A 240,362-nucleotide genomic window follows, 5' to 3' on the forward strand; every position below is an offset into this window, starting at 1 on the left:
CCTCCTCCTGTTGTACCTCAGCTCTGTCATTTCTCCCTCTTCTTTCTGCAGCAGAGGCCACTTTGAGGTCCTTGTGTTCAGCATCACCCAATCTGCTCAGAAGCCCTGTCTTGTCTGTGGGCACAGCATACTCCCTGAAGAAAAGCACATAAAAACAGCAGGAAAAGGGAAGAACAGGAAAAATGCTGCTCTTGGCACTGTTGTGATGTAAGAGGATGAAGCAAATTCCAGGCATGCCGACTGCCCTCTAGCCGTATCTTCTGAAACAGCCACGGCTTACAGAACTCCGCAGCCTTTTCTGGGGACGTTTCCATTGGGAGCGTGGCTCATGTCCCTGCCAGCCTGCGGGGCGGTGCCTTGGCTGCAGCGGGCAGCGTGTGCCAGAGCCGGTGCCACAGCTGCCCATTCGCGGTGCAGCCTGGGGGCACGGGGGGCAAGCAAGCGATGAGGCACTTGGGGCTGCAAAGCCTGGCACCAGTGCCCTCAGGAAAGCCACACTCTGGCTGGATGGGAAACCAAGAGCATATCAGTGTCTGAACTGCTCTCCATTAGAGGGCATTCAGCATTTGCAGGGGCACGAATCTGCAAACTGAATTTTTTTTAAATGTCCAGTGACTTTTACAGAAAACACACAATGAATATTAAAGAAAGGGCATTGCCTGTTAGTGCACTTCAGACACTGTTATGTGGTGTGACTTTTAAAAAACTTTTTTTTAAAGGTCATGCTGTTTATGCTGCATAATATATAATACAATTGCACAGTAAATTAGAGACATGCTTTACAGCCTGCTGCTGTGCTTCATGGAGGTGAACAAAATTTGAAATCACAGGTCTCCTCCCCATGGGGAAACAGTTGTGGGAAATATTTAATATCACAGTAATCAGGGCTTAATGGCCTAGTGATGAGCTATGGAGGCCTCTCTAGGACACCTTGCTGCATCTCCTGCTTGCTCTCTAGTCTCTCTAGAACATTTTTCCATTCTTAACACTGTTAAATTTTATTTTAATTTGCTGCTCAGCCCTGACAGGTTTCTCCCCCAGCAGACAAGAGTTGACTTTCTCTGTGTTGAAGTGGCTGTAGAACTGTGCAGTTCCTATATACATTAAATCTCTGGAAGGATTAATTATTCTATTCCTTTGTAATAGCTTCAAAACTTCAAAAATGCTGTTCTCTTTCTTCTCAGGTAAACCGGGGCATAGAAACTGGATTCTGAGGGACATGCAGACTGATTCAAATATCCCCTCAGGACAGCTCTTCAGGGAGCCAGTATCAAAGGTAAGCAAGTGAGTTAAAGCCAAAGATTTTTGATCCTTATTTTAAAAACTTCAACGCACACATTGCTTCAAAGGGCAGAATACACAAAAAGGGGAGCAGCCATGGAGGAGAGAACCAGACTGCATAAAAGCACTGGAAAGCATTTTGGTCACACTTCAGTGTTGAACACATATGTTTGAAAAGGGATGGGAAGACTGTTGAAAAAATACACTGACTGATGCCAGGGTGAAGGAAATGCCAAGTAAAGGAATTAAGCAAATAAACAGGGTTTTGGAGAAGTGTTGAGAGGTGCAGGAAGAGTGTAACACAAGAAGGAAAGAGAAGCAGATTTCTTCCACCCAAGGGTACAGGTTGTAAGCCTTGCATGAAATGGAAGTTACAATGGGTTTTTCTTAAAGAATATAATTTCACATTCACAGGTCTCTTACCAGAGACTGTTTTAAGAATAGTATTTGGATTGGAGGGGCTGCACACAGAGGACTGAATTACTAAGTAAGCCCTTGCTACTGAACAGGTTTTCAGGGCAACAGCTGCCACCCAGATGGTGTGGGCACTGGGACTCTGAGGGCAGCACTGAGCAGTGTCTCGCAAGCCAGTTGTCATAACAAATTTTATTTCAAAGGCAGATCTACACTGAGGTATCATCCTAATAGAGCCTTCTTGGAAGGCTTCATTCCTGGTCCCTGTATTAGTTATAGAATTTGCTAGAACACTCATGCATTATTAATGAGTCAGCAAAAGGAAATGTTTATGTTTGTAGAACGGATTTTTTAATATAAAGCCATTTCTTGTGTTTAAATAGACTATTGACATGATCTGCAACATATCAAAAATACCTTACAAAAAGCAGAAGAAAGAAATGTTTCACACATAGACACAAATTAGAGAATTAAAACAACAGCTTCTTCAAATTCTATCCTAGAAGAGACAGATAACAAGTTTGTTCAAATGTCAACCAATGAAAAGAAACTTGCTCTAATTTTAAGAAGGATAAAATATTAAGAAGGATAGAGTATCTTATGGGTGAAAACTCTATGGTATTTCTATAATGACATTCCTGGTCAACACATCTGAAGTTGTATTTAACGTGACTGGTTACTGAGAATGCTCCTAGTTGTCTGGTACAGCTTAATTTCATGAAAATATTCTATTTTCTACTGAACATTGTTAAAATACAGCAAAAAATCCTTAGGGATTTTTGTGAGGGTTAGCATTACCTCACAAGCACAAGAAAAGAACAAAGTTCTCATTTCTGCTGTATGATAACAACATTTACTCAGCCCACCCAGTGATCTTATACATCAGTGCCCTCAAAAGCCTGGCTTCATAGGTGACTGTGTTTTTCCCATTGTGCATCCCACTCTCTTCCAGAGGTTGCTCAATGACAGCTGGGATGTTTCTTCCATACTGTTCACACTGCTTCAGAAACTGCAGGCACTCCTGGATGGCGCTGTCCCGCAGCATGATCATGTGCTTGGACATGTTCTCCAGCAAGGACAGGAAACACCGCTTAGCGTAGTACCACGTGTCCGTGCTCAGCTTTTTGTTATAGGGCTCCAGGCTTTTAATGATCCTTGAAATACCAAAGTCGTAGTTTCCCTTCACACAGTACAGGGTACCAATGACTAGATTGACAATGCAAAGATGGTAGGTGTTTTTATCAGGGTATTCATAAGACAGCTGCTCTTCTGCCTTCTCAATCTTCCTCATTAGTTCCTCTGCATCCTCATTCTGGCTTGTCAGGATGTAGGAGACGCAGAGGTTTGCTAACACAATGGCACTGACATCGAGAATGTTGTCGTAGTGCTTTTTAACTATTGGCTCATAGAAGCTGATAGCCTCTTTATACTTGTTCTCCTGCATGAAGAGCACGTGAGCCACATTGAGCTTCCACACCTCGTGTTCCTTGCAGAACTCCACTGATTTGTGGAAGATCTTTTCTACCATTGTGTAGTTCTTCATGTCCCAGTAAATCTTTGCCTGGGCCATCAAGACAGGTATATATTTATCCAGAATCTCATCATATTCATTAATTGCCTTTTTTAGAGCTTCATCATCCCAATTTTGCCTAGCTTCTTGTACCTGTTTTGTGAGTTTTCTCAGCTGTTCAGTCATTGTTCCTGCTGAGTCATCTAGCTTGTGGAAAGCCTCCTCAGGGGCAGTTTGACAAGTAATAATGGCATCCAAGAAGTTGTACAGATAAGGTGTGAGCAGTTTGTACGTCAGATGGGCATTCTCTGCCAGCACATCAGCTGCCAGGTCATAGTATTGATGCTTGCAATAGAGAAGCAGCAAGTTACCAAAAGTTTCTGGCGGACAAGGGTTCTGCAGGAGAAGAAACTGCAGCTTCCCAAACCCATCAGTGGGCTGGCTGTCCATGTTCATGAGCGCCTGGTTGTGCAGCGTGACGGGATCCAGCTCCTCCTCGGCCCTCGGTGGCATATCCGTGAGTGCCTCCTGCGCCGCCCGCACGTTGCGCAGCTGGTACTCGATGGCCGCCTTGAGGTTGAAGGCCTCCACCAGGGCCGTGCGGTGCAGGAGCAGCGTGTTGCCCACGCTGCGCACGTCGATGCCCTCGGTGGTCATGCCCACGTTGAGCTCCGGGTGCTGGTGGATGCCGCGCTTGATGATGTCGGATATGTACTTGAGGGCAGCGTGGTACTGCTTGGCCGCGTAGGAGCACAGCGCCATGTTGTAGGACAGCTCCGGGCAGTAGCCCAGCACTTGCATGGCGCTGGCAAACTTGCCGCTGGCCTCTTCGTGCCGGCCCTGCCGGTACAGCAGGCAGCCCAGGTTGACCTCGGCATCGGCCCGTTCCGACGGGTCCTCGGCCGCTCCGGAGCCGCCATCGGCAGCGGCGGCGAGCTCCTCCTCCACCAGGCTCTGTGCCGCCGGGAGGTCGCCCTGGGCGTAGTGGACGGCGGCCTGGAGGCGCAGGGCCCGGCGGTGGAAGGCGGGCACGTCCAGCAGCGGGCTGGCGACGCGCAGGGCCTCGGCGAACAGCCCGGCCTTGTAGAGGGCCTGCGCGTGGCACAGGCGGTACGGGAGCAGCTGCGGGTGCAGCGCCACCAGCTGCTCGTAGCACTCGGCCGCCGCCGCGAACTCCTGCAGCTGGTAGTGGCAGTAGCCCAGCAGCGAGAGGCAGCCCCGGGAGCGGCAGCTCTTCTGCAGCCCGCGGTTCAGCAGCGACACCGCCTCCGCGAAGCGCCCGCTGGCGATGAGCCCGTACACCACGGCGGTGTGCTGCCCCTCGGGCACCGGCGCGGCCTCCATGGCCGGCCCCGGCGCTGCCTCGGCGGCGGCGGAAGCGGCGCCATCGCTGCCATGGCAACGGCGCGGCCGGGGCGGAAGTGCTCCCGTGCAGGCAGGCGGTGCCCCGGAAGCGGCGGCCATCGCCCTGCCCGGGCCCGACCGGCCGCCCTGCCGCCACTGGCAGCTGGTGCCGGCAGCGGAGCCGCGTCCTCTGCCTCTGCCTCTGCCCGCCCTCCTCTGCTCCCCCCCCTGCGCCCCTGCCCGAGCGCTCACACCGCGTGTTCAGTGCCGGTTCCGAACTGCCGCAAAGAGCTGGGGCCTCCTGAAGTCGCCGCCTGCGCCAGAATGTTTTCCTCATTTCGGCATCTCGTGCAGCCGGGAGTAATAAAGAGTAAAAAGCTCCTGTATTTCTAAACGCTGTGTAATAGTTTAGAATAGTAAGTGGTGTAAAAGCAGGCTCTAAGCTAAACACATAGCCCAGGGCAGGAGCCATTTAACCTCTGTCTTGGGCTTAGCCCACATGAAACATCCCCTTTAGAGCCCTTTAAGATCCAAAGTTGGTTAAGGCTGGTAGGTGGCAGCAAGTGTGTTGTACATTGGCACAATCCGACAGCTTTCCTGCAACTTTCAAAACTAGAGAAAATCACTTCCAACTTTTATTCAACAATGTAACAGTGCTTTGGCAAGACTTCTTTCCCCCCATGTTATTTTTACTGACCATACTAGTAGAGTATGTAGAGATACTCTAGAGCACAGACTGTATAATCTGTGTAATTTCTGTGCATGTGAATAGCTCCCTTAGAGTCACCAGGCAGATCTGGCTTCTGCTTATTCCAGACTAATGCCAAGCATACCCAGGGAAGGAGTTTGGTTTGCCCCCAGGAATGAGTGCTGCAAGGCTGTGTGTCAGAAATCATATCTGGGCCACTGAGTCTGCATGTTTTCAGGATCTTCTATGTGTGTGATTCAGTAATCAGTAGATACAGCTCTGGCTGATACCAACAAGTTTCAAAGAAAAGTAATAATAATAATAAAAGAAAATCATAGTAAGCTGTTAAAATTATTTATCTTTTTAAAGCCTAAGTAAACCCAAGCTGCTAATTTCAAAAGCATGCTTTGAAAGCTGAATCAGCCTAGTTTGATCTACTTAGCAAAACAGTAACAGTTTTAAGATTAAAAAAAAAAAAAAAAGAAAACTGATGCAGAAATCTTTTAAGTTACACATTTTGCAAGTATCTGGGATTCACTTGCCTTAGAACAGACACATGGTATTTCTGTGCATTTGTCAGCTGTCTCCCACAGGCGTATTCCCCACAAAACTGTAGGATGTAATGGCCTACATGCTTAAGAATTCATAATTAAATACAAAGTAATCCAAGAAAGAAAAGGTAACAAGCAATATATAGGATGTATTCCAACAGTGGTACATTCCAGCGACCGGCAACAGGAATCTCTGGGGCATCTCATACATCTCACTTCATTGCTATGTTAGAAACCATTCCCATGATTTTACTCTTTGAAAACTCTTCCTTTGAAACAGCCATTAAAAAAACCTTCTTGTTCTCTCTTTCTTGCCCATAACACTCTAGGCATTGAAGCACCTGTTAGTATGTTTTATGTATCTTTGAAATAAACCTGTTTTAAACTTTCACACAATGCACAAATGACTTATCAGGAACTAAAACTGGTTTGATTTTATAAAGGGAAAATAAGTATTTGGCCTGTAGACTGAAACACTCCTGTTTTTCCATGAGAATGAATTAATCTAAACATCACAAATCACATTAGGCACTGCTGGTTGCAGTTTTCAAAAACAATTTGTGAGTACTAGTATTGGCTTTGCTGGTAACTACAGGCACATTATGAGATTGCAGTGCTCTCTAAGAAGGTGCAATTAGCAAAGTCACCAGACCAGAGAAATGCAGCTGCTGTACCAAGGACACCATCTGAAGAGATACCTGAGCTAGAAACATACCTGTGTACACTGTGGTTACAAAACACACAATGACCTTCTTGGCAAGACCCCTGGCCCTGCATGTCCTAAGGGCTGGCTGAGACAGAGCTGTGTGGGGAGTTCTGTGCCTGCCTGCCACATGAGGCTGCCACTTTAAACCCCAGTGAGTGACTGCTGCTGACCTGGTGCGGCTCTGCTTCGGAGCAGGAGCAAAACCACGTCCTGACAAGCAGAGTCTGCATCTCCATCACATTGTGAAGCTGTTCTGATTTGTCTGTAGGTCCAGGCTGGTTGCACCACTCAACTTATGGCCAAAGACACCTTTTGGACATCTTGTTCTTGGGAGGTTCTTCTGTGTGAACCACTGGGGAGCCTCTACCCCAGGTGCTCCTTGCCTCAAAGAGTGTTCAGTTTTCTGGTGGGGTCACATTGTCGTGTTGCAGGGGAGCACTTTAGTCCAAGGGAGTGCACATACAAGACCTGAGCTCTTCCACCAAAGCCTGTCTGGCCCATGGCCCCCTCAGGAGTGAAGCCAAAACTGGGGCTGTGCCCAGTGGGCATCCTTGTCTCCTTGCTGAGCACATGAAAGGCTTTGGCAGAAGGCAGGAGACAAGCCCACCCTTGTTACTCACCACCAGCTGGTGGGGCAGATGCACCTGCAGTTCAGAAGCCTGCTCAAAATCAAGCAGGATTTGATTGTCTAGTTAATTCCTGATTAGCTTTTGCAATGGTAGAACATTTATGGTAGGTTTTTTTAAATGATTGTTTTATTTGGGTTTCATTTTTTTGTGAGGAAAGGGTGATTTTGGTAAGTAGTTTCACAGGTGGGAATCCTAAGCAAAATTACCATTTGGCCTGAACTACCTTTGAGGATGGGGATGAAGATATGAGCATTTTCTGGTGACAAAACCAAGGCTGCTGCCTGGCTCTTGTGAGACTTTAAGGCCTGTAGTTCATGGCCTAGAAACCTGACTGAATTCAGGCAGCAGTTGGGAGGAGTCAGTGGGGCACCTAGAAAAAAGGGCATTGCCACAACCAACCTTAAGCACCTCTGGGTGTTCGCTGGACAATCCATGTGCCCATCACATTTCAGCACTGAAATTGTAAATGCTAGAGGCCTCATTCATGGCTGGATTTCCACTTACAGCTGGGACAAAGAAATGGTGATTTTTCTTTTGCTGATGTGCTGGGCATCTCAAGGGAAAGGCCAAGCAGCCCTGTCCTGGCTAACAGCTATGTTCTCCACAAGCTCTCCTGGTTTGTCCTTGCCTCTTGTGGACCCGTGTTTTATGTGCATTCACAGAATTAGGCTGATTTCAATGTTTTGGGTTTTTTTTTTTTTAATCTCTCCTTGTTCAGCAGGCAGGTAAGCAAGTAAAAGACAGAGAATGAGATTAAATAACCTACACAATCGCGTCTCTTGTGCATATTTCAGAGAGTTTGGCAGAACTGACTGAAATACTGGGAAAGTGTTTCCCTATCAGAAATAATAAAAAGCAGATACAATTTCTGATCATCAAGTTTATAAGAAGTAGCTAAAAAATGTTTCCACTAATCTTATAATAGACTTGAAATATGTTTCTTTAATATACTACATGCTTCAACAAAGAATCATCTTTTTCTCACTTTTTTTTTTTGGTTTTTTGCTGTTTCCTAAGCTAAGTCTTAAAAAAGGAGATAAGGTTTTTGTTTGTTTAGTTGGTTGGTTTTTTTAAGATTGAGCTAGATGACTTTCAGAGACTGAATGCTGTTCTGAGATGCACTGCTGGGCCCCCCAGTTTCAGTAGGGTTGCTTCATTTTTCCTGAGAACAATCTGATAAGATCAAGCCGTGTGCTCTCATTTTCTTCCTTGTGATGGAGGCACAGAACCATAACATTAGTCAGCAGTTTCTGAATTTTGACCCACAATGGCAAAGATACCAAAAGACAGGAGAAATAGATGGAGGCAATTACAAACAGTCACTTGATTGATGGTTGACATTGTTAGGGCTTCAGCTGTGTGTCAGGCTGCGGTGCTGCGAGTCCCCATCCCTGGCAGTGGGTGTTGCCATGGGCAACAGTGCACTGAAGCCAATAAAAGGAGAGGAAATGAGGGGAGACTCAACCTTCGGGGAGGCCACAGGGTATGCATTATAAATTAAGTTACACTTAGCAGTATGCCATATCAAAATTTAGGAAAGCTGTGTGTACCTGCCAGCAGTTCTGTTGGTTCCTAGTAGCTGTTTTTCCCATAAAGTACGTGTTGCAGGTTTGTATGGCTTGCTGCTTACTAAACTGCTCTGGCTTTATTCAGAGAAGAAAGAAGTGGTAAAAGAACACAGAAACAGTTCCATTTGGTGTATGTACTCACTGCTGTGCAGTTTGCATTTCTGCTCTTTCCCTGCTTCCTTCTGCTAGACAGTGATGTGGTTTAGTTGTGCCCTAACAGATTGGTTCACAATGCTACTGAATTTCTAGCTATTGTCCTACACACCATTAGAAGCACAGAGCATTTTTAGTTCGTTGTGTTTCTTTTAAAGAAAGGATCAGCAGATCTGTTGTTTCTGTTTGATGTAGTCAGCTTTTCTAAGGCTATAACAACTCAGTTTCCTTAGAAAGGAGAAAAGCTCTTTTAGCATCTGGTCAGCTGGGCCAGGTTCTGATTTCCATTAAGCTGCTGTGAGTTCAAGATAATTCCACTTAAGTAAATGGAGTTTGGCACAGGTGTAAAACTAAGCTGAATTCAGCTTTAATTTCTGCTGCCAGACAACCCTATATTTAGAATCCCATTTTTCATGAAGTACAAAGGCTTTTTTTTTTTGCACTATGAATGGGCACTCATAAGCACTGCAACATGACTCCTCTTGTGCCTGGTCATGCAGCAGAGAAAACACCCTCAAATCACAGATCACAGGTTTGCTGCATTAGTGATCTTGGCACTAATGGAAGGAGACCAACTTTCAGGTAATACTAGAGTCATCACAGAGAGACGTTTGGTTTTGTGATCTATCGTATTTGATTAGATTTTTAGGGACACCTTTACCATGGGTGTCAACATGTGAGCCTTGACTAGTGCTGTGCTAGCTGTAGTAATAGCATTTGAAATTGTACTGAAAGAACTGCAAGAGAGGGGTGGTCCAGTGTGATGATATTCTACATCTCTACCATTTCAAAATACTAATTTCTACTGGAAATTATACTAGAAAGGCTTATCCATGTTCTGCTTTTCAATGTAATATAAACCTGAAGCACAAAGCAACAGATTTCCTTTTTTATTTTTATTCTATTAAAAAAAAAAAACCCATTTATCTTTTCCTTAGGCAACACTATAATTAAAAAAAAAGAATGTGTTATAAGAGCATTTTTGAAAAGAAAAAAAAAACCACTCTAAAATTACCATGCAATATTTTGCCTTTATGCAAACTTCTCTTGCTGAAAAATTTGCTGCAGTGTTAATATGAATTTCTCAGGGAAGAAGGGACAGCTCGGTGTTTTTAAAGATAATAAAGTTTGTTTTTAAGTGTAGCAAAGGTAGGCAATTCTAAAGGCCCTGATCAATCACTAAGAAGCTTTGTTGTAAAAAAATACTTCTTCAGAATACAAAGCAGGCTTTTCAGAACATTCAGGCATAAAAGAGGAGGGAGAGTAAGAGAGGAACATCACAAAAGCAGGCATAATTGATTCATAACATGTACTGAAGAGATGCAAAACAACAATGTAATTACACACTATTCTGTTTTCTGCAGCTCCTTGCATATGAATTGGCCAGCTTGCATCCCAGTCCTGGCTCTGTATTATTAATTTTATTAAGCTGTGAGTTCTTATATTTCAGTCTGTTGTCAGCTTTACAGATTTTTACAGCAGCAGTTGAAAGTGGTGGAGCTGAGTGAACGCTTCTTCTGTTTGGTGTTGCGTGTCGCTCCAGACCCCAGCGCAATCCCACTGCAGGCTTCCGTTCAGTCCCACTAAGCCTTCCAGGAAAAGCAAACTGTGCTGCCATCAAGATAATATCCCATCAATTAGGCATGTCTGGGAAAGCATTTCTTAAAAAATGGTGGGTCTAAGCATATGAAAACCTTTCAGACAGCTCTTATTGTAAAGTGACACTGATATTTGCAGGCTTAGTTTATGTCTTTGAGGGACGTGGTGAAGCTAGAGGAAAAGGAGGACAAGGATGCTGCCTGAGAAGGAAGTCTTTTCTGGTGCAGCTCCTCCCATTTACCTCTATTTACTGCCACGGAGTCCAGCATAGGCTTCAGTTTCACATTCAGCTTCACTAGACACTGGAAGAAGATTAAAAAGAGGATGAGAGAAAAAATACAGTATATCCATGGCATAGCAGGGGGAAAAAAAGAGTTTAATCTGCACTACGCCCCTATTCTCCTCACTCCCATCTGTAAATACCTGTGGGGGTAAATTTATTGTCCCCATTTAGTTCTCTTTAACTATCTGACTTGTTTTACATAAGTCTTTAATCCACAAAAATGTAGAAAAAGGCACAAAAGATGGCAGAGATGCCGCTCAACTACTTTAGCTTTCTTGCAATCCTTAAAGATAGTCCTTTTGAGGGATCCCCAAGTGCCTGAGGCTGCCAGCTATGGCATCTATGAGCAGGAAGGTCCACTGGCTGGATGACAAGCTGGACAAAGCTGAAATAATCTTCCTAGTGCTCGATTCTTTTTTCCTATAGATGACTAAACCACAACAGTACTGTGCTTTCCCAAGCTGGCAGAAAAAACAATTACTGTGTGCTCAAATTAAAGAAATATGAATGAGTTTTCTTTGAGGTTGCACTGAAATCACCTCTTCTCTACATATCCAGTCCAAAGGTCACAGAGGCCAGTAAGAATCTTTAATCTGGTTTCATCTGGCTTTGAATATATCCCCGAATTATGGAATTCCTGCACACTTTTGCTACAGGTTATTTTACCTTCCCCTTTAATATCACCTGCTTATGTTCAAAGACCACAAGTACTTCACTTGGTTTTGTATCTATATTAAAGAGACAGAAATTAACAGCAGCACTGGATGTCAGGAATGGGTTAACCACTTGCCTCCCAAGTGGTCAGGTAATGTGTCCTCTCAGGACAGAGAGTGTTCTTTTGGAGCTTTTCTGGTTAGCAAGCAGTGGCTTTTGCTGAGAGCTGGGCAGCATGCTTTCTCCTATAGCATGGAAACTATGTATTTGTCATTGGAAAGAAAGGATTGGTGCCAGATTAAAAACCAAAAAGGACAAAGAAGATAGAAAAAGTTGCTCTTCTAGAAGTGCAGAAAATGATAAGAAAATGAAAAGAAAGGGGGAGCAGGTACCTTTGCAGTTGATCAGGTTTTGCTTTAAATAGCAGGGTTAACAGGAGCTGCTTTAAATGGTCCCCAGAGCCCAGACAACACTAAAGAACTGGATTTTTTTTATAGCTGGCTTGCAAGCCATGGGAGCTTGGCTTGAAACAAGTCTTGGTAGATTTTTAATTGAGCTATTATATGATAATTAAGGGTTAATGGCCTGATTTTAAGACGTGCTGAAAACTTGCAATTTCAGTTGAGTTCGGAAGGAAATATGAATGCTCAGCATTTACGAAAAATCACATCATGAGGAAGAAGCTGGAACTTGAATCAAATCCACTTCAAAATTATTTCCTTAGAATATGGCCCAGATTGGGCAGATAATTTTGCAGTCTTGGGCCTGGGGTAAGAGGCAGGGTTCACTGCAGCCTCTGCCCCCTACAGCATTGCTTGCTGCGGATGGTCATTCATTTTATAGAATAGATAAGGATTTTCAACTTTCTCATTTCCATGCCTCACAACTCTGCATTTGTATATGTTTATTTCAGACTGTTGTATATTCCTTAAACCTGATTTGGCAGAGTCTAAAACAGAGGGACAGTAATGTATTATAAACAGCTGAGAGTATCTGAAAAGCTCACTGCCATTACCATTAGCACCTGCATTACCACTGCCGGCTCAGTGTCTAGAGAAAGCACGTGATACTCAGCCCTTGATAGCAACATATCAGACAGATCCTTTCTGTGCACAACCAGTACCTTCAAAAAGTTTTTGTGAAGTCTTTTTCCAATATACATATTTAATTTAAAAAAAAATCAAATCAATTAATAATAAGAAATACATATAAGCAAGCAGCCTGCTGGTTAAATCAGTCTTTAAAAACTGGTATGCTTCAAACCTCTGTAAGCCCAAAGATGTTCTGCACAAAACAGCCGTACAGGCTGTTCCTGTATGTGTATGTATGTGTGTGTGTATATATACATATATATATATATATATGTATAAATGTATATGTATACACATATATACTATATTTTCTCTCTCTCTCTCTCTCCATATATAGTATATATACTATATACACTATATATATGCACTATACCCAGGAACCTATAGCAGCTGCAGGCAGCACAGAGAAGATGGAGCTCACTGGGACTGCAGACTCTGTGTCAGTGTGGCTGTGCAGCTCTCGACTATGTCTGTGTCCTCTCTGTAACCTTGCTTTTTTGCCAAGGCTGACCACAAGACTGTGATGTTTTCCAGCCTAGTTCCAGGGAGCAATTGCAGAGGTCTGGGCATGACCTCCTGCTGTGCCTGTCCCTCCAGGCACTGGCATCTGCCGTGGCTTATGGCAGGAGGCAGCCCTGTCACGGACTGTGCCAGGATGGCTGCGAGTGCTCGAGGTGCTCGCAGCAATTAGCTTTGCATTGACTGCAGCAGGGACCAGGAGCCCAAGTAGGCTGGGGATAGATTCAGGAAGCGCCCCCACAGTTCTGTGGTAATTGCTGTTATCCTATGAGCTGTAAACTCATTTTAAATCTGCAAGTAAATACACATCTATTTCTTCGAAATATAGATCTAAGCGGACATTAGAGTCCAATAACCCAGGTGCAACAGAGGGTACCAGGTAAATAACAAGAATGGTTAACTACTAACATTAACTTTGATGAAACAGATTATAAGGAGTATTTAAGAAAGAATAAACCATGTCTTTGATATTAATTTTTACCATCGCACCAGCAATTAATTCAATGGAATACGTACAAAATATATAGTGTAATTCTAAGAAACTTTATTTTGTTACACATTAATTTAGCTTAGTGATACTTGACAGTGCAGATTTTGTACTTGGTCTATAAAATGTCTTTATTCAGACATTGATTTGATGTTTGAACCACTGCATCTGTATTTAGTATCCTTTCACTTTGGGATTTTTTCATTCTGATCTAGTCTTTTAATTAAACTGACTACTATAATTCCTATAGAAATTAGCTTTTATTTTATTTTTTCCAGCCACCAAAGCATTTCAGTAGGGCTTCTCTGATACAAAGTGCACAAATTGGATTTTATTTCTTCTTGAGATGTAATTAAAAACTCATTTGATTACTATATATCTGGCCCTGTTTTAATTATTAAACTCCAGTAATCAATTTGCTTTTATGAAGCTTCTGGGAAATTATCTCAAAAGCAACACATTTCTCTCCCTTCTGGCAGGGTCTGCACCATTTACTGAATTACATTCATTGCACCTGTTCCTGATCCGGATTAAACCACCAATTTATTCCCAAAGCTCTTTAAGTTTATTTGGCTGTAGCCTTGTCAGGGTTTTCCACCTCCTGGCTGCCGTTTTTGCTTTCTGTTTTACTGAATGAGAACCCCTTGATGTACTGCTCCTCCATGCTACTGTTTTTGATGCATGCCTCTTACAAACAGCTTTGCTCATGATCTGTCTAATTTGGTATCTAGGTTCTTAATGCCTTATTTATTACTTGCCTTCCTAGGAAAAGGCTGGGTCTTCACCAGCTGTCTGACATGGGATACCACCACCTAGCCTCAGTAGGTGCAGGAACACCCTGTTCTATCCCTGCTTGGTGCCATGGGCAGGCTGGGGACAGGGAGCCCTGCCTGGGGCAGTTCCTGCCTCCCCTGGGACCTCACTGCCCACTTGCAGGTGCACTGCAGTGCCTTGTGCACAGCAATGGGTACAGGATTGGTGACCTTCCCCATTCCAGCCCCTTTACTGTAAAAGCTGTTTAGCTGCAGAGTGATAAAACGTGGGGGAGGCTCTGCCTGCTCCAGCATTAGGAAAAGCCAGAGGGGTTTGCAGTTCCCTTCTGCATCCATGTATTACCTTAGATGTGTGACTAAGCTGTTTGTCAGAAAGTTGCTGTATAGCAGTGTCTTTTTCTTAGCACCTTCAATTATTTAGATGTCCTTTGGGACTGTGTACTACTCTGCCCACAGCATTCTTTCCCAAAGTATAGCTCTGCTTATCTATAAACTCCTCAGCACAAGAAAATGTTAACGGCACTTCAGCACTACATTGTGCGCACCTGGGAGAGGGGCAGGGCTGCCTGAAGGAAGAGCACAAATGGGAAAGAGCATAAGATACTCAGAGGAAGTTATTTATGGGAGAAGGTAAGGAGGGCAGAGTGGCTTGGTTTTTCTTCTCTTTCTTTCCTTGTGTATAGAGATGTATATTTTGGTAGATAAAGTATATAGAATGCGGAAACAGTAGTAGTAAAAACAAACCCCTTTAAGAGAGAGGGTGATGGGGAGCACTGGAGGCATTTGTTTCTTCCTCTGGGTGCCAACTTTCTGGGTTGAAGTGGGGTGTGGGGGGAAGAAGACTTCATCTGCTACATTACCTTTATCTCTGGGCAAGGATATTAGTGAAACTGCCTAGATGCAGCACAGCTGTGGTCAGAGGCTAAACTTATTGCTAAAGCAAATACCAAATTTTCTTGTATTATAAGACTAGTACCAAATCTTTTTAAAGAGGGGCACAATATGCCCTAACTTACAAACACTGCATGACTTTTCTTTTTGCCCCCTCCCTGCCAGAGATTCTCATCCAAATATTGACCAGTTCTGACCTTGCTTAACTTACGAGCTTTGACAAGATTACAGCTCATGAAAGTATGGTTGCGGGGCTAATATTTGTAAAGTGAGTTTATGGAATAAGACCATATAAATTCATTTTTATGACTGAGCACATATAAAAAAGTTATAGGTCTCAGTGTTCACTCTACTTTGGAACCCAGTGCTTTCTAATGAATCACTTTTATTATGTAGGCAGTTTCTTAGTTGGAAGGGAGGGCCAGTGACCGAGAAGCCATGGGGATAAATTCAGACTCAGTGTAAGCATATGAAGCATTGTTGAAGTCAAGAGAGTCATGACCAGTTACAGCAAGGCTGAATTGGACTCCTGAGTTTTGCTGAAGTGGCTTTCACATGAGAATACATAGGCCAAAGGTGAGCCATCTATCTGAAAGTCCTTGAACTTCAGATTAGTTCAGATAAAAGGGAACCTGTGCTGCAGTCATCCACAGATTTTATCTTCATAATACAAATAATTTGTGGACGTTGTTTAGAAAACCCAAAAGCATTTCTGAATATATGTCCATATACTAAACCCAAAAACATTGCTAGAATTCTACCTTCCATAGTAGAACACAGAAGACAAATACATACAGAGAATGATACAGAGAAGATATAGGGATTAACTTCTATGAACCCTTGACTGTGTGTGTATATGAATTAATTATTTGCCCTACTGATTCAGGACTGTATTTAATCATTATGTTCTTCAAAAACATACAGTATTTGTGAGGGGGTTGAGTTCATGAAAAAAACATTATTGCAATCTCCTTGTGTTTGAAGGGGACTTTGTTTATTCCTTTTAGGGCTTAATGAGGAAAGGTCCAGGTCATCACATACATAATGCATTAGTGGATTACTTTTTCATTTCTATCAGGGAATTTTTTTCTGATGCCTAAAAATGTAATTAGGAGAAATGAATATATTACTAATTTCCCTTGTAGAAAACAGGAGTTTCTTTTAGCTTCTCTCTAAAAATTGTTAGTGGATGGAGGCCAGTTGTGACTGGAAACTGATCTAATACATGCACAAACGTTCTGCTCTTCCTCTGTGAATTAATGTTAAGCTTCTTTCTGGTGATGGTACACTGGCAAGAATAATACTGTACTCCTTTGGAAGTAAACTACAGAGGGATGATTATAAATTAAGATTAACCATTGGTAAAATGTGCTGGGTATTTCAGGGAAGAAAGTACGTACAGAGCTCCTGGTAGCAAAATGTGCTCCAACCAATATCACACACATTATGCAGCCAAAGGGAGGGTGATTCTGAAGGAATGGGACCAACTGAAGTAGCTCTGCTGATGTATTGCTACAGTTGCAAAGGATTCATCTGTTGTTCATTACAATTTCATGAAATCAAGGGTTTGCTTGGAAGAGTTATTATTTCATAAACAACTTCTTATTTAATTCTGCTGTTCATGGTTTTGATTCTACATCTGAAGCATGCCAGAGACAGAATATTTCTAACGCCTTTGCTTTCAACATTTTAACCAAGTAGCTGATCAATGTCTTCTGCCTTGCTATTAAATGGATTTTGAAAAATTCTTCAAATCATATCAGTCTCATATGCCGATTTAATTCTTTGAATTTACCCTCAGCTGGGAATTCTGCAGGCAACTGTGATTCTGTTGTGTTAGACACTTACTTGAAGTGTTTCATCCATCATCATTTCTAGTCCTTTTCTGATGCAATGTAGTTTGTGCTTTGTCTTTCTTGAAAACTGAATGGCTGTTAAATTATCCATTCATCTTCTTTCAGATTTGCTGTACAATTTGAGTTCTCTCTATTGGCTGTCTCTTCTACCTTATTTGCCAACTTTTCAGTCTACTTCCTCAGACCTTTATATAAGTTTCCATACATGATTGCCATGTCCTTCACAACACATAGGGCAGATAATTCTAAGTAAAACAGCAACAGAAATTATAATATTATGAATGATTCAATTTTTCTCTCAGACTAGGGTGAAAGCCTTTAGTGAAGCTTAGCTTCACTGGAGTCAATGGGAAATGTTTGTTTTTCTCTCTTGTCCCAAATACCTTTGTTGATGAACTGCCCTTTCAGCTGAGACTGTTTTGGGATAAGATGACTCAGAAGTAAGCTGAAGTATTCTTGTCTGAAGGAAAAAAAAAGTACTCTTTTCTGCTGCCTCTTCTAAACATTTTGGACAAACTTGTAAATTCTTTAAATTGTTGATTGTAATACAATGTTGCATCAATTATCTCACCAAGTTATGAAAACCATAGCAAAAATATTATTCTAATTTTCAAGGGCAAAATGAAACCTTTCTTGTTCTCAGGAAGCAGGAAAAGAGGATCAGGATCCTTGCACCTTTTGTAAAAAAGAAAGATGTTCATGATAGTCACAGACAAAAAAATCTTTGCTCTGAAACCACCAAAACTACTTCTCCATATTTTCCTGTGAAATAGTGACAGACTTAAATAGAAATTGCAAATAAAATAATTCTTTCTTCTTTTCCTAGTTTTTCTTTCTTGTATAGCCCTTCTTAACCTTTTCTATTAGTAGGAAAGTAGCAGACAAAAGCTTAGAATAAAGACAATAGATAAGAACAATTATTTGGTAATGCTTGTTCCGTTACCGGAAGTTTTAATACATGGATAATATCTGAGTTTTCTGCAAGTTCCACAGAATTCATTCTGGATAGAATGAATCTCATAGATTCATCATCACTAGACAAGAAACAAAGCAAGGAAAGTGCTGAACCTATTTAAGTTCCTCCTTCAAGGCTACAAAGAGATCCTTCTACTGTGCCAAAAACCTCTTTTCTGTGGGCCAAACCCTTATTCCTAACATAATCCTTAGCTACCAACTTCCCCCCCTGGCATTTGGCCTGATTAAGTTTCCTCTGAAGCAAATTTCTTACAAACACAGCAAAATATGTTGCACCTGCTCTTCCTTGGATAATATTACCCACTGGATTTCATCAGGGAGGGAGACTAATTTGATCTGCCAACATCTGTTTGATCTGCCTCAGTCCCTGGTATGACAAACTGCATCCCAGGCTGATGTGCCTAACTATTCCTTGTCATCCAGGTGCTCTCAGGAAGCACAAATGCTTTATCTCCCACTCTCTGTGTCCAAATCAAAGGTCAGAAATAAGCCCTGCCAAAAGAGTGCATCTTTATGGTGTTCTTTAGAATCTATTAAAAGTTATCTTCCTCTTCCTTCAACATGGTACAAAGGAAAAGCTGGCTCACAGAGCTGATCAAATTGCTTCCATTGAACAGATCTTTCCAAACAGCTTGGTCCTGAGTTTTTTGTTTTTGTTTTTGTTGTTGTTAAAACACTTGATAACTTAAGAACGTGTTTCGTGGACTGTCCATATAGGTGCATGGTGAACAGCTGGTGAGTTCTCTGCCCCCTGACTAGTTGCTAACTTAAAATATAAGAGCAGTGCCCTGACTTTTGTATCAACAATCCCAGGTATGGGTGAATAGTGGAAAACCATTTCCAAAATGTTCATACAGATAAAAAAATTCGGTTTGAAAAATTTAGAAGCTTTTCTAATTGTATAGACAGAACAGAAACAACTGAAGGAAGAAGTCATCGTGTTGGCTGCATGCAGTGACTCTTGCCTGGGTAAGGACTAAGCCATGCCTACAGTCCATTCTGGACAGGCAGGGCTTCTCAGAGGAGAGGTGCAAACCCTGAATTTCTTATACAGTTATTTCATCATGCAAAACTGTAATTGAAGGATGGAGGGAAAGGGATAGGAGTGCTAACTGAGGAAGGGCTGCATCAGGATATAGCAGTGTAAGCATGATTGTTGAAGAACACATTTTAACGTTCTCTGAGAAGGAGAATTAATCTCCTGTCTAATCATTTCAAGTAGAGTATATACCTTTGGAAAAAAGAAAAATCACGGTGTGTGTATGTACTTCCAATTCAAGTGTCAAAGTCAACTCTTGAAGCAGAGAAGTTAAAACACAGAAAGCCATAACTGTTAAAGACTTCTGTGCATTTTTAGTGTGCTTCATAGAGGCTCTACCACTTATGCCAGCCACCCTGTGCATTTAATCCAAGTTTACAAGCAGAATATAGGCTTTTGCAGCTACATTATCATAGACAACAAATAGATTTAATTACAAGGCCAGACATTATCTTCTATACAAAGGCAGGCATATCAGAACTCCTGGAGTTGCAGACAGATTGATTGAATTTCTTTCTAAGTCCTTCAAACAGTGTGATAAAGAAGGAATCTGTTCCTCCACATTTCACTCAAAACATTTAAAGTACTTGCTAGGCTGAATATTTCTACTTTTCCCAGGTTCCCCCCAGAATCCTGGATGGAGTAATGCAAATTCAATTCTGTAGATTCTGTTATATGCTTGAGGTTCTCAATACCCAAGAAAATCTTGAATAGCTCTAAAAATAGCACTAAAATGGAGCAGTTCAAGGGAGCACCAAGGTAGAGGTGAGCAGGGCAATCTCAGGCACGCATAAGTTGTAAAAGCCATGAGCTGCTTTATCTTCCACAAAGACATCTCCCTTAAATTTAAATAGCTGCTGTCATTGTCACTGACTACCTGACTATGTATTTATCTGCCCAGAAGCAGAGTGCATGGCCTTTGGCCCTGCTATTCATAGTGCTACTGTCTCTGCCTAACAATGCCCTGAACAGAGCTGGGTTTCTGTTAGCATCTTTTGTTTGATGTGAATCGCTGAAGCTTTGATGTTGTTTGTGAGAAATATAATGATTTAAAAGAATAAGATCTTCACTCTGCCACTCTGTGTGCTCCCCACAGAGAAATCTTATCTGAGTTGGGAAAAAAATCTGTGACTGATCCTGTCTTAGGAAGACATGAATGACAGAGTCCAGAAGAGAAATCTGTTAGAGTTGAAACTCTTAGCATCTCTTTACTGGAGGGTCAGAGGGGTGATTTTGTCTTAATGATCAAAATTCCGTTTCCTGTTACACAAACGCTTATAAATAGGTACAGAATACTTTCTCTGTGTGAACACAGCTGTCAGCAAAGCCATAGTGTTTTATTTTCAGTGGGATGCTTCAAATTTTCTGCTTTAATTGCATGTACTTCCTCTTTCTAGGATATTCTAACAAAATGAAGCTACATTACTAGGTTTGAAATACTCTACAATTTCAAAAAAGTGCATTTTTCTTTAGAAATTATTATTCTAATAAGCTTGGTTCTCATCTCTACTTATAAATGCTTTCCTTACTATCAGTTTTGAATGAAGAGCAAATGTAATGCAGTAAAGTGTAACTAAAGCCCCTAAAATCTGAAATTCAGTGTAATGGATTGCTGTTCTGCTACTCAAGGCAAAAGTTCCACTGTTACATAAAAATACTCTGATCTGGGATCACTACAGTAACAAAAAAAGTAAGTAATAAAATTATAATATCCTAAGTGTTATAAAATGCAATGAACAAAAAATTGGGATGCTTTTATCTTCCCAGACCTTTGATCCACAGTGTGAAGGAAATAGATTTGATTACTAAGATATGAAATTGGAAGTGGCTTGATTCTTACATTGAACAGCAGATAGGGGAGAGAGCAAGGGAGCAGAGCTGTGGCTTACCTTGTGCCAGGAGCAAGATCAGGTTTACAAAGCAAGCACAAATGTTTTTGATTTAGACACTTAGATATAGGAAAACTGTGTATAATTCCAGATACTAATTTTAAAAAATATATATCTATATCTACCTTCAGTCTTTACTGTGGCTCATGGTGTAGTATGTTTTGTGTATCACTGACCTTCTTTCTTCTGGGTGGGAGGGGCATTCCAAGGGGCAGTCAGACAGGACTGCTAATGGAAGTTGCATAGATCTTGGTGATTTGCCAGTCACATGTAACCCTCTCACAAAAAGGGGGCAAACTCAGGCACAGTCCTAGCCAGGTAAGCAGAGGAATGTGATCCATGTTCCCCAATAAAGGAGACTTCACTACCCTTTACTTGGGAGAACTGCTGCACCTCCAAGTGAGTTGTTTTGAGCTATCTTAAGGAAATGCAGAAAGCAGAGCAGATAGAGCCAAATCTCCACAAAGGAGGTTTCAGACCTGAGGAAAATGATAAGACTAGAAAAGCCATAACTAAAATGTACTGCAAAGTTTATATATTGTTTTAAGTATGAGCCACTCCTCACAGGCACTCTGGTGTAGCCTGGTTCGTTAGCTTGGACCACAGAGAGGATGCAGTTTGTTCTGGTACTGTGAGGCACTGGGATGATATCAGACCACCCCTGGAAGTTTGGGCTGTGAAGTTCCTTCAGTGTTGCATACTTCAGACATCCTCAGCTGCCAGGAATGGCCTGCTCTTGGGAGTTACTCTGAGCAAAGAACTTCAGGGAGCTCTGCTGATCTCACTTTAATGAGAATTGCCTGTATTCAGTGGTTGCTGGGATCTCTGCTGTGTGTGTGTGTGTGTGAAATAACACAGAGCACAGCATGAGGTCCTGCTCTAGCAACTGCATTGGTAGGAACTGGTGCATTCCCCACAGCATTCCCTTTGGGGATCTGGATGCTATAGAATCCCATGTGGATTCAGGATTTCTAATCACTAGTGTTGAAAAAAAATAAATAGAAAAGCCTTGATTTTGTTCTCTATGGCTTAATGTTTTAATTTTGGTATGAAAATAAGCATCAAATGTTTGTGGGTATTTTCAAACATGGTTTTTCTAAGTACTGTAGTAGTGAGCTATAGTACCACTAATATTTTACTGATTTATGAGCTGCCACTCCATCTCTTTATATTGCATTTGTAGTGATATAACCTGTTCTCTCCTCACATGCAGTTCCCGTAATGTATTACAATGGCAAGAATTTCAAAGAATGTAAAAATATGCCAACCCAAAATCTAGGATATGGCCAGAGCTGTAATGTTCAGCCAGCCCTAAACAGTGGATTTACAGTGCCTGAATATTCTGCTGACAGGGTATGTGTGTTGAAGTTTGATTAAGCTGGATATGAAAATTAAAACTTGGCTCCACACTGAAGAGAGAATCTCCTGCAGTGTGATACTATGGCATGAAGTTTTCTGTTTACCCCTAAGGCTGGTGCTGCTATGACTTCCAGGTTTGATGGTGTCTCTTTTTGAAGTTGTTGAGCAGCAGGCTAATGGCTGCACAGCATGATGCAAACACAGTGGAAAGCAGGGAAATCAGATGTGAATATATTCCCCAGAGATCTCCTGCTAAGATGGAGCTAACTAACCAGAGCTTTAGTGCTCAGATGTAGTTTTCTCGTGCAGAGGATGGGCTGATTATCAGCTCTTCCTGCTTTACTGTACATTTTTGGATTACAGATGCCATTAGAAATAATGAATTCTGGTATAATATGCATTCTAGTGCAATATGAGCTATTTTATTGAAAGGGACATTATTTTTAAAGAGTGTCTGTCCCAGATCAGTGTCCATCACCCCTCCCCCACATTGTCTAAAATGTTCTTGGTCTTTTAAACAATATAGGTGTATAATCTTCTTCCCTGCTTGCTTTGCCTTAATTGTTTGAAGATGGTAGCTGTAATTTATTTCATCAGGACAAAGACTGGCCTTAGAAAGGGACAGGATCTCTTGGCAAAGCAGCAGCCTGGCTTGTTGCTTACACAAGTGTCTGCTCTCTGTGTCACAACAGGAATTGCCATTGCTGCTGGGTAGTAATTTCATTATTTCCATGGTGGCAGCCTCATATGCCACAAGTTATGGAGGGGAGAGGGCACATTGTCCTTCTTATGGGCCTTCTTGTGTCCTTGTTGTATGATATTGGTTTTATATCTGGTCTATAAAATGAAAGGAACGGCGAATCCATTTTTATTTGTGGGTAGGGAAGCTACATTCAGGCACAAGTTGATAATTTTGATGTTAACATGGGAGCTGTTATTGCTGTGTGTCATCACTGACCCGTTCATTGCTTTGAGGTCTTGGGCAGTTTAGGGTGCAGTGGGAACAGGGAGAACTTGCTGCAGTTCCCCAAAGATGCTGAATGAGAACATCCTCCTGTTTTCTCAGATATCACTGGCCAGTCAGTCTTTGCTGGCATAAGGCAGTCTGTGTTGTTTCAGTCATATCCTGAAGCTGTTTAATTTAAAAAGGCAGAAGCATTGTTCTGATAGGAAAAAATTCTTTGTGAAATGGTGGTCAAGCATTGGAACAGGCTGCCCAGGGAAGTGGTGGAGTCACTGTACCTGAAATGTTCAGTAAACCTGTAGATGTTCTGCTTAGGGATATGGTTTAGTGTGGACCTGACAGTGCCAGATTAATGGTTGGACTCGATGATCTTAGAGGTCTTTTCCAACCTTAATGGTTCTGTGGTTATCTCTAGCCTTAATAGAGGAGCACTTGGGCATTTACACACCATGTGCCAAGCACCCAGGCAGTCTGTGCAGAAGCACAATTAAAAGAGTAAACTCTGAGTTAAACAGCACAGGTTAAACAACAAATTGTTTTATCACAGACCCTAAAGGTTGGCCTAGAATGCCCTGTAGCAGTTTGGGAAGGTGCACTCTAGGCCGAGCCTTTAGGGTCAGAAGAAAGCACAAAGGCTCAGCCTTGAGTTTCCTTTTGCATCACACAGATTTGGACAAGTTTGACTGCACCTGCTGAGACTGTCCCTCTAGTGCTCCATACCTCACCATGATGAGAATCAGTTTGTCTCTAATAAACCCTATCAGCTTTTATACCTTAGAGAGGAATTTACAGACATTACAGATATTTACAGACAGATTCAGGGAATCTGAAGATTTCTTAATGGAATTCAGACTTTTGGTAAAGTCAAAGTAAGACAAGAGTTCAAATAGCCTTCAAGGCTGCTCTGAAAGCTAACTCTGAGAGACAAGAATAATCTCCTCTGGACTCTACAGGAGCAGTAAGTAAAAATTACCTCATACAATGGCATGCAGATGCTATCAATCCACTCAAGCTGCAACCTGGGTAGTTCATGCTTCCTGTTCCGATCAAAAATGGCCTGAATTGAGAAGGAAACAAAACTGTCATACTTTAATTACACTGAGTATTTTACAGACACATCATCCAGCACTTCGCAGCTATGGTCAAATTCTCACAACCAGAACACTTTGTAAACCATAATCAATCTCTGCAGTTGCCTTCTCACTGCTTTGCATGAAAAGTAAACTGGTTATTTTCAATTCTGTTTTGAAACTTTTAGGCTGAATGTGTTCTGTGTTTATAATTCTGTAGTGTAAAATAAATGCTCCACAGCTGGAGTTGAGGTGGTAAGTAACCTCCTGTAGGAACGTAAAGCAGATACCTTTGAGCAGAATTTTCTCTTTTCTCACATAGGGTTTTGCAGCTCAACAAAACAGTAATGGATCTGGGCTGGCAGTCTTCCTGCCCGGTAAATTCTGTAGAATACTTTCTGTTACCCTTCTCCTGTTGCCTCCAGATAATGGTTGCTCCACATTTTGAGTTATTCAACCTGGATAAGACTTTCTCTTCTAATTGTTTAGTGACAATATTTATGAGACTTTCCTAGCACTTGTTTGACACTTTACACCTATCTGACTTTATTCCACTCAATTCCATTTTATCCCTTCAATCACCGTAGTACATTTACATGTATGCTTACAGAAATGCATTTCAAATAACACAGATATACAGCTGCAACATAAAGTAAATCTGGCAATTTTGATTTCCATAGGTAGCTGTGAGTTTTTACGTCACTTCTATGTATTGAACCCAACACCTGCTGCTTAGAAAATTCACTAATAGGATAATCTTAGTAATAGATACAGAAAACTAGTAAAAGGGCTCAAGGACTGTGAAAGGGCAAAAGTGACTGTGTTGACTGAGAGCTATTTTATATGTGTTTATAAATGCATATCCCTATTGGACAGAGGTTTCTCTATGTACAAAATACAGTTCATTTTTCTGAATGAGCCCATTGATATTTTTTTCCCTTATTCAAATTAGTAACTATTTCAGAAATGATAAAAAAACTTACTGAAGGGGTGAGTTTGAGTTCAGATCTTTCTCTGTCTCCTTGTTCAAAGAACTCACTGGTTACCAGCTCAGCAGCCTAAAATAAAAGTCATGGTAAAAGATTAGTTTTTATTACACAGTCTTTAGGATAATGAGTTTTTGCTCAGACTATGACTTCAGCCTGTGCTTGACTGTACAGAAGTGAATAACCTCACTTGCAGGACTGACGTCAGGCATGTGTTCATTAGGTTTTTGAACTGGGCATACAAGGGGTATAAACAGCCATAGTCAGGCACAGGGACTTGGGGAATTACATTGCACTGCCAAGGTAACATTCAGTGCAGTTATAACAACTTAAGAACTGAGACCAAACCAGAAAATGATAGCTTCTTGTTGGCATCCACTATTACATTTGTAAAAATGCTTTGTAAAACATGCAAGAGCTCTTTGGTTATTTACAGGCTGTTGCCCTATAATAACAACTTCGCTTATCAAAGAAACTTAATTAACCAGTACTCTCTGTTGTTTAATCTAACATGAATTCATAAAGGGTTTTTTCCTCCACTAGGCTTTACTTTTTTTCCCCATGACTGTCATCAATATAGGATCTGGATATCTAAGTATAGGCTCAGATTGTGATGCTAATCTTGATTTAAAATCAAGAAGTGGTAGGTTGGAAATTAGAATGCATCTTTCTGACTCTTGCAAATGAAAATGTTCTATTCACTGCAGAGCTCTGTGCTTTTTAGAAGACGACAAGACTTAAATTTAGTTATGGAAACCAGAGGAAATTTAGGAAGTCTGATATAGTACGTACTCCTGTCATGTGTGAGGCTTTGAACATAAGCACATGCGACATTTTCAGATGAAAAAAATCTGGAAGCCAATCTACTGAAGAGGCATTCATATACTAAAGCTCCTGTCATGCCAGTGTATTGCTTTTAAGCTAGGAAATTATTTCATAATGCCAAGACACAAGAGAGTAAACTAAGCAGAGAGCCTGTATGTCATAAAATCTCTAAATTTCTTGCTTTAGCAACTGCATGGTAGATAACAAATGCTAAGCTTGTTGCAGTTGAAATGGGGAGTACCAAAATTATTTGGAAATAGGTGATGTTATAAAGTACTCTTAAATCTTAATAAAATTCTGGATCAATATCCCAGATAAGAGGAATAATTGAACAACCTATCAGCAATTAGGTGTTTGCTAAGTGTATTGTATAAAAATAATCAAGGCATAGTATCATCCCTGTCCCTCAGTGCTATTCAGTTCCTGTTCTCCTTACGTCCCTTTTTCTTTACCTGTTTCAATCTTCTCTTCCTGAATTTTTCCATCTTACATCTGGCCTTTATTCCTTTTTTTCAAGTATGTTTGGTTTTTTTCTCGTGGCACAGTTAAGGTTCAGCTATTTCCTGTTTTACCTCTGTGGACTTACTAGCACTTCTGCTCAATGGGGTAATGCTTCAAGAAATCCCAGGTGGAATTTTTCAATATAAAGTAAACCTGTATAACTAAGCTGCAGGGGACTTTTCACCTGTAGACCTCAAGAGTGACAAGTATAAAAATCCCCAGTTTGCCAGAGACTCCAGCACTAATTCAGCAGCACAGCACAAAGATTCACAACTAGGAAAGCAGACCCTGCCTGACATTTGGCTGTCAATGAAAATGCAGAAGCTAACTGGGTTAAGGAGGAAAAATGAGGAGGGATTGCACACACTGCAGCAGTGGCCAGGTGACAATGAAAATTCTTGTAACTCAATTTCCCCCTGCAGGATAGAAGCAGCTTTCCTGATTTCCATGCAAGGTGACTATGTTCTGGCCAAGTAGAGCAACAGCCTTAGAAAGAACTGTTGCCACAGTCTGCTGAGAAAGCAAAAAAGATTCACCTGGCAAAACTGAAAGCTGAGGTGAAGCCCTCCCTCCATAAATGTTTGTTTTATTCAGTTGATGTGCATGTAATTTCCATAGATCCTTTTCAGCTTCTAATACTTCCTTGTCAAAGCAATCTGCCTGCTCCTGCATGTCTAGTTATCTGGCCTAGTTTTCTCTTTTCCACCTCATCTTTGTAACTATTACTTGCTGTTAGACCAAACTTCCTCCAGCTGTGTACCCAAACCCAGCTGCACTGGTATGTTTTCTGTTTGTTTCTTGATGCTGTCAGTTCCTCCAAAACCTGACACAGTCTGTCTTCTACTGGCTTGTTCTGGGCAGAGAATGACTGGCATGGAAATATTAAGGATAGTTTTCTGGGTAGAGAAAGATGTCTAGAAAGAAAATCATGGGGCAAAGGATAAGAGTTTTGGGGCAGGTCGCTTTCTTATATTTTACCTGTTTGCCAATGCTGGATTGCTGGATCTATTTTTTATGTATATTTCTAAAGAGCCTACTCAGCAGCAGAACTCTGAATTTTTATTTGTTGGTTTCTAGGTACAGGGGTACAGGATGTAAAAGAAAGCCCTATACCATGCTTGGAGTTTTGCAACATTCTTAAGAAAATTAATACATTTCTTTTATCATATCTACTGAAGATTTTATGCAAATGAAAGTTTGCAGATAATCTGTTGGTATTTTTGATTTAGGGAAGACCCTACTACTGCCAAGGAAAACTTTGGGATGAAACAAGTAAATGCAGGTATATTTGGCTACATGCCTTTTTGGTTTAATCCATCCATTTTTGGGTATTTATTTAAAATGTTAGTAAGAGAAGAGGTTGTAAAGCCAGATGCACGCAGCAGCATGTGTACAGGGAACGATTACGCAATAAACCATTTTTTGCAGAAACCCCCTGCTATTTTTTAATAGCATTAATACTGCTGTAAATTGATTCCAGTTTTGGTCCCTTGCAAGCCAGGGCCCTGGGAATATTGTCCTGCCAGTCCCGCCTCCTCCCAGCCCTGCTATTAATCATGACTTGCCTGTCTTGAAATCTCCCACGGTTTGGTCACAGCTCCAAGGTCACAGGCTGTCATTAGCATTGATCTGAAAAACAGAAATGAACAATACAAGCTGAATCAACCTTTGTTGAATTTCTAAACAACTCTGCTCTGGACGCATAAATAAATAATACCTATATAAAATGTCAGCCCTGGCACCTTCTTTTCCTCCAGAAAAGAATGACATGTTTGAAATCTTAGCCATCAGCGTGGCTTTTACATTACAATTGTGCCTCAGAATCCTAATGTGTTGCAGGTCATAAGATGATGAATTTTGGTATTCTGCATTGCACAGTAGAAAAGAAATGATATTGCAAGGGAGTAACTGCTAATTTTGCAATACTTCTAACACTACTTACATTAACACCTATAATATATTAGAAAGCATGTGCTTCACATGATATAAGTAAGGGTATTATTACATAATAACACCTGCAACTGGATTAATTTATATGCCTATTTGTAAGTGACTGCTGTAGCAAGAGAGCCTATAATCACAGGAGGCATCCCAGACACTGTTTAAGCAGTTTCTACTGCTCATCTACAATAAAAAGTGAAGATTTACTGTGAGCTATACGGTTCCACTGTAGTTTAATATCTAGCTACAACCATGTTTTATATGCATTAGGAGAAGGAAACCATTCAGCTGTAGAAAGCGTTTATGTACAGTACATGATGCAGATAAAAGTCTAAGAAAGTTTAAATGAAGAACAAGGGCACTGAAAATGAAGCATCAAATATATTGCCCGAATCTAAAATTAGGAATGGGTGAAATGGTATGGAAAATAGAAAATGGCCAATATTTTGTCAAAAGACCAAAAGATAACAGAATTTTAATGAAATGTCAGATAAAATGAGACATAACCAGGCATGCATATGCAAATACACACGTTTTATTGTCTACAAAGTGTGATCTACTCAAACCACCCACAATGTCTGAGGTTTTCAATAGGATGCATGCTCAGGGCATTCCTGAGGGCTGGAAGATTACTCTGTATAAGAAAATTCCCAGGTACACACTGGAAGAGCAGAGAAGTGCATGGCTAGTGAAAAAAGACAGATGAGAGAAAGAGGGATCAGGGAAACAGACAGGAAAGATCTTTGTGTAGAGAGGCAGAATATTGATACTTTCTGGAAAAAGAGCAGAAGGGTTGAACAGGAACTGGTGAGGCTGGGAGAAAGGGAAGAAAACAGGACTGAGTGTGTAGGAGATATGGAGAAGGTGAAGTCATGTTGATTAATCCCAGCTGTTTGCTAATGTTGAAAAAAAATCATACCATGTATTTCATAGCATGGATTGTATTTTTAAAACAAGATACTTTCTCTTTTATTCTAAGCCTCCAGTCCACAATACATGACATTCCTTTAACAAATATGGCTACACTTCGAAATAACCAGAAAGCAAGAGAAAACGGTGCTTACCGAAATACTTCTCGGTGGTTTTTTATATTCCAGTCATAACCACCTTTACTGACAAGCTCAAAAAACTCGGTCCTTCTCCTGCAAAAAACCAGATTGTCAGAGAAGGAAATAAGACACTTGCAGGGCAGCACTGCAGCAGAACCACAGCTCTCTGTGTGATAGGGAATCACTGCACCTCATGTATTATTGTTAAGGCCGTTACACTGACAGTCCATTTAAGCGAAACATACTAATTTCCAAACACCTTCTATAAATGTCTCTTATCAATGTCACAGTTGCCTAGTAAATGCAATATTGGATTTATGGTCTCCACAAATAAGGAAATGAATGGCTCTGAAATGTTCAGTCTTCCATGGAAGCATGAAATGCTCACCTACAGCAGTGGACAGACAGACAGTAGAAACACCCCAGAAATACACACATGCCTCTGTTTTCTTGTCCTTGCAAAATGGTTTTTACTTCTATATCCTGAAGGGTTTATCAGAGCTGTGCAATTCCTGTTATTTCCAGCACACAGATAGAAACAGAGACACACAGGAGCTGCTGCTGTCTTGAGTTCATAGTTCATACAGACCAGACACTAGGTCTCCCTGCTTAGTGCCATGGTTTGTCTTCTCACACCTTCTTCATGTCCTCAAACAGGGACAAAACATGAGATGGACAGAACATATTAATGCTTGATTGTTGCCTTTAAGCATCAAAATTCTGATTCATCATAGTCTGTAATCTTTTATGGCACTGAGACTCCAAGCAGCTCTTACTGCTTGCAGTGTGACTACAAATATGTAATAGATCCTGCCCAAGATGTAGCAGAAGCTGAGGTACAAAAACTTGGAGCAACTTTCCCCCAGTGACACATCACATGAGTATCAAAGCTGGAAAGCAAATAAATACCTATATCCTAAGGGACAGTGTAGTGCCCCATCTCATGAGACTGTGCTCTTTGTCAAGAGGAAATGTAGTTAGGTTCCTGAACAGGAGAGAGTTTGCAGTCTTGTATTTTCTACGTTTACTTCAACTAGACTGAAACTTTGGACAGTGATTATTGACAGTGCAGTCTCATGGCAGCCAGTACACATTTGCATACAAGGAGATGCACACTTCCAGAAACTCTGTGTTCCAGAACATGGTGTGGGGCAGGTTGCATTATTCTGGTCCCTGACTCCCATGGTTATATATATAACCAGTCACTTCTACTATAGAGCCTTTCTATAGTGGATTTCATTCAGCAGCGAGAAGAGGGCTATAAATGACTGCATGATATCTAATCCCTTATACTTTGGGAAATAAGAGATTTCCTTTTGAAGTATTGGATATTCTGAGAAATTCATATGTTCCTGAACAAAAACCAGGCAAGAATGTTTTAAGCTGAAAGCACAGGAAGGTGACACCCTAAAAACCTAAAATATTTAAATTTAAAATGTAGAGATCCATAAATGGTAATTGAAAATGTAAGTCTCAAGGCCTTATGTTAGGCTAAAAGAGAAGTAGTAGTCCAGCTCTACAGAGACATTTCAGTGTAGGAAGGACTGAACCAGAGCAAAGCAGCCATGTATGATGAAACAATTTAGCATTTCCTACTGTTTTTTTTTTTTTTATATCCAAAATGATGAGGTTTTCTGTTAATAAGCAAATACAGTATGGCAGATTTTCAGAAACAAACTGAATTATAATAATTTTCCAAGGTCTTTGAGTAACATTGACTCTGGCTGCATTTTGCCTTGAAGGGAGGTTGTTTTCCTATGTATAACAAATTCATTTGCTCTACAGCCCACTGGCTCAAGACATCATTTGGATGAATTTCCATAAACTTCATTTTGGCTCCATGCTTTTACTTTTCATATTATCTGCAAGTGTCGTTATCTAGAATTATAAACTGTTTCCCATCTGATCTTTCAGTGAGAGTCATCTTTTTGTTTGTTTGTATAAAAGTAAAGCCTTGAGAAGGTCATAAAGTCTCTGCAACAGTTTTGTTGCTGTTTTAATACCTGGAGCTTGTGATCATTAGATTCAGTCATTTTAAGAATACTGATATGAGAATTCCCCTCTCTACAAAAATATTGATGACGTAGCAAACTGAAAAAACAAATTAGGTACTTGTGTAGAAACAGCTGTTCACATAGGGTGGTTTTAAGAAATGTAAAGCACCAGTGTTTCTAGAGAGTGATTTTCAGGCACTTCTGGAAATAAACTAGCATAGCTACCACCTCATTAATGAATCACAGTAACACAAGAGGAAAAAATAATGTATCTGCAGACTTTTGAGTAAAGAGGCCTCATTTGCTAAAAGTCTTCTGATTTATGCAGCATGAAAAATCAATTATGCAAGTAAGAAAAAATAATCTCGAAATTCAGTTATGTCCCTCTTGGACATTATTTCTCTGTACTTGAACTAGACAAACAAATTGACCACATAGTTTTTCAGCTTAAGGCAGGGAGGGAAGAGAGCTCCATCACATCTGGGTCTGAATGGGGTCTATCCCAAGGCACTGCCATGAGCCCCCTCTGGCTCCTCCAGGGTCTCCAGGATCTTGGCCAGGGGGAGCACATGGAGCTGTGCCAGGGCAGCTGTCCTCTCAGTCCTGGTCACTCATGTCCTCCTTGAGAGCACAAAACATTTCTGCAGCGTTGACTTACGATGAGACAAGAGGACCTATGGTCCTTGTATCTCACAGAATGGAAGAGCTTCAAGGTCGTCAAGTCCAACCATCAACCCAGCACCACCATCATCACCCCTGAACCATATTCCCCCTAAGCACCATATCAAGACAACTCCTTTATACTTCCAAAGGTGGTGACTCCACCATCGCCCTGGACAACTTATTCCAATGTCTAACCACTCTTTCAGTGAATTTTTTTTCTCTAATACCTAAGCTAAACTTCCCCCGGTAGGACTCTAATAATTTCACTTGAGACATGGCAGAAAGACAGACAGGATAGAATGCTAATAGACACCAAACAAAAATTCCTAAGGATGACTTATTGTCATGACTGGGAAGGCAGTGCACTGAAACTGCACATCTGTCAGCACTGCTAATGCCAGATGTCAGAAGTGCACTGTGATGGTGACACCATTCCTCCTCTGACTACGTGCATCCTCCCACACATCCTCAGTGGGATGAGCTTGGTAAAAATTAACAATATTTGAAATACAGGACCAACTTGAAATCTACTTTGAGATTTGATTTGCAAACAAGGAAAGGGAAGAATCTGGGTGAGAGACATCCTAGTGTAGTTCTCCACAGTTAAGCTTTTTAAGACTGTTCTCATTATGTGATGTGAATTGGCATAATTCATCTTCAAAGCAGCAAAGTGTCTCCTTCATTACCTCTGTAACTGGGTCTGTAACTAAACACAATATTTCTTAGCACAAATGTTTAGAGATGCTGAAATGGTGGAAAAGAATTCTCAAATGTCATTGATTTTCTATGTGCCTGAAGAAATGATCATAGAAGGGACAGAAAAATTATAGAACTGAGCTACAACTGGTTCCTGGAATTGTTTTGAAGTATAAACCTAAGATTTCACTTGCTTGATACAGACATGTTACACATTAAAGCAAAACTTATTTGGACACTTGAGACATATCTATTAGTCTAAAAGATACTAAGTATTGGACTAAACCTCTTCAACCATAGCTGAACACTAATTTCTCATATTATATATCCTTATTGGTATTTAATAGGTCATTAGAGTAAGTTCTCTGAATTTTCATTCATCAAATACCAGAAATGCCAATACTTACTCAAAATACAGAGTGAGGTCTGTTGCCAATATCGATTGCTTTAGAAGCTGCATAAGGTCACTGTAGTCCTTAGAGGACAAGTTAGCAAAGATGTTGTGACCCTATAATGAAAGAGATAAAAGAGGTAAAGGGCTAACAATCAATATAGTTTTTAAAAAAGTTTTCTAGCTTGTTAGTCTACTGTTGCCCTGTAACACAAGCCTTGTCTGATTCATGGCAAAACTATGATGAAATAATAATGCTAATGCTGCTGAGATTATATTGAGGCAGAAGAGTTGATGATTGTTATCAAGCACTTGGTATGTTTTTCTAAACTCTGCAGAAATGATAGCCTGTCAAGTAAAGATTTACTCTCTGCTCTAACCCTGCACAGACTCAGTTTATGGGGAAAAACTGTGGATACATCTCAATCTCTCATTAAATGTTTTGGGGAGCTGCGTATTGGAGCTTTTGAGTAGTGATCCTAATAGATTTATCTGTGCTGCTGCTTGCATGCACACAAACTGCTGTTAGAGCAGTCAAGGACACTAAATCAGTTTTTCATTCAAAGCAGCCCTTTTGCTCACTCTGCCCATTGCTGTCTTGTCCTACAGTGTATACAGCCATTGCCTATGTGGACTAAAGAACCACAATTTTATATGCAATTTACACACCCTTTGTGGGTCCAACTGGCTGCTTTTTAAGGGATTGAGGATTAAGAATTTGAAAGATGCTTTATGGCCAAAATGAAAGGAATTTAATTATTTGATGTTGCTATTTGAGAGGGGGAAGGTTCTTTTGTAACTGGATTTCTGAAAACAAGCAGGACAGAGATCCTATAATTCCTCTGTGAAATTCTCGAGAAAATAAGATGAAAGAAACAAAATTAATGAAAAACTCTAAATGTAAGCATAAGAAATTATATTTGTGACAATAGTCACATATATTAGCATACATAAATGTATTACAGGCCTTTTTTTCCTAATCACCTACATAAATATTGAAGTTCTTCTAACTAGAGTCGTATTTTGATGGTATTCAGTCATGTAGTGCCCACATTCAGTATGCACTGCCATCTACTGCTTAGGAAGTTTAAAATGCCCTTAAAACAGAATTTTCCAGCAACAGGGTTACTATCATCATGATGGTAGGAGGACATATATGAGATACAGTCTGTGGAGGTGCAATTCTGTGCCAAATCTCCCTGGCAGTGTACACAGAGGTAAAGCCAACACTCTGTTCCCATTTGTCTGTGATCATGAGACATTCCAGATTTCTTCAAAAGTTACTGCAGATCAGGCTGTGGTCTCCAATTGTGCTGCATGAACAGCAGTTTTGGGTTTCTATTTACTAAATGCATTTTGTAGCAACCAATCTCTGTAAATTATGAAAATGCATCTGTTCTTTTGAAAGGACTCCATGTCCATTCTCCCACTTTTCTCAGTTATTAAATACATGGTGTAGTATATGCTGTATAGTGTTATATGCAAGATATTCTAGGCAAGAGCTCTGTCTTCACAGGTATCTGAAAAGCAATTAGTATACTTTGGACAGCATGATATTACTTATTTTAATTTTTAAAAACAGTGTATTAAATTATGAAAAAATAATAAAAATACCGATTTCAAAGGCTGCCAAAGAAATTAAATTGGTGCAGTAAAGAATGGCTCTGATACTCTGAATATGACACCTGTGGGGAAAGGTAAAGACCTGTTTCAGCTACCTCTAAACCACTGAACAGGATATATGTAAGAAGAGTGAGAAAAGCTGACAATATGATTAGGATGAATTCTCCTTGCCCCTTGCTGATTGAGACAGATATAATCTCTGGGCTCTGTGATCAGCATTTGTAGTTGTTTAATTTTGTGCTAGTTGTGACCTTTTTGGTAACCAATAAATAATTCCTCAAGGAGAGGGCATTAAAAAGGTACTGTACATGGTATTTCCTTCCTCCAGCTGAAACTGCCCAACAGCTCACAGTGAGATTAATAGTAATGCTTTTGTACCTCACTTTGGAGAATCATGACAGCATGATTGAAATGGTGGTGCTCCAAGGTAGCAGAGGTGCCGTAGAGCTGAGCTAAGGCTGATCCACTCCTGAAACAGAACATGGGAAGTCAACAAATCCTGCTCGTCTGCTTACGAAGCAGGTTTCAGAGACAATTCAGTGACAAAAGCACGTAGACACTCTCTCTACCTCCACTTCAGCAACCTCACTTAAGACAGCTGATGAGATCAAAATACTGATTTAAATCCAGATACAAAACATTTATGTTCCAGGCTTTGCAAAATATTGCCAGCTGAATAAAGATTTTTCTGGAACTACAAGAAATTTTGTAATGCAGCTTTCGAAGTCCCTCAGCAACAGCACAAACACAGAACTGTGCAGTAAAGACACAAGGTAATGTCCTTGAGCTGGGATCAGCTGTTCCCCTGCTACCTTTTATTTTTAATTCTTAATAGACATAAACATAAGGGCTTACAATGGCCAACTACAAACTCTGAAATTAAAACCCCAAAACACAACAAAAAAAATCCAATTGCAAATAATAAGGTAAAAAAAAACCCCACAAGTGAGAGCAGTTAATATAAAAGTAAAGCTTAGCGTATCTCTAGAATGTATTTTCTCATCACATTTATTGTCTAAACCAAGATCAGATTCAAAATGAACAGAGCAGGTTGGTTTTCTACGTTTAAAGGACAAAAATATATGGAATAATAATATAAAATTGCAAATTGCTGGCAAGTGCAGAGAATGGGACTGGCTTGTCAGAATGGTCACTGTTCGCCAAGTACCAAAGTAGGTCAGGCAAAGTACTTCACTTCTGGGACCCAGCCTAAAGTGACAAGGTGGGCTTTCTTTCCAAAGAAATGAGAATAAGAGATTATGCTAGAGACAGAAGGAGTCTCCTAGGAGCATATACCATAAAACTGCTCCATACTGATACTTAATTATCAGATGCAGCTATATGAGAGAAAAGGATGTCCAGGAAACATCATCCCTAGAGAATGTGATATTGACATATATAACAGAGCCATTGGAGACAACTGTGATATTGCCTCCATCATATACCTCTTGAACCTTCATCATACAGAACAGCAGTATTGGACACTGCAGATAAAATAGGAAAATGTGATGCTTAAATTTATGTCAGGTTAGAGGAATAAATCATAGTTAGCGTTAGGAAAACTCCAGCTTCTGTTTTCAGGGATGTTTTATACATGTGTGGTAATGTTTGTCTTTCATTAAATGTCTTCAGCAGTTTCTTTATGGAGTCATAAAATGGTAGCCTCCTCTCTGTACTCTGTTGTCAAACAGCAAGTATGAGTGATAGCAGTCTAATGCTGAACCCTGTACCTTTAACTCAGCCATCCCTCTGCACAAAAGATACTCTTGTATAATGGTGCAGCAGAGAAGTGGTTAATTTAATCAGAGCCTAAAATGGCCAGGATGTAAATCTTGGGTCTCGTTTTTGTAAATTGGGAACATAAACATCAATCAGCTGGGCTTCCTTCCCATTTGTCTCGTCTATTTTGATTCTCTTCAAGACTCAGCTGCAAAAAGGCATCTAGCAGTGCCTGGTAACCTTTGCACCACGAGCTCTGTCTTTTGAGCACTGCAATTGATTTTCCCTGCTGTGGTGATTGAAGATCCAGACAGTGTCATTGTTTCATTGAGATTGTATGGCAACACCAATACCTCAGGAAATGGCAGCTTAGTGAACATCAGAAACATCAGTTTGACTGATGGTCACTGAGGCACCTTGCCCCCAGAAATGCAGCAGCCCCTGCATACACACATTGCAGCAGAGTACTTCTGCAAAAGTAGGACAAAACAGGCTAACACAGCATCACTCTGCCTTTCAAATATCTCTGGACAACCATTTGACCACTCCCCAATCATACTGGAGGATTAGCAGTAAGGCAGAACAAAAAAAGCTACAAATGCTCACTGGGATCTGTAGGACAGGAATACCTTGGGGCCTCATATTCTGACTGTAGAGGAACTGGGGAGTGAAGAAAACAAAAAGGGATTTGAAGAAATCTCTATGTCTGGCAGCTTTATTTCACAGCTTGGCCAGGATGTTGCTGCAGACATTTTTTGTTGTCCCTCCTATTCTCAGGGAAGGCAGATTTTGGAATGAATTTGACCTTAGTCTAAGAAGTTCCCCTACCTACACAGTTAGAAGTATCACTCTTAAACCTTCTGCAAACCTACTTCTCCTTCACTGTGCCTGAGGGCAGCAGCCTGGTTTCTGTGAAAGCATTATTTCAGTTTCACTTATTTTCTTCTCTCTGCAATAGCAGAACAAGGTTTTGCTTAATGCCATGCACCCCAGTCAGCAAGAACAACCCAGACAGACAATTTAGGTGCTTCCTGGGTTGAAAACCAGAATCAATAATAGCTGAGCCTGAAAAGAACATCAAGTTTTGGCACCACATTTCAATATGTGGTGTCAGTTCAACAGCCAGCTACAAAGGACAAGCCAGCAATTACTTAAAGGAACAGAGAATGATAAAGATGGATAGTCCCTCACTGCACACAGGAATAAGAGTACTTGGCCTTGGCCTAGAAGGCTTGAAATTAATGCTTCATTCTTTATCCTGGTCACCTTTTGCTCTCCTGTGGAAGAAAACCAAATTAAAATAGTAAGAATTAGAAAGCTTACTTGGCTTGGAAGGCATTGTTGGTTCCCCTGTGGTCAAGGTCGTGACACAAGCATCCCACAATCAAAGCTAAAATTTCAATTTCAGTTAGAATCTCCTGAAATCCTGCAGTCTGAGAGCAGGAAAAAAAATAGCAGCTGTAACTATCAGTAGCAAAAGGGATAAGTAATGTTAGTCCATCCAGCAACAGTCAACTTTGTTTTGATACCATGAACGTTTCAGTAAGGAGAAGATAAATGCTTTATTGTCATATTCTATTCCCTGCTGTATGTCAGATGGTTAGCAGAATAGATAATGTCCTTGGAGTGATCTGTTATTATCTCTTTGTTGCATTTCCAGCATGCCATTTCTCTGCTAGCCAGGAGGCACTAAAGGCAAAAAGAGCTGAAAACAAATACCAGTAACTGCAAACTGAGACAGGAACTGGATTTTTTATTCAGAGAAATAAAAAACCCAAAACTAAACTGATAAAATTTTGAAATTATTATTTAGAGAAGTACTTTGATTTCTTCAATCCTGAGATGACCATCTTAGTCAATCCTTACTGTCAGAGATAGCTGACATGTTAAGTTGGTTCTTTAAAAGAACCCAGATAAAATATACTCTGTGGAACTGTTATGAACTATTAGATTTTTTTTCAATCTGGCAATTTGAAATTAAGTGGCACGATTTAAAGAGGAAATGTCTCAAATTTCTGCTTCAGATACCCACTTGAATTTGGGAGAGGCATTTGAAAACAAATGCAATGAAATTCCCTACAAGCAGCTCAGACATGACTATGTGAATGGGGGAGATAATCATAGAAACCTTTTTTTATCACTATGCTTCTCCTCTTGGATACTTGTGATAGCAGTCTTCCCGCCTGAACAGGGCCATGGCAGAGAAAAAACCCTTCCTGCTATTGCTAATCTCAAGCATCCTGAACAGATCCTGTCTGGAGGAGATGCTAGAGCCTCTGTGGGGCACCACTGGTGCTGTGTCTCTAACCCATGGCAGAAACAACCTGGTTTTTCAGAAGCAGAAGGGCATAATACCTGCAAAAATGACTGGCTGAGCTGGAAAATTGTAACACTTGTCTTTTCACAGTGTCAGTCTCCAGTGACACTCCTCAGTTATCCACATGATCTAGTTAGCATGAAAGGAAATTGCATACAAGAGATACAAAATACATTTGTATTGGAGGACCAAACCAAGGCTGAACACCAACACCACGTAAGAATCTCCAAATATCAGTGATTTTCAAAGGGGCATAATTTCACCCACCGGCAAGAAGAGAGTTTAAGTGACACAGGGGGACTTGTTGCCCTTCCTTGGTAGGAACTTACACTCAGAAACAACAGTGAATTGCTGCAATACTCTGTGAAAGCTCTGCTAGTCACCCCAAAGACCACAAATTCTACTTAGAGAAATGCACATTCAAATCTAAGTATCCTCTGTTTAGACAGTCTGAAATGTGGCCACAGTTACTACATAAACAGTACAGGGAGCCAAGCTCCCCCAGGTGCTCAGGAATGCACTTCAGTGGGAATTGATGAAGTGCAAGACTTGCTACGAAAACTTTATAATTCCTTAAAATTTACACAGCAGAAAAGATGATCAAGCATGAAGAAAAAAAAGATTAATTAATTTTGTGTAGAATCCACCAGTGTACAGAATAACTTTGGTATTAGGAAAGAGGTTCACCTGATTTCTAGTGGCATTGCTGTTGTTCTTGCTTTGGTAACATCTACCCAAGCAGAAAAAAATCCTCTAAAAATAGCATTTTCTCTTTTTATTTTTTTAAACACAGCTCTTCTATAACAAATAGTAATAAAGATCTAGTTATAAAAAGGGATTAAAAAATAGTTTGTAACTGACAACACACGATGTGTCAAGTTTCAGTCTAGAGAAAATATTCATGGCTAAGTTAAAATAACTTAAAAGGGAAGTTGTATAATATGAAATTGATGTTGTAATAAATATTCTTTAGTGTAATCCAAACTTTGATTAAATTCAAGGATTCAACCTGTATTCCAAATGCAGGGAAACCAATTAAGGAATTTATTAACAGTAGCAATATCTCAAAAATAAATGCCACATTTTATTTAATGAAAAGTCTTGTCACTGAATATATGAAAGAAATATAGCATATGTCACATAGTAAAAAACATTTCATTTAAAACAATACTACAGTAAGGAGATATCTTCTTTGAACATAATGCAAGTAAACAGAGGATTACATTTCCCCATTTCTGAATTTACAGGAGGAAAAAAAAAACCCATGGCTATAGACGATGGTGCAGTAAAATTTATTTTCACCAGAAAAGGAATGACCCATAACTCATGAGTGGCAGTCTCCAGTGAGTTATGGAGGTCATTCTTTCATGTGAGGAAATGAATTGCATTCATTATACCTTGCCCCACATCTATATGTTTTGTTATTAGCACACCAGATGGGATTTTAATTTGGTATTGCTTACTTGTTCATTTTTGCCCTTTGAAATAAGTATCAATGTGAACGGTGTTGGCAAAGGCACTGATAATGAAGCTTGGGCTTGATCCTGCACTTACTCTCAGGTACTCCCTTAACTTGCAGGAGCAGCCTTGCTGCAGTGCTTGTCTTTAGAATTCAACTATGGTTTGCAGAATTCAGGAGAGAGAATACATACTTAGACATTCAGGAACATGCTTTATATATGCAAAAAGCTGAGTTTACCAGGAGTGAAACAATGGTCTGCTCTTTGTTGAATTTCTCTTGTTTGGCTTGTTCAACACAGCTGAATTTTTCTTGTGCATTCAGTGGGAGTAGGGTGGGGCCCTTAGAGGCTACTCCACTATAGGTTAGACATGACTATACCATGGCAAATCCTACCTGAAAATGCCCTAAAATAGAATGACTGGTTTCTATTTGTGGGGCAGTCTACATTGCTCACTGTCATGGAGAAATCAGAAATAAGCTGCAATAACTGCACAAAGCAGTGCCTTCTTGAGCGGCAGAGAAGGGCTCTTCAAGGGGTTTGTCTAAGAATTTTCCCCTTTTACCAGTGAGAAAAGAAGGCACACGCTAACTTGGATGGTATCCCCAAGACAAATGCAATAGGAGCAAGCTTTGGATTATTACTAATGTCAAGTTCCTCTTGTCTTTTTTTGCACAAAAGAATGTTCCTGTATCTGGAAGGGAGAGCAGACCAAACAGATCATGCACTGAACTTACTTTGTTCCCAGCCAGAGCCAGAGCAAAGCAGGGTGGGATGTGTGGAGACTCCAGTGCTGTGGCCACTCGCATCCAGCCCTGCACATGGAATTGCTCATTCTGTTCATTACAAGGAGTGTGGGCAAGGAAACAAACCTGGCTTAAAAACGCTGCATCACATCTCGCACAGTTGCACCCCTGCGCTGACTGCCAAGAGGGCTCTGAAATGGCGCCGTGAGAGCCACGGCCAGAGCGTCATTCGGTGGCGGCTGGAGCAGCAGGGCCCCCTCCGTCGCCGCCGGCCCCGGGGCGGGCACTCCAGCGGGATGGCGGTGCCCGGTCCCCCGGCAGAGCAGTGCCGCAAACCCGGCCCCGCAGCTCCACCTAGGGGCGCCACCGCTGCGGCTGGGGGCAACCCGCCCGGCAGAAATTGCTGTCATTCACACCCGGCGCCGCTGCCCGCCTTTGCCTATGCTCATCGGAGTAAATTGCTTTTCCTTTGTCTAAAACTAGGGGAAAAAATGCATGCCAAATTTATAAAACCATAAAAACTACCGACACCCAGGCCTTAACACCGAATTTCCTTAGAGAGCATCAGCAAGCACCTGCTGAAACAATGTTCTGTGCAGCTGAGCAGCCTCATGCCCAGAGGAAGAGGTTCTCTCGTTGGGTCTTTCTTTCCTTTGTGCCATGGTGCACGGTACAGCTTCACTATGCCTCCATCAACACTCACAGAAACACACCCACCCTGCTGGGACTGCCCAAGCACTAGAATGACATCTTCACCTGCTAGGGGAAGTCACAGTCTCTTTTTCTTGCCCAACATGCAAAGTTCTGGCATTCAGGACCCCTGAGTTTTTTGTTGGTGCATTTACAAGAATGAGTTGGCCAAACACGAGTTATTTCCTGCACTGAAGTTGCTGTGGGGTAGGGAGAGAGAGCAGTATGCTTGTTCTAGTGGTACTTTCAGCAGAATTTACTTTAAATTTCAGTAGAATTTACTTGTATGCTAAAGGAGCTACAGGTACTGCTGGAGATACATGCTAATAAAATCCCTAAGTGTTAACAATGTCCAGTGGAGACTCAAGATTCACTTAGATCACTATGCTGGAAGATAATTTTCAAATGTTTTGAAGCAATATCTTCTAAAACTATTTAGATTAAGCTGGATAAGGAGATGATAAATATCAACATAATAAATACTTTGGGATTCTAATCCTTGGTTTTGTACTTCCCAATTAGGAGTTTGAAATAAATGTCAAATCAAAGAGTTCCAAAAGAAAAACATTTGATAAGATCAAGATCTGTAATAACAAGAGCACTCCAAGACTGCCATCTGTTTTCAGTCACTTTAATGTGCCTATGATATCACTGCCACTAAAACACTATAAGGTTTTGCCAAATATGTGCTGCCTTAAGTTGAATAAATTCTGTCTGCTTTGCTATTGGAAATGAGTAGCATAATAACTAGAAAAGAAATGGAATGCTGGAAAATGTTTAGACAGGTTAGGCAGTGTGGCAGTAAAAGCTCTTGGGGGCTGTGTGGCTGGGTACTCACAGTGAGCATGGCAAACATCAGCTGGCAGACGTTGAAAGCGTGCCTCCAGTTGTGATACAGGACCATTCGATAGTTCTTCCGCACCGTCAGAAGCCACCTACACAGCGTCTGAAATTCAAAGTGCAGTTTGGAGCAGGGCTACTAAATGTGTACAAATGGACAGAGCAGTGCCAAGACAAAAGCAGCAGATATTTACAGCGCAGATGGTTACCTCGTAGTCAATTTTAAATTTCTGAACCATTCCAAGTTCCATGAACATCCGCAGGGCTGCAGTAATCATGGCATCCACATCGAGCGAGAAGTCATCAAAATGGATGTCATCAATGCCAAGCTCTGACACCAGAGGGATGTTTGCTGCCTGAAAATGACAAAGGGAAATTTCTGATTCAAAACTTCCGTCCTTTTATTCACTCTTACAAGAACCAAACCGTACATCAGTTCTGACCTGCCGATACATTCCCTGCTTGATTCAAATGCTGAGCAGTAAAAGTCTTCATCTGAGAAACACAAACACGTCAAGCTAACCGAGTGTGGAAACAGTGGGAAGGAGAAGAACCTGGTATGAGCAGGAAATATGCTCACCATTCCAACTGGAGCCTGATACAGCATTTAGACTGAAAGCTGACCACTTTACAGCCACTGCAGTAACACAATATATTCCAATGCAAATTACAGTGCTGTAATGCAAGAAACATCTGGATAGCCAGAAGCTGGGAGTTTTAATTGCTACCATTTACAAATGCAAAGTAAATATACTGCTCTGCAGAATTTCTTACTCCAAATGCCTTCAAAATCATAAGCATACAAGTGCCCTTTGCTTTACACTGTTCACTATGCACACACAGAACCAGAAGAAGAGGAATACAAGACATGTCTAGCAGAAGTACACTCCAAAGTAAAATAAAGAATTTTCAACATGCTAATTTTATTGTCAGTCAATAAAACAACAGCAAAAGCCATACATTTTGCTGTGTCTGTATAACAGGGACTTCTGTTTGTAAGAGTGGAATGAGCTGCTCTTGCACACACAAACACAGGAATGTGTGCTGGCCTGGCTGATGTATTTAGTTGAACACAGAGATGTGCTGTGGCTTGCTCAGTGGCAGCACCTGCATGAGCCAGGTTAGGTGTGAAGCAGGAATGCTGGCCCTGAGACTGTGCTGTCCAGACCTTCAGCAATCTTACAAAAATTGTGACTTTCTTATCATTCAGTTATTCTTCAAAGACTTGGGGGATACTGGAGATGGACATTAATATTAAGTCTATGAACACACTCACTGGATAGAAATAAGACTCAATATAATTGGTTTTTGGGGAAGAAACACATTTGTACAGCATACTCCTTAGCTCCTTAGTGAAAAGCTTAGATAGCAGGCTGAAGGAGAAGCACTTGATTCTCGAAATGGTTTATCAAACAATCATTGCAAACTTACTGCTGCATTTCCATTAAGTTTGAAGTGGGATCTAATTAACACTTTCAGAATTTTTGGCCTCTTAAAGAAAACCAGATCTTTTCCTTGCTATTTTTTTCTGGAAACCAACACTTTTATCAGCCTGTTGCAATGCAATTCAAGGTAGAACACTTGAAGCAGTTGCTCAACTCTAAAATTGTTTTTCCATTTGTCAAACAGTGGAGAAATAACAATATATTCCAAATCTATTACAAATTGAACAACAGGATATTAACAAAGCAAGTCAAAAACAATTTCTTCCCACGTCAGTCTGAAACTTTTAAATATTTATGAGGTTTTACATTCCTAAATTTAACAGGAGTGCCATAATCCAAAATAACTGCTGAATTAATAGCCAGGAGATAACATTTGTATAAAAGAACCATTTGCTTTACAACAGCAATAAAGGAAACAACAGAATTATGAGTGCAGAGCCTAATTTGAATAATGTTAAAAAAATGGTATGTTGTGGGGCTGCAGCAGTATTCTGGCTGCACCTGGCATTGACTATCCTCAATTTCTCAGGCTAGAAATGCAAAAGTCCAGTGTTTAGAGGAGAACATTCATTAAAACTTCATATTTTAAAATTACAGAGATATATATAAAATACTAATAACACAGAATACTAAAACATATCCCTCCCTGAAATTTTGCAGCACGGCAGGAAAAATTTCAGTGGATTTCTTAAAATAAACAACAATAGCAACACTCCCTTTCAGGAAAACAGAGATGATGAAAGTACCATGACAGTAAAAGAAAGGGGCAGGCAATTAAAATTCAAGTTACAGTGAAATTATTTTTTTAAAGCACCCCAGTGATTTACAATTCCTTAAAAGGCTGTGGGGTTTTGAACATTTAGAAGTTCAATTTCCCCTTTCTTAAAACAATTAAAACATTTTACTCTGGAATATTTTACCCTGTGAATCTTCAATTTCAATGCTCTTTGTATCATTGAGGAAAATTCATATGACTCTTCTGTGAGCTTATGGCAAGTTAAAGCCAGATGTGCCTCCTCTGGTCACATTTCCATATCTCCAGTACTAACCCAAAAATTTGTCTTGAAGGGAATCAGGAATACAAGTTCAGCTGAACACATGGAAGGCAACTGGTCTTGCCTAATAAAATACAAACTCAGCAGCTGCCGGATTAGGAAAATATCATCAGTCATAGGTAGCTTGAAAAAAAAGGATGTCATGCCTCCAAACAAGAGCATAAGGATAAGATCTGTGGTTACTCCATAACCAGGCATGCATGGAATAGGGTGGAATGAATACACAGGGGGAGGAAAAGCACCTTTGTACTCAGTTCAGGTGGGAGACAAGATTCTCTTTTTGCTACCACCTAAATTCTATCACAGCCTGCTTATTACTTGTGAACAGGTGAGAGACAAGGGACTGGTTGAGCCTTAGTTTCCAGCAGCCATCACAAAAGGCCATATGTCATTAATGACTCTCTTACTGCAAAACACGTGGAACATCAAAGTGGCTTTCACCATACAGTCACAATTCTGGCCACTATAAAAGACAGCCCATGGGAACAGAAAAATAACATTTTTGGTTCAGTATTAATAAGCCTTTGGGCTCCTGTGGATGAATAAAGCCTAAGAAGGAAAATGCTTACTAAATGATTTTGCACTAACTCTTCTAATAGCATATTCTTCACAATCTTCTGTATCAATATTTGATAATGTGATAAAATCAGATGTAAAGAAACTGGCAAGTTCTTCCCAAAGCATTCTTCATTTGTAAAATGTGCACAACCATGCACAACCAGTCCAGCTAAAAACAGAAAACGCTAACATCCTACTTTGCCATGTCATCTTAAAATTTCTCTACTTCAGTTTTAGTACCTGTGTGGATAAGACATCAGTGCATATTATGCAAGGAAAGTATTTTGAAACATACTGATAAGCATATTAGTATGGCTTTGTTTAAGAAAAAGGTACATTCTGCCATTTGACATACTCAGCTTCCTTCCTATGTGGTACCAGAACTATTCTGTAACAGCAACTTCCACTTACTGAATGTAATCCACTGTTTGGATAGCCTTATTTACAGTGGCATGTGGAATGATCAGCAAGGTTTCCTCATCAGAAAATACTGCCTGACTGATGGAAAGAAGTAACAAGGAACTTGATTATATTTAACACATATAAAGATATCTCATGAAATATATATTCCAATGTAGCAAAATAACCTGGCAAAATAATGTGGTGTACATCTTAAATCCCAGGGGCACTGTTAGAGTCCAGAGTCCACATACTATTCGAATAGCAGGTCAGGATTTGACCTCATGTACACGCTGGAGTGAAACTGCAGCTCCAGACAACATGACACACAGAGAAGAAATAAAATAGCCTTTTCAAGTATCTCTTCATCGCAAATCTCTCTCAGAAGATTAGGATCTGAAAAACCTTAAAGGATGATCATCAAAAGCTGAAGAGAAAGTATCAAAGTGAAGAATATTTAAATTTGATGCCTTCATTATCTCTCACATAATCTTCTATGATTCCATGAAGCCATTTTGAAGACATCGTTTTCTGATGGCAAAGATTTTTATTTGTGAAGGGTTCTTTTCATATATAAAGGCCTCTAAGATACTTGCTTATATTTATAGCTGCAGGCAGGCACCTTTTAAAATATATCTTTATAGTCAGTTATTAACACCAGTGGACAGATTTTGTACTTGTTCATAGCCATGGAAGACCAAAGCCTGTTATATTCCAGTCTGACACGTTTACTCTCTCCAAAATAGAAAGAATCAAATGTTGCAGCTCCAGCATGTTTAATGCCCAGAGCAAACTGGCTTTTAAAGGCCTCCATCTGTTACTGGAGACTGTGGATAGCAACTCTTTGCCCTTCACAATGCTGAGTTAGAACCTCTTTTCAAACTACCAACTGAAGCAGAGGCAGGACAGTGGCATTAAAAGGGAATTTTACAAAATTTACAGTAAAGGGGAATGGGTATGGAAATGACTGATGTGTATTTACCTCTTGATTTTAACAATTTTTTTAATATGATTATCACAGGAGCATTGCTCTGCCTTCAGTAGTGAAATCACCCAGAAACACGGCCTTAGTTTAGTTTGGAGAGAGCTTTTGAGACCAGCCAGTCCTATGTCCCTGCCCAAGAAAACCTCATGCTGCCATAAAAACACACTTTGCAGCTGTCAGCTCTACCAGACTCCTTCAATGTTCCAGTCTCTGTCAGTGTCTTATAGCTGAACAGTTGTTGGATGAAAGGCAGGGTGGAACAGGATTTGTGTATTTTATACCTCCTCAGATTAACCCTACAGATAAACAGAGGGTTGCAGTTGTGAGATCAAAAGCCCAAACTCTGCCCCAAGTCCCACAGTAGGTGTCTGAGCCCTTTGCTGGAAAAGGTTATTCCTTGGATAGTCAAAGTTTTACATCTGTGAACCAAGAATAATGCAGGACATGCATCCAGCTTCAAAATCTGCAGCTGAAGCATGTATATGTATGTAGTGGAACTGCTCCACCTTTGAATGCCAAATTAAAAGCTTAACATGTACTTTAGACATGAAATGTAGAACAAAGAAAGTTGCATTTAGACTTATTTCAAAAAGTTGTGTTTGACCATTTACCAAATACAACTTCTGTTTAGTATGATGCTGGTATTTCTTTTAATTAAAAAAGAAACTTCACAGCATGAAGCAAGCTATTTAGTCTGCTTCTATTAGAACAAGAAAAGTAGACATTAAGCAATCTAAACTATCAAATATAGAATTTAGGATTTTTTAAAATTATCATTCAGTGTGGACTCAGGACAGAAGTATGGTATTTACTTTCTGCTTTGGGGATCAAACTGTATCTTCCTGAGGAAAGGATTTGTCTTACAATTTTCATTTTAAAAGGGCAAAGGAAGGTATGTCATTACAGTGTTAAACATGCTATTTAAAAAGCTAGACCCAGAACTATAGCTAAAAACAGAAAGCATTTTGAATATTTCTAATCAGTCAATCAATCCTCTCTGAACATACTGCTTTCTGAAATTGGGACCCATCAAAAAGAAATAATACATTTCAGAGATAAAAATGACATATAAAATTTTGTTACAAACTATAATAGGTGCAAAAACCATTATTTTATGTTAGTAAAAATCAATCCTTGATGCTAGAGTTGTTTCCCAGTACACAGAAACAAAATATATGGCAGCCAATAAAAGGAACAAGAAATTTTGATTTTAAAAGAACAGAGGCATAAAATAAAAAAAATTAATGGTCTAGGCATCTATTATTCTTAAGGCCAAAGTCCATAACCACAGCAGCCCAGGACTGGAGTTTTACAGGGCATGCACATTGGACACAATGATCTCCCAAGGCGCGCTGGGGAGTGTTCACGTCCCTTTGGCTGATGGTGATTAGGAAAGAACCAGTGTGTCACATACTGCAGGCTAGCAACTGTCGAGTTTTTATGGCCATCAGTGCAGATGAGAAGTTTGTACAAAAGGGTCTATTCAGTCTCTGTTTCAGAATTTCAAACAAACACAAGCAGCAAACCTAGGGCAACTATTTCTCTATACTACAAAAGTGTCAGGCTGCCATTTCCCACAAAGCTTTACTTGGTTTTGGTGGCAAAAAGTCAGCTTTGTTACTCCCATGAAGAGCAGAATGGGTAATGTGGACTAGCCCTCCCCCTTATGCCTGTGAATTTGGGAGAGTGAGAAAAGTGGGATACAACATAGCCTTTTCCTGCCCAGAAAGTGGAGGAAAAGTTCTGGCTCCTTCCTTAAAGACTCAGAAGAGGAAAAACATGATTAAAGGTGGAAGGAGCAGGGACAGGTTTCTTCTCATGCGGACATAATGTGAAGGTGTAGGGGGGAACTCACACATTTGGTGAAAAGAGCGCAAAATGTGCTCCGCAACTTTCAATTTGGCACATGGTGGAAGAGAGCGTGTGAAAAAAGTGAAGGGGTTGCCAAGATCAGACACTGAAAAAAACCCCAAAGCCAGAACCTCAGAAATCCCACCAGAGCCACAATGTGCACTGGTATCACACTATTTTTGTGATACCAGCACACTGCAGCAGCTCTCAGTGCACCAAAGCCAACATGCAGGACCACCAGTGTGACCAGTGTGACCAGTGTGACCCTGGGGCCGTGGTGGTGCTGCAGGGACACAATGGCACTGGATGGGATTTCCTGGGAGCCACTGAAATGTTCTTTCCGAGCAGCTGTGACAAATCAGGCTGGCAGTGCAGTGACTGGTGGGGAGAGTTATGCAAATGTGTGAGTGGGTTACTGCTCCACTGGGGAGAAAGTCCTATTTCAGACCTGCTAGAGTGACAGCTAGAGCAGAATACTGTCAGGTGGACAATAAATAATATTGACAACACCTTCAACCTTACAACCTACGTTTACAGGAATGCTACAGAGAACATTTCTGTGATTCTCCTGAAAGTCTGCTTTTGTCTTCTTGTCCTTACTTTTTGTCAAGTTCTGATTGCAGGTTTAAAAGAAATCCAGTCATCCTATTCTGAACCCATGAATCACTCCCTAGGAGCACTCAGTGCCCAAAAGGGCTTTCTCCCCAAACCAGAGGTTCATCTCACTACAGCTTCACAAGCCAAGGCTTACCCCATGTGGGACTTCTGCAGGGCAGGCTCCTCTCCAGCCCAGCTCCTCTCCCCAGAGCAGAACTTACATCCTCCACTGGCCCCTTCATCCACAAAGCTCCCCAGCAGAGAAAGCCTAAGCACCTAGGTGCCTGAGCACCCTGCACTGCAGCACGGCCTCTGGTTCATTGCCAACTCACAGCCTCAGCACCACAAGCTTTTTCACAAAATCCAAAATGTTCAGATCCCATTCTTTCAACAAAAAACAAATAATAGGCTCTTAAATCTTTATTTAGCTCCTTATTTACTACCCACATACTACTAGCTTTATAATTTTTCTCTAAACAAAGGTTTATGGTTGCTTTCATATATCACTGCTTTGAGGTAAAAGGCTGCAACACTGACATAAACACTTGTTTCTTGACAATCATGTTTTGAATACATGTATATATTTTGCTGCTTGTATCTTTTCCTTACCACTCCTCACAGCAACAGGTTTCCTTCGGGGGAGGTAGAGGCAGCACAAGTAGCTACTGGAATCAGCTCAACAGTAGAGTTTATGAAGGCCACAGATAGGAATGGATTTTTTGTTATTTTTGGGGTGGAGTTTTTGTGTGCCCCGAGCTTGTTGCAAGCACAGAACACACACAGCTGTGGCAGCAGAGGAAGCAGGGGTAGGTGAGTTAGGCAGGCTGTTGTACACACAGGCAGATTATGATGGGGTGTGTGTACTACAGTCTATTTCTCATACATGTACAGTGTTTGCAGTTTAAACTGGAAAGACTAGGCCCACAGAACTACTGACACCATTTCTCTTAGAAGCTGTTGTTGACTCTGCCAGGGGTTTTGCTCAGACTAAACCAATAGCAGACGCCACTCGGAGCAGCCAATGAAACAGTGTAATAAATAACCCATACAAGATTGCAATTACAAATATTTTTGTACATAATATAGTCTATTATCTACTATCTATAGATAATGTTTTGCTTGGATGACCCAGGCCCATTTGATCTAGAAAACAAGTGTGCATCCAGGGAATTCTTTTCTTTCAAATAATGCTGGAGCCTAAGCTAATACTGCATACAATTGCATGGTCACTTACATGCTCATGTGTGGGACAGCCCTTCCAGCACAGCCCCTTTCTCACCAGCTGATGGAGGAATGAAAAAAAAAAATTAAATTGCAGGATATAACATGGCTGAACCTGTAAGGATATTTCTCTCCAGTCTCTCAGTGATGTGCAAGAAAGGCACACTGCCTTGTGCTGGGAACATATTCTGTCACATGCACACACACAAACATTATGATGGTGCGAAATTGCACTGGCATTACATTTTCACAGGATTTTACGGCTGAACAGAAATGCTGCTTGGCGAGCAGCCTTAAAGTGGAGCAAGGATGGCACCCAGTGGCCAAACAGATTCATCTCAGAAAAACATCTCCCATTCTTCACTTTGGAGAGTTTTAGTTATAAAAAGGTTCTAGCTCTAATATCAACTCGTTGGAAATGTCAAAAGCTTTTAAAGGACACTGCCTTCTTCCTTTGGGGAACATTTATCGCTGTAAAATATTTTTAAAAAAGCCTGTAGAAATTTTGCCATTAATAATTTAAAATCAACACAAGCAAGCATTTATGACAAACTGCTGCTTGCAGCTGGAATACTGCATAGAGGCAGAAATAAACAAAGAAAAATATGTTTTCCATTTGTAGAGTACATGCTAAGGAAAAAATAATTCTCTTTTTAAATTTCAGTGCAACTAAGTTTTTAATTTTAAAATTAACATTGATAATATTAATTATTTAATTTAAAAATCAATATTGATAATATCAATGCTAACTGGAAAGTTTCTATCTATACAAATTTTGGTGCAAAGCATCTCTAGTTTTTAATCAGAAAATTCCTACTTATAATTCTCAGCCTGCTGGGGCTACAGAAGAAATCAAGCACATATAAATAAGGAATAATTTAAAATGTGAAGTATTATGCCATTTTTATAGGTTTCTTTGAAAATTTCTTTCCTCCATGAGATAAAGTAAACACTGAAATGGTCTTTCTGTAGCAGTTGGGAATGCAGGTCTCAGAAGAGTGAGCAGTGACATACAGGGCCAGCCCAAGGGATGTCTTATCAGCTCTGTGGGGAATAATTTGCTCCTTGTTGGTGGCAAAAGAACCATGATAAAGTCACACTGAAGAACTCCTAAATTACCATCTTTCACTGAAGTACCTCAGAGTTTTAAATTATGCTGGCCCACTTCCAGTACATGAGTCTGCTAGATAAATTTTTCTTCCTGTTTGAAAATTTTTCCTAATAGAAATTCCTAAGTCTGTCACTGACTGAAGTACACTACTTTATTATTTGACAAGTGTTAATATTTTTTCCTTTTTTAATCATCCATCAGATACCCCTGTGGCTTGCATGGCAGTTTAAATGTATTCCACGCCTTATCATTTTTGCATGGTTGCTGGCTAAATAGTGTAGCAGTGCTGAACTCTGTTTATTCCTTGATGTTTTCCATCTGACAAGGGATTCTTATGGAGCATGATGACCGATCAGATTGAAGGACAGACAACAGGTCTGTTGGGTAATAAATCATCTTCACTTGGGAGCAATGTTGTGTTCCAACAATTGCTTTTTCTAACTTGTTTTTCTAAGCATTATCAAGATCTGGACCAATTAGGGTTTTGTGTGTGGAAACAGATGCAAGAAACACAAGATTTCCCATGTGAATAACAAAAATCCAGTATCTGAGAGCAGCACAGTAGCAACATGCGTTTTTTAGTATGGACAACTTAATAATCCAAGTGTTTTATTCCTTCTCTGCTGAAAATGTCTGTTGTTTAAGTATCACTGTATTACTGTGCGTAATTACTAGGAAACTGAAAAACAGCCACTATTAAAGGCAGTAAGTCAGTAATATTTTTCAACTACTTGGAATGTTTTTATTTTAGTACTGTAAATATTAGAGTGTAGCAGAAGTAATTAGGGTTATCTAGATCAATTGAAATCTACTTCAGCTTTAGAGAAGAAGGCTTTTTGAAGCAACTAGTACAAAGACTGTTTTGATCATGCACATACATTAATTTTCTGTTATTTTAATTAATTAAAATTTATTACTTTTTAAGGTATTTAATGGAGAGATTTAAGCTTTTGTCTAACTATTAAGTAGCTGATCTTGGAAAGAGTAATTTATTTTTTAATATTTCTAGTTACTGTGTGTTTGCAGTTATAAATGTTGATTTTTCACTTCTTTTTTAAATCATAGCCCTTCAGATCCCTTCTTTTTAACCTACAGCATAAATATATCCAAAGATTATTCTGCATAGCATAAACATGCTGGAATAAATATATTTTGCTTTTGCATAAAAAAATTCCACAGCAGTTCCTTATTGACTTCTGCAATGTCCTTGCCCTGAAGCAATCCAGACCAGAATCTATTCCTTGCTGAAAGAAGCCTATCCCTTTTAAAAATTCATTTAATGACTTGTGCTAAACTCATAAATTAACAGAAAAAGTTGTCTGGGCATGGGTATATGATTAAATTGTGGGCTTTATCTAGCTTCCAGGCCCCAGGCTTCTTTCTTAACTTGGCCTTAACTCTCCTAAATCATATACAGTTTTTCTTCAAGAGAAAGATTTATTTTAAAACAGGATTTACTTATCCCCTACACTAGAAAATAAACTAGTTTTATGCAGGCTTATCATATAAATGCAATACAGTTGCATCACACAAATTTGTTGCAGACCTAAAGTAGAATTGTCAAAACCTTTCACAGATGTTTTAATATTTCTGTGCCCTCTTTGCAAATGGGAAACCAAAACATGAAGCAGTGCCCTGCCCTGCTCAGATGATTTGGCAACACAGGACAAGGAACTTGCCCAGTTAAACTGCAGATCTTCAGAGGGTGGATCTGTGCTCACAACCACTGCAGCCTCCCTTGGACCCCTCCAGGGCCAGCAGGCAGGGCTGGCTGCACCCAAGGGGGCAGCTCAGCGCTGGAGCCTCACCAGGCTAAAGCACTCCTGGTGAACCTTCCCTCCACAACATCCTGGAAAATTCATGTTCCATTTGCCCTGGAGGAAAGGTGTATTTTACTGTAGGAGCTCTATGTGTTCACGTGGAATAATAAATATGGCCATTTTAGAAATTTTGCAAGAGGAATGCCCTCAGTGACCTTTTGCAACAGTTTAATCTCATCTTGATTACCTATGAAGCCAATAAACTCAAATGCTGAAATTTTAATAAAACTTAAACATTCAAGTTTCTGAAACCAAATTCAGAATTCTCACTAGCTTTTTCAATTACTGTTCCTTGAATTAGGGTAGGCACAGTAGTATGGCACCAGTCTAGCAGGACAGCTCCAGAAATAACTCCTGAACGGTGCTTTCCATGTCTCTGACATGAGAATGAAGAATTCATCCAACTGTCTTTATTTCCAATAAAACACTTCCGAAAGAAAATAAGCAAAAACCCTCAGGTAATATTATTTGAACTGAAAAAACATACTCCCCTGGTGTACTCCTTTCTGCTTTGGTGAGCTGCACATTGGAGTTCCCTGACCCAGAGAAGATCAGTCTCAATTTGTCTTTTCCTTCTGCCAATTCCTCGTTTTAACTCATTTAACTCTATCCACACTGATAGGTAATGTAGTTTAACTACAAGTTTGCTGAAAAGAGATTTTTAATCAGATTAAAATCTCCACCCTAATTTCATTTGATGTCTCTAAATCCAGACATTTTACGAGAAAACACCATGAACAACCTTCCCCTACCCCACTTCTCCAAGCCACTCCCTGTTCACTGAAATTGGAAAAAAAATGGAACTACAGAGCACTTGTCTGAAGTCAGATGACAGCTTCACCTTTCAGAATCTAGTATAAACACTCAGTATTTTATTTTATCACTGTTTATAATTTTCAGTGTAATACATTGTATATGTGTTCTTGACTTCTTGTTTCCATGACAACTGAAGACATGGGCACATGTTAAAGCGTACTAAATAATGTAATACAAAGAAGACCTTGGTTTGATGAACTATGAAACTCTTAACACAGTGCTTTAGTTCTTGTCTTATGTGGGCAGTTGATGTGGAAAAGGAGAGAAATTAACTGTGTTTTACATCTTGTGATCATGTACCTTTCTCAAAAGGGAAAAAGGGAACACATTTCAATATTAACATTTAAGCCCTGGTTACCTTCAAATTTTTTCTTTAGTTTTTTTCCTATTGTTGCTATTCTCAGTGGAACCTGAGCAGCTGGAAGAGCACTATGGAAAAGCTCAGTGCCAGCCAAAGGGAAGTGAGTGTGAGCAGCCTTGGAGGCCAATCTGGCAAATGCTGCAGTGTGTGAAGAGCTTCGTGTTTGCCCACACAGGAAGGGAAACGCAGGGTACCAAACTGATTGACACAGCAGTGCCATAAAAAGGCAGCAATGCATAACCCCTGTATTCTCTGGCAATGTTTCATACATGCTCCAAAACCAAGGCCAGACTGCCTTTCTGAAGTTTAGTTACTGAGGAAGACTATGAAGTAATTATTTTAAACTACTAAAATTATTTAATTACAAGCTTATAAAAGTAATTAAAGTAGTTCTAAATTGAAAGATGACATCACAACAGAGAATAACATAGCCAAGGAATGCTTTCCCTATTGTTTCAAATATTGAAGATAAAACCAGCACAAAAATTTCATTTGTTCTCATTGTGCTGCCCATCATTATACATTTAAGGGTGCATAAGGCATGAATAACAAATGTCAAATGATACATAACTCACTCCAAGTATCAAAATCACATAGATCCGTCATCTTTCGTGGATTCAACCATTTACATTGTCATATACAGTAGCAGTCTTAAAAGTTGTTTCTTTGTTTTGGTTACAACTTTTTTCATCATTCTGTAGTTAAAGGAGTGTTTTTAAGAAAGACACAAAAGTCTCCCTGTGTGAAGGTAGATCTTAAATAGCCACATCTCAGGCTACAAAACTGAGAAATGCAGAAATTGTCATTGTTATTCATGCTACATTTTGAATTGAAGATTCTGTAAAGCAGGTGATGCATTATTTTCCATTGTGTATCTCTCCTGTGTGCTGTTTGACCTAAAAAAGGGAATCTCTCCCAGGGCTATAAATAATGCATCACAGTCATTAAATATTGATCTGGCTTATGCCATTGACAGCTGCGCAATTAGGCTCGCTTCTTAAAAATAGCTTCTTGTACATTTCCCATAATAGGACAGCGTTTACATATTCTCTTTGGAAACTACATTGGGGAAATTTAAAGGTGGTGTGTGTTTGTGGGGCTGCTTGCTAAGTCACAGGACATGTTCATTACTGTCTCATAAATCAGTAACTCTTGCTATAAATATCCTGTCCTGAACATAATTCTCCGTTCTTTACTCATGTATCTATATTTGTCTAACACATAACTATATTTAGGCTTGCAGAACCTGAATTTCAGTAAGAAAAAACCTGGCACAGGCTTGCTATGGGCTGCTACAGAATAGCTTCAATCTGAGATTAATCAGATCTCAAGTGCCTTGTCTATTCCAATGACACAAATGTTTATAGCACTAGCACTAGTACACAACAGAAATGACAGAATAGTCTTTTAAGTCTAAAATACAAGGGAGAAGTAAGTTGCCACAGTTTTTAAAATCATAGCTATTTCTAACTTCTTCTAAGTCCTTATGCATTAATTAATACAATTAATATTGATATGGGTATGATTCAATGGTGCATTGCTTTAGCTTATCCTGCCAAAATTCAGTTTGAATTTAGCATAGTTGTGTAGATTCAAGAGAGGAGAAGCATTGTGATAAACCAGGCTGAAAACTTCAGACATTCTCAGAAAAAACTGCAGTCTAGGTGGTGTTTTTTTTCTTTTACTTGCAAATGCCCATGAAAAGTAAAGTTTAGTTTTTCTTCCTGTACCTGGAAGAATGGTATCAGAAATCACAGTAATGCGGCACATATAGAAAACGTAAAAAATATTATGCAGTTTGTGTGAATTTAACAGTATTTTTAATTTAAATCTTTTTTGATGCTATAATAATCTAAAGCTGAAAATTTTAAAAAATCTAAAACTATTTATTATCCAATTGTATCATATGGTCTATTTTCATACACTCATGTTTTATTTTTCCATACTGTGAACTTCCCTTTTCCAGCTCCACCACCAATAGTGCTTTGCACTTTTCCCCAGATAAACATCTGGAGAAAGGTTTAATATCTTAAGGGTTTCTTATTAAGGTGGGGTTTTCTTCACTAATTCTTAGATGGGATGACAAGAAACAGAAATAAATGTTATTTATTTTACAGAACCTGGTCAGAGTGATTATGTTTAATTATTAAAAAGATGGGTATATTTGTGAATTTGTGTGTTTGTGAATTCATCCACTAACAGTAAGAAATTCCTGATGAAATTTCAGAAAAAAAAATAAACTTTAGCTACTCTTGCTGGGCTTTCTATAATGCAATAAAATAATTCACTGGTAAAAGCCAGAGGAAAAATAAACTTTAGGTACACTTGAAATTTTTCACTTTTTATCAGAATATTCTCAAGATTCTGAGCAAATAAAAATTAATGGAAAACATTTTATGAAAACTATAAAAAATGAGATTACAAAGAGGGAAAGAAAATCTTGTACTACAAGAGTATGTAATTATTTCCAAGATCCTGGGATCCAGTTACAGTATGTTTGGGATAATATGTGGAGAAGTAGTCAAATCCAGTGCATTGTCATGCAGAGTCATTAATTACTGCTGGGTGTCAGTCAGGAGCCAATAGTGATCTCCTGGCATCACTCTCATTTCGATGTTTCTGTCGTGTGTGTGCCTCTGCTCTGACTGCACCAGGACATCGGGTAAATCGGAACAGACATTTGCTCTGACACCTGCCAATAAATCACCGCAGAGACAAGGGACACATTGAGCCCCAAACACCCCCAGAGGGAGGGATGGTTTATTAGCCAGTCAAGGCTAGAAGATGATCCTAATATAACAAAGGGCTTAAACAAAATATAACGATATAACAAACAGGAAAAAGAGCAGTGGTTTCAGGGTAGGATGCCTTGGGAGACCTCAGCAGGGAGGCCAGCTGTAAGCAGGGAGATGGGAGCAATTTCACCCACAGATGGATGGCCCTCTCTGGGATGAGCTCTGTGTCACAGGCCCACAGGACATGCTGGTTGTCTCTGGGTTTTTGTTCTTTTGTTTTGTTTATATCCAGTGGTGCAAAAACATTAACAAAAACTACTTCAGAGAAATTTTGTCAGGAATTGAAATTGAGACAACTGGATATAGACATAGAGAAGGGACAATTTAACTGAAAAAAATAGCCTAACTTACTTTAGGCATAGCTTGGTTATGTTCTTTATTTTCTCATCTATGTTCTTTATATGACATGTGTCTTTTGGAGTTATATCTTTTGGAATTATTAATGAATAAATGCTTTTAATTTCCTTTTACCTTATTATTAGCCATTAAATGGATAGTTGCATGCCTTCAAGGCAAATGGATAATGAAAAGACATCTCTTTGTCATGAAGTCACCTGGGAAAACAAGTAGAATAGCTTCTCATCACATGAGCATCTGAGTCCAAAGAGAAACATAGCAGGCTGTTATTGCAACTACAGAGGCAATGAAGGAGAGTTGTCTTTCAATGGCTGACAGAAATCAAGTATGGCCCTCTCGTACATACAAAGATACTGATGGTATCCTGATAGTCATAGAAACTGTATTACAGATGTGTATTCTAAGGTAAATGAAAATACAAAAGCAAAACAGAAAATTGATGGTCCTTCACCTCTTTCTTTCCTCTTTCTCAACAGTGTTTGGTTCTTTTTGCCAAGCACTAAATACAACTTACTGCACACACAAAAGTAGTTCTTGTACTGTTGGATGATCTTCAAGCATGCTGATTCCAGCCACACTTCAGTAATGTCATCTTCAGCATACACAAGTGTGGGTAATTGTACCAGTAACTACAGGGGAGGGAGAATATTACAGCCTTATCACCAGGTATCAATACAGATACCAGGCACAGCCATCATCTGGGCAATAATCTGCAAACTCATCAACTAGCAAGAGCTGCCCTTCCTCAGCCCAGATCATTCAGCAGGATCAGCTCTACGCCAGCCGTGTGTGCCCCCTTTCACCACAGCCATCTCTGTGGTGCAGAAAGCAGGGTGCAGCCTGACAGCCAAGTGTCAAAATAAGCACCCAACAGCTATTATTCAGCTGGACAGATGCCAGAGCTCCAGAGCAGGGAGTGTCATCAATGTGGAGTCACAGCAGTCCAGATCTCCTTCCCAGGCCTCACTACAGTCTCTGATGCACTGTGTGTCCAGGAGACCAACAGTGATACCCACCATGGGAGCCTCCTATGGGAGCTTTGAGGAGTCCTCTACCAGCATTGCCTCCTCATAGCCAAGGGAAGCATCACCAAATTTCCCAAGTGTCTCCTCAAGCAGGAAAAGACAAACAGTCTATCACAAAAGCAGCACTGGAGTGCTGGCAGTGATGAAAGATCAAGGGCACTGTTCCCCCCCCCTTTCTAGCCCACGGCAAGGCACGATTCAGTGAGAACATGGAGAACATGTAGTTATTGGTCCCTACCAATGCTTCACTCAGAACACATCACTTTCACATTCTGCCAAGGGTGCTTACAGGAGTTAGAAGATCCCTCACATTCCTGTCCAGCCTTCGGAGCCTATGCACAATCTGGATAGTGAATGCTCCACTTCTTTAGCAAACACAGGGCAGCTTCCACACGGTAAGCATGTAAAGTCTCAGTTCCTTTCTTTTTCTCTAGTCTCCCTCTCATCTCCTACGTGGTACGACTTCCCTGTGGTGGTTTCTGCTGAGGAGGCCACCAAGCCCACACTGACATGCAGTTCCAGTAGCTGGTGCTGGGACAATGGGACTTTGATGCTGTGCACTGCAGCTCTTTATCCTCTTTATCCTTTTTCCACCTTCCCTGCTTAACAGCCTTACGTGTAATGTATACATTGTAAATAATTTTTAATTAAGATTTTCTGTTTATGATGTAAAACTTCTCTCAGATAATCTAGACAAATATGAATTTACAGTTATAGTTTCAGAAATTAGTATATAAAAAACTTAAATTTTACCTTGAATTTATCAACTTCTGCCTTCGAACATGTTGCGTGATAAGACAACACCTGCCCCGGAACAAAAGATAAAACCCACTTTAGTACACTTGTCAAGTAGCAATACCAGGGCTCTGTACTGCAGTCTACTCAGTTATGTTCAAAGCAAATTTTATTAGCGTTTGTGTGATAATTCTGTTCTGACTGACAGCATGTAATAGCTAATTACAGGTTATCAGGCATACATCTGGCAGTTATACTGCAAGGAATTTTATAGGGAATAATGAACAGTAAGTAATTTAATATTATAAGGATTCCTACATTCTTCTCCTGAAGTTCAGCAATCAAAAGAGAAAGAATTTAATGTAAAAATAACAGTAGATTTATGGACTTTTAACAATGCCTTTTCCTATACTGAAAAGCTTTAATGCCTATACTAGTGGCACATTGCTGCTTCGAAATATCAGCACCTCTGTGCTGTATCTGACGTTCTCCTCAATACCATTCTGCAGAGAGCAGCATCAAATAAAATGTACAAAGTACTGCTCACCTGCTCTTGTGAGGGAACTCCCAGAGCCAGAGCACTCCCAGCAAGGACAGGTCCTTCCCCACATGCAACACCTGACCTGCTGATGTGCTGCAGCTTTGGTACAGGCTTCTCACTTGGAAATAATTTTCATCTATGAATGTCTCTGTTATTCATACAAACACCTAAACTGTGTCTCGTGGGCTGTTGATTTGTGACACAAAGTCCCAAGACATTTTTACTCTTTTCAGTTTTAGGGATGCCATCTTTTACAGTAACAGGAATTCATTCCTGCACTATAAAAGAATAAATAAAAACCATAAACTCATTTGTTCTGTACATCATGTCCTTTCTCAAATAGTATCTATTTTTCTGCCTGACCATGCTGCAGCTTCTCCCAGAAACTGGTAAGATTAGTCAAATTATATCTTATGCTATGACAGATTACATTTAACAACTAAATTCTCCTTGATCTGTATTCATTATATCTCTTTAGGTTTTAACAGTCTTCCTAAGGATTTATTATTCTAATCTTTAAATAAATTTGCAAATGTTGTGTTCTTAGTATAAAAAAAGTATTTAGTCTGGCTTTGAATCATGGCAGACTTTCCTGATAATTTATTTATGTTTTGCTCTTCTATTTATTAGTCAATTTTATCAGAATATTTTATGAAAACCTGTATCAGCATATATTGATAAGAATCTATTATGATATATAACAAGTTCATTTATTTTACATCTGATATCAATGTAATTTTCAAGTAACATTTATTGCCATTTTAGCTAAATACATAAATACTAATGAAGTATTCTATTAGTGAAAATCCACAGTCCCTCATCTCATACCATTCTAGTGTTCAGTACTTTTCTCCTGCATCTTCCATCACTTTATGCAAATATAATCGAAAGCTGTTGCCCATTTATAGAAAGAATTACTCTTAATTGAAGATTAATGGCTACTTATCAAATCTATACTCTACATGTAAGCTATATGGTTATTAGTCCTTTTTTATATCAAAGAAAGATTCTGTACTTTAAACTAAAAATATTTAATTTTCTTTTATTTCAGTAGCAAATAAACTTCTATGTGAAGTTTCATCCTTATATATCTGTGTGTGACATCTAGCACTGCTTGCTTTTCTTGCCAGGAGGAGCACTCATTCTTCGGTGTCATATTCCACAAATACCTGGGACATACGAAGAGTTATCCATGACTATGACATGTAAAGTGTAAGGGATCTTGAAGGAGGCCTGAAAAGGTAAGCTTTTAACTTTTCTTCCTACATGGGTAGATATATAAAAATAATAAAGTTGTTTATGCTTAGGATTTCCAACACAAGGGTCTTACTGGCTTTGGAAAGCCTTAACAGGCCTGTGTGCAGCACAGGATGCAACCCCACTATGCAGATTAATGTCTCAAACCCCAAAGCAAAGAAAAAAAAAGCCTCTTTACAGTAATTCAGTTGGGTTTGATTTTTCTTTTAATAGAAAGAATTTCATATCTCATTCAGGCCAATGTTATTTTTGTGGTTCTTATTGTAATGGTAAGTATGGGAGAAACTCAAAGGAATTACACAGGTAAAAGGTGCACAGATCAGGGATAAGTAGATGAATTTCTTCTCTTATCACATGTGAAATTTAAAACAATACCAATATCTTAGTGATGTTACCCTTTCCTCCGAACAATGTTTTAAGATTAATCAGTCTTGCATAATGCTTTTTTTGAGAGATCTGAAATTTCATTCAAACTGCTCTTAATTATTGTTGTAGTAGGAATAATGTAAATTTCTTAAGCTATCCTCAAAACTCCTGGCTTTTTTCTCACCAAGATTATTTTTCATGTGATAATGTTTAAAATCTCCAGATATATAATAGACCACTGTTCTACATTGTTGAATTTCATTGGAGAAGTTTAGATAATCATAGTTTTTAAAAATACAGTGGGCTTCTTTACATATGAGAGTTAGGAGCAAGAAAAGGTTTCACAAAGATGTACACATACGTCAAGAGCCACAGACTGTTTTGCCCAGGATTTCTTCACTTGGTCATACATAATTGTGTTGTTGATACCCAGGCCACAAAAAATAACAAAAGCCTAAAATTTAAAAAGAGAAAAATGAGAGTCAATTATGAATCAGTTATAATACAAGCACAAAGATGAACATTGGCTTAATCATTAGAAGAAATTGCATGAAAATATTAGGAGTAATCATGTTTAAGCAGGTTATTTTAAGAATGCAGGTGAGTCACTGGCCTCCAGATGAGAGATTAGATGCCAGAAACTTGTTTTAATTAGGATGCCACCTTCTAAGTGAGGATTTCTGAGAATTATTGTCAAACTGCAAATATAGACAAGCTATTCTCCCCTCATCCCTGGAGTGGACTGAAACAGATTACTGAGAAATACCAAGTGCTACTGAAATGTATGGTAATGCTGAACTGAATGCCTCTTACTTCAAACAGTCGCTGGTCAGCGTCGTCAAAGGATTTCCCATCAAGCCTGTTCAACACTTGAGCTACCCCTTTAGAAAGAGTTAATATGAGTTACAATCTTCATTCATTAATGCACAATGCAGAATGTTTTATTCATTGGTAAAATGTAAACCACATATTTCAAACTGAAAAGCAAAATGCAAATATTTATTCTGAAAATAATTAGACACAGATGTGCAATAATTTGATTGTTTTGATACTTGTACTTTCAGCTGTTATGCTTTACTCTCTAAGTATAATACTGCAAAGCTAAAAGTTACTCACAGTGCTTTTCACAAAAGGTTAAAGATCTATTTGAGAAATATCTTGATCACTTCGCTTCACTTTGCTAACAGCAATCACATAAGTTTGTCCTAAAAATTTGGAGTTACAATTACAATTTACTAAATCAGTACCTTCATTCCTAAAATCTTAGTTAGTTTAGCATCACCTGGGTATATAAACCCTTTTATACTCATGACTGTTTCATTAATTTACTGAGCCAATGAAAAAATGCATTTTCTGAACTAATGCTGATTTCTACAACAAACATTTCTATTTCATTTAGCTACAATAAGCCCTTAGAAAAATACTGTAAGAGTAATCCACTGTCAAGAGTTCAAATTATTTCTCATTCTTGAAGATACGGCACAGTTCACAACAAACAACAAGATGTGTTTTTAAAGGCACAACTCCCACGTCACCTCTGCTAAACAAGCTCAAAGAGCCAGCATGACACCAAGTGCCTTCAGCAATGCACTTCTGATCTCAGCTCTCCCTGGCAGCCACAAGGCACAGGCATCTACTCTTGCCCTGCCAGTGTAAATTGTGATTGCTTTGACGTCAGTTCTGAGGAGCATTAGCACAGGAATCTGGCACTGTTATTTACAAGCACTCCTTTTTGTGCCAAAAGCAGGTAATAACACAGGGCCAACTGCTGGGGTAGCATAGCTGCAAAGAATCCTATCAAAGATCCTCTGAAACTCTGTCACATCCTGATCCAACAACCAGCACTGCAATGGCCAACTCTGACCACTGCCAAGCCCCTCCAGCAAATCTTCCCTGACTGCACCCAGAGTTTATCATTAGAGGGAAACGAACACTTAGCTTGACTGCAGACAGTTGCCCATGTGCTAAAGAAGGAGACCCAAGGAAATCATCAATGCAGATAAAACATTTTTCACTAATATGGTTAGAATTACTGTTTTCATCTTATTATAGTTGAGTACAATATATAACTTAACAACAACACAGCTGGAAAGCTGAAAAAGTCCATACAGTATCCAAGTCAAAACATCCCTTCTTGGATACTTAGCATGCATCCTAGGTACTGTAACTTCTTAACAATATTCAGCTTGGAAAAAGAAGGTAAAGGAACATAGAATTAAAAAGATAAAACTAAATTTACATTAGCACAAAAATTACGCAGCCATGAGGGAAGTCTTACCAATTATTTGGTGGGTGCTGTTCCATATTGGAACACAAAGAACAGATCTTATGTGAAAGCCAGAAATTTGGTCAGCCTAAAATGTAGAAATGAGAGCTTCCATTAGTGATGCTGTTTTCATTTTTTAAAATCATAGTAATAGAAATGTCAAGAAGTAAGTTTACATTATAAATGTCATTTCATATGAATCAGCTCTCAGAAGAAAATTTGCTGAAATTTCATCCACAGTAACCAAAAGTCATAGGGATGATTCTAAAAATTGCCGAAGAATATAAAAACATTGGCATCTTTGCCACATTAAGCTTGCACTATTTGATTCTGATTTGGCACTAAAGACAAACTATAATTGAGGCAATATCCAGACAAATTTTGGATTACTTACACTGTAGTAGAGATAACTTTCACTGAACAAGTTTGGCTTAGAAGTACCCTTCCCAATTCTCAAACTGAAATGGGACTTAGCGAGGCAGCTGTAGAAGGAGGCTTACAGGAAATACACATTTTCAGAAGAAAGGTGAAAGTAAGTAGGGAATTGGGCAGAAGTGCAAGTTAGTAAAAAAGGTGAGGATGGAGTCAAACCCTAGATTTGAGATAAATGGTCCTTTTGTTCCAATGAAAATTTACTGCCTCCTTTATTGTTTTCTAGCTAATACAGTATACAACTTCACAATTTATTTTAAATTTCACTGATTCTCTCTTTTCTACAATTAGTAACATTATTCTTTAGTGTCACTGCATTGAAATGTGAAAACAGTTTTTCAAAAGAGATCAGAGAATGGAATGGGTCCACTCAGAGAAGATCAGGAGATGTTCTTTTACTAAAACTGCCACTGCTACAGGCAGTGTTTAATAGAAGAAAATTAAAAGACCAGCATTAATTCATATATGGGAAGCAGGATGGGATCACTGTGATGTCCTAGCTAGCAAAAGATGTAACTCAGGTTTTAATTAGATTATTGCCTATTTGTACATACTCAGAACTCATCACTGAAACTGGTGTGGAGTGCCACCTAAAATCCATGGGAATGGGGCAATAGTTGATTAAAATGTATGTCTTGAAATGAACTTTTGCATTAAATTCTTGATGAATGAATTGAAAATAGAGCATCAACATTTGCAGATGAGAAATAGTGTTCTGAGAAAAAAAATAAGAGATGATTTTCAACTGATGCAGAGAACAGAATTTCTGTTCATAGCTATAAATACATGTTTGATTCTATCTAAGTAATAAGGGATACTATGTTCTCTTACTACTCTTGTCTGTAGAAATAATTGAGTAGAAAGACTGAATTTAAGAATTAAATTTTCATAGGAACCCATCAAAAGAAAATTATTATTGCCCTTTGTATCATTTGCTTTATATATATTGGGTAGTGCCTCCAACTTGGAAAGAACTAACTGTGAAACAAATAAGAGATAGCTGAATTATTCAGGAGATGATATAATACAAGTACAATTGCAAACATCAAGGACTGGCATGCTTTAAGTTAGCATATCTAAACACCCCAGGCATTAATTGTACTTGCAATTCTGAACAGATTACCATCAATGCAGTTTTCTTTTATATTTCTACAGCAGGCTCCTTTTATGTTTTCTTGTTTCAAAAAATTCTGCTGGTTTGAGAGATAATCCCTTTAATGACACATGGAATAAAACTGGAACCAAGCAAACTCTCAACATGAAACACTTCCAAGAACACTTACTGTAGCAATATATTTTAGGAAGCTTTCTGACCAAAGCTGTGATTAATGTGCTGTCCGAGTGCTGGCCAAGTCCTCCACAGTAATGCTGGATTAGAATTCAGTGAAGATTTTGTCCTTCCATACACCTCTAACATTTATTTAGATGCTAAGTATACTTACATTTTTATCTGTAGCTACACTTTTCTAATGGGAAATGAAAATACCTTAAGATGCACAAACAACTTTTATTGGGAGTGAATGTATCTTGAAGAAGTACCCAATCCAGTGTGTATTTGAGCAAATTAAGCTGTTGGTTGGCTAAGTTAGATCACAAACAACATTTGTCTGTCTAGATGCCAGCTCTGCTCACACTCTGTCTGTGCACAGCCCCAGTCACCCCAACAGCTAACAACGCTGGTGCTGCTAACACTGAACACCAACAAGTTTTCAGCAATAAAAATCAGTTTGCATAAGTATCAAGGCAATTGGTAGAGGAATCATTTATAAACAGGAAAAAAAAAAGAATCATGGACAAACTGCTAAAAGTCATAGACTAATTCAGTGACTTGTGTTTGCATTATAAAACCATAGAAGACCAGGACAACTTACTGATTAGAAAAAAATAATTCAATAAATATTCACATGTCTCACAGCCACTTGGATATAAACCCAAAATTTTTATATTAGTTGTGATGCTCAAAAGTAATATACAATTAGTTCCATTTGTAAAAATCTCCCACCTCAGCATCAAAGCGGGGGTCCTGATAGGCATCACTGATGTTCACTGGGAGACCTGTGGAAGCGACGAGTTCAGCAATGCTGTTGTTTATTAGCCAGTCTGAATAGGACGATTTTTCCACACTGTCTTTGAAACTATCAAAATGCAGGGCAAGGGAAGAAAAGTATACAGTCAACGTTAACTGCAAGTCCAGCATGTCTTAAATGCACATTAATAGGAAGAGCAGAACCATTCACAATTATTAATAGTTATCAAAAATTAACTATAGAACAATAATTTGGTATTATTGAAGTGGTACCTCAAAAATTCTCTGCTTTACATAACTTGCTATTGAAAGCAGCATTGGTGTATCAAGTAAATAAAATATTTGATAGATTTTACCTATGAATCAACAGTGGACTGTGTTCTAAGTTTCTGTAGGATACAGGACTGCTCATGAAAAGCAACCACTTCTAAAAAATATTTTCTGTAGAGTTACCTGAAAATATATACTTCTACGCATTTTTAAATTAATCTAATAATCTGTGATATTTTCAATTTTTATTTTCAGTAATTTTCCTGTAAAAATGACTTTTAAAAAATTTTGGCATCTGAAAGGCCATATCTAATGGCTGAAGAAGGGATCATTGAATAAGTCTTAAATCAATACTGCAAGTATATTGCAGCAGGTAGATCCAAGTAGCCACACAAGAAATGAAGGTTTCCTTTATTTTTACCTGGTTGAGCTTCTGCCACAGTTACCGAGGGGCTAGAGAGCTATCACTAAATGAGCATAAGACACTAAAATGATGGCCTCAACTCACCACACTCCACTGCAGCTTCTCAGAAAACTCAGTGTTTAGCAGACCTTAAATTCCTCACCTAATCAGCAGGAAAGTTCTCTTTGACTTATTTCAGGCAGGTTCTTGACATTGGCAATGCCTGGCTACTCATGACTGGATAATAAAAAAAATGCCTGTTGTGTTAGTTTTAAAAAGAAAACTGGTAAATTTTTAACACCTGAGAAACGTTTCTTGGAAAAAAGTTACTAAGAAGCTATGGAGAATACAATAGTTTAAGGCTTTGAAGCATTCCTCATGAATGAAAACAGGCTGAACAGTGAAATCCTTGAAAGACTCAATCAAAGAGAAAGGATTGATTTTTGTTGACTGCATTGATTTTCTGGAGACTAATTCAACTATGTCACTCATCAAAAAGAAAACGTAATATTCTTAAAAGGCTATAAGTAATAATGATTTACAGAAATCTAGAAGAATCCACTTTCATTTGGGATAAGAATTTTGAATGACTGTAATAAATGTTATGTGTACACTTTGACAGAGACCTTTACATAAATATAATGGGTTTTAAGCTAAGTAAAAAAATCACATTTATAATTTAACATTTAATTCATAATTTAATTTATTTCAAATACTCCAGAAGCAAAAAATCTTTAAGGATAAGAATCTAATTTCAAATGCATAGTTCCCAGTCCATAAGTTATCTGAATGATATTATCATATAAAACACATACATCAGGACTGCATTGGGGTGTCAAGCATTTTAAGCAGCAATTTAATTCAAGTAAAAGAAACAAGATAACATTCATAATTAAGTTTTAAAAGCAGGGTCTGTTATGTTCTCTCCATTCCTAACAAGCACTCTACATCCATACTCCAGAAGACAGGCACATCATCCCAGGGACAGTGAAACAGTTGAGGAATTTCAGCCCTTCCTCTGTACCAGCCCAAGTGGGAAGGAGCACAGATATTTTTGCCCACACAACTCATACTCTGGCCCAGGCAGGAGATTTGTCCACTACCACTGGTACCCAGGTTAGAGAGCTGTTACCTCAGCTACCTGCAAAAATGGAATCTCATCTGCCAAAACTGCTGCTTCTGTGCAGGAAAGGCACACTCCACAGCACATTCCATCAGGCTCATCTTCATCTACATCATACCAGAACTGAACCCCCAAGGATTCTAACATTTATGTAATATTTTTTCAAAGGGAGAGAAAATTTAGGGGACTTGGCAAACTTGTACTTCAAGAAGAAAATCACTGGGAAAAACAAGAGCATCAGTGTGCCAATATGGATAATAAAGAAACTTGATTGTGGTGTGTGATGAAAACTTGGAAACTGAACAAAAAGAGGCAAGTGTGGCCTTGCAAGACATTCCTTTACAAACAACAGCAAAGAAAATAAGTATGAATATTTATTATGATAATATATTTAGGCATTTAACAGGTGAGCTGCTATCATGCAGATTTCTGAAGGCAAAAGAAAAGCCAACTTCTAAAACTGTGTGAGAAAATATATTGGGGCATCCATGAAATATTGTCTTAGAACTCCTTTCTCATTTAGATAAAACATAATGATAACTGTTCTCAGCCTGAAATGTCTAGATTTCAACTAAAATTTCAAAGAAATAATGTTTTTCTTAACTGCTGTAATGATGAAAAAACTAATCTTTTTTTCCCCACATGAAAAGTCTCATGACTTGACATCAGTTACAGCTGCAGAATGCAGAATGAAAAGGGCAAAACTCACTAGGAAAATGCTCAAATGTCAAGGGCTCGCGGCATTGTTCTGTATCCTAAATAACCTTTATTTTTGCACAATAGTGCCAATAACTCAAGCTGTGCCTGTGCTAGATCCAAATGTGACATCATATCTGCCAGTCTAACCTTGGTCTTTGTAAAAGCAACTTCACTCTCCACAGGAAAAACAATCACAGAAAAAGTGATACATCTTTATGTTAAAATGCACAGAAATTTACCTTTATGAATCTTATGAAGACTGTCTACCAAATTATGTGTTTATTCATGTCTTGGAATAAAGTTAAAATATTCTTGACTTGACTACAAGCAGAGTAGGCTACTACAAACTGCTGTGGCAACATGCTAATATAACTATGGTAACAAGAAATGAGCCAGCTTGGTTATCTTGATACCACTCTACATTGTTTTGACTAATCTGGCTATTGATCAAGTTTGAGAAAAACAGGAATAACAACCACATTCCTTGATTCATACTCCTGTCCCTGAATAAAAGAAATGTATTTTCACCCCCTAGGAAAGACCAACTGCTACTCTAGAACTCTTTGTCAAAAGCAACTTGTGATTCCCAGATGAATCAACAGATTATTTAATCATATTTAAATCTTCCTATTTTTTATTGCTTGTTTAACATTTGCTTCACCGTTCCCATACCAGGACATGGAAAGGAGATAGCTTCTACCCATATTTCTGTGTGGCCCAGGACTCTGATGTGAGCTTGCACATCTTAGAAATTTTCTAACACTTCCCATTTCTAATGATGTGAAATCAATCCATGAAAAGGTTTATCACCATGACAGCCATTTGATATGCAAAATTCTCCTTCAGAATCAGTATGATTTAATCTGCATAAAACCTGTGTGATAAACACTGAGCCCTGCAAGATGGAAGAAATGTTCTCACAATAGTCCTAATCCTCATCCCCTCATTTGCTATATAGGACATTTTATGTGAACTGCTACCAGTGGTGTAACCTTGCAGGGATTGATATAACAACCTCACATGAACAAAAATCTTTCTTTTATTACTTAAAATTGGCCCTTTATAAATGTTTACAGATCCTACTAAGCAAAACATATACTTCCATTTTGACTGGGCTCCCAAACAAGATTTAGTCACAGGAACACAGTTTCTAGGAAATACATATGCTCTGCAGTTTCTAGGTTTTCCAATTTGACAACAGCAGAAATAAAATTTTACTGGGAACCTCTCAACACAATTGTACAAAACAATTTTGTAAGAGATCAACAATCTAAAATAATTTTGTAATTTTTACTTCTATATTAATCAAGCAAAACAACAATTTCATGTTATCAATGAGTTCAGCCATAAAAAATCAGTTTTCCCCTGAGACACCGATACAACATTAGTGCATGTATACACACAAAAACATACATATATAAAAAAATATAGGGACATATATTCATTCAAGCAAGCCTCCATTTGAAGCAAGCAGGTGTCTTGTCTGAGTAAAAAATGTAGGCTCACACTCTTCAATCAGATCTACACAAAGTTCTATCAGAAAATAAAATCTTGACCAAGCAGACCTGAAAACTATGTGAAAAATGTAGTTATCCATAACCACAGAAGACATGAGCACTAACCTGTTGTCAGTATCAGCACTGCATTTTGGAGATAACAATTCGAAAGATTTTGTAAATTTCACCACCTGTCACAAAAGAAGTAACTTAAGATTGCTATTGAGATAAATAAACATCTAAGAAACCAGTAATGTAAGGTTCCTCTGCTTAAACTGTATTTTTATCCAATAGTCTTAGGATAAAAGTACAAATTTGTATTCTCTCAATGGAGAATGCATGTTTAAAATACATGCTGTGCACAGTTCCCTAAAAATCAATATCAAATCAAATTACATCTTCAGATTCTCTCAGAAAACTCTTTTCCACAAGCATATATGCTTCCCTGTACAGGCTTTTGGGACATGTATTATGGAGCTTTACTCAAACTTCACTTTTTTAATATAGGGAATTAAGCAGAATGGCAGCTTTGCATTACTAACTGCAACCAATCACACTTGAACATATGTGTCAGGAACACATAAGTGAAACATCTTAGGAGTGGCAAAAAGTGACACAGAACAGAGGCCTTATCTTTGGATGTGTTCCCATCTTCACTTTGTTTCTGAATCATAAAAGCTTTCTGCACAATGTACAAATGACAGTATTTTAGACATGGTTAGACACTGAGTTACTCTAAAGAGATCTATTTTGATATAACCCTCCAAAATAGGAGAAAGTCAGGAAAATAACTGTTTTGCCACTTGTAAAAATTACCAAGTGGGTGGTAAGATGCTATTCTACTCCAAATTAACCTAAGATTTATGACCATCTAGAAAAAGTTTAAGATTTTTGTCCATATTTCACAATTTTGTCTAGAGGAATAAGAACTCATTGCTTGTGGTTTGTGAAAAGTCCCTCCAGGCTCAAAGGCAGAAATAGTACCAAGAGCAGAAAAATGAACTGCCACCCACAACTTCCTAACACAATGGACATTTCTGTGAAAAATAAAAATCATATTATACTTATAAACACAGTGACATTTCATAAGAATGTAGTAGAATTATATATTGCAATTATAAAATTGGGGAGAGGGGTGGCTAGGGGAATCTAGAAAGAGAAAATGAACTAGAAACGTTAAAATTCTATAGTAGAGAACATAAGTGAAATAAAAACTTTGATCTTGCTTTTAGGAAAGCTGGTATAATTTAGGGCATACTCAATTGAAAGTTCTTAATTTTTATTAACTGAAATGAAATATGAATCATATCTTTCCTCCAAGGAAAAGAATGGGTATTTTTTTCTGCCATACAAACAAATTTACGATTCTGTCTCTGACTTGTCAAAGCCTAGCAACAAATAATTAACTGCAGATTCAGTGATACAAAAATAATAATTGGGTAGGGAAAAAGAGATATTAAAAACAATGTTTTATCCTTCAACTACTTCTCAAATCAGTGGAAAGGAGGGTAGCTTAAATTGAATAGCCTGAAAACACTGGAGAGAGCTACCAATATAAAGGCAGCCACTTAATTTATTACTAATAACAATACTCATAAAAACTTCCAACATTTTTTAAGAGGCTCTCACACCCTATGAATATCAGTTACTGCAAAGTCCCAGTGAAAGATCCTGTCAAAACTGTCAAATACTTTCATACCGTTTACATCCATCTGTTCAACAGAGCTCTGCAATGAAATAATTATTCATGGGTCAAGTAGACAGAGTAATTGCAAAAACCCAAAAATACTTCAGTTATTCTGAAAGCTGGATTTCCATTTCACCTGCTCAATGTAAAAACTTACTGCTATCACAGTATAAGCCTATTGGGATAGAGACACCCTGAAAAGCACCTGCTGTTCTGTACTTACACATGACATGCAGCTCTACTTACTGGTGATTCAATGTCTTCCAGAAGTAACACTGAGCACCGCTCACACTTCAGGAGGGTCTGGGCCCGATGCATAATTTTCTTGACAATTTTCTCTAAGTCAGTCTGTTCCTCAAAGAGGTCATTCACTACTTCCAGTAAAGCCTGTATACAAGGACAGAAAACTCTTGTATTGGTTGTAAACTAATAAATACACGGAGCATTGCAAAGGAAGTTTCATATCTGGGATCGATTTTATATGAGTGATCCCTTGAAATCTTCATTCAAAGAAAAGTCTTAATGACTATGGCAACAAAATTGAAATGAATTGTTAATACTTTGTCAAGGAATAGAGGTTCAATACCACTAGAGGTATTTCTACTGAAGTTCTGGGCCTGTGATGCAAGCTAACAAAAATATAATTCCCTGTCATTGTAGAAAGGATGATAAAAAAGAAGCCAACTATTATTAAAAACCCCTCAAAATTACCATTTTGTTTCTTCAAAAAATAAAAGACCTCTGTGACAAGGGAATGACAGGGCAGCAGAGCATTATTTTCACTTCAGATCCTCCTGTCCCAATGCATGCACAGCACCAGCAATCATGAGTGTGTATTCTATGGAGACATGCTGTCAAAACCCTTCACATATGGGTTTTTTTTCCCTGCTTAATTTTATAAAGATATATCCACATTATTTGCACATGAACTAAATATTAAAAATTCAGAATGGCAGAGGCCTGAGATGAGTAGAATTTTATGAGAGCTTGAATCTCTGCCTAAGTAACACATTCTCCTGCACCGTCTGTGCCACAAATGCAATTGTTTCAGCACCTCAAGATGTGGAACTGACATCAGGGAACCACAGCCATCACTACAAGTGGATTTCCCTCCCACACTGTCTACTTGCTGCCTCAATCAAAACAGGAATCTTTTGAAAATATAGTTTTTGAAATAGAACTGTCTGCTTAGCAAACACATATGCATAGCTGGAACCTGCAGGAACAAAAGACTAAAGTTTGATGTTGGCCCGCTGTACACTTTGCACTTACCCTGCTTCTGTCATATTCCTTCCTTGAAGCTGCAAACAGCTGGGCATTGGATATGGCAATCCCACAGAAGGGGAGGTACATCTGCATCACCTAGTATGGAAAGAAACTTACAGTCATTAAAAACAACTGCAATTGTTTACAGCAATTTCTTTCTAGTAAAGGGACCTAAACTCAGGGGACACATCACAGGAAGGTCTCAGCTCGCTCTTCAGCAGAGCACTAAATACAAAATGAAATTATCATGGGCAAGGCACATCTGATGCATGGAAAGAGATCAAATATCTAGGAAAGAACAAATACAATTAAGCTCACAGGTCCCAGAAGTCTGGGTCCTCCACAATTTCTCTGGCAATTTGTGGATTCTCAACCCTATAAAATGTCTTCTGAAGACTACTTTAAATTACTGTAGACAGTACAGCTTCCCTAGAAAACACTCTTTATTTCTCTGGACTGCTTTTTTGTTCTGAGCTCAAGAAGCAAGTTTGAGTCACATTCCTGTTGAGGAATTCTACATAGATTTTGGAGAATACCAGCACAGTGGAACACAGAACACTGATCCTACACTATTAGTCAGAAAACTGATTGTCTTCTCAAAGAAGGTTAAAAAAAAAATTAAAAGAACATGCTTGAAAAACGGGGCCTTAATGTATCATCATACATTACAAAAGATTGAAAAGGAGGGACTGGGAACATAGTTTGAGGTGCCCAAAAGGATTTTAGGTTGGCTGTGTGAAGTTAGCAAACTGGACCAGTCAAACAGCTGAATAGCTGTGGGACTGGCACTTCACAAGGATGACAGTGGATCAAAGTACAAACCCAGCATTTTTAAGCCACACACTGGTAAGAAATATGTAACATCCTGTCACTCCTGAGTGGTTCCCAGGCTTAGGTCTGAGACTTTTAGTAAATTTTACAGCTGCTGAATAGCCTTAACATTTGCAAAGCCAGTGGGAGCTGAGGCACTCTGCTGTTTACAGAGCCAAAAGAATGCTGCAGCAGCTAACCTTTCTTCTCTTTGGTCTGTCTGTTTATTGTAAGAAATCCTGTCTGTGACAAACTTTGGCATTAAGAGAGTGGCATTTGTCTTTGAAATTCTGTTTAATTAGAAAAACACCGCTAACCCAGAGACGTGGGCTATTGAGAATATCTGAGGAAAGATATCAGACGAACAGAAGCAGCAGCAACTGCTGTTATACTTTATCTACCTTGAGCACTCCACTGGTTCCATACCTGCTTAGTCTGTGTTTGAGCAATGATGAGCTTTTGGAAAGAATCCTCAGATCCTCTGAATTTTTTACCTTTACACCTGGCACTCTGTCACAGCAACTGCAGACTGTAAGGGTGCACACTTATACTGCTAATTTGGAAACACCCTACTTTCATCCTCTTCCCATCACAGCTACCTATGGCTCTAAGGAAAATGACAGTTTAGACTCTACAAACACTCACCTTTCTGAAGAGGCAGTAATTAAAGTAGCCAACTATCACACCAGATCTACAGGATAGAGTACACAAAATGAAAAATAAAGTACAAATGTAAAAAACTGATAAGAGGGATTAATTTTTTTAATAGTCAGAGTTTCTCTGAGAGAATTTTGCTTATTTCACTTTATTTTTTATTTTCAAATGAAACAAAAAACCTCCCTATCTATATTTTCTTGTAATAGTTCTAAAAACCACAGCCAAGTAAGAGATCAGAGCAGAAAAAGTTAACTTAAGAAAAATCTGGCCTTTACTGAAATTCTGAATACCTTAATGAGACTGGATATATTTTTACTCAATAGGTAAATAATAGTATTTATTGTCTCCACACTGGAATCTCCATTCCCAAAATTAATGTGGCCCTGTGACAAAGGAAAGCACAAGAGGAGCTTATGAACCTTCAGGGATCACAAAACCAGCTAGCCAAAATTTCTTTTTAGTGAGAAGAAAATAAAACCTTGCAATAGTGTAAACCACTGGTCTCTGGAACCCAAACTCCAAGGCACTGCATCTATACACAGAAATTACCATCCATAAAACACTGTTTTATGACATCTTAAGAGTTGGAAAGCCACTGACACACATCACTCTTGTCACCACTCAAACTAATTGTATAAGGCGCAGCACAATTAAGAAGGGCACCAAGTTGTTTAAGAAAACCAAGTTGTTTCTTAAGTAGAAGAAATAAATAAATGTCAACAATTATGAAGAAAAAAACCAAGACAAAAACTGTCAGGTAGAGAGGAATCACCCTGTGGTTCAATTATTCCTGTTTACCTAAAATTGACAAAACAAAAGCCTGCTGTTCTTACACTTTGGTACTCTCTGAATGGTCAAAGTGACTTTTCCTTAAACCACTTTTGGTAAGTTGTAATACAGCACCAAGTACACAAAGAATGAAGATGTTTCTTATGGTACCTTAATTTTAAGTAAGACTTCTTAAACCAAAATTGCTCAATGGGATAGAAAGCAGTTATTGCATTATTTCAGATTACAGATTTAGATCTGCAGCATTAAGACTATTTTACAAGCACCTCTAACATGCATATGCTATGACTGTGGACACTCCATAAAAATATGGAATAATGTCATATTCAGCTCCTATCTGTCTGAGCCACAGCAGGTATTTTTAAGCCAGATTCTCACTTCAGGGATTTTTCCCTCCAAAGAGAATGTAAAAAGTTGAGGAAATGGTACATAACACCACGAGACAGACACATCCTTTCCCCCTCCTTTTAAGTGAAAGATAACTAATTACTAATTTCCTGGCGCTCCAGGGCAAGAACTGGCCCAAAGGTTGAGTATGCTACGTGATTCCATTACACCAATGCACAAAGTTTTTGTGTGAAACTCATGGAAGAACATGCAGCATACCCCACTGAAGTACATAAAGTAATTTCCCTTTGTTAAACTGAAGGCTATTCAAAATAGTTTTGAAGCAAAAAGGAATATAACTGAAAGATAATTTCCTTCCACATCTATTTCAAATTAATTAAAGGAAAATATTCTGCAGAGGTACTAAAGTTATTTTCAAAGAAAGCAAATAGGGAGGATTGAAAAAAAATCAAAACCAGTTTTAACAGATGTGCCTCATTAAATTATTTTGTCAAATAGGAGTAGTTGCAGTGATTCATCACAGTTCTATGTGACATATTGATAAACACATCGGTATGTATGTAATAGTAGATTTTATAAAAATGGTGTTTAGGCTGATGAATGTGCTGAGACATTAAAAGACACTAATTTTTGTTGGATTTTTTTTCATGACAACTGTAAGGTATTCAGATACAGTAACTTAAGGTTAGCAAGTTTATATTGTGAATTACTTGGACATTCAGGGTCCAGGTGACCTGGCCCAGTTTCTCTTCATTAACCCCCCAGTAAGTATCAGTGGGTAGCAGTTACACTCACCTCACAAATTCACAGCAATATTCAAAAGCTAAAAAGCTGAACTCAAAAACTGTTCAATATTTTATCAGGGCAGGAATCCTATGAAAAGAAGTAGTAGTAATGGGAACCTTCAATATCTCACTTTTTTCTTTTTGAAATTCTATTATTTCATTGTTGTATGTTAGGAGTATTAAAACACAACTACCAAGGAAACAAACAGTATAATTACAAGAAATTTCAGTATTCAGTTACATAACTACTTACATTTTCAGCTAGGTCTTGAAGATTACTTATCTTTACTTCAAAACTACACCAGTAAGATCAGATGTCTGCCCTGACCATAGTTACTTTTGGCTTCCCACAGGATATATTTCCATTGCTTTAGTATCTCCACGCACCTCCAGAATTGCAGCCCCAAAGTTAGACCTTCAAATCCACAACAATAACTGAAGCAGGAGCTTGGTATTTGGAAGTATGAAACATTTTCAGATTCTGCAGTACTAAATACTAGGACAAGTAAGCTACAAACTGTGCTTGTTAGTGGATACTTTTATTTTACGGCATCAGTTCAGAAACACACCAGTGCTCCCTCAGAATTTTAAAGGGCAGTCTTCCATATGTTTCCTCTTCATGATGACAGTTTTGCAGGCCAAAAGTTCCACACCTGGTTACACAGTTGTCTGGGCACATCAGCATCTGGACACCTATACTACAGCAGCACAACGTCTTGAGATGTGACACTCCTTTTCTTTCATCCAGCTTTTCATAGATGATGAGACATAAAATACATAAGTTAGTAAAATGCTTCTTAGTGTTCCTCTGAATTGCTAAAAATTAGGGTTTCTTTTCATCATCTGGGTTTAGATTTCACAATCACTTCACATATGATACAAATCTTTCTGTCATTAGAAACTGGAAGGAGACCTCTGGCCAAGCCCTTTCTGACAATGCATGTTGTCAAGCGATACCACCTTTCCCTCCACTGCACAGCCTGGAGATGAGGGTCCTTATGGAATCTGTAAAACTCTTCCCTTGCTGCATAAGAAAAACCCCTGCTGGTTCCAGCAGTAAAAGAAGGCTATTTTCTAGAATTGTGTACCTCACAGGAAGTAAATTCTGAAATTTTCTCTTACGAGAGGAAAATGTAAAAGCAACAAAGTTGCATAGGTGCAGAGCTGCAATGCAGAAAGTTATTAGCTAATGGTGAAAACCAGCCAGTGCTGCAATGGCAGCACACTGCAGAGGGGAAATGTGAGCTTGCTGGCTGGAAAGCAGCCCTGACTTCAGCTTCAGCAAATGCAGTGACATTTACCCTGCCTCCCCCGCGTCAGCTCTGCCCTCACGGAGCCCTCTCCGAGAGCACACGCTGCCATAGCTATCCAGTGGAGTCTAACTCAGATTCTGGCACACTCCAAGCACCCCCTGCCTGTGGTCAGAAAAGAAAACAATTCTGATGTCTGACAGAAGAAAGAAGCTTCTCAGTAATGCTTGTGTACTCACTCTGGCACAAACTCCAGGTTGAGCTCTCAGCAAATGCCTGTCTGGTTCAGTTGTTTTCTTTAGCGGCCACAGGAGCCACTTCTCTTTACACAGCTTGCTTGGTGAGCCTGTGGGGAAAGGAGCTAGTACAGCCTTCCTAGAAAGAGAAAAGAAGTCCTTTCAAAGGAAAAGTTTTTTTGCTGTAGTTTAAAGTGATAGATGTTTTGTGGGCATACTTGAAACCAAATCAGGGAAGCCAGCTGCCCTTTAAAACATTTCCTAATGTGTTCAAAATAGGTTCAGAGGGTGAAGTATTCTACTGAATTCTGAAAGCAATAAACCAAATCCAATTGCAAAATGGTTAAACACAAGCGCTCTTCCAAATTCCATTACCTCCTGCCAGCTGTGCAGGGTCTGGCTAGCCACACATCTGATAAAATCTAATTGTCTTCTAAGTTCACAAATCCAAGAAATATTTACCAAAATCATTTTTCTACCCCAAGCATGGAAAGAACAATTGGTTGGTAAAAACACTCCATGAATTGTAGGCACCCAAATAGGGTACACAGCTCCTATGTGTATCGCTGAACCTGCAGAGGCTCCTGGGCCAATCTCCTACTGCCTTTTTCTTTTTTTTTTTTCTTTTTTTTTTTTTTTTTTAAGTTTGTATTTGCATGTGATTAGTAATGAGTACCATAAAAATGCGCTAATGCTTGCAAACATAGAGCAGCATCTCTGCCCTATAAAGCTCACTCTCTAACTCTGCATGCTTTTGGTGTCTGTAAACAGCCTGAAAAGGACCACGGGAGCAATCCTTCAGCACTGCCTCTATACTTTCCTGCCTCACAGAATTACTGGCACACATTCAAACTAGATAACTGCGTCACCAGACAGATTACAAAACATGTCTCTGGTAGAAGCAGACTTATTACAGTTTTAAAGCCTGACTCCTATGTAGGTCACTGTCCTCACAAGCCATGGCACTGGGAGACTGCTGCATGCAGGAGCAAAGGGCAGGAAAGGGTGGGAGTGCAGCCAAATGTGCCCAACTCTGACTTTTCTGCAGGCCCCATCACTGCCCTCTAGTTGTTCAACACAACCTCCTCTTCTCTGTTTTCTGCTATGCACCCAAGGTCTTTAAACTGGGAAAACAAGTCAACACAATGAACTTGATTTATAATAATACACTTGTAAAAATGTTTATACAGTCAGAACACATCTACAAATCTTATTTTTTTCTGGCAGGTATTTGACAGTTTCTTGACCCAGTCACTTTACAGCTAGATATTATCCATTATTCCCCTCACTACCAGGGTATGAACCTCAAAAAAAAAAAAAACCAAAAAAAACAAGCAATGCTGAATTATACTGTCAAAAAACCCAAAAACATTAGAAGTTGCTATTAAACCTATTTTTAACAATATTTGGTAAGACATAAACATTTTGACATTGCATTTTATTGCGTATTTGGTATAAAGTGAAAAGAAGAATAAGTGTACTGTAAATTTCCTTACAGCAACTCATTTTAAATGGTGCTGCCTCAAATGAATCTGAAATAGGAAAACATTTCTGCTAAAGACTAGAAAGCCAAAAATAAATATATGTAAAATGTCTGCTATTCTAGGATCTCTTCATCTGATCTCCTACATGCAAAATCCAGCTATTTTCATTGGAAATGCCTCTATATTTTACACAAACCTGAATCAGTGATGCCCACTAATAAGCCCCATCCCAGCAAACTGCCACTCATTTATTCAGCATGTGATATTAAGCCAGGATTTCCAGAAGGGAAAATGAGGACAAGAGGAAGAAAAAAGTTACACAAGGAATGACAGTGGTTCTGTTAAAATCAGAAGTGTATGAACTGATGAAGAGCAGAGGTAGCAGGTAAGGAGCATCACCATGCCAGTGTAAGCACCTGTAAGGCCAAGCCAATGCCTGGCACTGGTCCTTAGCCCCAGGACTTCAGCAAATGCAGTAAAGTTGAGCTGTAAAGCAAGGAAAAGTCATCTTACAGGCAGCCTGAATGAGGGCTGCAAAGTTGCAGCAGTGTGATCAAAGCTGTGAACCAACATGTTTTTGTGTCATAAACATACTGACAGCCACGGAGACTCCTCACTGCAAGGTAACCTGGATGGTGGAGATGTGGGCTATGTCTGTGGGCAGGCAGAAGGCCTTAAATCAACTGAACAGCTATAAATTATGTTTCTTTATCAACTCTAGAGTTTCCACCAATTGGACATTAGCAAGGCTTTGTAGCAAAATCGTAAGGAGAAATGCTAAGCAGCTTTTATTAGCTCATCTGAAATAACAGGGATAAGAAGAATCACAAAAGGCCACGAATCTTCAAAACCGCAACTCCTACCCACAAAGAAAGTATGAAGGAGAAGAAATAAAGTTCCTCTATTTCAAAGGATGAATATCAGTTATATTTGAAATACATAAATTATATAATCACCTTTAAAAAAAATCAAGCTGAGATAATTCACAGAGGACATTTAACCAGTGTAATGCTTTCCTGAGAGACCAGGAGGGGCTGTTACTGCCTGGCTGCTCTGCTCTGCCCTGTTTGAAGAGGAGTCACTAGAGGCCAGCCCCCAGGCACAGCAGCCTGCAGCTGTTACGTAAGGCAGGCAGTTCTGCAGTGCCTAAATCTCAGTGCCTCAAAGCACTTTGGCAGATCATGAACAAAGTTTTACAGCAGCAATGTCAGGTAGTAATTTTTATCTAGAGACAGCAAAACTGAGCCAAAGAAAAATTTAACTGATATCTGAAGGGAGGAAAAAGGTCACAAAGAAAGATTTTGTCAAAATTTTGGAGAGACTCCTGGCTTCCACTATGCTTGAATCAGTGGAACCAGCTTTATAAATGTCACTGCATGAGATGGGAAGATCTTGGTATTGGCAAAGTGAGAGCTGTGAAGACTGATACTATCAGCGCTAAAAATAGGAATTGCAGATCAGAACTTTAAATTGGCAAAGGTGAATTAATCAGTATCACCTCAAAGCTATCTTTTCTACAACACAATTGCAGGCTTTGATCTTACCATTTCAATTGCATTCATCTGTCATCTGGCAGACAATATATGTAATAATTGACCATGCTAATTGAATGGCATTGAAACCAAGAGATAAATTCCACATGCATCCATACAATGAGAATAACATCTTCATGTCACAGTTCTACTTACAACTCAGTTACCACTCCCAGTTCTTGTCTATGGAGAAATAGATTTATCCACTTACTTCCTCCTGCAGGCCTTAAGTATTAGAGTACACAAACTGAAAACTACTTCTACTAATTCTTGACTTATCCATAACTGAATGAAGATGCCTTCTTTCATTTTTGTATGAATTAAAATCTTCTCTTTAGAGCCAGAGTGCAGATACAGGACCAGAATCACAAACTGGCTGAGACTGGATGGGGCCTTTGGAGGTCACCTAGTCCAACATTCTGTGCTCAAGCAGGACTGCCTAAAACTTTTTGCTTAGGACTTTGTCTAGACAGCTTTTGAATATCTCCAAGGGTGATGATCTCACAACCTCTCTGAGCAACTTGTCTGTCTCTCTCACAATAAAAAAAGTGTATCCTGACTTTCAGACAGAGTTTTCCATGTTTAAGTGTATGTATTGCCTCTTGTCCTGTCACTTGGCACCACTGAAAAGAAACTGGATATGCATCTTTGTATTGTACTATCCCCCATTTATACATAGTGATGAGATCCCCCGCCATGAGCATTCTCTTCTTTGCTAAACAGTCCCAGCTCCCTAAGCCTTTCCTCACAGGGGAGACGCTTCAGTTCCTTAATCCTCTTTCTGTACCTTTATTGGACTCTATCCAGTACATTCTTGTGCTGGGGAGCCTACAACTGGACATCTTGTGTAGTCATGAGGGAAACTTCATCCTGCTCTTGTGTGAATGCTGTGTGCAGTTTAACAAAGAAGACATTTAGCTAATTTATATATAACAGTCTGCACTGAGATTCCAATGGTATTAATAAGTTCTTATTCAGGTTCTTCTCTTACATACTTCAATATGTGTTTTGTGATTTTTGAGGAAGAAATTCCTTGAACAGTAGCCTTTTTTTCATATTTGGCTTTGTTTAAGAGTGAATGTTTGTGGCAGAACTTACTGCAGAAGCCTGATCCTTTGCCATGCTGAGCTCCTCTTTCAGCAAGGTGGCCATTTTTGCCTGACTGAAGTTGCCAATGTCAGCAAAACCTTTCCAACTGAAGCTCCAACTGGAACAGAAAAGCCTGAACCCTGCACATTAACCAACCAGATTACATTGTGCCTGATGTGAATAAGTTTAGCTCACCCAACTTCTCACTGTTTGCATTGGTTCCAGGGGGATGGAAGTGGTTGGTTCTGTTCCACTAGAAAAAAATGTGAAGCAATTTTTCTTAACTGAGATACATAATTTGGTGACAGCTTAAAAGAAAGCCAGGGACTCAAGATACCAACTGTATTCCCTTACACTACTGCTTGTCAAACAGAGAGCCTCTAGTGTTTCTTAGGCAACAAAAATTTTACCCTCAAACAGAAAAAATCTTCAACTGAATGGAAATAGAGGACAACAAATAGCATAAGTGCCCCTTCCTTTCATCACATAATTTTACATCTCTCTTCCAACCAAGATGCATCTGTACCTTGACCCTTTCTTCCATAATACCTAGAAGCACCACAACACAACATAATCACATCATACTTTTTACATACATCCTTACATAATTTTATTTATTTTCTCCTCAACATTGGGAAATTTTCCAGTGGTCTTCTACATTTGCCTATTTTGAATTTATGTGTATTTAGTGACTAATATTGTACTGAATGTCATGGCACTTCATGCTGGTGGCACCTGTCTACTCTTCATACATTTCTACAGAGAGTTGCTCTAACTCTTCTTTCCACTTTTAAAGATGAAAAATAATGACAAGGAATGTAGTGTATTTTCAATGTATCATTTTTACTCAAAAATTTTTTCTCAGGAATGCAATGTTTCTGCAAAAGCACAGAATCTTATTCTAGCAGAATTGATTATACAACTGGACACGCTTGACACATGTTGCTATTTGAATCTGATTATACAAATTAGGCAATCTGAATTGGTATCTGTCTTGCATTTCCAGACCTGATTAAAAGCACTTCTAACATATATTGTAATCTGTACCCATTACATTGTGAAAATGTTTCACATGAGGAAGTAGGGGAATAAACCCTAAAAATCTTTGCCTTTAACAAAACAGCTCAAACCCTCACATTGAGTTCATATCTGAGGAAGAAAAAAAGCACTGTATAGTAATAATATCTTTAGAAGAGTTACTATGTAAAGTGACAGAGAATTCACTGGAAGGAAACTTATCTATTTTTAGTGGTTTGAGGTTGGCAACTACTGAATTGGTGACAAATTAAAAGTAACCTGATTCCAAAACAACAGAATAACTTCTAAAACCCCAAGAAGGAAGAAGAAGGCTAATTTTTATTTGTTTCAAATGAAATGAGATTTTGAAAGCCCATCACAAAGTACAGAAAAATTCCTGAACTGCTTTCTTAATAAAACTATTTACAGAAAAGTATTGAAAAATTACATATTACCTCTCCTTCATGATGAGCACAGTTTCAAGAAACAATAGCAGAAAAGTAACTGAGCCAAATAGTGCTCTGATCTACATCACTGTAGTTATACCTCTGACATCATAATTTGGATTTACATGGCTTTACAGAATTTTGTATTCTTTAAAATGTGGAAAGATGGTTTATGCCTCAGGCTATTTTTAATCAATTCTGGCTGTACCAATTTCACAGAAGGCAGGCTGACATTAAATTTTCTTTACCCTTTCCTGGCAGATGTCAGTCAGAAGAAGCTGAGCATAAATATTAACAGAATTTCTATGGAACTAGGTGATTTTTCATACAGCCTGAGTGGTTTGACATTCCCTGCTTTTTGGAAAATGCTCTTCTACGTTTACCAGGATGTCCAAATACCACTTTTTTTTTTTTTTTTTTTGTTTAGCCCATACACAAGAATGTGCTGATAGAAAAGGGAAAGAAGATTCTAATCTCTGCACAGAACTTTGAATCCTAAATGTAATCTCAATGACAGTAAGCAAAAAAAAGTATATGGTACCTTTTGGCAAGACCTAACCTCAAATTTAGAGAAAGTGATCCAAACTTGTGCTTCATTTTTCTCTCTTCACTGCAAAAATAGGAAAAAGAAGACATATGGCAAAAAAGATTGTCCAACAAATAGGAAAATGTACAATTTATGAAGATAAACAATGATTCAAGCTGCAGTATGGAAAACATACCAGTTCTAGGATGCAAATGTGCTTTCATATGAATAAGGATTCACTTACTCCTGTGTTTTAACTTTATTTATAAAAATAACTTGAATCCTGTTTGAAAATTCAGGTTTTTTGCTGAGAATCCTCACCTGGCATCAGGACTGAAGGTATCCCCTTTCAGCTTAAGTTAAGCCTTGAAAGGATAAAATATGCCAAAATAGTTAAAACTAAATGTTCTTGAACTAAAAGCTCCTTTTTTCTTTCCTTTGAATTCTCTCCAAAACCAGCACCTTATCCCAAGAGCTATTTTGGTACTTGTTGATTTCTTCATTACACCCTCCATTAACTCTCCAACCAAGGAGGTCAATATCATTAACTGTTTCCAGTTTCAACTCGCGAAGGTTTAAAAAGAAAATCAAATAATAAGTGGGACATTTCCTTAATCCCTTAGAACTTACAAGTATGTGTTCTAAAACAATGATTTACAGAAAGCAGCTTTGACACATATTTGTGTATGTTAATTGAAATTGTGGTAATTAACTCAAGACAGTAAATTACTGACTTTAAAACCTGCCTTTTGAGCATGACTGATCAACAAGGTATTGGAAGAAGCACTGAATTCCATATTACTGCACCTTCGAGTTTTAAGTCTGGGTGGGCTTCAGCATCCTGACTTGAAAAATTTATTTTCTGTGCTGCAGACTTCAAGGGGCTGATGAAAGTGTGTGGGCTGGTTTGGATGTGAGCCATGCTTTTTCCACACATCATTGTGTCTCCTGCACTAATGACTCACACCTGCACATGCTGCTATCTGATTTCTAGACAAAGCTATTTATAAACTGGAACAGCACAGCCGAATTCTGGTGGTGTAACTACAGCAGTCATTATTTACCTAAAGTGCTTGTGAAGCACAGACAATTTGGGGACACTGAGTTTGCTGGCCTTTGAGGAGCCATGAAAACTGGATGCAGCTTCTCCCTGATAAAACCCACAGTGCAATTTTATCTTGCAGACATCTATGGATTTGATGTGGTAACACATTACTTTTCACATGACTGCAAGATAAACACAGGATTCCAGGGTCATACACGCACAGAAAAACTCATCCTATCTTCTCTCACAGCAGTATTGGAATTATTTCCTATAGTGGTTTTTTATACTTGGAGACTTGCATGCTACAGACTTTAAAAAAAAAAAAAAAAGTTATTTAAATCAAGCAAAAATATGGTTGTCCCAAGCTTACGATTACAGTCTTGCCTAGAGTGTCTCAGTCAATGGTCCAGAAAAGTATTTAAATTTTCACATTACAGCCTCTGCCTTCAGACACTCTTTCCCAGTGCTCAGGCTTTTTCTAGCTATGATTGTGGAAGCATCAGCATTTGGTACCAATTACATAGCTCTTTCTCCTTCATCTGCAAGTTTTTCCTACAGCTTCACATGAGGCCATTTGCCTTCCTTTCTTTCTTTGGGGCAACTTGGTGAAGAGCACAGAAGAGCAAGAGTTCAGAACATCTGCCTATATGACCCTTCTGTGAAAAGAGCATTATGAAACATACAGTGGGATACACCCTCAGAGAGTAAAACAGTCATTTGCTGCAGTGAAAATTTTCAAAGCTATTAATCTCATGCCTACTAAGAACACAGCATCCTGCCCCTTAATTCTGAAAATCATATAATGTTTTAATCTTGGATTGAAGTGATTGTGTATCTAAACAAAGCTCTGTTTAAATGAAAAAAAAAAAAAAAACCAACAAAAAAACAAACAACAAAGTCTTTATACAGAAAATCAGGTATGTCAGCAAGCCTGTTCCTGTTACTTACAGACAGGCATTTCACTTCCAGCAACACAAGGTCCTTCCACACATATACTTATGTACACTTCTCACTGTGTGCCTGAGAAGAAAAACTGTGGGGTATTGATATTAATATGGCTGTTGAATGGCACAGTGGAGAGCCCTGGATTTCAGGTAGCTGAGTTGTGTTCAGAAATCAATGTGCTGCTGTCTTCCTTGGTGCAAATTTACTGATGTTAAGGGTTTGCTTCTGCCTGCATTATTAGCAGTTCAATAAGGGCCAAATTATTTTAAATCTTTACAGATCACTCAGCAAAATAAGGCTTTGGTTCCAGTTAAGTAGTATCATGGTTAATTAGCCTTTAAGTAGTATCAGAGTTAATTTAGCTTGATTCTGTAGTACCAGAGGTCAAAATACATCATAAACTGAGTAAGGATATCTTGTCTTTAAGGTGAAGAAATAGTAGGAAAACTATTTCCATTCATCATACAGAATGGAAGAGCATCTATGCACCCCTCATAGATATTTTAATAAAAAGTGCAAGAATAGAAGAGTCTTCTTTGATTAAATTAGGGTTTGAGTAGGTTTCCTCTTTTTTTGTCTCCATAATTTTGGACTGCACAAGTTGACATTCATCAAGCACTGAATACTCGCGAAGGCAAGGCTGTCTGATCAGGGAAGTGCCCTGGGTCACACACCCCTGCTTAAAGCTGAGTAGAAGTACGACAAAAAAATTCAAATTCAGTTCACTGCACATTTGTCCATATTTTCCCTCCTTCTGCTTTTATTTCTTTTCCATGAGTTTAAATATTTTTCTAATACCCCATTTTTCCTATCTGCCTAAGAAACTATAATTCTGAGTTTAGAGTATCTTTTGATATGCATTCAGTCTTGTTCAGTTCTTACACCCACTCATTTTTCCATCTTTTCTGTCTTGTTTTTTAGTTTATTCTTGCTTCAAAATTATTATTTTCAACTTCATCTCTTCTTATGAAGCAATTAATTTATCTAATATTTATCAAAATACAAAATGTCTTTAATTCATTAGGTACTATTTTTTAATAGTAAGACATTCCCTACTTCTATAAGGAAAGTATTTTCTTTATTCATGTAACTAGAACAGCCCAAGAAAGAATGACTGAATTCTGGAGGCCTGCCTGTCAATTGCCCTGAAATACTACACAGTCTTGTAAATGGGATTCGTTCTTGCTACTTTTGCATGATGAAATTTTTACCAGTACCTGTGTCACAGGGAATTTTATGGTGTTTTTAGGAACTGAACTCAAAGCACAAATTGATTTCACTGAGAAAGACCAATAGATGGTGCAGTACTATCAAATGCAAAGAATCAAAGAACTTCATATCCTTATAAAAATTGCCTAAGGCATTTTATAAATAAAAAGCTTGCTGCAAAGACTTTATCGATTCTGAAAACAAATAATTTTTAATTTGTAACTTTAAATCTGATTTCATATGCTGGAAAAAAAAAAAAACCAAGAACAAAACAAACCTAATGAAAAAACCCAGTCCTCCCTCCACCAAACCACTGGGGGAAAAAAACCCAAAACCCCCCCTACACCCACTTTTCCAGTCTCCTGTTTCTCACAGCTGCTGGTCTAACAAGCAGCCTTTTCTGGCATTGGCACTGCTGCTCCTTCCTTCCCTATCTATCCACTTTTACCCCTGTGCAGATTCATGGAAAGCCAAAAACCAAATCCATATTGATAGGGGAAAGGAGGCTCCAGAGCACAGGAGTATTTCTGATTTTATCTGCTTTCATGCATGTGGCTGGCAGGCAGTCTCTGCACCACCAGCAGTGTCACACGGTCTCACTGGTGGCTGAGCAGTGCCACTTGTGCACAGCAGCACACGGCGCCCCACAAGCACTGCAGGGCATATTCCTGCTGTTCTGCAACAGGAACTGCAAACAAATGCAGCCTAAAAGCCTGGAGTGCCTTTAAAGCCTCTCCCCAGACTGACCTGGCAGGTCACCATCCCTCACTGCTCCAAGGGACTGTCCTTAAACACCTGGTAGAGTAGCTTTACTTGTCTCCAAATACTCAGCTGTCTACTCAGCAATTACACTGAGTTTTCATGTCCTTTAACCAAATTCAACAATTCACTTTTCCTCATGATAGCTGCAGTTATGCTGCCTTCAATGTCACCATCTCACTCAGAATATAGTCAGCATACAATTTTTTTCTCTCTTTTAAATGGAAGAGAAGATTAGGCCCAGTAGCCAGGACACATAGAAGTAAACAGTCAGTTGTGGTTTCTTTCTCAGCTCTGCCAGTGACCAATGTGCAATAGCTGGTCAAAGAAAATATTTTCAAAAACAATTTAAGAAAAAAAAAAAAATAAATAGACTAAAAGAAAATAGGAAAAATTCAAAGGAGTTTCTTACTGAGGAAGAAATGCATTCACCTTAAACATCTAAAATGTGATGAAGCTATAAGTCACTGAAAAAATACTCTGTCGGAAAATGTTCAGCCATTTTCAGCATCTAACAAAAGGAAATGTTGTTCAATTTTTAATCATTGATGATACTGATGTACTGAAGCACCAGTATATACAGAGATGCTGGATAACTTTATGGATGAACAGGTAGACAGCTGTTGAGTGCAAGACATTTCTCAGATCAGGTAGCCATAAGACTATTTTTGAGTGATGATACCTGAAGCACACTTGAAGTCTCATCATCTTGTCAGCCTCAGAGGAAACTGAAAAGTGGGAAGCAAACAAGGTCTGAGGCTACACAGCAAAGCCAGGACAAAGAAATAGCAAACATCGTTCGTTCAGCATTTAAGGCAGCCACGAGGAGCCTCTCCTAGGCAGGAGTTGGAATCAGAAGTACGAGTTGCTGAGCTTCAGCGGGACTTAGAGATAATAAAAGGGACCAGGAGCCCGAGGCGGCGGCTGCTGCTGCGGTGCCCGGCGGCCGCTGGGTGGCGCTGTGCAGGCGGCGCGGCTCGGACAGCGCCGGGCCCGCGGGGCAAAGAGCGGGGATGGTGTGAGGGCTGCCACGGCCTGGAACCGGCCCGCCCTCACACGGAGTCACCGCCTGTCCCGGCGGCAGAGCCACCATAAGGATGGCTAACTCGGTTTATGCTTAATTAACACTTATAAAACATGCTGCCGTGCTAAAACTGTACAAAAAAAAAAAAAAAAAAAAAAGCAGAAACATGAAGCTATAGGAGAATCACCCTTTATCTCTGGGAGCCCGTACTCCAGCTATACGAGCTCACTTAAATTTGTAGTATTATCACCACCAGAGAGGAAGGCAAGCCGCTAGAGGGGGTGAGACCCTTTTCTGGTAGCACACGAGTGCGAGCCTCAAGCACAGGAGTGCAGGATGCTTTCCATCACTTGGGCTGTGTCCTCAGCCTGGGTGTGCCACAGCTTTTCACTCCCTCAGCCCTGTCCATTCCTGCCTCCACTCCCTCTCTTCCTGCCTCCACTCCCTCTCTCCCTGCTGCAAAAACCTGTCTTAAAGAGCTAACAGTTTCTGTATCCCTGCTTGTGCTTCTAAATGCTATTTAACAATCAGCCCGTTCCTGGTTTGTTTTTTTTTCTGTGACAAATGAAAGTATCAACATGCAGCTTTGGTTACTGCAAAAGTACAATCACAAGACCACAGATTTGAGTATTAATTAAGTAATCCCACTGCCATACTAACAGGAGAATTATAACCATGCCATTAAGCATGGCAGTGGATACTTGCAGCAGTTGCTGCAGACCTCTCTCTTCCAAGAAAAGCAGAATCAACTCACAAAATTAAAACATTGAGAGAAAAGGAAATGCAAAATAATTCCATTAAAGCAAAAACCCTAACACAGTTCTGCTGTTGTAACTCTGCCATTGTAAAAGATACATCCAGATACACAATGTTCCGGTTATTGTTCCTGATATTCACTTTCATGATTCACAGTTATATTCAAGTGCTCGCAATTATATTTATATAAAGTCTCACTGTAACTTCCCATCAGAAGTACAGCAACTATGCCAAAAAAGCAGGTTCTGTTTAAAAATATTCATGAGATACTGTTTTAACAGTTAGATGCTTCCTGCTCCAACATCACATTCTACTACAAGCATCAAACATTTAATCTTTTTATATAAGCAAAAATAGATCTTAGTATCTGACTTGCCGTATCTATTCTAATAAAATCCACAAAACTGACAGCAGATGCAAAACAGAAGGCCATGCATATTATAATAAAATTAAATTAGAATCAATTCTGATTATTCATCTCTAGTTCAGTTTTCATTAGAAGAAAGTCTAAGAACCTGATGAAACAATAATTGAAGTATTTTGTTTTAATATTGAGGACATAGTACTGAAGTATTACATCAGTGAGGAACATGATCGCAGAGTACTTACCCAGTGGAACTCATTTTCATACTCATTTTATTGAATCCTCCTTATACGCAGAGGCTTATCAAATAAGTTTCTCACCACTCCTACTCTGAGAATGGAATTTAATTTTTAAATTATAATTTTAATTTTTAAAGAATGTTAAAAGCTGTAATAGGTTGAGGGGGAAAAAACACCCCAACCAACCAACAACCCCCACCTCTTTATTCTTCCAAAAGTAAGCATTAATGCAACAATTCAAACTGATAGATGAATACATAAAATGCTCAAGCTCATTCCCATAGGCTTTTATAGTGGCTTTTCATATCCCACTGGAATGGCCTCTGCTTCCTATGTGCAGTGATTTCCAAAATCCAATTCAGAAAAATAAAATGCTTTCCATTTCTATATGAACGGCTTGGTCTGGCAGCAACTACTGAGTTCATCACCCAGTGGTCAGATGTTAATAAAATGACACAAAACTAGAAGTAATTTCTCCACTTATAGGCCAAACTACAGTCTCTATAAAAACATGTATGTTTTTCCAAAATGTAGGTTAAATGCAGTTTCTCTAATTTGTTTGTGAGAACCTTCTCCTCAGTCTGCTGGTTTAATACTTCTGCAGGCAGACTTCAGCTTTTGTAAATCATCCACATCTTCACTGCTCTAATTTTACCAACTTCTTGACATTCAGAATTATTTGATATTGTTTAAGAGACTAGGGATCAGAGTTTGCCCTTGAAACAGCTGTATTTTAGAGGTGACATTTCAGCTGCTGTGCATGCCCAGTAGGGTAGCAACAAACTTTGCCACTACTAAAAATCAAAATTTCTGGACATTCAGGATTAAAAGCTCATGACTTTACAATTTGAGTTGAAGAAGCCCTGAAATCCTAGGCTAGAGCAGATTACCAGCCTTTGGGATTCAAGCACAGAAGGAAGTACAAAGGCCCCCACTAGCTATGTTTTCTACTTGGGGGACAGAAAAAGAAAATCAGATTGTGTTTATGGTAACATGTCTTGGCAAGCTTCCCCCTTTTAAAGCCTCCTCTCCTCAGTAGGGAGCAGTTCCATATTCACAGCTGTTTGCTCAGTGGGGCAAGTCTGCAGGCCTGCTCCAGCTCAGACCACAACATGTGGCCCTGCTGTCCTGTGAGATATCCCACTGACACCACATGGCACCCAGGACATCCTCAGCTCTTGGATGTCCACAAGCCCATCGCTGCTTGGCACTAAAATCATCCCACAACTCTGGAGAGCTATTATCAATGAATTTGCTTTGTAACCATGACACCAGCTTTGCAAAATGCCAGTCTGTTTTCATACAGCAAAAGCTTTTTCTTACAAAAAAAACCCCAAAACTCAACACAAACCCACCCCAAAAAAACAGAAAAGAGCAAGATTTGTTTTTACCCATTCTATCACAAAGACAGCAAGTTGCCAGCAAATTAATATTAAGGTTAAATCTATGTCAAATTTAGTCCAAAGGCTTTAGCTTTAATAGCTGTCAATATAAATATTGTTTTGTTTCACTAAAAATGTATGTGGATAATTATTCTAAGTAATAAGGTTTCCCAGAGACCAAATTAACAATTAAGGGTCCTACTTAGAGCTTTCACAAAACACTTTTAAATGAAGCATTCTTCCTGGTGTCCCACCTCTCTCACCATGCTGTTCACAGGAAACATTTTTCTAAGTACAGTTCAATAAACCTGTTAAGGGTTACCTGAAGTGCACTGAATAATTTACTGCATGAAATTTCTGACCACCATTCACGGTTATGAACAATGTGGCTCAATTCTCTTACAGTTCCAACATTTCAAGCACAAAAAATCATCATAAAATTGTTTTAACCCTAGTTTAATTCTTGCCAGCTATGCAAGAGATGCCAAATTATTATCATTAATGGTTAAATTACTTCAGCTTTCATAATTTGAGTGAGCTCCAGTCTAGAACATGTAATCTGGCTGCCCAGTAACTCTTAATCTTTTGACCAATTTTACTGGAAACTAATTTTTCATGCTTTGTTGTAGGTTGGGCTTTCTTGAATTAAAAGCACAGCATTCTCAGTGATTCAGGGAGCTATGGAATCTTTCATATAAAAAGACAGTTTTTGCTAAAACTAACAATCAGCAAAATGAACTAGCTAGTTAAGGGACAAAAAAAAAATTTTTTCATGGTAATGCAGTGACAGCAAGGTGACAACAGAAGCAATGAAGACATGCCCAGGCTTTCAGAAACAGTTCTGGGCATAACTAAAAGGTAGTTTTAAAATGCTAAGAAAAGCGCAGTTGATGTTTTATCAGGCTCAAGTGTACAAAAAATTGGTTCAAATGTCTTCTGCTTTTCCAGACACGAAAAGTACCAATGGTGAGAGCAGTGAAGAGGCACTGACCAGGGGTTTTGGGGAGCAGGCACCCCTCCTGCCAAAGCACACAGATGACTACAGAAAAAACTGCTGCACCAGGTAGGAACTGGTGAAGATTTTTAGGGGAAAACAACTGGTAGGAAAATGAATAGGGAATGACTTTTCACTCTTCACTAAAAGCAAAACAAGAAGGAATAACATTAAATTAATTAAAGTCACATGGCAGTTCTTCATACAATGTGCAGGATATTGTGAAATTTATAACTTTTCCTGCTTCAAGAAATGCTGGAATAAATTCCTAAGCAGAAAATCCTTGGGGTGGTATTAAATACACAGATACCATGTCTGGTCTTGAGCTGCAAATAACAGTACACTGTTGGGCTACATGAGAGAAATACCATCCCATGCTTGCCTCATTCCAGGCATTTGCTTTCAGCTGCTGACAGAGAAAGGTCCCGTGAAAGACAAGGACAAGAGTTTTATTCATTTGTGGCCACAGATTTAAGCAGCTATCTTCCAGATGTAGGGGAGACACATTGCTGTATCCTCCTAACAGCCATCACATCTATGTTGCTGCTTACATACTCCAGCTGCTGGGATGCAGACAGGAATTTCTCAGGTGGACAATTGCTAAGATAGCATAGATGAGGGCTGAATTCCTTCTAATGTACAGTCAGGAGTTTGCCAGTTAAAGAGCAGCTACACTTTTGCAAACCAAAGACAGCAGGGTGGCACAATTTTCATGGGAGTGAGAAACACTATAGGTAAAGCTGGGACAGAGATGTAAAATACTATAAGCAAAGCTGGAACCATTAGACAAACTGCTGAAATGGATTTTTAAAAATTGTTTTGGTGTTTTTTAACACATCTGTTTGAATAAGGGATGCTACTTGCAAAGCAAGTAGTCAAAAAGGCTTCAAAAGCTCAGACTGAGTCAAAAATGGAAAATTATTTCCTTATTATAAAGTAAGAATACTTAAAATTGAAAATCTGATAACACATATGGAATGACCTAATGCCATTTTTAGAATTATGTTTCAGAAGAGAGATCACTGTAAAGTGATTCGCTCACGGGGATACTGTGAATCAGTGCTAGAACAACAATTCTGTTTTAATTACAGTTTCTTATTAAAGCCTGTATTAACTTGCTGAAGGTCAGAGGTTGACTTAATTTTTAGCAAAATTATTTGCTAAGAAGTTTCCAATATCTCATCATGTAACCTATAGCTACAGATAGGCTCTGCATCTCTATTCCAGGGGGAAATACTTTTGATGGCAGGAACTGCTGTATGAACATTTCATTCTGCTTCAGGAAAGATAGGCAATTCACAGGAGATGCAAAATGCTATTTTCTAAAAGTATATCAAGCCTTGAAGTTATTATGAAGAACAGCTAGGGAGAACTGAATAGACTGACAGAAGTTCAGAAAACACTTCACTAGGGACCAAGTCCTCCCATCCAGCCCACAGGGCACATCTCCAGTAACAATCAGAAATAAAGGTTTCACCAGCTGTTGACCACAAAGGTTTCCTCTTACATGCTTCTGTAACAAGGCCCCAGTGCAGATCTCACTTCAAGCAAACAAGATTTTTTTAATAAGCCATCTGATCAAAATAATTTACTTGGTTTCAGAGAGTTTTGCCCAGAAAAGAAAGACATCTGGAAGTAAAAACTTTATTCCTTGGGTAATGGAAGTACAGGGTTTTCTCCAGAAAAAAAAAAAAAAACCCTGAAACAAACCATCAAACAAACAACAAAACCTGATTTTCTAATCAATTCCTTATATAGACGGTACCTAGGTGTTACACTGTAACACAAGTACACATCATGGCTTTTAAGACCCACAGGCTTTCTTTCTTTTTTTATGACAGATGTATAAAACAAAATTCTGATCCTCCGGAGCCTTTGTATTATTGTTGTTTGGTATTCCAAGCTTTGAAGTGGAAAATCTATTAATAAAAAAATTTACTAACATCACCCTTTCTAGTTACTAAGGTATCTGAGAGTTACAATCAGAACTGCAGAATTCTTAGCTTTTAGGCTTCCTGTTGAAAAATTTATTCCCTTCTGATTGAATAATGTAGTATAGCTGCACAAAGGCTTCCATGATCATGGCATTGGGTTGCATTTCCAGTCTTCCTGAGAAGTTGTGCTTGTGTTTGACCAGAAGATATCTGGGCTCCTTCTCCTGCTGCAATGCCTTGTGAATACTAATGAGAGGAGAAAACAGAACACAAGCTCCAGGGCTATTTCTATGCTTCAGAATCTGCAGGAACACCCAACATTTCTCTTAATAAGATTTAGTCTGAAGGTACTACTGAATGCTTCATAATTCATGTCTCTGAATATATGAGTTATCCTCATCACTCCTCTGGATTTTTTTCTTAGACGGATATAATTAGTAAAAGTAATTTTTGATAATGTGACTGAAAAAAGCATGAAGGAAAGCAGCATAGTCGACTGTGAACCTGTCTCCTCCAGTGGAAGCAATAGGAGCCAAAACTGCTCCTTAACCAATCTCTTTTCAGTGATCTGACATGGATGAATTGAAGCTTCATAAATAGACTTGGGGGTCTGCATTAATTAAATGTTCCTATGTTAGAAAGGAACTGAGGTTTGATTTTAAAAAGCCCATTAAGTCAGCAGAGATTCTTTAGTCTAGTTTAGTGAGCTCTGAGTCAAATACTACAAATATTAGCCAAATAACAGTCAAGGCTTACAGATAAGAGCTCTTATTTATTCAAGTCTCTCCATATTTATTAAGAAGATACAAGCACAGCAATATGGGAAGAACCAACAGGTTCAGATTCCAGCTGGCAATTGCAGGAAGAATCCAGATGTCTTGTATAATAGAGTAAGGAAGGTAAGAACAAAACTCCAGTCCCCATAAAAAACCCCATCACAATTTGTCTTGAGCTGTTCTATAGAGGAAACCCTTCCTGACACCAAATCTGACCATTTGTTTATTTGTTTTATGATAATGTCTGGAGGCATCAAGCAAGTATCAAGAGTTTAGTGTAAAATGTACCATAAACACACAGAAACAAAGCATCCCACAAGTCTAGGAAAATACACATTTATATTTGGAAAAATATATGGTTCCCTGAAATATCCCTGCAACACATCTTAGGCAGGTTTTCATACCTCAGAGATAAAGATGCCCAATTCAAATATTAACCACCAGTCTCAAAACAGAGGTAATGATATAGGGAGGTTTTTAAGTTTTGAGTATGTTTCAAGTTCTGTAATTAAAAAGAAATCTAGACTTCCAGCTTAACTTGAAAGTGTGACTGAATGTATACAAGACTGAAAGAAGTCCGTGCCAGTATCTGTCATGGCTGTTGTTTTGTGCTGTTGGTTGCAAACCAGTGGTGTTAAGCAGCCTTGATAAAGCAAATATCCTAGTGGCAAATTGCTTTAAACTCCCTCAGCAAGACAGTTCAGTTACTGTGATTTATTTTAATTTGGGTTTTTGTAGCATGTACTTTTCTAGAAGTGTGCCTAATAGACCATTAGAGTTTTCCCAGATAGCTGTGGTGCTTCAGCACCTTCATCCTTCAAATGTCTTCATTATTTTCAGTCTTCTTTCAGCAAATTTGTCTCTTGCACTGGGAGATATGTGACATATGGGCCATATGATACCTTTGAGGATTATGCCATTTTTAAATAATAGATTTTGGAGTGTCACTGCCAAGCAAGAGAACCAAGGCAGGTATTAGCAGGAGGTTGTGACATACTGCCATATATAGAACATACAAAAAAAATTTCTTTATCTAATTTGTTTCTCATTTGTTCCTTTGTAGTGGATCCATCAATTATTTTCAGGTGATTTTTTTTTTTTTGTAAATTCTCCACATTCAAAGAGCTGGAGTTATCATTTTCACAGCAAGCAAGAGATGCTTGCCTGTTCTGGATCACTTCCTTTCCTAGTAGTTTTATTTACAGTTGATTACTTCCCTAAGATGAAGGAATGGTCCTTACTGACTTTAAAATTGCTATCTGCCAGCGTGACTGTAAGCTCATCATGCAAAAACTCACAGAAAATGCATTAGCAGGTACAGCAAAGTCCCTGGAAATCATTCATTGCTATGGTAGACCTGATGTAGGATATATTTAAGCTTTAATGACTATGGACCAAGAAGAGCACAATAAATTGGAAAATTCAGAATCACAAGGCTTCTATTAGGAATGTGAGAAATAAAATGTTTGAGCATGAGAACACTTGTCTTCAAGCCCCCACAAACCAAATACACATCAGTTAAATCCTGTACTCTATAGACGTATATACTTAATAAAACTACCCACAGAGCACAGACAACAAATCCAGTTTTTATTTCCCCCTCCCAGGTCTCACTGCATTCAGACTACTGGTTTTCAGCAAAGCCAGCAGGGTTTAACTCGAGATGGCAGCCCTGGGTACTTTCCCTGCAGTCAATTCACTTCTCTCAGAGGAGGAGGATGTCAGAGGCAGAGAGAATAGGATGCCAATTTAAGTGACCATGGAGCTGCTGTTGCTGTTTGTTAAGCCTCTCTGATGGAGAACTAGATTTGTTTTGGCACTGAGTTTCAGAAGACTCTAAAGGGCAGACAATAATCGAAACCACAGACTGTCAAAGTCTTGTTAGGCTTTTCTCAGCAGTGCTGGAACATGTATGACTCACCAGCAAACAGCACATACCCCTCAGTGAGTCTTCAGCCCAGTCCAGGGAATGCATGTTGGGTGCACAGTTCTTTCCAAGGGTTCAGGGCTTTTATCTCTCTACTCTTTGTCTGTGCAAATGAACAGGTCTCTTCATTTGCAAAATACATGTAAAAGTGCTATTTTTCCAAAAAGTTACCAATTGCACAAGATAGTGTAATAGTGATGACTATTATGGGTAATAAGGTATTCTAATATCGTTTGTATCAAACTGAAAATCTCCAAAATCAGCCTGTTCAACTGAGCCACTGATGCTGGGGTGACAAAATACAATGTGACTCTGAGCATCTTTCTCTCATGCCTGTGGCTGTCATCTAATTTTGCACTTAAACAATGAATTGGTTAAAACATCCCTAACACCAAAAGGAAAAAAGAAATTTGGCAGTGGGAAACAATATTAAATGTGGAAAATTCACTTCCATTTTTTCTTAGTGTTGTGCTTTTAACACTGTGGTCAGACATGTAAAAGAAAACCCTGAGAATTTGCCATGAGAAACAAAACCAGAAGAACTTTGCAATATAATACTCCATTTTAGATACTGCAAAATATAAACTTGGTTACAGCTTGAGAGCATTAAAAACTCCTCAAACCTTAAATATTTTATTTGCTATTAAATTCTTGAAAACAACTAAGAGTACATAAAAAGGATGCTAGCATCTACTTAATTCTAATTGAAAACATAAGTCTTTGTTTCCTATTGACTCGAGACAGCAGTGCTGCCAAGAGACATTTCATTAGACAATATAGTCTTGTCATTTTATAAAAGAACTCCAACAGATTATTTTAATTGCTTCACACAATACTAAGAGAGGAATGACACTTGCAAACAAAAGCCAGACTCAAATGATACTTACATTTCTCTGAGAGGTTTTCAGGGGTAGGAAAAAGACTGCTAATTCACATTTGCATTTGCTAACCATTCTGAAGCTTCTGATTGTCAGAAACTGTAACATCAACATAAAGCTGCATATAGGTCTTTTGCCAGCTACTCATCAGACTTTCTGCACAAACCACCTCAATACCCAGGCTTCCAAAGTTTTCTTTTCTTACTCTGAAGAGGGTTTCTCAGTTTTCACCTGCCTACTTTCATCACAAACATCTATGTTGATATTTTGGTTAAAAATACCTGTTTGCTAATCCTGCAAGGCAGTTCTCCTGAAAGTATGTGCTCTCTTGCTTCCCAGAGATATATCATGCTTTCTATGTTACCAACTGAGTGAAAAAACTTTAAAGCATGGGTTTTGAAATAACAGCACTTGGACTGCCAGGCCTCATTAAATCCAAGATCTATTACAAGGCAAAATTATGGTTATGTTCTCATTTATTTTTCCATAAAATCTACATGTCAGAACCCATTCAATATATTCTTGAAGGGTTCTAACATACAGGTTTATAACTCTAACAGTGATCTAAATTACTGAGAACAAAATAAAGACAACACACTATGGGCAATTTGCTAATTTTTAGATAATATTTGGTAGTCGCTGAATGGAAGCAAATGCCTCAGCATCAGCATCAGATACTCATACATTAGAATATTTATGTAATATACAATTCAAATATGCACAGTTGTTTTGCTGGTTGAATGTATGATAATCAAATGTAGGATCCATGTTAAAAGCTGTATTTTAAATAAAATTCTCTTTACAAGTGCTGAAAACCCCTATTCAGGGAAGATTTAATTTGCATTTAGTTACCCATTGAGGCATACATTGCTAATAAATCAATATTCAACATCCAAGATTCTCAAGAATCAAAAGTAACTCAGAAGCAACCTATGGTTACACAAGTTTAGATAGCTTCTAAAGAAGGAATTTAAGAAGTACTGGATAAAGTACTATCTGAAAATTGAGAGTTATATTTAAGGTTAGTTAATTCAATCTAAATCACTATGCTAAATCAGTTACACAAACACCTTACACAAACACCCTGCAGAATAAAAACCAAAAGTTAATTATTTTTATTGTTTTAAAAAGGTTGTATAACGTTAACTGCATTTGAATCAATATAAAGAGCTTTTTGGAGGAAAAGTCTGCTTCTAGCTAAACTTCCACAGAAATGAGATTCAACACTATTTCAATACAGTAGAGTAGTTCCCTATTACATACTTAAAGGAGATTCCATTTCTCTCTCCTGGGCTGACAGAGCTGCAGTTCTGTTCCTCCCAAGTTTGCTGCCCTCTACCATTCTCTTCCCCAGTCACATTTTGGCTTCCTGCACATTTTCCCTCTAAGGTCAGCTGAATACATTTGTCTTCATCAGCAGCAAAGACCCCTGTCTTTAATTCAAATTTCTTCCCTGCAGATACTTCTACTTTCCTGCCTTTTGAGCTTACTTTACTCTCCAAATTCCACCTGAGATACACATGCCTGCTGTTCCTTCCCATCCTCTTTTTCTTTAAGTATTGGCAAGTCTCAAATATTTTGGAATAACAGATTTGTATATGCATAATTTCCTCTAAAATAAAATTTCTTTTGCATATGCTACAGGCATTTATTTATCCCATGGAAAGTATTGAAAGAAGATCTTGATTTTTAGAGTCAGCAAACTTAGGAGTATCTCTGTGATAATTTCCCCCCAAACTAATTCTTACAGGTTAAGTTTTCAAAAATAAAAAAGACTGCCTACTAAGGTCTACTACAGAAAAAAGGTCTATATAAGATTAACAGAGGAACTCAGACATTTACAGAACAGATTTTCTATTTTCTTTTTTCTTTCTTATTTCTATTTCATTTTCTATTGTAAACAACAAAATTGTACACTTTGTTATGCAGTTCCAGAAGTGCATAATACAAATCATGTTCCATTTACTAATTTAGATTAAGTCTCTTTAGACAAGTCTACTGAATTAGAGAAAAAAATTAGAAAGCATGCAAAAGTAAAGGTAACCTTACCTTTTCATCATCATCAGAAAAAGGGGCACCTCCTGGAGTCTTATTTATTGCTTGGGCAACACCAATAATCTCTCCATCACTGTTTCTTATGGGCATGCACAAGAGTGACTTTGTCTTGTATCCAGTCAGTTTGTCAATCTCATCATTAAAGCGTCGATCCTTCAAAAGGAAATAAGGGTACATTGACATACATTTCATATATCTAAGCTTTCTTCAGACAGCAAAGTACTTTTCTCAATGTCTGATATGGTATTTTTCAGTAGCATTAGGCTGTTGCTTCTCTGTTATCAGCCCATTCTTTATTAGCTGTTTTTCCTCACTTTTCTCGGGGGATCAGTACAAATTTACCATTACACAATCACATTCACTGAAGTCCCACATTTCTACCTCAGTTAGAAGAGTGTCAGCACAGACTGATATCTGCCATTAGTAATGTGACCATACACACACACTTCTGCTAGGCCCTGCTGCCATTTCACACCCATATTCTGTAGATGCTCACAATGTCTCTCTCAAGTAAATGGAGACTATTTATGCCCCATTTCTGTCTGTTCAAGCATGACTGGTTACATGGACTGGATCCAGTACAAACACATACTCAAAGAAATGCAGTCAAAACCTCAGCTCTTTCTGGAAAACTAAGTACAGGAATGTCCCTGTTCAAAAAAGGCACTGTGCAGCAATCCATTCTCTGGAACAGTAAAGCTCAAATTGCAGATCATAAAGCAACTCAAAGGAGAATGAAAACTTAAGAGGTAGTGCTGACATCACTTTTGTTCATCTTGGTGGAGCATAGTCTTCAACAGCTCTTCTATGAGCCAGAGAGGAAATTACTGCTTTTCTCTGGCAGCAGTTCTGTTCCTCTGTTCACCCTTCCTAAGGGTGAAGTTAGCATTGTGCTGCAGGCAATAGTTAAAGCCAGCTCAGATTCTCCTAACGTAAGGGAACTAAGCTGATATACAAAACTAGACACAACTTTTTGTTTTTAAAATTTTAATCAATATTGGCTGTGAAATAATGCCTTATATTTGACTCAAGTCATGAAAACAATCCACACCATCCTTAATTTGATTGTGATGAGAAATTCAGTAATTTTTTACTGATACTAAAAACTGACAGTTCTTTTCCTTGACAAATTTTTATCTATTTCTATTTCCTTGTTGTAAATTTTGGATGCTATAGAAATAGTCTTTTCACTCTGAGACATGATTTAGAAATGCTCCATTTTTACCCATTATAAAAATTAACATATACATTTGGCTACTTTATTACTTATTGCATATTTTCCAACGTCTCAGCCTGAAGGAATTAATACCAAATGTACCCAAAAACTTCTTTGGGAGAGCCAGAACTCCCATGATGAATGTTTTTTAATAACAGCATTAAGGGTGCAGATCTGCCTGATCTTGTGATCTTTCCAAATGCTTCTAAACACCTTTATATCAACTTCAGTAGAAGCTGAACTGTTCTGCATCGTAGAGAATCCTGCCTAGAAAGATATGGTTCTTCTACAACAGAAAAAAAGGAAAATGCAGTGCAATTATCACACAGTAGGCTTCACTAATGAATAAATTAAATATTCCTTCCAGTACTTCTTGGTAATGTCTGAACTACTATTTGGAATTAGTTGCTGTTGCTGAAATATTGATAAGATATTTTGTGCCACTGAAGACACAATCCCTGCTCTAATAATTGTGTACCAAGCAAATCAGAGTACATGGGGAGAACACTGAAACAACAACAGTGTGCCTTGAGTAGCAGTTCTGTTGTTGATTGACACCTAGTGGGCCTTACAGAAAAGCAAACGTTCAGGGGCAGTTTAGCTGAGAAAACCAAAACAGCTGTTGGTCACACCAAAAGTGAGTTGAGATTTTCTCATCTGAATACACTCCATGCATGTGTTCTGTGTAGTCATTGCCTTTTCAGCAGGCCTCAAGATTAACATGAGAAGTGCTGTTTGATCAGCGGGGTGTGGTGGCACACAGGACAGGGGCTGGTGAACCTGTCTGAATGACACACACTGTACAGCTGGCAGTGTTAGCAACAGATGTAATGACCAGCTGCGGGGCCACTGTTCCTTCCTGGATGCTGTGGAGTAGCAGAGACACCAGGGGGATGAGCAGCCTGAAGTGTGTTGGTATGCCCTTTAATGTGCAGCTCATTCCTGCTGCTGTGCTTCTCTTTTCAGGCAGATCATGGAAGTTTTCTGTTTGTCTCTCTCCCTGGAGCCTGTACACCAGGAGGAAGCAGGATATCAGATTATATCCTCTGATGCTGGAGAACTGGATGACCTTTAGCAGAAGGGTATTATGTCTTGGAGCTGAAACTAAAGGTACAGCAGTCTAAGAAAATTAATGTGCTTAACTGGAAAAATTAGGCATTCTTGACAAAAAACTCAGTAACTTGGTTAAAGCTGAGAATCATCAAGATGTGAAGTGAACCTACCCCTACTCTTTTGTGGAAAAGCATGCCAGAATTTCATTTGGGTGACATTTGAATAAGTGATGAGGAGAGACATATGAGTGAACAAAATAAAATGCTGTTCCTGGCAGCACTGTTATTGTTGAACCATGCAATATGCACAGAAAACAGTGACTGGATGACCTGCCTGCAGGTTCCAAACCACTTATCCCCATACTCCCTTCTTTCATCAGTTATTGTCATAATAGGACATACATGGCAGGATCTAAGAGAGTGGTTTTACTGAGTTTAACAGTACTAGAAAAGACTTTAATGCCCAGGTGAGAACTGTGATGGCCAAGAATGGACAATATTTATACCCTACTCTCTTCACAGGGTGGTAACCTTGAGCAAGGAGGCCTGTTTAGCAGCTGACAACAAAGCTGGTAAATCAGAGAGAAGCTCTGTCAGACTGCAAACACTTTGAGATATAAACTGTATTATCCCACATGTTGGAACAGCCTGCAACACAACAGGGTCCTCATTTGCACCAGGCTCCTGGGTAGTAAGGAGTACCAGTGTTTATGACAGCAATGCAGCCCTTGCTTTTAAGTTGTTTACAATTAAAACATATACTCAAAAATCAGGGGCAGACTAGATAAAAGCTTTTGAGAGAGAGACTTCACCATAATTGTAATTTTACTTATTTTCATGCAAGAACACTCATGAATTAAAGTCTTCCATTAATTGTTTAAAGAATTATTAAATACTGCTTTGGTTCTATATAATGAGTTTTCTACACAGAGATATTAAAAATGTGAAGGCTGAGGCATTTTTAACTGGAATTTCACATCTGCCATCAAGGAAAAGTTACTCTGTAAGACAAACCCTATCCTAGCTTTAAGGATATTTATTGATTGTCAGTGTTGCCCTGTGAAAGGTGAATGAAGTAAAGACATAGAAGAGAACAAGTTTGATCCATCCATCCAAGTGCTGGTAGTCCAGTTACCTGCTCAGGAACAATGTAGTCCCAGGTTTTTGGATATATTTGAAGATTACCAATGAATGAGAACAGATAGATAAATATCTTCATGGTTTTATTCTGCAGAAAACCAGATTAAGGTACAGAAAGGGGTTTTTTTCCATTACGGTTCTAGAATGATATATTCTCAGAATCTCAACTTTCAGCTAAAGTTTTGGCTTCTGAGCAGTTTCATCAACTGGTTTTCAGTGTTGATTTTCAGTTAAAGTTGGTAGCTCATACATTGTTAGTAAATATACAAGCTTCACTGTGTTTTTCTATTTTTCTCAACATAGGATAACTCTTTGAGCTTGTCTTTTTATAACCTTATCAAAACCAGTAAAATTTATGTGAGCATTATTACAATGATTTAGAACAAAAGAAAAAAGTATAACCCTAACCCAAGTTAGCTAAGAATCAAATATTATAATTGAGGATGAAACCTGCTTGATAACATTTCCAGGAATTAGGTCTTCATGACAAAGCCACTTCCTCTTTCTTCAGTATCTAAGGAAAAGTATTTAATCTAGTGAAATGCACCAAATGCCTCAGCCAAAACTGACAGCTAAAAGAGAAAGATATTTTTGATTTTATTATTTGAAAACACCTTTCAAATCTTTTCATTACAAAAGAGAACACAACAAAAAATACTCTATTAACAGGCCTGGCCATTCTATTTCACCATTTACAGCGCCATTTTTTTGCTTTGTGGGTTTTTTTTTTTGTTTTTTTTTTTTTTTTTTTTTTTTTTTAGAAAGGGCTCTATTGAAAAAAAACCACACAAACTTGCACCAAAATTTCCTGAATTATACTGTATTTTAGTTCCTGATTAAGTTGCATCAAAAATAACTAATATAAGGATTATGACAGCATTGTTAACACCTGAGTATTACGGGAGTACCAAACTGCATGGGATAGACAAGTTTGAGTGAATTTATAGAAAGCCATCCTCCAAGAGCCTTTACAAAAATAAAGAAATTTAAGTTGGAAGATTTCATAACTTGATTCGCTTTCCTAATCACACTTCCTGTATGCGTAATACATAAGCTTTTATAGAAAGAAAAAAGAGCAAGAAAGCTAAAAGAGCAATCTAAAAGACAGCAAGTTCTCTAGATTCAAAGCATAACATTAAAAAAAGCTAAATACAAATAAAAAAATTAGGGCACGCAGTCTGTTCTAGATACACTTTTCTAAAAAATCACATATGGTGCAGATTACATTGTGCATAAACAGGAAACAAAAACCAAGCAATAAACCACTAAAGGAGATAAGGGGAAACCTTGTAGACATGAAAATCTCACACAAAACACAAGTAATAAAGCAATCTCTGACAGGACTTCCATGTAAGGACTGCTGAAGTTATTCCTGTCATCTCCCCCAAAATCCCTAAATCCCCAGAGACAAAGGAGCAGAACAAACTAGTACCAGGCAGCAGCATTGCAAACCTAATTTTCCCAAGTAAATAAGCACAGTCCAGTTATATCGTGACTATTTACACAGTGACAACAATATTTCTTATAGTAAAAAAAAAATTATTACAACAGATAGGACACATGAAACAGCTCAGCCAACTCCTATTTCTTTACTCCCAAAACAATTTTTATAAAAGGAGAGAACATTGATTTCCAAAAAATTTAAGTTCCAGATTTAAAAAACTAAGACCATTTATAGTGTGAATTTATACAGCAGCTTACTTTGTAAAAAAGGAGAAAGTGTTGATTTACAACAATAGTAAAACTTTTTTGGTGTTTTTTTCCTCTGCGTATGTCAGGAGTTTGGGGCTTTTTTTAGTTTGATTGGTGGGAGTGTCTCATATGACTTATGAGCCCTCTTTCTGAGCACTGTTCCAGTTATTAGTTTGACAATGGACATTTGTAACAATGCACGTTTGTCTAATTATGACTTGCACAAAATTAATGTGAAAAAATCATATAATAGTCTTAAACAGGAAGAAAGACTTTATAAGCACTAGCAAGTCTGCAAACATGAGTGCCTAGCTAATAAGCATAATTACTGCTCATGCTTCAATAGTCTGAACTGATCAGCAGCAGGGGTCAGAAAATATTCCTCTGTAGGACATTAGCTAGATCCATCACATAGGGATTTTGTTTTCTTCCTTCAAAACAAACTCCAGAAAGATCACCAATAGCACAACAGTGAGTCAAGTTGTGGCCCTATGTACAGCAGATTCTGTGCACTTCCAGTCTGATTGTATCATTATTAAATAAATTGTTTACCAAGAAAAATATTTTTCCTCTAATTTTCAATATTTACAGATGACATCTGTGGTTGTTCTCTTTCCTCTCCTGTACCAGCCCTGACTGATGCCCCACTGGGCTCCAGCTATAACCATGCCCATGTTACCATCTTGTTACAGCATTTCTTTGGGACAGGGCTTCCTGCTGACCTCCTAAATATTAATGATTCTTTATACAAGACATGTACACACACGTGGCTTTAGAAAGCTAATACTCCTCTGAGCAAGGAAACCAACAAGACTCCTGGGTGTTTCAAGAGAAATCTGTGTATGGGTTTAAACCTAGCACGTGCTGGAGGTTACTCAGGTGGGCAACACAGTTTCAAGTGTTACAGCTGCAGTCTTATTGTGACAAAGCAGCACTCATTTTGAATTGCACACTCTAGAGACGTGAAGCTCAGACTGCACAGAGTTGCTGCTGCCCTGTTAGCACATAACTACTGAGCTGTTACTTTCATTTATTTTTCATAGTTTGCCAATAGGGTTATTTTAGAAAAGTAAAACAAATTAACTTGCATAACGATGCATGTATACTTCTTAAATTTGTTATTCTGTAGGAAAGCTATGCAGTAGCATATAACTGTAAATAACCAAAATGAAATATCCATTTGTTTTGAAAATTGACAGCCAATCAAGCAGAATACCAAAATCATTTACCACACAAAACTACAGCTTTACTCAGTCTTGTGCTTGTAACAGGAACTCAACTAAAATCTGAAGGGCCAAATCCTGCAGTTTTCCTCCTTCTCCTTGACCTGCTTTCATCAAATATATCTACTACTTTCTCATGAGGAACTATAGGCCACAGAATGTCACCAGTTTCACATCTGTTCTACAAAGACATTCTAGAATGTCTGAGGCAAAAGAAAATCTGACAACATCTGTACTCTTCAGACAGATGGGTCAGGTGAGCAATAAACCAGTTAATGTCTATCAACTTACCAAAAGGAAAACCACCCCAGCCCACCAAAAAGTTTTTCTGCCAAAGCTCTGCAGGGCCAGCAGCCCAGGGACCTGTTGCAGGAGGGAGAGCTGGGGACTAGTGCAGACACTTGTGACAAAGAAGCCCCAGCTGAGCACCCTGAGCACAGCCACTGCTGGGCCACCTACTGCTCATCCCAGATGTCTCAGCATCAGATGCACGGTGAGCACACCTGGGGCAGCAAGCAGCCAGTGAGGATCCAGGGTAATGACAGCAACCCTGGGGCCAGGCCACTGCCTGCCTGGTGGAGGAGGCAGCCTCTCCTGCTCACACAAGTGTGGAGGGAAGGAGTGACTCCTCACCATGCCTGAGGGCTGCCACCAGCAGTGTACACTGCACTGCACAGCCTGTCTGTCCTGGGGATCCACAGCAGCAGCACAGGGACATGAGACAACTGAGCCTTTGCTGTTTTGTGTCCCTGGTGTCAGCCAGGAGCTCCTGCCCCTGGTGGGCATCTCCAGAGTCGTGGTGGTGTGACCTGGGAAGGTTTTAGGATGTTGAACACATCAGTCAGAAACTGCTCCTGAAGAAGAAGACCTATGGATTGAGGGAGGTGACAGGAGGTAAGGGACATCCTCAGCTGCTGCCCTGAGGGCTCTCTGCCTTTCCTTCCCAGGACCTGCCTCCTGTAGAAAGATTCCTCTCTCCCAGGCCAGCACCACTGTGGCATGAAGGATGAAGGTCATGTTCACAGCCAGTGGGCTGCAGACACAGGGATGATTTCAACACCCCCTCACCAATTTATGGACTTGTACTTAGAATTTCAAGTTTTCCTAAATTTTGCATGATGGGCTGGAGCGTCCTTTTATGCAAAGTACATCAGAGCATCTTAGTCTTTACTGTTGCAGTTATTTCCTGCCTTCCCCATGGTACTTCCTAATCATATTTAATGTACAGCAAAGAAAACCTGTTTTTATCTTTTTTCTATATTACATGGAAATTTTAAAAACCACTGTGTATTCTGCTTGCTAGGTCTTACAATCTTTGCTCTCTCAAGAGCAACCTCTCTTCTGCTAAGAGTCAACACTGAAATTTGTTGAGCCTGTTGGTGTCACTGTCCAATGCTGCTGAGTAGAAGGAAATGCAGAGCTGAACTCCCAGGCCCCGGGGTTTTAGTGCTTCAACTGCTCTTTGAAACTGAGAGAGATCTGGTGTTCACACTGCTGATGGCAAACAGCTGCCCTGTGTAAGGAAACGTGCCTCATGCCTCTTCTGACCTTCTGCAGCTCCACACAGGCCTCCCAGGCTCAGAGGTCTGCATCTCCGAGCAGCATCTCTGTGATGCTGTTCTGGCACAGCAGGATACACTGAATGCTCAGAGCTCCCCAGGAGGGCTTGAAAAAGACAACACCCATGTCTGTACCCAGGTATTGGAGGATGTTTAAAACCTGCTGCAAAGGGCTGTGTGTGCATTAACTATGTTACACTTGGCTTAAGCTTGAAAGAGCTAACGGGAAAGTCCTGTACAAAGAGAGCTCAATTTGCCTTGATTTCAGTTGCAGTAATGTGGTTATATTTTATTTTTGAGGACTTGAGATATATTGAAAAATAATTGGTCATATTTTACAGCACTTTCTCTGACTTACAAAACTCATGTCTTAGCGTGACTCTATTTAATATTTCTCCTCTTTGCTACATGCTTTATTAAAACATCCATCTGGTAAGCCATTTTTGTCTTCTGTCTTTTAAAGCTACTTTTAAAATTCCAAAGTTAACATAAAATGTGCAGAAACTTTATTCTGCTGACACTGGAAAATGGCAGAACACATATTTCTCCACTTTCTGATATATGCTTACTATTCTAGAGGGTAATATTTTTTCCACTACTTAGAAAGATTTGGGATGCTATTAAATTGTTTCCTAATTTTTGCACAGCTAATGGTATGACAATAACCAAACATTACTTGCAATCTAAAATATTTATTATTTAAATAATGCTTTAAGAGATGGAACAAAATTTAAATTATCAGTAATTTCAGCTGAACATCATGGATGTCCTGTGAGAAGAATGGATGACAGGAAAAAATCCACAGCTTCAAATGGGAAAAAACCTTAAATTTGAAAACAGCTTCTAAGAACTAGAGGTAATGGTCTCTGTCTGTGTACTTAAAATGGGCTTAATAGTCTCTACATATATTATGATGGAAGCTACATCTATTCTGTGCCAAAAGGAGCCTCAATGGACATTTAGGCCCCAGATTTCCTTGCCAGTAAGATCTGACTCTTCTTCCAACATGTGTGCTCAAGATATAGTTCATTATTCCCATATGAAAAAGGAGTCAAAAATACTTCCCAAAATTTACATATGGGAGCGTCCAAGGCCTTATTTTAGAACTTAAAGTGACTGAAAGTTTGATTTACAATTCAACTGGATTAATTTCTGGAGAAACAGTTTTAGACTGGCTTCAAAATGAAAATGAAAGAAAGTATCTAATTGCTTTCCTTTTCTCAAATTCTCTGTACTGCTAACACTTGCATATCAGATCATGCATGTTGCAGCTAAAATTATAAATTCACTTTCATCAAACAACTTTGCAATGCAATAAATAAAGCTTTTAATGCCATGAATGAAATTGTGCAACTTTTGAATCAATTATGTGACATTCCTCTCTCTAAACCTTTCCATAAATTATTTGTCGAATTCTCTATTGCTGTGAGCCTCCAAAAGTTTATTCAGTCAACGCTGAACTTCATCAATTAAACTACAGTGAGATCTTATATGGTCATTGTTTATTATTAAAAGAAGTGATTATTATATAGTCCTCAATATGTGATATTAATTCCAAACCTTGTATCTAAGTATGTTTATTGAACTAAGAAAAATTCTTCACATAAGCAGATTTTGAAAGTCCCACTCAACAACACTAACCATCACCTGGATTGTGGAAAAGCCCCATCTAATAATATTTTGTATTTTTTCTTTTTATAAGAATAAATGTGTAATTGAAATAGTATGCTGTCTCTGATAATGCCACAAGCAGTCATTTACAAATACTCCCTGAAACAATCAGGCTGACGGGCACAGGGGACTGCCTGCATGGAACACAAGACATGACAGCATTTAATTGTAATGTTGATTGCACTGAAGTACCATTAATGTCAGTCATAGCTGACAGTACAAGCAGGCAACCCAATTTGTACTCAGTGGTAGAATTCCAAACGGTATTTGATCAGGCTCTGAGAAAACAGAGATGCTTGAATAATAATAAATTTCCCAGTACAGTAAACTAACCAATTGATGATATGGAAGTATGTTTACCTATTTTAAATAAGTTTGTTAATTTGAAAAAGAAAGCAAAAGAAGTTTAAATTAATCTAGAAATTCCTCTGACCTTGTGCAAGGCCTTTTCTTGCCAAACAGCATCGGTGTAGAAACCTTCTTCAATGGACAAAAAATGGTGCTCTTCTCTCACCCCTTTTTTTCAGCTCCACCTGACGGAGTTTCCTGGTGGTGCTGGTTTTTTATGTGACAGTTGATTAAACACTTTCATCATCAGTGGCAGAAAATATTATTAAGATATTTATTAATTTTTTAAGTGCACCATTGTGAGCACTACAACGACCTGAAATGGAACAGCTGTCACCTCTTCACACACAGTTACCTGGGCTTCCACAGAGCTCTTTAGACCATTCAGTTAGAAATGTCTCCTTTTGATGAGGCACAATGGTATATATCCTTGCCAAGTAAGAGAAGATAAACTGCACTAACTCAGAAACATGACTGAAAGCAGGGCCCTGTTTTATTATCCAGCAAAACTTTTATTACAGTTGGAAGGTCTTAAGTTTCATTTGCACTAAAGTAAATCAAAGTAGCTCTACTGAAAGTAGGGAAGCTGCATTTGATGTAATTACAGGATGGACTTGGATTAGAACTTGCCCATCTACGGCAACTAATGTACTTAGGGCTTAAAGATACAATGAACTGTATTATTTATAATATTTAAATTGATTTTGAATAAGAGCCAGACAAAAGTATAACATAAATAGCACTGGGAATGGCAACTGGATGGATTGCTTTTCACTTTTCTCTGTGGATGAAACAGAAAATAAACTGTTCAAAGAAGCTGGACTTTTTCACAGAGAAGTGAACACAAAGTGAAGAAATACTGAAGAAAAAAATTAAAAATAAAACAATATACATCTGTAGGACTAGAAAGCAATGCCCTTTCAGTGGCATTCTCACCTCCAAAAGAAGGGTGCCTGGAGCTATCCAGAGCTTAAAAGGAGGGATCAAGTTCCTTCCTAGCTAAACTCAGATATCCTTTATCTGTTTAGCAAGCTGAGAGTATTGAGAACATACTGCTTCATCTACAACAGCAGATATTCTGGGAATTGCGCAGTTCTACAAGTGAAAGTAACAAAATCAGATTGCAAGAAAAAGTGTATAATGCAGAAAAGGGGGAAAAAAAGAAAGGAAGAAAGCCAGTTGAATTTTTTTCAAAGGTGATCCAGTACTCATTTTAGTCTGAGCATTTTTACCATTCCCTTTGAAATCTGTGGGTTGGGAACCTCTGTCAGTCTGGATCTGTGAGGTGCCTAGTATTTTTCAAATACTGCTTGACAAATAAATATTCAGCCCCAAATACATATACCCTGGTTCTTCTTCTGTATTTAAAAAGCAAAAATAACCAAATCTTATTTTTCAAGTTTCTTCCTTGTAGTACGCTGTAAAGCATCATCAGCTTTTTAATGTTTATTGTTTTTGTTATTATTGTACATTAAAACAAGACACTGGACAATGTTTATTACTAAAATTCTACGAGACATACATCTGCCACCTTTCTCAAGCTTACCAAGATCCTAACTGAGAAAACGTGTCACTTTGTGGTTCTTCATTTTCTCAAGAACCTCCAATTGCTGATAGTATCTTACACAAATAAACACTAGCAACAGACCCCCGAAAGAGAGGTAAATTTCAAGCCAGGAAACTGAAGGCTCTGCTCTACATTGACACATTTGGGCAAAGGCTCGTCTGTCTCTGCTGAAGCCAGGGGTCAATACCTGCCTTGAAGCCAGAACTGCATTTTCACAATTCACACTGAAGCCTCTAAAGAAGTAAAAGGTGGGGAAAGTCTTTGCTGGAGAATAACAGGACACTGTTAGGAATGCGTTTGAGAACACGTACCATGTGGGCTGAGTGGGCATATGCAAAGGTGAAAATATATGATCTCTTAAAAGCAAAGAGACTTTTTCAGCAGCAAAGAGCCAGGGATCATTGAGACAGAAATTTAATAACACCATCATTGGGACTGTCACGAGCATTTTTTTTAACTTTTCTTCAGCCGGTTCCAAAATATGCTTTAGAAACACATGAAATCTGCGAAATCCAGAGCACTGCTGTGCCACTGTAGGGCCCCTTCAGCCCCATCGGCCACCCAGGCGGGGCTTCCCTCCCGCCGTCCCCGGCGTTCCCCGGCACTCTCCCCGCGCCCACCGCGCCATTCCCGGCCGGGCCACCCCTGGCCGGGCTGCGGGAGTGAGGAAGGGAGGGACACCCGGGGGAGGCAGTGCCAGGCCAAGGGGGCTCCTCGGTCCGCGCCCCGGCCCGGGGGAGCCTGCCCGGCTCCTACCTGGTAGGCGTCGGGAATGTTGACCGTCTCGCCGTGCTCCGCCACGTAGCCGATGATGCCCTTGCCCCAGGGCACCTGCACCTCGTTGCTGTCCTCGGTGGAGCCGCAGGGCAGCAGCGGGGTGCCGGCGTGCACGTCGAAGAACTTGGACACCAGGGTCTTCTTGCCGGCGGAGGTCCCCTCCACGAGGAAGAGGGATCCCCGGTCGGCGTCCACCATGAGGCAGACGAAGATGAGGATCTTGTAGCTGAGGCTGGTGAGGTCCAGGTCATTGGAGATGTCCTTGACCAGTTCCAGGAAGAACTGTCGCTCGTTGTGCTCCTTGAGGTAGCGCTTGTAGTCCAGGGCGGTGGGGGGGTACTGGGGCAGGCTGACGCGGGACTCCAGCAGGGCGCTGAGGATGTGCGCGGTGGTGGGGGGCAAGGAGCTGGCCTTCCGCAGCAGCGCCCGCCGCCGCACGCTGCTCAGCGGCTCCTGCGCCCGGGCGTGCACATGCTCGTCGTAGGTGAGGTTGACGTGGATGGCTTTGGAGCGGGCGAAGCTCTTCCGCAGCTCCTTCTGGGACGCTCGGCGCTGCAGCCCCCCGGGGCCGGGGCCGGGACCGCCGGGGCCGCCCGCGCTCCCCCAGCTGCCGCCGGGGCCGTCGCTGCTCCGCCGCTCCTCCGACGGGCCGCCGGCCGGGGCGGCGGGGACGGCAGGCGCTTTAGGGAGCGAGTTCTTCCTCTGCAGCCACTTCTCCACCAGCTCCGGGTGCCTCTCTAGGAAACTTTCCACCGCCGCCACGTCGAGGCCGGCATCGCCGGCGGCTGCCATGGTGCCGGCGGCGGGGGCGGCTCAGGCCGCGGGAGCTCCCGCGCTGGCCATGCCCCGCCGCCGCCACGTGCCGCTGCCGCCGCCCCGACGGCCGCCCCGGGGCACGGGGGATGCCGGCAGTGGGGCGAGGGGCCGCTTCTGCCCCTTGCCCGGGCTCCTCCTCCGCGGTGCGCCTTCTTCTCGCCTTCTGCTTTCCCCCGCGACCTCCTTTCCCTGCCCACCACTCTTTATTATTAGTAGCAGTAGTATTGGTATTTTTCTAGGTATTTTTTTGTGCTTCCCGGTTTTCAGCCTTTCGCCAGCTCTGACCTCGGTTCCCGGTTCTTGGCCGCTCCCCTGCTGAGTCGGGCAGGCGGTGCTGCCGCGCCTCTGGAGATGCTCCGGGAGCGCTCGGGCAAACCCCTTCTGCCAAGTGCTGTCAGTGCTGGCGGCGGCTCCTGCGTAAGCCAGCCGGCAGACCACTGAGAAGGAGGGAGGGGAGGACGCGTGAGCCGAGCGGGGGGGCAGGCGGGGAGGAGGGCTGGCGGGAGCGCCGGCAAACCCCGCTGCGGCTGGGGGGGCTGCACTGCCGCCCGCCTGGCAGCGGCCGCTCCGGCAGGGCGGGCGGGGCGCGCAGCGTGCCCGGCGGGAGGGCCCCCGGCGGTGGGGAGCTGTGCTGGGGAGTTTCATTCAGCAACATCGGGGGAAAGGGAGGGGCCTTTTGTCTGTGATGCTCGTTCGGGGAGGGGACGAACCGTGCCGCGGCTCCCGCCCGCGGTCCGCGGGAGCGGCAGCGGGATGTAATAGAAGCGCTCAGGTTAAAGAGCGCTCATTTATACCATTGTCTGAGCAGCTTCAGTACTTCAGGTGACAAGCAGTAAAACGGAGCCCTTCCAAGAATCCTGAGTGAATTCCGTTTCTTGAATCACTGAGTTGATTTGCGTATAGCCTCTCCCGTGCGGAGCCCCGAGTGAGCCCGGTGCGCAGGGCTCCCGCGGGCTGCGAGGGGCACAGCGGGCTCTGCCCGCCCGGAGCCGCCCAGGGCTCTGTGCCTGCCGCAAGACGCTGCTCCCCGGGGCGGCTCGGCGGGAGCGGGCGCGCCCAGGCGCTCCTGGGTGACCGCTCGGGCATCACCGGCTGCCAGACGGAAACCGACCGTATCCACCGCCGGCAGACGGACAAGGGTTATTTTTATGCGCACGTGGAGCACTTTTCATTGCTAAATCAATGCCTACGCATAAGCGATTGAAAAAACAAGTCATGGATCTTAACACGTGAAAATGTTTTTCATGCGCTCACCAAAGACTGAATGAAGGCGGCTTCAGAAATTCATGAATGGGAGTTCGGGTGGCTGGGATAACACGGGCAAATCTTCAACCGAACGAGATTCCGACCTGCCGGGGACCTTGTCCCTGCAGCTGCCCCTTACGGCGCGGTTGCGGGCAGTGCTTGCAAGGAGAGGGAGCACTTTCGGGACACGTGTCGATAGCGCAGGCTGCTGCGTGGGTGTCAGGGGGATGGAAGGGCTACGTGTGTGTCCCGGAGGACGGCCGCGTCTCCCGCGGCAGCGGGGGTGACCCTCAGAGGCTCCGTGTAGATGCTTCGGCTTGAGCAGCTCGGAGGCAGTTTACGAAGTCACAGACAAAGGATTTCGGCTCCCAATCTCGGTGCCCGCGCCCTTGCAGGCTGAGCAGCGGTTCCCTGGCCGCCGCGGGTCCCGGGCCGCTGTGGCGGCAGGGCGCCATGCTCGCCCCCCGCTCTCGGCGGGGTTTCACACAGCTCTCGGACTCTCCCCGCCGCGCAGGGATGCTGCCGCAGGAGGACGGGCTCTCTCTCTCTCTCCATTGAGAAACCCCGCCGCCGCCGGCACACACCGGCAATAGGGCAGCGGGGGCGGCGCGCAGGCGCGCGGGCAGCGGGGGCGGGGGGCGCAGTCCCGGCAGCAGCCCCGGCAGCAGCCCCCGGCAGCAGCCCCCGGCAGCAGCCCCCGGTAGCAGCCCCCGGCAGCAGCCCCCGGCAGCAGCCCCCGGCAGCAGCCCCGGCGCTCGGGGGGCGGAGGGGGGAGCCGGGGGCCAGCCCGGCCCTGGGCGGTGCGCGGCTGCGGGGAAAGAGCGCTCCCGGCCGCCGCACCGTGCCCCGCCCGACTTGCGGAGGGCGCCCGGCTGCAGAACCCGCGGCGAGGGGGCTGCGGGGCGAGGGGGCGGAAAGCGGGGAGGTCGGAAGACACGCTCTAGGGATTCATCCCGAGCTGCTCGCAGCTCTGAAGAAGCCGAGCTTTCCGTTGCAGGTAGCTCGGCTATGACGAGGCAGCGCATCTCGGGAGGGCAAGGCTCGGCGAGCTTTCCCGGCGCGCTCCGGAGCTGTGACGCACGGGGGTTTCGCGGGCGGCGCCGGGCGCAGCCCCTCGGGCTGGGGCAGCCGCCGCTGTCACAGCGCCGGGGCGGCCGCGCTGTCGATGACCGCGCTCCCGGAGTCCCCGAGCCCACCGGGGCTGCCCCGATCGATCCCCCCGGGCTGCCCCGAGCCCCCCAGGCTGCATTTGCGGTTTTGCAGCGCTGGCACAAACACTCCACTTGCACAGAGAAATCGCGTGAGCTGCTGGAGGCCAGCCCGGCGCGTACCCCCAGCTCTAAAGCGAGGACCTTGGGTGCGAAATAATTGTATGCATATAATTTTTATCATCTCATTGTGGTAAGGTTTGGTTTGAACGCGCACACCAGTGTTTACCACAAAATGGCTACTATGTAGCAGTTCTGTATGTAAACAACTTAAAGTAACTTAGTGTTTCTGTAAGCCTAGGTATAAACAACGTCCTTCAAAGTCTTGCATCTTTAGTTTAGCATCTTTAGTTTCTTTTGCTGGGATTCTATGCATAGGATTTGGCTGCATCAGAAATCTGCATATTGACAATCTCTCAAATAGCAGTGAAAGTAAAGCTGCAGTTGTCTCCATTGCATGGAATACATAGTGAAAAATTTACTTTAACAGTTAACAGTAAAGAACTGTGGAACCTGAAATTCGTGTAGAGATAAAATATGACAAAGATGACCATACAGGTTTGACTGTTCTGTAACTTGCACAGGCTTTGGACATGCTGTAAAAACCTTGATAAAACCTTCAGAAGTCTGGCCTGGTGTGCATTGATGGATGTTAGTAGAAAACTGGGGTCTCTGTTTTGTCTGCAGGACAAGTTAAAGAAGCACATTATACACTGGGCTGCAGCCTCGTGTTGGATTGAGGTAGATTAGTTTCAGCCTTTTTTGGGAGGGCAAAAATAGGAAAATAGAATTTGTCAATGCCATGGGATTGTGCAGCTATTGTAATTTTATAGGTATGCTGCAGTGAGGTACAAGCATCTTACATCTGATGCATCTGAAGTATGATGCACTTTTTGTCAGCAGGGATGCACAATGCCAGCTCAGAGAGCACTGCAGGCTTTAGCCAATTGCATCTGGTTTCCTTGGGTACAACACAGAGAAATGCTCTAAGATGCCCTAAAAGAATCACATGGAGAAATGTCAATGCATTTCTCAGGTGCAGTGTGTTTCTCTGTGGAAGGCAGTGGAATAGCACTCCTCAAAATGCAATTGGGAAAACCACTTGAGAAAATTTTGTCATTTGGAGAGACACCTATTATTTGGAGAGACACCTATTATTCTAAATAGTCTGAAAGGGGGAAGCAGTCCAGTAGAATCCAGGAGGATGGGAGCACAAATGATGTATAGTATAAAATGTACAAGGTATACTTTGTGTCACTTTAACAAGTAAAATATAAATCCTTTTTGCATCATGGAGAGTTGCAGTTCTTTGTATCATTTCGTATACAACTACTTACTGCTTCTAAACTATTGAATATCTTTGCAATTCCAATTCCAGAACATCCAAATTCAATTTCATACTTTGTTTTAAAAAATGAGCATGAGATTGACATAGAGTTCCACAAGGCTGTGCTCCATTGAAGGGTGTTGGAAAAAGGGTTGTCAATAGCCAGTTCCTGGAATCTCTTGACAGAAGTTGAAAAACCATTATGGTTTCTTTCCAAACCTGCTAAAACCTGTCTTTTTCAACAGAAGCCTGCTCTTGTACTGAAGACTACTGCAATGACATGTTCACATTTCTCTTCTGTCCTCCAAAGCTGACTCTTCCCATTGTCTAAAGTGAATTTAGGTATCCGTTTGTTTGCTTTCTTTTCAAAACTTGTTCTAACATCCGTATGACTTGTTCACTACAATTTTACTGGGAAAAAATAGTTACTATGTGTTGATGATGTATTGAAGGAAATTCTAGTATAAAGTGAATATCACAAAACGTTTCCTAGGAATCATAAGGGAAAAAAAAGTCACACAATTCTAAAGCACTTTAGTAACCAGAAAAAAAACCCAAAACCAACAGGACACAGGACTGTGTATGAAATTAATAGCTTGATTCAATGAATATAATTTATATCCAAGTAATATAAACAAAAACAATGAAACTCACACAGAATACTTTCCCTTTTAGATGTTTCACTGTTTTTCAAGACTTTCTCTGTGAAAAGCACAAGAAAGACCAACACTCATAGCATACTAGTAGGGGACGGTATTTAGTCAAGCAACAACTGCAGCACAGCACGATGCCAGTAGGGGGTAGTGACCAGCAAACAAAATCTAAAAGCTCTCCAGAATCAGGAATTAAAATCTGCCCTACACTCCAGTGTTCTGGGAAAGATAGAAACCTTCCGACCTGGTGTACTGAGTATTGGAAATCGTACCAATATTTGGTCCTGTCTTGTGCTTTCCATATTTTCCAGCAGTGTGGCACTGATAATATTCTTGAATAGAGAGCATGTCACTTTTTTCAACACAGATCTATGGAAAAAGTAGATCTATGGAAAAAGTACCAAATGTTATCACGTCCTTCTACTTGTCAGCTGCATCTGCTTATCTGACAGGGAGGCGGGATTTCTGAATATTTAATTTTCTTGTGAAAAAGAGCAGGCAGAACGCGCTCCGCCAGCCCTCCGTCCGTCCTTGCAGGCACCGAATAGCCGCGCGGTGCGGTGCGGAGTGCGCGGTGCGTGCGCGGTGCGGTGTGCGCGGGGCAGTGCGGTGCGCGGGGCGGAGTGCGTGGTGTGTGCGCAGTGCGGTGTGCACAGTGCGGTGTCCGCGGTACGGTGTGTGCGCGGTGCGGTGTGTGCGACCGGTGCGGTATGTGAGCGGTACGGTGTGCGCGGTGCCGTGAGGGACGGTGCGGTGTGTGCGCGGTGCGGTGTGCGACCGGTGCGGTGTGTGCGCGGTGCCGTGTGCGCGGTGCGGTGTGTGCGCAGTGCGGTGTGCGACCGGTGCGGTGTGTGCGCGGTGCGGTGTGCGCGGTGCGGTGTGCGCGGTGCGGTGTGCGCGGTGCGGTGTGCGCGGTGCCGTGAGGGACGGTGCGGTGTGTGCGCGGTGCGGTGTGCGCGGTGCCGTGAGGGACAGTGCGGTGCGGTGTGCGCGGTGCGGTACGGTGTGCGCGGTGCGGTGTGCGCGGTGCGGTGAGGGACTGTGCGGTGAGGGACTGTGCGGTGAGGGACTGTGCGGGGCGGTGAGGGACTGTGCGGGGCGGTGCAGCGGAAGCGGCGGCGGAAGGGACGGCGGAAGGGGCGGGCGCGCTGTATCGGCGGCGGAAAAGGCGCCGTTGCCCTTCCCTGCCGCAGCCCTGGAGAAGCCCGCGGTGTCCGGCGGCCCTGCCATGGAGGAGAGCAGCGGCATCCGCCTGTCGGCCGAGTGCCTGGACGAGCCGCCCAACAGCCGCGTCTTCGTGGTGCTGGGCAAGGACACGGGCGAGGCGCTGATCCGGGAGCGCTTCTCGCCCTTCGGGGACATCCAGAACATCTGGCTCCTGCGGGACAGGCGCACCAACGAGTCCCGCGGCATCGCCTTCATCAAGTTCGCCCGCAGCTCGCAGGCCTGCCGGGCCATGGAGGAGATGCACGGCCGCAGCCTGCTCCCCGACAGCAAGCCTATCAAGGTGCGGCCGGGGGCGGGCCGGGGGCTCGCAGGCCGGGCCGGGCCGGGCCGGGCCGAGCGGGGGCAGCGGGAGCCGCGGGCGGGGAGCAGGCCCGGGGAGCCGCCGCCTGGCCGGCCTTGCCTGGCCGCACTGCCCGGGCGGGCCCGGCCCCTCCCGGGCACGGCCGGCCGCGGCTCCCGTGAGGCCGGGCCGCCCCCCGAGTCCCACGGGCGGCCTGCGCTGGAGCGGGCCTGCGGAAAATGCCGCGCCCGGAAGTGAGCGCGTGTTCCCGACAAAGATGCTTTCCTATATTTTAAATGTTGGAAGCAGAATAGTTGGGAATAAATAGAGCTGGTTTTGCCAGTATGCTTTATATTGGTTTTGTAGCTTGTGAACCCTTTTCAAAACTTTTTTTTTTTTTTATTTATGGAACTGCTCAGCTTCCTGATTTGCTTTCCTGTTCACCAAGTACTAAGAAAGTATGAATGAGTTTGTATTGAGTCACTGAAATATTTTCTGATGAGCTTGCCATTGGAAGTCAAAAGATCTGAGTTTCACGCCCTTGCATGGCCACTAGAAAAATAAATTAGAGCTTTGTGAAATCAGTTGCTACTTTTGAATAGCAGGCTTGCTTTGAAAGTCTTTCTTACTTGGTTGTTTTGGTTTTGGTTTTTTGTTTGTTTGTGATTTACTTGGGCTTTTTTTCTTTGTTGTCTTCTGGTGTGCACTTCTGAGATGAAATTTATTTCAATAACTAAAAAAGATTTTAACAGTAACAGATATGAGAAGCTGTGATCCTCCTGTGATAGAGCAGTAGGCCTGCCAACTTAGCTTCACACTGAGCTGCAGTAGCCCGGTTTTATTAAGCTGCTAGGCTTTCTTGTGTCCTTGCTTGCTTATTTGTTTCTACTACTGCTGTACTAGGTGTGTTGCAATAATGCATTCTTTGCTACCTGACACCGGTGATGTTGACAGTGCTGCTGAATCAGCAGTGGTATTTCTCACCAGTCCTCATTATCCCCAGTTAGGAACTTCTCTGGCCCCTGTCCTGTTTGGGATTTATTGTATTTGTAGGTCTTTTATCACAGGTGGTCACAGGTGTTCTTTTCTCTCCATGCTAAGGCAGCTTATGTGAATAATAAATACAAAAATAGTTTAACTATTTCACTTGCTTGTTGATATGTGTCTTAGACCCTTTTGCCAGTAATTGCTAACTATGTAATTATTTTGTTAGGTGTTTATTGCACAGTCAAGAGCTTCTGGAAGCCACCGAGATCTTGAAGATGAGGAGCTCACACGAATCTTTGTTATGATACCAAAAACCTACACGGAGGAGGATCTGCGTGAGAAGTTCAAGGTTCTGATTCACTGTTTGTTGTTATTTTAAAATGCCTTTTTCTAAAATTATTAGAAGGGCATGCCACATGGAACTTTTAATGGTTTTCACATTGGAAATTAATATATTTTTTTCATTGTTCTAGATGTATGGAGACATTGAATATTGCAGCATTATTAAAAACAAGACTACTGGAGAAAGTAAAGGTTTGGGCTACGTCAGGTACCTGAAACCATCGCAAGCTGCCCTAGCAATTGAGGAGTGTGATCGAAGTAAGAATCCAATGAATTCTTTAAGGGTTTTTTCCAATAAGTGTGCATCATCATAATACACCTATAATTTTTAGTTTTGTTTGCAGCTAAATTATTCATGATGCAGAAACATGTTGAGACAAAGTTCTTTTCAGGACCAAACTGCAAGTAGGATCAGTGAGAAGAGTTTGGAAATGGACACAGTTTTCTTTTATGCATGATTATTGATCTGTAGTGTAGGCTTCATACACAGGAAAATATTTTAATTTGTCCTTGCAAATAGGCAGTTTTAATAAAATATATTTGATATAAAATTGATTATATAAAATATATTTTATGATACATAGGGACTCTGTTGTGATCACATTTATTTAAGAATAAATTCATGCTAACTGAAACTGGGGGAAGTGTGATTTTGTTTAGTGCCATGATTTATCTGTTATAGAGTGAAAGACTTTGTATGCTTTATTTATTACCAGCCACCTGGTGAGGCACTGGAACAGGCTGCCCTGAGAAGTTGTGGATGTCCTATCTCTGGAAATGTTCCAGGCCAGCTGGATAGGGCTCTGAGCTACCTGGTGTAGTGCAAGGTGTCCCTTCCCAAGGCAGGGGGCTGGAATTCGATGATATGGAAGTTTCCTTCCAGCCCAAACCATTCTGTGATTCTATAGTTTGTCACTTATACTCTAGTACCAAAAGTTTATGAATTTGAGTGAGGCTGGTGGAAAGATGTCAGGGGCTGGAAGCACAAGACTTTGGAGGAGAGGCAGAGGAAATTGGGTTTGCTCATCCAGGACAGGAAAGGTTTTCCTAAAAGCCTAACAGCTGTCTTCCAGTCCTACATCCTGTTCAGTGTTGCTTAATCACAAATATGAAACAACTTGGGGTGTGGTTATTTGTTGTTCTGATGTTTTTTATGGCTTTCTCTGGTTCTTTTTTCCTTAGTAATGTGTGTGGTGGTTCTGCATTGTATCTATCGTAAATGGTTTTACAGAAATTATATTTGTGTATAGGAATACGAACCAGAGATTACTTCACAATCAAATTGTATTTCCTTTTTGCTGTGAGGTTAAAATGAAATTAGTTGGATAGCTTTAGTGTAATACCCTTTCTTTCATAGAAACAAAACGTAGATCAGTGTAAAACATCCATAAACTACTGTTTTAGCACAGAAGTTCAGGTGATGGCTTCTGGAGCATCTCAGAATCCTGCTAAGTATCACAGAATGGTTGAAGTTGGAAGGGAACTCTGGAGGTTATCTTGCTCAACCTCTTGGCTCAGGCGGGGTCACCTGGGTACTGGTGGCCCAGAATCATGTCCAGGTGACCTTTGAATATCCCCATGCGTGGAGACTCCATCGCTTTTCTGGGCAGCCTGTGCCAGTGCTCAGTCACTCTCATGGCAGTTAGCCTCTGTCGTGCTTAACTTGTGAGTAGGAGTAATTCCATTTGAAAGCTGTTAACTTTCATAAAATTATTTGGGCAGACTTCAAGAGTTATAATTTAGTTATTCCTCTAAAGCCAGCACTTACTGGGTTATCTGAATAATATGTTTCTAAATATGGAACTTGAAGAATGTGGGCCTGGTCAGATAACTGAGATGTGCTGAGGTGTTGTTATCTGTGTGGTTGTTTCTTTCAGGCTACAGGGCCATTTTGGCTGAACCGAAAAACAAGTCATCTGAGTCTTTTGAACACGATTATTACAGTAATGTCATGAGACCAGAACTAAGAGGAAATACGCTTCCATTTTGTAAGTCACAGCTTTTTACACTAAGAATGATTTGTAGTCTCCAGTATGGTTACTAAGTAATAATGTGGTTTGGAGGAAGGGAGGCTGATGGAGGCTTAGGTCAACACTTCAATAGTAGATTGGATGTTGAAGTTAGAAACTGGGCAGGAATTTCAGCTCTCTACTTTTATGGCTTGCTTTGCTCTGGTTGCCCAGTTATTTTGTGACCGGCACTGGTGAAATCAACACATCACCTTCAGCATATAGTTGACTTGGATTACTTTTAAAAGTCTGATGTAACATGGGCATGAAATGTAGGCATGCAAGTATGATGACTCAGATTATTTTGTTGATTCTTGAGGTATGCAGCCAGAATATTGTAGCTTTGAAAAAGCTGAGACCCGAATTCAAGAGCCAGTCTCGAAGCGCCTGTCGGTGGTGTCTCGGCTCCCCTTTATTCAAGAGCAGCTGTTTGCCCTCTTCGATTTAGTTCCAGGTCTGGAATATTGTGATGTGCAGAGAGACCCTCATACCAATAGTGGTAAGTAAAAGTACAAAAGGTTTTCATCTTTTTTTTTTTCTCTGAAGGGAATCCCTTGTAATTATGCTTAATTAATTTGCACTGCAAAATACAGTACATTCGTTGGAAACAAGTGGTTGTTGCTGCTATCACTGCATACACCCAAAAATTCAGTTTTGTTTGAACCCCTGTTTACACATAGGGCTTATACCTTTACCTTCAGATAATAAAAACTCAAGAATCAAAGTCATGCTAAGTGGGTTTTGGTCAAAATAATAGTTTGAGGCAGAATAAATAAAGAAGTTTCAGAAATGATGAGACATTAAAATAAAATGTTCTCTAAACAGATCTTCAGAATTTTTTATTCTGAAATATGTGCGTGTGTAGAAGTTGACATAGGTAAATGGGGATTAAATAATTCTAAAATGGATCATGTTTTCTACTGAAAGGTTGTTTGGTTTCAGTCTTGTTTTACTGCTGCTGAGACAAATATGGAAGTGATCTCTTCTCCAAGATATTTGAAATGTAAATGATTCAGAAAGTTATATTTTAACTTTACAGTTCTTGAAATTCACTGTTGATGGGATAATTGCATTTTTAAATAAAATTATGTATCCTTTTGTTACTAGTTCTGGAGTATTGAGGAAGATGTGTTTTCATTTGTATGGTTTTACTGTCAGCTTTTCAAGCTAGCATAAATACAGCTCATCTGTCACTAGTAAATTTCACTGAAGCTTCCTTCACAAATAAAAGTGATGAAGTAATAATGATGTGTGCTAAAAAGACTTAAGAATTTTGTGTCATCCATGACTGATGTGCAGTTTAAATGCATTGCTCATGTGAGTGTGGTTTGTTCTGAGGAGTTCCCTGTTTCCTGCTGACGCTGTGTGCACGGTGCTTGCAGGGTACGCTGTGATTCAGTACAGCACTGCTGCCTCAGCTATATATGCCAAGTACAAACTGCACGGCTTTGAGTATCCTCCTGGAAATCGACTAACTGTCATTTTCCTAGAAGATGGGAATGACAGCTCAGAGTAAGTACAACTTACAAAGCTGGAAGTTACATTCTGGAGAGCAAAATATAAAATAAACACATTTGTAACATAAGGTGTAACATCAGTTATCACTGTGAGCTTGTGCCACGCTTGCCAGTAGTATTTTCTGAAACTGTTCGGTTTCAGGTTTTCTTCTTGAATGGTTTAGAACCAGCCTTTTGAAACTTAGTAGTCTTGGTAGATTAAGAAAATATTAAAATACATAGTCTTAAGATACTATCTAAAATTTTAGGATTTGGCAAGAATCTGTCAATAACATGTAACAAGGCTGGAATGTATTTTTGATGAGGTTTATGAATTAAAACTAGATTTATGTACTTAATCTCTTGGTTGCGTTTACAGTAGTGCAAGTAGTAGTTTTGTGAAGCACATATGTAGAGTAAAACTTCTGGGTACTGAGGATCTGATATTGGCACAGTGTGGGGAATTCTCAGCTGTTTGACCATCTCTGACTTCTTCCTGTGTTTTAAATGCTCAGTACAAGGTGGAGCAGCTTAAGTAATCTCCTGCAGTGAGTGTTTTGCCTTAGTTTCATCCTAAAGGAGTCTAGTTCATGTCAAACCTGTTCTGGGAGATTAAGGCAGTAAGGAGGGGCAGTGGAGTGACTCACTTCAGAAGTGCGTGGCTGATCTGACATTGCAATCTTCATTCTTCAATAATTCCTATATGGTCTTGCAACACTGGCTGTGTATCTATGCAAAAAGAGCAATTGCTTTTTCTTACTCTGAAACAGAACAAAGAAAAATCTCTGGAAAATGACAGCTGGAAGTAAACTTTCTATGGTAATATTTTGATCTCTGAACTGAATCTCTGTGTTCTTTATGAAAACACATGGAATTTTTTTTGTCTGTTTTGCTTTTTAGGCCTGCCTCACAAAATGTGGTGGGCCCTTGTAGAAATAATTTAATATTTTTTTTCCCCTAGAGTGTTAAAAACCCCAAAGAGTAATTCTGTGTATCTCCAAGTGGTGATGAAGGAATGTTTTCAGTGAGTTGCAGCTAGTGTGCAGGCTTTCAGATCTCTCCGTAGGCTGTCATGAAAGCCTTGTTGTGATTTTCGTTATTACAGATTTCTAGAGATACTCTGATGCGCATTAACACTTACTTTCTCTTGCTAAATGTAAGATTACTCAGCTCTCTCTTGAAAGCAGTGTGTTGTCACTTGTGCCTGCAGCCTGATCAGGAAGATGGCGACGCAGCTGGTGACGGCGCAGGTGTCGTCGGCGCTGCGCGGCAGCGGCGCCATGGTGCAGCAGTACAGGACGCCTCCTGTAAGTTCCGATCACGGACGCCGTTGGTGCGCTTCCGAGTTGTTGTAAGGAACCTCACGGATGCCAATAAAGAGCACTGCTCACCTGCTTCTGCAAACTGGTCTATGTGCTGCATCTTTATTCCCTAAAAGCGTGTCTCACCTTGCTTGGATTTGTTGTCCAGTTTAATGAAATAACTAAAGTAAATAAAGTAATGAAGATTAGAACTCACAGAGCCTATTTATGTCCTGTAATGGAACAAAAATGGTAAGAAAGGTAAAATTACTTCCTCTGCCCCCCACGACCAGTTAACTTACGCTTGCATTTTTTTTCCCTTGTTTCAGCAAGCATTTGGAGGAGCTTCTGCCCCACAGTTGCTGCAGCCCCAAACAGATGCCATACTTCCACCACCCAAAAAAAAAGTTCCACCTGACACTTCTGTGAAGGAAAGGCTTTTCATACTTTTTCATCCCCATCCTTTACCAGTAAATGTACTGGAGGATGTGTTCTGGTAAGACTCTGTCTACAAATAAATGTTCCCTAACAAAAAGGAAACAAACTGTGAAATATTGAAAGTAAATATTGAAAATATAAAAGAGGGCCTGAAAACTCTTTCCAGAAAAGGCAGTGCTCAGTGACTATGAAGTCCTAAGTGAACAGTAGGTAACAGTTACTTTTTGAAAGATGTGTTTAATGGGATTCACGTCGAAGCACATCTGCAGTATCATCAGTATAGCAACTTTATTATCAATTTACTTAATCTGAAGTAAAATGTCTAGTCTTCAGATGCAGATTTTTAACCAAAACCTGTAGTAGTTCCAGTTGCTATTTCCTTATTAATTTTACATTTTCTTTTACTTATCTTTTTTAGGCATTTACCTATTTTGATAAATTTCCACAGTAACCTACGGGGAGCAAGTGTAGGGTGTTGTTGTAGGTGTACCTGATACACTATAATGGCTTGCATCCTTCTAACACTGTTTCAACTGTTCTTTGTATCTCCCTATGTGGAGCAAAGACTTGAGATAATTTCTGCCATCTTTAAAAAAATCTGTAATTAGCAGTTCTTCACTATTTTATATTATTAATTTGTAATATACTCTTGAAAAAAGAGACATTTCCCTTTTCTAATAGCTTGCATTTGGAATAAATCTTTGGAAAGCCAAAATATTTTAAAAGCATCAGGAGGGGAAAGCAGTTTGTGTGGAAGTCAAAATTTTACCAGTATGATATAGTGGATTTTCTTAATCAGATACTGGTGGAGGAAAAGGCTATGGACCTGAGACTTGACAGTTTAGTATAACTTCTGTAAGAAGCAAGCAGACAATTTTTAAAAAATACTTATGGATCTGTCTAAGAATCATATGAGTATTCTGTTTTTCCTAAAAAATAGAAAAAAGCAATACTCTTATTTTTGCCTGAAGCTGCAATGCTTGCTTTCTGAGTCATTTCAGTGACACCTTTTCAAAGATAAAATTACAACTGTGCAAGTTCATTTAAGTGAGATGCAGATTTAGCTTCCAAATTACCTGCCAGCTTGGGTGTGTATGTCTTATTTTTGGTTGCTTTGGGGCTTTTTCTTGTTTTGTTTTTATGGGGTGTTTTGAGTGCCATTTGCTGTTTGGGGACTGTAATATTGATCAGCTTTACATATTCTTGTAAGTAAGAGAGAGATAATTGATATTTGTGGCTCTGTTGTAGTATTTCATAGAAAACATCTGAACCTTTTAGTGTTCATTTGTACTTCTGCCCCTAATTCAAGAGAGGGGAATATGCAAATTGGGAGCATAGATATAAAAATCCTGGTTTTGCAGTTAACAAATCATTTGTGCTTTAGACTGGATATTTTTTTGCAGGAAAATCTGTAAATGACCTTTTCTTTTTTTCTCCTCCCCCAGTCGTTTTGGACAATTGATAAGTGTTTATCTTGTGGCTGGAAAAAACGTGGCCTATGCAAAATTTGCAGACAGAGCAAGTGCCAGCGAGGCCATAACTGCATTGCATGGCAAGATTGTGAATGGTGTGAGGCTGAAGGTGAGGCTGGCAGACTCACCCTCCGAGGAGCCCAACAAGCGCCAGAGAACTTACTGAGCAGGTGAGTGCCCCCACCAGCTGGGCTCTTCCTACCCAGGCTGGAGTACCTCACTCAGGGACAGGCTAAGAGTTTGCAGGTAGATACAAACACAGAATGAGAAACTCTATTCTTAGCTAGCAAACTGAAATAGAATTTTTGATATATCTGTGTGTGCATACACACACGTGTATGTATATACATACATATCACTTTAGTTATATATATATATTATATATATATATATATTACTGTAGTTATATGTAATATATGTACTTTATAATATACTTTAGTTATATGTAATATATATTTCCATATATATAATTTTTGATATATCTGTGTGTGTATACACACACACACATGCATATATATATCTATCTATATGGGTGTGTGTATGCTTTTATATATATACGCACGTGCACTTTATTTTATAAAAATCAATTTTTATAATCCTTGAAAAACAAAATGAACCAGTTGATTAAAATCAATCTGGATGTTCATAGAAATATCACTTTTGTACTTGGGAGAATCAGCTGACATTGAAAAGAGTATGCAAAAAATAAACAGTGAAACAGACATAAGCTTGTGTGTGTCTTTTTTTTCATTACTATCATATGCCCTCAGTGGCATTGGTTAAAGATGAAAGGTTGAGCCTTTGAAGGGCAGAGGAGTGACAGGGTAAATAAAAAAAGGTTGGGGGGGACAGGTAAGATTGTCAGGTGAAACCAAAGGCTTGGGATATTTGGGTCTCAGAAATTAGGTGTGATTGAAATATGTGATTGTGGAGAAAATAAAGCAGAGCCTGTGGTTAAGGAATTGAGATAGGTGTTTGAGAACTTAATTATTTTATGCTTATGGCCTGTAAAATCTAGCTAAACTTATAGAGATGCTTTATATCTTACTGCCTTCGGGAACCAAAATTCTGTTGTTCTTTTAAAACATTGCTTTGCTTCAAATTATATTGACTTTCATCACATTTTTGAATTATTTTTTTCAGCATAGGACTATTGCCAAAGGTGAATATAGTTGGGGGAGAAAAGCCTAAGTGGGGTAGAAAAAAGCCTAAGCCTTTTTTTCTACAAAATAACTCTCAAATATTACTATAACTTCCAGATATTTGCAGTACCATATGGGGATATGAAGTGTTCCTAGGGGATATGAAGTGTTGATTTAACTAATTCAGAAAATATCACATGACTGTGTTTGCATCAGTATTTTCCCTCTAAGCTTCACTCTTTGTACCTTTCTTTGTATAGATATTCTCTGTGACCCCAGAGTTGCAAAGACCAAAAAAAGCTTTTGCCCAAAGTGTTCTTTAGCTCCTTTTCTTCTAAGGACCTCCCAGTTGCTTTTTTGATAAGCAGCAGATACTAAACATGGCCTTAGTTTTTGTACACAACTTTTGTTTTAATAAGTTGGATTTCTGGGAATTCTTTTTCTGCATGGAATTATAGCTAAAACTTAATTGAAACTTTTTTTTTAATCAGCGACTCTGATGAATGCAATTTTAAGGTTTCTTAGCAGGTTGTCTTGGCATCTATCTTTTCAGGATAGAGAGACAGCATTACTTGTTCATTTGTCCCTTAGTTGGTTTCTTAAATACAAATGAAGTGGTACCTAAAAGGAAAGATTGCCTTTCAAAAGGGCTTGCCCATAAAAGTGATTTTCCCACTGCCTGACTTTGCACTGGACTGACTGACAAGCTTGCAGTAATTTAGGGGCTTATATTTTGCTTTTGATTAAAGTGTTAAATTGTGCATGTGAAAAGAGATGCAATTCTCCCTACCTCTGAAATAGTTGTGTTTTTTTTTTTTTTAAGATGTGAGAATACTAACTTTTTTCATTTTCAATTTTAGCTGTAGGAAATAACCTTCCTAGCTAAAACTTCTGTGAGTTTTCACTTAAGGAAATCATTGCCTCTTAACAAAAAATTCCTTTCTTAAGTCCTGTTGTGCTGCTTGCCTTTTGTCTCTAACAAGGTGACGGAATTTCTGAAATAGTCTGTTCTATACAAGGTTTTCTGATGAAAATTCATAAGACCTGTGAATTCTAGAATCTTTATGAAAATAAATGTAATACAATGTAATAATTAAGTACAATATTGATTTTTTAACACATTTGAAGTTTTTCCCCAACACCTTCTTATGCAAACAGCATTTTTTAAAATACAATTTACAAAATTGGTTCTTAAAAAAGGTTTTATGGAACAGTATGCTGCTCATAATGCTTTTGCAATGCAAACTTCTGACTATAAGAACTTTCTGTTACCTTGCAACAAACTTAGTTTATCAGACAAATTTGAATACACATCTATTAATATTCTGAACTAATCCACTAATGAATTTTTCTGGTTCTGGTTCTTCTACCAGTCAATGAAAACTAATTTGTTTATATGAATAGTTAAAAGTAGCAGAGAAAAGATGGAAATACAGACTAGTAGGGTTCTCTTCACCAGTTTAAGTTCTAATGTAAGTTTTTTGGGGTGTGAGGTTATTCCCTTTTCTGCTAAGCAAATATTTATGGCTGAAATAATCACTTCAAATTATCTTGCTTTACATCAGTGTAGGCTTGAGAAGATAACTGCAGTGATTACTTCTAGTCAGTTGCTAAAAGCAGACCTTTCTTTGTGTCACTTGGATATTTTGTGAAAAGCTCACTGCAGTGTCTGATGCTGGTTACACACACAGTGTCATTCAAAAATAGAAGAGAAAGGGAGGAATTTGCTGTCTGTCAGAAGAATGCATTGTGGCATTCCAATTAATCTTCATTGCTACCTAGTAGTTCTATTTAAATATCACCCCCACCCTTGAAAATCCTCTCTCCTCCAAACTACTAAGCAAGAGACCCACAAGCAAACAAAACTAAAACCCCAAACCCACCCAAAATGTCTGTCATATGATTTTAAAACAGTCCTTAGAAAGCAGAGTTTCTAACCAGCTTGTGTTAGAAATGCCAGGCATAGATATGTGGAGCAAAGTTCTGTGGCTTTTGATACTCATTGCTGATTGATTTCAACCCACAGAAAATGGATTCATTGCATTTTTTTCCCTGCTGAAAAAACCTGGGTATTTTTAATAATTATTTAGTTACTGATTAAGTTGAATTTTTTTTTTCTGTCATAAAATACTTGGTTATTTTTGTCTTTCTTTATTCTTGTCTAGAAGAAGTACTGCATCACTGATTTCATTTGCATTCAATTTTTTGACTTAAACCTTTATTGAAATCCTGATATTAGTATTAATATATTTTAATGATTTACTGCTCTACAAAAATGTTTTTAAAATGGTAATTGTATCATAGTTGTGTATATTGAAAAAAATAGCTGTATTTTGTATCAACAGTGTACTGCAGAAAAAATGGTGGCTTTTACACACAGCTGAAAGAGGCACTTCTTTAAAAGTTAAAGAAGCATGCTTAAAACTTTAGTATTATTCTTCTAAAGATATTGAAAGCCTTATTTATATGCTGTTGTAATTATTATATTTTATAATATGTACTTTGAAATAAAAATAGGTATGTTGCTTTTTGATACTATTTTTGTGCTTGTGTTTTTTCTACAGAAACTAAGTAATGACATGACCCTCAGCTAGCTGACTGACTGACTGAAAACGTGACTAGACATGGTTCCTGTGGACAGTGACAGCTTTTTTCAGTGACAACTTTTTATTTGTTATTGTTACTTAGTTGATCTCTCTATGATCCTTTCTCTTTCTGAATATGCAGACATGCAGTTTTGAAAATTCTGTAGGCATTAAAAACTGTAAACTGGTGGTTGTTCTTGTAATAGTATATAACCTTGTATTACAGAAATAGCTCTTGTTTTTACCTGAATCCTTCCTATAAGATGGAAATTACAATGATGGAGGAAATAAAGGAGCCAGCATTTTCTGACTTGAGTGGTTAATTGATAATGATTCAGATTCTGTTAAAATAGAAGACATCTCTCATGATTTAAATTGCATTGAAAAGTGAAGTACAGCAGTTAATTCAAAGAAAATAAAGTAACTTTAACAACGCCAGCAGACATGACAGTATTCATCTAGATTTAAGAAAATTGCTGTAATCAAGAAAATAATTCAAAGTACATTCTTAAATATTTTGTTGGTAGAATTGGCCGCTTGATGAGTCTCCTGTGCCAAAATGCCCAGCTTAGTGGGGTGGATGCCTGTGTCTTTAGGGGGTATAAACATCCCTAGGAGGGTAAACACTCAAAAGTTGAGTAACTGGTGGTGGTGTTAGGCCATCCAAGATGGGAAGAAGAATCATGTTGGAATGGTCCTAAGGGTTGCTTGAGGGAGCATTCAACACACACAGAGGGTTGCTAGATATCCTTTACAGCTTGATGTTACAAACTAGAACAATGCCATTTTCTAGTTGTTCTCAATCTTGTTTTTATTACTACATGTCTCTGGGAACAGTGGGCTATGGCATCCTTGGGCATGGAAGGTCAGTGCTCTGTGTACATTCTTGCTTTGGGCTATGGAGCTCCCTTGCCAGCCTGTTCAGTCAGGTCTGCAACTGAACAGAATTAGGCTGGAGCTCCAAAAAACCTTCTTCCCACTTTGATTTCTAAGGGTTCAAGACACTGCTTGTAGAGTTTGGTTTTCAAACTCTAGAGTTTGGTTTTCAAACTGTCTCCCTTTTTAGTCACTACTGAATCAGGCTATCAAGTGACTTGCATGGAGTCAGTTTTACTATTTGGGTAAAGGTTTTTAGAAGATAATTAGAATAAAATCATTATTGCTCTCAGAGTTCAGTGCACTTCCTGAAAACATTCATGATCTATTCTTTGGCTAAGTAACAGTTTGTGTAAATACACTTTTGATTGGATATGATATCATCACTCCCTGTTTAATTGTTACATAGCACTGCTAATAAGTGGCAGGCCGCTTTTCTAGGTCCTTGCACTGGTAAGTAAAATCTCTGTCTGCTGTGAGAGTAAGCCTTAAGTTCCTGTACCGGAAAAAATCCTGTGTCACTCATAATTCCCTTTGATGCTGGTGAGTGAATTGACCAAAACTGTCTGGGTTTCTGGTGTGTTATTTTGCAGTATCAGTACTTTGATGCTGACAAGTAGAAGTTAGTGTGCTTACCTATAAGTGACTTAGATTTCAGCTGTGTTCATCAGCCATAGTTTCTGTTGGTGTTGAACAAGACTTTTGTACCTTTGAAAATGAGATAATAGAGATTTCACAACTCACACTAAATTATGTCCAGTAGAAATAATTTTATGATTATAAAAAAGAAATAAATATTGATATGAGGCTTTGATTTAATCTATTTTATACATCTGCCTGCTCTCACGCCTGAATTCTTTTATTAGGAATTTATCTTCAAATTCTGCAGACCTTGGGAAGGTCCAGTGTTAACATTCAATATCTAATACACAATATCTGCAGGACTTTATTAAGACTGAAGAGTTAACTGCTGATCAAATCCTACTCTATATTTAGAGAAAGTGTTTACAAATTCTGAGCTTGGGAGTACAGAAGTTTCGCTGGGAATTCTTCCAGCTCTTCTGGCCAAGATCTGTCTTTGGAAAGTGATAGTGAGTAAATTTTTCAGATGCCATTTTAAAAGATACAGGGCAGTGTTAACAGAGCAGAGTATGTGTACATAAAAACTATTGAAAATGCAAATATATGCTCGAAATATTTTCTAAACTTCAAATTATAAGCAGCTTCACAAATAAAATTGCAAGATGGCTGAAAGTTATTTTAAGTATTGGAATGCTGATGTATCTTCATGCTGGGCACACTAAATCCCCTTTCTTATGTGTCTGTTATAGCTAAGGATAGCAGGAGGGAAGTTATGTTGAATCAGCAAAACAAAATCAAAGGCGATGACATGTGAACACATGCAGTGTGTGTTTTGACCCACTGATATTTTTAAATTTTAATCAAGTCTACAAAATTCACTTCTATTCTGAATTCACTTCTTAAAATAATGCTGGGGACATGAAAATTTGCTGCCTTTCTTCTGTGTGGTAGCATACCAAGTAAGCTACTTAAAATTATGGCCAGAATTTTAGACATGGGTTATCCATAAACAGCTGTCACTGGGTTTTACCCTTTGCCTGTTTAAAGGCCAAGGATCCAAAAATGGCCTCGATGCCCATATATAACAGCATTCTTGGAATTTTATCCTGGAGACCCTCTGAAACTTTGAAGCTGTTGCTTTGGAAAAATAAATTTTTAGGTAGTTCTCAGGGAGTGCAGAGGAAACTGTACCACTGTGACCCTTTTAAAGCTATTCTAGTGGAGGTACTAAGAACAAGTCCTTTAAATACTGAAGCTTGAAAGAACTGAGTCTAGAATAGAAAGCAGAGGGCTGGTAGTAGCCAGCAGGGTTATAAGGATTATAGTTACAACACTTCTAACCAGAGATTTTTTTCTCTGTTTAAAATGTATAGTTCAAAGTGTTTAAACTGCTTTGGTTTTGCACTCTGAGCAGTAAAGAAACCATGCATTGTGCTGAAAATGAGTATTGGGACTGCTAACCACTGCCAAAATCAAGTATGAAACAAACTTTGTGTTATTTTTGAGTGGATATAGTTAACTATACTATCAACCATACAGACTTTGTTTATGTGAGATTGAACACTCCAGCTGATTTATCATGTTTGTCATCAGAGATTCTTGGAGTTCTGACAAACTGCATTTCAGGTTTATTTTTCTGGTTTCTTTTATGTAATAGGGATTTTCTAAATAGAACTCTAATTTAGTAAGTGTATGAAATTTTTTTTTCCCAGCTGTTGTTTTAAACCCTCTGCCTGATCTTTTACTGAGTCTTCCCAAAGTCTTGTGTGATAAAAACCAGCACGTGATTGCTTCCTGTCAGCCTCCTGTGTATCTGGGAATTTTATAGATCAAAAGGCAATCCTTTCTCAGTCTGCTCTTCAGCTAGAATTATCTCCTCACACAGATGCACTCCCATACCTCTGCATATATTTTTTCAGTTGCATACATGCATTTTCTAGTTTCACATTATCATATAAAGGAACACAGCACTCAAGTGCAAAGACATTTATGCAGGGTTGTAATGAGCTTTCCTACTTTGTTTTCTGCTGCTTTTGAAGCAATTTCTAACACTGTTTGCCTTTTGGACTACTGCTGAGCAGCAAACCAGTGTTTGCAGAAAACTACTCACAATGACTCCAAGTAATAAAGGCTAATTTATAGCCCATAATTATGTAAGTTTAGTAAGGGTTATTTTCATTACTTTCATTATTTTCATTATATTCATTAGGGTTGTTTACATTAGCTCCTAGTTATTGACAGACTTTCAGCCACTGTCTCATTGCCCTATTGCTCACTATTGTCAGATCTTTCTACAGCTGCTTAGAGTCAGTTTTCATTTTGCCTACTTGAGTAATTTTGCATCATCAGGAAACTTTTCACACAAGTAATTTTAGGCTATTGAGGTGTAACAGTGCTCATCTAGAAGTATTCTAAGCAATTCAGTCCTAAACAGGGCTCAGAGAGGAAAGTAAATAAGGTTGTGCTGGGTGGTCAGTATCTGTCAAAAAAGGGGATGTTGATCTGGTTACTGGATCCTACTGGCAGCTGTGCTTTCTGATTCCTGGAGATGGCTCTTCACTCCTATGGCACTCCCCTAATCTGGGGCACATCCAGTTTCCATCAGCTGCTGCCTGCCTTTTCTTTGCACAGCTTCTGCCTGCCATGAGCCTGCCTCCCAAGGTCTCCCTCTGCCTCGTTTATTATCACGCACTCCTAAATGTTCTTTGGTGCTCTACTTCATGCTTTTTCTTTAAAGCACTTCCATTCACTTATTATTACTACTGTACTCTCACAGATTTTCATAATTCAATGAATTGGCAAAAATGCAAGGTGTAATTTACAAAAATCTTTTTTAAAAATGTGTCTCTTATCTGTGCCTTGACTAAGGGTACTCTTTGGCCAAACACACACTGCCCTAACAATAAATGACAGCAATGAAACAACAATATTGCTTATTACAGGAGAAAATAAAAGTATTTTCTTACAGTTTTGTAAGTAAATATTTCCAATGTCCATAGATCTGCTTATCCTCAGCATAGGGCTGGTAAGCAAAGGTTTCATTTTATATTTAGTAAAATTCCCTGTTGCCTGATGTAAAAAATGGAAATGATTACAGTTATCTAAGAATCAGTTCTATTAAGAACTATAAGTTCTATATAAGTTCTATCAGTTAAGACCTTAGAAGATGAGGATACCTGTGTGTATACATGGCACTTTGTCATCCATCTTTGTTTACCATCTATGTAATGTAACTGTGTTATTTTAAAACAATTTAAACTGCCCTTCTACATGTTTGTTTCCCTTTGGTCTAAGTATAGGCAAATGAGTGAAAAAAACCCAAAGCCCTCTGCAGAACAGACACTTAAGAATTTGCTATCAAGATCATTAAGAGAGTATTAAAGAATAAATTGTTCAGAAACAAGTGAGATAATTAACAATACAGTTTTCTGGAATTTCTTTCAGGTCACAGAGGTTAAATAACCTCTTGTCTGAAATGGTGTTTTTGAATGAACCTTAAGACACCTCTGCCTCCCTGCCCTGGTATTTATTTCTTTTAGAAGAAAAATCAGTTACTACATTACTGATATTATTGTTTCTAAGACACTTAAAAATCACTGTTATGGTCATCAAAGGACTTTGCCCACTATGGGCAAAGTCTCTAAAGAAGCTGCAGGAAGCCCATGCTGCCTGAATCTGGGAAACTGAACTGTGAGTTAAGATACCTGATGGGAACTTGACATAAGATAAAGGTGGTACTATTGTCCAGTTAATCTCAGGCCTAAGGAGAAGTCACCAAGGCTGGGGAAGAAGAGTGAATCCACAAGGAAAGCAGCTGAGCAGCTGTGCTGGAACATCAGCTCTGGCTGGGTCTGGCAGGGGGAGCTGCAGCCACAGACTGAGGCAGGGTTTGCACTCTTCCTTCCGTGGCCAGGGTGGATGGGGAGAGGTTTTGGGGATGTGCTGGTGAAGCCTCTGCTCCACATGAGACGGAGGGAATGAACACCCACCCTTGGAGGCTGCAAGCTGAGCTTTGAGTCGGATAACAAGCAGACCCTCCAGAGAAGGGATCGTGTTTTTATCATGCCAATTTTTGTCCAGCATGCAACTGGCCCAGTTGTGACATTGCCACCTCCCCTCCTCAGGGCAGATCACATCCACAAGGGACATTAACATTCACACACAGGCATCCCTTGTGATGGGGCATAACTGGCTTGACTTTGCTGATGTCAGAGGCAGCTGTCATGTGTAAGCCATTAAAGACCCCCAAAGCACCCCCAGACTCATTTCTGAGGCATTCCACCACGACCTGGCAACAGATCCAGTGTACCAAAAGACAGTGTAAAACATCTCTTCCCATGGAGGGGAGGTGCTTGGGCATTCCCTTGGACACCTGAAGGTGTTAACCCATTGAACTCTACATTTCATGGCACCCCTCCAATGGAGAAGACCAGAAAAGGAGTAACAGGATGCTGTCTGGATCCACGGGTGGTGATATCTTTCTATCACAGTGATGTCCCTCTGTCATTCTCTTCCCTCCCGACACCCCCTGCTTCCTTTTTCTTATTTTTCTCACTCTCCCACCCCACTGTCCCATCCATTTACTGGTAAATAAAATCCAATGTACTACTGACATTGGCACATTGCCTTGTTTGCACCTTAACTTGGGGAGAGGCATTGTGCTCTAATAATCCAATCTTAAATGTGTCTTATAAGCTATGTGGCTTCATGCTTAATATTTCTATGGATTTTACATGAAAACTTACTCTGACACTCACCAAAGTCCTGCTTAGCATTTTTCCTGCTCCGGCTCTTGGAAACTGAATACCAAAAAGAAAAATAAAAGAAGTGTTACTTAATGAATGTCCTAGCTTTATTCAACCACATTGAAAATGACACTTTCAGGTTCAGCTGAAAGAATAATTTTTTTTTTCCAAGAAGCTTATCTGAGAAGTTACACCAAAAATACCGTGTCAAGGGATCCTTCTATGGAGGTCTCTGCTTTAATAGGAAAATGGCTATGGCTTTGTATGCCAGGATGCCCTTTGTTGCACAATAAAACTCCCAAATCTGCAGCTGCCAGTTTGAGAAATAGGAAAAACATAAATCAGCATCACACAGCCTGTCTTTGCCTAATGACTAGTGTAGGTTCAATAATTTATAGAATTCTGTAAATCTACTTTTTTCTGCAGTATTTGCCCTTTTTTGCCATTCTCTTATTGAAATTTGCTGGCGGTGGCATCCGGTTCTCCAGGGATTTAAATTGATTTTCTTGGACGGCAACATCTATTTCCAATCTTGTTACTGTGAACCAGAGAGCAGGGCTGAGGTGGGGGATGTAAATAGTCTGAGTACAGTTTGCCAAGAGAGGGCAGGAGGTGCAGCCCAGGGGAGGACAGGGAGTGACCGGGGTGCCAGAGGCATGTCACAACCAGACCGATGAGTCTGCAACCTGCCTGCTCCGCAGCAGGGTGACCTGCTCCACTCCATGGCTTCTCTACACAAGACAGTCCAGCTTCCCCTTTCCAAAGGCGTGCTTAAGCTATCAAGGATGTTGAAAAAGCTGTGATGGAGGATCTACAGGGGAAAAAAAGCAATTCCCGTCCCCAAAAATCCACCCGACCAAAGCAAAACAACCCCCAAGAACCTAATACAAATTAAATCAGAGGAGTAATTTCTACGGCAGCTTTCTGGCGCATGTAATGTGTTTTTTTACAACCTCCCATTATCAGCTGACAAAGATTGATCGGCTAACGCAGTGACCACTGCGGGAGGGTGACGGTGCAAGGCTGGGTGTCGTGCTTGTGTCACCAAGCCTGGGTGGGAAAGGCGCTCAGGCTGCTGCCGAGAGCGCTGTCCCCCGGCGGCACCCCTTTGTGTGGCACCGCGCTCCCGCCCCGGCACGGAGATCCCTGTGCTCCAGGGCGGCACGTGCTTTCCCGTGCTTTCCCGTGCGATTCCAGACCCGATGTCATGACCCAGGCCCGTTACGCGGTCCCCGCCGCCGCCCGCTGTCTCCGTCACGCCGGCAGCACCCCGACTCGGGGCTTTGCTGGGCGCACCGGGGCCGGCTGCGGGAGGGACGGCGAGGTGCCGTGCCGAGCCGAGCCGAGCCGAGCCCGGCGCCGCCCCGCCGCTGCGCGCAGAGGGCCGCAGCCGCGCTCGGCGGAGCATCGCTGCCCCAGCCCCAGCCCCTCCTCAGCGCGGTGCCGCACCTGTGCCCGGGCCCGGGGCGCTGCCGCAGGTGGGTACGGCCGGCCGAGGGCACCTTGGCCGGCGGGCGGGGGCGGGGGGCGGCGCGGCGGGGCTGCGGCTGCCCGCCCCCTCCCTCCTTCCCTCCCTCCCTCCCTCCTTCCCTCCCTCCCTCCCGCCGCAGCTCCCCGCCCGCCCGCCTGACGGAGGGAGGGAGCGGGAGCGGCGGGGCGCAGCCTCCCGGGCCGCAGCGGGGATGCGCCGCGGATCCCGGCCAGGAGGTGGGCGCGGAGCGGCGGCGCTGGGGGCGCGGGTGTGGGCCCGGAGCGGCGGGCCGGGCCGGGCCTGTGCGGGGAGTCCCGGGGCGGGCGGCGGCGGAGCCGGGCTCGGCGGGCGCTGCCGGTGCCGGTGCCGCGGCGGGGCCGCTGGGGAGGGCGGGAGCGGCCGGGGCGCGGCGGGGCCGGGGCCGGGGCCGGGGCCGGGGCTGGGTCTGGGGCCCGGCCGTGGCTCTGCGGCCCCGGGGCGCAGCCGGAGCATCCGGACCGGGGGGGCCGGGCCGGGCCGGGCCGGGGTTACGTAACGGCATCCGCGCAGAGAGATGCGCCGGTGGCAGCCCCGGCTTCCCTGGCGCTCCCGAAGTCGTGATTTTTTCGCCCTTCCCTGCAGAGCAATTTAAAATGCTCCAGTAAACTGTGTGGTCTGTGAGGTGCAGTTGCAGATTAGCTATTGCCAAGTTGATGCGCTCTTAGGATACCTTTTTGCTTTCGTTCTGTTTCTCCAAAAAAGGCAGGAATGGCCTGTGTTCCCCATTTGCTAGCAGGGCTGCAAATCCCTTCCAAGTACTTTGAAGATGCATTCATTGAAATTGATGTTTGGAAATCATGTGTTCGCCCAAAGTGCTGATGCCTAAAATGACTGTATGACGTGAGCTTTGCCATTGGCTCGTCATTTCATGTCAGTTTCTAATTGCTGTCGTGTGCTGGGAGGATACACTGGTGATTTGCTTCCCGAAAGCTTCAGCAATGCAGGTACCATGGACTCAGACTAACTGAAACAAAAGACCTTGCTGGACTTCTTAGAGCAAATTAGGAATCCAAGGTCAAATAACAAACGTCAGTGCAACTTGTATAGGGTAGCGTGAGAGAACAAAAGTATTCACAAATCTTATTTGAGAGTTTAAGTGAAAAGTGTTCCTTAAATAGACTATTACTCAGTAGATGAAAAAAATTGCTTAGTGAAGGTGTGAGGAAATTGCTATTTTAGGACTACAATTAACTATATCAGCTCAATTTTAATGGAACTAGTACATTTAATTGCATTCCTAACAGATTTTCTGTTCTCTAGATGATTAACTTGCAGAATGATACCAGCTCAAAGATTAAAATCTCATCAAGTATCTAATGGTTTCTCTACAGTGTAATTGTGTTTGGTTTATAATAGTTCTTTTCTAATAACCAGCCTTTGCCCATACAGCTGTAGATACTATAATTAGACTTTTTATCTTGGTGTAAATGACATGACCTTGACCTTTAGAGGTTAAACAGATGTCATTGTTATGGATCTTATATGTTTAGTGAAGCATTTTCATGTATATGTAATAAATACTCATTTCTTTTCTTTTTGTTTAAAAACTACACAAGGAGACTATCTTTTCTTTCCACCTTAGATAAATTACCAGAGATGTGTACAACACTGATTATTTGAAAACTGTAACAGTTTTATATTTAAACAACGTTTTCTTTCCAAGTACATGGTGGGATGTATATCTGGAAAATGGTATTGGAGGGTTTGTTGCTGAAGATTCCATAAACATTTCCCCTTGCTGCTGAAGGCTGAAAGAAGCACCCCTTGTTGTACTGTAGTTCATCAAGCATGCTTCTTCCACTTCCCATTAATTTGCCGTTGCTCTCCCAGATCCTCCAGAGAACTTAGAGCTGTACTGTGGGGGGCCTTGGCTGCAGCCTTGCTTATTAATGGGATATTTTTGCTCTTAGCCCATTCTGGGAGCTCATTCATAAATGTCTGTGATGCGAACACTGGTTTGCATATACTTGTAGGAATACATGTGGGGTTTTTTCCAAGTGCTGGTTGAAGGGCTGTACTCTGTAATTTAATGTGCTCAGATGTGTTTTTGTACAGCCATCAGAAGCAGAGCTTTACTGACAGGTGTCAGAGTTGCTTTGCACCTGAGAAGCTATTTGGACGTTATTACATTAAATATATATTAAATATTACATTATTACAAAGCTGCCATGGCTGTGGGAAGTTAAAGCTCTGTGCCTGGTGTGACCGGGCAGTCCCTGGCCTCCTGCTCTATTGTAAATGGTGGCAGGCATGGAGACTGCTCTCCTTTGCCACCTCTTTCTCCAGTCCACTCTGGGGATGAGCAGAGAGTGTTCATGCTACATCTTCCTGTATTCCTCTGGCCCAGGTGTGTGTGGCTCTGTGTGTGTGTGTGTGTGTACCCCTGGGTGCTGCACATTTCAGCTGAGCCACAGCCTAACGATGGGCTTCTTAGTGTGCTGGGAGTGAATGATTTTGCTCTTGTTCTTGCCAGCACATGGGATATCAGCAAGGGCTTTTCCCTGGGAATTTATGCTTCTTTACCATGGGGCTTTGTCTCAGGAGGGCTGTATTTCTTAAGGGACTTTGGTCAGCCTTCTGTGCCTGTGCCGTGCTGGAGAACCTGCTGTCCCTGCAGTGGGAGACAGGAAGGAACTGCCAGCCCTTTGCTGCTAAACACGTGTGTGTTTATATTTTTAATGTTTGTATATGCATAAAATGAGCCTGTCCTAATTATTTAATTAGCCCCTCTGCCTCATGTATAGGGCAGCAAATACTTGTACATTACTCCTGTATTTTTTAATATTTTTTAAAAACACTGAACAATTCAAACAGTTCCTAGAGATTTTTGGGAGTTTGTTTTTGGTTTTTTTTTTGTTTTCTTTTCCTTGTAACTAAATGTTTTCTGGTTTGGAAGCTTTTGACTATCCTGGTATGGGAAAAGGCAGTGGTTTCTGTAGATAATTTTCATGGGAAATGTTACTCTGGGTAATTAGACTTCAGAAAGGAATTTCTTCAAGAATTTCCTTCAGGCTTGTGTTTCTTTCATAAGCAAAGTTTAATGAGATTAAAAAAATCCTTCACAGTGGAATACTAAAGTAAATGCTTACTCTTTTTGGGTTGTGTGTATGTGTGTGTGTTTGTGTGTTGAATTTGCCATATCAGCGTAGGTGTTGAAGGAAGCAAGCAAAAGGCACAGTATGGTTGTGACGGATGCAGAGGTGTTAAAATGATGAATTGGATCCTTTACATCAGTAGAGTAGAGCATAGATCTGGGACTGCTTTGTTATGAAAACAAGTCAACCCGAAGTAAGTAACATTTGTCTAAGAATGATCTAAAGATCGATTTCAAGAAACCGTATCTTGGAATGTGATACACTTTTTCAGATGATGAACTGAAACATTTCTCAACAGAAAATCTGACGAGCTCAGGTTGCCCAAAGAAGAGTCTGTATGAAACCTGTGCCATGGAGCGAGGCCTGCCTGCTCGGACAGAGGAGGCCTTGGCTGCGGCTGACCTGATCAATCCTGGAAAATGAAAGGCAATAGAAGGGCTTTGCTCTGTAGCAGTTCCTGCTTCTTGCAAAATGTTTGCAGTGGGAGTCTAAAGAGTTGCAGAAATGTTGGTGCTGATTGACCTTAGATATGGGCAGTGGAATTGGTGAGACTTTCATGGCTCATGCTGACAGTTTAAATCAGAAAGGGCTAAATAATAAATAAATGAGAAAGAAGTTTAAGCAGTAGCTCCAGGTGTGGGGAAGCATGGGCCATGCCACTCGGAAGGGAACAGCTTGGTGTGAGGTCCAGGCCACTTGGACACATTAGGCAGCTGGAGTGAGCATTCTGTTCCTCAGGGTCTCTTGTGGCAGCATCACCTGGCTCTTGATTTTTGTGTGTCATGGGGTAGACAGGCTGGGATAGAAATGCCACACTCATCCTGATTAATATAACATGACTTTATTTTATTCAGATTATGTGATGCAATGATGTCCTTCAATTCTTGTTGCTACCCCAACCTCTTCTCCTGTGACAAACCCAGTATGGATAAGGTGATGTTAAATGGAATTTAGGTCAAGAGAAGTTTCTGTTAACATCCTACAGGAATGGTTCCAGGCTGGTGATTCTTCTTCTTGTTTCCTCTCTGCCTTTACTGTGTCTGTCCTGTGTGTGGTCAGCCTGCATCTGCAGTGGGACTGCAGGTGCACTCTTGCTCCCATTTGTACTTTATTAGGATTTTTATAGTTGACCTTCTCAGGAATATGTGGCATCTTTTTGATCTTTTTTCAGGAAAGCAGTGTTTAACTGTTTCTTCCTTTCTGCCTTTAAAAATCAAATTCAGCCTTGTTTGGAAAGAAATGGCAATGTTATAGGAGAAGTGGGAGAGAAATTAACCTAGAGAGACTGTGGCTCATCTTCCTAGATTGCAATTTTTAAGATTTTAGCCACAAGATAAAAATTTCTTTAATTAATTTATTTTTAGGGAAAATGGTGGAGGGCAACTTATAAAAGAAAAGCAGTTGGTATTTAGGGAGCCAGTTAGCTGTGTTGTCACATGGTAAGGATAGATCTAGGGAAAATGGAAAGGCAGAATCATTGATGGAGAGCTACAGAAATGGCAAGAAATGGACTAGATAAAGGGACTTTCATCTTGAAAATGGGAAGCTGGAGTGGTTAGTTCAGTGACAGATGTTTCTTTCAGAGTAGAGTGGGTCAGCTGGGTGAGAAAGTGGTGGCTAATGGTGGAAATCATACTTAGTTAAAAGGAAGCAGCTTCAACATAAAGCAGCTTGCTGAGATCCGAAACAGCGGCAGTTGGTGTTGAGTCATCGTGGATCCCTCTGACCCCAGTGTGAACATGACATATACATCCCTCTGGTAAGTAATTATGGTGCTTTTCTGTGTAAGTCCATGCTTCTGGAATTTATTCTGTTTCTGGAGAACAAGTTTCAGAAGGTGCTTGTCAAAAACAGAAGGATAAGGAATGATGTGAAATAGAGCTGTAGAGCAGTCAGAAGATGAGTCTGTCTGTAGCCGACAAATTATTTTTCATTCTATGTAATGACTGAAGAATTCAAAAATCCATCTCCTATCCCCCCTACCCCTTCCTGTCAGTTAAATACAAGTTGTCTTTCCACATTCACCTGTGCCTGACAACTCTGTGTGTAACTTCCAGGAAGTATGGGCAGGTCACAGTTACTACCTGGTGTAATATTTCTGAGTGACAAAATCATGGGCAAAAGTAATGCATTCTCTGACTGAAGGGAAAAAAAAGGAGTTCTCTAACTCTCCCTAACTGTGACCTATATTGTGTGGGTGTGCAAATATGCTGTGGAAAGCTAAATGTAAATTACATGCTGTTCCACTGAGCGGGCTTTTCTTGGTTCTCCTAATAATTGGTAGCGTAGCCTACATACAAAACCCATGGTCAGTTTGCAGTATGCAATTCAGTGACAGGCAAGGCAATGCAATTATTATTTGCAATGCAAAATAATCTTCAAAAAACCCAAACAAGGTATTTTTTCTAGTAGCTGCATACTCTGCCTCTTGCCCATTCACCATAAATACTGTTTTGTGACAGAGCTTGCAATTAATAACAAGAGTGGCTTCTGTCTCTAATTAAGACAATAATGGTTGTTCTTTCTTTTGATGTGTGTTGAGGATTATTGGGGGAGGCCTCAAACCAAGTCAGAAGGGAGGGTTAGAATTAGCCCAGCTGACCAGCCCTTGAGAGCCTTATAGGACTCCCCAGTAGCTCCACGGGGTTGTGCAGTATCTGTGAGTGTAAGGGAAAGAAACAGAAGTAATCTGTGATATGCTTTTGAATTGCCATTTCTGGTGATGCAAAGGTTGTGGTTGGATCTGCAGATGCCCTGAAATGTAGCAATGACATGGCAGCTTGGGTTCATAGCTCCTACCCTTTCCATCACAGCTGCTGTGTGTCTGTCTGCCTGCTGCAAATCTAAATTTTCTGAGCTACATTCAGAAGAGGAGAGGCTGTCAGATTTTTTTGCCTTTAAAATGAATGAATTCCTATTAATCAATTTCTTTGGGTTTTCATAGTGTTTTGGCCAAAACAATGTAACATCAATCTAGAAGGAGTAGGTTCAGGTAAAACAGCCAGTTGTAATCATGTGGCCTTTCCTAAAGCTGTGATATTTTTCTTAATACCCTTGGGTTTGGGTTTCCAGCTGAGATGCCAAGCCCAGTTCTGCAGAGGCTGTGTACCAGATCCCTGCTCATGGTTCTCCTGATGTTTTGAGCCCTGCTGAGTGCCTCATTTTCCTCCCAGCTCTATGACCTTTGCAGAGCCAAACACCCACTTGTCCTCTCTGACAGGAGCACATTCTGATAGCTGGAATGTTGCTCTGTATGAGGGCAGCACGGGGCAGGGATGGATGGATGGATGGATGGATGGATTGTTGCCTCCAGCTCTGATTCCTGCTGCCTGCCCAGCTCAGAGCTGTTCTGGCCCTTGGCTGCTGCCTGTGGGGCAAAGGCACACAGATACTATCATTCCCTGCCACCTTACGGTATTTCTGGTGAAATTACCTTCTGATATATTCATAATTAGATTTCCCCCTCAATGTTCTTCAGCATTTTTAAAGATTTATTCCGTGTTTTCAGGTTTTTGTGCTTTCTTCTTAACTTTGCGAGCACTTTAGCTCAATCATTTTGTGTAAAGCTGTCAAATACCAGTCATAAACCTGTGCTGTATCTCTTTACTATTCTATATATTATTGACTATTTGAATTATTTTAAAGTTACACAGAATTCTTTTGTAAAGTATGAATCCATTGACTTTAGAATCTTCTACATTTTCTTCATTCTTTTTCATATCTTTTTGTAGTAAATCAGTAAAAATAATTTCAAAGGTGGAGTGAGGAATAATGCTGTGTAAAATGCAGGTAGATAATAATAATAACTTGATAAACATGGTGAATTTCCCCTAAGGGGAGCAGCTCTAGCTAACACCAGGTAAAGGGGTTTACATACAGTGAACCAGAACTATTGAGGTTGTGATTGATGTATATTAGGCTCATAGATCTCTATAGAAAAAAGGCAGTATCTCATAAGAAAGAAGGGGTTTTTTTAATGCCATTGCATAAGTTCAAAGGTAATGAACATAGTTTAAAATGATGTTTTTGTTTTGTGTTTTGCTTTGTCTGGTTGTGGGCACTGCGCTCAGTGCTGAGAAACATTGAGTGTGCTTGTGGGGGGTATGGCAACATCAGAGATTTAATTCTGCAACATCTATGGCAGCCTTCCCATTTTGGAAACTAGTGGAAACAAACCGCTCTTAAGGCTGCAGATATCTTGAGGAACACGTAGTTCTGCTTTCTTGGCTGATTCTTGGGTGGTTTGCCATGAAAAATGTGTCATAGCTGTGTGATATAACACTGAGAAAAGCACCAACATTGCTAAATCTGTTTGTAGGTGAAATCTAATTTCTTATAAAGATATGTAATGAGTACAAACTTATTTTGAAGCCTAATTTTTTAAAACCCAAATGCACCAGGGGTGTGTTCATCCCTTCTGGCTTTCCAGCGCTGAGACATCTGCCGCAGCTCTTGTCCTGTTCGTCGCTCTGTCTGTCCTGCACGGTCACTGCCCTTTAACTCTCTGCCCCTGGAACTGCAGACCTGTGCCCAGCTCCCTGCTCCTCTGGTGGCACAGGCACGTTCCCTGGGCCAGGCTGGTGCTGCTCCATGCCTGTTCCCCCAGCTGCCACCCCGTGTGCTCCTCCTGAGACCCTTGGGGGGCAGTGCCAGGGCTGGGGGCATAAAAGGAAACAAACCTCGGAGAACAAAAGGCCTGGATGCTCACAGTGCAAGCATACCAAGGAAAATGGGTTACTTTCCTACCATCTCTTATGCCTAGAAGCAGTGTAAGGTGCCGTTTCTTAATAGCAGCAAGTGAAATATTATTGCACTTTAGGTTGGTGTTTCTGTCAAGGTGGGTTATACATCTCAGCCGTGCTGAAGCAGATTTAAACATAATGGTGCAACTTCCAAATGCAGGTTTCTCATTTAGGAGGACAAGTCTGAACAGAAATAGATGTCTGTATGTGTTGTGGGACCCAGAAAGTAATTCAAGCAGACCTCTCTGAAATTTTTCTTTTTAAGCAATCTTGGTATGCTGCAAAAATGAATTTAAAATCTTTAGTTACCCACAGGTAACAGCACAGAAAATCAATACTTTTTCAGCTAATGTCAGTTTTTTCCATTAAAAGATAAATGAGGAAGTGTGAAGCTTCCAGTCTTCTCAGACTTCTGTGTGCTTCCCAGACAGCTGATTTTAATTTATCTTTATATTTTGTATAGTGTGTACTTAGTGCTTGTCATTCCCATAGCCAGCCATTGCTTGTACTTATGAATTAAATAATCAAATAATGATGCAACTGTGTATGTTTTAAAAGCCTTTGTTCAGCTAAGAAGGTGAATGTTTTATTTGAGGAAATTAAACTTTGTAGGAAACTGAAAATGATCCCTATCATGGCTTAGATTTTTACTTACTTGGGAATGTGCTGTCTCATGTTATCTTTGTAGTCACTGAAATTTATCACTGTTTAAGTACTGGTGCTTTGGAGGGTCTGGTCTCACATTTAATTTTTATAAACAAAAATATTATGAGATGTAATAGGCATTTTACAAATAATTTCAAGGGCTAAACCATAAATATTTGAAGGGAATGAATGGACTGTAGGTTTCAAACTTCTGCTATAGACTTCTCCTCTGTGTAGCTTTTTGTCTTCTGAGGGTCTGACTGGGGAAGTCTGATGGGGAAGTGGAGACCACTGCCCTGGATCTGCAGAGGGAAAAAGAAAAGGAAAATGACCTCCCTAAGTTTTCCAAATGCACGCGCAAAGGCCTGCTTTTCAAAATAGGTACAGTTTTCCTGTTTCAGGATGCTTGTTAAAAATCAGGGAAAATAAGGATAAATTTGAAATTTTTTTTCCAGAGCACTGCAATTTCCAGCTGAATATCTACAGTGCTTTTCTCCCCTCATTTTTAAACTGCCTTTTAGAATTTTTAATTGGAAAGCTGTCCCAAAACATATTTATCAGGTGTCACTATGTAGCAGTAATTCAAATAACCTTACAAGTCCTTTGTACTTCCTTAGTGTATTTGCTTGGTAGTCTTTCAAGAATTACTTTACTGCTATTTTCTGGTGTTGATTAATTTTGGAACAGGTATTGCATACAGCAGGGGAGTTTCTCTTCTGTGTAAATGGCTGTGGGCATCTTGGCTGAGGTTACTGACACATATTTGGCTAAATGCTGCTTTACCAGCTATTGTGAAGGACTGAAGAATGTTGAAAAAATTAACTGAGTTACTTAAGAAAATTACTGTTGTCCTTACAGCTGGAGTGATTTCTCCTCTCAAGGAAGAAAAAGAAATTGCAGCAGAAATTTAAAGTCAGTATTGCCATAAAACAAATGTCAAGGGTAACAAAATACTGTACTATTTTGAGGTATGAAATTGTCCTAAAGTGCCTTAAAAAAAAAGTGTCTAAGTTCAGTATCTTGTTCATCCTGTGGCAATATACACATTAATGAAAAGTTTGAATGGGAAAATGCTGTCTCACTTTTGAGTAGAACTTGGATGCTCTAATTCAGTTTTCTGGTATAACTTTCTCAAGATATATTTATTTATGATAATGAAAAAAAAGTACTATGAATGGTGATAAAAATCTTTTTGGGATAACATTTACGTATATCGCAATAGATTTTCACTGTCTAAAGGATAGATGACTCAGAATCAATGCTTTTTATTCTAATGAATTTACAAATATGAGTTGTCCTTACCTGAGTTTATAATTTGTGAGCAAGGAGCGGAGGGAGAAATTTCATATCTGTTTTTACAGTTATGGTATCTTTTATGGCTTTTAATATTTTATTAGCATTTTATTGTTTATGCTTCTGGCATCAATCTTGCATAAAGTATTCTTTACAGGACGATTCTTATCCCTAGATGTTGTTGCCAGACAATAGTAGGAGATTTTTTCAGTAACTAAGAAATAGTAGGCAACAGGAAGCTTAAAAAGGAGATGCTGAACTTCAAACCATGAATTGTATGGCATTAGAAGTTCAGAAAAACCTGAGGACTTGAGTTGAGCCTCTGACACAAGTTGTGAGGGCTGGAGCACATCTCCCATGAAGACAGGCTGGCAGCGTGGGGTTTGTTCAGCCTGGAGAAGGGAAGGCTCCGGGGAGATGTTATAGCACCCGTCCTTGCCTAGAGGGGCAGGACAAGGAGCAGTTAAATAAACTGATAAAGGGTGGGTTAAGGCCAGATGTAAGGAAGAAATCCTTCACTGTGAGGGTGGTGAGGCCCTGCCGCAGGTTGCCCAGAGCAGCTGTGGCTGCCCCATCCCTGGCAGTGTCCAAGGCCAGTTTGGACAGGGCTCTGGGCAGCTCCATCAGCTCTAGTGAAAGGTGCCCAGCCCATGGCAGACAGCTGGACCTTGATGATCTTTAAGGTCCCTTTTTACTCAAACCATTCTGTGATTCTTTATGTAGGTTTTCATTGCTAGCAAAATATGAAGTGAACCCTTCTATTCTTTTTTCTGCTTTGGTGGTGGTGCCTAAATCTTCTGTTTCGTAAATGTATGATTCCTGAAAAGAGAAAAGGGGATGCTTGTAGTTTGGTTACCAGTTTTATTCTTGCAAGTTTATCACTAGAATTCTACCCGTGTTTTGTTGAGCATGTTCTGGAAAATCCAAATTTGTCACCATCTTACATGGGAATAAGAAACTCGGTGTGGGAACAGTGCTCCCTGATTTGTCAAAGTCAGTGAGCAGAGGGAGGAGGAATACTTAATGAACTCAGTTTGACTGGAGTTTGTGTCAGCCAGCACATCTTCTTGGCTCAGCCAAGATCACAGATAAAATCTTATGGTGGTTGTTAACAGCAGAGTTGGAGGTGTGGATGGAATCCTGGCAACTGAGGGATTTGTGTTACGTGAGTGAAGTCAGATGTCGTCATGACAGAAAATTTTTGGTATCCTGTCTGGAGCATGAGTGTACACCCAGCAGTGATAAATGCCCCCTTTTCAGGTTGAGAATCAGTCCTATCAGAATTGCAGGTGAAGGCTGAGCTGCTTCCTTCTGAGAAATCATGATGACAGTAATTCAAACAATCAGATTTATGTTCAGCTCCTTACTGCTGGAGGTCTTTTTGTTATCTTTAACTCAGTGTTAATTTAGGTCACCCTTTAGTCTAAGTACAAGAGACCACAAATGCTTTTTCTCTTGACTCTATGTCTGTACAGAATGTCTAGAGGATGCTGCTCATTTTGGTGCTAGTGTATTTTATGAAATATCTGTTTGATATGAGAATGAAAGGGCTCCTAAAATATTTTGATAGCTTACAATATGCATTTATTTATTTTGAGCATCTTCCTGTATTCCTGCTTTTATGTATAGTACCAAGTCTTTAAAAAATGCTTGTTTTATTGGCAATCATCAGGGATGCACAAGTGCAGCAAGAGCCTGTGAGTCTCTAATATCTCTGTCCTGCAGCTTGAAGGGTGCAAGCAGTGTCCTCCTTGAGCCCTCCTGAGACAGATGAGGAGCTATGTGTGCAGTAAACTTTGAGGTCTGCCCTTAAATACTGTACAAGAAGTGTCTTCCAAAAATTAGCTCACAATTGAAAACAGAATGCAAATAGAAAAAAAACTCATAAGAGTTACCCTTTTTTTTTTGTAACACCAGATTTGTGCAAGTAAAGTTATAGCTCATCGTTTGCTCACACAGCTTTTCACAAAACTAACACACTTCCAATAGAAGTAGTTGTAAGGGCAAGTCTTTAATTTTCCTGTTATTTATCTTCTGAATACAGTCCACCAAAGTCATTTGTTTCATTAATGTTTCAGAGTGCATAATAATTTATAATAGAGAAATGTGACTGCCTTTGTCTCTTCCTCCAGGCTTAAATAACAATGTTTTGTCATATCTGTTTATATTGTGTATGTTAAAGTGTCATTATGAACCTGAAAATGCCTCTGAGTATGTTTTGTGGAAGTTGAAAGCCCCTGAGTGACAGTGGCAGGACATTGTTGACCTTGTTGTATGTTAAGTACTAGTGGCTGTGTTTTGGGATGCAGCACATCTTGATAGTCAGTTTTCTGTGATGTGGGCCTCTCAGATGGTCTTGTTCAAGTGCTCTCAGTGGTAAAATCTGCTTGCTTATGTTAGAGAACTGGAGTGCTTTCCTCAGATAGGGGAATATTTCTGAAAAGGTGAAACACATGGAAGGAGCCACCCGCTGTGGAAATAATGGAAGCTAAGAAAGTTATTTTGACAAAAATAGTTGCAAGTACATGCAAATCTAGCTAAACAAACAGTATGTGAGAGCTTTCTGACCAGTTGTGGATAAACAAGTACAAGATTTCTACAGTTATCTCTTATTCTGTATAGTGGGAGCTACTCCCAGGCCGTGGGAACCGGGACTGTCTGTGGGGGCAAAAGTAGTTAAGACAGCATCCTTTGAAAAATACAGCTGATGAGTTTGAAAATATTTTTTGCCTCCCCTAGACATGAAAGATGAGCACAGGCTGGATGTGGTGCATTAAATCTGCTGAGCCTGGTGTCCTGCCCTTGGCAGTAACTCAGGGCAGGGAGCACAACATCCTGCCCTCACCAAGCCTTTCCAAGTCTGCTGTTGGACTGAAAAGTGTCACAGGGAGCTCAGAATACCTATTTCCCCCACCCAGCTGGTCCAGTCTCTTCCTAGACCTTAAATGTGCACTTGTATGTGCTCATTATAGAGTGCTGCAATGTGTGTGGGCTTGAAGAAACCCACAGACATCCCATCCAGTAATGGGGGCTGGGGAAACCTCATGGTACAGGGCAGACACCAAAGTGAAAACAGAGTAAACACAATGAAAAGAAAAATTTGGGTCATTTTCCATCCTTCTGCCAGCCTTAGAGGATAGGCTGTAAGTTTCTGCATGGCTCTGGGGCCAAGGGAAACCAGGGAGATTCAGGTGGATCTGTGCCTCCTGTGGGCCCTGCAGAAAATAGAGAGTACAGGAATCCACAGAAGAGGATTTGTGACTCTGTTGGTTTAGGAAGTGCAGTTTATTGGTTTGTTGTACTCTGAAAAATGCTTCCATTTTGTGCCTTTGTTACTGAATTTGGATTAAATTTAATAAATATTTTTCATAAAAAGAAAAAGGGAGAAAATTTTGAAAACTGAAATTTTATCTGAATACATTTTCAACAAAGTGTTCATTTTGGTGTGTCTTGATGTTTAAAAGTATTTTTAACTTGAAATTTCTCCTTGCTTCCTCCTCTCGGTCTCTGAACTAAAAAAGAATCTGCTTTTCATGCAGCCAAAATAGGTTCTTTTTTCAGTTAAGGATTTGAGGTTTATGAAACATGTCAATAAACATGCCCAGGGAAAAACTTGCTTGTTCCAAAAATATAAGGCAGACTTTTCTAGTTAAGAAAAGTCATCCTAGCATATGGTGTGTTTCTTTTAAGATGCAAAATATACATATACTGAGATGAACCCTCTGGAGGAACTTTGAGGCAGTAGCTCTTGCTCTTAAAGCTTCTATCTTCATTTGTTTCAGCAGACATTTACATTCTGAAGATTTTTCTTCCCAATTTCTAAAAGATGTTCATGGTGCCCTGCCAAACTGTTGTTGACAATCTGTTTCTTGTAGGATACTGTTACATATAAATAGCGCCTTTTTTATCTCTAATTTTTCAAGCCAGGAGAAACATTCAGATTTGCTTTCAGCACGAGTCTGGAATAACATTGTCTCTGGCATAGTAGTTGTTGTAGTCTTGTATGACAACTGTTGTACACATTGTTTTGCACGACCGAGGCTGCAGAGTGGATGGGTTTTCTGTGTGATTGGCGTGTTTGTGCTCGCAGGGCTGCCTGATGTGGCTCTTCAGTGCCTCACTTGCCGTGGCAGCAAGCGGTGTGCAGTGCCACGCGCTCCTGTGACCTTCAGCAAAATAACCCATCCTGTTTGCTCAGCATCCCCAAAGCCAATTAGGAGTGGTTGCCTGAGCAACATAACATCGTTGTCCAGTGCCACAGGGAAGGCTGAGATGCCAGTTGGACTGTTCTCCCAGAAATGGCACGCTTCCATGCGCAAACCGTGAACTAGCAAAGGAATGTTTTCGCTTCCCATTTGTTTTTCATCTTTGCTTGGACTCTCTTCTGCTGAAGTGGTAGAAAATAAGCAAAGGCATAGAGTAAACAGAGAAGTAGAGGATAAAAAAAAGGGCAAGATGAACAAAGAAAGGAATCCTGTGGAAAGAGAGGTGGGGATGCTCTGCGTTTTGGATATAGGAATAAAGAAGTGGAAAAAATCTGGCAGAAAAGATTGTCCATGTGGAAGAAGCACTTAAACAGAATAAAATCATTTACAAAAGGAATGAGGGAGAAAGAAAATATGGGCAATGCTGGAGGAGCACTGTAAATGGGTAAAAATGGGAAATACCGTATTTTCAAGCATGTAATTGCTCTTACATTAAAGCTGTATTAACTAATGAGATTTGTTAAATCTGTTTTGCTGAAAAATCTGTATTTCAGGTTCTGATGTTATTATTTGTTTTAGTTTTTGTTAATTATAAAGAAACCAACAGACTTGTTGATGCTTTGATACTTGGGTAAGTTTCCCCAAAACAAAACCTACCAAAGATCTCCTCTGGATTCAGTTGCTCATTGATCCTGTGTGGTTAAGGCCTGCTTGTATTTTGCAGCCAACAGCTCACAAGGGAGCAATATGGCTGGTATCACATCTGTCTGCCTTTTTTCTTCTCAGCTTGAGTGAAGGACTACCTATTTACAGCTAGGATAACTGTGGGGAGGCCTTGGCACCCGTCCAGACAAAGGGCTCACAGTCACGTCTCTACATCACACAGAGCTCCTCTAGCTACTTTCCTGCTGTTAACCCACCTAATTTTCCTTGTTTTACACATATATAGCCTCTGAATTTTTGGATAGCTCATGTGCTGTATGAAATACTTGTTCCATCTGTTCAGAGCATTTGAGCTTTATAATAAATTCAGAGCAATTCATAGGTTTAGAACTTGACTATTTTTTTTCAGCCAGTGAAGAATTATATGGAAGCCTTTCAAAATAAAAGATAAGCTGTGAGAAGAGAATAACAAAATAAACTAAATAGGAAATAAGGAATACTGAAACTAGATGATTTTTAAGGTCCTTTCCATCCCAATCCATTCTACAATTCTATGAAATATTTTCTTTCAGAGTTTTTCCTGAGTGGGGTGCATGTTTTTGAATTTTTACTGCCTGAGGTCTCTTTAAGAGTCAGTTTTTTCTGCCACTTAGGTGCTAGCTTGTTCAGTTTTTACAGAAAGATATTCCTTGTCCAGAAGTGTTTGTGTTCTACTTTAACACCTTTTCTGCTGTGTAGTTTCATTATGAATGATATAATCTTTAAAGCTTTTATTTTTTCCTCTCTGGTAGCATGGTTTGATGGCATCAAAAAAATCTGTTACATTGAGGTGTGTTCTCATATATTAAAATCTCATTTTTGCTGGTTGCTGTGCTACTCTGCTCTATCAGATGCTTTTAATGTAGCTGCTACTGTGAGCAGTCACAATGACAAAGGACTTGTGCATGTGCAATTTGGTTTAGAAATCAGAGGTTTATATGTTACAGAGCTCTAATGCCAGCTACAGCAAAGCTCATCTCCTTCCCTAAACAGCTTAATAGTTGACATGAATTTATTTTCTACTTTCATGGTATCCGACTTCTGTTCTTGTCTTTTTTATATTGTAATCTCACCAACATCTTCTGAAGGAAAGGTAAAGTTTTGATGGCTCCATCAGCTTCTTATACAAATATCAGCTACCAAAGTAACAGAAAATGATAAACCCACTTCATAAAAGCGCCTATACAGGTTTCCCTGTCCTGTCTCTCAATTAAGTTTTCAGAACATCCCTCTGAAAAGGGCCTGTCTTTTTGTCTTAGAGGATCTGCACTTGGTTAGGGTTCCTTTTTTGCCCTGTGAAGCTTGGTTATAAAGCTGGAAGCAATTGCAGTGACCAGGCACACAAAATACCCACCCCACTGTGGGAATGGGAGCAGGGTTCTTGTAAGAGCTTCAAGTCTGCCATTGAGAATTGTTGCTTATTTAAATTTCAAGTCTAAATCAAGGCTGAATGCAGATTTAGGAGGCTAATTTTAGGATGGATCTAGCTAAAAAAAAAAATTACTCTTATGTCTCTTTAAAAATAAACAAAAATATTATGTTTGGTTACACTGTCCTCAGCATAAAGCATCTCTGGATATATAAATAGAGATATTTATTTATTTATTTGAATGAAGAAGAAGAACAGTACATTTTTGAAGTGTAGTTGCAGATAAAATTCTTCATATCTTTAAATGAAGATATGTATAAATGTTATAAATAATAAGCAGAGAGACCTAGGATATTTTCCTTAACATTGAGGGAATAGAATAAATTTTACTGAACTGTTTTCGTTTATTTTTTCTCTCTACCTTGGAATAAAAGTCTCTTTTATGGTATGTGCACATAAAGATTTATAATTTTTGTCTCTTGACTAAAAATATAAATGTATATAAAAATAAGGAAAGGGTTTATTTAGTCTTTACTGCAAAAATTGGTTACTTTATACTTTGCAAAGCTGTATATTTTATGGGTGGTTCAGTAAATTCTAAGTCCTACACAATACATTTATGATGGTCTCCTTTTGGAAAACAAAATTATGATTCTCTAATTGTAGAAATCTTTATTTTCCTCTTCGATTGTCTCCTCTACATGCAGCCTGTGTGATCTTATTTTCCATTCTTCTGACCCCATATTTGTCAGAAGATTTCTATGTATTATTATTTTTATTAGATTAAAATAGAATTCTGGATACATTTGCTATATGTCTGCTATTGATGTAATTGGGAAGAGACTCTATGGGCTTTTAGAATGTATTTATTTGTGTGTGTTCCTATGCTGGAGTGCCTTGTCATATGCAAGTCAAGCGGCTGGGTGAGTCACTGTGGTGTTCAAGTCAGATTCCAGTCAGCCTCTCCCATCTTACTCAGCTCCTTGGTGGTGTATGGTCACTGCTGATGAGTCATCTCTCTCAACTTCCCTGATAAATTCCTGGTATTTCTGAGAAGTTTGTTACTGTGGCAGATCATACAGAACCAATTGGGATGGAATATTTGCTAGGATGCCTGCCATAACTGAGAGCTGCTAGCTCAGCACTGGCTGCAGAACTTTTGTGTGCAGTGCAGTTCAAAATATCCTTCTAGGACTCACACTTAAAACTTTTTTTAATCACTACATAATGAGTTTTTATACATGAAATTAGTCAAGTAATATTTTTTTCAGGCAGCTCTCACAACAGAGGGGCATTTTTGTAGGCATTAGGGAATTTCTAAGGCTAGGAAGAGATGATGGATGTCATGCTTGGTGTGCTACATGAGACAACAGAAAAACCTCCACTTATAATTCCTACAGCCATCTAATTTATCTGCACTGCATCATCTGCAATAATTCTACTCTCTGCTTACACCAATTCCATTCAGAAACCTAACAAGACAGAAGCAGAAATAACTGCTGCAAATGTGGAACATGTAAGATTTTCTTAAGAAAATATGTTCTTTGATGTTTTATCTTTTTATATTTTCAAGCTTAAATAGCAGGAAGGGAGATTTGGTGTGTGAAACAGAGAGCAGCCAACAAGGTTCAAGTGACGCCTAGGAGTTAGAAAGACAAATTACTTGTTGGTAGAATTGCCTTGTTAAGGTTTAAGGCTTGACATGCATCGGTGATCTCAGTGGGTTGCCAAAGCTTGGGAAGAAGGGTAGTGGACACAAAGAAAGCAGAATTTACCAGCCACGAGGACATATGGCAGAACTCTCAAGGTAAAGACGAAACGAATAAAACAATCTCAGCAACTGTGCTGGATCCGCTCCGGCTGGGTACGAGGTGCTTCCAGCAGGGGGAGGTCAGGACCAGACTCAGGATCACGGAGCCAGGAAAGCGCCGACTCAACAGAGGTGAGAGAGAGCCCGTGCACTGTTTGGCATTTGAAATGAGAGAATCATTAGCCAATGCAAGACAGAATACTGATTAATAAGAGAGCTATGCAACTTATAGTCAATACATGCAAAATCCTTTGTTTGCTAAAGTGTACAACTTGCAGAACGTTGTGCTAGTTGGTGTGCTTGATTTGGGGAATACCACTGAGCACCCGCGCCTGCCAGCTCTGTCTCTCTCAAGTGTGTCATTGCTGGCTGGTTGCACACTGGGTAAAGAGGCTGAATTTTGTGGGCAACAAAACCACCCATGTTATTATTGAATCACATCACATGCAGCTCTGCAGTGGGCAATAATTCTTGAACATCTGTAAAAATACCTGCTGTGGCCAGAAGTCAGAAATACACCCAACATAATAAATCCTAGTGTGTAAAAATCCCAGAGATAAAAGCAGGAATTATGCTACCAAGAAAGCAAACCTATCACCATTGTCTGGAGGTACCCCAGTGCCTTGGAGGCATGTGCCCCAGCCAGGAGCTCATACTCACATATCATGGGCCTTTCTCCTTTCTTTCTGAATTCTGAACAGCAATGACTGGATAATGCTATACAGTTGATCAGTGAATGTGAGCATGTGAAGAGCTTTTGAGAAACAGTAATTTGATTATCTGTACTAAGAGAAAACAATTTTTTATGATATTTAGAATGCTCAGTTTTCCATTTTGGTACTTGAATAATTACAACTAAAATGCTTTCCCAAAGAAGTAACAATACAGCAATTGACTCATAATTCTGAGGGGCTTTTTCTTTGATGATTTTTGTGTGGCAAGTGTGAAGGTGCTCTTTAAGTGATTTGTATTTTGCCTTAGCCTGGAGCTGCTACACCCTTATCTCCCATATGGCTTTAAAGACTTGGTTTGTAGCACTGCAGATGTAAAGATGATGTATTTGGTCATTATGTGCTCTATTTGTCCTGGCTCTAATAGTGGCTTTTTCTGGTTCAAGAAAGGCAATGCAAGCAGCATCTGCAGCTTTGAAGCATTTTTGCAGCAGCTTCAGTCTTCATAAGTGTGTCAGATTCTTCCAATGAATAAGTACTTCACAGCACTGTTTTCTCCTTGGTGGGTTTGCTTTGTATTTGTGGTGTTCCTTAGGAACAAGTCTGTTACTTTTGTGTGATAGATCACGGTGTGGATTTGTGCCTTTTCCATGTATCTTTTGGAGTAAGAAATGAGACCCATTAAATGTCAGTGTTGATTTCAATGAGTCTCACTGGCAACAAATACATACAAGTGTAATATCCTTGAACTGGCTGTGCTGATACATAGACCTTTTTTTTTTTAGTTACAATTTTCCAAGGTGAGCTTGTACATCAAGATGTATACGGATGTATCCAATACTGGAGTTGTCTTTCTCTGAAGAAGGGATCTAGGATTCACCTCTGCCTCTTTGTCTGATGTGTGAATATGCTACTTAGATAATTAATCTGGGCTTCTTTGATGACAGTTGTCATGTGTAGAAATAGTATTTATATAGTAATTGTCTGGGGATGCTTGTCTGGGGATGTGGTCAGGAAGTGCTGGCATTTCTGGTGATGCTAGTTAATTTCTGGAAAGAAGTCTTGCTCCTGGAGCTCCCTGCATATTTCCACCTTCATGTGGTTCAGAAGCACAGAGTGACCCAATATGGGTGTGGTATTTTTCCCTTTCCTGAAGTTTTGTCAACACTTCAATTTTAAAGCATTTATTCAATAATCTCAATTAGGATGCATTTTTTCATATTAAAGGATTAAAATCTGTGTATTAGAGCAAAAGTATTTCTGGGAAGCCAGTAATAACTGGCTTTTGTGACCTTTCAGCCCACCAGATGGGCAAACAGTAGAAGCGTAAAGCATTCCAGGATAAATATCTCAAATTAGAATTGTTAGTGTCACTGTGACTAAAACTTAATTTTTCTGTGTGCCTGTAGAGTTTAGGGCACTGCAGAACATCCCAGTTCTGCAGAGTGGAGCATAGGCAGTGAGTCATAAATGCTCTCCTGCCTTTACAGCCTTCAGGAGGGAGGATAATGGAGGTGTGGTGTTCCTGAGTCCTGGCTGCTTTCCAGGGGCCTTCAGGCAGAGCAGAGTGGCAGCAGTCACAGTGGCTTTGTGTTGGCAAAGCTTTCATTGATTCCATGGGTCACACCAGCACCTTTTCTGGGATGGCAGACCACTAGCTATGTTAGTGAAGAGTGAGATTTGGTTGCTGTAAGTTTGCTTTTAATATGTGACTCAGTGGGCTCTGGCCATTCCCAAGTTTTGAATTACTGCTCTTGTATTTGACATGGGTGTGCCAGCTTTGCCAGGTAGGAAATTACTAACATTCCTTTTAAAAATGAAATTATGTATTTCATTATGCTGATATGAAAACATGCTAAACCAAACCAAGGTAGGAACTTTTAAAAAACATACCACGTTCCTCTAATTTCTGCCTCTTATTCCTCTTTTATTTCCAGCATAATAAAAATTATGGTAAAAGTTTGGGTTTTTTTTCCCTGGCATAATATTGTATAATTTTCCAAATGCTAGATAAGGGCTAATTGGATATTTGCAGATCCACAAGCCACTACCCTTATTGTATTGAATAAATAGCTCAAAGAGAGCTACGTCAACCTTCTTGCACGATTAAAATACCATTAAATAGATACAGGCCTGTAGGGACAATGCTGCAGAATGTAGGTGTTGTTTCTGTCCTGGTTTTTAGTTTCAGAATGTCACTTTGGTTTTACATCTTAATATGTTCCCATGCTTAGTAATCCAGAGAGAGAAATGTAATTGCATGCAATACTTGTTTCTCTTGGAGCAGTAGTTCATACTTTGGGGTGTGGGTTTCATGGTGGCTTTTTCTTTTAGGGGAGCTCTGAGTTAATTACTCAATTGCAGTGAACTGAATGAAGAGGGCAAGTATGGACCTGATGACAAATTCCTCTGTTCTTCACTTTCTGATGTGATGCTTTGAGCGCCCCAATTTCAATAAATCAATTCTCTGGAAGTGGCCATGGCACTTTATCATTTCCAAGGAAGCAAAAGGAGACCAGTGTCCCTGATGGTCAGTGCCAGGCACTTCACTTACCCCTGCTCTTGCCAGGATGCTCCACCAGGTCCATAGGATGGCTCAATAGAGATGGTGCTGTGCAGTGTACACAGCAGTTAGATCAAGGAGAATTAAACTGACAGTTGTGGACTACCTAGAAAATTCCATTTATACCTTCTTCATAGTAAAGAATAATAGATTCGTTTTCAAATTTGTGATTACTGTTTATCATTGTGTATTGCATTCAGGACAGCATAAGGAATCAGAGCTTTTTCAGTTCTTTTTGTCTTGCATTATTTTCAGCTTCAAAATTGTGGAGAGAGAGGTCCAGGTAACTGATCCTATACTGGAGCTTCTGTTTGTGGCAGACTTTCACGTGCCATTAGTTGAGGTGACGTTTTCCTTTTGATTTGTAAATAAAAATCTTATCCCAATATTGTGTAACAGGAAGTACGAGTATTTTAGCTGATGATGTGAACCTAGAACATTCAGTGTCAGCAGGTTGGTTTTTGCCCCTTTATTTTATGCAGTAAAATCATGATTAGAGCTTTTAAAGGCAACAGTAGTAACTTACGCCACTCTGGAACAGATAATATATTTATATTTGGAAGATTCTTCAAGAAAGTGGTACCTCAAGTCTTTGGCTCTATTCCATTTGATTGAATGTACCATTACTGGAATTTTTAATCATAATTTAGGAGATGAGTCATTTCTGATTAGACAAAGAGCAAAGAATCAATCTATAAAGAAACCCAAGATTTGAAATGACAGTCACAACAGACTAAAATAAGGAACTGTTGAAGACCTGGATATGTAATTCTGTGGCATCTTCATTTAGCATGCTTTTATTTGTCTAGTGAATGAAATGATAAAGAAAACCCTTGAAAATCTATCTTCAATTAATGAAAGCTACTGTCAATATGGTAATAGAATGAATGCTTTTATGAACTATTCTTTAACTAGTTCTACTTTCATAACCAACAGTAGTTCACTAAATGCAGTACAATATGTGATAGGCTTTTTTCTGCTAGATTATGTGAACTGTTGGCTTTCAGTTTACTTCCCTGGTGACAGTGAGGTGATGGTTGCCACACAAATGTATAGAGGTGGTAGCAGAAGAAGAGGAAGGCAGCAGAAATGGAGTGACAGCCCCTTTGCTCTGATGCATAGACCATACAAATGTGAAGCCCTTATGGTTTCTTTGATGTAAAAGTCACAGAAAAAGGCCTTATTACTTGTCCTTTATCCTGTTGTGAGGATTTACAGAGCAGCTCATCAACATCAGTGCCATTGTCCTTTCTGTGCAAGGTACAGTTACAATCTACATTCCCTATTATTGGCCTTGCCAGCAGTCACAAGCCATTCAAAAATCAGTGATTTTTTTCTTTGAAAAGCATCTTACTGAAGTGCCAACTCCAGTTTGGTGAAGCCCTCAGAGCAGCAGGAGATGGAAGAGGAGAAAGTGAGATATTTGTGATGGACAAATGTGTGTAGCTTCCTAAAGACTTGAGAAAACATGCAAATATTTTAATAAAATGAAACAATATTAGACTTATTATATATATATACATGTATACTGGGTACTTGCATTTGCTTAATGTTTTAAAGTCAAGGGAAGTAGCTGAATATTTGCTATGTACACACAGAAAAATGAAAACTGGGAGTATTTTACTTGATGTTTCTTTCACTTGTAATTTCTTATGCATCTTCCCCATTTAGAGGACAGGCTGGGTTAATAATTTTCTTTGTCTGAGTCAAATTTCAAAGAAAATTTGTAAATAGTTTATAACATATCCTTCTCTTATTATCTTCTGTGCTATATAGTGGTGCAATTGTGAATATTGCAGTCTTAATCTTACACTAAAGTTGCTGGATAATCCTTTTATTGGATTTTTGTCTCCTTTCCAGCTGAAGACATCATTACCTCATTTTAGAAGGACCAGAAAAAAGAACCATCAAGCATTTAATCTAGGAGTTTTTGTTTGTATTTGCTCCTGCTTTATGATTTTGCTGTTTCCTCCTCAATGGAGGAAGTGGATGACTGTGTTAGAAGCAGCATCTCAGGAACATGGTCTGTCCTGTCAGCACTTCAGCATTCAGTTTTGCTATGCTAAAACTAAATGAGGCCTCGACAAAATGTTGATCCTGTGGGTATTTCTGGCTTTGATCATAGACTGCCTTTCCTCAAGGGTTTACCATCCTTGGTAGTGCTGGATTCAGATTCTGTATATGTTCAAATGCCATCTCTCCCAAAATGTTTATGACCACTGAAAACTCACCTCAGATTCCTTTTCCTGCAGCAGTTCATTACCATGCATAGATGCTGTAACTCTCTACCTTTTTGCTATGCCACTTCTTAGTACTTTTAAGTTCTCTTTGTCTAATGGATGTGATTAAAGAAGCTGATACCATTTCCAGGCAGAATTAATATTGCTGTGGTCTCTGTGACATCCTTAGCCTATGATTTTTTGGCATATGAATTAATACAGTGTATGGCAAATATTGGCACTTGGCTATCATGGGTTCCTATGGGTAACCCTGCAGACTGAAATAGCTTGTTTAAGCAAAAACCAACAACATGAAGTTTGTTAATTAATATAAAAGCTCTTTAGTTTTATATGACTTCCATTTTGGATTCATTATGACAAGTTAGAAATCATTGTTATAAATAATGAAACAGGATTTTTATTTAAACCTCTGCATGAAAATATGGTCTGGAAAAGCAGACTTATCTTCTTTATAAATATGGGCTTGACACTTAGCTCCTGCTGTGTTCTCTGGAGGCAGAACTTGACTTAACACCTTGTGCCACAAACAGCATTTTAAATGGGGCAGCAGTTTATTGTGAGAAGAAACAAGTTTTTTGCAGATCACATTGACAAACACAATCTGTTAGTGGTTTGCTTGTGTAAAGAACAACACTTGGAAAGCAGGCAAAAATAGTTCTAAAAAGACCTAAATAGGCCACAGCAGAGTCATATCCAGCTATAATTTACCAAACATTGACAAAATCTTTTTTGGTTCATCATTGCCATGTGGAAAACTCTGTTGTACATTCTGTTTTTACATCTCTGTGCTGCAGCGGGCAGACTTTATTTATAAACAGTCAATTAGCTCTATCATCTCTAATTTATGGAATATATTATGTCAGGGAAATACCCATCTGGAATTTGATACTGTTACTTTAGAAAACATGCAGATGTGAGGGATCTATATGCAGTTAATATTCTACAAATCCTCTCCCTGCTTCTTCAGAGTGGAAATTTGTAGATGCCACTTTTGACGTAAAAGGTTCCTACAAAGGCTTTCCAGTCAAGGATGAATAATCCGAGATGTTTAGAGTTACTGATCAGTTTTATTTTTGGAATGTACTAGCTGCACAGATTTTTAATCTTTAATTGGTCATCGTTATGAGATTTTTTTTCCATTGAGGCCTGTAATATAAATTAATGTAACTATTGAGTTATTAGTAATAGCTGCTGTAGCAGAACACATATGTCAGTGTTGGTTTAGTCGTGTGTGTAGCTTTTCATTGCAAACTAGATAGGTGGAGAGTAAATGGAACAACTGTACCAGACAGTATGCCCGAATGCAGAGGATGAATGTAGGGTACAATGCTCCTGCATTATCAGCTGTGAAACTTTAGGGTAAGATTGAGGCAGAGGTACCAGAGAAAAAGTGAGATATGTGCAATGCAGAGCCTCTGTGAACTTGCTAGTGGGATTTTATTGCAGCAGTGGAAGAACAAATACCAGTGACTTTTGTCGTTTTGAAACCAGGTTTGTGTGAGTACGGGATAAGCAGGAGGACATTCTTTTAGTGAATGACAATATTTTCAGCAGTTGCTGTACAATAATAGAAAATTATGTGTTTCTTTTTGATCTGTTGGTTTTGTTTCATTTCTCCATTAGCACAAAGTGAAAATGCTTCACATTGTTTCTAGGAAGCCAGTGCCTTATATGGTCCCATTAATACTTTCAGATTGTAAAAGCTTCTGATGACAAACTTGAGAACTGTTACAATTGTATTCTATTAGATTTTTTTTTTTTTTTTTAAGACAGAATGCTGCAGCCTGCCTGGCTCTGTGCTGGGGGTGCTTGGCACTTACACAGCCATGTCTCTGGATGTTGTGCAAACTGTCCTGTGTGCAGTGCAGCAAACATTTAATCTCCATGGTTTGAGGCAGTTGGTGCATGCTAATTCAATGGTTTTCTTTGGTGCTTTATCCACTAAAAAATCTTATACCTCTGAAATACTTTTCAGTGTATCTTTTATTACACACCCATCACAAAAGAAGCAACCATCCTCCTCCTGAGCAGGCTGCCCCAGATGTGAGGAATTACTAAGGAAGGTTGAAATTCTGCAGAGTCATACTGACTTCATTGCATCTGCAGTTCCAGTTTGTTTGCAGTTGCTCACTAAGTGCAGAGGTCAAATTTATATTTATTTGCTTACTAAACATAGATTGGACAAAATTGGAATTTAGTGTTACTGGTCTGTTCAGGAGGTGATTATTTCATACCCTCATCATAACTTACAAGATACCATGCAGAAAACAGAGGTGCAGCGTGGCCATCTGATGCAGGGGTACCGTGAGGATGTGACAGTCCCTGCTGACATCTGATGCTGGTACTTAATCCTCCAGTCCCTCTGGGGTTTGGGCACTCTTTGAGTGCAGTGGTCTGAGTCTCTGCTTTCCTGGGTGGAAAACAATTGTGCTTTGGTTAAATTTAATTGAGTTAAAAGTACATAGGGATCGTTTTGCTATTCTGATTTCTATTTCAGGTATGATAAAATTATACTGTAATTTACAGATTGATAGAAAATTGTTTTGTGGCTGTATATAGCAGAAGAACATCTGGGAATTTACACACAGAGGTGAAACAATCCCAGCATTTCTGCCTTATCTGGGACCAATGGTGTTATCCAGAATATGAGGAGAGGGGAGTCCCCTCTGTTCAGGGCAGTGTGGTTGTTTGAAGAAACCACTTTCACTGAATTGCTCATTTTCTTATGTGGTCTTCTGGATAGTTACCATACAGAGGAGAAGACAAACAACTGAAGACAAGTAAATAAATAATATTTAATTTCAACATTTTGCTTTAGAGAAATAGTCCAAGACTTATGAAGTATTTTAATGCTTTTCTGCTTTTTTTCTTTTCTGTAAGAAGTGTGTATATAAAAGTTGCATTATGAAAAATTAGCCCTAATCCATGTTCCAACAGTCACAATTTCTATAAATTATTATATATAATTATAATTAACTATCCACTGCTATTACCATCTCGTTGATTAAGAGATGATAGTGCTTTCATTGCAACAGTCCAAAAAAAGCATACTTTGAATAATTGCAGTGCCAGAAGGCAAAAACAGTCTCATATTTTTTTTTAATTGTTTTTAAATTTAATTCCCTTCCCTAAATTTGTTCCTGCACAGTTCATCTTTCCATGTACTGGAAAGTCAACAGATTTAGGTCACCTGCATTGTCGTTCAGTCTCTCTTGGTCAATGTCATGTTATCTCAACTGCTCTAAAGATTACATTTTCTGAGTCAGTAAAAACCCCATGGAGCTTATGGACTTATTTTGTGAATTTTTAGACCTCCCCATTCATATGAACATCAGCTGCCCTCTAAAACAGGAAGCACAGAACAGTGGAACAGTCAAGACTTTCTCTTATGTCATTGATGTTCACAAGCATCAGAGGACAAGATGTTATTTTAGATGACCTGAGGTTTTTGATTATTTTTAATTCAGACAGACCTTAAACCTAAATTCATCCCTGATAGACCTTACTTTTATTTGAGTGTATTAGAGACAGAAACCTTGCATTTCCTGTATGAATGGAGAAAGGATGCTATTCACTGGTGCTTGTGATCCACCCCATCCCTCTGACCAGCGTGGAGATGGCCAGGCCTGCAGGCGAGCCCTCAGCTCTCCTGGTCAACATCATCAGTTGTCTGCACTGGAGCAGCAATTCTGTTGACTGCTGGGTTTTGCATCCCTCCCTTGCTGTGCCCTGAGTGCAGCTGAGTCACTGCCTTTGGCCAGTGCTGGATTTGCCTCCTGGCTGTTCCTTTCAGCTGCGCCGGCGTTTGCTGTGACGTTAATGCAAAGCCTGAGTGTTGCTCTCGCTTCTGGCTGCTCAGACTTGCTTAGCAGCTGACCAGCTCTGGGCCCTTGTGCTTGCTCAGGAAAAGAAGGAAGCCATTCTTTTTATTTTCCCCAGTACTAGTCATTTGCTTTCTCTCTCACCGAAAAATAAACTTTGGTCTCTCACTTTCCAAGTTCTGTGGTGTGTATGAGAGCTTGGAGCAGGTTTTGCATTCAGTCTACATCACCGATACTGTGAGAAGTTCTCCAAAAGGCACCTCTCCAATGATATTTACTTCTAAAAATGTAAAATATGAAATCCTGACTTTCACAGATAGAAGAGCAATTAACTATTTTATGTGTGGTAACATTTTTAAAAAGATTTAAATTCACCTTATATAATCAAAGGGCTTTTAAAAACTATTTCATTCATACCAATGTGGTGTAGGTAGAATGAAAAATATGTAAGTACCTGGTAAATATGGCATGATTTGAAAAGTTCTGATATTGGGTTAATGAACTGCTAAATCAAAGTTTCAAAAATTTGAAGCTGAATATAAGATATTGCCCATGAGTAGTATTTTAAATTAAGAATGTGTGCAAAATTTTAATACTAGCAACCATGTATGTTGATAACATTAGGCAATAGTTATCGGCTGACAACATTAGTGAATTAGATGCAAACCTAGAACCTGATTTGTCAAAAACTGAATTTGTTTTTTACGAGTGAAACTGGAGAATTATTCTGAGTCTCTTTAAAGTCATAGTGAAATTAGACATTTGGAGTTCTCTCTTGAGATCAGTTTGGGAATTTTGCATTTGGACACAAAAGAAAATGTTTTAGTTCCTAGTAAATATTCTGGTAAAGCACAATGTCAAAGTGTTGGAAAGAATTGGCAGGCACTTGTCATTTAGGGCTTGAATGGCACTGTTATGTTGGAGCATTAATGAGGACTTTGAGAGAATTTATTGCAACCTGCAAACTCTGTATCTTCTATAGCTGGCCTGACTCCATACTAAAATTATACTCCTTAAAATGCTTTTGTATGGTACAGCTGACCCAGAGTCAGTGCTGATGTTGCTGGCATGACTTTAAGCTTCTCAATACAAACTATTTTGCAAAGAAAATTGCAAATATTTTGTGGTGAAGTGATATTGTACCACAGGTTTAGTTGCGTTAAAATAAGACATCTTTTGCTTGCTGTTATACCATTCCTTTTTTGTTCAGATGAAGCTGAAGAAAAACTTCCTCAGCCCTGGAGAGAGAAAGACCAGCTATTGCTGAGTGACAGGGTACAGCCATCTAGTCTTTAAATCCTAATTTTAGATTCCCTTTGTTTATTCCTTTTTTTTTCTTGTGATTAGAATCTGCAGCCATGGCCTCTCCCATGAAGAGCTGTTTTTTGCAAATGCAGAATATGTTTAAAACTTTTTCTAAAGAATTTTTTGCTGTTAGCTGGACTTCTAGGCAGTGCTCTGTGACATTGAAAAGTGGGGCATCTATAGAGCTTGGGTTAGAAATGGAAAGATAAATTCAAAGGATCACAATTGTGTGCAATTTATGAGAGGACATGAACAAAGAAAAGAGTAAAGGGGGCCTGACACGGTCATGAGATGTAAAGGAATAACTGGGTCGGTAGGGAGGTAGTCTGTGCTTCATTGTTGCAGGAAGAATATAAAATACTGGAGTGGGGGCGGAGAGATTTATCTTTGGTGGGGATGGGCTTGCAGAACACACAGCAATTTTGGGAATCTGGGGGTGATGCAAGAAAACGGGGTGGGGAAGAATTTGTAGTAAAAAGTTAAGATTTTAATAATATGTAGTGGCATGTTAGGGATTTGTGTTTCTACTGCTCTGTTATCCCTACAAATCTTTTGTGCTGGTTATCACAGGTTATTTATGTGGCACTTGGGAGATGGAAAGGTTCTTAAGCCCCAAATATCTCACAAGCACCCATTGAGGCTGGCAGGTGTGAACATTGATCATTAGCACAGAATAGTCCTCTTCTCTAGACTGTAAAATTAGTCTGTTTCTCAGTTGGTTGACTGAGCTTTATTTACCCTATTTCAGACTGTATCTCTGTCTGAGTGTCTCAGTCTTATTCTTGGCGGCTGTTGTGCATATTATGGGTTGTTTTGTGTCTAGTAGAGGAAAACTAACTTCATGTCTTGCAAGTGACGCTAATCCAACAGGTCATGCAATAATGCTCATCTATCACTCACTGAAGTGTTAAAAGGCAAGTTGTTTTTAGACAGGTGAAACAGGGTTTTCAGCTGGGCATTACTAACCTTGGTGCTTTTTATAAGCCACCAAAATGTACGTACCCTGTCCCAGATTTTGGGAAGTGCAAGTAGAGTAATGCTCAAAGAGAATGGCAGTGTTTGATGTTATGAGGGAAGGATTGTTGTTTGCCAGTTGGCATGTTTGCTAATTTATGGATGTGTAACTGTTAATTTTGGCCAAAGATTTTTGTACTTTTTGTCCTATATCCTCTTGAAGCACAGGATGTTTGCTACTGTGTCCAATATGATTAATCATCCTGTTGATGCCTAGGTTGTGTCACCAAGGACCGCTCCGGGAACTAGGGCAGGTACCACTGGGCTCGAGCAAGCTTTCAGCCCTTCTCTTAATTTACTAAATACAAGCCGTTCTGCCAATCTCACTATAACATATTGGTCAGTTCTTCAGTTATGCCACTTTTTCTTTAAATTAGAAACATGAGAAAACTGAAGTTAGGTGACTGAAGTGTTGTAAAAACAGTGTATTTGTGCACTAGCAAATTTTGCATTTATAGAGAGCTCTTCTGTGTGGTAGGCAAAAGTTTGACAGAGACTCTTGACTAAGACTTGAGTTTAGATATATATAAAGGAGAAATAATTTTCACATTCTTAATAATGCAGGAAATAATTTTCACATTCTTAATAATGCAATAAAACTAATATTTGCAAGAAATTTTGGATTTGTGGTCAGTTTACAGCACTGAAAGCTTTTGCATTGGAGTTGGATGATTTGCTGTGTTGTATGGATTATTTCAAACAGGAGCTAAGCTGGAAAATTTCTTTGGTCCTTTTTGTGTTATATGACTCCATTATTCTATTCTGGTTTTATAATCTGTGTATGTATAAAAATCAATACATATTAGCAGTCATTTTCTGTCTTTCATATGTTTGGGAAGCCAATGACTGATGGAAAACATGCAGCTTTTCAATGATGAGAATATTCTAGAACTACTCAGAAATTTCCTTCTGTGCCAGGTGCCTTAGGGCACTGCTGTCCTCAGATCATGCTTTGTGCACAGGCAGAAGCAAATCAGTGTGGTGTGATTTCAGCTGAAATTATTAGCAATGTTAGAAGTAGAGAGTTTCTTCTATGACAAATAAATGTTACTTTTGAGTAAGCTGTTGTTTTGGTCAGTGAAGCTGAATGTTGATTTATTAGTATTCCAAAAGTAGGAAGAATTAAGCACGTCTAGCAATTGATGTGTGCAGGACTTAGTATGAGGATAGGCAATATCATGTGTTTCCCTCATGGAAGAGAGTCAAGGGATAACCAGCTGGGCAAAAAAGGGTTTTTTTGTTGTTGTGGGGTTTTTTTGTCTTTGATTTGCTCTGTCAGGAAACTACTTTTGAGCAACTGCCTGTTTTTGTTTTCAGTTTAATTTCAGTCAATGTCTTAGATTTTGCAGGAACTTCAAAAGTGATTATTCCATCTCAGGGTCTTTTCAGCCACGTCTGTGATTCCTAATGTATTTGTCAAGTGTTCAAGACATTTTTGGTATTTTTTTGCCATTAACATTAATTCCCTATTTTTCTTTTCTGACTTTCTAATGAAAAGATCTCTGAGTGAGGCACAGAGAAATTTGTGTAATAATGAGATAAAAAGATTTACTTTGTGATGTGCTCCTGCTCTTCCATGGAAAGTTAGGTTTTAATATGTGTGTCAGTAAGAAAAACAAATATAATTTTTTCAGAATGTCTCTTTCTCTACACTTGAAGAACATTTAACATTGTTCCAGACAAAAGATAAGACTTAATAAATGCCTAGTGACAGATGAGGATAAAATTGGAAAACCTTAAGTGGAAAGATAATTGGGCTGCACCAGAGGTACAATTAAGAAAAAAAAAAATTATTCCTTTGATTTTTTTCACTCTTTTTCTGTGTTGCTTTGGTTTTTTTCTGGGTTGGTTGCTTTCAGTTTGTGCAAAGGGAGAGGCTGCATTACAGTCTAACCTGAACTCTTGCCATGGAATGGGTCATTAGGCTGCCCAGAATGAATTTCTTCTTCCAAATCAGCAGTGATGACTGAGCTTTGGAATATATTTTAAAAACCCCCAGACCTTGAAAATTGTGGTCTGGATCTGAAAATGTCTTCTCATATCTCTACACAAATACCCATTGTAAGCCTCAGCCTATTTTATCAGTATTAATTATCTTCACCATTATAAATCCTTGCTTTCTTTCTAACCTGCATATATTTATCTCCCTTTTTCCCCCTAAGATTTTTCTATACTTTTGAGAGGAATTCTAACAATAAATTCCTTCCCCCATATAGTGGGCTATAGATTGTCATCCAGTGACACTTCAATCTTCTATTTGACAAACTAAATAGATTGACCTCTATAAATCTTTTATTAGTAGTGATGTTTTTCAATCTTGTGGTCATGCTTATGGTTCTCTCTTGAACCCATTTGTGAATGTCTTTGCAATGCTGACAGCAGAACTGGATGCAGTGATTTAGTAGCAGTCACAGAAGCAATACAGCCTCCCTGTTCCTTCTCAATATTTCCCAGATTACCTATAAGCCATTAACTACATTATCCTGTGCAGCTGGGATCTCCTTATTCTTTGTCAAGCTAATTGCTTCTAGGAATAAAACTGCATTCTGATTTTTGATCCTGGATGTGACCTTCCATGTAGCACCCCAAAAACCTTGGTGGGTGAAGCTCTGACCAGTCTGCTGGTTTTGTGTCTGCTCTCTCTGTTCTCTATGACCTGATCAAAATCCCTCAATTCTAGCCTTTTATTTCTTCCCATAAAAACATTGTGTTTATATTGAGACAGCACTGATTTTTTTTTTTTAAATCCATCCTACCAACATTTGATGTTTATGTTCAAAATCAGTAAAATAGGAAGTTCTTTACTTTGCTGTGAATTGAATTTTTACTGGTAGTTTTGAAACATACAGAAAAAATGTAATGTTTTTGTGATAGCAGAAATAAAACATGCAGAGAAATAATAGATAACTTAATAAATGAAGGGCAGAAAAATGAAGCCAGACAATATGGATTTCAAGGGTCACAAGAAACTTTTAGCCTCCTGTGCTCTGAAAGATTAGTACAATTTTTGTGAAAATATTTTATAGCTCTTTTGTAAGGGAAATTAGTTTCTCTGCTTAGATTGCTGTTCAGTTGAAATTTTATTAAAAACCTGCTGAAGTGTCTTGAGAGTTCTAATCTATTTTTCTTTTGTCCATGTTGCTGAGTGGTGAAGAAAGCAATAATTAGTAAAATAAGGAAAATAAGGGTTTCTGATTTTTATTTTTTAAGAGTTTGTTGAAAATTGTGAGGTTTTTTCCAATGGGAAAAAAAAAACGCGTGAAAATGTTTTATTCTTTAATGCACTTCCTGAGTTTTGATTAATTTTTTTTTTAATTGAAAAATTCTCTGAAAAATTCTGGATGGAAATGAAAAATTCCCCATCAATATTTTCAGTTTTAAAAAAGGGATATTATAGCATGTACTGCATTCTTCTTCTTTGATTTTTCTTTTGAAAAATATGTCCTAGATGTAGGTTAGTCCAGAAAGGATGATAACGTACACCAGTTAGTTTTTCCTGTTGAATGTTAAACTGGCATAGGTTGTACATTTGTGTTTATTTGTGTGTATTTGTGAATCTGTGTAGAACTGAATGAACCCTCTGCTCTCAGCAGTCTGTTCCAGACGTGACAGAGGCTGATAATGCTGACTCTGTGCTATACAAAACATTTCTGTGCCAGACTGATCAATAGCGCTCCATTACTGCAACAGCCTGAGGAACAACAAAGATTTCCCCATGAAAATCCTAGGATCACATCAGCTGCTGAGGCACTCCTCAGAGGCTGCAAATGGGTTGAGGGTTTGTATTGAAATTGTCATCTGAACTGGAGGTTTGGACATACTGGGACTCCACTAATTGCCATGAATGCTTCAGGGCCCCTGCAAGGGCAGGAAACCCTGCTTAATCGTGTAGGCAAGCAGAAAATAGAAAAGACAGATGTTGTGCTGTCCTCTTCTTGTCTGAATCTGATTATCTGGTTTTTGACCTCATCAGTCTATTTGATGAAGTCTGTCACAATTGTGTGAGATACAGAGATACATGCCCGTGCAAGTAATTTTCTTAATACTGTTACAGTCTTTATATTATTGAGATATGCTTGGGCTAGCCACTCAGGGAAAAAATTATAACTCAGAGTTAAAGAAATTATACCAAGTGTTGGGGCACACAACCTTCTGTTAAGAATGACATGAAATAATGTCATCCTTTCTCAATCTTTGTTGGTACAGCTGTCTCCTGTGGAATATGCTCTGTATGATGTAGAATTACATACAGAAGTAGACCTTAAAAGCTAAAAACCTACAAGATTTTCTTACCTGCACACTGTCCCCCTCAAAAAACAAACAAACCAAAACACCCCAAAACCACAAAATCAAAACCACCCCTTAACCTGAGCACCAGAACAAAGCCTAAGGACTTATTAAATACAGTGGTTTTTTTACACTTGGTTGCTCATTTGGGAAACACCATGTTAATTTATTTTAATTTCCTTCATAATTCTTCCAACAAATGCTTGTCATGGGAGGTTGTGAAATGTAGGGCTGTAAAAGATGTCATCTATGAAAACCTTTCTTTATTCCATTACTTTCACTGCATACCTGACTATCAATCAGTCAAGGAGAAGTGGTATCCTAATTAAGAATAGTGGTACTTTAGACTTTGCTCTTATTGACATAAACGTTGTGTCTTAGCCAATTAATTGTTTAGTCTTGAGAGAGTTTGGAGGAAACTGCATGTGTAAAATAGGTAAGTGCTGTTCTTGTCTGTCATCATGTGAAATAAGACACAAAAACCCCTGGGTTTGTTATCAGTTGAGTTTAGTGGTTGCATTGCTACTGTGTACGTCTGGTTATGTACTTAGCTAAATTAGCAAACAGAGCGATCAGTGAGGTGAAGGAGATGAGTGCCCACATCCAAGCACACAGCAAGCCTTGTAAGCAAGCATGAGAAAGCAGAGCTGTGCTGAAGCCCAGCAGTGAGGTGATGTAGGAGAAAGGCTGAGAGTGATCACCCTGCAGCAGAGACACTGCTGATCACACCGTGATCTCAGGCAGACCATCAGCCCTGCTGCTGACTGTTTGCTCACCATCATTTGCTATTTCCATCATTACATTTGGAAAAGACCTGTACGATCACAGAATGAAAACACAAATTAATACTGCCACTAAACCATGTCACCAAGTACTTCAGCTACATGTCTTTTAAATACCTTCAGGGATGGTGACTGGGCTGCTTCTCTGGACAGCCTCCATGTCCTTCTTTTGGTGAGAGGCCCAGAAGCGGACACAGGATTCGAGGTGTGGCTCACCAGTGCTGAGTACAGGGGGACAATCCCTGCCCTGCTCCTGCTGGCCTCTCCCGATCCAGGCCAGGATGCCACTGGCCTTCCTGGCCGCCTGGGCACACCCTGGCTCACGTTCAGCTGGCTGCTGACCAATGCCCCCAGGCCCTTTTCCAGCTGCTTATTTCCAAGCATGTAGCATTGCGTGGGGTTAAAGGTCTTTAGACATGATCTTAAACATATTTCCAACCTAAATGATTCTGTGATCACGGAAATTGAAAATTGTGCTACGTGCAGGAGTTTGGTCTGTATCAGAGCTCCTTTCCAGGGTAATGCTGCATGGGACTAATTTCCTAGCTAACAGGCAGGATCTAGAGCCTCTTGAATAAGGGATAGAGAATGATTTGTGGCAGTATTTAGGCGCTGTATGCATTGCTGTAGATAATATCAGATTGAGACTTTGCATATGCCAGTGTTGTTATGAATGTCTGAGAATAGACACGTACATTTGTTATCCAAACCTTCAGAAGGCAGTTCTTCAGAATACCTGGAAAGAGCAATGGTAATAGTCATATGAATTCTAATATCTTCTACCTTAAAAATCATTTAGTACTATCTAGATTTCCCATTTTTCCTGCAACACCTCATTTATTACAACTTACAAATATTGGACCTCAAAATAAGTAATGAGTGTCTCCCTTAGATTGAGTGTTGTTTTGCTATCTTTGAATCAGTTATTTAAAATCTATTTATTAATTAATTTATTAATTATTTAATAAGTTATTTAAAATTCACTGCTCAGAGGTCTGCAAACAAAACTGCAAATGAATTGATGAAAACCTTTCCTTTAGAAGTTAATACTTTGCTAAAGGAATATGGCTGATTCTCAAATAGTGTCTTTAAAGGGATTGGTTCTCTTGATTGTTAAGAAAGGAAAACAAAAAACAAGCACAATACTTGTGCTTATTTCCCACAAGTGGTTATTAAATCATCACATCATTGCTACTGCATTGAGAAGTTTTATTTCCATTATATTTTTGTGTTTGCAGCATTAATGTACTGTAACAAGGGCAGGTTATGGTTTTCCTGCATGGAAGGTCAGGAGTGAAGAGGGAAAGAGGCAGTTGCATATTGCTCATTGTGTGAGAACAAAGGTTGGCCTTCAGGGAGTGCTCAAATATTGAATGACTGTGTGACACAGCACCACACAAAACCTCTTCCTTCCCAAGTGAAAAGCAGCCCCTGATCAGTTTGAATGTTTTCCTTGAATGAATGCCAGTGACAGTTGCATACTTATGTCTCATTTATGTCTAAAGATTCATCTCTGTGCTCTAAATTGTCTTCTCAAATTACTCCACTATCACAAGACACAGGAGATATTAAACACTGAAGTATTCTGGGCACTCTTGCAGAAAAGACTCAATCAGAGTGAGGAGCTACATAACATTAATCACAGAAGTCTGTTATTTGAGTCCAGACTTCATTTTGAGTTACAGATTGAAAACTTTAATTTATCTTTTATATGACATGCATTTATTTAGCACTCTGGATTGATACAATTTACATATCTGTACTTTTTCATCATTTCTGCTAATAGCTTTTTCACAAAACATCCTTTGTTTATTTAGACAGAGAAAGACAGTAACCCTTTGAGGACAGAAAAGAAGAATGAAGGCTTTTTTAGATCTGTTTAGTGCTTGATTTAAGATGCTGGGGGGGGGGAAGGAAGTATCAAACCACACCACTAATGAACTGAGAATAAATGAGATTTTAAAAAAACTGTATAGGAAAAAATATTCAGATCTTAGTTGAAGTAGAGAAAGTATGAAGAATGGGGAATCTGTAGCTTTTTGACTCCCATCACCTTACATAACAAATAAGTAAAGAACTTTAAAAAAAAATGTACTGCAGAACCAGTAGATAATTACCATGTTTTAAATTCCAAATTAGGTGAGATGCCAACAAAAGAAAGTTGAGGACAAAACTCTCAGCTGGGCCACTGAAACTTTTGAATGGCCAAAATCTCCCTGCAGTGTTTGCTTTTTGCATTCCAGGCTCTGTCTCTTCTTGTGTGCTGGAAGCAGTGAATGATCCCTGCCTTGGGAACTCATGGCAAAGCAGCTGTCAAGCAGGCCAATGCCCTGTGACATTTTCTGGTCCTGAACTGACAGGTGGTTCTGAGCAGCTCATGGGTGATTCAATTGGGGTGTGCAAAATGCAGCCTACAAGTTGATATTACTTGGATATGCAGCAATTAATAACCAACAGCCACTGCTGTTACCCTTGCCTCTGACATTATTCTTTTTCTGATTGATTCCTGATGAAATTGATTAAAGTACTTCCATGTAGAGGATACGGTTGCTGTGAAGTAAAGGGATAATAAAATTTGCCTTATACTTGTCAGGAAACAGTATCAGAACAAATGCATGATTACCAGGAGGAGGTCATCCCCACTCACCCAAAACCCATCATCATAGTTTTTGAATGTGTTTTTAGATTTTCTGTTACTCTCTAGAGACATACTACCATGTTCAGGGCTTCTGTTCCCATTGAAATCAACAGCAAAATTGCCAGTGACTGATGGAAAAAGCCTGTTAAAAATGTTTCAAAAGCATCATTTTCATTTTGGTAAACTCAATTTGTTGGCCAAAAATTAGATTTCTAATTGCTTGCTTCAGTCATAGTTAGAGAGACTGGCATCTCTTTATGTCAGTTCCACTAGATTTATTCCTTCTAACATGCTGTAAAAAAGATCTATTGCTCAAATTTTAAGCAAAAATTGGAAGATAGACCCTTAGCAATATAGAAAGACTCCAAATTCAGTGTTCAAGAACAATGAGAAAGAGCTCTGTTCTAAGTTTTGCTAATTTGCATAATATTATTTATTTTGCTGTGCTTACAAGTCATGTTTTCTCAAATATTCCAGTTGTCTTTTTTTGATTTTTAACCCTGAACTGCACTGTTTCTTAATCAGAAATTTCTATGTGTAAGTAATAGTGGTTTAGTATTGAAGCTATTTTTGCTGTGAAATAGGGCAAGAAGAAATGTTTACTTCTTTTCTTCTATTTGTGAAGGGGGTGGTTTAGTATTTTTGGCTTTTTTTTTTTGTTTTGTTGTGGTCACAAGTCAGTGTGGTTTGAACAAGTTGCTGGTTAGATTCAGCTTTTAGTGCTTGGAGACCACAACAGAACCAGTGTGGAGCTTGGCTCAGGTGTAAGCCACTACTTTTATTTAATACCTTTCAAAAGAAAAAGCCCATACTCGACAGAATCCCAAACTTGGCAGCTATTTACAGAACAGTTTTTCTTGGTACTGCTTGCTAGCATTGTGGTTGCTTCTTACAACAGCATTTACTGCTTCAAGAGCCTTCAGAACACACTTGAAGTGCCAGACCACTGTCCTTCTGTGCTATTACTAAATATAAATTTTTCCACTTGAGTCAACTGAGTGAAGATCAGATGTTTTAAAAAGGGTTTGATTTTTATTTGCCCGAAGGCTACTCTGCTAAAAAAAATTCAGTGACCTCATAGCTGAAAGTGACTGCAGATTTCCTATTAAATAACTGCACAGCTCTGTGAACTAGGATTATATTTTTGTTCTAATTTTTGTCATTTCATTTTTGATTTAAATGAAAATTGCGTAGACCTTGAGATATCCCTGTTGGTACACCTCTTTGACTGAAATTTCCCCAATGCATTTGTAAGATATGAATATGCTGTTGAACTAGACCAGCAGTCCCTTGGTATGCTAGGATAAAAGGAAAAGCCTTTCTTTGGATTCATCTTCATTAGGTTTTCTCTCTGAAGTTCTGAAACAAATGTGCTGTGCAGCTTGTTTCTTTATTCCTGCAAATTCTAGTCTTGTTGTAGCTGGCTTTGGCATAACCAATCTTCTTAGGCTTCTTCTAGCAGGAACTTGTCATCCTGAAAAGAACACAGAATTCACCAAGATGTTCAGGGAATGTGGGCAGCCTTTGCTGTTGGAACAGCCACGTCCTCCCACTCATGTCACTGGGATGCTGTGTGGCCTCTGTGGGTAATATCTGGGTTTGTAATTCTGTGGGAGACTCCTTGATGGAGATTGAAACTCATTCATAAGATACGGATGATATTCATACTTGCAACTTACTGGTAACTAATAAACTGAAGTCATTCTACTCTCCCTTAGTACAGCAAACAGAAAAGGTTTTGAGTAATCACAGATCTTGGCTCCAGCAGGAGCATTTTTCTTAGGGTGCAGTATTCAGAAGCTGGGGACAGTATGTAAATCATTATTTAACTGCCTCTGTGTGGGTATCTGGGCTCAGAATGATACTTCTCTATGGTTATCTCTTGTGTCTGGAGAAGCTAGAGCTTTGTCTTCACTATGGCATCATTTCTTGAGTGTGCAGTCATGTCTGAGTGTTAATGTATGTTTGTCCTGATCTGATTTAACGTGGTGCAGGGCAGCACCTTTCTCCACACCCATCTGCAGCTAGCTGTGCTGTGCTGACCCTTGGTGTGCTGTCAGCACAGTGAATGTGGAAGGGCACTATTTCAAAATTAGGAGGGCAGTGGAGAAAATATGTCATCTGCCTGAAGCTAACGTCTCATTCAGGGAACAATTTTATCCAAGGTTAATGGAAGATCAGACTCTGTATCAGGCAGCTGAAGCAAAATCACGGTGATCTGTTAAACGTGGAGAAGGGTAGCTCCATTCCTGAACTGTCATGGTGTACCTGCAGCATTTTGATAGGGTTTGACAGGTAGTGTTTGACAATTTATTGACACAAATATCCTCTGCACTGCTCTAAGTGTCTGTTTTTCTGCTTGTGGGTTGAAATAAAAGGTTTGGGTGGAGAGAAGTGAGAGAAATTTCCTGCTGTTTGTAAAGCCGTGGTGTACCAGCAGTGGCTGAGTAAACAGGAAAGGGAACACCCCCTGCACTGGTGTGGGTGAGCCCTGGCCACAGCCCAAGGACCCCAGCCACACACTCCCCCTGCCTCGGTGAAGCCTTGGATCCTGCAGGTGAGGGCACACCTTTGACAGAGGCACCTGCTTTTTAAAATACATGCAGAGTTCTTGATCTAACTGCAGGATTTTTACAAGGGACTGATAATAATGGGGTGTTCAGTGGTATCTGTGCTATAGGGAAGGGAAGTGCTGAGGAGTTCCTCGATAATGTCATGATATTAGGCAGGATAATACCTCCTTATCAAGGGTTTGTAAACTTTGCCTGAGAATTGCTGTAAATTACTTAAGCCTTTCCTTAGGATTTTTTAAAGTAATACCACTTCAACCACTTCTGGCTGTTATTTTTAAATAATACCATTTCTGCATTCTCTTCTGTGAGAATTTGTATTTGTGCTGGATAGTTGTTGGGAAGGGAGTAAATGACTGAGAGATGTGTTGTGTTAAATAGTTAACAGATTTCTTTGCTGCAGAGCTACTTTGGAGCGAGGGGATGTTCATCCACTCTTTCTCTCCCATTTTTCTTTATTAAGGTGAAGTTCAGCTGAGACTGACTTCCTTTTTGGCTGTCCATAAACTGTGAAACAGAAGGATGCAGAAGACTATCCCCTGCATTTTTGCCCATGAGCGATAAGAGCCCAAGATCATCAATACAAGTCTGCTGCAAAGATGAGTTCAGAGGAGAAGAGTATATCTCCAGCTCACAAAACATCCACTCCATCTCATAGAAGTGCCTCCTCCTCATCGTCGTCTCAGAGAGACAGGAGGCAGGTAAGGAAATACTCCAGTTGTTGGTACCATCTGGTGGGATGATAGATTTATTCCTGTAATGTGGCTGTTCTTGTTAGCTCTAGATTTGCTTGCTTACAGCATTGGATGATAGCGCTACAGCCAAAAATTGTTGACTTTTTAAATTTAATTTTTCCATTTCCTAAAGTGGCTTGAAAAAGATTGAGAAGCAGCATGGGCACTAGTGTACAGCATTAGAGCAGGAAGTATATAATCTCATGGACAAGTAGGAAACATGCTCTGGAGTCTTTTGGGAAGTGGTTTCTTTGGCAGCATGAGCCTGCAGTTGCTTAAAGTCGTCCTGTGTCATCTGTGAATATCACTTTTTGTAAATCCAACAACAGAGATAAATTATTGTTTTAGAAAGTAGTAATTCAGTTTAAATACCATATTGTTCATCCTTTCTGTAAGCACCTAACATTTTAAATACTATTTATTTCACTACAAATTAACACTGATTGTACTACTTCATAGAGTACTAATCCAGTTATGATAAACTTCCATTTTTAAGAGACTCTTGTTTGTGTTGATACAATTCTCTAGGTTCTCTTAGAGATGAAGACTGTATTAATTCCCCTCATGGCAATTTGAGCTTTCCTGTGGGGTTTTTTTGAGGGCTGGTTGTACAGTGTGGCCACGTGATTGGTGGGAACACTTCAGCAAATATCAGAGCTGTGTATTAGATTTCAGATAAGTTCTTACACATATATTTTACAAATGCAAAGGTTGATACAGAAAAATTGGTTTAGAACAGAAAAATATTTTAAAAGTGTGATCCATGAAAGAGGCAAATAATTTAAAAAGCTTCAAATAAAAATCATTGGCTTAGGAATATTTTCCCAGCTACTTGTATGGCAGCTCTGATACTATTTTCTCAGCTGCTGCTGAGGAAGTTTCTTCCCTTACCTCTTAAAAAAATTTTGAAACTCAAGAGTTTTTAATGAAAACTGTAAAATTTACAGGTTTGAATGTAGATAGTCTCACCACAGGGTACTTTTTAAACTTTAAATCAGGAGAAGAATTCTGATGTATGCTCAATAACAGGCAGGAAATGTGTGTGCATTTTTTTAATAATTTCCATTGCTTAAGAAGGTCCAAAAAGTATTTTCTCACAGGTGATAAATATTTTCCCTTTTGCAGTGCCCAGAACTTTGGATAGCTGCAGTTAGTTAGGATAGGATATATCCTTGGTTAGGATATAACCTTATAATTTTTCATTAGTTCCATCTGGAGCAAGAATTTTGTTATCATTTGTTTAAAGCATCTGTGTATTTTATCTCCCACATTTAAGCCCAAATAAGGTAAATGCAAGACTAGCAGGAGCTGCTGGTCTCTGCTAAGAGCATATTCCCTGAGTTTTCTTTGTAATTAGTTTGACACAACTATGCAATTAGGAATAAAAAAATAAAAAAAAACCAAACCAAAAACCTCTTGTGAATACATTTTACCATAAATCTGATGGCTACCACATCTGTTACCATAGCAACAGTACAGTGCAAGGTATACCTGTCATCATAATGAAATGGATGCTTAAATTTAGTCCATATTTGATCATGGAAATGTGAAGCGTGATTTTAAAATAATGCTGCAAAGGTTGATGGTGTGATGCATCCAGAGGATCCCATAAAGTGTGATGATGCTTAATGAGCACTTAGACATGTAAATGTGCACTAGAAGGGCTACTCTGAGGCATTTGTTTTTTGCCTCAGTTCTCTCAGTGTTAAAGCAGGAGAATGAATGGGTGAGCAATTTCTTCTGCAGAAAGAAACAGAGCTGCAGCAGAAATGGACTGCAGTGGTGCTGTACCCAGGGCAAGGAGCATGCACACTTCCTCTCTGCATGTACACACAGTAAAACATCCATTTCATCCCACCACCCACTGTAACAACTGTATTTTAAATTTCTTTTCTTGCTTATAGTATTGTTTTTATATATATTGGTTCTTATGTATATTGGTTTTCATTGCCCTTTTGCCCAAACACAGTGATGGCTAGGGTTTAGGGGATTTTGGTTCAGGGGCTGTTGGATTTTACTTTGAAAAGGCTTTAAAACTCTGTCTTGCTGCTTCCTTGGACTCTTCAGAGCAGCTAGTGGAAAAGCACCCTTCCTAAATGGGTAATATAAATGAATATGGAAAGTGATGTGACTGGATGAAGTGCCAATGTAGCTTTTATTGTCACATGTGAGGATAACACTGGATATTTCTGGATGGTTAATGACTGAAACCCTCTCATCATATAATTCTTGTCAAAGTCAGACCAGCAATTAAGGAACAGTTTCCCAATAAATTATGGTACAGGAGGCTGAATGAGTATGAACATGACTATGATAAATCATTTTAGGGAGAGTGGAAAGTGTCATGCTGTATATAATGCTGGCATTTTAATGTATCTGTTTTATGTGTACAATATACATCACCTAAGAGAATTAGCAGTCAGCAAAAGCTTTGACATTGCTAATTTGCAGGCTCAATGACTAATAATTAAGCCAACAATAACTAGCAAAAACTGATTTCAGATTTTTCTTATTAATTTTCATTATAGTGTGTTTAATTTGGGTGATTAGATGGTAGAAGACCCAGAAAGGACCCGTTTTGTTTAACCCCTGAGTTGGACAGGGTGCAAGGCGCCTGTGGTACCCTTGATAAAGAGTACTTCAGAAGGGAGAAGCAACAGATTTCCTGCTGTGGAACTGTTGCAGAGCATGAAACCTGTCACTTCCACTGTGAATAAGAGTTTTGTACAAAAGGTAGCATAAAAAGTTAAATTCTGATGGCCTTTTTGTGGGCCATATTGGCAAGGTAGATTCTTGTGTTTCATCCCTGAGGAAACTCTGAAAAGTCTGGCTATATATTGCTGCACAGCAACATGGAGGAAAACTAACAACTCTTAGAAGTACAGCTGACTATGATAAAATCATATGATGTATATTCAGTTTTATAGGTGTAAGTTCTTTATGAACATTCTGTATTTTATTTATTGACTAAGTATGCAGCTCATGAGGCAGACTGTAATGGATTATGTATTCTCTGCAATGTGTGGGTTGTAATATTGTGCTGAGAAGAAAGAAGTAAATTCATCATAGGGTTAATAATGTGCCGTTTGGCAAATTGGAGCCTGACTCAGGCTACTAAACTGAGGGAGTGATACAGAACAATAATATTGAAACTGTGAACAGCTGACTTTTGTGACCATCACCTAAAGGCTAGCTAATACATAATGTAAAAATGGATATAGCAATGTTTTCTCTTTTAAGTGTGAGTTCTCTTCTAAAGTCTTAATTTTCCTTTTGGCCTTCTATGGGGGAGATCACCATTCTCTCACTCTTTTTGTGTTTTTCTTTACCAGTTTGCTTTTTCAACAAATCCTTGGTTCTTTTCCTACACAGCAATCTCAAAAGAAGAAAAGCTTTTAGTCCTATTGCATTTAGCCTTGTGTTGTCACCTCTCCACCTGGAGAGATTTCATATTTCAAACAACTGTTGTCTTGTAGCCATATGTAAAGAGTGAAAGGTGGGAGCTTTGAAGGAAGACGAAAAAATATTTTCCAGAGCAGAGATATGCTTTTCAGGTTTTAATATGGCTTGTTGTTTGTTTTGAGTTGTTTTTTTCCCTTCTGCACAAGCAGTATTGACTAATAGAAGGAGTGTACCCAAGGGATTCACAAAGGACTGAGTTTGGGCTGAAAATGTTTACCTGGCCATGAAATTTAAAAGCAGAGTGTGATTCCAAGGCTCTGGTCTTGCCTAAAGGTCTACACTGGAAAATGCCTACTTAGGTTTTTGCAACCACTGTATTTTAATTGTCAAAGTGGTCTCCTGAAAGGGATATTTCCTAAGGTGAGTATCAGCATTTTGGAGATGCTTAGACAGTGCTGCTGATGCAAGATTGCAGTGTGACATAACCTAGTGTATTCCATGTGGAAGAGACGTCTGAGCACATTTATGTACCTTTTATTCTGAAAGTGGGCAGCAGCCCACATGCTTGCTCATGGCTGTCAGCCTGATGTGACATCTGGGAAAAATATTCTTGTTGGTTACCTGTGATTTCCACTTGTTCCTGTCTCTCTGTGACTTCAAAAAGAGAAAGGCAAGGCTGGACAGTCTGGTAGACACAGTACAGACCTGAGAACGTGCAGCCATACTAACAGCTTTGCTCTGTAGCACAGCATAGGCTTTGAGAAGCCTTTTTATTTTGCAGTAGTTTGTGAGGATTATTTTAATAATAATTATTAATCTTTCTGAGAGTTTCAAACTAAAGAGGCTACTAAATGCCAAGTGCTGTTGTTACAGTGATGTAATTCCCTTTTGCTCGCTTTCCTAATTAACTCTCTTTGCATAAAACTATTGAAGCAGGATTACAGCAGGAAGTGTTGAGTACTTTAAAGGCAACAACTCACTGGAGCAAGCAAATGTTCTGAGGGAGCCAAAGAATGAAATGGCAAAATTGTTAACAAAAACATGCAATTATTCTTTAAATTGATTAGTTGCTGCTGCTCTACAACATTTTTTTTTCCTGTGCCCTCGGTAGAGTGTGAAAATTTTCCTTAGGTTTGGAAGGTAGTGGGTCTTCAGTGCCTGACAAAATGTCTAAAGCAGTGTAACTTTTCAAGCTGTACAATATTCATGTGAATGTTATGTTACATTCAGTGCCATAGCACCTTTTAAAAACAAAATCATAAATTTCAGACCAGTAAGATTTTTATCATTTCAATGATAAGATTGATGAGTGAACTAGACTACTCACAATCAGAAGCTGGCTGAACTTAGTGAAGCTCTCTGGACTACAGGTTTATCTGGGGATGGGATAGGAACCCCTGCAAGTGAGACTGGGAGGGAATAGGTACAGGTTGATCCCAGGGGTGAGGCAGACCCCCAGGTACTGATGCTGATGGGTGAGACATTGTGCAGTGCTGGGAATCCTTGTGGGAAGGTGCATTGGAAGGATGAGACATTGTGCAGTGCTGGGAATCCTTGTGGGAAGGTGCATTGGAAGGATGAGACATTGTGCAGAGCTGGGAATCCTTGTGGGAAGGTGCATTGGAAGGATGAGACATTGTGCAGTGCTGGGAATCCTTGTGGGAAGGTGCATTGGAAGGATGAGACATTGTGCAGAGCTGGGAATCCTTGTGGGAAGGCTGCTGGCATGCAGTGGCAGAGCACGTGCCCGGGATCCCAGTACCCCTGGGTGCATCAGGCTGGCTGTGTGTGTGTGAAGGTAGCCTGCAGGCACACAGCAGATGTCCTTCATGTTGTGCCTGTCTTTCTGCCTGGAATTTACCTGAGAGCTAGACAGCAAACAGAAGTAGTACATCTGTCCATGTGCTCCTGCCTTTGGTGGTACTGTAGTGGTGTAGAGACAAGAACCGGAGCACAGACCTGGAGATTAATAGATGGAGATGCTGCCTTTTCACAAGAAAGACTTGGCCTTAAAACTTTGAAGAAATAAAATGGTCTGGAGCAGTCAAGGAGAGGCAGTGATAGCATTCATACCAGGCTGTCCCAGGGGACTCAGTGTACACATTCTCTGAGCTTCATAAATACTGCTACCTCAGTTATCCTACCTCTAGGAGTGCTTTACAGGTTGCATGGAGTATGCTGAAGTTCAGATGTGGGCTATGAAGAAAGATTTATTTTTTAAAAATATGTCAGTTTGATTAGAAATGGTGCCTGTAGCTATCTTCTGTTACAAAACCAGGGAAATTGCTCTCATAAAAGCTTAATTACCCATGCAAATGATGACAGATAATTTAAGGTGTTGTTTCCAGAACATGATCACTTTCGCATTCCTCTTGTCTCATTTTTTTCCCTCGTGCATACATGTCCTACATAAGCATGTCTCACTTTCCTTCAGAATACAAAAACTCAAAGTGCAACACACGCACATGAATCTGGAAGGAAAAAGTGCAACTTTTCTGAAGTATCATTTGGGATTTCTGGGAAACAAATGGGGGAGAAGAAAGAGAAGCATGATTGTATTTTCATTTCTTCAGTGGAGAGGAGAAGCACAAGGGTGAAGAGGGAGGGTGATGGCAGGGATGATATGGAGGCTTCTGTTTTCCAGGCAGTTGTGTGTGATTGGGATTATCCACATGCAAAATACACAAATCTATTAGACAGATAACTATGTGCCTTAGTAATGCTGTTTGCTGTTTTGACATTCTCTGTTCCTGTTTTTATTAAATACTCTACCCTGAAATTGAAAATGAAGTGATTACATAAAAACTTTTTCCCCCTAGTAGAATAATATTTCATGTAAAAAAAAATTAGGATTAAAAGTTTTTCAGCCTCTCTTTTTCCTATCTCCTCTATATTTATACTGTGTAAATTGAAGTTTAAAGGCTATTGAGAAAGGATAAGTAGGTAACTTGCAGAAAGAAGAGAGTCACAGGAAGAAAGGTGTTTCATCTTCTGAACCTATGCACTTTTTAAAGTGAGGTCCAGCTTCTTCATTTATCATTTGTGTTAACATTGACTCAATTTCATGTCTATAATGTTTTCATTCATAAAAAAACCTAACACATCAAGGAATTATTTTCTTTTGTGTACATAATTTTATTTTCCTCCCTTTTTTCTTTTAAACCTTATCAGCATAATTAAAATGAAGTGGTAGCCTAAGGCTATTTAACAAAATATCAAGCCTTTTAATTGTGATCATTCAACAATCATAATAAAAGTTTTGTATCTTTGGCTGAAATTTGAATTCTGTCAGACACTGTAAATTTATCTGTTTGTGCTATCTTAAGATAGGTGCAAAGGGAGAAGATTGTCATTAACACTCAGGCTGTGACTTGGCAGCTGTTCCAAACCATTGTTCTAGCCAAAGAAAGGTTGCTGGTACAATGATAGATAGCTCTTTTCTGCTTTATCCAGTTGTGCTAATGATTCCCTCCAAGAAGCTCTTCATGAGAGCAAGAGCTTATTTGTCTTCAGAATTTGTCAAAAAGTACCTTGAAAAGCAAAGCCTTCCTTGATGCTAGAGCCTAAAAGCACTGACATGAAGTACAATCCAAAGCTGGAAAGGGCTGACAGAGAGCTCCTGAGCTAACAAATCCTTGACATTTCTGTTACACAAGAGGGGTTTACTTTGCATATCCCAGGAAAGAAGTAGACATACATACCTGGATATTATTCATATGCTACAGAACTGCATCTTATATAGACTTATCTTTCAGTAAAAATGTTACAAATAGAAAATGTTGCTCTTAAGTACATTTCTGTTCAAGATGAACATGTCTTACAACAAGAAAAAAAGTGCTAACTGTGTGTGCTTTTCACAAAATATTGCTAAACTCCTTTGTCAGTTAGTTGATGCTGAGATTGCTGAAAACAGCTATGGAAAAATGCCAATAGAAGAGACTGAGGATAAGAATAGGACCATGACTGCTTTACAAGAAATAAAAAACTGTGCTAGAAGATAGAAAGGAGATATAGATTTATGAGATATAGTTGTTTTGCTTTGCACTCACTCTTCTCTCACCATTATATTGAAGAATCTGTCTTTCTTCCAACATTAGCAGGAGGGAAGCCAGAGCTGGCTAAGAAGCATCCTAAGAGAAAAGCAAGTTTCAAGGTTATTCCCTTTGCAAGTAATATTGCAGATTAACTTGGCATGTATCACAGCTTGTTTAGAAGGTAGTTAAAATTGGCATGTATGCAGTCAAATCTGTCTGCCTTACTACTTGTGCTGTGTTTCAGATAACCAGAAAATCGTGTGGTTTTAAGTGAGAGAAACATTGGTTAACATTGCACTTTGTACTAAATGGAATTCAAGTAAGAGTGCAGTTTTGTTAGGTTGCAAAAAGAATTCCAGTGACTGGCAAATAATAACAGATGCACTAGTTAGTACTTTGAATTGAAAAAATCAAGACAAAAATCCCAGGCAGAAAAGCTCTATTTTGAATCGCTGTTGTAGGACAGTGTATGTATAGGCCCCACAGTTATGGGTGTTGGAGACTGCTAGAATGCTGTGAGCAAGCAAAATGATCCATCAGATCTTTTTCATGAATTAACTGTTAACCACATGTTGTGCACAGAGAGTCTGTGTCCAGTGTAAGTGATGAAATCCTGACCAGTTTGTATTTTTCTTGGAAATTAATAAATTACAAATTATAGAGACATCTTTGCATTAAATATAATTAATTCCATTAAGTAAATAAGAGTGAAGCAGAAGGGAGAGGCATGAGTGTCGGACTTGTCATTCACTGGATTTTCTGTCTCCGTTTACTCAAAATTGATTTTCTTTCCTTACCTTTCCTGTGAAAATAGTTGAATATATTTTGTTTTAATGGGAAGTCAGATTCAGTAAAGTAAATTAGGGTCTTCACCCTCTGGGCTGATGGAGACCAACCCTGCTGGTGGAATGGGGAGGAGAAGCAGAGGAAAGAAAAGGGGAAAACCTGTCCTGGCCATGCCCCTGCCATCTCCTCCTGCACCTCCTCACTGGCAGAGTGTGGGACACTGGAAAGTCCTTGATTTAGGGTAAGAGCTGCTCAGCAACAGCCAAAACATCACTGTGCCTTCAACGTTGTTCTCATACTGAATCCAAAACGCAGCACTATACCAGCTACTTGGAAGAAAACGAGCTCTGTCCCAGCCAAAACCAGGATAATGAGCTGTATGAGTCATTAAAGTCCAAAGTGAGAAAAGAAGTTGGCAATATACATGGAAGGATATTGTAAAATATGTTTTCCGTTCTTGTCTTCCAGAGAAGATGGGAATATGGTTCAACATCATAGTGCTATTTTATTTTTTCCATCAATTTCTTTCCTCCTCACTTGGGGAAAGAGGACAAAAAAATGTAGGGTGTAACAAGCATTTGTGTTCCCCATATGTTGGCTTGCTAGGGGTATTTTTAGGCAAATGTGTGCCACCTATGTAATGTATGTGTGGATAATCATAAAGAAGAAGGATTGTAGTTAGGATGAAGATGTTGCAATGTAATTACATAGTAATTGGAGTTTAACTTGTAATTATGTTGAATTGGTATTCAAGAGCACACAGAATATGCTGGTGCTGGTGTTTTCCTCCAAGAGAAACCAGCTATAGTGTGGTGATCCTGAAATATGAGGGGAATCTGGAATGCAGCAATGCCGACGTTGATTTTGCCTGTCTGTATTTTTAGGAGAGGAATAAGAGTATCATGTTGATTGATGTGCCTAGTTTAATGGATTATTATTCATTTTTTGGTTTGATTATAAATAAACCCCAGAAACAGTGTTGATATGCCTCTTTATTCCTTCTTATTAGCTTCTTATTAGCTTTTTTTTTACTGCTTCTTTCCCAATTCTGTTTTTCATGTTAAAATGCAAAAAACCCCTTGACAATAATGTCAAGATTTAAATAATTTTTATTTACTTGATTCTAAGTAACTAAACTCTTGCACTGTAAAATTAGCTGCTTTTCAAAATGTGAAGCAATTGTGTGATTTCTAGCAGTAATTTTGCAGAAAAATAACATGTGTTAATGGAAAATATTTTGCACCAAGTCTGGTCTCAGTATTGTGCTACAGACTTGTCACAAATCTAAAGAAATAATCTTGTATCAGTGTTATTGTGGTCATGAGTAAAGAGAATTGAAAAGCAAACATCTATAGACAACAAGCCAACACTCCTGAAAGAGAGGAATGTAAAAAAGGCAATTTTACTTAAAAGGTGTTAATTTTCTAATTTTCAAACAAATAATTGAATAAGTCAGCATTCATTAAAGTGCTGCTGGCTAATAATGTTTTTCTCAACTGAAGTGGAACTGTAGTGACTGAAGGCTAATTAAAAAAAAAAAAAGGCACAAAACCTTCCTGACTTAAAATTATGTAATTTAAAATGTCACTGGAAGTCTGGCAAGCTAAGGGCTGTTGGGCTACTCCTCTCTAAATATTGTACAAAATGAAATTGCAGTTATGTAACAACGAACTGCACCAGCTGAGAGAACATGAGACCTTCAGAACATCTGTGTTGGGCATTGCTCCATCTCAGGATGGATGGATTCCTGCCTGCCAGACAAAGCTGGCAAGAATGTTGGGAATCATCCTGATTATGCTAATCAAGAGACATTTTAATCTTCTTTGGAGGAGCAGATTTAGGTTCTTCTGTATATCGTTAAAATGTCATACTGTGTACAAAAGTAGCATTTCCTTTATTTGGTGAGAAAGTTTATCATTAGGAACTTTGTGGTTTTCAGCTCAAATTAGTTTATTAAATTATTTGATATGTAACATAGACACTTGTGCTACACATATACACATTTTTTTGTCATCTGATTAGTAAAATACACTGGACTTAATGAGTAGGTTGAACTTCTTTTGATAAATCAGAAGTATTTAAAACAAAAATGACAAAGCTTTTTGCTGGTTGGCCCTGGAGTAACGTAATACTGCTGCTTTTCCACATTTCCACATTCTTCACTGTAAAATTTAATTTTAAAAAGTAACTGAAAATAAATGCTGATTATTGTTGCATGGTGGTAGGGATGCTTATCAATCTCCACTGAAAACAGAGACACTCCCCATGTTTAATATTCTCATTCACAGTTGCAACTTGAAAGAGAACAATGAAGGTCTGTGTGTTGCTCTGCAGCAAGATTTGTTCTCTGTTATATCTATGCATTTAAATGAATAGCTGTGTTTAATTTTGTTTGGTTATGGTCCTTTCTGTACTTAATAATTTATGTAAACAATAATATTTGCACTGCCATTTGCATGTACCTTTATATTTCCTGATTGTTTCTGCTGCTGCTGGTACCTGGGTAATCTCCTCTGCAGTCAATGTAAAGAAGCTTAATTGTGAACAAAACTTAATTGGCATTTTTAGCTGAGAAAAACATATGCTTCTCAGAGGGTAATTGCAAGTTTGTCATTGTGCTGTTTGTCCTGGAAATGAAGTAGTTTTATTTTATGCCAAAGAGATACTAATGACATGTTGTGGTAGAATTCTTACCAAATAGTAAGATGGGATGTAGCAAAATTTCACCAGAGAATGAAATGCTGATCTGTGCCTGTGGATTGTGGTAATTTTCTCTTGTACCACAAATGCTTTTTCTTTTAGAAAGCAGGGGTTTTTGGAAAATGGAAAGACATGCTTCCATTTTCTGGAAAATGGAAAGACACGTTTAGATGTGTTTTAAGAATAGCAATCTTTTCAGGACTAGTTGTGACATTGTGTATTTCATTTTTATTACAATGCTTTGAAGATATAAAATTTTATAGGACTGTGATATGTAAAAGCAGCTGCAGTGGTTTAAGATCCCAGTGTTCCATGAATGCTCAGCATCAAGGCCATCAGCTGAGACACGGTAACTGATCTTGTTAATACCTGTAATCTATTCAAAAGCATTTGTGTAGTGTGTTTCTTTTTCTCAGCTGAGAAGCCAATAACAAAATGCTGAGGTGTGATAATGAATATTTTAGAGGCAGTAATATCTTATATGAAGTGAATGTAGGGCAGTGCTGACTGCAGCGTATGTGCACTCAGTGTCTTGTATATTAACAGAAAACGTGAGAGGCCTTGTTAGGAGCACTTTGAATCTCTGTAGAGGTAAGAACTGCATTACTCATCTTTCCTGGCTATTTTTAGTTCACCATCATTTCTAGGTTAAACAGAGTAATTAATTAAAAATCCAGTAATAAAGAAAGAGAAGTATATTGCCTCTGCAGGCAGGCCATTTGTGCATGTAAACCATGGATAGGTGGTTGTTTTGTATGTTTTGAGCCATGATTTTGTCTTTAATTATTTTTTTAGAGTGTTCATATTTTGGAGCGAAAGGCTTCTTCAGGAAGCACAGACCCTTCTTTAAGCAAGCAGTTCCTTGAAAGTGATCATCTCTCTCTATCCAAGGTAAGCAAAAGCCTGGGATGGAGTCTGGGCACTGAGTTTCCCTCTAGAGTTACAAATAGTTTGACTAACACTTCAGGTGTTTTGTGTCCAGTGTTTTGTATGCCACTACCATTTGAGTATACTGGGAGTCTGCCCTGGAGCTTATTGTTCTATAACTGAGGTGTAAGAAGAGCCAGTAATCTAGAGTAGATGTTATATTAACAAAATTAAGGATTGCTTTGTTTTTCTGGTTGCTTTTTTTTTTCACATGGATGGCCCCAGGGACAAATTCTACTTTCTCAGAAAATGGGGCTAGAAGGGACCTTGGTGATCCTTGTGGGACCCCTTCAAGTCAGGATATGATATGATTGCATGACTTTGAGAAATTTTCCAGTTCAATATCCTCTTACTATGGTAGAGCAAATAATATCCAAATCTAAAAATGCTGCCAATAAATATTAGTTTAAAAATATGTCCTAATAACATCCCTTGTGTGTAGTTCGAAATTTAAAAGCTCTTGCTGAGATTTTCTTTCCTGAGGCAGAGTAAAGGATGCAACTGCAGGGGTGACATCGCCCTCGTAAAAAGTGAAGCCTTGTATGTGTTGTTTTGAAGCCAGCTTCTTTCTGGGTAAATTGCTCAGTTTTGGAATAAATGATTCCAAACAAGTCTAATTCCACGTAAAGAAAGCTTCATTTTAAGATACTTCAGCTGCAAAAGTAAGATTGTTTCTGAAAAAGGTGAGAGTGCTGTGTTGGAATATTTGGTGGAAAATAAAAATCTGAAACTAAGTATCCGTAAGTTTTGAAACAGACCTGGTAAAACAATTTCAAAAGGAAGTATTCTGTTCATCCAGGGAAAATGAAATAGTTTTATTCATTTTTATTTGAAAAATAAATATTTTGCAGCCAAAACTTGAGAAAGCAGTTGGTGATGGCTCCTTTAATCCCCAAACAAGGGGCATGTGCAGAGGCAGGCACTGAAAGCTGTGATTGTGTTCTCCCAGTTGTGGTGCTTTGCACAGGGCTGTTTCTCATGGAATACCTATGGAATCACTGAAGACCTAAAATACTGCTGCTGTGCTTGAGAACTGGCCTTGGATGAGGACTCTTCAAGTGTATCACTTTCTTTTTTTTTCCATTTTTGTCTCTCCTTCATAATGGCCTTTGTATTGGGCATATCTCAACAGACCAAAACTGTGGGATGAGGCACAGGTAGGATTGTTAGGAGGGTTTTAAGAACAGCTTTTAGCACTGATGCAGCAGGAGACAAGTATCCTCACTGCAGTGAAAAATTACTCATTTTATCCCTCTGTATCTGGTCTTTTGTTTAAATGAATAGCTGTATGAGATTGTGTGATTTCTAGTTGAGATTTAATCAGTACTGATGTTATCTAGTAGATAAAAGACTTATGCCTGCAGCTGATCATCTAAAGGAGAAATCAATATGGTAAAGAATCAGTTGGCAGAGATGCAGAGACTCTCTGCTGGTGTATAACTTGAAGTTTAATTTGTTCCCCTCAAGTGCCAAGTACTTCCATGTAGGGAAAAAGTAATACATATGTGCTTCCTCTAGAGAATGGAAATAAAACATTGAAGCAAAACATGGGGAAGTAAAACAAAGCTGCATTTTGAGTAGGGGATTTACAGACATTGAGATAATTAGTTCATGGTTATTCAGGGGAAACTAAGCTGAATGAAGGTTTCTATTAAAATTTACGGCAGTGTTTATTATTTGGGATAGAGCTTTTCACCTTTCTCAAAATACCAAGACTTTATTCAAAATTATAGTTTTGAAATTTGCTGTTACTTTTGCAACTATATTTTCGTTACAGCAATGTTGATGTTATCAGGGGTGTGTAATTTATTTGGAGGTGTTGTGAAAGACTGACAGCACTTGGCTCTGAGCGGTTTTGTTGGAAATGTGGAGACAATTTTTTTCCCTTTAAATGTTTGATGCTATATGACCTCCTTCCTGTCTTGTTAACTTTTCATAACATTGCTAGGAGTTATGACAGATCAACTGAGAAAATGCAAGTTTACAGCTTTGTAAGGTATAATTAGTAAACCACAGTCTGAGGAATCTGGCAGTAAGAAATTTTTAAACGGGTGCAGAATTGTTTTAATTACAATAATAGCAAGAGGATAGAAATACATTCTAAAAGAAAATATGACTCCAACATTTTCTCTTTAAAAACATTGTTCTTTACCTGTTCACTGTGTTACATTGTAAATCTGGCTTGAGCTGCACCAGTCACCATGCAAAACAAGTGGTATGTACCAGAAATATGCTTTAATTGGCTCCATGAAAGGCATACAACTGATTGTATCTCAAATGATACTGTTCCTCTGTTTTTCTCTAGAGAGAAAATTAGTTAGCTTTCCTATAAATTTCTCATAATGCAGTGAAAATTAATGCAGGGAAAAAAATCTTTTTGCAGATTTCTGAAGGCTCAATTAGCAAGTGAAGCTCTGTCATAAAATGCCTTTGAAGATTATCACTAGCTACAGTCAAAATCAACAATAAAGCAACATCTTCTGCAAGTTTTTCTGATTTGGAGGAAAAACTGGGGCATCCAGAACCAATGTAGCTTGTATTTAAAGATCAGAAAATTTAAATTTATTTATAATTAAGAGATATCACAAAGGGCACTCCTACTATGCATCTTACCTGGTAAGGGTTAGACATCTGAAAATGGTTTGTATTTAGTAGTTTTAAATGTGATACAGCTAGACATAATATAGTGACCATGTAGTTTGGTACCTAAATAGGTTGATTTAAAAGCCTGGCTCCTCCTCTTTGTGTTGCATGGAAGAATTTGTGTCACTCCTAAGTGCAATTTTTTGCAATGTGCGTGCAAAATAAATTAATCAATGTGTCTTCATGCTGCTTCATCAGGAACCTGACAGCTGGGAAATCATAGAGGGTCTGAAAATAGGCCAGACCAATGTCCAGAAGCCAGACAAACATGAAGGTTTCATGCTGAAGAAGAGAAAATGGCCATTAAAAGGTTGGCACAAGGTAAGTGTCCCATAAACCAGTGAGAACATTATTACCTTATTTTATGAGCTGGGATTTTTTTGTCTAGACAAAATTAGGATATCAAATAAATACCCATGATTTTGGTGTATGACTTTTTCTTCCACCTCTATATGGAATTAGTTTGCAGACACAGTTCATGGCTCTCAAATCACAGTCTCTGCTGCCTAAGGTTGTATTCAAAATCCAGAGGGAATTTGTGAATAAAATTGATCTGACCCCCCAAAAATCAGTTTATGAGTTATATAAGAAATTATGGAATAAACTACTGCTCCCACACTTTTAGAATACATTATAATAATGTATTACTATTTGGCAAAATGTCTGTTTTGGTAAGGAACTAATTTTTAGGAGAGCAAAAGAAGTCCAAGTTTCACAGTTCTGTAAAGGCAATCACTACTGATGATCTAGATGAATTTAGAGCAGTTACCTGTGTAGATAATTTTTAATGTGATTAAGAACTTCACATTTTAACATCCTCCTCTACTCTGCCTTACATTTAACCTTGGGAACTATGCTGAACTTATGTTTTGAAACTTTGGGTTTGTTAATAAGTTGTTTGGGTTTTTTTGCAATGCCAGCCTGGGTATCTTGGAGTTTCCGTAATAATACTTTGTGCTGAGAGTCAGTGAGGAACTTCAGAGACAATAATTGCAGCATGTGCTGTGTTAGTGTTCTACTAGCAAAGCCATATACAACATCTCTTGAACACTGATGTCGTATTGTGACAGTCCTTAATGTGCTTTGGTGGCATACCACGTATAATGTGCACAGCTTGGTGAACTTACCATCCTCTGAAGTGCAGTGTGCGTTGGAATGAAATTATGATGAAAGGTAATTTTCTTTTGTGTATGCAGCTCAGAGAGACAGAGCAATATGACATGAATATCATATTCTTGTGAAGGTTTTTAGTGACCATACCTGTGAAAAAATCCCCAAAATGTTCCTGTTGTTTTGACATCTTATTCAAGAAGTTATATCTCCAAATGTGCTGGTTTCAGCTGGGGTAGGGAAAAGCACTGTTTTCCTGCCCTGTGTGGGATATTGCTACCATCTGTTGTGTGATTGACAGAATTTCTAGAACCATCTTTGAGGGAGATTTTCTGCTGTCCAGCTACTGACCCTGCTCGTACTGTTAAATTAGTAGGTTTACCTGAGGAAGCCATTGCTCTTCCTTCCCATGTCATGACAGCTTTGAGAATCAAGCAGAGTATTTTGCTGTGTTCTGGGATTTCAACAGAGATTAATGCTTTAGGTTACACTCTAAAAATATGAGTTATTTGCTATTACTTTACATGTTTTTAAAGTTAGTGGTGATAAACACGAGTTAGCAAGTGTCATTTCAAGTCCAGTTTTCTCCTAGGCTTTATGCTGTGTGCCAAAGTCTGCATTAACTTGACTGCAAAGCAGCTGGAGTGATCTGGTACAGACAAGCCAGGGCAGCTGTAACTGAGGGAGAAATACAGCTTGAATAGGGGATTCTGCTCAGAGCAATAATGGTGCAGCAGTAGAACAAGCATCATCAGGTTAGGCCAGTCCTGGTACCCATGTCAGTGAAGGTGCAGTGGCTCAGCCTGTATCACCAACACCTGAGACATCTGCCCTCCCATCACCTGGGGATGATGCTGGGAATGCTGCAATATTTGTTCTGGCACTCATATCTGGATTAACACTAGACAAGCTGTCTTCAGCACCTTGAGTTACAATCTCATCTGTACTTCACTGAGTACAGGTCTGCCAGAAGGCACAAAGTTTTGCATAAGACCAGGGTCTCTCATATGGGCTTACTTTTGAGATTTAGATCTTGCACTACGACAAACTTCTCCGTTTCTGGATAGGGAAGATAGGTTGCTAATTTGAAATGTGACCAGCTTTTGTGGGAAGAAAAACAGGAACAAAATAAAGAAACAGATACATGTCTCTTGTCCCACAGTCTCTTAGAAAGTTTATTACGTTGCCTGGAAAACTGAAAAAAAAACCCACCTTCATTGTCAAAGTTTGTTAAGATAAGCCTAGAACATAATAAGAATCTAGGTTCCTTTTTTTGTTTAAAAGATCATTGTTGTCAAAAAACAAACAAGAAAGTTATTTAATACTGAGTTAAGTTTAATACTAAGTTAAGTTATTCCAACCAGATTGGGGTTGGAAGGAGAGGATAAATACAGTTCCTTAATTGTTACAGGGTAATCCTTCTCCAGTTGAATTGTTGTACACAGTTTAAATTGCATCTGCTCATTAAGAAAGAATGTTGTTGGATTTTTTTCTTATAATTTCAGAGGTTTTTTGTCCTGGATAATGGAATGCTGAAATATTCAAAGTCACCAATTGATGTAAGTAGAGCTGAAGACTTTAAAACTTCCAATGAAGTTCTGCCTGCTCATACTGACTCTAGGTATATTTATGAAAGTACACACATTAAAGTTGTTGATGGATTTAAAGATAAATGATGTAAGATAAATAACGTATTTAAAGATAAATAATGTTGTTGATGGATTTAAAGATAAATCATTTTGGTAATCTCTTTCAAGAATTCTACCTTTTTTACTTCTGTGGAAATACAAGTAAAATTAATAAAGGTAGTTTCTTGAATAAAGCTACTTGAGAGATTAACCTGACCATATATATTTTTCTTTTCTAATTTTTATGTCAGCCAGAGCTGATTATTCTGAGGCATGGATAGATAGGATAGGATAAAGAATTAATACCAATTATTTATATTTGATGCCAACAACTATCAAGTCATAACAATAGGGTGTCAAGTACTGTCGGATTTTCTCTGCTCCTCACTTACCTGTGCCTGTGCACTGGTGTGAACAACTTAACACACCCAAACTTTGGAGTTGGCTTTGTACCAGCATTTCTTGTGAGGTACTTTTCTCTGACTATAAATATAATAAGTAGTTAAATGATTAGCCTGAGTTCAGCTTTATTTTTTAATATGGCTTTATGCTAAAATATTGTAAAATGGGAAACCATTTCAGTACTAGATAGTTTGCTGTTAAATATATAGAAAAAGTGCATGATACTTTTAAATTTTTGCCCTGATGTTTTTATTTTAGATACAGAAAGGAAAGGTCCATGGGAGCATTGATGTCGGTTTATCAGTCATGTCTATAAAAAAAAAGGCTCGTAGGATAGATCTTGACACAGAAGAACATATCTATCACCTAAAGGTAAAAAGTAAAACTACATTCTGTTTTTCATCCTCAGTAGAAACAAATAAAATTGTAAAAGATTGTGCAGAAAAGGAGTATCTTGGATGCTTTCCTGATGGTAAATTTTTCTCCAGGTGAAATCACAGGATTCGTTTGATGCATGGGTTTCAAAGTTGCGGCACCACCGGCTGTACCGTCAGAACGAGATTGTGAGGTCTCCCAGGGATGCCAGCTTCCACATATTCCCCTCAGCATCTACTACAGAGTCCTCACCAGCTGCCAATGTGTCAGATGGAAAGGTGTGCAGTGTTCTTTGGTTGAAAACTCCTGGCTTGCTCATGGGCAGTTTCAGTGGGCTTTTCTTCTAATGCCAAAAGGACAGGAGCTTCCACTGTGGGAGCCTATGGCGAGAGAAAAGCTGTGAGGGCGTGCAGCTGAAATCAGCTGAAATACTCTCTAGTTTAGCCTTACTTCATTAGAATGGGCTGCTGAAGAGATCTTGCAAAGTATTCACCACCCATACAATTTGCACTAGCCTTTGACATCAGGTATAAATCTGTCTCTCTGCTGATTGTGTTCTCCCTCTTAAACAACAGCATTCCTAACTGTACCTGGCACAGTCCACTTGTGAGGTTCCTAGTTTGATTCTCCAAGATGCTAATCTGAAAAATCTGTGCCTTTGGGAGCTATGGAGACAAACCACAGATTTCACTGAAAATGCAATGCATAATTTGGTTTCTATTCTGAAGTAATATAGCCCTTACACTGACAAAGCCACGCAGCCAAAGTAAATGTAAGCATTTATTATGCTTTAGGTGCAACAAAACAACTTCCCCTGGCAGCCTCCTATACCTTGCAGTAACAGCCTTCCTGTCACCTGCACTACTGGTCAGAGTAAAGTAGCAGCCTGGTTGCAGGACTCTGAAGAGATGGACAGATGTGCAGAAGGTTAGACTTTATCTTTTCATGCCTTGTTCTTTCAGCAAAACCTCTGGTTGATATAAGAAAGAGTCCTGTAAGTAAAATGGTTAAGTAACATCTTTATATGAACATGTAGTAGCTCTTCAGGTAACTGGAAACTTTTACCTCATGGTGAGAACTTTGCTGTCTATATGTTTTGGGATGTTGCTTTTAAATTTATTCTAATAATCTGTGCTATTTTGGTGGATGTCGTTGTTCAGATGTGATCACTTCTTGAGGTCCAGAGTTGTTGCTGACTCCTGTAGAAATAGCAAGTGTCCAACAAAATAAAACTTTTGCTTGGATACCTTACTACAAGGGGTTTGGACACTTAACTTTTATAATGTAATTAAGTGCAAACAATGGATACCATGGTAATAAAATCTGAATTGAAGCACTTAATGTATTTTTACTTTATATCTCTTAGATCTTGCTCATTGTCAGTCTAACCTTGTGGAACTCAGTAAACTTCTCCAAAATTTAGAAATATTACAGAGGACTCAATCAGCACCAAATTTCACAGACATGCAGGTAAATATGATTGAACATAAATCATTACACTGAAGTATTTGTTCTTTCTGTTAAGGGAAATATAGGGGTATTGTCTGTTAACTCAGAATATTTTTCTGAAGTAATAGTGAATCTTGGATGAAATGCTTATCTTATATGTCTGTTTTGATCTTGTGTAATACTGTTTCTGTTTCATGTGTAAACAAGTAATTAAGATGTATTCAGTATTTGAGTTAAATAGGACAAATGAAATGATTAAGTAATTTGCAAAACAAAACTGAGGACTGTTGCAATAGAACACATGTATAAATTGAAGTTATATTTAAGGAGTTTTTGTTGTGTTAAGATAACATTTTAAGTTTTTTAAGGATTGGAGACCCAAAGACCCTCAAAGATGAAGTTGCATGCTCTAGAAAAGGGGGCATAGTACAAAGGTCCCAAGTTTTGGACTGTTTCCCAGTTCAGGGTGAGTTTTCCTTTTACCAGAAAGCAACAGCAGATCCTAAATCTTAAATACTTTCTTCCATTTTCACTGAATCTTCTTGTCTGTACAAATGTCTGAGTAGTACCACAATAGAAATCCATGAGGATTTCAAGATTGTGTCCTAGATATTATGTACTCATGAAAAGAAAGGGCACCAGTAGTTTTGCTGAAGGAGCTAACTGTACCACGTGTTTATGAAAGTGTACAGATAGCTACAGCTGATCCCTGCTCCAATTTCGGGCCTAGCAGCAGCGTTCTTCTCCTTACTTTCTAATTTGTACCTGTCTAATGCTACAATTCTTTACTAACTTGTTGTATTGTCTGTGTTGCTTGTGTCTACTTAATAGCACTTTGTTGCTTTTAACTATTTGTGCAATGTAGGCTAACTGTGTAGATATTTCAAAGAAAGACAAGCGGGTCACGAGACGATGGAGAACAAAAAGTGTCAGCAAAGATGCAAAAATTCAACTTCAGGTACTGAATGCACTATGTTTTACTTTTCAGTGTACTTTAAGATTAAATTCTAAGCATGAATTGATGTATTAGCTGAAAATAGGAAGTCAGTGTTCTGTCTTTCATGTTTCTGATGAAGTAAATTAAATCTCAGTTTGTTGTTCAAAACCTAGAGAAGATAGTGAGAAAAGTACTGATTTTATTTTCATTCATATGAAAACATTGCCATCTAGGGAAAGGAGGGGGATCTGAATATTAGTCAGTTAAGGTATTCAAAACTCAATATACACACACCATATGGGGATACTGCTATTCCAAATCAAAGTTGCAAAGAAGGGCAACTGCCTTCAAGTGAACAAGTGACATCAAGTTAAAAGCAGGATGAAATACTAAACACACCACTAGTCTTTGTCAAGACCTATACTTGGAATATTACCAGTTATAAGTACTTTCACAAGCCTTCTGTCATGGAAAAGGCTAATATGGGAACAAATAAAATAACCAAGAAATAAATTATGTGAAGGAAGAATTTACTCCATCCTTCCCTGGAACTGAAAGCACAGAAAGCATAATGTGCATGTATTGCTGCCTTGTGTTTTGTTGGAAGCACTTGTGTATTCTGAGGTTTGATCCAAAACCTGATCTTTTTTATAATTAAGCAACTAATGATGAGGACTGTTGAACTGACTTTGGGAGCCAACAATCACCACTGTGATGTCTGCTACTGAGTGAATGAATGCCAGCAACTTTTAATCCATTCAAATATCTTGAAATTAGTACAAACTTGGAAAGCTTTTAATATGTCCCCAAAAGGCACATTAAGGAGTTTTCATTTAAGATCAATAATGTTGAGGAAGGAGGAGGTGACAGTTGCATCAGCTTTCTCATTGCAGCTCTTGTAGTTTATTTTTCTTTTAACCTATTATATTTTGATAATCACAGTAGCATTCTAATGAAGAACAATGAAGCATCTGTTGGGATTAAAATGGTTTATTAACAAAGGAATTTTTGTGATTGATGTCATGCAGTTGAAGGATCACAGTTTTTCCCTGGTGCTGAATAACACAGGGAAATTAAAATATCAGTAAAATGCATGCAAGTACTTCGTGCCTGTGAAGTCAGTCAGCACTGCATGTTCTTCTTTCATGCCACAGTAACCTCAGAGAAGTCCTATCCACAGAAGTGATGAAAGCAGTCAATGTATTATTCCCATAAGTAGCACTGGCCAAAGTAGCACTGGCCTGGGCTCCCATCAAACTGCTTTTTGTGCCTTGGCAGGGGTGTGCCTCAGCTCCTGAAAATTTCAAATAAGGTTCCCCTGAGAGAGTTTGTGTGCGTGGCACTGCTCTATATTGGTCTGTCACTTCTGGATTGATAATGAACTCTGCCTAACTTGGGTCAGCATTAATTCCTGCCAAGGTTCATGCTGCAAATATAAAGGTTTTTTGTTATGGCACAGTATTAAGTTATTGTTGTCTGATCTATAAATTAATTTGTAGTGAAACAGAAGCAATAAAATTGTTCTAAATTGTGTAGAAGACAAGAATACTTGAGGGCTCCTGCATTATCTTGCCTAGTTCAATAGTCTCAGTTTATTCTTCCAAGGGCTGTCCTGTCTCCTGAGTGCTACATCTGTGGTCTGTAGGAAGATGGCCTCACTGACTCATTGTGTTATTCCTAATTGGCTTCGGCTGCCACTAAAACATGGATGTCCTCTGATGTCTACAAGCCCTTCAAGCTAACTCCCATTTTGTTCTTCTGTTAGACACTCCTTCTGCTTCTTGGTCTTCCTTATTGCTGATGTTTTCAAGGCTGCTTCAAGTCTTTCTGAGCTGTTTATCAGGATATCCCCTACTGAGAATCATTTTGTCTGATTTGTGATCATTGTTTTCATGATGGTCACACATGATTTGCTATTGAATGGTTGACATTTGGTACTAGTAAGATTTCTGTTGTACTATTACTTTCCTCATACCTCCATACATCATGTTAGTTTTAGGGAATAGTGCTAATTTTAACAAACTATCTTTAAGCTAGTTTCACTGTTAATTCCATTTGCAGTACTTGCACCTATTTTTTTAAGATTGAGTAACTACACCAAAGATGTTGTGATAGTACAATGTTGAGAGAATCCTTCTGGGGAGCATAAAATTAGGGAGCTTTATATAAAGGTGTGTGCTTTGTGAGTGATGGGGAATGAGGATATGATTTCTGCTGGCTTAGTGTCCTCTGCATATGAGGCAAGGAGGGAATTCTCCCGTCCAGGTTTTGGATTGTACTTGCGAACATTCTTTTGTTAATGAGATAGCTTTTGTTGGATTCCTGCTAACACATTCTTGCAGTATGAATGCTAGGTGCTAACACATTCTTGCAGTATGAATGCTAGGTGCATGATGTATGTAAAACATACTTTTTCCTGTAAGTAAAGCTGCTTGATTTGTTTCCTAGACATTAATATTTACCACTGAAATATGCCAGTTTTGTGTGCAGTTGACTTTGACCACACAGCTGATCCCTGTAACTCGACTGGGGTTACTCCCTGAAGTCAAACTGAGCATAGCATGTGTCTATACCTTTGCAGGTTTGGGTGTTTACTGTTGCTAAGTTGTTTGAAATTAACAGCTGAATTTACAGGACCTTACTCAAGAGTAATACATTCATTACTTCTCTTAAGAAAGATTACTTTTATGAAGGAGGTTAATTTTGTTTTTAAAAAGCTTATTTAAAATTTTGTGAAAATGGCCTGCAACAACAGGTTAGTTGATCTGTATTAATTCATTTGACAAATTATACTTTTGTGCAAGAAATGAGTAATGGGTTTTGTTTTGGGGGTTTTTTGTGCTTTTTTGTGGTTTTTTAAAAATTGATAATGATTTCCCTTTGAGTAAAAGGCTAAGTTATCATTCTCATGACAGCTTCAAAGGAAGAAAAAAAAAGACATTACTGCAAAACAATAAAGAATCTGTGATATTTTGGTTTCCCACAAAAGCTCAAAGTTCTAAAGTTCACAACTTCACAGGGGGAATAGTTTAATAGAGAGCTGTGTGTTATGGAGTAATCTGAAAAATCATCTTGCTTTACTGAGGCTTTCAGGTCAGAACTGAAACCAGACCCAGACTAGTTATTACCTTTTCCCTTAAGTATTTCTTTTTATGGCAACTCAGATTATGACCTCACTTTCTGTTGTGTTAAGAAGAGTGTATGGTTCTGCAAAACTGACAATTCCCATTTTAATAATGCATACCTTCATTAATAATCTTATGTACATATAAATTTGTGCATCTCTCTCTCTGTACATAGGTCTGTCGCTACTATTTAAATAAGAATATTCTTCCATACTCTTATTCACAGGATGGAAATATTTTTGTGGAGCACATAAAGCTTTACATTATGCCTGTGAACTGTTCTCTGCTTTAACAGAGTTTGTTCTCAGTATTTTAGAGGTTATGCACATGTCATTTTAATGTGAGAATTGTATAAAATATTGCAACACAAGTCTTGTGCTGTGATCATTAGAAAACTCTTCCAAATGTCAGTGGTACTGCCACTAATATCAGCCAGAGGGTGAAGTGCTTGGCCATTCTCCACTGTAGCAACCCTACTGGGAAGGTTATAGAAAGAAGACAGTTCAGCTAATAATTGAAATACAATATCCTGTCCTAAGCATGGTGTCCATGTATCCAATCTACACAAGACCATCGGGCTTCTTGCAGAAAAAGTAAAAATGTGCATAGATCTAAAAATGATGTAGTGGCTAGAGGATACAGGGGAAGAAAAATGTAAAGGAATTGAGAATTGTTTTCTAAAGGCAGAAAGGTGTATTCCCTAGTCTTCCATAATCTTAAAATGGCGTCAAAATAATGGTATTTTGTTTAAAGATTAAATAGAATTACTTTATGACAGATGTGGAGCTCCTCTGCCGTAGACAGTTGCTTGCTTGACTTCAATGTACTGTGAAAATTTTTCTTGCAAGTAAAATAAATGTAAAATTAAGCAGGATGAGGCCACAGGTTAGACATGCAGAAAAGGAAGCAGTTGTTGAAATACTTACTTTTTATTTGTGCTCCTTTATCTGAGTTTTTGCCTTGGTTTGGAAGTCAAGGCTTCAATAATGTATGGGAAAAGCAGGTGGAACTTTAAAAGTAATTTATGGAGAAAAGGATTCAATAGGCTGAAGGATGGATGTGGAAATGCCAGAGCTATGTACAGGAATGTTTACTTAAGAAAACTCACTAGATAACATAACACACTGAAAAATTTTACCATTCAGCCACATGCATCTTCAGTGACCACAGTTTATGCACTTCCACTATTGCAAAGGGATCTCTTTCAGAATTCATCTTCTAAATGGTCAAGTGGCTCCAAAAGGAGTTTTATTTTTGTTTTATTTTCTGGCATGCTGTAGCATCCATTTTGTTCTTTTATTCCATAATTGCCTTATAACTCTGAATGGCAATACTAGTTGATTTTTTTTTTGTAGCCTTAGTGAGTGCACTGCAGTCCAACTCATCTGGAGATAATTTTAGTGAAGTATCCAGCTTTTTATGTCTCTGGCATGCACAGCTGAAAACACGTGATATGTCCTCAACATGTTTAGGCCATAAGAGTTAACAAAATGGAAACCCACTTAAAGACTCTCCCTCTCCCTTTTCTGATCACCTTTCATCTTCCTGTGTCCCATCACCCCTTCCCTTCTCTTTTTCTACTTCCTTCTTTTCTTGCATTCACTGTCAGGAAGGGCCGGCACCGAAGGGCCAGTTCAGCACAACACGACGCCGGCAGAGACTGGCAGCTGCCGTGGCTACAACAGTGAGTGGATTTAAAAATCAAGGGATAGCTCTAAGGATGGGAAGCTGTGTAACTTGACTGTGTAATAAGCTTATGAAAATGTTCCTTGCACTTTTTGGAGGTGTCCATGCTACCCTCTTTCAGCTGAGTTTCTTAGAAGGGGTCAGGCCCAACACAAATGTGTTCCATAAATGTGGGTCTGAGCTTGTTTACATGGCACATGTCCCTCCTCCTCCTGTATGTAAGTGCAAGTGACAGACTCAGGCCCTGCACGCAATAAGTTTTTGACAGACTATACAAAATGGAAAAAAAAAAAAGATCTAATTCTGTTAAAAGATGTTGTGACAGTTTTAGCAAGACAATAGAGCTAAGGAGATTTGTTGCAAATCTCCATGAAATTATAAAATTTCCTGATATTTTTAGAAGTAGTACGAGGTTAGCCTTTTTGTTTGAGGTACTTTCTGTTTATGTTCCATAATCCCAAAAAGTCATATTACTACCTCAGTGTCTGTATATAGTTTTGCTAATTCTCTAAGTCTTTGTCAGAAAATAGGGAGCTATGAAATCAGCACCAGGTCTGGGAGTTAGTTGTGAGAAGTCCTGTTTGTGAAATTGAATTGCCATCAAGAGGATATCTTCAGCTGCTGCTTTATCAAGAAAGTACTCATTAGGAAGGCCCAGTATAGACACTTGTACTAATCCATCAACAGATAAGTACAACAGCTAGATAGGGAGGACTGTTCAGCCAAAGACTGAAGTGTGCTTTAAATGCAAACTCTTTATCTAGACCGAGCAGTGAATGTCTTCACCAGGCTGAAGTATTCCGACTGTTCCAGGCAGAAGCTAAAATCCCCTAGATCTGACATAGTTTCTGCTTAAGCATAACTATCTTGAGCTTCTGGTACCTGAACCACAAACTCAGTTATTGCTATGCTCTTTTAAAACACATGAGACATATCAGTGTTTATCCAGCTTCAAAATTAACTCATCTAAATTTATTCCTCTGTAATCAGTTGGTGCTGAATGCGTGCTCTGCAATTGATTGCTGTTTTGACTGTGTTGTTCTGTCTGCCTAGCACAGAAATCTGCCTGATTCCCAGTTTACAGGGCTGAGCAGTGTTGGTGGGAGGCTCTAACCAGAAGGCTCAGCAGCGTTAAACAGCCTTGGCAAGAGCTGTACTCCTTACCCAGGGAGTGCTTCAGTAGACAAATGCAGCTGGACTGGGGTTGGAAGGCACTCAGAGAGCAGGGAATGGCTGAGTTGTTACCTGCAGCTCAAGTGAGGACCTGTTGAGGGAGGTTTTGGAGGAGCTGGAAGAAAATGCAAGAGGAAGGAGAACTAGAGGCACCAAAATGACTCTGAGGCTGTTGCAGTGTTCCTGGCCATGGCCTGTTCTTCCTGGCTAGTGCACAAAATGGTTGTTTCTCCCATACAGTGAAGCTGTGTGCATAGACTGAGGGATGCAGAATTATATCAGCTAAATGCACAGCAGGAAGAGGTTTTCCTTACAACCCACTCGGCCAGGAACAGTCTGTTCCTAACTGAGCCCGTAATTCCGATGAAGGTGATGGATGAGTGGGTGCAACGCCCCTGGTGCAAAGCAGGAAGTTGGGACAAGGTTCATCTGAGGTTATGTCTAGAAGTGTCTCTATGGAGAAAACTAGAGCGATGGATCAAGAAGCTAAATATTTTTTCAAAAACCTTCAAGACAACAACAATAAAAAACGACCAAAAAGCGAATGGGTAGTAAAGTCAGGATCAAGTCACCATTAATACAGAGAGAAAGCACAGCCATGAAAGGAGAAAAGGGGAAGAGAATTATATTGGCAGTGTTTCCTGGACTGTTGCCTATTCAAGAGAATGAAAATGGCTGTTTAATGTGGTTTTATTTTCATCTGTTATGGAAAGTAGCTTGGAAACGTTTCTAAAAAATGCTTACAAGGAGAGTTCATGTCAATCAGCAGTTCAGTATTTTTGGTTCTTGAATTTAAAACAGTCAGCAAGGCTACCTGTTTCTGCCATGTGAATGTGTATTTCTTGCAAGTAGTGTGACATATTTGTAGAACATGTAAATTCCGTTTCTAGGGCATAATTGAAAATAGTAATTTTTCAATAAACATCATTGCAGAAACCTTTCTTTTCAGCCTGGCCAGCTGAGGTTTGAGGTAGAAATGGTGGATCTAAAGCAGATCTCTTCAGCTTGGTTCATCAGTGACTAAAGAGCACCCTGCATGTGTGGGCAATGTGCCTGCAGCTCTGCCAGTCCCTGTGGGTCTGGGGAACCTCCCCCATCACCACAGGCTGGTGGGGCTGGGGGGACTCTCCCTCAAGCTCTGGCATGGCAGCTGGTGTCAGCTTCTTTCCTGCCTCCTGGATGTTCCGGAGGGTTGGATGTGTTCTCCATACACGCAGGTACCGTGTAGGTGCCTACTCTGCCCACCTGAAGCAGTTGAAGCTTTGTGATGCTCCCAGTCAAAGTTCTGGAAACATGCTCTCCCATTTAGGGAAAGGAAAATTTTTGGGAAAAAAATTTGAAATTAACCTACATTTAGCCATAGTAGTCCATTTATCTGATGTTGCTGGGCTCTGAAGAAGATAAAGGGTTACATATCCAGTATGAATAGAAGGAATTTATTTTACATCTTCGGTTAAAAATTCTTCTTGATATGAGGATAAAAAAATATCTAGTAAAAAAATATGTACTTTGTTGATATAGCTGGAAATCAAAATAGATGAGAGCAGGAATAAAGCTTATATTAGATAGGTGCCATAGGGTTATTGTTTAATGTACTATATGTATCTGGAAACTGAGAAAGAGCAGAGTGGAAAACATATTTCACAGAGTACACTCATGAGTGGAATGATTAATGGATCCAACAGGATTTTGAGGGTTTCATTGAAGAATCAGAACCTAAACCTAAAATGTGTACTGATGTCAGTTTTTACAGGAAGGGATTGATAAAACTGTTTCCTGATCTAATCAAATAACAAAGTACCAAGTTCAACCACTGATGACAGTGGTTCTAGAACTCATCTGTTGATACTAATTCTTAGTAATATGACTTTTTAAGTTATCTTCTGCTCTTTATCATGCCTTGGAAGAAACATTTTATATTTTTGCCCCATTTTTCGTATTTGAATAATTACATTGGGCTGCAGTGTGAAATTCTTGCTTAACGCATTGGATCAATCTAATGAAATTAATTCGATTTAATGTACTAACCAGTGCTTGATACATTAAACGGTGGTTAATGACAAAATGTAGTTCTGCATGTCTTTCTGTTGCTTTACAGTTGAAATTTGTGTTCTTGGCCTGATTTTCACATGAATGCATGTAAATGGTAACATTAAAGTAAAATATGCAATACTCTTGCACATGCATCACTTACATAGCAGTAGTAGCCATACAGTGCCTAAGTAGCATACAGGTAACTGCTTAGTACATGATACATGTATATATAACTTAGAAAGTCTTGCATGTACTTTTTTTTTTTATTACTGTACCTGAAAAGTAAAGGAGAAAGGGAAAGATAAACTAAATTCTTTGCTCCATCTAACTAAGCTGTATCTCTCTGCATTTATTTATGGTCCATGTATTTTAAATGCATATCAGGCGAAGTTTTGATTTTATTTTGTTGTCATTGTTTATTTGTTTAGTTAAAAAAAATAGACTGTATGCTTCTTCCCTCTTCATAATTGCCAGTACAGTGAGTTTCAACTGAAAATTTACAAGCAGTTTTGAAAAACTTCAGTGGTGTATCTGATAATATTATATCCTATTTCTGGATCTGTGGAGGAACTTACATACTTCAAATGTTGGTATTGCAACAATAGACTCATCTACAATTACTCTCAAATGTCCAAATATAAAGGACATGTCTCATGGCTCAGTTTTCCAGTAATCTTCTAAGCATTAGGAAATCATCCATTTTTTGTAAACATTAGAATTTAAATTCATTAGCTGTTAGTTGTGTGTTTAGGCCTTCTTTTTTCTATCTCAGTGAAAAAATTCAAGAGAAATCTGCATCAGCTGTGTTGGGATTTAGGAGAGTGAGAAGTTACAAGTTCACTCTTGCCATATTCTTCACATTGTGAACTAAGTATTTTCAGAAAAAAAAAAATTTGTTTTGCTTCAAAAGAGTCAAAAGTTTGGTTACAGCTTATACAACAATTCTTCTCTGTTTCTCACTGTAGGTCCCTTTCAGTGCTACGATGTCGCCCGTTCGATTGCATTCATCCAACCCCAACCTCTGTGCAGACATTGAGTTTCAGGCTCCCCCAAGCCATGTGGCAGACCCTCTGGAGTGCTCTACTGAGTACATGAAGCTTCAAGAAGAATTCTGCTTGATGGCACAAAAAGGTAGCTGGAGATGCCAAGCCTTCCCTGTAGTGTGCTTCTCTGTCGTGTTTCTTTATTGCCCTCACTTAGTTGTGGTCAGGGCTTTCATTTGCATTGGATGATGCTGTGTAAGAGTTTTTAGCTGTTCAGGTGGCTTACACAAAGGCAATTTATATTAACCTTCTTATATTTTCCATGCATGTCATAAATGTAGAGAAGGGTAAACTCTGAAATTGTTTTCCAAGTCTTCTGAACTGCTTTCTCCATTCTGTAAATGTGACTGAATTTGCAAACATTTTTTTTCCTCAACAAAATGTATTATTTCTTCCCAAAGATGATTCAGAATGTAACTTCTGCACATAATCCCGTGAAATAATTTTTGTGCAATGTTTTCTATGTCAATGGAATCAATGGGAAAAGAGCTTATTACAGGGATGTTCTTTTGAATTGTGATTTTATTGCCTGTAAGTGAACGGTCCTACAAACTAAAAAATACCATTTTAAGAAGGTTTTCTTATCAGTTTGCTGTTATATAACAAGCATAGAAAAAATGTGAGACTAACATCTTAAAAAATTCTAAACCTGTTTAAAGACCAAGCAATTCTCTTTATTAGTACAATATTCAGTCTAGCTGAACTGATGTTTCTGTTACTCTGAAAAGTACAAATAAAAATCAGAAAGAAAATGAGACACATTGGACACAGTTTTTCCAAATGTGCACCTTTCCATATGTTCAGCACCAAGAATATGCTCAGATGAGATATGTGTGAGCATACAGTACGCACATTGCAATCGCAAGCTGTAAGTGTTTGTACTTAATTTGGCATGGATTACTTGAAGTTCAGGCCCTTGTTTCAAATGTCCATTACTGTGGGATGGAAGTCTCACTTTGTGTTTATTGCTGAAATATTGTAAGAGATGTCAATGTGATTTCTGTAGCCAAGAAAACACCTGTTTTATTTTTTTTCTTTTTGCTTAGTGCATTCTCTTTTGAAGTCTGCGTTTAACAGCATAGCTATAGAGAAGGAGAAGCTTAAACAGATTGTTTCAGAGCAGGATCTTACAGGCCACAATGCTCAAATAGCTCACCTCAGACAGTCCCTTTCTCAGGTATGTTCTTGATTTGATCTCAAGCACATCTATCTTGCCCAGTGCACTATTTCTTTTGTATTTTGGCCATTTCCTTTCACCTCAAAGGAGCCAAGAAAGAGCCAAGAAAAACCCAAGTTCTCAGCCAGAACTATGGCATACTCTGTTATGATGTAAATCTAACCTCACTGCATGTGGAGGTGAAGAATATAATTTGTGTAAGCATATATCTGTTATGGTTTTCCAAAGTAAAGAAAAAGGATTTTTATACAAATGCTAAATGTCTTTCTTGGAGCTGTTCCAGCACAGCCAAGGAAATAGTGCTGTTTTTGTAATTAAGTTTTAAATTTTGACTGTATATTGTCAAGTTTGTTTTATATGTCCGTGTCTCTAAATGCAAAAGGAATCCTGGGTTGCAATATAGTCATGGGTAATTTGGATTTCCAGATACAGACTTCTTAACTCTCCGGCATTTCTCCCACTTAAGCTAAAGGAAAAAATATAATTTGCTTTAGTGGGGGAGAATAAATTAGCAAAAATAAGTCCTCAGGTTGCAAAATAAATAAATTTTTGAAAAATAACAATTTTTCAAAATTCATTGTCAAGGAAGCATGAAAGCATTTGCTGGATTGGTGTGGAGGACTGCATCTGCAAGAAGTATGAGCAGATGTTTAAAGACAAACCTTTCTATAGATACATATCATGTTATGCAGATTGATTTCTGTGCATTGTGATTAAATAGGGTTAGGAGCAAGAGATAAGGGTAGCTATTTCTGGTTATTGACCCAAATTTATCTAAGACCTGTGGATATTCATTAGCAATTTGCATGAAATAGGGAATCATGTTTTCTTCTTGGTCCTGGCCTCCAAGGTTAGTTTGAAAGTCACTGTCACACATTAGTTCACAGCCTCAGTGGAGAGGAAGTGGAAAATAGACTGTGACTGGGTTTGTCCAGTCTCGTGACCAGGGCTGAGCTGTTGAAGAAGCTACTGTCAGGCTGCTGTTAGTCATTACCATCCCTCTCTGAGGGATGGCCACTAGGAACATGCTCAGATCATTTCAGAACAAAGCAAAATTGGGTAATTTAAACTGTTCAGTGACAGATTAAATTTACCTATTTTCCTTTGGTCTTTCTTTGTTTTAGTACATTCATGCAATCTATTCCTCAGTCTGCAGTAGGGGGAGACAGAAGAAGGTTCTTACTCCATTTTAATTATCCTTTTCTACTGAAACAAAACGTCTCTCTGTTCTGCTTTTCTGTAAGCCTCAGTGTTGGGGCTATATTAAAGTTAAGTCAGCCATGTTCTAGATACGTAGCATATTACACCTCTGGATTTCAGAATCTCACCCACTAGTCTTTCCAACCAACAGATAATACATATTTGTGCACCCAAATTTATAATCTAGGTTGGACTTTAAAATAGGAGAAAAGTCAGCAGATAGCAGACACCAGTTGAATTCTGTTGGTATTTGTGATACTGCAGTGGATCATCAGTTTGAAATAAGTACAAGGGTAAACCTGTAAAACTGATCTGGGTGGGTAGAGAATCATGCTAGCAATTATGTTGGTTTTACTGGAAAGGAAGCAATTTCTGTTTGCAGCCTCTCAGTGCTGATAACCTTGACTCAGGAGAGGCTGTGTAGTTGTAAACCCACAGTTGCCTCTTTGGGCATTTTGTGTGTGGTTCCCATGTATTGTTCTGCAGTTTCACTCTTTGTTGCTGCATTCACTCCCCATTTCCATAAAGTACATAACCCACCAGTACACCTGCCAAAGAGCTCTCTGAAAAACTGAGGTGGAATGCCAGTGTTACATTGTGGGAGAACATCTGTCCCCCCCTCTCCTGAAAAACAGTGAAGGCAAAGTAACCAAAGATGAAATCATGTTGGAGAGGATCTCAAAATAGGTATCTCCCTATAAATGAAGGAAAGGAGGTTCTGTGATTTTTTTAGGAAATTACTGGAAAGTAAGTTTTTTTCTTCTTCTTTTTTTTTTCTTTTTTTAAATGCTTACATTTTAATTTTAAATGAAATGTGCAATTTTTATTTTAAGGCTCTCAACCAGAATGCTGAACTAAGGAGTCGCTTGAACAGAATACATTCAGAATCTGTTATTTGTGATCAGGTTGTCAGTGTAAATATTATCCCTAGTCCTGATGAGGTAAGACTTTGGCCTTTAATGGATTTAGAGTACAAACAAACCTTGCTAATTCTCACTAAATAGCTGAAACACACCTGAAAAATTAATGAATTTTTCACATTGGCGAATGTTCAATCATAGAAAAAGTCAGGCTGTATTTCCTTAACTACAATAAAACTTCAGTCTTTTGTTTTCCGTACGTCAGACATGAAAGATCTCAGCTCGGTCTTTTTAGAGGAACAGAGCAGGACTCCAGTTTTGGAATATTAATTGTTGGCTGTGGGAATTAGTGAGGTTTTACTGTATTTGAATGTATCACACAGTAGCTAACCAATTCTGTACCTTAGTTTCTTGCCAAATCAACAGAACAATTAATTATTTAATGACCTGATTTTGCAAGTGTCTAAAGGGCCTCATGTTTAGAATCTTTAGTGGTACTGTTAAAATCAAAAGGTTTAGTCCATGAACCAAGCACTGCACTAATATTTTTGCAACATCTAGTTTTTCTTGTTTTGCTTTCCTTAGTCAACAGATTAACAAGCATTTGTATAAATTACAGTGAGCTTCCCTTGTGACAAATCTGAATTTGTGGACTGTAATATATTACAATTAGTATGGTCACTTTGGCAACCATTCTGCTTGCATTTTACAAAAATGTTTTTGATTTGTCATTTCCACTCTTTTTTTCCTATGCATATGCCATTTCAATTAACATAGTCTTGTCTCCTAGTTATTTCTTCCAACAAGCAAGAAAGGTGAAATTGTTTATTTGCTTTCTGAAAATGTCTAAACAATTTTTCCAAGAATCCAGCATGTTGGAGGCTAGCAACAGAACATAGAAGTGAAGTGTTGCCACAACACAGCAATCTACAGTGAAGTTCTGGGCAATGACCTTCTCTTCTGTTCTGTATTTTTGTTGGTTAGCTGTTCCTTTTTCACTTGTTCATCATTGTCTTGGTAGAAGTAAGCCTGACAGAGGAAGTTTTTCAAAGTGTCCAGATCTCTCATTCACTTATCTTGCTTGTTTTATATATATCTCTATAGTCTTGCAGCACATAGTTAATGCCTGTGTGAGGGTCTTTTTCAGGTAGGAGCATATGTATTTTTCCAAGTCCCCCTAGTTTATGTAAAACCTCAAAATTTTGGTCACTTCCTGTAATGATTACAGTAAAATGAGACTCGGTTTTCATTATGAGTCATCAAGCATCACAATCCGTCTACAATCTTATAAATCCTAATGAAAAAAGAATGGGGTTTGACCTCTTGGCTTGTTTATGCTTTTTTTGGGATGTTTTGTTAGTGCTTTTTGAGGTAGCTGTATGGAATAATTCTGCAGAATTAAGATGTCAACAAAACCATATGCAGGAATTCTGGAATAAGATTAACTGGGATTGTGTTGCAATCTAGAGAGTTAACTGTGTTTAAAAGGGCTTCAGTAGTTTCATCTGCATTATCTCCCAGGGACAACATGCTGTATGAATTAAGGGATTAAGTCCAAGACCTGTTTCCCTCCACAGCAAGAGATCCTGTGGTAAAATGGTACAGGGAGAGCATCTCAATGTTTTTCTTAATGTGATAGCCTGCAGGGTAACATTGAAATCTGGTGTCCCACCCACCCACTCTAGCAGGCAGAGGGTATATTTCACTGTTTAAGCCTGCTGCACTACTGACATCAACATAGCACAATTTTGAATCCTTGACTCTGGTGTTACATTTCTTTATGATAAACCATAGAGAGTTCATTTCTTTTAGTAGTATTGGGTCAGTGTTAATGGCATAATGCAAATGAGATTAGGGGTATAAAAATAGAATAAAAGCCCATAAAAATACATGTTATAGCTATCCTCCTAAATATTCAAACATTTCAAATATTGTTACTAAACTGGTTCACAAGATCATTTATTTGGAAAGTAACTTAAAACTCCCAGACCTTATAAATCTTTATAATTAAATTTTAGTTGTATCAAAGCTAGCTTCAGTGATGTTATTTGTTATTACTAGAGGTAATTTAATCTGAAGTTAATGGCTGAATTTGTCTGACACAATCCAGCTATTGTCCACAAAATCAGTTCTCTGCATAGAGAAGTAGATCTGCAATTTCATGCTGCTAAAATTTGGTAGTAGATGCTGGGCAGGCCTCAAATGAAGACATGTATCTCACTGTTCAAAGTGCTCTTTACTTTTTCATCCTCAGACTCATCTGTTAGGTACACACAAAGTCCTACTAAAATGCTGTCTTTACTCTCTGTGCTTGTATTTGGTGTATAAATCTTACTCAGGTGATTTACCCCTTTTACGTGTGTTTCTTAAATATGAGAAAGAATGCTTTTTCTTTTCTGTGCTTTTTTTACAGACAGGTGAACAAATTCATGTCAGTTTGCCACTGTCTCAGCAAGTTTCTAATGAAAGCAGGCTCTCTATGTCTGAATCTGTTTCAGAGTTCTTTGATGCACAGGAGGTGCTTCTATCTGCCAGCTCGTCAGAAAACGAGGTAGGCTGTGACAGCGTGTGGCAGCTGTGCTACTGGACACAGTTAGGTAGTGCTACCACTAGTGATTTTTTTTTTATTTTTAGTAATGCTAGTTAGAATAAAATGTGTAAAGTGTAGATAAACAAACCCGAGATCACAAAAAGTGGTGCAGGAGTTCCCTGAAGTGTAAAAGTGAGTTGGAACTTAGTTGTGTCAATAACTAAGGTTTAGCACATGTCCTTTCTAGGCTATGGCAGTTCCACTGAAGGATGACAGACAGTCACAGCTGGCTATGCAGTCAATTAAATTTAGATTTTCAAATATTCTTTATAAAAATAATCTTCTACTACATATGTATATAAAATTATGCTCTGTAATGAAATAGACAAAAAAGTAATATTTCTTGAAAAAACAGTTTTGTAAAAAAAAAATTAAAATATTCTTAATGCTGATGAGATTCTTGTTTTGCAAAATGATAGATCAATATTTACATAATTTGTTTGCTGAGACGTAAGTCACGTTTTATTGTTTGGTTCTTTATAAACAGCACAAATCTGACTATCTCTTCTCACCTCTCATGCCTAGTGCATTATGTTATCAATTTCTTTTCATCCTTGATCTTACTTGAATCACCTTTTGCAGATCTCATGTCTGTATTTGGATAATAAGGAATTCAGAAACGTGAGGACAACGTAGCATTTTTCTTGACCCTTTTAGTGCATTGGCACTATGGACAGATTGAAACATTCAGTTCACTTAGCTAATAGTTTTAATTTGATAAAGATTTTTTTTTAATATTTGTGTTTCAGTTAATTATTTTTGTCTGTTTTGTCAGTATATTTTATATGTATTTGAGTTAATGGATATTTTATTTATGTTTTAGGCTTCTGATGATGAATCTTATATCAGTGATGTGAGTGACAATATATCTGAGGACAACACCAGTGTTGCAGACAACATTTCTCGGCAAAGTATACTGTGTTTCAAACTTTGAGAAATTACCTTGGTTTTTTTCATGTACCAGAATTACTGCATGTCAAAACAAGTCCAACTCATCTGAAAACAATGAAGTTGGGCTTGCTTGTTCTGGCAGTTATTTGGTTGAATGGAGAGCTCTGTTTTTCTTAGTCTGGTACTTTCTTATGACAATATTTTTCTTCCCTTCCCAGTTCTTAATGGTGAGCTGACAGGAGGCGCGTTCAGAAACGGACGGAGGACTTGTCTCCCAGCTCCCAGCCCTGACACCAGTAACATCAATCTGTGGAATATTTTGAGAAATAACATTGGCAAAGATCTTTCCAAAGTATCCATGCCAGTTGAGCTAAATGAACCTCTGAATACCTTGCAACATCTTTGTGAAGAGCTGGAATACAGTGAACTGTTGGACAAGGCTGCTGAAACAGATGATCCTTATGAGCGCATGGTAATACATTTAGTGTAGCACTTCTTCTGGCTGTGTTAAAAAGGGAGCTGTTGAGTGGGGTCTATGCAGGGTCCTGTCTTTCTCCTCCTGGTCACAGACAACAGACCTCGCTGCTGGGTCACAAAAGTGTTGTGAACAAGTACAGGTGGTAGATTTGATCTGAGCAAGGCTGCAGGATGTTTTTTTACCTCAAACCAAGTCCTGCAGTTGTAACTCATTTATTTACAATTGATCTCATGCTCTATGACTGTAGATATGGGCATTGGCACTTTCTAATTCTGCAGCATCCTTTCCTAGCTTTCAGTGGTCAAATCCAGCACCCTTCAAGAGTTAATCGAGTCTGTGGCTGCATTATGATCAATATAGGTGTGAATAAGATGTCCTCCCAGGCAATTTCTGAGAGAGAAGTTTCAAAACACCAGAACAAAGTTAGCCTGGGTAGCCTGACTTCAGCCCCCTTGTAAATCTGGCATCCAGCATCCTGTGCTCAGCTCTCAGGGTGCTTTGATCTGTCATGTCTCCTTTTCCTCAGGAGATACAGGGAAGGCTGTTAGGGAAAGTTAGCAGTGTTGTTGCTGGAGATGTCTGCTGTTTCTTGCCATGTTTTGGCAGCACTGTGGATAACTGGGAGGAGAGAGGTTGCCTTTGGCTGTCACACAATCACACACAAGTCCCTGTACTACTTTGTTCACAAGGCCTGCAGGAGAGTGAGGAGTCCTAAACACTGAAGAAATTGAAGCCATCATGAGAAAGGGAGTTGAATTATTCATCCTCACATTCTGTTTTCTTACAAGACTCAGGAGGTGCTTATAGTGGGCCTCTTCCAACTCAGAGTATTATGTGATTCTGTCCCTCACAAGAGGAGGGAGATTCTGTAAGGAGTAATGAGTAAAGCAGACTGATTGCTGCCTTTGTTGAAAAGTCTGGAAGGTCAGTATTGAAGTAGTAGGGAGAATTCCAGAAGAAGAAGCCATGGTGCAACTGAAAGCTTCCTTGGAAATGTGGATTCAATCCCCTTCTCTGCTACAGATGTCTACTGCAGTACTTGGGAGTAAGGAAGTACTTAGGAGTAAGCCAAATCTTTAAACAGCAGCCATAAAAACACAAACTGCACATCTGACCTGAAGCATATGGGACTGCTTGGAAAAGAGCTGAATACCCAAAGCTTGTGGCAGGAATGCCCTATGTTACTGCTTGTTCACTGTGCTCTGAAAGAGCAGGACTTGGCTATCTTTGATAAGCATCCAAAAGTAGTGGAAACCCTTTTTTTCCCACACTGCTCTCTATATCACAAGGATAGTAAACGCCTTTGTTTCTCTGCAGAGTTAACAGAGTTAACTTATAGTTAACTATAGTTGTATAGTTAACTTATGATCTTATAGTTAAATTGCAAAGGAAGTTGAAATTAATCTGAAAACAGTTTTAGAGGAATGAAGGTTTTTACTGTTGAAGAAAAGCTTGTGAAAACAGTGTTAATTTTGTTGATGCTGCATTTTTGAATAATACTACATGAAAAGAGAATGGAGCACCCATTACACAGTTGGACAAAAACAAAGCACATAAAACCTCAAATGAGGGTTGTGTCCTCACTAGCAAGAGGAGAGGGGCACCTAGTTAAGATTTGCCCCATTGGTAGCATATTGCCAATAGCTGACTCATTTTTGTGGTGTTTTCTGAAGTTTTGTTTGGACTTCTGACTGGCTGATGTGATTTTTTTTGAACTCTGAAAATGAGACCTTGTAAACTAAATAATCATGGCATGCCACTTGACTTATTACTTCCAGTCAGGCCTGGCTTAGAGATTATTAAATTGTGGTTGGACATATAGACAAAGGGGCTGGCTGTTAAGGCTGCATATGTGTGGAAGATTTGGAGATATCTCTGGGCTAAGAACATGATAAGTGGGAGCTGTTTATGTTTGGCACTAAATAAAATAGTTCCCATAGTAAAATAGCATGTGATATTGTAATCAGAATTTATTACATAATATTTATTCACAGGAAGCAGGACTAGAGTTGGGTGTGTTTCGGGTCACTAATGTTAAGCCTGGTCAAAGGCAGAAAAACTGTGTCATGTGCAGGTTGTCATTTTAAGGGACTGTTGAAAGACTGATTGAGGCCATGAAGAAAAATAAATTATATCAACAGAAGGAATAAAGTTTATACTGGTTCTGGCTGGAATGCATGGGGTCGCTTTCAGTTGTCACTCTGAGCAGAATGAGCTGTGTGGTACCACACAGTGATGGCACATACACAAGAGTGTCTGCCTGTTCTCATGTTCTGATCTGTATTTTTACAGGTTCTCATAGCTGCCTTTGCAGCATCAGGCTATGCCTCTACGTACTTTAGAGCAGGAAGCAAGCCATTTAACCCAGTGCTTGGTGAAACTTATGAATGTATTAGAGAAGACAAAGGATTTCGATTTTTCTCAGAGCAGGTAAACCTTGTTTTTAGATAGACACTCCTGTTTAGATTTATCTTTTTTGCTCTTCATTTTATATATAATCCCATTTCTCTTTCTACTTAGAATGGTTTGCTTTCTTAGAAGTAAATAAATATTGTTAATATGAATGGACTTCATTAAGGGCTAGAAGGAATACATCTTTATAGTAATACATCTTTATAGTAACTGTTTTAAGTACAATCACTTAAGTTGTATCTGTTTTCATAGCAACATGAGCTATTTAGTATTTTCATATTGCAATAACAATTGTACTGTCTTAGGAATGAAAATTAAATGTTTTTGACTCAACCAAATTGTGTTTCAGGTTAGCCACCATCCTCCCATTTCGGCCTGTCACTGTGAATCGAAAAACTTTGTGTTTTGGCAAGGTATACTTTTATATCAAAAGCATAACTCCTTTTTTATTGTCAAATGAAAACTTGTAAAAGCTGAGCTTTGCATTTGGAACTTACTCAGAATTTCTATACTTATTATTTTGAAGTGACATATTATAAACTGATGATCTGATTTATTTTACTCCAAATTCTCATTAAGAGTTAGCTAACATATTACAGCTTCCTCTATCACTTGCAGCCTGTTTGTACTCTCCCATTTAAAAGGTTTTTACCAATAAAATTACTATTTCTTACAAACACAAGCAGTTCTTTTTACAGTTGAAAAAATTACTCTTTCTTTCCTTGTACCTACTGGTGTATGCCTTTAATTTGTATTGAATGTTTGCACAAGACATTTGACAGTCATGCAGCACAGACACAGTTCTTAATTAAACTTACATTTAGTTTTTCTGACCTAATGTAATTTTCTAGTATTTTTTTCTTTAGTATTTTCATGGCAAATTCATGCTATCTACTGCCCTGTTTTGAATTGGATAGTGCAGCACAGATGGTCTGGTGCCACACAGATCAGTGCAAGGGGGAGACCTTGGTCATTTCAGTTTTCTAAGTATTTCACTGTTATATTCAGATATCAGGTGGAAAAACAAATTCTGGGGGAAATCAATGGAAATTCTGCCTGTTGGAACCTTGAATGTGACTCTTCCAAAGTAAGCTACTCTCCTTTGTTTTCAACCTTTGGTGCACTCCAGTCTGGGCTGCCTTGCGCATGGGTTGGGGTAAGCAGACATGATGTGGATTGTACTGGTGAGGGTTTGTGCCCAGCTTTAATCTTTCCTTAGTGTTCATCTGGGGCTACTGGAATGTTTTTGAGCCTGAAGATCCATTTTTGGTTTTGGAGGAAGAATATGCACTCTAGAAAGTGATGGAGAGAGAGAGATAGAAATGTTTTGGGAGAGGGAACCCATGTTTCATGTGTACAGCAGTGATGAGCTGTTCAGAACAAGGCTGCAGTGCAGGACCGCCAGCAGCTGGTGTTGTCCTAAGGCTCTCAGTGTCTTGTTGTTCCCTCAGAACAACGAGATCATGAAAGGTCTTTTTTCAAAATGTGGATAAAGCGATGTATATTCTCCATAATTTGTATGGAGATTTTGGCAGAGTAGTGAGAAGCAGTAGCTTCACCACCAGTGAGATTAGTTGCAGCTTGTGAATCCTAAGATTATGCCAGGAGTGGATACTTTAAACATGTCTTCTGGTTTTGTGGTGGTGTTCTTGCTCCTGGTACATTGCAGCCAGCCTTTCTTTCTGCCTCTACCAATATAGCATCACTTCACCTCTTTATCCATCTCATAAAATTGAAGGAAATGCACTCTGGAGCAGCTTTGTCTTCTGTCTTCATGCCTTCCCCTAAACTCTGAAGGAGAATGTGCTTTGCATAATATAATCCTCTGGTTTTATTCTCTTGTTTGATGTTAGAGATGCTCTGACTGGATAGTTGTTACAAAGGCAAAGGGAGGGATGATGTGCCAGTGTGCTCCTGGCTTTCTACTTCCTTTCCTTGATCTCCTGTCCAAATTTCCCACACTTGTAGTATGGTTTTCATATTTATTTTGTTCTGTTTGTGATTCAATTGCATTTTCTGCTTATAGTCTCAATTCAGCCTTATGTTGATCTTTGTGTCACTGTCCTGCCCCTATAGGAGTTGTGGCCGAAGCACTTCATGCTCTGAGGACAGTGAACATGCCATGCAGGGCTTCAGTGGCTCATAATGTGTTTATTTGTGGTTTATAGCACCTTTCGGTAGTTCTAGAGCTTAGGTGAGCTTCTCTAAGGAGGATTAGTGATGTAACCAGATACAGGACTTTGTCATCTGTGTGGGTGTTTTGGGAAATGTGGTTTGTTTTTACAATAAAGGAGGAATGTTTTACTTTTTTGTCAGCAATGTTCATGATGAATAGATATTACCAACTACTTCTTAATCTGTTCTTAGGTATGGAGATTACTATGTCTGGAACAAAGTCACTACTTGCATACATAATATTCTTAGTGGAAGGAGATGGATAGAGCACTACGGAGAGATAACTATCAGAAACACAAAAAGCAGTGTTTGTATTTGTAAACTCACTTTTGTCAAGGTAACATATGGGTGTTAATATATATCTTATATTCATATAACTGTAATTTAAGGGTACATCAGGCTGTTTCTTCACTATTCCTGAAGTCCATATTCCACATTTTATCTTTTATTCCTTTTATCAGTATTCATAAAATGTAAATTCTCAAATGAGAATGCTATGTCTATTAGTAAGACTCTGCTCCTCTGAACATTTGATATCAGTGTGTTCCATTGCTGTATAGCTGTGTGCTGTACTGTTGCTGGTTTTTGATTAAAAATTAAATGTCAACATTTTTTTATAGTAACACAATGAAAACACAAAGTCACTGTACACTGCCATGCCATTTTGCTTCTCCTTCTACTAGAATTTTTCAGTCAATATTTTCTCTCTTTACATTATGTATTGCTGCTTTGGTTCATAGTATTGTAATATCCAGGCAAGGATCATATATAAAAATAGAAGTTTATATAGCTATCTTACTAGCAAGTATTTTCCCTAAAAATAAATTTGTCTTCACATTGCAACAAAAGATACCGATACCATTGTAGTGTTAACAATGGGATGTTGACATAAATCTGAAATTAGTGTTTTGTTGGATAATCTGAGAATGGGCAACTGGCTCTTGGATGAAGGTGTAAGAACTAAATGTGTCTAAGAAAAGCAAAACAGAGATGAGAAACAGAAAGAAACAACATGTAATAATGTAATATCTTCCCTGCTGCATACAGTAGTGTTCAGCACCTATGAAAGGATTCCTATACAAGTACAGGTATATTTAATACCTCCTCGAGTAGGAAGAGGAGCGTTAGATGGCTCTGACAGGCAAAAGGTCATTTTTGCAGAATTGTGTGTGGGATTTGTGATAATGACTGAGAATGTTATTCCCAGATGTGCAGTTAATTTAAATGCTTTTATGTCAAAACCACATTGCAAATTATACAATGTTTCTCCGTTAATAAATCGGTTCGTGTTAGGACCATATGATTTTCAAATTTTGGTATTCTTAGTTCCAGGTGAGCTGTTCCAGCACAGAATTTGGACAGTGGGCACCACAGCCAAGAGACATTCATTATGTGTATTGTTACAATGGGCTGTTGGAAAAGCAGTGTGAGCTAGTAATTCTTGGTTAAACTTGCAGGTGAACTACTGGAATTCCAATGTAAATGAGGTCCAGGGCGTTGTGATAGATCAAGAAGGGAAGGTGGTTCACCGCCTTTTTGGAAAGTGGCATGAAGGCCTCTACTGTGGGGTTGCACCTTCAGCCAAGTGCATATGGAGGCCAGGTAAGAAGCTTGTAAAAAATTCTGGTAGGTGTAAAGCTGTTTCAGCCTACATTTTAAATACACAAAATAATACTAGAGAAGTTTTAAATCCCTGGCTAGACAAACAGCAGTTTACATAGGTATATAATAATGGTAAATGGAAATGTTCTTACAGGGCATAATCTTTAGCATCTCAGTCTGACTCCTGGTCATATGTGCTGGGACCTTGGGGTCAACAGAAGAATAAAATTAAGAAAAAAATTTGGCATCTGGGGAGGCCTGTCTGCCTTTTGACAGAGACCAGGGTAACTTTTTTGGATTCACCAAATAGGGGTTTATTGAGTTTTCAACTTCCTGCTTGCTTAGAGGCCTGAGGTTGAATTAGTCATCCTTTGCACCTGTATCTTTCATACATGCATTATCCAGGAATTATTGTTCTTATAATTTTGAATCCTACTTTGTATATTTGGTATTTTGAACTGTACTTTGCACCTTGCTCTCTTCCTGACTGTCTGGTTTCACTCTTTGTGGTGGTGAATCAGGCTGTGAGCGTGTGCTAAGTTCCAAAATGAACTCTAAAGATCAGTTAAGGTTAGGTTTTAGACAGACATTTGATAGACCCACTTTCTGGGGAGCAGGAAACTGTTTTTAATTTAAAAAGCTTGAAAACATTAGTTTTTATTTAAAATGGGAGGAAGATCATAGAAGCTTTGAGTCTATTAACATGTAATTACAATCTCTGCAGGATAAGCAGTTGATACTAATATTTAGTGAATTTTGTTTCACTTTCAGAATAGCTTTTGATGCTTTTTAACTGTAAGAGTAAAATATGTTAACTTTTTCTGTTAAAAGCGTATAAATAAAGCAATCTCTTGCATATTTAGAGTAATAGCTTAAAAGCTTTTTTCTTTGTCTTATGTGTTTAGGCTCCATGCCAACCAATTATGAGCGTTATTATGGCTTCACAAGGTTTGCTATTGAGCTCAATGAATTAGATCCTTTACTGAAAGATCTTCTCCCTGCAACAGATGCACGATTCAGGCCAGATCAAAGGCAAGAATGCTTATTTATACATTTAATATTTGGTGGGCTCAAGGCTGATTTTGGCTGAGTCTTGAATTCTGTCTCTGTCTTCACTGCAGTCTGAATTAAGCTGTGGAGGATTCTGCTAGTAGAGAAGATAGTATTGCACTCAAATTTATGCTTAACCCAGCTAAAGGGAAATTAGAAATCTTCTTGTTGATGCTATAGAGCTGTAGTGCAACCTTGGGGCAGATTGTTCATGACAAACTGGAAAACAGGCTCTGAAATGCGGTGCACTTCTGCTGTGGATGGAATGAGCACTAATTCCCTCCAAATTCTCAGTTCATAGTCCTTCAGTGTGATATGTTGAAGTTGCTGAACAAAGCCTGTGCCTTAGGCTGTAGGTCAGGTGCACGTAACTGGGGAGTCGCATCTCAGGCTGGATCTGAAAGTACAACCCTGACCACACGCTTGGCTTCTGCTTGTCTTTTGTGATGATGGGAGCTGGAAAATCCCTTGGACTAGACAATGTGTGATTGCTATACAGCCTACTGTTATTCCTACAGGCTTCTGGAGGAAGGAAATATAGAAGCAGCAGCATCTGAGAAACAAAGAATAGAGGAACTCCAGAGAGCTCGGAGGCGGTACATGGAAGAAAACGGCATTGAATATGTACCCAAGTTTTTTAAGTGAGTCTTTTCATTTGAGTAGTAAGTCTCTGTTTTCCAGCTTGTAACTGGATGAAGTACTAAAAGAATTACCACCAATACAGACTGAGAATCATGAAAGTTTTAAGAAAGATAATAAGATATCTGACACCTGCTTCTCTGAAACAATTTTTACACAGCAGTTAAGATTCATAATTGAATGATCATTTTCTCATAATGGGCCTCAGCTATATAAGCCTTCCTACTGAAGTGGAATTAGAAGTATATTAGGATCTAAGATTTAACTAGGGACATTTTAAAGTCATTGCCTAGACAAGTAATACCATATGACCTGAACAGCAACATCATACATACATATATATACCTACAAGATGTTAATAAGTATAAATGTATATGTATACACTTAAAAAACATTCATTTTTTGAATGAAGGTGTTTTTGGCTGTTTTTTAGTTAAGCATTCTTCTGAAACAAGGAATAGTCATACCAAGTAGCCTCATGTCTAACATGGGGAATCAAAAGTGAAAAGACTGAATGTGTTCGATCCAGTTGTAGCAAAACATAAGCAAAATGCAGAGACAAAAAAATAAATAGTTGAAGGCTTACATTCTGTAAGCTGTATCTGTTGGATAATCCCTTTCACATAATCAGAATCTGTAGTGAGGAAAGGGGTTTTAGGTGGATCTAAGACCTGCTCTCACAGATCAAACAACAGATATTCAGTCTCAGCTGTCTTCTCTGTCTTCTGCTTTTGATATAGGTAAAGACTGATTTTTGTTTTTAATTTCTGATTGTTGTGTCCTTTAAAAGTGTGAAATTTGATTTAATATTGGGTTAGATCAGAGAAGTGTGGATTTTGATTTTATATTGCATAAGAGCAATATTTTTTGTCTCTTTATCTCTTTTTGTTTTCCCTTTCTACAGAAAAGTAATTGACGCTAATCAAAGAGAAGCCTGGGTTACCAATGAAACCTACTGGGAACTGCGAAAGGATCCTGGCTTTAGTAAAGTAGACATTCCTGTACTCTGGTGAACTGAGAATGTAGACCTAGTAAACATATCACTCTGAAGAAAAAAAATAACTATGCACAATATGTTTCTTATAGCTAAGCGTGGTTTGTGGGTCTACGGAAAAACCATATCATATGCATTTATATTCATCTTTATAATGGACTTTTGGAAGTGCATTAGACCAGGCCCCTGACCACTTCTGGATCTTTCTAATTTTGCAGCAGCCATCAAAACTAAAAAAAAAAAAAAAAGAAAAAAAAGGAAACAGAAACCTTTTAAAGTTTCATACGCTGAAAATTCAGAAATAAAGAAGCAGATGAAGTATCCAAAGTCACTCGGAAGAGGTGGTAAGCGCAAAACTGCAACCGGTGCTTTAAACAGACATTAAGAGTAATACAATTTAAAGTAAAAAAAAAAAAAAAAAAAAAAGAAAAATAGAAAAAAGTTCCATTTTGTTTCAACTATTTTTGTTAAAAACTCTTGGGTCACAACACTGTCATTTCTGGCTTCAGGTTAGTCCTTTGGTGTGATATGCTTGGACTGGCCTTTGTCAAAAAGATGCTTTTCTGGAAGCTGTTCCCATTCATATGCCATTGTTCATGCCTTAACAAAATATGAAGATGTACATTAAGTAATTTTAAAATATCTATGCTTAGGCTTGTGTGAAGGGCAGATTTTTAAAGCTCTAGAATTTTATCACAATATAAATACTGGAAGACCTGCATTATTTGAAATCAAAAGATAACCAAACATCTAACTGCATTTCACAGGTATGAGACCTACTCTACATGCTTTAGCTTTGGGATGCTGACTGTATAATCAGACTGAAAAGAAACTGCTAGCTGGTTGAATTTGAATTTTGGTAAATGCATATGAGTTGCTAGTCAGAAAGTTCATATTCTAAATGACTGATGCGGAGATGCAGTCATCACATTTAGTACTGCCTGGACATAGATCTCTCAGTGAATCTCATTTTCCCCTAACTGTTTATACAATTAGAAATCCCTGAAGCTTTGCAACAGCGTTAAAAGCACAGAAGGATTTCATGTGAAGGTCTCTGGCTTCTCTCCAGAAGCTGGATAGTACTGTAAATGCAACTGTTTTCTGCCACACACTCTGTTTATTTTCCTGGCTCTGTTTTTTCCCCATCCACTTTTCTTATCTAAAATTATGTTGGAGAGTATGGCAGAGGCTCCCATGTGTTATAGCTAACAACTTCTACTTGTGTTGCCAAAACAGCTCTGGTGCAAAATATACTTTACATTTTTTCATAAAATGGTTCTATATTTTTTGATTTTAAAAAGTCTCTTATGTGTTGCTAAGCCTCAGTTAATATAAGTGGGAGAAGACTTGGCACTTTCTATTTGAAAATCTCTGAAACAATAAACAGTGGGAGGGCAGATCTTAATAAAAGTGAAACCAGTAATTTATTAGATAAGAGCTACATTCCATATGGTATGATCTAGTCTTCCATTTGTGCATGTGTTACACATCCCACCACTGGTGATGGGTTAGATTTCATGCACATACTCGGTATTCCTTTCTGCACATACATGACATATGATTTTTCTATTTAAGATTCCAGTCCTGAGACCAAAAATAAAATTACTAGATAGGTATGTGATCTGCCAGCAGAGCTGCTTGAACAGTTGTCAGTGCATTACCACACACCCCCAGCTCTCAGCCTGCTTCTTCCTTTTTCCAAGTCAGGTCCCCATACAACTGAGATTACTTTGGTCATTTCAGATAAATTTAGACCTCCCTGTTGATGGTATAGCAAAGTAACTAGCAGAGCAACTAGCTGCTAATCAGTTCAAATTTCTTCACACACTTCTGTTGTCAGAAAGAACTATGAAAACCTACAGAAAATATTAAGTAGACTTTTTATGAATTGAGACTGCACATGAATTTTTAATAAAAATTTGGCATAAAAATCCCTATGTAGATTAATGGGATTTCTTCCAAAGAAAATTTTAAGTTATTCAAAGAATGTTATCTTTCTCTTTCCTAGTTGAACCTAGTCTGATTTATTCTTTAGTTCTGCAATTGTTATTATAAGAAAATTTATTATAAGAAAATTTTCATATATCAAAGTTGGTTTTTTAAATAATATTTGGTTAAAGTCATCCTGCTTGCTTTAACAATATTACATTAGGAATCAAATTGGCACATTGTGTGTAAAATGGCAATTAATTATTCTATGTAGTTTTCTTTAAAGCCAACTCTATTAATAAACATTTGCCCATCCTTTGCTCCAGTCCTTGTGTGCAGTTCACCGTGATATGAGGAAGTATTATTTGTGTATGACTGCAGGCATGTCTGAGGGACAGAACTGCATGTCCTCAAATCTTTAATTTAAATACAGAAAGAAGGTCTTCAGTTTTACAGCATTCTGGCAGTGCTCTGTGAATGCCATTATTTGCAATGCCAACTGAAACTTGGTGGACATTAAAAATGCTATCACTGAATTGTTTTTTACAATTGTTCATTTGACATTCAATGAAAGAAAAATAACGCTAACATTTCTAAATTCTAGAAAATCTGTGAAATGCTAAATCTTTCTATTGAAGGCACTTTCTAACCAAAGAGGATGTTAAATTAGTTACTTAGTAAGTAGAAAAGACACAAAATGATGCAACACAAGGTATTTGCAGTGTATATCAGAAATGAAAAAGTTTAAGCAGATGTACCATGAAGCAGTTTCTCATAGTGCAGAATTCTCTGTATTCTGTGTAAAATCTGTTACTGCATTTTTCCTCTAACATTGGCAGACATCATGGAATATTTTGTGCTGTTTCTAAGGTGGATAGATATGAGGGCTTCTATCCAAATTATAATTTTTAGTCAACCTGTGACATTTCCTAGCATTGAGTGAGAGGGTATGGTGAGTTTTGCCCATCCCCTGCCCGTGTAGTGCGGAACTGAGTATCCCATGCTGCAAGGAGAGTGCGCCACTGGCTGTTCTGCAGGCTGGCACTTTGTGTAAATGCTGTCTGGTTTTTGGCAGGGCTGCTGCTCAGGCATCTCTTCCTGGCATGCAGGATTTTCCTGCTCCGGGAGCAGAACTTTTCATTTCTATTGAACCTTGTGAAGTGTTTGCTGGCCCAGTCCTCAAGTTGAGCAGTGTCCTTCTAGCTGAAGCTTTGCCATCTGGCATGTCATCTCCTCCTCCTAATTTGCTGTCATCTGTGAGCAGTTACCATGTGTCACCGTGTCCTTGTCCAGGTCACTGGTGAGATGTTGATTGTCATGGCCACAGAACTGACCCCTGCAGGGCTGTCCTCACTGCTGGCTGCCAGGGCAGAAACCATTGATCCCTTACAGCCTGGGATTCAAGCAGCTTTCAGCCCCACTCACTCCATTCATCCAGGCAATATTTCCTTTTGGAAGGCATGGAAAGTACTATCCAACTCAGTAGATTTAATTGCTATATGTTTGGTAAGTGTTGAAAATTAGTATATATCATTGACACATAAAACTTTTATTGCAATTTAAGAAGTTCTTTTGCTTCAAAGACATATGCTTTTCTCCTGTGTTTTCTCAAAACACTCATTTCTGTATAAAAATACACAATACTTATGCTTTAGTTTCACAATAATGAGCTGTACTTTCTATTAATATTTTAAAAGTGTACCTTAATTTCTTCCTTGTTCTAGTACTTTGGATATGATAAGGTAATAGTAGCTATTTTCATCAAATGCAATGTCTTACAAAGATTTAAATAGCTTCATTCTTGTTTTAGATTAGTATTACCAAGATGGCAGAGTTTTGGCATATTAGACATTTATATCTCACAGGAATAGATTATTTGAGTTGATTTTCATGACGTATCACTGTGATTAAAAAGTCATCTAGGCACCCATTCTAATTTTAGACAGATGTAAGTTGCATGAAATAAACTTTTTTGTATTTGGCTTTAAAAGTGCAGTTTCCATTATAATAGTATTTTCATCATACAAGTAACATTACCCTTCTTTTTTCTCCTTTTGAACTTCTGACTGAATAAGCCTGTATGGCACCTGTGAGGTTTATGTGAGTGGCACATGCCAGGCATATGTCAAGTACTGCAGTATGTGAACATGGCACAGTGTTGGAAGATCTTATCCTTAATTCCCTACTGAGCACTGTCAGTGCTTTATGGAAACAAACTACACAAACCTTAAGGCAAACTAGGAGGCAGCTCTGGGCACCTGTGAGCAGCTTGCATCTGGGCCATGTCCTCTGTTCCCTGTGGAGGGAATGGGATTTTCTCTCCTCTCACCAGTGGAGCCCAGCACAATTGCAGTCTTACACTGAGCTTTTCCTCAAAAAATCAGAATTTTTAGGAAAGCCCTGGAGGAGAGGAGAGGTTCACTTGCAATTGCACAATAACCAAGAGGGCTGAATATATCCATTCTCTGTATTGCAAAACTTGCTCTCACTAGTAGAGGGAATGTTTGTGTGCTCTCCTTGTTTTACTGGATTTTAGACATTTTCTGGTCCAACAATAAACAATAGCTATTTTACATGTGTTGGCAGCAGTTGTAATCTGAGGAATGAATGTTTGTAGATGCCATTAGTAGTAATGGAGGTGCATAATTAAAGCAAAGGAGATGTTTTCAGATTAAATCCATCTGAAAGTGTATTTGTACTCATATGCTAAAATGTTAGGAGGGGTTAAGCTAGAGAGTTTTGCCCACTTGGGGGAATAAGATTAATATTGACAGAAGTGTATCAGAAACACTGGAATGGCCTCACTGGTAACCTTGTGTAAGGCACAGACCCATGAGAAAGCTCAGGAAATTTGCTATGTCATAACCACTTACCTTGGCAGCTACTGGGACTGGAAAACATGTCCTTGTTTTTTCTTTGTCTGTCATTAAGTAACAGTCATCAAAACTGTGTAAAACGTAAATTTACACTTCAGTGCATGTATTGATAATTTCAAGGTATATTTAGTATAAAAAGTAGCATCATTTTCTACTTCAGCGTTCCTGGTTACTTTTATGGTAATTTGGATACCAGTCAGTATTTTTATGAAGAAAGCATGGGTTTTTTGTTTTCGTTTTCCTCTCTCTTTTTTTTTTTTTTTTTTTTTTTTAATGGAAGAATCTAGACTGTGTTAATAAAGGTATAATTATTCCTGGTGAGAGTATCTCCATAAGCTCCATCACAACAGTGACTGGCACCCAGGAGAATGCTGCAAATCTGAGTAAGGTCAGAGAAATTGCACATTTACAGCAATTTATCTTATTTTTGTATTATATATTGTAAGGAATCTACTTACAAAAGCAAACACGTTATTTACTTTTAAACTAGGGTATTTAAAACCTTTATTTATTTGCTTTAGTAGAAATGATATAGTTCTTTCATTAAACTGAAAAGTATCTTTATAAAAGGATTTTTATACAGTTTCTTGCAAGTTTGAAAAGTAATATTGATGTACTTGTGTTTTATATACCAGCCTCCTATTTTGTCAAATTTTGTGGTATTATAAACTTGCCATCTCTAATTTAAAAAAAAAAATTACCTTTCCCTGCAATCTTTGTTAAACCTCAGAAAAGAAAGGCAAGAGAGAGACAACAATGCAGAATGGTGAAACTTGTCACAGGAGCTCTGTCAGTGTGAGATGTAACAAAGGAGAAAGTTTTCTAACTTGTAGGAATTAAACTGTCAGCAGAGCTGCTGAATTTGTTTTAGGCTAGTTATCTTAATACCATTTTTCTTTTCACTGATCCATGACAGCATGAAAAAAGGGAAGATTGGAGACATTTTCTCAGAATTAATGCTGAAGGTGAAGGGAAGTTTTTACTCCTTTCATAAATAAAAAATTACTGTAGCCAGCATTTGTCTGAAGATGTCCTGGTAATTTGGACGACAAAGAGAGTTACATACTCTGAATATATAATCAGCAGTGTGTAATATGTTCTTTCTGACCTGTGAATAACTCATTGAAGTATGGTAAAGCTACTTATTGGTACTCCTGGAACAATGACTCAGATGTCTCCTGTGAAACACTAAAATGTATTTTCATATTGACTGCTAGTTTTTGTAGTCTGCATTAGTAAAAGAGGATATATAATGTTGCTGGCCCATTAGCAGCAACATTAGGCATGCAAAATGGGAAGAGGTGAGGAAATTCCTTCAGAAACTCAGGAATGGGTAAATTCTCTGAGAATCAAAATGATGTTCTGCTCTGCAAGAGCAGAACACAATGGCAAATATTCAGCCAGAACTGTTCTTCACTGAGCTACTTGCTTCTGGTGCCAGTCAGTGTAGCTACACATGCAACCTCTTGTTCTGAAATTGCATCTCTTTTTAGGATTGTGCTTGTGTCCCAAGGGTTGCTTTGTCATGTCCACCAAGAATAATCAGTGGTTGAGTCAGGACTGCAAACTCAGATTTCTTGTGTGGTAGTCCTGTGCTGAACATTCTCTCTTTCTTTGTTAAAGTCACCTGATCAAGGAATATTATAGTAACATTAACATAGTGAATACAAGGTTAATCCTCAGTATTTTCCAGGGAAAGGAAAATTCAGGATATCTTCTTTAACTATGTGGAAGAAATGCAGATTATATCTTTTATTATCCTTGTGTTTGCTTAATATTTTATAAAATATTTTGAGATTGGATCACAATAAATATATTAAAATTACTTTATCCCCTATCTTGAAGTTGACATTGAAAATTGTCATTCCAATCTGAGGTTAGAAAGTAAGTCCATTTAGTTTTTAAAATAAGTGCTACTTGTATTCTTTAGTAGTTGAGATACAGTATAACAAATTGAGATCACAACAAATTTTCTTTTCTGCTGAGTCTCACAGAAGACCTGACTGAGCAGAAAAATAAATACTGATGAGTGTATTTTGGTATGCAGGCAAAAATGCAAACTTCTGCCCTAGTAAGCTTTATCTCTAATTAGCAAAGACACTGTTCTTGTTCCTTTTTAATAATTTCTAAACTACTTACTTTCAAACATTTTTTCCGCACTAAGAATTAATCCAATGGAGTTTGATTTTTACAAAGTAAACCGTGTTTGAAATTCTGCAGAGAGGAAGGTTGGTGTTCATGTCATGCGAAATGTCTGCTTCTTAGGGTGGACCACTAAAATTTCGCTCTCAGGCCAAAAATATATATCAGTGGGCTTTTCCAGTGGGATTCTTCTTTGCATATGGATTTGTGTCTATGTCATTTATTGTAAAATAAGTAAGAAGTCAGGCTGCCAGCATATGATGTCTGAAATATTTTTCTTCCCCAGAACTGCATAGCAAGCTACCTGTTCTTTATCTGTTACTGCTAGATTGTCTAAAGGGATACTTTATTTAGCATATGAAAAGCCATCATAAATGAAACTACTGTGGTGTCAAGAAAGATTATTATAATAGTTCTGTACTACTGTGATAGTTCTGTTTGTATATTTTATTTGTTGCAACCAGTAGCAAGACTCTTCTTTGGGTCTCTATCTACTTTTCTTCATATAATTAACCGGTGATTTGTAATTTCTCAGTATTTCAGCAGCAAAGAATTCTATATTTTCTCTCACTTTTGCACAAAGCTAATATAAATTGGGAATAATATCACACTTTTTTGGTGTGATTAGATCCCATGTGCACATGTATGAAATGTTGTAATGTTAGTTTTTTTACTGTGCTCATATTCTGGGAATGCCATTAGAAGGGTAAGGTATAGATGAGTTATTATTTTTATACTGCCTTATTGAGCTTCTTTGCTTGTAACAACCTTTCAGGTGGTAGATTGCCCTGTGCCAATTCTTTAGCAAGCCAGAATGTCAGAACCTAAGGAGCTGAAAGAGCATTCTTTGCTGATTGCCCATATCTATGTGCTCATTCTGAAAAAAAACAAGCAAAACAAACCATATCTGTTGATTACTTGCATGCCTCTTTGGGTAGCTTACCTCTAAAAGAAGATCCTCAGAGTCTTTCTGCTGTGATTATGCTATTATGTCAGGTACACGGGCAAGCAGAAATTTGCTTTGTGGTTTTTAAGGTGAATTTAAAGGCAAAATTTGCTTTTTAGAAGTATACAGATCCAGTGCTACTTTTGAGTAGTGGGTAGATAGTGTCTGTTTTAAAGAGAAATGACAGACTGTAGTGAGAAAGAGTCTGAGTTCTTAGATGCACCAGATAAATTTTTTTCTGTTACTTGAAAGCAAGAGAAGAAATTTACTTAAGGGAAAGAAAGGCAGTGAGAAGCATTTATGTACCAATCTACCCAAATGCAGCAGAATGCATTGTCTGAGTACTTCAGTATTAAACCTTACATGCAGCACTCCCAATTTTATACTCAAAAGTTTGCTATGGACTTCCATAATGAGATGATGAAGAATAGGATACTGGAAAAAAAATCAGTACCATAATTTAAATAACTCTAATTAATAGAAAATTAATTTGCAGATATTTGTAGTGAAAATTATATAAGCTACTTATAGTATAGCAATTTTTAAAAGCACAAGTTTGGTCCTTTGTAGTACATTCAGTAATTTAACATTAAAAAATATTTTTCATTGTTCTTGATTGATTTCCTGCAAATGTATTCATCCGCTCTTGACTATTCACAAGTTTGGGATGTCTTCATGATAATTCTTTACATCTTATTAATTCTGAATCCCAATATGAGGTGATTATACCTGTAAAAGCAATTTTATTGCTTATGATTTGTAAACATCAGGAGCTGAGGAGCAATACAGAAAGGATATAATTTGTGTATTCTAAATCTATAGAGGTGTTTCACTGCAGGAGTTAATCAGCAATGCACAACAGAATTTTTTCCTGCTCCATCTGCTTGGACTCTGACAGGCATCGATGTGTACTTAGCATTAACATTGCAAACAGTTCTCATTCACATCAGTGTAAAAGATGTAGATGCTTAAGTTCAAATAAAAACACTCTACAGTTACATTCCTAAGAAAACAATGTACTGGCTTACCTGGTGAGCCCAGGTTTTGTAGCGCTTGATTTCTAATTCCTACATGCTGAACCAAATGAGCGCCCACGCAGAGGCTGAGCTGCAGTTGGTACTCCGTTCCCCTTGAACCCAGTGAGCTTCCAGATGAGTGGATGATCTAGCTGCCCAAAAATATTTCAGCTGTAGGCCTAATGTGCAGTCAAGCCTAGGTATTCAACTAGTTGCCCTTAAGCTTAATTTTAAACCTGTGCGCTGTGTTGTGGAAGATAAAATGTGTGAAATACAGTTGGTTTGACTGCTTACCACTCCCAGCAATATATTTGACTTTCCTCTTGGATTTTGGTATCTTATTCTGGAGCTTGTAGTTTAAAAACAAGTTAACTTCATGTCTCTGCAAAGCTCAGTTAGATATGACATTTGGAATAAAGAACAGTACATTAAAACAATAACAATTCATCGTATTATGTCTCATTCTGGCAAGCTTAATTGTAAGGATATTTGCAATCCCTGTTCCTGTTTCCCTATACTTTCCCCAGGATGGTGCCAGCCCAGAGCTGGGAGTTTTTAGCACAGTATGCCAGTGAAAAAAAGGAGTCAAACCTTTCTGATTTGTGGAGCAGGGGTGGCAGACAAAGAGCACGCTCTTTATCTTAGCCCAGAAAAGGATGAATGTGAGAAAGTGCCTCTCTCCGTCTAGGCTTCAGCACATACATAGAATTGCTTTCTTTTGGTATTTTGAGTTCTCTGGCTACTTCTGAGATTAAACCTAGCCAGAAAAGAGCAGTAATAAAACAGTTTTAAGTTTCCATGTAATGCAGCTGCAACACTTACTCTGTGTCTTTGAACTTGTCAGTTGGTTTTGAACGTACTGTTGTAGTAATCCAGAGAGCAGATGGGGCCTCACACTGACTACCTCTCATGCAATAAAGCCCAGGCTCATTCAGTAGTTAATATTGATTACAGCTGAGCATCCTTTGGCCACATCATTCAGGGAGGTGGTAGTGGGGGGAAGAGTAAACAAGAAATAATAACAAAGACTTTATTCCAGTGATGTATGTGGTATACACGATACCCATAATACCAACTCCAACTAAAGGAGGTCCTACAGCTTCTGGTAGGAAATAAAAAGTGAATTTGGCTATGCTATAGTTTTTGTTGTGCTCTAAAATGTAACAAAAGTTGTCATCTGTTTCCTTCAGGCTAAGTCAGATTTTCCAGGATATTGTGTCCAAAGCATACAACACACAATTCTAATTTTTGAGGAAACATGATGCTCTTTTTACCTGTTGCAATGTAATTGGATAATGCATGTACAAATGACTTGTGTAGCCTGCCAATGAATGTTGCTAATGCCTTACCAAAAAGAAAAAGATAAAGCATATTTTTTGTAATTTTTTTTCCTCAGAGGCAAATCCAAACAATGCTAGATTTGGGAAACTGTTTACTGAAAAGCATTTTCTAATAGATCTCTGAAGAAGTGCAATTGTATAATTACTATTGTTCAGTGCATACAGTACATTGTCTCCATCACTCTGTACACTGCTGCTATTAGTGCTTGTTCTAATAAATCTCAATGTACACTGTTTAAACTGCTGTCATCTGTGTTCTGATTTATTAATACAAGAAACACTTGAGGCAATGGTTCTTGAATAAGCTATTTGTAACTAGTTAGATCAATTGATTATTAATCATAAAATTCTTAATATATATTTTACAGATTGATTTTGAAGAGGTGGGTGATAGTGGTAGCAGAAGCACTGAAATGGTGGCTTTTCCTTTCTAACCTTTTTTCACTGCAGGAATATTTTTATAAAATTTTTCCCATGTGATTTTCTGTGCAGTTTCTTTACATCTGTCAGGAACTACCAAATGCAGTCTCAAAGAACGTTATTTTCTTTTTGGCAGTTCCTAGTTATATCTTCATATTGCAGCTGATAAGAGCCTTTTTCCTCTTTTTTTTTTTCAATTCAGTTTTTTCTTTGTGATTAAAGGGAGCTTGCAGCTTCTCAAGTTTTGAGAGAGGGTGTAGAAAAAATTGTTCCTGACGTTCTCTAATAGATTTTAAAAAAGTGGAAATGAAAGAAAAAAAATAATTACTTGACACCCACCCTGTCTGGCCTCTTGGAAAAATAGAAGTATGTGGGATTTTGAGGTTTTTCCATTATGTGTTCTTGTCAGCTGTTCGGCCCTTAAAATGAAAGCATAATGAAAAATAAGAATTTGGTTGGGAGGAGAAATTGAGGTTTTTGTTATTTCTTGGCATTGTAAAAAGAACAAGTGTTCAAACAGCCTGGAATGCTGCCTGAGTGGAAGCAATTGCAAAGGAAGGGAAACGGCTTTTTTCATGAATGGCAGCGCTTTCTGTCTTGTGTCACAGCACACATCTTGTCCAAACCCGTGCTCTGTGGGAAGGGCCCACTAGGAGATTTTTCCCTGTTAAACCATTCCACGAGTGAAACTCAGCTCTGCTTTCGCCTTTGTCCAGCAGAGATTTGTCCTTCAGCTCTGAATGCTTTGGATGGCTGTGACTCAGCAAAATTACTGTGCAGGAGTGAAGTGTCAACGGTTTTATGTCATTATTTAAATGGTAAAAACATCAACATAGCAAACTTTTGGGAATAGAGCACCAGAGGCCTGAGAGGCGGCACAAGCAACCTGACACCTAATTTAGCATCAAAACTATTACTTCAGGTATGAAAGTAAATTACATGTTTAGGTTTAATCTAAGCAGGAGACAGGTGATGCTTCTTCACAGCCACAAACATGTAGGCGCTGTGGTGTGGTGAAGTGAGACAGTGTGGGAAGCTATTGACAGGATCTCATCCTGACTCAGCTAAAGGAGTTGCCCACAGAAAGCTGTTCCAAGTTCCACTGCTGGTACAAAAATCTGTTCTGATATGATGATACATTGCATTTTTGCACAGCAACATAGCAATCTGCGTGGTTCTTCAAGTGCTTATGATCTTACTAAATATTTAAGTTGGTCTAAATGTTAAAAAAACACTGCACTTCAAAATGGAAAATTATTTTTCAGGTAAGTAATTATTACTAAGTCAGGTTAAAAGAAACTAAACTAAAATATTATTCAAACCCAGAGTACCAGGGGCTAGCTGAGAAGGTGCTCTATTTTGATTGAGTAGTGAGTCTGATTTTACTCAAGGGCAGCAAATGAAATGTATTCTATTTAGACTGTCATTTTTATTTCTGAGAGCTATGTCTAATATTTAACTTAGAGTATATAAAGAGACAGGTTAGGTTGTATATCCCATATCTATATCCCAAGTGCATATTAATAGTTCTATATTATAAAAATTCAGGAAAAAAAGGTATGCATAAATGCATGTTACAGACATTAATCTGTTGTGAAGATGCTTTGTGCCTGTGATGAGACTACATTGGATTATGTTTGTATTTACAAGGATAAGTTCCAAAGCAAAACCAAATATGTAGTTGCTTTTCTCACTGACGAGTGTCTGGCTACATTTCCTTTGGTAAGGAAAAGACACTAATTACTAGCTCAAATTTCACAAGCACCCTAGGCTTCTTGAGCAGGTTTTTTGACAAGTCAGTGAAGGGAAAAAATTATAATTAAACATTCTCAAAAGGTTACTTGTTGGACTGTCGGTGGACTGCAAATTCTGGTGAATATGTTGGGTTATTTCTTTCAACTGATAAAATTTAAGGTGTTAATTGTCTTTTAAGTTCTTCTCTAAGTAAGTTACTTCTAAGGGCCTTGCATTACTTTTAGCAGTCAAAGAAATTCAAGAGCAGAAAAGCAGATCCATTCTTCAGTTCTAGTTCAAGAGCTGACTTCACTTAAATCAGCTGACCTAGAATAATAGTATCAGGCTACTTTTCTTGTTTGGTGACAAGAATTTTTATGTCACCTGTCTGTTAAAATGTTTAGTATCTGGAAACTGCACTGATTTATTAATCTATGCCTACAGGCATGTGGAAAAAATGAATTAGGAAACTAGATGAAGATATATTCTTGTCTTGAAAGCATGAAAAGGAACAGGCTGAATAAACATAGAGGTGATTATGAAAGAGGATGCTGAATTCTTGCATGCCCTACAAACACTGATTTAATTTTGTCTGTTTATAAATACTCTGTATCCAAAGATCTGAGAGTACTTTGTACTAGTAATAATCAGCCCTTGCAGTATCCTTCCCTGAGAAGTGACACATTGGCACAGCCACATGCAGTAGGTTTCATAGAGGTTAATTGCCCAGTATCACAGAACAGCTGGTGTCAATGCCAAAAATAAAAGCAGTCATGCTGCTCAGTTTAAAACATAAGGAGAAGCAGCAAGGAACAAGATGTCTATGACTGAGGGAAATTTTATATAGATGTAACTGTACCAGCACCCATCAGACAGCTTAGCGTGGACAATGTGAGTTATAACGTAGCAGACAAATCCTTTGTTCTGTAACTTTTCTTCAGATATAGTGGCACAGCAGCATCTACAGTTCTACATCCTCATACAGGTGGATGGGCAAGCCCACAAAGCTATCCTCTCACACAAGCACACCCACTGACAGATGCTGGTTAAAAAAGATTTAGCCATTTGGGAAGCATCCTTCAAAGGAAAGGAAGTATTAAACAGTTTACTTTAGGTCACACTGGCTTGTTTCTTTTCCAGATTTTTCTTCACAAGCTAATAATGCTACATGATGAAAGTAGCTTTGTTGTATACAGTAATGTTTATGTAACAGTTGAAAGCTGGAAGATGAAGGGAGAGAAGAAATCTTAAGTGTTAACTGACTGGATAAACTGAGCTGGTATTTAAAAGATTAAACCCAAAATTTGCACCATATTATGCTGGTAATTTGTTTAATATCTTAATGAGCAAAAAGATGCTGTCAGTTGCCAGGCTGAGAGCTGAAAGATGTGCCTGCTTCTCACAGGTGGTAAGTGTAAATGCAGACACACTTCCTCGGCATATCTATCCCTGGAGGACTACTTTGCATTCCTTTTTAGTAAAGGCTTCACAGTTAACACATCCATCTCCCCATTGGAAATATTGCCATTCATACTGGGGCAATTACAAAGAAGAAAAAGCTGGGATATTTCATGCACTCTAAAGATGGACACATGAAACATAGATTAAGTAATCTGTATGTCCGTGAACAAAGGTCTGGAACCTGAAAGGTAAGTCTGTAGAAGAGCATATAAATCAAGCACCAGAATTTGTATTCCAGGAGCTCTGAAGTTATGTAAGCCATGGTATTAAACTGGCTGGTTTTGCTCATGAGAATTTCTAGACAATGCCACCTCAAAAAAACAAAAACAAAAAAAAAAAACCCAAAACAAACAAACAAGCAAAAAAAACCCCCAAGTACTGTTAAACCCACACTTTTTTGGAAAAACCCAAAAAGTGTGTATGTAATTAGAAGCATATTTTATCCCATAAAATGTTATGTTTGTTACCTCCTGAAATCTAACAGAGTCTGTATTGCTCAGATCCTGTATTTCTAGGGAAATACTCATGCCGTGTGCTGGAAAGTTACAGAATTTTGTGAGTAACTTTTTCAGTAGCATTTTCTTTTGCTGTTTTTTATATGTTAAATTCTTGCACTTGTTCTTCTGCAGAGATGCAGGTAAATGTAATGCAGTTCAATTGCACTTGAAGTGTACATGATACACTCCTGTATCTCCTGTATCAGGAGATCTGGCAACTGATGGCATCCTTTTGTACACTAAGAAGATATTAAACAAATTACCAGCATAATTTGGTGTAGATTGTGGGTTTAATCCTTTCAAGTGAAACATCAACTACATTTTTCCAGTCAGTTAGCACTTAGGATTTCTTTTCTCCCTTCAATTGACTGCTTAATCATGCTAATCTTATGATATGGTTGACTGTAACAAGAAATAAATTAAAGTCAGATCAGTTCAAGTGGATTACAAATGGTTTAAGATGTCTGGATTGAAAATAATGAAGTAATTCCACATTTGAATTTCCTTGGACAAATGTCTAGTTTGCACTACCTTAGATCACATTATAAATGACT

General features: G+C 39.2%; 4 protein-coding genes across 13 annotated transcripts; 2 read left to right on the forward strand and 2 right to left on the reverse strand.

The window, feature by feature from the left end:
* Positions 1-2,023: 2,023 nt before the first annotated feature.
* LOC134421369 (intraflagellar transport protein 70B-like) lies at positions 2,024-4,582 on the reverse strand. The gene has a single exon (XM_063162195.1). It carries the CDS (start codon positions 4,547-4,549, stop codon positions 2,549-2,551), a length of 2,001 nt encoding a protein of 666 aa, XP_063018265.1. The 5' UTR covers positions 4,550-4,582; the 3' UTR covers positions 2,024-2,548.
* Positions 4,583-5,599: 1,017 nt separating this feature from the next.
* PDE11A (phosphodiesterase 11A) lies at positions 5,600-113,990 on the reverse strand. Of its 3 annotated transcripts, XM_063162197.1 has the most exons (21): positions 113,178-113,524; positions 100,948-101,106; positions 73,704-73,793; positions 72,678-72,818; positions 70,871-70,935; positions 66,730-66,862; positions 64,308-64,383; positions 62,843-62,910; positions 62,391-62,483; positions 59,884-59,934; positions 42,944-43,090; positions 42,733-42,840; positions 38,005-38,114; positions 35,341-35,431; positions 33,356-33,456; positions 29,611-29,688; positions 28,171-28,234; positions 25,277-25,351; positions 24,197-24,280; positions 10,685-10,745; positions 5,600-10,455 (listed from the first exon to the last, which is right to left on the reverse strand). In XM_063162197.1, exons 1-21 carry the CDS (start codon positions 113,394-113,396, stop codon positions 10,184-10,186), a joined length of 2,286 nt encoding a protein of 761 aa, XP_063018267.1. In that variant the 5' UTR covers positions 113,397-113,524; the 3' UTR covers positions 5,600-10,183. The 3 variants fall into 3 exon arrangements, with proteins under 3 accessions (XP_063018267.1, XP_063018266.1, XP_063018269.1); XM_063162196.1 differs by having other exon boundaries at positions 10,322-10,745; positions 113,178-113,990; XM_063162199.1 differs by lacking the exons at positions 100,948-101,106; positions 113,178-113,524 and adding an exon at positions 78,576-78,676 and having other exon boundaries at positions 10,322-10,745.
* A 5,604-nt stretch (positions 113,991-119,594) lies between these two features.
* Positions 119,595-132,036, forward strand: RBM45 (RNA binding motif protein 45). The gene is made up of 10 exons (XM_063162200.1): positions 119,595-119,954; positions 121,168-121,290; positions 121,415-121,541; positions 123,161-123,271; positions 123,612-123,791; positions 124,675-124,804; positions 125,999-126,095; positions 126,419-126,585; positions 127,973-128,169; positions 131,706-132,036. Exons 1-9 carry the CDS (start codon positions 119,676-119,678, stop codon positions 128,163-128,165), a joined length of 1,407 nt encoding a protein of 468 aa, XP_063018270.1. The 5' UTR covers positions 119,595-119,675; the 3' UTR covers positions 128,166-128,169; positions 131,706-132,036.
* A 7,299-nt stretch (positions 132,037-139,335) lies between these two features.
* OSBPL6 (oxysterol binding protein like 6) lies at positions 139,336-235,936 on the forward strand. 8 transcript variants are annotated; one of them, XM_063162203.1, is made up of 25 exons: positions 139,336-139,407; positions 179,655-179,892; positions 191,643-191,738; positions 194,616-194,738; positions 197,033-197,086; positions 197,816-197,929; positions 198,046-198,210; positions 198,727-198,859; positions 199,299-199,402; positions 200,247-200,339; positions 205,053-205,127; positions 209,302-209,467; positions 210,426-210,556; positions 212,590-212,697; positions 215,030-215,167; positions 216,030-216,117; positions 216,316-216,569; positions 218,868-219,005; positions 219,337-219,400; positions 219,996-220,074; positions 221,355-221,499; positions 222,620-222,764; positions 223,670-223,796; positions 224,333-224,455; positions 225,358-235,936. In XM_063162203.1, the coding sequence occupies exons 2-25, from the start codon at positions 179,791-179,793 to the stop codon at positions 225,464-225,466; spliced, it is 2,874 nt and encodes a 957-aa protein (XP_063018273.1). In that variant the 5' UTR covers positions 139,336-139,407; positions 179,655-179,790; the 3' UTR covers positions 225,467-235,936. The 8 variants fall into 8 exon arrangements, with proteins under 8 accessions (XP_063018273.1, XP_063018272.1, XP_063018271.1 ...); XM_063162202.1 differs by lacking the exon at positions 139,336-139,407 and adding an exon at positions 139,550-139,636; XM_063162201.1 differs by lacking the exon at positions 139,336-139,407 and adding an exon at positions 144,188-144,293.
* The last annotated feature ends 4,426 nt before the right edge of the window (positions 235,937-240,362 follow it).

This window comes from Melospiza melodia, chromosome 8, assembly GCF_035770615.1.
Source record: "Melospiza melodia melodia isolate bMelMel2 chromosome 8, bMelMel2.pri, whole genome shotgun sequence".
NCBI lineage: Eukaryota > Metazoa > Chordata > Aves > Passeriformes > Passerellidae > Melospiza > Melospiza melodia.

Excerpts from the sequence above, each read along its gene's own strand:
- LOC134421369 (XM_063162195.1), bottom strand. The coding sequence starts at position 4,549 with ATGGAGGCCGCGCCGGTGCCCGAGGGGCAGCACACCGCCGTGGTGTAC.
- PDE11A (XM_063162196.1), bottom strand. The coding sequence starts at position 113,990 with ATGGCAGCCGCCGGCGATGCCGGCCTCGACGTGGCGGCGGTGGAAAGT. Across the intron at positions 42,841-42,943 it reads AATTTAAAATTGACTACGAG|ACGCTGTGTAGGTGGCTTCT; the intron begins GTAACCATCTGC and ends TTTGAATTTCAG. Across the intron at positions 35,432-38,004 it reads AACAATGCCTTCCAAGCCAA|GAGTGGATCAGCCTTAGCTC; the intron begins GTAAGCTTTCTA and ends GTTCTGTTTCAG.
- RBM45 (XM_063162200.1), top strand. The coding sequence starts at position 119,676 with ATGGAGGAGAGCAGCGGCATCCGCCTGTCGGCCGAGTGCCTGGACGAG. Across the intron at positions 119,955-121,167 it reads CCGACAGCAAGCCTATCAAG|GTGTTTATTGCACAGTCAAG; the intron begins GTGCGGCCGGGG and ends TTATTTTGTTAG. Across the intron at positions 123,272-123,611 it reads AGGAAATACGCTTCCATTTT|GTATGCAGCCAGAATATTGT; the intron begins GTAAGTCACAGC and ends TTGATTCTTGAG.
- OSBPL6 (XM_063162203.1), top strand. The coding sequence starts at position 179,791 with ATGAGTTCAGAGGAGAAGAGTATATCTCCAGCTCACAAAACATCCACT. Across the intron at positions 209,468-210,425 it reads CTGCTTGATGGCACAAAAAG|TGCATTCTCTTTTGAAGTCT; the intron begins GTAGCTGGAGAT and ends CTTTTTGCTTAG. Across the intron at positions 224,456-225,357 it reads TATGTACCCAAGTTTTTTAA|AAAAGTAATTGACGCTAATC; the intron begins GTGAGTCTTTTC and ends CCCTTTCTACAG.